The sequence below is a fragment of the Pseudorca crassidens genome, chromosome 7 (genome assembly GCF_039906515.1).
Source record: "Pseudorca crassidens isolate mPseCra1 chromosome 7, mPseCra1.hap1, whole genome shotgun sequence".
Classification (NCBI taxonomy): Eukaryota; Metazoa; Chordata; class Mammalia; order Artiodactyla; family Delphinidae; genus Pseudorca; species Pseudorca crassidens.
This window is the reverse complement of record NC_090302.1, coordinates 66,633,714-66,837,960: the sequence shown is the minus strand read 5'-3', so window position 1 is coordinate 66,837,960 and position 204,247 is coordinate 66,633,714. Positions and strand designations below refer to the sequence as shown.

At 40.5% G+C, this 204,247-nt stretch overlaps 1 protein-coding gene, 1 long non-coding RNA gene and 1 other non-coding gene across 4 annotated transcripts; 2 read left to right on the top strand and 1 right to left on the bottom strand.

Moving 5' to 3' along the window:
* Positions 1-2,159: 2,159 nt before the first annotated feature.
* SH3GL2 (SH3 domain containing GRB2 like 2, endophilin A1) lies at positions 2,160-201,993 on the bottom strand. 2 transcript variants are annotated; one of them, XM_067744471.1, is made up of 9 exons: positions 201,813-201,993; positions 65,421-65,489; positions 54,843-54,915; positions 12,531-12,674; positions 11,484-11,617; positions 9,474-9,632; positions 7,828-7,931; positions 5,872-6,002; positions 2,160-3,778 (listed from the first exon to the last, which is right to left on the bottom strand). In XM_067744471.1, exons 1-9 carry the CDS (start codon positions 201,855-201,857, stop codon positions 3,579-3,581), a joined length of 1,059 nt encoding a protein of 352 aa, XP_067600572.1. In that variant the 5' UTR covers positions 201,858-201,993; the 3' UTR covers positions 2,160-3,578. The 2 variants fall into 2 exon arrangements, with proteins under 2 accessions (XP_067600572.1, XP_067600570.1); XM_067744469.1 differs by lacking the exon at positions 201,813-201,993 and adding an exon at positions 85,510-85,572.
* LOC137228461 (U5 spliceosomal RNA) lies at positions 84,030-84,145 on the top strand. The gene has a single exon (XR_010945253.1). It is a non-coding gene; the product is annotated as a U5 spliceosomal RNA (small nuclear RNA).
* Positions 201,994-202,257: 264 nt separating the features above from the next.
* Positions 202,258-203,594, top strand: LOC137227859 (uncharacterized). Its single transcript, XR_010945031.1, has 2 exons — positions 202,258-202,396; positions 202,867-203,594. It is a non-coding gene; the product is annotated as an uncharacterized lncRNA (long non-coding RNA).
* Positions 203,595-204,247: the final 653 nt, after the last annotated feature.

Genomic DNA, 204,247 nt, shown 5'->3' with positions numbered 1-204,247 from the left:
CCGAAAACAGATATGAAACCCTTGTTTCTGAGACCACACTCGTCATGCAGAAAAAAATTCAAGAACCCAGATTACACGAAGGTCTCCAAACATCTTCGAATTTTCCTGATATTCCAACTTTATTCTCCACCCCTCTACTGTGAAGCTTTGTTATTTCTTATCTGAAGGGACTTCCCAAAATCTTGGCCTCGGTACATACGGGTGAATAATCACATAAGGTAGTACAAAAAAAGTCCAGGGTTCCTTTTTGAGAAAATGGTATTGAGATGCTGCTCTCCACTCCTTTACCTCCAAAGCTGACAGCCTGCCTCACTCCTGTCAAGAATCACAGCTTCTCTGACCCAGATGGGAGGCCACCATCACTTAGACACACATGAGAAGTGAGTGACATTCAACACCCTGACCTTTAAGCGGCTAGCCTTCATCGGGTCCTTTCAAAAATAGGTTTGTTCTTTTCCTTGACATCTCCTCGGGCCCCAACAGCTGGGTCTAGAAATTGCTGGTGTAGCCACCTCTCCATGTAGCCCAGTAAGTCTTCACCGACCACCACACAGAGTTCCAAACGGTAGCTTCAAGATGTTGCTTTCTTTAGCATTAAGTCCTTCCTGTCACCATCACCACCCCATGGGATGAAAGGCAGTCTGCAAAAGCAGTTGTTGTTTTTTTAACTTTATAACTATAAACCAGCTTTTACTACTGAGGCATGATTGTTTTTAACTGAAGTATAGTTGATTTACAATGTTGTGTTAGTTTCTGCTTTACAGCAATTACTCAGTTTATAATATATATATTATATATATATCACACCTGACTGTGTAACATTAAAGACAACAGAAAGCTTTACTGGTTCAAATATGGTTGAATACATAGATGCCTCTTTCTGGACTTGCTCTTCTGTACGGATCATCTTTTGTCCTATCACTGAATCAACATCACACTTTCTGAATTACTATAGCTCTATGTTTTACATCTAGAGAAAGTCCTCCAACTAAGCTGTTCTTCTTTAAGAAGAAATATCCGTTTGCATTTCACATAACTTTCATAATGTGCTTGTCAATATTCAAACACACACAAAAAACTTCCTGAGATTTTGGTTGAAATTGCACTAAACCTATAGGCCAATTTGGGTAGAAATGACATATTCACAATGCTGAGTTTTCCAACCCATAAATGTAAATATCTCTTCACTCATTAGGGTCTTCTTTATTTTTTCTCAAACATGTTTCATCATTTTCTATGTAGAGATCTTATATAATTCTTATTAGATTTATGTCTATAGGCTTGAATTTTTGATGCCTTTGTAAATGATATACATTTTAATTACTTTTTTCTAATTGACTGTTACTGGTATATAAAAATTTTTTGGATATTGATTATATACTCAGTAATCCTATTAAATTTTCTTATTGAGTCTAACAGTTTATCTGTGACTTTTCTGGATTTTCTCCATTCACAATAATGTCATTGGTAATTTCTTCTTTAAATTGGTTTGAAGAATTGATCTATAATACTCTAACTCATAGCTAGCAAAAATATTATTTTCATGTTACAGCAGTTCACATACAGTATATATGTGAACCTAATATATTTGATGAAAACAATTTGTTTTAGATTAGAACATTTGGACTATTGGCCTCGGCATGGAGGAATACAAAGGGCACCCAGTACATAAAGAACATGTTTGTTTTCTCAGGAGCTCAGGAAATACATATTCTGTATGCACTGCTCCCCTCCCCCCACCTACCTACCCCTCCCCCCATATATACACCAAGAGAAAAGGCGGCCACCTTTTGGCCAGTCTGTATTTCCACGTCTATTCCTTTCTCTTTAAGCATGAAAGAAAACAAAAGACTGATTGAAATGATACATTTTATTTGTTCCTCTGAATATTACACTCTTCTGATTATATCACCATGATGCTATCTCATTTAACTTCTAGAAGACCTCTTCTCTCCACTTTCTTATCTTCTTTTTCAAATCTCCTCCTTCCCTGGGTTACCAGTAAGTTACCAGTGTCCACGCTAAGTCGCTTCTTGATAATGGAACTTCCCTTGCTTACAGAGAAGTAGGTCTGAGGTTGGAACCAGGTCTGCTTTGGTTGTATCAGAAGGCAATGAAGACTAGTCCACCCACTGTCGGACCCAGAGAACTGACACAAAATAAAGGACCAGAGCCTTTGGTTCTGTCTTCAGCAATATTTATTGGAAACAGCGACGCTTCCCGCGGTTAAGAGTTTATACATTAAGCAGTAAGATTTGCCTGTCGCTCCACATGATCCACTACCGCAGGTGGCACATCCAAAGCAGCACATTAAACCTCTGAAAGAATCTGTACAGCTAGATAAATAGAACTCTGGATGCCTAACAGGACTTTAACGACTGATACGAAAAAACCCGCAAGAAACAAATCAATGAAGAAAACCACTCGTAAGTTTACACACAGCACTGTACACACAAAATGAAGAGGAGATAGAAGGGACAGAAATAAAAGTCATGACTGAATTGGGAAAGAGCTTTGCATATGCAGCCACACATCTTAAACTGCTAAGCACAAAAATCATCTTTATTTGGTCCTCATTGAGGGCAGAATATGCACAAATGATGTTCAAAGAACACAAGGTGAAAGTGGAGTGGGAAGATGGTTACTGTTTCTCGGTCTATGAACTAGTGGGAAAATGGTTTCTAGTGTTTTTCTTCTTGTGTCTCCATACCAAATGTATTCATGAAACATGTAATTCATAAATAAGACTGAAGTGAAGATATTTGTTCCCCTGTCCAGGTACCTTCAGAAATGCCCTGTATGTATACATGGTTTCTGTACAGCAAGAAATTTAAGCCTGGAAACCAGATCTCTTCCCATTTCCTCATAATGGAGAATCTCCTCTTCAGCTCCTCCCTCAATATGCTGACTGCTAACTGTCTTACTTAGAAATAAAATGGGAATCCCCCTCTGGCTTTAATAGCAGGGAGGAAAGAAAACCGGCTGTAACTCAGAAATAGGCATAAGCTGTGGAACAAAGGTGACTGTTCTCAGAGAAGGCTTTGAACCCACACTCAACACTTTTATATTGACAGCATCAAGGGACTCGCTCGTTCAGACCAGAAGACAATTTGCTGGTGAGGGAGGCTTCCTTTGACAACTCTGTGACCCACATGTTTGGGAGGGGTCAATGTGAAAACGAGAACTTTCTCCTCTATTTAAATGGAGAACCTGAGACCTTGAGATGGCCCCAGGTGGTAGATAACATCTTCGCAGGATGGTTTATCTGTGATGTGGCTGATGGTCATATTCTGAGAAGCCACATCCTCCTGAGAACTGTGTCAACAGCAGTTCTGTGAATTCTGGCTGGTCTCAGATGGTATTTACAAAGCACATGCCATGCCCACCAGGCTAAGAAGATACCATCCATCACCATGACTCTCGTGGGATCACACAAGTCAACGAAACGTACTCAGTGGGGCTTGATGACTTGGACCACTGCAGCCTGCACTTGGGATGTGTTGTAAGCAGCATTACCAAAGCAGTGGTTAAACTTAACTATCTGGGTCAGGAAGAGGTGAGCCAGCCAGCATGACATCCTAATGGGGCAGAGCAACCAGAATCTCCACGTAATTGATGGGGAAGAAGCCTGACTGGCCATGGAGCATCCCCTCATACCAGTTCTCATCAATCTGGTTAGTGAGTGTGATGATATCACCCTCTTTAAAACCCAACTCCCCTTCATTTTCAGGTTCAAAGTCGTACAGAGCTCGGCAGCAGGGCTGATCCATTGGGGCACCTGGGAGTAAGAGCAGGAGAGAAGAACACAGAAAGACAAGGGGAATTTAATGCACGTATCTACCTCCTGCTGCACCTGCCCAGCTTGCTGTCCCCCTTGGTTCCTCCCTCACTCCTCTTCCCGCTGACGCTTCCTCTTGCTACTGGTCCCCAGTGTCTGCTGCACGGCACCTTGCCCTCTAGCAGTCTTCAGAAGCTTTCTCATGTTCCTTGAAGTTGTTGAATTGCTGTTTCTATTTCCAGTATGAAAAATTGGCCACATCTATCCTTGTGATACGTACAACACAATTCATCAAGGTTGGCCTTGCTAACAATGCCCAGAGATGGGAGACCCAATGACTTAAGGAGTATTAACGAGATTTAGGTTCAAAATGAAGCGTGGCCAGAATTCCTTCCATGCTAGCACTTTAAGATCTCTGCACATGTGAAATAATAGTGTTTATTACACGGACAAAACTTTACAACTTCAGAATAACAATGCAGTTCTCACTTTTTAAAAATAAAGACCCCTCCCGACCCAGCCTCTGGAAACCGCTGTAATGTAGTAAAAATAACACAATATAAAACACTGGGTCCAAGTTCTTACTCTCTGTGACCTTGCCTAAGGCACTTTGCTCTCAGGTTCTTTGTCTAAAATTGGAACTGACAGTAGAACTTACTTTTCACAGTACTACTCTGGCTATTAAATGAGATTATATAAAAATGATATAATTTACACCTTTGCGTTATATAGTGCATATATAAACATGAGGTGTGCATCAGAGCTACGGCATAGAAAAAATAATATATTCTTCCTTGAGTTAAATATTGAAGGATGGGATCATAGCTTAAAAGGGATCTATGTTAAATGAGCAAATATATTAACACAGCAGGCACACACGTATGTATATCGACGCAGACAAGTGCATACAGCTCCATGCCATCTAGATGGCTTTGAAGGGGAACAATGAATTTTTTTTTTTTTTTTTTACTTAGAGAAAGCAAATTAATGAGTCTCCAAAAGAAAAGTGAAATATGGGATTGGTTTTTGAGCAGGGGGAAGCAGGTTACCTGTAACTTATATGACTAGTCCTTGTAACCAGATAACTTCTAAAAACCACTGCTGTTTATCCGCACACTGAGGGCTCTGAGCAGCAGAGCTAAGCACAAGGGGCAGAGAACTCCAACTGTCGTCACACACCTCACTTTGTTGCTTCATGGTCTCCTGAGAGTACCTATGTTTCCTACTGTAGAACATCAGGCACTGGGGATGCAGGGAAAACAGGAGAAAGCTGTATATCCTTAAAATCCACATCCAGTATGAGATAGCTCCTGTTCTTCAACCAAGAGGATTACCAAGGTTGAATCTATTTCAAGCACAGGTTTTTATCTGATCTGTGTGTAGGGGGTGGAGAGCGGTGGTACCACCTAAAAGAATACATTACTGGGTATACATCAACATGCCTGATGGAAAATAAGTTTTAGCTCCCATTGTATCAACCTCTTACCACAGCACAATGAACCGGCTGGAGGGTGGGGAAAGGAGGGAAGTCTAGCAGATGCTGAGACCCAGAATATATTCATCTACAAATATATTCACCCACATGCTACTGTGACTCAGGAAATCCAACTCAGCAAGTTCCTGGAGTGCCTGCTGTCTGTGGGTTATACGTGAGTGTACGTGGGCACGCACTGCCCAGGAGCATGATTCCTCATGCAGGCAGGAATCACGGAAGCAGAATAACAGGAAGAAAAGATGCCATCCCTACAACTAAACTCACATATTAAGGTAACTGTAAGACCACAAAGGAGGGTCAAAATCAAATGTGTTTGTTAGAACAGTTAAGTATGTGCTGATGATGGACAGTGAGAGAAAAAAGGGACTTAACAAAGAAAGTTTTATAGAGGAGAGAGAGTAAAGGAGGGGAAGAGATAATCAATGAGACAAGAAGGAACTCCTTTAAGAGTTTCTACCTGACAAAACCATCCTGTAAGAAATATATTATAGTGGATTCCTTACGCACACAGATTGGACTGCTCCTAGCATTTCTGGAAGAGTGTCAGTGCAGTGTGCCCAGGCCCGGGGAATGGGTTCTGCAGGCCTCCGCTCCTTACCTGCAGGTTTGGGAGTGCTTGTGTGGGAGAGGCCCCCATTGGGCTGAGTGCTGTCCCCAGTTGTAAACTCCAGGCTCATTCGAGGTTTAGGCTGATATTCCCTTCTAGGCTGAGATGAAGCTTGTCTTATTCTGCATTAAAAAGAAAAAGGGGGGTAGAGTATGCAGCCAATTAAGAAGAAAAAGAAAAGCAATACAATCCTGAAAATGCTTAGGTCACCCACCAACCTACCATTGTGGAGTATGGGAAATCTGAAAAGGACCCTTAGTTTTCTTATCTGTGTCTGTCTCCACTTTAGTGCTGTGGTCACACCCGCTGTGGTTATACCCTCACTGCCTTCATCCTTCCTCTCACTTTCTCCCTCATTTACTCAGAGCTCACTTTGCAAGTATGCAGGGTGCTAGGTGCCAGGAACTCAAAGATGAATAAGTCACAGTTCCTACCCTCAAGCAGCTTATGGCCTGGAGGGGAGACAGAACATAAGCAACTGATTACTGTCAACTGTAGTAAGTGCTGCTACAGAGATAGGACAAAATGCCACAGGAACCCAGGGGTGGAGCTGGGGGTGGTGAGGAGTCTACCTGTCCATGGGGAAGTTGGAGAAGGTTTAAGGAGAAAAGGCAAAAGATAGGTAGGAGTCATTTCTAGATGGACAGCTGTTTCCAGAAGAAAGTTATTTCTTATAGAGCTTCAGATGGTATGGAGGGAGGAAAGGGGGAAGTACCGTGTGCTCTGGGAACAGCACAGAGGAAGGGGGAGAGAATCCAAGGGAGACAGGAGAGAGGTGGAAAGGTACAGGCAGTAAATGTATTCTGCACACCCGGAAGTCTTTTCCACAGCTTCAGGTGTTCACGAAGCAAAGTGAACAGCACATTTGCAAGGGTGGGGGGAGTTTAGGGTATGGCGATTGTAGAATGACAGTGGCTTTGGACGTAGTTCAGAGGCAAAAAAGAAAAGTGGCCTTCGTGCTCAACAGATGTCACAAAGACATATAATATTTCTTTAGTACATGGAAGTGCATGGTTTTAAACCATTCTAGAGGCTTCAGAGTGTTACACATAATTCCACAAGGGTGCACTGAGGAAAGATGAATGATCCAAGCACTAGTCAAGGAAGATACTGAGGAGAGGAAGAGGCTGGCCAGATGGAAACGGGTGAGGTCGTTTCCCGTAATACAGCACCGTAACTGGAGGCTGCCTTGTGCACTTACATCAGCTATGAGAGTCGACTCTGGCCATGAGCTGAGAATAAAAGCTGCTGAGGCCATCCTTTGATGTACATGCATTTAGTTTAACTAAAATAACACATATGATATAGCACAGGGCTACCGTGTACAGCTGTGCAGGCTGTGTCCTGCAGCTCCTGGGAGACTCATTCATGAATTAAACCACCCAGCCTGGCACTGAGGCCCATCTGAGGAGGTGGAACAGACATAAGAAAACAGCTCCCTCTGACGGACCTCGTCACCATTCAGAGAAATACAAGGCATGGAACGACACAGGCTTTCCAATAGGTTATGCTTAAACCTGAACCCCTGTTGCACCACTGTGTGACCCTGAGCCCCAGTCTGCTCGTCTGTTAGGTGAGGCTAACAATACTTGGTTTAAAGGGCTCTTCTATGATTGATGATGATACACGTTCAGTACCCACACAGAATAGCTGCTCAGCAAATCACATCCATTATCATTAGTAGAGTCCTGGCGTCCCATCTGTGGCATCCAAAATACTCCTTAAGTATTTAGCTCTCATAAACACAAGACTAGATTCAACCGAACAAGGTAAAACAAAGCCCAAGACAACATAAAATCAAAACAAATGGTCCATAAGGTGTCTTTGTAGGATCAGCAGGAATTCTGGTGGAAGTTTTTCTTCGAATGTATTCTAATATCTCCACTTCTTTATACACCATTTCATAGCAAGAAAATGGAATGGAAAATGCAGGGAGCTGTAAAATACCTTTCTTCCAGTCTGACTGTGACTTGCTGCAGGATCTGGACTGCCTGCTTATGGTACTCCAGCTGCGCCTGGATGAGCGCAGACAGCTGGCTCACCTGTTCGATCTGCAGATCAACAGGGGAATCACACCTTAGTTACCAGGTTACTGTCCTTAACCAGCTGCTAGTGCCCAGTCCACACGACACAGCTACCCCGGACACACGGACCAGTGCTCAGTGATGCCCATGACTGTGTGGTGAGCCAGGCTGACCGATAGATAGTTTTGCAAGTTACAAACTGATTAAGGATGAGAAAGCATCCCTGTGTTTGGAAACTCTAGTACTATGAGAAGAAACTTTAGTCAGAATCCTCCTGAAGATGACATAACTCTCATCAACCAGTCTCATGCTTAGCTACAACCTTCTGATTAGGATTTGGCTTATTTTATTGATTTCCTATAGGACAAAAGATGCACTGACTAGAACATTCTTTGCTCTCTATAACTTCATGCCAAGTCAGTATTAGTGCCGTTAATAAAAATGTGGGTATTGATTTCTCACATGAAGCACTATGGGAGACAGCGTGGTATGATGGAAAATCTTTTGTTCTCTCTGACCCTCATCTGCAATGTAGAAGGGTTGAGTCAAGTGACATCTTGGGTTCATTCCAGCTCTAATATTCTAAGCATCTTTGGTTACTCTTCATGTTGAGTCCTGTGTTGTGATCCAGCTGAATAATGGCCTCTGAGTTAACAGAGGCAATGCTGCCCCATGGGTTTTGGGGTGGGGTAGGGTTCTGGGTGAAGGGAAGGAACACTGTGATTCGGGTCACCCTCATCCCCACGGTGTTCCTCTTCAGTAGTTAGGTGGACACGTTGTTTTACATAAACACACACTCTGACACCGTCTCTGGATAGTGTGAAAGTCTGGATATGTTCAACTTGCCTCCCCTGTCACCAGTCTGGGGTGTGATAAGTACATAAACGCTCTGTAAATATCTTGGCAGAAGTTGGTCAGTAACTGATGGGGCCGGAGGTGGGGATAAGCAAGGACAGGAAAGCTGGTTAACGGGTTTTATGACATGACCGGTCGGAATGTAAGTTCTAAAGCCGTGAATAGTAATTCAGCACTCTGGAAATGTGAAGGCAACTTTTAAACTATCTCCTCTATGTCCCAAATGTAGTATCTATGCTACAATCGTCAATCTCAATTGAAATCATCTTTGGAAAGAAAATGTCGACTTTACTTCAAAATACAGACCATCTTAACCTATGTTGGACACTCACTTCTGAATACATTTTACTTGACTGATAATTTTATCTAATCTGAAGTCAATCTGCCTTACATTTCACATTTCAACAGAGTATTTGCTTAAGCTACTGGACTTCTATAGATCATCAGAAACATTCTTTATCTCCCCACTATTTATAATACTTTAAGATCATTAGCAGACAAAAATCTAGTTAAATCAAACTATAGGAATAGAGAAAAAGCTTCACTATTTCTCAGTCTACTTTACAATTTTAAATAATTTGAAAGAATAACCATCTACTGAAGTTCTCACCACATAGTACAGTCATTAACATTTTTAATTACATAACCCTTTAACACATTAATCTCGTGCCTCAAAGCCAAAGCTAAATTAAAAACCACAGGAGAGTCACTCACATCCATCTCTAAGAGATTGAACATGCTTGACTCAGCAATTTCTTTAGACTCATCAAATTTCTCCAGAGCCTGACGTAGCTCTTCATCTGGAATCTTGCCTTGTCGTTTCTTCTTGTAATCAAAGTCCAGGCGTCGACCCTCCAACTTCTTTAAATGATGCTGAAAAAGTCAAGGGTGGGAATATACTTTGAAAGGATGTACGGAAAAGGCCTATTTACAGCTCACTTCCCCATCATGCCTATTAGCTTCCAAAATAAGACAGGCTAAGTTCTAAAACATCATGTCACCAGAAAAATAAAGAAACCTGCATCACTGGGGCAAACGCTTCCAAATGCTAAAACATTTATGTTGGGAAACATCTTTAAAAATAATTAATAGCAAGAAAGAAATTGTGGGAAATACCAATACCCTTTACTTCTACCCCTGCTGGGTCAAAGCTAAAGTGGAATATATCCCTCTCCATCCCACGGCAGAAGCCAGGAATGTGTGTACACACCCTACACATCTGGAAAGCACAGGTATATGGGGCTCACAAGTCCCCATCTTCAAGGGAAGTGGTATCTCATGGGAAGGCAGAGGAAAAATGCTTTCCTTGAAATGAGTGAGATAGCACGGTAGTCTTCCTTTTCATATCATAGAGCATTAGTGCTGGAAAGGATTTATCTTTGAGGTAATCCGGTCTGTTAGAATCACCTAAGATGCTTATTAAACATATGGATTCTTGATCACCTGAATTAGAATATCCAGGGCTGAGGCCTAGGAATCTATGTCTCAGCACTTACCCTAGTTGACTGATGTATCTTTAGGAGAATCATGGATTAATTTAAGGCTCCCATCTAACAGATGATGGCACTTAGTCATCATCTAGACCTAACTTGGAAAGGACCTAACACCATACACTGCGCATCAATCCCTCTTTGCATCACCTCAGATGCACACATTCCTGGTGTGTGGCTGCCTAGCCTTGTCCGACACCTCCACTGACCAAGTAGGAAAGTAGTTTCCGAAAGCTACAAAGTATTTTTGTCCTATGAGCAGCAGTGTTTCACTACTAATGGGTGGGAGAAAATGCTAGACTTTCCTTGATCCTGGGTGTGCAAGGAGTAAAAGGGAAGGAAACGGAAACAGAGTTGGGAGTGGTGAAGAAATGAGAAGGAAGGAGGAAGGATATCCTCGACCTTCCCGCCCACGTTACACCCTGCCTCCAATCCATGCCCTGATCCAGACTAAATGTGTGTATCTTTGGAAGGAATATTCTTTTAGAACATCTGAACTGGCAGTCAGCTGCAGGGTAGAGTCCTGGAGGCAGGGTTACGTGTTAGATTTGGAGTGAGTCTGCCACATACTAACTGTGTGACCTTGAGCCGGTGGTAGGGCTGAAGGAGATTTAAGCTAGAATAAGATCAGGGAGACTACACAGTGTGGTACTTCATTTCACAGTCAAGGAAATCAAATTTCAGACAAGCGCAACAAATATTTGTTAAAAGAATGAATGAGCGAACATCACACACCCAGTTCTAGGTAAAGCCGGTTGAAGTTTATTATTTGGAATAGCTAAACTCTTCCACATGTTTTAGAAAGAGGACAGTCGGGTTCTCCCTCAATCCTAACAAACATTATGAGAATATGAAAACACGTGTTTACAGAGTCACAGAATAATTATGTATTTAAGCTAACAAATTTTCTTTATTATTCTGTGGTTTTCTGGGGGCGATTTCACACAGGGAAAGGATATCACCCTCATGGAGAAAAAAGCTTGAAAAAACTTGAAAATTGAACGTGGAGAAGTCAAATGTAATACTCAGGAGTGGCACAGTCATCATAACATTGGGGCTAAAAGTACTGCATTTCTGGTTTCTCTCGATTTATCGTGCTGGATTGTTTTGCAATTCACATGCTCAGTGTTGACAACATGCACGGTAAGCTTTAAAAAATGTTTCCTAAAGGAGAAGGGCACCTGCATCTGTACAATTCCAACTGCCCACTTCCCAAATAACTAGCTGCAGATACCTGAATTTCCCTCAGATCTTTGTCATGAAGATTCTGAAGGGGGTCAATGAAGTTCTGCTTCACTTCCATGTCCAAAGAGTCCTTCACCTCCGAGAGCTCCCGCATGGCCTCCCCCACCTCACCAAGCGCTGGGCCTGCAAGGGGATAACTAAGCACTTGTACTCGTTAAAGAACAAAGGTGAAGGTGAAATGCACTTGCAATAACAGCGCCCATCACAGACGAAAAACCTGAGATTACTGTCTGTCTTCTGAAGACAACCAAGACAACAGACAGCATATAATGCCCTCTGGAGATCAGTGTATTTTCCACCTGAGACAGTACATGAAAGTTCACTGAGTACAATAGACTCAATGCCCCCAATGGGTGGTAGAGGGACCCCTTATTATAAAGAACATAAAATTTTGCTTTTCCTTTAAAAAGCAATTTGGAAGCTCCCTACCCTCCTTTGTAAGTGCTTGCTTTCCTTTAGAGGAGACCTCTTTAAGGCCAGCGCATTGAGCAGAAGCAAATACCAGGAACAGAGCACAGGGCTCAATCAGGAAGGACAGTCATTTGCTGCGACCTCACATTGTGAAGGAGTGAAAACAGAAGGTGGTTACTATGGCGGCTGAGGGTCAAAGGAGGGAGGGGTGAAGGAATTCACCTGGGGCAGTCAAATTAGGTACCCTGGATAGAAGAGCAGGGAGCAAAGAGAAAGCTCATGGGGTGGGGTGCTGACTCATGCTGACTGTGACAGTTCCCTCTGTCCCAACACTAGTTACCGCCAGACACGTGCCATGGTAAATGTCCAGGCATCCGGATGTGTCACCCAGCTATTGTAATGATGGGATCTCATTAGGAAAAAAGAAAATACATAAACTTCCTAAGACAAATGACACCAAAAATGATGAAACGGTCTGAAAAGAAATTTGGGGCCCATGTGGACAAGACCTAAAATTGAGAATCAAAATATAAAATGGTTTGGATGATTTCCTACAGAGTTTTCTTAGTGGAACTAAAATCCCACGGATGAATGAAAAATGAAAATGTGAGGAAGCATACGTTACCGAAGTTGCAATCATCTCCAAGCTCTCTTCCAAACTTGAGCATGGCCTCTGCCAGCAGTGCTTCTGCCTGAGGATAGCCTGGCCCTTTCTCCTGGCCACGGATTTTTGACATGGTGTTGATCATGCTGAGTTTAGCTCTGGAAGCTGAAGACAAAGAGATAAGAGACTTTCAAAGCAGGCAACGTGATGTAGGAGGGACAGGGCTGGGTGGGGAGTCAGGCCTTCACCGGTCTCTAAACCAGCTCAGCTACCGAAAATTGCCCCTCCACCAATGTCTTCATCTGCAATATGTGCAGCTTGGTCCACAGATAAACACACACCTGCTCTTTTAATCGCTAAACTCTCCCTTTCTCTCAAAATCTCAAGAGGAATTTAATAGAAAAGGCAAGCTCTTCCAGGTGAAGATCCCATCTTGCCCGTCTTCCTGTGCCTTTTCTTTTTTTATTTTTTAAACATTTTTATTGGAGTATAATTGCTTTACAATGGTGTGTTAGTTTTTGTTGTATAACAAAGTGAATCAGCTATATGTATACATACATCCCCATATCCCCTCCCTCTTGCATCTCCCTCCTGCCCTCCCTATCCCACCCCTCTAGGTGGTCACAAAGCACCGAGCTGATCTCCCTGTGCTATGCTGCTGCTTCCCACTAGCTATCTATTTGACATTTGGTAGTGTATATATGTCCATGCCACTCTCTCACTTCGTCCCAGCTTACCCTTCCCCCTCCCCGTGTCCTCAAGTCCGTTCTCTACTCCTGTGCCTTTTCTGATACTCTCTTCACTGCTGTGGCCCTTCAGTCCCTCTGTGGATCTGGGTGGCCCACAGAAAGCACTTCAAAAACTACTGGATTATGTGATCTCGAAGTTTTAAGATTCTACCTTTTATTTCAATTCTAGGAGCCTATGGACTGAAATAGGAAATTAACTGATAACTCCTGCAGTGTGGGCCTTATGCCATGTTTCACTCACACCATGTATAAAATAGAACTATTTTCAGAATCACCTCTCAACTAAGATTCTAACAGTAAACAGTCCCATGAAGAACAGAAATATTGTGTTCATTAAAAAGACTTAATTACTTTTCTCGCACATAACTGCTTCTGAAAATTAGTTTTGTGCCACAAAGACAGCATCTCAATTTCTTTTTTGCTCTTACTTTTATAAAAGAAGATGCCTAGAAGGCAAATCCAGTTTTCATGGAAGAAACAGCTTTATTAGCACACTGTTAAAGACAATGATTTACTTGATGCTACGATACTACGGCTTCTCAGGTCCATTATCAGAGTTGGGAATGTACATTAACCTAGAATTATGCCCAGGATTCCATCTGTTTAGAAACCCCTGATAGAATCACAGCTAAAGCACACACTTCCAGCATTTAGTGGCTGCCATTTCATCTTGAACATTTCTTTTGAATAGGTTTTTATTTAAACTTTGGGCTTCAAAGGTCGAATCTGCAGACAAAGGGAATTATTATGAGAGGTCACCCTCCCAAGTTTGCCCAGGGATATTATAATGAACAAGACAGCTATGGCCTCTGCCTTTATGAAGTTTATAGTGAACTGAGGGTAGCGTCTATTTTAAAAGCAATTAGAGTGAAGTGTATATACTAAGTGTCATGTGGGGAGATTACAGCAAGTCACGAAAGTACACAGCATCACCCTAGTCTGTAGGAGTGGGCATCGCAAAGAAGGTTTCGGGTGAGAAATATCTTTAAGCTTAGAATCACATAATGAGTAGCAATTAGTCACGCTAACAGATGTAAAGCCTGGCGGTACCTGGAAAAAATGTAAAATTCACATTTTCTTTACTTTGCTTCTCATAGAAAAGTGTATCATACACGTTAAATTTAAAAAATTGAGAATGTCACATGATGACACATTTTTTGGGGGAATGATATAATTAGAGTATATATTCAAAGACTTTTCTACAATAGGCCATATCTGAAATCCAGGAAAGACACAGTCCCTGCCAAGGTGCTCACAGTAGAGTGAGGTGTCAGATACGGTAACAGTGGCAACAAATGCGATAAATGCAATAACAGCTAATACACACAAGGTACCAGGGAGACAAAAGAAGGAGTAACATTAGCACAAATACAACTGAAATAAGCAGACACCAGACAATAAGAGGTACCAAATGAACAGAAGGAAAGAAGATAAATGGAGATCAAAGAAACCGAGGAATGAAAACACACACGGTGGTTAATCCCTTCGAGTCCTGTTTTTACACTCCAAAGATTTATTCCTTTTACGAATTTGGTTACTGATTTGTGCTTAGATCTTGGTTCTGCTAAGAGCTGTCTTCCGGTAAGCAATTACCTGAAATAACTGTAACAGTTTAATATACTGTGGCTGATTTTCAAATTTATCATTTTCACTGTTGTTCGATTATGTTGTTCAATTCTTCCATTAATTACTTAGGAACATCTTGAATATGTTCTACATTTTCACGAGAAGGGGGAAGAAAACCATATTCTATTAGCTTATTTCTTCAAATCATCTAAAATACTTATTGATTCATATATTTGAAGAGACCAGCTTTTAAATTTATTCACAGCTATTAACTATTTTTAAGACTTTTGGATTAGTAAAATTTCTGTGTTCTTGAAAAACATCATCAGATGTCTGAATTAACCATTTTTAAGTGTTAACATAATTATTTTTAAATGATTTTTAAAAGCAGTACTTGAAGGAACTTGCCTGGTGGTCCAGTGGTTAAGACTCCACGCTCCCAATGCAGGGGGCCTGGGTTCGATCCCTGGCCAGGGAACTAGATCCTGTGTGCGTGCTGCAACTAAGAGTCCGCATGCCGTAACTAAAAGACCCTACATGCCACAACTAAGACCCGGCACAGCCAAATAAATAAATAAATATATATATATATATTTTTTTTTTTTTAAAAAAGCAGTACTTGAAGAAACAGAGAGGAAGCCTAGAAAAATACAAATTTAAGACACTAGAATTCCTATAATATGATCTCGGGCTAGATAGCTTCACCAAGTTAGATGTGCCCTTAGGGACCCTTCTCTTCTCTTCTAAAGGGACCTAACTCCTCTCCTTCACATTATCTTTATATTTGCCATAGCTTTAGCCTTTCTTTCAAATTTTTACAATCTCTCTAAGCCCCCATCTTTACTTTCCCACCTTTGCTATTCTAGTTCAACCTGCCCCCACTGGGTTTACTGCAGAAACAGTTTCCTAATAGCAATCTTTCCTCTGGCCCATGAGAGCAGGATACTGGTATGCTGCTCTGCGTATCTCCCAGACAGGATTAGCATAAAGCTGTACACGCATTAGATGTTTAACCTGGACTGCTGAAGGAAAGAATAAACGAATAAATAGACTATCTCAGAAACTAGTAGACGGTCATGGAAGTGGTTTTCATAAGCAGACTCTGTCCATATCCTATGGCTCACATGACTGACAGCCTTTTGAATCATAAAAGAGAATGGGAACTAGAAAACTTGTTTTTTTTATGAAGAATAAAAAGTGTAGCAATCTAATAGAGTTCTTTTGCAGAGAGAAGCTACCTGACCTATATTGAAAACAGGGCTTTAGGGCCAGTCCAGACTGTGAACTGTGAGACTTGCCAGCGCACTTCCCCTACTGGTCCCCTACAGCAGCGGTCCCCAACCTTTTTGGAACCAGGGACTGGTTTTGTGGAAGACAATTTCTCCACGGCTCGCCCACTGCTCACCTCCTGCTGATTCCTAACAGGCCGAGGACCTGTACCGGTCCGTGGCCCGGGGGTTGGGGAGCCCTGCCCTAGAGAACTGGCAGTCAGGTTTGAACCCTCTGGGCAGAAGACTGGAAGATTCTTCTCTGGGGAATACAACCGACTCAAGAGAAGAGACCTACAGATATTCACAGCTGGAAGCACCCAATGCAACAACTTCAGGCTGATTACCCTAGAATGAAGCTATAATAGTAAATAAGCACCCTCCCTTGACTCACCTTTACTGTCCTACACCTAAGAGGAAAAGGTTAGCCACTAACATCAGACTTTGAAGAAAGTTTCTAACATGAAAGAGGCAAAACAAACAAGGAAATTGTAAAAACCAAACAACTCAGGGAAAGAAAAATAACTATCATTAACATTCTTAGGTGTCTAAGATACTTTATCAATGAAATAAAAAAGAAACAGAGAACTCTTAGAAATTAAAATATAATTTAACTTTAAATATGAATTTCAATAAAACATAAAATTTAAAAAAATCAATAGAAGCACAGATGATGAGGTTGAGGCAAATCCCCCCAAAAGTAGAACAAAAAACCAGAGATTAAAAAAATCAGAAAGAAAACATAAAATCAGGATCAGTCCAGGAGGTCTAGCAGCTGAATAATAGAAGCTCCGAAAAGAAAGAACACAGAAATAGAAGGGGAAGAAATTCTTTGTAAAAGTTCAAGAAATCTCTGAACTAACAAACGTGTTCCCAGATTGAAAGGGTCGATCGAAGGCCCAGGACAATGGATAAAAGGATCTTACCAAGGACTATTAACATGAAGTTTCATAACACTGGAGACAAAAAGACAGTCCTAAAACCTTTCAGAGAGGAAAAAATAGGCTACACACAAAGTATCAAGTATTAGAAGGTCACTGAACATGAGAAAACCATGAACAACATGAGAAATTTCCTCAGAAAACAATGAAGCAATGACTCCAACATTTTTGGAGGAAATAATCTATAATCCTAAATTCAAATTATCAATGAAGTATAAAAGTAACATATGACATTTTCAAATACACAAGGAAGATTTTAATTTGTCTTCCCAAGGTCAATGGAAGAGGCATTCTACCAAAGCAAAGGTGTCAGTTGAGAACAGGGACAGGTTAAGAGATCCAGAAAAAGGGATCCAGTGTAAGAAAAGAGGTAAAAATGATGATAAAGGGAGATCCCAAGATGGTCCTTGTGCACCAGGCATTGAGCACCAACTGTAGCTGACACTATACATGACCAGGTGCATGCAGCTCAGGGAGCCATGAGCCAAAGGGAAATATAGGCTCCCCATGATCCCCACTGGAATCAGGCTATAGTTGTCCTCTACTGTACCTTGCTTTATAATGCACCCTTCATTGGCCTCCTCCCCTTTCCTAATCTCCTAACAGGATTTCCTGGAATCATCTTCTAAATCAACCACTTGTGCTTACACCCATGCACATGGTTTACTTCTGGGGGGACCCAAACTAAGACAGTAACCAATCTAGAATGCAGCATCAGATACATATCTGAAAGATGATTGACACCTGGCACGTTTCAATGTATTGACAGGAAATTCATATCTGTGGCAGAGGGTTAGGGAAAGAATCAGTGAAAGGTACACAAAAAGTTAAGAAACTGAAAATTAAAACAACTATTAACTCCAGGAAAAACAAAAAGGTTGCATAAGAAAAGAAATATAACCATATTATTCTGTATGTCTCAGATCTGTACAAGTTTTACAAGGGTGTAAAATGTAAATACTGAATACTGATCCAACATAAATTATGCTATAAACATACTGGAAAAATGAGAGAGGGGAAAGATGTGTTGCTTCTGGGAAACGGAAATGGGGGAAGTAACTCCAGGAGGACTGCTATTTTTTGTAAAAAGCTTTAAAAAATATTTTATTTTTTTATAATATGAGCATATATTACTTCCATTAGGAAGTACTAAATGTAACATATTTCCCACTTCTTTTTCCATCAGTAGACCTAATTTAGTGGCTGAACTGCATAAACTACTCACAGTATCTTCACAGTCTGGGCACTGCTCTAACCTCAAGGGTGTTTCCACCAAAAAGTTCTGCTGAAAAGTATGTTCAGTGGTATACAGAGAATTGCCTAGGAAGAGAAAAGTTCGTAAGGATTAACAGGTGAAATGCCATCAAGGAAAAAACCATCAGAGGCAAGGTCTCGATGAGTCCACATCTAGGTGATTTCTGGAAGGAAAGGTATCTGGTGAACCGAAACAGCAGGAAGTAAAATTAGGATGACCAAGAAAGCTAATTTATTCCCCCAAAGGGCTTCCATTGTTTTGTCTTCTGTTAAAAAGGGGAGGGGGAGCGGTTTCTTTTTTGTCCTCAAAAATTTATACTATCTATTCAGGGAGAGAAACAGGGGCAGTCAAAGCTCAATCTGTATCAGCTCTGGACTCTAAAGCATAATCTGTACCACCCCTTGAAGAGCTTTCTAATTCTGGGCACAGCCAAAGGGAAGTCAAAGCTCTGCGGAGAGTAAAACAGAAGCTCTCCTCGCACTGCCAAATGGTGTTATTTTCCTCTGACCTAAAAGTGGTGTCCCTGTGAGTCACTGCTCAGTCTCTCCTAAGCAACTAGCATGGTAACTAACTGGGAATGTTGAAAACCCAGTATTTCTGCTAAATCTTAGTGTTAAAAAAATATATATATATATTTCTTAATCCAAATGATCAAACAGGAAAACAGACCATTAGGTCTTGTCTGTCATGGAAAACAGCATAGAGCATTACAATAAACATTAGCTTTGGTTCATACAAACACAGGTCAAAATCCAGGCTCCAAATCTTGCTAGCTGGGTATCCCTGAAAAGTCATTTAATTCTGAAAGTTATTATCAGGATTCAGTGATAAACAGCAAGAAGAGCAACTAGCACAGACACACACCATAGGCATAGGAGACAGGGGAAAGCACTCCTTTCTACCCTCCATGTTCTCTTTCTAGAAATGTGTGTGAAGTGTTCCACTGTCAACTTGGTTGTATGGGAAACTACATTTCCCAGAACCCTCCCCTGCATGTTTCCAAGCTAGAATTGGTCCAAAGCGAGGCTGTGCACATTTGGGAGGCGAAGGTGAAGCAGCAGCCACACACTCGGAAGGCTGAGGTGAACACAGGTCCCAGTTTGTCCTCGATTTCATACTCTGTGCCCAGCTCTTCTTGAATGCTGATTCTGCTGACCAAGAGTGCCCCCAGGCCCACCACAGAGCTTCTGCTGCACACAGAGGTGGTAACCTTAAAGAGACAACAGTCTTCCGCAGCCTTCCATGTCAGCTGCCCTGTGCAGTGCTGCTCCAGCAGCTGGGCCTGCCTACCTGCCAGATTCCTGTAAGTTTGTTTACCTGGGTCAGGGCTGGTCAGTGAACTTTCTCTGATCCTTAACTCTACTTTTTTGGCCTTTATTTACCCAGATCTTCCTACAACTGTACAAGCTCTAGTTCCTTTAATAAATCTCTTAGTCCACAGTATCCACCATGTCTTTGCTTCCCTTACTGAACTCTGACTGACACAGTGGCTGATGGTCCAATATCTAAACTGATAAAAATTTATGATGGGAGAGGGGGAAGATGGCAGAAGAGTAAGACGTGGAGATCACCTTCCTCCCCACAGATACATCAGAAATACATCTACACGTGGAACAACTCCTACAGAACACCTAACGCTGGCAGAATACCTCAGACCTCCCAAAAGGCAAGAAACCCCCCACGTACCTGGGTAGGGCAAAAGAAAAACGAATAAACAGACAAATAATAAGGACAGGACCTGCACCAGTGGGAGGGAGCTGTGAAGGAGGAAAGGTTTCCACACACTAGGAAGCCCCTTCGCAGGCGGAGACTGCGGGCGGCAGAGGGGAGAGCTTCGAAGCCACGGAGGAGAGCACAGCCACAGGAGTGCGGAGGGCAAAGTGGAGAGGTTCCCGCACAGAGGATCGGTGCCGACCGGCACTCACCAGCCCGGGAGGCTTGTCTGCTCATCCGCCGGGGCGGGCGGGGCTGGGAGACGAGGCTCGGGCTTCGGTACGGGCGCAGGGAGAGGACTGACAGCGTGAACACAGCCTGAAGGGGTTAGTGCGCCACAGCTAGCCAGGAGGGAGTCCGGGAAAAAGTGTAGACGGGTAGGAGAGTCAAGAGACTTTTTCTTCCCTCTATGTTTCCTGGTGCGCGAGGAGAGGGGATTAAAAGCGCTGCTTAAAGGAGCTCCAGAGACGGGCGCGAGCAGCGGCTAACAGCGCGGACCCCAGAGACGGACATGAGACGCTAAGGCCGCTGCTGCCGCCGCCAAGAAGCCTGTGTACGAGCACAGGTCACTCTCCACACCTCCCGTCCGGGGAGCTGCGCAGCCCGCCACTGCCAGGGTCCCGGGATCCAGGGTCAACTTCCCCGGGAGAACGCATGGCACGCCTCAAGCTGGTGCAACGTCACGTCGGCCTCTGCTGCCGCAGGTTCGCCTCGCACTCTGTGCCCCTCCCTCCCCCCAGCCTGAGTGATCCAGAGCCCCCGAATCAGTGGCTCCTTTAACCCCGTCCTGTCTAAAAGAAGAACAGACGCCCTCCGGCGACCTACATGCAGAGGCGGGGCCAAATCCAAAGATGAGCCACTGGGAGCTGTGCGAACAAAGAAGAGAAAGGGAAATCTCTCCCAGCAGCCTCAGGAGCAGCGGATTAAAGCTCCACAATCAACTTGATATACTCTGCATCTGTGGAATACCTGAATAGACAACGAGTCATCCCAAATTGAGGAGGTGGACTTTGAGAGCAAGATTTATTATTTTTTCACCTTTTCCTCTTTTTGTGAGTGTGTATGTGTATGCTTCTGTGTGAGATTTTGTCTGTATAGCTTTGCTTTCACCATTTGTCCTAGGGTTCTTATCCATCCGTTTTCTTGTTTGTTTTTCTATTAAAAATTTTTCTTTCTTAATAATAATTTTTTTATTTTAATAACTATTTTATTTTACCTTACTTTATTTTATTTTATTTTCTTTCTTTCTTTTCTTTCTTTCCTTCTTTCTTTCTTTATTTCTTTTCCTCCCTCCCCCTCCCTCCCTCCCTTCCTTCCTTTCTACTATTTCTCCCTTTTATTCTGAGCCATGTGGCTGAAAGGCTCTTGGTGCTGCAGCCAGGAGTCAGTGCTGTGCCTCTGAGGTGGGAGAGCCAACTTCAGGACACTGGTCCACAAGAGACCTCCCAGCTCCACGGAATATCAAACGGCAAAAATCTCCCAATGATCTCCATCTCAACACCAACACCCAGCTTCACTCAACGACCAGCAAGCTACAGTGCTGGACACCCTATGCCAAACAATTAGCAAGACAGGAACACAACCCCACCAATTAGGAGAGAGGCTGCCTAAAATCATAAGTCCACAGACACCCCAAAACACACCACCAGATGTGGACCTGCCCACCAGAAAGACAAGATCCAGCCTCAGCCACCAGAACACAGGCACTAGTCCCCTCCACCAGGAAGCCTACACAACCCACTGAACCAACTTTAGCCACTGGGGACAGACACCAAAAACAACAGGAACTACGAACCTGCAGCCTACAAAAAGGAGACCCCAAACACAGTAAGATAAGCAAAATGACAAGACAGAGAAACACACAGCAGATGAAGGAGTAAGATAAAAACCCACCAGACCTAACAAATGAAGAGGAAACAGGCAGTCTACATGAAAAAGAATCCAGAATAATGACAGTAAAGATGATCCAGAATCTTGGAAATAGAAGAGAGAAAATGCAAGAAACATTTAACAAGGACCTAGAAGAACTAAAGATGAAACAAGCAACGATGAACAACACAATAAATGAAATGAAAAATATTCTAGATGGGATCAATAGCAGAATAACTGAGGCAGAAGAACGGATAAGTGACCTGGAAGATAAAATAGTGGAAATAACTACTGCAGAGCAGAATAAAGAAAAAAGAAAGAAAAGAACTGAGGACAGTCTCAGAGACCTCTGGGAAAACATTAAACGCACCAACATTCGAATTATAGGGGTTCCAGAAGAAGAAGAGAAAAAGAAAGGGACTGAGAAAATATTTGAAGAGATTATAGTGGAAAACTTTCCTAATATGGGAAAGGAAATAGTTAATCAAGTCCAGAAAGCACAGAGAGTCCCATACAGGATAAATCCAGGGAGAAACACTCCAAGAAACATATTAATCAAACTGTCAAAAATTAAATACAAAGAAAACATATTAAAAGCAGCAAGGGAAAAACAACAATTAACACAGAAGGGAATCCCCATAAGGTTAACAGCTGATCTTTCAGAAGAAACTCTGCAAGCCAGAAGGGAGTGGCAGGACATATTTAAAGCGATAAAGGAGAAAAACCTACAACCAAGATTACTCTACCCAGTAAGGATCTCATTCAGATTTGATGGAGAAATTAAAGCCTTTACAGACAGGCAAAAGCTGAGAGAGTTCAGCACCACCAAACCAGTTTACAACAAATGCTAAAGGATCTTCTCTAGGCAAGAAACACAAGAGAAGGAAAAGACGTATAATAACAAACCCAAAACAATTAAGAATATGGAAATAGGAATATACATATCGATAATTACCTTAAATGTAAATGGATTAAATGCTCCCACCAAAAGACACAGACTGGCTGAATGGATACAAAAACAAGACTCGTATATATGCTGTCTACAAGAGACCCACTTCAGACCTAGAGACACATACAGACTGAAAGTGAGGGGATGGAAAAAGATATTCCATGAAAATGGAAACCAAAAGAAAGCTGGAGTAGCAATTCTTATATCAGACAAAATGGACTTTAAAATAAAGACTATTAGAAGAGACAAAGAGGGCACTACATAATTATCAAGGGATCGATCCAAGAAGAAGATATAACAATTGTAAATATTTATGCACCTAACATAGGAGCACCTCAATACATAAGGCAAAAGCTAACAGCCATAAAAGGGGAAATCGACAGTAACACTTTCATAGTAGGGGACTTCAACACCCCACTTTCACCAATGGACAGATCATCCAAAATGAAAATAAATAAGGAAACACAAGCTTTAAATGATACATTAAACAAGATGGACTTAATTGATATTTATAGGACATTCCATCCAAAAACAACAGAATACACATTTTTCTCAAGTGCTCATGGAACATTCTCCAGGATAGATCATATCTTGGGTTACAAATCAAGCCTTGGTAAATTTAAGAAAATTGAAATTGTATCAAGTATCTTTTCCGACCACAACGCCTCATATCAATTACAGGAAAAGATCTGTAAAAAATACAAACACATGGAAGCTAAACAATACACTACTTAATAACGAAGTGAACACTGAAGAAACCAAAGAGGAAATCAAAAACAACTAGAAACAAATGACAATGGAGACATGATGACCCAAAACCTATAGGATGCAGTAAAAGCAGTTCTAAGAGGGAAGTTTACAGCAATACAATCCTACCGTAAGAAACAGGAAACATCTCGAATAAACAACCTAACCTCGCACCTAAAGCAATTAGAGAAAGAAGAACAAAAAAACTCCAAAGTTAGCAGAAGGAAAGAAATCATAAATATCAGATGAGAAATAAATGAAAAAGAAATGAAGGAAACAGTAGCAAAGATCAAGAAAACTAAAATCTGGTTCTTTGAGAAGATAAACAAAATTGATAAACCATTAGCCAGACTCATCAAGAAAAAAAGGGAGAAGACTCCAATCAATAGAATTAGAAATGAAAAAGGAGAAGTACTAACTGACACTGCAGAAATACAAAAGATCATGAGATTACTACAAGCAATTCTATGCCAATAAAATGGAAAACCTGGAAGAAACGGACAAATTCTTAGAAATGCACAACCTGCCAAGACTGAATCAGGAAGAAATAGAAAATATGAACAGACCAATCACAAGCACTGAAATTGAAACTGTGATTAAAAATCTTTCAAAAAACAAAAGTCCAGGACCAGATGGCTTCACAGGCGAGTTCTATCAAACATTTAGAGAAGAGCTAACACCTATCCTTCTCAAACTCTTCCAAAATATAGCAGAGGGAGGAACACTCCCAAACTCATTCTATGAGGCCACCATCACTCTGATACCAAAACCAGACAAGGATGTCACAAAGAAAGAAAACTACAGGACAATATCACTGATGAACATAGAGGCAAAAATCCTCAACAAAATACTAGCAAACAGAATCTAACAGCACATTAAAAGGATCATACACCATGATCAAGTGAGGTTTACTCCAGGAATGCAAGGATTCTTCAATATACACAAATCAATCAATGTTATACACCATATTAACAAACTGAAGGAGAAAAACCATATGGTCATCTCAATAGATGCAGAGAAAGCTTTTGACAAAATTCAACACCCATTTATGATAAAAACCCTGCAGAAAGTAGGCATAGAGGGGACTTTCCTCAACATAATAAAGGCCATATATGACAAACCCACAGCCAACATCGTCCTCAATGATGAAAAACTGAAAACATTTCCACTAAGATCAGGAACAAGACAAGGTTGCACACTCTCACCACTCTTATTCAACATAGTTTTGGAAGTTTTAGCCACAGCAATCAGAAGAAAAGGAAATAAAAGGAATCCAAATAGGAAAAGTAGAAGTAAAGCTGTCACTGTTTGCAGATGACATGATACTATACATAGAGAATCCTAAAGATGCTACCAGAAAACTACTAGAGCTAATCAATGAATTTGGTAAAGTAGCAGGATACAAAATTAATGCACAGAAATCTCTGGCAATCCTATACACTAATGATGAAAAATCTGAAAGTGAAATCAAGAAAACACTCCCATTTACCATTGCAACAAAAAGAATAAAATATCTAGGAGAAAACCTACCTAAGGAGACAAAAGACCTGTATACAGAAAATTATAAGACTGATGAAAGAAATTAAATATGATACAAATAGATGGAGAGATATACCATGTTCTTGGATTGGAAGAATCAACATTGTGAAAATGGCTTTACTACCCAAAGCAATCTACAGATTCAACGCAATCCCTATCAAACTACCACTGGCATTTTTCACAGAACTAGAACAAAAAATTTCACAATTTGTATGGAAACACAAAAGACCCCAAATAGCCAAAGCAACCTTGAGAATGTAAAACGGAGCTGGAGGAATCAGGCTCCCTGACTTCAGACTATACTACAAAGCTACAGTAATCAAGACAGTATGGTACTGGCACAGAAACAGAAATATAGATCAATGGAACAAGATAGAAAGCCCAGAGATAAACCCACACACATATGGTCACCTTATCTTTGATAAAGGAGGCAGGAATGTACAGTGGAGAAAGAACAGCCTCTTCAGTAAGTGGTGCTGGGAAAACTGGACAGGTACATGTAGAAGTATGAGATTAGATCACTCCCTAACACCATACACAAAAATAAGCTCAAAATGGATTAAAGACCTAAATGTAAGGCCAGACACTATCAAACTCTTAGAGGAAAACATAGGCTGAACACTATGACATAAATCACAGCAAGATCCTTTTTGACCCACCTCCTAGAGAAATGGAAATAAAAACAAAAATAAACAAATGGGACCTAAGGAAAGTTCAAAGCTTTTGCACAGCCAAGGAAACCATAAACAAGACCAAAAGACAACCCTAGAATAGGAGAAAATATTTGCAAATGAAGCAACTGACAAAGGATTAATCTCCAAAATTTACAAGCAGCTCATGCAGCTCAATAACAAAAAAACAAACAACCCAATCCAAAATGGGCAGAAGACCTAAACAGACATTTCTCCAAAGAAGATATACAGACTGCCAACAATTACTTGAAAGAATGCTCAACATCACTAATCATTAGAGAAATGCAAATCAAAACTACAATGAGATATCATCTCACGCCAGTCAGAATGGCCATCATCAAAAAATCTTGAAACAATAAATGCTGGAGAGGGTGTGGAGAAAAGGGGACACTCTTGCACTGCTGGTGGGAATGTGAATTGGTTCAGCCATTATGGAGAACAGTATGGAGGTTCCTTAAAAAACTACAAATAGAACTACCATATGACCCAGCAATCCCACTACTGGGCATATATCCTGAGAAAACCATAATTCAAAAAGAGTCATGTACCAAAATGTTCACTGCAACTCTATTTACAATAGCCAGGAGATGGAAACAACCTAAGTGTCCATTATCGGATGAACGGATAAAGAAGATGTGGCACATATATACAATGGAATATTACTCAGCCATAAAGAAACGAAATTGAGCTATTTGTAATGAGGTGGATAGACCTAGAGTCTGTCATACAGAGTGAAGTATGTCAGAAAGAAAAAGACAAATACCGTATGCTAACACATATATATGGAATTTAAGAAAAAAAAATGTCATGAAGAACCTAGGTGTAAGACAGGAATAAAGACACAGACCTACTAAAGAACGGACTTGAGGATATGGGGAGGGGGAAGGGTAAGCTATGACAAAGTGAGAGTGGCATGGACATATATACACTACCAAACGTAAAATAGATAGCTAGTGGGAAGCAGCCGCATAGCACAGGGAGATCAGCTCAGTGCTTTCTGACCACCTAGAGGGGTGGGATAGGGAGGGTGGGAGGGAGGGAGATGCAAGAGGGAAGAGATATGGGAACATATGTATATGTATAACTGATTCACTTTGTTATAAAGCAGAAACTAACACACCATTGTAAAGCAATTATACTCCAATAAAGATGTAAAAAAAAAATTATGATTTATCCTTGATAGAGCCCTGAAAGTAAGTCAATAAAAATGATTGTAAATATTTCAATTGTGCAACTCTGTTTTTAGGATGGACATAAATTTCTGCAGCTCTGTAGGTAGGAGTTAGCTGCTAACTGTGGAAGGAAAACCAGAAAGGACAGCCAGTTTAACAAGGTGGGATTAAGATACAGACTTTGGAGTCAGACTGTCTGAGACCAAATCCTGGCTATATTTCTTGCTAGATGATTCTGGCCTCAGTTTCCTCATTTGTAAAATGGTACCTCCCCCTCATTTTAAGGTTAGGATGATGCAAGGATTAGATGATATAATGTATGTAACAATGTTGGTACATGATAAACATTCAATAAATGTTGGCTATTTCTATGAGTATCAGACATGCCAGCAAGTTCCCTGTGTGATTTTGTATGAGTTACTTTACCTCTCTGAGTCTCAGGTTCTTCACTGATAAAAAGTTGGAAAAAAAGGAGACAGTTGGATAATTCCTAAAACTCTTCCAAGTTCCCCTACTTAAGGTGGTTCTTCTTAGATAGAAGACTTCTCCAGGAAAGCATGCCTTGGCCTTCAGCCGTAGAAAACTTCAGCAGTTTCCTGAAGTTGCTAGAACTGTCCCTCTTCTTGGAATGACCCCATTCTCTGTCTACCTGCCCAACACAACACGAGGCACATCTTTTCTACAGTTCTTCCCAATTACCCTTTACCTCTACTGCCTCCAAGTATACGTGACCCTTCCCTCATTTTATGTCTCCGCCATGCCCTGTACATACACTGATCATATCTCACATGATACTTTCTCTCTTTTCTGCATGTCTGTTTCCTGATACAAGTTAGGAAACTACATCTTACTGAATTCTAGCAAAGGGCCAAGCATACAGCAGGTGCTTACTTATTAACTGTGGGCTGAATGATTTCATTTAAAAGTTTTGGGTTTTTATACAATTTTCTGTATATATCATTTTTTCTAATCCTTAGAAAAGACTTCCCTGTTCAAAAGCACAACAATCTCTTATTGTGCTCTAAAATGGAGCAAGAGTCTGCTGATAAGATCTAATTACACACTAACTCTGTGATCTGATAGGATGATTTGGGAGAGCAGGTCATGCTGATGGCAATCTGGCTGGTGTTTCCCTTACATACACGAGATTTTAAGATTTCCGAGGATGCTGGGCCTTTTCATTTCTCCTGGCTCCACTTCTTTAAAGTGCAGAAGGGTGAGACCCCATTTTCCATTCACTCATTATTAATGCTGGCTCTTTGGAAGCACGACATCTCTCAATTATGCCATGAAAAAGTGCTTTATGGGAAAATGATAAGAAGCTGATCACACAATCTCCTGGAATCAGGATAGAGGCTCTCATTTCTCCCAACAAAAGAGGGCTCCTATGCTAAATTATAAGCCCTAAGGGGATAAAAAAAGATCAATAAAAATCAATACATAGGTGACACTGGAAACAATTATGTATCCCCCAATACAGAAAAATTATGAATTTGCACTCCCTGAGTGAAGTGGTATTTACCAAAAAATCAGCTTTCTAAAGATTTTTTTAGAAATGAATTAAATGATTAAATGAATAAAATGAATGATTAAATGATTAAATGAATAATTAAATGAATAAAACATTCATTGCCTGAGGGGGACTATGCCAGAGAGACTCTGAGAGAAGCAAGGCCCAGTCTCTGTCCTCAATGAGCTTATTGTCTAGTTGGAGAGTCAGAGAGCGCCTCCACTCACTGCGATCTGAGGCAGACTCAGGCCATACTGTGAATAAGGTTATAATGTATTCACACCACAGAATTGAGCAATGAATTCTGCTAGGAGAGTAAGGCCAGGAAGGGTCATGAAACAGGTGACACTTGAGCTGGGTTTCTGGAAGAGTGAGCTGTAAAGGCAGAGGAGTAGGAAGGGCCATTCCAGGCATCTGGCGACTATGAGCAAAGGCACATAACAATGCCTGGTGCATTTGGAAACTTCAAAGTGTCTGTGGCTTAGGTGCAAGGCCAAACGGAACAATGTGAAGAGGCCACAGAGTTGGTACCAGGCTGTGAAGGGCCCTGAACTGCATGCTAAGGAGCTTAGAGTCTCCCATCAAAGGTTTCTGACAGAGTTATTTAACATCTAGACCTTCAAAAGGGCTTTAATTCAAATTATATCAGGTTTACATTTTGGAAAAAAGATTCCTATCATCAACTTAGGGAAACTGAGAAGTGGGTCTTCCTAAAATGGAAAGCCACTGGAGACAGAGAAACCAGTTATGAAAACACTGTAACAGATGAGTCCTGAGGAAATAGGAGAAGAGAGAAATTTTAGACTCCTGTGGTGGGTAGCATTCATCAGGTGACTGATTAAACGTGAGGAGAAAGGAGAGGGGCATCTAGGATGGTGTTAGGGCAGTGGCTGGCTGCCCATTCATCACCTGGGGAGGTTTTAAAACTAATGATTCCTTCAAAGGTGGTACTGGGTCAACGGATTCTGTAAAAAAAAAACATCGGCTCAACTCTACCTCACACTATACCTATAATTGATTCTAAGTGGATTGCAGATCTAACTATGGAAGGAAACACAGTACAACTTTTAAAAAATAATATCGGAGAACACACTCATGACCTGTAGAATACGCAAATATTTCTTAAAATAGGGCACACAAACACTTATTCATAAAAAAAGCATTTCTAAATTGGACTGTGTTAAAATTAAGAACTTCTATCTTTCAAAAGAAATCATTACAATGAATTAAAAGGCAACCAAAAAAATGGGGCTTCCCTGGTGGCACAGTGGTTAAGAATCCGCCTGCCAATGCAGGGGACATGGGTTCGAGCCCTGGCCCGGGAGATCCCACATGCCACGGAGCAACTAAGTCCGTGCACCACAACTACTGAGCCTGCACTCTACAGCCTACAAGCCACAGCTACTGAGCCTGCATGCCACAACTACTGAAGCCCATGCACCTAGAGGCCGTGCTCTGCAACAAAAGAAACCACAACAATGAGAAGGCCATGCACCTCAGTGAAGGGCAGCCCCTGCCGCAACTAGAGAAAGCCCGCACACAGCAACGAAGACCCAACACAGCCAAAAATAAAACAAACAAATAATTTTTAAAAAGGCAACCAAAAAAAAGTTAAGATACTCACAATACACATATCCAAAATAGGACTTGTATCCAAAATATTAAAAAGAAAAAACTCCTATAAACCATTAAGAAAAAGATGACCCAATTTTTTAAATGTGCAAGAGGGTTGAACAGACAGTTCACCAAATAAGATATTCAAATATCTAATCTGAAAGGGGCTCAATTTCATTATTTTGCCAATGCAAATGAAACCACATTGAAACATACCCACAGGAATGGTTAAAGTGGAAAAAAAAAAGAAAAGAAAAAAAACTCAGAAAATATCAAGTGTTCAGAGGGTGTAGAACAACCTGAACTCTCAAATTCTGCTGGTGGGGACCATCGGGGAAGATGGTGGAAGAGTAAAACGCGGAGGTCACCTTCCTCCCCACAGATACACCAGAAACACATCTACACGTCCAATTCTGCTGGTGGGAGCGAGAACTGGTAGAACATTTTGGAAAACAACTTAGCAGTATCTATCTACAAAAGCTGAAAAGACTTACACCCTGTGCCCCAGCAATTCCACTTGTAGGCGTATATCCATCAGAAATGTGCATAAGACTCATATACAAAAATGGGCTGTTCAAAATAGCCAGAAAATAAAAACACCCAAATGTGTATCAGTGAGAAAACAGACAAATAAATTGTGCTCTATTCTCACAATGGAACGCTAGACAACAATGAGAATGAAAGGACTATACGTACACACAGCAAAAGAAATATAAAGTTGAGCAAAAGGAGGCAGATCTAAAGAGTACATGCTCTATGATTTCATTTAAGCAAAAGTCTAAATTAGACAGAACTATATGGCCTTAGAAATCAGGACAGCTTGCATCTGGAAGGGCAGCAATGGGCAGTTTCTTAAACTAGGTACCTTTACATGACAGTATCAGTTTGTAATAATTCATTGAGCCATACATTTATGATTTGAGCACTATACTTTTTGTATATTATAGATCAATAAAAAGCTCAGAAAAAAAACCAAAACCTGATGCCTGTGTGCCACTTCCAGATTTCCAAGTAACCAGTCTGCCTTGTGGTCTGGCCAGCTACAGTCTTTAAAGTCCCTTAGGTGATTCTAACATACACCAAGTTTGAGAACACTGCATTCCAATCTCTAGACTGAATACCTGGGTGATGATAAAAATCTGAGATGAAGAACACAGGAGGAAGAGACTTTGGGGAGGAAATATAGAGGTGTTTCAAATTCAGCAAATACAAAGTCTAACAGAATATCCACAAGGTTGGACTAAACATATAACTAAATACATGGGTCTTGAGCCCCAAGAGGGTAGATTATCTGATAACACCTGGAATCTTTTTTTTTTCTTTCCCAGTTTTACTGAGATATAATTGGCCTATAACACTGAATAAGTTTAAGGTGGACAACATAATGATTTGATATATGCATATATCATGAAATGATCACTATGGGAAGTTTAGTTAACATGCATCCTCACACAGTTACAATTTTTTTTTCTTCTGATAAGAACTTTGAAGATCTACTCTCTTACCAACTTTCAATATGGTATTGAAATATAGAAGTTAAACAATATGGTACTGTTAACTATAGTCCTCAAGCTATACATTACATCCTCAGAACTTACTTATCTTATAGCTGGAAGTTTGTACCTTTTGACCACTTTCACCCATTTCATGCACTCCCCCTACCCCCCAGCTCTGACTACCACCCATGTGAGCTCTGTTTCTATGAGTTTGGTGTTTTACATTCCATGTAAGTGAGATCATACAATTTTTTGGTGTGTACACATACATTTATAAAATGGAATATTATTCAGCCATAATAAAGAAGGAAACACCTGGAATCTTGAAGTCTAGGCCATTAGATAAAAGGAAGAAGGGGAAGAAAATCCCCCCCAAATCAAGATAAAACAAAATTCCACAAGTTTTCTTTTTCTTCTGGTTTTATATTTGGTAGGTGGGAATTAGCTGTAATTAGTGTTACCATCAGCCAGGAGCTTTACATAAACTTTTTTTTTTTTTTTTTTTTTTTTGCGGTATGCGGGCCTCTCACTGTTGTGGCCTCTCCCGTTGGGGAGCACAGGTTCCGGATGCGCAGCCTCAGTGGCCATGGCTCACGGGCCCAGCCGCTCCGCGGCATGTGGGATCTTCCCGGACCGGGGCATGAACCTGTGTCCCCTGCAACGGCAGGCGGACTCTCAACCACTGCGCCACCAGGGAAGCCCATACATAAACAGTTTTTTAAAAAAAATTTTATTGAAGTATAGTTGATTTACAATGTTGTAAATTTCTGTACAGTAAAGTGATTCCATTATATATACATATATATATATTCAGTTATATATATATATATTCTTTTTCATATTCTTTTCCATTATGGTTTATCACAGAATATTGAATATATCAATAGTTCCCTGTGGTATACAGTAGGACCTTGTTTATCCATTCTATATATAATAGTATGCCTCTGTTAATCCTAAACTCCCATTCCTTCCCTCCTCCACCACTCCCCCTTGGTAACCACGGTCTATTCTGTATATCTGTGAGTCTGTTTTCATTTTGTAGATATGCTGATTTGTATCACATTTTAGATTCCACATTTAAGTGATATCATATGGTATTTGTCTTTCTCTTTCTGACTTCACTTAGTATGATAATCTCTAGGTCCATCCATGTTGCTACAAATGGCATTATTTCATTCTTTTTGATGGCTGAGTAGTATTTCGCTGTATATAAACATATACCACACCTTCTTTATCCATTCATCTGTTGATGGACATTTAGGTTGTTTCCATGTCTTGTCTATTGTAAATAGTGCTGTTATGAACACAGGGGGTGCATGTATCTTTCTGAATTATAGTTTCATCTGGATATATGCCTAGGAGTGGGATTGCTGGATCATATGGCAACCCTATTTTTAGTTTTTTGAGGAACCTCCATACTGTCTGCCATAGTGGCTGCACCAATTTACATTTCCACCAACAGTGTAAGAGGATTCCCTTTTCTCCACACCCTCTCCAGCATTTGTTATTTGTAGACTTTTTAATGATGGCCATTCTGACTGGTGTGAGGTGATACCTCATTGTAGTTCTGATTTGTATTTCTCTAATAAGTAGAGATGTTGAGCATCTTTTCATGTGATCCCTATCAAATTACCTATGACAGTTCCTACAGAACTAGAACAAATAATCCTAAAATTTATATGCAACCATAAAAGACCCAGAATTGCCAAAGGAATCCTGAGGAAAAAGAACAAAGCAGGAGGCATAACCCTCCCAGACTTCAGACAGTACTACAAAGCTACAGTAATCAAAACAATGTGGAGCTGGCACAAAAACAGACATTAATGGAACAGAACAGAGAGCCCAGAAAAAAAAAAACACACATACCTATGATTAATTAATCTTCAACATAGGCGGCAAGAACATGAAATGGGAAAAAGTCTCTTCAGCAAGTGATGCTGGGAAAGTTGGACAGTCGCATGTAAATCAATGAAGTTAAAACACACCCTCACACCATACACAAAAATAAACTCAAAATGGCTTAAAGAATTAAACAAAGATATGACATCATAAAACTCCTGGAAGAAATCATAGGCAAAACATTCTCTGACATAAATCATACAAATGTTTTCTTAGGTCAGTCTCCCAAGGCAATAGAAATAAAAACAAAAATAAACAAATGGGACCTAATCAAACTCACAAGCTTTTGCACAGCAAAGGAAACCCATAAACAAAATGAAAAGATAACCTATGGGAGAAAATATCTGCAAACGAAGCTACTGACAAGGGCTTAATTTCCAAAATATACAAACAGTTCATACAACTCATCAACAAACATACAAACAACCCAATCAGAAAATGGGCAGAAGACCTAAATAGACATTTCTCCAAAGATGACACACAGAAGGAGAGTTTATTAATGGCTTTTTAGCCACACATTTTAGTTTTCTAGAAGGGTTTGTGTGTGACAGGCTTGTAAAAACCTTGAGGAAGATACGAGCTCAGATTTGGCATAATGAGGAATTAATTATGAGGGAAGCAGATTAGATGGGATATTCTGAGGGAAGAAGAGGCTAATCAAGGTCTGGCGGATAATTATTAAGAAGTTGGAAAGCATGCGACCTAAAGATTATAAAGATTTAAAAATCTTCATGTTTTGAAACCTTATATATTTAGAAATCACTAATTTGAGTTAGAAGCTTAAAGGGATGACAGAAAATAGCAAATGTGCATTAAGTTCCTAATGTTAGCTGGAGGTAGACCCTCCAGGGAGCCCCGGACCCCTCTTCTCTTTGGGGCCTGTCATCTGCAGCCCACAGTAGTTTTGTAATGCACATAAACATTTAAACTTAATCTTCACCAACACCACCACCAGCCTGTGGGTCTCACTGTGTCATTCCCACTGTGCAGAGAGGGCTGCATCCACAAGGTGAAGATGCAGAGGCTCAGGGAGACTGGAAAATCGGCCCAAGTTCTCAAAAGTTACTATGAGGGAAAAACTGAATTTAGACTCCCTTGGGGAGCCAGACATAACCCCTGACTGCTGTCGAGAGAACCCCCACTGAAGAAAATGCATGACACTGCCCTGCTGGCATGTTGTGCTTCCTACCTTAATATTCTCCTAAGTGAATGCTATGTCAGGGGACGCCTTATGGAGCTGTGTGGGACAAATTGGCTGGCTGGGCCAATGAAGACCCCTTGAAAATGAGTGTTGCAGGGACTTTGGAGCAATTTTAAATAAGTATTTTATTACTGTCTGTATTCATTTCCTAGGGCTGCTGTAACAAAGTTATCATAAACTGGGTGACTTTCAACAATAGAAATGAATTCTCTCACATTTATGAAAGACTCTTCCCCATACCTTGCCTTTGCCTTCCATTTGGCTGTTTCTCAGTTGCTTCCTTTATAATAAACCAGTAAACATGAAATAAGCATTTCTCTGCGTTCTGTCAGCCATTCTAGCAAATTAGCAAACCCAAGGAGGGGGTCAGAAGCAGCAGAGGCATCTGACATTGGAGCAGTCTTGTGGGACTGAGCCCTTATCTGATGCCAACTCCAAGTAGAGAGTGTCAGAACTGAGTTGAATTGTATGACCCCCTGGTAGAGCCAGAGAATTGGTTGGTGTAGGGAGAAAAACGTACTCATCTAGTGTCAGAAGTGTTCTGTGGGTAGACTGTAGGGAAAAAACAGTAGTTTTCCTTTTACATCTCTAAAACAGGCTGCAGCACACTCATATGAGTGGGCACTGAGGTCCTGACAGACATCTGTAGGAAAACCCTTGAGACTGCTTTTCTAGAAAGGTTCCATGCAATGTCAGGACAAGTGGATCCCAAGCCTCTGAGGACAAGGCAAAAGTGGTGTTTTCTAAAGAGGGGTTGATCCCAAAGACAGTGATGGCAAAAGATGGAACGCTCTTTTTCCTAAGTGGAAGAAAAAAAAAAGGAGAGACAGTTCTGATGTCATTTTATTTTATTTTTTTAGTTTCATTAACTATAATTCAAAATCAAGGTTTATAGCAGTCTTTGCAGAACAGAAAGCTGGAATGAAGAGGCCCAGCACCAATCTGAGCGCAGGTAGGGGGGTGAAGGGGAACAGGGTGGTGAAAATGAGTGTCCACTGCAAGGGGGAAGGGATGAGTGATGAGTCTGCACCTCATCTCTCTCTTCCACGCTAAATGATCAGGACAGGAGTGTTTGGCAAAAGACCTTCTGTAAATTCAAAAAAAGTACAACCTACTTTAAACTGCTGTATAATGCTCTCAAGAGTAGCTTCCTTCTCTCTTCAACTGGGAAATTTCAAATAAAAAAACATAGTGGCAGGGCATCTGTCTGTCACAACAGGGAAGAATAAAAGCCACCCCGACCCTGGCCAGTGTTGATGAAGGCAGTTGACACACTCAGGCAGAAGACGTGGCCACAGCATTCCAAGTCACATCTTCATGTTCTGACTGAGAGGGGAAACCTAATGGACTTAGCATCCATCAGGGAAGGCCAAAGACGGGGAATAAATTTTTCAGAAACCTTTCACTTCTTTTAGGGACTTAATTCCTTTCTCGTCTCTACCTACCTTACAGAAAACAAACCTAGCTGCCTCAAAGAGCAGAGAGCTTTAGCAGACAAATGCTTAATGATTTGTACTAGTCTTCATAAATGCTACCATCTGGTCTGAAATTTTAGAAAGAGCCCTGAAATACCTTTGAATAACTGAAGATCACGATGACATTTCATCTTATAGCTATCATTTCAGAAATATCTACTACGTGTAATTCACATACATCATCTCTTTAATCCTCCCCAAAATACAAGAGACAGCTTCAGCTTCTCCATTTTACAGATAAGGAAAATGAAGCAGAAAGAAATGATGTACTTGCTCAAGGACACACAGCAACAAGAAGCTGAGCAAAAACTGAATCCTAGCTGTGTCTCAAAAACCCGATTTCCTCCCAGGATGCCACTCTGACTCTGGCTGCTTTATTACTTCTTCATTAAAACGGGTCAAATTAAGACATGTCAGCAGCAAGATGTAGAGCTCTAGCTATACTTACACTTGTTAGGTGTTTGAAAATGCAGAGGTGAAGAAGTGTGATACATGCTGTGACTCAGGAAGCAGGATGAGTGCTACACCAGAGTCAGGAGACTGGAGGTCTCTCCATCTGCGCGACCTTGGGCAAGCCACCTAACCCTCTGCTTCCTCGCCTCAAACCTAAGAAGACCAGCTTACCTGATGTCTGTAATGCTTTTCAAATCTAACAACCTCTCATACATGCACTACAATCCACTAGGATAAGTGAACTAAGTCACCTACAAATGAGTACATGGTATCTATCCCAGTGTACACAGAACCTTAATGTAAATTTTCAGAACCAAAGAAACTCGTCCTTTGCAAAACCCTCTTGGAGATCAAAACCAATAGGTCTTACTTTAAACCTCCAATGTAAAGATTTTACCTTTATTCTTTTTTTAATTCCTCCTTTATTCAGTTTTTTTCCTACAAGAATGAATACTACAGCCAGACTATTTCCTAATGATCTGCTTTCTGTGTATGGATCTTTACAAAAACAAGAATTTTTTTAAAAGATCAAATCGATAGTTCAAGGAAAACAAGAAGGTAATTTACTCTCTTCTTGTAGAAAGTTATTAAATTTCAATAGGGAAGTTAATTACTAAACACAACAAATACTGTGAACAAGCATTGCTAAAATTGAGAGGACAAAAGTGATATTTAGATGTGAAAATATAGCCTCTTTTTGAAGATAAAAAAATTAGAACTGCATTCTTCTGTGATGGAATCTATTATCATTCCCTACTAATTAATGCAAGGGCATGTGTTGTCAAAAGGATAAAAGGACAGGGTTCACTGTAGCTCTGCTGAGAAGAGAAGGTTTACCCCAATCTCACTGTTCTTGATTATAAGCAAGTGATACTAATACTTAGTTACAGAATTGTTGTGATGGTGAAATGAAGTGATACATGTAATCGAAGCAGGCAGTAAATAAATGTTAGTTCTTTCCTTCCCTTTCCCCCTTTTGACTGGGAAAAAAAAAAAAAAAAAAACTGTAGTTCATGCCCATTTCATTGAAATAGTCACCAAGAGCTAAAAATCTACTTACCTCTTTATTATCTATCAAAGCTCAATGATATCTTTAGTTGGAGCAAAAAGTTAAGTCTGAATTACATCAACTAAATTTGTAAAGTCTTTTACAGAGATTATAATCGGGATGTGAATACAAATCCCCAAATCACACTAAGTTAGATTTGGGGCTTAATACTTGCAACAAAATGTATGTAATAAGTAACATTTTAGCATATATTTCACACTGGCAACCTGTGATGATTGTGTATAATGGCCTAATTTTTCCAGATGAAATCTCAGAATATTTGCAAGTCTAAAATGATCTCTCTGATGCCTTGTACTGTGAGCAACATGTTTCCTAGCCTTGCACACTAACAATTATTAAAGGGTACAAAAGATTTATATGGTAATTAGGACTTAGGTAAATAACCTCAAACCTTTGCAGTTGCTCTTGAAGTTAAATATTAGAAGGGACTGAGGAAAGGGAAGAGGAAGTTTTGCCTGCTGACTTATACAAATATGTAATTGTAGCAGGGAATCATACTACTCTCAACCCAAATAATGCTATTTATAAAACACTTCTCTCCAAGGTAGCAAAGCTCTTGTATGCCCCTGCTGAGTGGGAAACAGTGCGGAGGTATTTTAAGACACTCAGCCGTGATACACAGTCAGCAGCCCTTAAGAACCCGTGAGATGGGACAGTAAACATCTCCCGCCTCCGCATGGGGTGTTATAAGACGCCAACACAGGTCTCACAGTATGCCCTGGGAAAGCAGGCAATTACATCACAGGAGCAGAGAATGGTTCCTGCCACTTGAAAAGTACACAATCCCCTGTGCACTAACATCATGAGCTTCTGCTTCGTCAGGTTTTTGCAGCAGATAGAACTATGATATTCTTGTGGGAGGGGTCCTACAGTGGGACTTTTCCCTGGAGGCCTTACCTGTGGAGGAATTGCTGGGTAAGCCCCTGAGATACCCTGAGGTAGGGCTGCAGACCACTGAGAAGAGAAGGTGAGTGACATTTCTCGAGCCCTTATAAAGTACCCTGCACTCTACCAAATGCTTTTCACTGTCACATGTTTTAAAGAGATCTTCAGGCTTAGCATAGAATGGACTTGTCCTACCACTCCCTCAGGGGTTCAGGAGACTTCATCCAAAGCTGAAAAGATATGACAGGTTTTCCCCATAGACTTCCTGCTTCCATATTAAGGAGCCCAACGTGATAAGGGCAAATGACCTGTTGGCCCCCGCAGACAGTGATATGCTTGAAATAGGAGCTCTGGGTGGGGAACAAACAGCCATACTGTATTAGTTTTCCATGCTGTGTAACAAAGTTCCACAAACTCAGTGGCTTCAAGCCACAGATTTATTACCCTACAGTTTCTGTAGGTTAGAAGTCCAGGCACAACTTAACTGAGTCCTCTGTTCGGGGTCTCACAAGGCTATATTCAATTCAAGGTATCAGCCAGGCTGCCTTGTTATCAGGAAGCTTCAGTGGCAATGAATCTGCTTCCCAGCTCCCTTGGGTTACTGACAAAATTTCACTTCCCTGTGGTGGTTTTGACTGACAGCACTGGCTTCTTACTGGTTGTTGGCTAGAGGCCATCCCCAGCTCTCTGGCACTCATCCCTCTTCTAAGACAGTCACAACATGGCTGTCTGCTTCTCGTGGGCCAGCAGGAGAATCCCTCTCACTCTAGTCTGCTAAGAAAGTTGTATATAATGTAATGTGATCATGGGAGTAATAGCCCACAATTTTGCCATGTAACGTAACCTAACCAAGGGAGTGGTGAGCGGTGATCCCATTACCTTTGCCATATTTTACTGGTTAAAAGTAAGTCACAGATCCCACCTACACTCAAAGGGAAGGGATTACAAAGGACGAGAATCATTAGGGGCCTCTCGAGTGTTTTCTGCAAACACACCAAGACTGAATGTGTCTTCATATTTTGTAGCATATGGCAATGAAGACAAAATGGACCAGGGAGACAGCCATATGTGAATATGAATTCTGGTTCTTTTGTTGCAAGACTTTGGGCAAATTATTTAATCTCTCTTGAAGCTTCAGCTTTCTAGTCTGAAAATAGGAACAACTATTATCTATGTAAATATGAATGTGCTGTCAATAGCTTCAACCCAATGATCTTAAACATGAGATTATGCACTTCTACACTTTTTCAAAAGCAATTGTGAAATGTATTAATTGCACATGACACCAAGTAGGTATTATACAGAGTAACAGCTCTGATTCTGGCCTGTTCAGGTCTGCAGACAGTAACTCTATCTGAAACTTTAGCAACTCCTATACATGGAGCTCAAATATGATTAACATGATTTGATTCTCTCATTCAGCAAATTAAGCACCTAATAAGCACTACTGTGCTAGGTTATACACACACACACACACACACACACACACACACACACGAAAACAGCCATGTTCCTTGTCTTTGATGATTTTATGATACCGTGGGAGAGATAAACAGCATTCATTCAATAAATAATGAGGGCACTATTTGTACATTAGGGATAATAAACAGGACAAAGTCCTTACTCCTGTGGACATTATATTCTAGATGGGAGATGTCGATGATGGGTCGATGATTTTTTTAAAAAAATATATAAAATAGAGGACAATTTAAAATGGTGACAGGATATTAGAAGGGGATATAAGAGTGGTAGGGAGAGGCTATTTCAGAAAGAGTGGCCAGGGAAGGACTCCATGGGGAGGTGGAGTGACAAGAAAGCACAGCCATAATGGGAGCTAGGAGAAGAGTATTCCAGGCAGAGGAACTTCCTGTGCAAAGACCCTGAGGCAGAAACCAGCTGAGCATGGCTGAGGATCAGCAACAAATAAAAACACCTTATAAAAGGAAATATTGTGATAAGTACAACAAAAGGTGAGAACAGGCTCTTTGACTACAATGTACAAACAGCAATCCTACACTCAGGCCACCTGCATTTTAGGGGCAGAGACAAGCCACACCTTACCAAGTAAATACAGAATAAAAGTTTAAGCAGTAACAAGTGCCACGAAGGAAAACAAAACAGGGAAATGGCTTAGAGGGTGGTGTTTTAAACAAGATGGTTGGAAAAGCCACACAAATAAGGTGACATTGGAGCAGAGACCTGAGTGAAGACCTGGGGGATACCTGGAGCCAAGTGGTTCAGGCAGACGGCCTGGCACAGTCCCAGGAATGAGGGTGCTGTGTGGGTGAGAGGAGCAATGGGAAGGCCAGGGACACTGGTACAGATGGAGGGAGACTTGTAGGATTTCAGGAAATGAAGTCAGGTCATCGGACCTTGAGCGCTTTCAATGTTATTCTAAATGGGGAACCACTGGAGAGATTTATGGAGGGGACTCAAGTCAAGGTGTCATGAGGACAGTGGAGTGGACCTGATGAGACAGGGTGCCAGAGTATTTAAGCTGAGGTAGGAAGGATGACTAAGAAGGCAGGGGGTGACCTGCCAGGGCAGTTGGGGCACTTCAGGAAGAGGAAAGAGCCAGTGCCAAGTAATCTTCTGTAATCCGTCCTTATGCATTTTCATTACTTTTCAGTGTCAGGATTTAGAAAAGCAAAAGCCCTTGCTATTAGACGCAGTACAAATCCCTTATTCTTTAAGTAAAGGATGGACATATTCATTCGTGCACTTATTCAATAGACATACTGAGGGCAACCAATGCACCAGGCACAATGCTAAGAGCCCTGAAAGACAAGAAGATGAACACGACTCAGGTCCTGTCCTCCACGAAATACAGCAAAGTCAGCGTTTTGGAGGCAAGTATTTGAGACATGAATGCCGAACAATACATGCATTGATCTTCAGCTCTGTTGCCACCAAATATCTTATTTATGCATCTTTGGAAGGGGCTGATTAAGAGGGCAGCCCATGAGAAAGAAATATAATAATTTTGATGTAATAGCTTTTCAGGGATTAATGAGATATTTTAAAATTAATAGAGCTAACTTTTATTTCTACAGGCAACATTCCACAAATGAGATTTTAAATTATTATTAAGAAGTTCTGAATAGACATTTAATGACCCTGACTTAATGTCCCAATCTCAGGCATGTGGAGAACCTCAGACTGTGCAGGCATTCAAGCGAAAAGCATTTCTTTAGAAAACCAAACCTTGACACACGATGGTTTTCATGTTTAAACTGCTTTTTATTTACACATCGTGGAAGTTTATATAGGATGATGACATCATGATCAGAATAATTTTTCAGTGCCAACTAAAAAGGTCTCTGTCATCACCACTCTGATAAGGCTGGGAAGGAAACAGCCAGCCAATCCCACCATGCCTACAGTTCTATGTCAGGGGAAGGTCTCCACTACAGTGCCATGAAACGGATTTGCAGAATGCTGAAAGAAATGGACCAAAAAACAACTTAAAGATATCCTGAACCAAAAATCAAGAGTCCATCTTTCTACTGAAAAAATCAACCATCAATATAAATAAACCAAGAAGCTAAACATCAAACACATATCAAAATATAATACAGAGCTAGAATGGCAAACTATCTAGTCCTGTGCTGTCCATTATGGGAATCAATGGTCACATGGGGCTACTGAGCATTTGAAATGTGGCTAGTCCAAACAGATATGTACTGTATGTATAAAACGTACACCAAATTTCAAAACTTAGTATAAGAAAAAAAAATGTAAAATTTATCAATGATTTTAAATATCAGTTAAAATTTTGGATATACAGGATTAAATATTATTAAAATCAATTTCACCTTTTTCTAAAATTTTTAAATTTAATTTTATTTATTTTATATACAGCAGGTTCTGATTAGTCATCAATTTTATACACATCAGTGTATACATGTCAATCCCAATCACCCAATTCTATTGATTTGAGTCTTCTCCCTCTTTTTCTTGATGAGTCTGGCTAATGGTTTATCAATTTTGTTTATCTTCCCAAAGAACCAGCTTTTAGTTTTACTGATCTTTGCTATTGTTTTCTTTGTTTCTATTTCATTTATATTTGCTCTTATCTTTGTGATTTCTTTCCTTCTACTAACTTTGGGTTTTGTTTGTTCTTCTTTCTCTAGTTCCTTTAGGTGTAAGGTTAGATTGTTTATTTGAGATTTTTCTTGTTTCTTGAGGTAGGCTTGTACAGTTATAAACTTCTCTCTTAGAACTGCTTTTGCTGCATCCCATAGGTTTTGAATCGTCATGTTTTCATTGCCATTTGTCTCTAGGTGTTTTTTGATTTCCTCTTTGATTTCTTCAGTGATCTCTTGGTTATTTAGTAACGTGCTGTTTAGCCTCCATGTGTTTGTGTTTGTTATGCTTTTTTCCCTGTAATTCATTTCTAATCTCATAACGTTGTGGTCAGAAACGATGATTGATATGATTTCAATTTTCTTAAATTTACTGAGGCTTCATTTGTGACCCAAGATATGATCTATCCTGGAGAATGTTCCATGCGCACTTGAGAAGAAAGTGTAGTCTGCTGTTTTTGGATGCAATGTCCTATAAATATCAATTAAATCTATCTGGTCTACTGTGTCACTTAAAGCTTCTATTTCCTTATTTATTTTCATTTTCAATGACTTGTCCATTGGTGTAAGTGAGATGTTAAACTCTCCCACTATCATTTTGTTACTGTCGATTTCCTCTTTTATAGCTGTTAGCAGTTGCCTTATATATTGAGGTGCTCCTATGTTGGATGTATATATACTTATAATTGTTATATCTTCTTCTTGGATTGATCCCTTGATCATTATGTAGTGTCCTTCCTTGTCTCTGGTAACATTCTTTATTTTAAAGTCTATTTTCTCTGATATGAGAATTGCTACTCCAGCTTTCTTTTGATTTCCATTTGCATGGAATATCTCTTTCCATCCCCTCACTTTCAGTCTGTATGCGTCCCTAGGTCTGAAGTGGGTCTCTTGTAGACAGCATATATGGGTCTTGTTTTTCTATCCATTCAGCAAGCCTGTGTCTTTTGGTTGGAGCATTTAATCCGTTCACATTTAAGGTAATTATCAATATGTATGTTCCTATGACCATTTTATTATTTGTTTTGGGTTTGTTTTTGTAGGTCCTTTTCTTCTCTTGTGTTTCCCACTTAGAGGAGTTCCTTTAGCATTTGTTGTAGAGCTGGTTTGGTGGTGCTGAATTCTCTTAGCTTTTGCTTGTCTGTAAAGCTTTTGACTTCTCCACTGAATCTGAATGAGATCCTTGCTGGGTAGAGTAATCTTGGTTGTAGGTTCTTCCCTTTCATCACTTTAAGTATATCATGCCACTCCCTTCTGGCTTGTAAAGTTTCTGCTGAGAAATCAGCTGTTAACCTTATGGGAGTTCCCTTGTATGTTATTTGTTGTTTTCCCTTGCTGCTTTCTTCTTTTCTTTTAATTTTTTTAACATCTTTATTAGAGTATAATTGCTTTACAATGGTGTGTCAGTTTCTGCTTTATAACAAAGTGAATCAGTTATACATATACATACATCCCCATATCTCTTCCCTCTTGCATCTCCCTCCCTCCCATCCTCCCTATGCCACCCTCCAGGTGGTCACAAAGCACCTAGCTGATCTGCCTGCATTATGCAGCTGCTTCCCACTAGCTATCTATTTTACATTTGGTAGTGTATATGCCACTCTCTCACTTTGTCCCAGCTTACCCTTCCCCCTCCCCGTATCCTCAAGTGCATTCTCTAGTAGGTCTGCATCTTTATTCCCGTCTTGCCCCTAGGTTCTTCTGACCATTTTTTTTTAAGATTCCATATATATGTGTTAGCATACAGTATTTATTTTTCTCTTTCCGACTTACTTCACTCTGTATGAAAGACTCTAGGTCCATCCAGCTCACTACAAATAACTCACTTTTGTTCCTTTTTACGGCTGAGTAATATTCCATTGTATATATGTGCCACATCTTCTTTATCCATTCATCTGTCTATGGACACTTAGGTTGTTTCCATGTCCTGGCTATTGTAAACAGAGCGGCAATGAACATTTTGGTACATGACTCTTTTTGAATTATGGTTTTCTCAGGGTATATGCCCAGTAGTGGGATTGCTGGGATGTATAGTAGTTCTATTTTAAGTTTTTTAAGGAACCTCCATACTGTTCTCCATAGTGGCTGTATCAATTTACATTCCCATCAACAGTGCAAGTGGGTTCCCTTTTCTCCACACCCTCTCCAGCATTTATTATTTGCAGATTTTCTGATGATGGCCATTCTGACTGGTGTGAGGTGATACCTCAATGTAGTTTTGATTTGCATTTCTCTAATGATTAATGATGTGGAGCATTCTTTCATGTGTTTGTTGGCAGTCTGTATATCTTCTTTGGAGAAATGTCTATTTAGGTCTTCTGCGCATTTTTGGATTGGGTTGTTTGTTTTTTTGATATTGAGCTGCATGAGTTGATTGTAAATTTTGGAGATTAATCCTTTGTCAGTTGCTTCATTTGCAAATATTTTCTCCCATTCTGAGGGTTGTCTTTTTGTCTTGTTTATGGTGTCCTTTGCTGTGCAAAAGCTTTTAAGTTTCATTAGGTCCTATTTCTTTAATTTTGTTTTTATTTCCATTTCTCTAGGAGGTGGGTCAAAAAGGATCTTGCTGTGATTTATGTCATAGAGTGTTCTGCCTATGTTTTCCTCTAAGAGTTTGATGGTGTCGCGCCTTGCATTTAGGTCTTTAATCCATTTTGAGTTTATTTTTGTGTATGGTGTTAGGAAATGTTCTAATTTCATTCTTTTACATGTAGCTGTCCAGTTTTCCCAGCACCACTTACTGAAGGGGCTGTCTTTTCTCCACTGTATATTCTTGCCTCCTTTATCAAAGATAAGGTGACCATATGTGCATGGGTTTATCTCTGGGCTTTCTATCCTGTTCCATTAATCTATATTTCTGTTTTTGTACCAGTACAATACTGTCTTGATTACTGTAGCTTTGTAGTAGAGTCTGAAGTCAGGGAGCCTGATTCCTCCAGCTCTGTTTTTCTTTCTCAAGAATGCCTTGGCTATTCGGGGTCTTTTGTGTCTCCATACAAATTGTGAAATTTTTTGTTCTAGTTCTGTGAAAAATGCCAGTGGTAGTTTGATAGGGATTGCATTGAATCTGTAGATTGCTTTGGGTAGTATAGTCATTTTCACAATGTTGATTCTTCCAATCCAAGAACATGGTATATCTCTCCATCTATTTGTATCACCTTTACTTTCTTTCATCAGTGTCTTATAGTTTTCTGTGTACAGGTCTTTTGTCTCCTTAGGTAGGTTTATTCCTAGATATTTTATTCTTTTTTTTGCAGTGGTAAATCGGAGAGTTTTCTCAATTTCACTTTCAGATTTTTCATCATTAGTGTATAGGAATGCAAGAGATTTCTGTAACTTAATTTTGTATCCTGCTACTTTACTGAATGCATTGATTAGCTCTAGTAGTTTTCTGGTAGCATCTTTAGGAATCTGTATGTATAGTATCATGTCATCTGCAAACAGTGACAGCTTTACTTCTTCTTTTCTGATTTGGATTCCTTTTATTTCTTTTTCTTCTCTGATTGCTGTGGCTAAAACTTCCAAACTATGTTGAATAAGAGTGGTGAGAGTGGGCAACCTTGTCTTCTTGCTGATCTTAGATGAAATGGTTTCAGTTTTTCACCACTGAGGACGATGTTGGCTGTGGGTTTGTCATATATGGCCTTTATTATGTTGAGGAAATTTCCCTCTATGCCTACTTTCTGCAGGGTTTTTATCATAAATGGGTGTTGAATTTTGTCAAAAGCTTTCTCTGCATCTATTGAGATGATCATATGGTTTTTCCCCTTCAATTTGTTAATATGGTGTATCATGTTGATTGATCTTGGTATATTGAAGAATCCTTGCATTCCTGGGATAAACCCCACTTGATCATAATGTATGATCCTTTTAATGTGCTGTTGGATTCTGTTTGCTAGTATTTTGTTGAGGATTTTTGCCTCTATGTTCATCAGTGATATTGGCCTGTAGTTTTCTTTCTTTGTGACATCTTTGTCTGGTTTTGGTATCAGAGTGATGGTGGCTTTGTAGAATGAGTTTGGGAATGTTCCTCCTTCTGCTATACTTTGGAAGAGTTTGCGAAGGACAGGTGTTAGCTCTTCTCTAAATGATTGATAGAACTTGCCTGTGAAGCCATCTGGTCCTGGGCTTTTGTTTGCTGGAAGATTTCTAATCACAGTTTCAATTTCACTGCTTGTGACTGGTCTGCTTCTATTTTCTATTCCTTCCTGGTTCAGTCTCGGAAGGTTGTGCTTTTCTAAGAATTTGTCCATTTTTTTTGTGGGTGTCCATTTTATTGGCATATAGTTGCTTGTAGTAATCTCTCATGATCCTTTGTATTTCTGCAGTGTCAGCTGTAACTTCTCCTTTTTCATTTCTAATTCTATTGATTTGAGTCTTCTCCCTTTTTTTCTTGATGAGTCTGGCTAATGGTTTATCAATTTTTATCTTCTCAAAGAACCAGATTTTAGTCTTATTGATCTTTGCTACTGTTTCCTTCATTTCTTTTTCATTTATTTCTCATATGATCTTTATGATTTCTTTCCTTCTGCTATCTTTGGGGTTTTTTTGTTCTTCTTTCTCTAATTGCTTTAGGTGTAAGGTTAGGTTGTTTGAGATGTTTCTTGTTTCTTAAGGTGGGCTTGTATAGCTATAAACTTCCCTCTTAGAACTGCTTTTGCTGCATCCCATAGGTTTTGGGTCGTTGTGTTTTCATTGTCATTTATTTCTCGGTATTTTTTTATTTCCTCTTTGATTTCTTCAGTGATCTCTTGGTTATTAAGTAGTGTGTTGTTTAGCCTCCATGTGTTTGTATTTCTTACATATATTTTCCTGTAATTGATAGCTGGTCTCATAGCATTGTTGTCAGAAAAGATACTTGATATGATTTCAATATTCTTAAATTTACTGAGGTTTTATTTGTGACCCAAGATATGATCTATCCTGGAGAATGTTCCATGAGCACTTGAGAAGAAAGTGTATTCTGTTGTTTTTGGATGGAATGTCCTATATATATCAATTAAGTCCATCTTGTTTAATGTATCATTTAAAGCTTGTGTTTCCTTATTGATTTTTATTTTGGATGATCTGTCCATTGGTGAAAGTGGTGTATTAAAGTCCCCTGCTATGATTGTGTTACTGTCGATTTCCCCTTTTATGGCTGTTAGTATCTGCCTTATGTATTAAGGTGCTCCTATGCTGGGTGCATAAATATTTACAATTGTTATATCTTCTTCTTGGATTGATCCCTTGATCATTATGTAGTGTCCTTCTTTGTCTCTAGTAATAGTCTTTGTTTTAAAGTCTGTTTTGTCTGATATTAGAATTGTTACTCCAGCTTTCTTTTGATTTCCATTTGCATGGAATATCTTTTTCCATCCCCCTCCCTTTCAGTCTGTATGTGTCCCTAGGTCTGAAGTGGGTCTCTTATAGACAGCATTTATACGGATCTTGTTTTTGTATCCATTCAGCCAGTCTATGTCTTTTGGTGGGAGCATTTAATCCATTTACATTTAAGGTAATTATCGATATGTATGTTCCTATTACCATTTTCTTAATTGTTTTGGGATTATTATTGTAGGTCTTTTCCTTCTCTTGTGTTTCCTGCCTAGATAAGTTCCTTTAGCATTTGTTGTAAAGCTGGTTTGGTGGTTCTGAATTCTCCTAGCCTTTGCTTGTCTGTAAAGCTTTTAATGTCTCCATCAAATCTGAATGAGATCCTTGCTGGGTAGAGTAATCTTGGTTGTAGGTTTTTCTCCTTCATCACTCTAAATATGTCCTGCCACCCCCTTCTGGCTTGCAGAGTTTGTGCTGAAAGATCAGCTGTTAACCTTATGGGGATTTCCTTATGTGTTACTTGCTGTTTTTCCCTTGCTGCTTTTAGTATTTGTTCTTTGTATTTGATTTTTGATAGTTCGATTAATATGTGTCTTGCGTGTTTGTCCTTGGATTTATCCTGTATGGGACTCTCTGTGCTTCCTGGACATGATTATCTATTTCCTTTCCCATATTAGGGAAGTTTTCAACTATAATCTCTTCAAATATTTTCTCAGTCCCTTTCTTATTCTCTTCTTCTTCTGGGACCCCTATAATTCGAATGTTGGTGTGTTTAATGTTGTCCCAGAGGTCTCTTACGCTGTCTTCATTTCTTTTCATTCTTTTTTCGTTATTCTGTTCTGCAGCAGTGAACTCCCCCATTCTCTCTTCCAGGTCACTTATCCGTTCTTCTGCCTCAGTTATTCTGCTATTGGTTCCTTCTAGTGTAGTTTTCATTTCAGTTATTGTATTGTTCATCTCTGTTTGTTTTTTCTTTAATTCTTCTAGGTCTTTGTTAAACATTTATTGCATCTTCTCGATCTTTGCCTCCATTCTTTTTCCGAGGTTGTGGATCATCTTCACTATCATTATTCTGAATTCTCTTTCTGGAAGGTTGCCCATCTCCTCTTCACTTAGTTGTTTTTCTGGGGTTTTATCTTGTTCCTTCATGTGGTACATAGCCCTCTGCCTTTTCACCTTGTCTATCTTTCTGTGAATGTGGTTTTTGTTCCACAGGCTGCAGGATTGTAGCTCTTCTTGCTTCTTCTCTACCTTTCTTTTTTATTTTCATTAATATAGCTACTAGAAAATTCAAAATCACACATGTGCCTTGCATCTTATTTCTATTGGACATTGCTGATTTATTTGCTGATTTATTTTCCCCCCACAAGCATCAGAATACTCATATAAGAAGACTGATTTGGGGTTTCCCTGGTGGCACAGTGGTTAAGAATCTGCCTGCCAATGCAGGGGACACGGGTTTGAGCCCTGGTCTGGGAAGATCCCACATGCCACAGAGCAACTAAGCCCGTGCACCACAACTACTGAGTCCACGCCCTAGAGCCAGTGAGCCACAACTACTGAGCCCATGTGCCACAACTACTGAAGTCCGTGTGCCATGAGCCCATGCTCCACAACAAGAGAAGCCACTGCAATGAGAAGCCCGCGCACCGCAACGTGAAGAGTAGTCCCTGCTCGTTGCAACCAGAGAAAGCCTGCACACAGCAAGGAAGACCCAATGCAGCCAAAAATAAATAAATAAAATTTAAAAATTCATTAAAAAAAAAGAAAACTGATTTATATCTTCTCTGATGATCTTTGCTCTTAGATACCATGAGAATAGGGGCTCATAATCAGTAGAAGTACACAGGACTTCTCACATTCAAATTGTTTCTTATCTAAGCAGCTTGGAAATCTGTACTGGTTTATGTTGTTCCTGTCAGAATCATTTCACAGTCCAAGCTGAAAGACTTTATACAGCTCTCTGTTCTATGTCCTCGAAAGCCCTGCCTTTGCAGGCCACACCTGCAGGCCTGTGACCTCACTCACCCCTCCTCACTTCATCAGTTAGCTGGAATTTCCAGAAGGAATTAGCCATGAAGGCCTCTGTACAGCTCTCCTCAGAGTACACATACTTTATGCTGTTAGACTGTGAGGTCCCAAGGGGCAGGGGCCCAATCTTGGTTCTGTATCTACCCCCACTATATATAGAATTGCATAGGTCCTTGTATAAAAGTACCCTTGTATGAAAGTACCCTTTGCACCTAAATGCATTTGATAAATGTTGGTTACATGGGTAGAGCTGATGGGTTAGGGGAAAGGAAGAGTTTCTCCTTCTCTCCTTTACATTATAGCAGTTTTATCACATTAGCCACTGAGTATCAACTGTGCTCCATAATCCACTTTTTCAAATATCCAAATGTCACTGGGCTGCCTGGAACTGAGCTGGGGCCTGGGGGCATATGGGGGGATGGTGGGGAATAAGACAGGCAGAGCCCTGTCCTTACAGGGGAGGACAAACCGAAGCACACACACCATGCAATTACAGTAAGTGTGGCATGTGCCACCAGGGAAAAGCAGCTGGGATCATGAGAGGGTAATTTTTATTTTTATTTTTATTTATTTTTTTGTGGTACGCAGGCCTCTCACTGCTGTGGCCTCTCCCGTTGTGGAGCACAGGCTCCAGATGCGCAGGTTCAGCGGCCATGGCTCACGGGCCCAGCCGCTCCGCGGACCCGTGTCCTCTGCATCGGCAGGCGGACTCTCAACCACTGCGCCACCAGGGAAGTCCATGAGAGGGTCATTGACGGTGGAACCTAATGCAGTCAGGGCTTCAGGAAGGCTTCTTTCTAAATGACCTTGATGCTGGACCTGAGGAGATTGTTTGTCTGGCAAGGTAGAGAGGAAAGGGCAGGCTGACCATGTAGGGAGGGCCCTTTGAGCCTTGTTAAAAATGGTAAAACTTAATCCTAAAAGCAGTGAAAATCCATTGAAGGGTTTTGTGCAAGATGATGACATGATCAGGTCCGCCTTTTAAAATATCACTCCGGAGGTGGGCAAGAGCAGATGGGGGTGCCTACACAGAGCACAGCTACAGATTCAAGAAAAGTAATCCAACTCTCTTTGGTCATCATTTCAATAGGAATTGAGTTTCAAGACTATACAGATGTGTATGCTCCATAACCACAAGATGTGAAAGCCAGAATGCATCCTAGAGTATGAATCAAATACAAGATACTCTCAAAGTACCCTCAAAGCATTCATTTCCACAGATCCTACTGGCCTGTCCAGGTAAATTTGTTACTTTGCATAAGCCTCTATACTGACCCTGGCCAGATCTTGCTTACTCAGGACCAGAAACCAGTGATCCATATTGGTTGACCCAGTTTCTGGGGTCACAGAGAGGCTGAGTGGTCAAAGCATTTATCAAACAGCATGAGTTTGGGAATATTCTGCTCTTCTGTGCCCAAGGACTGGGAGCCTCTGGGTGTTGGCTAGAATCTTGTGTCCCCTTCTCAAGGACACTTGCATTCTGAACAAGGGTACTGGATCAGTCACCTTTCAGGAGCTCTAGCCAGTGTCTGCTCTCAGGGCAAGAAATTCATGGAGGAACTAAGTCATATCTATTATAAGCCAATTAAACACAAATTATCTAAATTCTGAAGAATGAGCATATGAAATTTTGTTTTACTCTGGACTCTTGTAGATGACACTTATTTGTATAAATATGTGCCCTGCCCACATATAACTGCTTTTCTGAAACCAACTTGTGATCGCCTGGTGACGGCCTTAATGGTTCTCCGTGGTGGCAGATGTTCATTCAATTTTTAAATAGCCAGAAAACCAATATGTTGGTAGCTAATAAGCACATTCAGGATTCTGTTAAAAATACGTCATTTCTAAAACTTCAAATCTCCCCCAATTACCTCCTCCTGCTATCTTTTTTATTAAAATAAAAATAAGGCTCAACTCCACAATTTGTTCCCTTTCTGGATTTCTGTCATATCCACTCTGAAAGTAAAGTACCCTTTGCACCTAAACGAAGAACCCATTCTTCTCAGAAGCAGGACTGTGCAATGGAAAGTTCCTGGGCTCGGGGGCATCAGACCTGGGTTCCAATCCTGGTTTCGTCCCTTCCTAGGTGTGTAACTTTGGGAAAGTTTCTTAAATTCTCTGGCCCTTGTTTTTTCCCGAGGAAAATTAGGCTAGCCTACTATATCAGCTTTCTAGGTCTGCCATAATAAATTGCCACAGATTGTGTGGCTTAGAACAACAGAAATTTACTCTCTCACAGTTCAAGACGCTTGAAATCAAGGTGTCAGTAGGGCTGGTTCTTTCTGAGGCTCTCTGGGAGAATCCTTCCTCGCCTCTTCCAGCTCTGGTGGCTCCCGGCATTCCTTGGTTTGTGGCAGCATCACTCTAATCTTGGCCTCTGTCTTCAGGTGGCCTTCTGCCCTGTGTCTCTCTGTGTTTTCTCTTCTTCTTATAAGGACACCAGTTGTTGGATTTAGGGCCCACTCTAACTCCAGAATGAGTTCATCTCAAGATCATTAACGGATTACATCTCAAAAGATGTTATTTCCAAATAAAGTTACATTCGGAGGTTCTGGGTAGCCCTGGATTTTGAGGGACATCCTACTCAACACAGCATACCTCCATACACCTGAATTACTCAGGAACACAGATGGGTCCCCACCAAAGATCTGTGTTCATGGATTTTTAGTTTCTTTGCTATACTATGAATTTTTCAACTGCGTTTTCTTTTTATAATCAGGAAAAAAACAGCTACTTTTAGAGAGAAGACAGTGTATATAACTAGCGACATAATGAAAATGCATTAGTGCTCAGTAAATACTATATTTTCCCTCTCCTTCCATACACTTAATATTAGTCCTACAACATGGAAGCAATCTAAGTGTCCATCGACAGGTGAATGGATACAAAAGATGTGGCACATACGTACAATGGAATATTAATCAGCCATAAAAAGAAACGAAATTGAGTTATTTGTAGTGAGGTGGATGGACCTAGAGTCTTTCATACAGAGTGAAGTAAGTCAGAAAGAGAAAAACAAATACTGCATGATAACACATATATATATGGAATCTAAAAAAAAAAAAATGGTTCTGATGAACCTAAGGGCAGGACAGGAATAAAGACACAGACATAGAGAATGGACTTGAGGACACAAGGAGGGGGAAGGGTAAGCTGTGACAACGTGAGAGAGTGGCATGGACATATATACACTACCAAATGTAAAACAGACAGCTAGTGGGAAGCAGCTGCGTAGCACAGGGAGTTTGTGACCACCTAGAGGGGTGGGATAGGGAGGGTGGGAGGGAGACGCAAGAGGGAAGAGATATGGGGATATATGTATTTGTATAGCTGATTCACTTTGTTATACAGCAGAAACTAACACAACATTGTAAAGAAATTATACTCCAATAAAGATGTTAAAAAATATATATTAGCCCTACAACAGCAGGGCTAAGTAATCCTAGCACCATCCATGCGTAAATCCCAGGAAATGAGGGAGCACTTCAAGATTCTACTCAAAGACAAAGACAAAAACATCCTTCCCTAAACAATGACTTCTTACCGTGAGACTTGGGGTGAGCAGTTCTCTTTTCAAAACTGACCTATCACAGTTGTTTAAATACTTAGGAACAGGTGAAGATCTCTTAGATAAGAGATCCTTGAATCTCTGTGGAATACAGAGGTCATGAAGAAGGCTGCAAGCAAAAATTGGAAACTTCATTTTTGCTATTCGTTGCCTAATTTGCCAACAATTTGGTCTACTATCAGTTAAAGGCCTGGTTCCTATGGCTTATCACTTACTTCAATATTTTCCTTCCTCACATAATCCCATCTCTGATGCAGTTTTTAAAAAAACTGAGAATGTTATTCCCCCAGTTTGGGCTGAGCGAAAGCTGCAACCAGCAGCAGCAGAAGGCAGTAGGGAGCTGGTCAGCACTGACTGCTTGTCTGCCTCCTCTTATCCCACGTATTTCCTTTTCTTATCTCTCACCCATTAACGCTCAGATTCCAAACACAGTGGGGCTGACACAGTGCCTGAACCATCTCCCCTAGGACCACCAAAGACACAGGAATCTCAACCTGAAACTCCCAAAGAAACTGGTCTCAAGATACGCAGTTTTCCCAATATTCATACGTTTTACTTAAATATATTCAAACTTGCTTCAAGTTTCTATACTCTGCAGTTAGGAACTGCTACTCAGGAAGAGTGCTGAGGAGGTCTAGAGTATCAGCTGCTTTGCTGTTACACCTTGTGCTCTTTGAGATCACCTCACTTCTGCCTGATTCTTTTTTCAAGGTACAGCTCCATTATCTCTATTATAACTCCCTTCTCTTAAGAGTGTAACAGGTTAGCAAGAAAAGTGCTGATCTGTGATGTGCTTGGAGAAAAATCAGAACAAAGAACAACCCTCCAAAGACTTCAGAGATGCGTATGGACAGAAACCCTCTGTATTTCACAAAAACCATTCAACTTCCTACTTTTTCATACCTTTGGTGAATTACTATGCTTTATCTGAAAATTCTCCCAATTTACTTTCTTACAATCCCTTTCAAATGAGTGTTCAGTTCATAACAGCTTGCAGCTACCCTGACTTCATGTGCCACCCACGCTGTCCACACAGTGCTGTTTGTTAATTACACTACAGTCAGATAAAATATCACAGAAGCCTCCAGTTACTTCAGTGTGAACCTAAAAAGTCCTCCCTTCCCGGTCGAAATGCTCCACCTGAAGCCACTGAACTTCCAGAAGGGAGGACAGAGCAAGCAGAAGCACACCAAACCTAGCCTGTCTACCAAAGAGAAACGAAAAGTTACCTGGAGGGATACCCCTGCAAGTATAAAACGAGCCCTTACCTGGATTGGGTTGAAGGTACTCAATTGTTTTAGTCATTATTTCCATCACAGCCCTGCTGGTGACATCCACTTTCTGAAATGAGAAAATAAATATTCTAAATGATGCAAATTATTAGCTTTAGAAACGTAGTTTTTGCTTGAGCATATATACAACCACTGGTGGTACAACCGAGCACGAAATCCTGCGGTGGAAGGTGAGGGGCTCACAGAGCTGCCAGAATTACCACTGGCTTTGCATTCAGCTGTGTTCCATCAAGACTTGGAAAGCCCATTTACCCAGAAAGGAACCTACTAATTTCCTAAAATGTGTTTCAAAATATACTTCCTTATCTCCTGGTAAAATAATGTGGATATAGCTTCCTCTCACTGGAAGTTGCCTGATGTGGTCTCTGAGAATGGTTCACTCTTCACTTGACACAGAAAACCCCACAAAATCTTGCAAATCAAGAGGTTCAAATCTTCACGTTCACTTTAAGAACACCCATGAAGCTGGCCAGGCCATAGAGGGTATGCATATCCAAAAAGCCACCAAGTCTCTGAACGATGTCACTTTACAGAAGCAACGCATGCTATTCCATCATTACAGTGTTGGAGTTGGCTGGCGTATCCATCCAGGTCAAAGAGTGGGGCTGGACAGAGGGTCCATGACCCAAAAAAGAGTGAATTTTTTGCCGCACATGCTTAAAAATGTGGAGAGTAAAGTTACACTTAAGGGTTTTGATGTAGCGTCTCTGGCATCGAGCACATCCAGGGGAACAGAATCCGAGATGGGCCCTGGACTTACAGAGCTCATGGACAGGTTAACCCCTACCTGAGCCCTCTCTGCCACACTAAGATGATCCCTATTGAAAAAGAGCAAATTGTACCTAAACCTGAAGAGGAGGTTGCACAGAAGAAGATGTCCCAAAAGAAACTGAAGAAACAAAAATACATGACCCAGGAATAAATTCAGCATAAAATAAACATAAATTTTTTAAAAATGTGGAGCTATGAAACATATTTTGCCCCAGAGGCATTTACTGGATGTCTACACAGGGCCAGGCATGGTGGCATGTTTCACTGTTCTAAAGAAAGAAACATGCCACATCGACTCTGTTTGTTCAAGTAAGAGAGGGAAAGTTTTTATTTAACTTCTGAGAACATCCCGAGTACATAAAAATCTTGAGCAAACACTTCTAATCAGTTCTTGAACTTTTGGTTAACTCTAAATTAAAATCATGGTCCTAGAGTCTATCCTTGCAAAATTCTGAATGGTCAGTATTTGCACTCAGCAGGTCACCATGTCCTCTCTCTGTTGCACCCTTTTTACCACATGAAGAGGCCGTGCAATGAGGTCCTCTCTACATTCCCCCATGAAATCCTTTCCTTATCAACACGTGTGGTCCATTCATTCACTCTGCAGGGTAAATGACTACTGAAAATTAGTGCATCCTCCTATCCAAGATGTGTACATGGAATACGTAAGTATGAATGAAGGGAATTAATTTTTGATGGTGGAATATCAGATCTCAATTAAGTTCAAGGAGACTTCGTTGTTTTCTTTAGAGTTCAAGGGCTCCTCCCTCAATTCCAATTTTTCTGTAACCTACTGCACCTACATACAAAATCAACCTTTTATGGATGGGGCAAGCCTCCTTCTCTTCCTTTTTTTTATTAATTTTTATTGGAATATGGTTGCTTTACAATGTCGTGTTAGCCTCTACTGCACAACAAAAGAATCAGCCATACACATATAGGTATCCTCTCCCTTTTGGACTTGCCTCCCACTTAGGTTACCACAGTGCATTAGGTAGAGTTCCCTGTGCTATTCAGTATGTGCCCATCAGTTGTCTATTTTATACATAGTATCAGTACTATATATGTGTCAATCCCAGTTCCCAGTTCCTCCCACCCCACCCCTTTCCCCCTTGGTATCCATATATTTGTTTTCTACGTCTGTGTAAGCCTTCTTCTCTTTCATAATCAGAAACCAAACCATAACCAGAAGATTTTATCTTTCAGCTTTGTTTTTCAATACTTAATCAGTTCCCCTTCCATGGCAGTCAGATTACTGTGTGTGTAAGGAGCTTGCTACTCCTGTGATTAATAGAGGAAACATTTTTTCTTATGAGGTCATCATGGTATAAAATTACCTTAAAAAGCATTCCTATTTATAAGAGATGCCTGCCCACATGTGAACCCTGTACCACATTCTTTTGGTTAACTTCAGTTTTCAATACATCTTAGATTTGAGTATGTGGCTAAGTAGTATTTAGTTCTGCAATGAATAGTGGTCCCCCAGAGTTTTACAGTGCAGAACTTGTGTGGCCATACACGGAGGTCCTGGAAGCATTACCAACACGCCAACCAACCACTATGCACTCAATGTAAATGAAGTCAGAGGGTATGTGCAGAAAAAAACAGGCTGAAAGTCCAGGTTACATGTGTGATAGGACAAAAACACAGATCTTCTGCTGACTATATGACAGGGCTTAAAGCATTCAATGTCAAATGTGTCCAAATGTCCTATGTGGCTATGACTGGAAGCAAAGTAGTTCCAAAGGTCAAAGTCTCTAAGGGAGAGTGCCAGAGGGACTGCATTGGCCAGTGACCACTTGGTATTCTGAGCTCATCTGATGTGAGGAAGCGGACCAATTTCTAACTTTCCCCCATCTCTACCCTCAGTAATAATCATGATCACCATCATCATAAACTGCTTCACATTTGTCAGAAATTGTTCCAAGGGCTTTAAATATCTTTACATACTAAATCCTCAGAAGCCTTATGAAACAGATACAGAGAGGTTAAGAAACTTGCTCAATTCCGGCTCCAGCATATGTGTTGTTAACTACCACCCGATACTTCTTGAAAGCACGAAAAGGCAACAGGGACATCTCCTGACCTGAAGAGAGACACCAAGTCAGAGCTGCAAAGCTCTCTGTACCATCTCCTAGATGGAGCTGGAGACCTGGCAGAGGCCAACCACACAGGACCAGGAGGAAAGCACCTTCCAGCTCACCTTCTGGTTTTGTTCTGAAAGTCCTGAAAGTCTACAGAAACTCATTCACGAGAACTATTCTACCCTGGGCCTCTGCAAAAGGGAGGCTGTCCCAGGCTAAGTTGTTTGACCACATGCCCTCAGTTACACTGGCTTCTCTACAGAGGCTGGGTGCTAGTAGAGTATATCTGGAGTGGTCCATGGGCAAGTCAGCAAGGAAAGCATGAAAAGTGGTTCTCATTTGCGAAATGAAACCCCCTTTCCCTTCTGGGTTCTGTAAATAGACCGCCCAAGTACTCAGGCTCTATACATAGAAGCTATCAGCTTGGCAAAAGCCAGTGGTCTTGGGGGAGGCACAGAGACGCTGGAGACAACAATATTAGAGCATTGCATTTGGTCCCCAAAGTGAGATTCAACCTTAGAAGAAGAATGAGAATAAAAACTACTCAGTGTCCCCCATGGTTTGGCCAAAGTCTCCCAGGGAAGAGCCCATACAACCCCAGATCTTGTGCCCACTGAGGCAGATTCCTTCAACACTTTCAGGTACCTGATCTAGATATCAATCTAGAGAAATTTCTAGCTAAACCCTTTTGATCAGAGCATAAAATAACCTTCACTTGCAATCCACCTCTGAAAACAACTTTATCCAATATAATAATTTGCGGAATGCATTTCAGGACATACACCAAACAGGCAAGAGCTACTAGCAAATTCATTTACTAGGATCTTACTCCTGATTTTACACTTGACAGACTTAATAAACATAACAGAACAAGGCCAGTAGAGCATCCAGTCCAAAGCCTTGATTTTTTAAATATGCCAGTCTGAACCTGGAGAAGGGAAATGAATTCTCTGAGGCCACACAACCCAAGCAGCTATCATGGGAAGAAATATAGTTCCAAAGGTCATGGATCAGACACGGTTTCCAAGGAAGAATGCTGGAGGAACCGGATCGCCCGATGACATCAGCCAGTAGGAGGCTGACCAACGTCCAACTTCTCTCCATCTCTGTCCTCTTTTTGTCCAGAACTCTTTTTGCTAAACAAAACTATACTGTGTCAGCCATGGACAAGGTGAGGCCATCACCCGGTGAGAACCTTAAACGCTCCTTGTCAGGCTCTTGCTAGGAACACTATTTATACACCACAACTGTCAATGTCCAACCATAAACCCTCTTATTAACAGGCCTAGTATAACTACCATGAACTAAGAAGATTTCCACTTAAATAATTTATTATAACTGGCAAGAGCTTACTCCCGTTTGAGAACAGCACAGCTTAATTCTGAACTTATGACATTGTACCTAATGATTTCCTTAATGCCCAAATTTTCCTACTGCTTGAAAACAAGTTTTGATGTGTCCCAAACGGCAACTTCCATTTTTGTGAGCACCTGAGCCTCTGTTTCTTCAACCACCCTTGTCTGGATTGGGGCACGGAGTCATTAGGGAAGGCTGTTTAGTGGAGGTGAAGCTAACTATATAAGATACAGGCATGTTTGCAGGAAATAAAAACTTATCTGTACGAAATAAGTTCTGGGTTTTTTTCCTCAAAGTAAAAGAATACGCACATATTCCTCTGGTCTTTTTACTTCAATTTTCTCATTAGCAAGATTTTAGCAACTCAATACATTAGCAGGTTCTTCCTCCACTATCCAGTCTTGTAATTTACAACTATGAGTAGGGAGAGAAACGGCTCTCTCAACCCGCTTTACTCACTATAACATTTCCCTTCCTCATGCTAAGTCAAGGGTTGGCAAACCATGGCCGGTGGGCCAAATCTGGGCCACTGCCTGTTGTTAGATTTTTTCCTTTTTTAAAAAAAATATTTATTTATTTTTGGCTGCGCTGGGTCTTCGTTGCTGCGCAGGTTTTCTCTAGTTGCCGCGAGCGGGGCTACTCTTTGTGGCAGTGGCTTCTCTTGTTGTGCAGCACGGGCTCTAGGTGCAAGGCTTCAGTAGTTGCAGCACCTGGGCTCAATAGTTGTGGCTCACGGGCTCTAGAGCACAGGCTCAGTAGTTGTGGCGCACGGGCTTAGTTGCTGCGCCACATGTGGGATCTTCCTGGACCAGGGCTCGAACCCGTGTCCCCTGCATTGGCAGGCGGATTCTTAACCACTGTGCCACCAGGGAAGCCCCCGTTGTTAGATTTTTAAATAGCTGGAACAATTCAAAAGAAGAAAACTACTTTGTTGCACATAATAACTATACAAAATGCAAATTTCAGTGTCCTTGGGTAAATTCTATTGGAACACAGCCATGCTCCTTCATTCAAATACCACTGATGCTTGCTTTTGCTCTTCAATAGCAGAGGTGAGGAGCTGCAACACAGACCACAGACGCCCTCTGGCCCACAAAGCCTAATATATTTACAGAAAAAGTTTGCTGCTCCCTGTGCTAAGGTTCTACTTTCATAAAGGCACGCCACGCTGAATCTACGGATGCCCGTCATTTCACCAGCTGTCTCGGTCTTTAGAGACAAGATACAAGAGAACTGAAAGGCACCAGATTGACTAGAATGGGGCTATTGTTTTGAGGCATCTGAACATTACCCTTCCCCACTGGAAAAGGAGCAGTCACTGTTTCCTGAACACAGGAGGCAGCACAGGTGAAAAACACAGCATTCTTTGTGGACTAACAAAAGGACTGAAAGATATGACTTCACAACATCAGACACTGCATTATACCTGATGCTGTCACAGGTACACAGTAGCAGAGTTTAAGAAAAATAAAACGGACATCTTAAAATGGAGCACAGTTTGTGGGTTTAGTGATCAATACTAAACAGATGAATTAAGCACCCACTTAAATATAGGCTAACTTACAGTGGTTACGCAAAAGAGATGTTAAAATGTCATATGAAACACGAAAATCTTTCAAATTCTTAATTTTTCTGTCACTGAAATTAAGAAAATGTACCTATTAAGAATGAATGCACACCCACTTAAAGGACAGGAGCTAAAGGAGAACACCTAACTAAACAAATCACAGAGACACGATGAAAACAGTATCCTGGGAAAGTCTGTCTGGCAGTGAGATACAGGCTGGTCCAATAAGGGGATGTTTTAATAGTCCCCTACTGATATGGAAGAATTAATGTACCTGTACCCAGACTGCTCTGCTTTACAGCAGTTACCTTATGTATTTGGAAAGCCTGATTAATGAACTGTGTGTTGAAAACAAAAATAAACAACACATTAGGCTGAGACTGCCCCAATGTATTTTTTTGGTTAATCTTCTTAGGCATTTACCTTCAATGACATTGGCTTGGAAACATGTTGCAACCACGTAACTGAGAAGAAGCTAGTCTTCACTAAATTTCAGGATCAGCAGAAAAATGTCTTTAAAGCTCATCTTGTTTGGGGCTCCCACCCATCCTACAGTTCCACACCAGCAAGTGAGTGTCTCAGTACCGTATTCCACAGCTTCTCTTTTACCACCACACCCATGAAGAAGACATTCACGTATATGACAGGTGCTCACGGTGCACTCGGGGATATGTGAAACTCTGAGCATGCTGGCTGGGACTTTATTCCTTTCTCTCCCATTTGGGATAGATCACCAGAATCCAAGTGAGACTGACATTATGAAAAATGACATTAGTAACAGATTACTTGCCACAAAACTCGAAGGAGATGACAACTATTGTGCTTCACACAGAATGTGGGAACCGTGGGTTTACCCTCTCTTTAAACGTGGGCAGTGATGGGGAATTCAGTAATCCCCAAGGCTCTTTTTTATTTAAAAAGCTCCGACAACAGAAACTTCTTTCTTATGTTGAGTCTGAATCTATCTCCCCGTAGCTTCTACTCGTTGATTCTAGCCTACCACTTGGGCTTAAACAGAAGGATCTAGCTCCTCTCCACCCAATGACTAGTTAAGTATATGGAGATAATGACCATGGACATTCTCCTATAGCGCTTCCCCCACAGGCTGCTCTGCAAACAACACATTCCCTCACTCGTATAAGGAATGACAATCTTTCCATTCTTTCTCAACATCTGCTTGCCTTGAAACTTGAGGCTGCCCCTTCAGAAAAATTCCATTCTCATTAAAATGGTCTACAGCCATGCTTTCAACTTGAGGACTCCTGGTTTCAACAGCAGGGATTTCCCATGATACTTTTCAGGCTCCTAAAAGAGACACTGTACCCCTTGGCTTGGACTTCTTTCGACATCACTCATATACACAGAAACAAGAGAAAATTTCAGGATTTAGCTCAGGTGCCCTTTCTTCTAGGAAGCCTCCACTCGTCTACCCAACCTGAGTTAGGTCTTCCATGAAAATACTCCCCAAGGCATCAAGCACCGTTGTCCCATAAGACACTAATCTATGTGTCTATTTCTTCCATCAAAACTGGAAGCTCCTGTAGGCAGGAACTGTACCTTAATCATCTTTATATTCCTGGTGCCTAGCAGGATGCCTGCCACATGGACGCATTTACAGATATTCCATGTGAATTAATGAACATACCCACACACCACACACACACACACACACACACACACACACACACACACACACACACAATCACTGCAGCAACTGATGTAAATTTCGAAGAAACCAGGTCCCTCAAATTCTAGTGCTTCCTCTTGATAAAAAAATCTGCATCTTTTCAAAGAAAAAAAATGCACACAATGTCTGTACCGCGGTAAGAAATTTAGTCTGTGAGGAAGCTTGTAAGCAACAAATACCACTTAAAATGAACAAAGAAACAATTCCATGCAGGCACTTAGGAGGAGGACAGAAATGGTTACAGGCAGGGTTCCTGCAGCCACAACACAGCCGAAGGAGTCCACCCAGTCAGCTCCAGGACGAGAAGGCTACAAGGGCTAAGAGATGCACGTGGTAACTTTACTGTATCTCAGCAGGAGAGTGGATGCGGTGGCTGATTACGGAAACAACCTCTAGGAATACCCACTTCTCTCTCCCAGTAGTGCTGTGTGATGCAAACCTCTAATTTATCTCATTTTGTTGTCTCACTGCACCTCTGAGAACACAGTGAACAAAGGTCTCTCTGCTCTAAATGCTTGATGAACAGGAAATTGACCATGGAAAGGTGATTCTTCTGCAGGTTTGGGAACACTGAGCTAAAATGTTTTTGTGTGTAATAAACATATAAACAGAAGAGATTTGGAGTCTAAATCTAAAGCATGTGCTTTCCAACTACCACAGAAACCTCTACCTTTAATGTGAATTTAACATGAGTAGAGATAAGGCAAAAGATGTGTGGGATGAAGCGGAATAAACAATTTCCACACCTCACTAAAACCTAAATCTCTCAGTCTACTTAGTTATAAACCCAAATACAAGACCACAAGTGTGTTCTTCAACCAGCAAAACCTTATTACGGTAATATCTAGATTTTGAAATAAAAGCTTCAGAAACTCATTATTTTCTAGGAAACAGGAGAAATAAACCTTACCAACAGACTCAGAGCGACGTCTGTGGGTCTCTGCCTGAAGTGAAATGTTTGTAAGGTCCTCTTTTATTTCAATTACTTTGCAAGACCAGCATGGATTCAAAGGCTCAATTAGTTGTTCAGTTATAAACACTGTTCTCCAAATTTCTTATTCTTTTTAATCTCATTTAAGAAATAGAAAGTTAGTTTGTCTCAGTTTAGGCAGTCGGCTACCGAGCTTATTACCTCGTGTCCTGGCAGAGGCTGAAAGCAGGACTCAAATTCTGATTCCTTAGTCCTAAATTCCTAAACACCTGCCTAATCTGTCATTAGTGACAGGGCACTGGCCACGTGGAATATTATACACTCCCTCCAGGGTGGGGATGGGAGGGAGACGTCAAAGGATAAGGGGGACGAAGGAAGACTGGGTGTAGACAGAGATTGGTGCAAATAAACAGACCCACAGGGCTGCTCATAAAGAGGGGAGTGGTACTATGAGGACACTATGGCGAGCAGAGGAGTCGAAGCCAAGTCATTCTGACCAGGTGTGTCGGGTTCTGGAGACTCATTAAATCTCCTATCAGTGAGGCTCCCTATTCTATCGGTGAGGTCCATCTCAAGAACTTAGCCAGAAACACCAGCTAGGTAAACACTCAACAGTCTCATTTCACAAGACTCCTGTCTCTCAGCAACTCATCTTTTATTCAGGAACTCAAATGTGTCCAGTTCTCTCTCTCTCTCTCTCTTTTTTTTTTAATATTTATTTATTTATTTGGCTGCACTGGGTCTTCGTTGCAGCATGTGGGATCTTTAGTTGTAGATTGCAGCATCTTTTAGTTGCGGCATCGGGATCTTTAGCTGCGGCACATGGGATCTAGTTCCCTGACCACGGATTGAACCTGGGCCCCCTGCATTGGGAGCACGGAGTCTTAGCCACTGGACCACCACAGAAGTCCCTGTCCGGTTGTCTCTTGCTTGCTGTTTCCTTTATTAGAAACGCACTAGGCTCTGCTAACTCTTACTCATCCTTTATATCCTCACTTAAATATCAGGAAAGTCTTCCCTGACCACCCTATGTGGGTGAGTTTCCTCTGTTCTAAGCTTCTCTAGTGCCATGTTTCGTTACCCTTGCCACACTGGTCAGTATTTGTCCAATGTCTGTCTTCCCCACTAGATTATGAATTTAATGCAGTCAGAAATCTTATCTATCCTGTTCACTACTATGTCCTACATGCCTGTCTCAGAGGAGGTACAGAACAAAAATGTGTTGTATTCATCAATGAACTCTTCAGAAGAAAAACTGAAAAAGACGGGACAGAAAGTAAAAATGTGGTTTCTGGGTATCACAGGCTTTCGCCATCCTCTCTGTTCAAGTGCAGGGTTTGTATTCCCAGATCCTTTACTCATCCACAATTTAAAATCTAAAATAATTAATTGCACAATGCAATACCCACCCTCCATCATAAGCCTATGTATCTCTTTCTATGGACAGTCTCAAAGTGAAAGAAAAGTAAAAGAGAAAATACGGCATCTGTCACAAGAAAAATAAAAAGGCTTATTTTGTTCACCACCTCCGCTCTCACTTGTTGAGAACCTGCTATCTTTTAAGGAAGAATGTTAAATGATTTATATTATTTTTAATCCTTAATAAAAGTCTCTGAAGAACGCATTTGTATTCTCCTTTTACATTTATGAAAATAGAGAAGCTCAGAGCAATATGCTGACTTGTGCAACAGGCAGTAGAAGTGGAGCTCAGGCCAAGGTCAGACCGGCTCACCACTGTGTTCACTACACATGCTGCCTCTGGCTGGCACAGTCCCCTCAGGAAAGTTCTCGAAAGCTAGAAAGTGACTCAAACTCTCCCCAAAACATTTGATACATCATTCCCCACCTTATCCTCTTTTCGTCCCACCCCAGCACAATTCAAACACCAGCTCCGTGTTGCCCCTATTTGGAAAAGTAATGATAAAATCCATTATGACATTTCACCTTCATGGAGGCTTTGTTCTTAGGATAGTAAAAAAAAACCAGATACTTTACATTTTCTGTTTTAAAATATACACTAAAAGGAGAGTACTCTTAAGAATAACAAAATGTATTCTCAGGTACCAGTGGAGAACGGTTTCCCCTTTCCTTTCTCTCTTCTCCACTTAGTATGCTGGGCAATTTTATGTCAAGGGAACTCTGAGTGATGAAGACTCACCCGTTCCATCTCTTTGAAGTCATCATCTAGCTTGGTTCCTTCAGCTCCTCCAACTTTCTCACTCACTTTCTGTAGAAAATAACCCAAAAAAGGAATTATAAATAAAATTTCTTTTAAACATGTGTCACAAGTTTTAAGCACTTTGACAAACATCATCTAATACAATCTCATAACTATTCTCTGATGTAGGTGGGCCGTCCCATTTTCATAGGAGACAGCTTTGGCTCAGCGGATATGAACAACTTACCAAAATCCATGCATCTGGTAGGTACTGAAGCAAGAATTCAAACTTATATCTTCTGATTTCAACCCTAGTGCTGTTTCTATTATATAAATCATCACACAACTATCAAATCACTAACGTGTTCGTTTTGAAAGTTCCTAGGGAAAACAGCATCATACAATAATCATTTCCCTCTGATAATGGATCTAAAATGCTACCTAGGTGGAAAATTGCTACATCTTCAACCTATTCCTCAATGGGCTGTTGAACAGATAATCACAAGCATCTATCAAACTGGTATGAAAAATATCAGCCTAGCTGATCTTCAGATCTTATAAATCTCCCTGTAGCTGCCTACATCCTTATATACATAAGATAAACTATGTGGAAAGATGCTGAGGGTACTTCTTTGCTACCCAATCAATTCCCATTATCATACATTTTATTCTCATCAATTTACATATGCCAATGGTCATTTTCCACATGTAGAATTCATGTTCATTAAAAGATTAGATATTCTATTCTGTTTTGAAATAAAGACTCAAATTAAGTCTAATAAAAATTATGAAGGGATCACAAGGAAGATACTTTAATTTCATCAAAGACAGGAAATATTAAATGCTAATGACACCAGAATTTCATTCCTCTTAAAATAACTGTAAAGGTAGTTAGATGCTTTTTACTAAGATGTCACTGTGCTACATAAAGTTATCATACACAGATACTGAAGTAGAATTTTCCATTTCCTTTAATAGCCACTGTGTTGAGGGTCTTTGCAGAGGATCCCCACCATGGCCAGACCTGCAGCAACCTCAGTAACAACTTGGGTCATCCAAGTGAGCTTGGGTTACCTCCTTCTAAAAGGGTCCTGGGATACGTGCCTCCATCTTTCTGGCCGTGGGAGCTCTGATATCCCCTTATAGGGGGCTGAGGTATAGTCCTTACACGCTCTTTCTTTAACTCCTGCATTCTGCCATCAGGAAAACCTTTAGAAGAGATCACGCTTGGGAAAACCAAGAGTCTGAATTCTATCACCACTCTGGCCCAGATTTCACCTCAGCAGCACTAACAGGAGGAATATGCTATGATGGAAGGGCATGGAATGGACTGCCATGGTACACAGAGTTGTTATGAAAATAAATGGCATAGTAAATATAAAAACCGGTGCGTGAACCTACAAGACATGCAATATATCCTAGTTCTCTTCTCTTACCAGTAAACCGTATATCTGATTAAATACCCTGGTCTTTCCCATCCGTTTATTTAACTGTTGTTTCATACTTTGAGAAGAATCTAGCCATCTTCATTAACATAATACAATGTTAGGCAGATAAAGGTCAATGATTAAAAATGAAATGTTAGTAAAAACAATATTCACATCTTTAATTTGTATAACTGGTACTTTCACTTGTAATTTATCATCCAGTATGCATACCGTAAGAACTATGTAGAGCAGACATTATTCCTATGTTGCAGATGAGAAAACTGAGGCTTGAGTAAATTAAACTGCCTGTCCATGGTAGGGATCTTTAGCTAGGAAGAGGCGGAACCAGGACCTGGAAGGCAATTTTCCCAAGTAAACCCTAGGTGGCTTTGCATTTGCACCACAGCACTAAAGAGCTGTCCGTGGTGCTGGCCACTTCTGCCCGAAGTTCCTTTAGATTCAAAGGGCCAGATGGCCAGAGTTAGATTCACTGCTTTAACCTTCGGTCCTTGACATCAGCACTCTCACTTAACCTGTATCCTAGGTGATGATGGCTATCAACTATTTCAACAGTCTGCACAGATCCAGGTTTTGTGTAGCATCACTATCACCAAATCTAAAAAGCCTGTATCAACTGTGATCTGGCCCAGAAGTCAGCTTCTTTACCTACTCTCTTAAAGATGTTTACCAACCCAGAAATGGGGATGGGAAGGCCTTAGGATTCAGTTTAGAACCACCTAGTGGAATTCCAAGTGCCAGTAACTTAACCTGCATGTTGAGGTTTAAGTTATAGAAAAAGGGATAGAAGGGGACTTAAAGGTTATTAATATCGAATTTTCCCTATCACCAAACTAATTTTACTATGAGTTTTACACTGATTCCCTCCCTTTCACTTTGCTCAGTGATGGCAGTTTTAGCTCATACTTAAGCCCCTCTTGTGTCTTATTCTTGAAGTATGTGGTTTTCTGTTAAATTTGGGCTGGGAAACTCTAATCTTGGTGAACTCCTGCACAATAAAGAAATATAAGCTACACAACCCCGACTCAACTGTCTCAGTTCTACCTGTCTGTTTTCGATGTCACGGAACTCACTATATCACAAGGCCCCATTTTAGTTGAAGAGGATCATTATAGATATACCCCTCCCATGACCCGTGAATGAGATATTTAATTTTCATTTGCAAAACTGTCACAAAAACCAAGCAGCTGAGAAATGTCTCCATTTACAGTAACATTAGAGAATCCTGGTAACCTTGGGTTAATCACATTTTGGCCATCTCTAAGCCATAAAATATGACCTTCATCAAAAGCACAAGGGCTTATATAATACTTTCAATCCCATATTGCTCAACTGAGAGTAATTTTAATTTCCTCCCATTTTGCATCCATCAACAGGTTAGCACCACAACTGCTGGCTCTATAGCAAATGGGATCACACTGGCCATTAGTAATTTAGAACTAGTCCTGGTAACTCACATGGAGGACAACTCATCAGTCCACTGGCTTTAACTATTTGGCTTAAGTACTGAGGGGGAGGCAGGGGAAGGCAGGAAGACAGAGAGGAAGGGAGAAAGAGAAAATATGAGTCTTTCTATTCTCCACAAAAGCTGACATTTGAGCTGCTCTGAGAGAAACAGTTCACCAAATATACTGAATGAAGCTAACAGATAGATACTGGTCCTGCTCTGATTATTTGGTTGATATGAATTTTCTTATCTAATTAGATTCACGGAGAAAGAAGAGTATTCAAAACGACATCCACATTGTTCTCTGGGCTATTTTTTTCCCCAAGTCACAAAGGATCTAAACATATCAAGGCATTGCATTAAACAATGTGTTAAATAACAATCTTCTCGCTCCTAAGGAGTATGCCAAACATTTTCTCCTCCTGTTCTTTAAATAACGTTACTAAAACTTCTACTGCCTTTGTGTATAAGAGCCACGGTGAGGAAGACAGGCTCTCTGAGCTCATTTGGCCAACGATGAGTTTTGTTTTCCTCACCTAGCACCATTTATTTAAGAATAGTTTTGCCCTACTATTTTCCAGTGAGGTGGTTCCTAAAACCAAGATTTCATAGAATTGAATGATTTCCGATGCTGTTTAGTATACTTTAGCTAATATGCTTGCTTTTTGAGAAATTGATCCCCTATTTAAATAAATACCAGCAAAAGTTATGTGAATCAAACAAAACAGTATAAATGAGTCGATATGCCCACCTGTACTGTCTAAAAACAACTCTTCTGTTCAAAATCTTCAATTATACCCATGCAGCACAACACTGAGAGCTTATACTCCTTTTTTTTTTTTTTTTTTTGCGGTACGCGGGCCTCTCACTGTTGTGGCCTCTCCCGTTGCGGAGCACAGGCTCCAGACGCGCAGGCTCAGCGGCCATGGCTCACGGGGCCCAGCCGCTCCATGGCATGTGGGATCTTCCTGGACCGGGGCACGAACCCGTGTCCCCTGCATCGGCAGGTGGACTCTCAACCACTGTGCCACCAGGGAAGGCCTGAGAGCTTATACTTTTAATCTTATTTTCTATTACACTCTCCATATATTCTGTATTCCAACCAAACCGAAAATCTCACCTTCTTCTTATTCTTCACTGTATTCCTCACAACACATACTCAGGAAAGATTTGTGGACTGAACTACAGTGTAGTTTTGTAAACGTTAATGTTAAGATGACTGAAAGGAGGCATAAAGTAAGGCAAACAGGACTGATTACCTCACTCAGGGATAGTTTTTCTCTTCAAAAAAAGAAAATAAATAATATAATCAACTCACGTTTTAAATTAAGTCTTAATTCTGAGCCTGCAGTAGTGTTGTTTCATGCTATTTTTTTCTATATGCCAAATAAGAAAAATGTCAAGGGAACCAGCAGCAGGAGACAGCTTAAATAAATGACCACTGTTCCCAGCCCAAAGGATGCCTCCCGCGTTCCAACAATGACTCATCCTCTCCCACATTAACTGTCAACTCCAGGCAAAAGACACTCCATTCTCTAGTGGCAGCTCTGATTCTTCCCTGCATTGCATTTCAATCAAACACTGAAGATCCAACTACCATATCTCCAGCTACTTTTTATAAAGGCCTCCTTGAAAATCACATCAGTGAAATTCAATAGACTTAAGACCAAATTGATTCATACGTCACTGCCTAATGTCCCTGCAAAGTTATTTACTGCAAAGTTATTTACTGCCTAATGTCCCTGTTTTTGTTTAGCTTTGTCTCATCATTCATTATACAAAGCCAGGCTTCCTTAGCATCCACCAAATATGCTGTGTTAATTCCTTCTGCCTTGTATCTGGACCTATTTCTCTTTTCTTATTTTCAAATCCTACCAATTCTCTAAGTTGTTCACCCAGATTTCACCTTCTCCATCTTCATCTTGATTGCCCTAGATGGAAGTTACTAGATTTCCTGTGAACTCTTAATGAAACACATCATCTGCTGGACTCCCTGGAACAAGCTACTTGATGAGTAAAATTGCTGAGAACTTCTGCTCGTCTTATTGTAGGATGCAAAAGGTGGGAATCATGTCATATGCTTCTTTGTCTGAAAACATCTGAGACTGCAGCACCTAACACAGTGTTTGCAGAGCAGACAATTATCAGCTGAAAAAAAAAATGTATCTCAATGAATTATTCTAAGACAAAAATAAATTGAAGGAGGACCCTTAACTATGAGTGAGCACTGGTTCTCAGTCTTCTTTCTGAGACTCTGACCTCCCCTGTAAAGTGTCATATCTTCTTCGCTGTCAACAGGCAAAAAAACAGAAAATTCAAAATATTGTTTTCCCAATATTTGTAGAAAGGCATCACCTATGATAATAAATAAAAGAAGCCCATACTCTGAATCTTAATGAAAGTTCTTTAATTATTATTCATTGGTTAGGTCCTAAAAATTAAATGGTAATACTTGATGACATACCCAATATTCAGAAGGAAACAGAAAAGTCAAAATTACAGCAGTATTTTCTTGGTATCTGGCTAAATACAAGTAGATCTTGTTTTTCCAGATGGTGGTATTTCCATGTATGAAAGGCAGGGTGGATAACACTTTATGGGATATAGGTTTCACACTAGTTTTTCTTAGCTGTCATTAAATTGGAATGCTTAAATGCCATGATATTTTGAAAGTGAATTTCAAAAAATATATATTTATTTTTCCCGTCAAGAAATGTTGTATTCTTTCTTAGAAAATGAGTAAAGGCATTTTCATCTATCTAAATTGAGTTAATTGAGCTAACTGTGCTATTTCTCACTATATTGAAGAAAAATAGAAAGGTTCCTAAAAATCTAAAAACTAGTGATCCCCCCCCCGCCCCCGCCCCAAGAATTCAATAGAATGGTGAATGATTTTCTTGGAATGTCTGGAGTCACAAACTTTAAAGTGAATTTAGGTGAGCTAAGCTTTTGGCCTTTTCCCTAGCTTTCAGCCTATCTTGCTTCTTGTCAAATACTATATAGAAAATGCAGAAATTAATTTACATGATGTTCTCTGAGCTTCTGGTGTGGTTCACTGGAGTTAAAAGCAGTAACTTTCTAAGCCCTGTTTCCCTAAAGTGAGAACCTCCCATGGACTATGTGGCTAATTACTTACACACAGCCCTCAAAGGGAGTTGGTAGGAGAGGTATCATGCAAGTTTCAGTCCCTCCCTGGAAACATAGTTTATACTATCACCTACAGTTTCATTCACAAGTGATCCTATTTCTGTCCTTCAGAAAGAAAAAAAAAAAGTTTTAAGTATATAAAATGTGCAGAATAAAAAACCAATAACCACTTCTGTATTTTTCAACTCCCCCAAATAATCTAGTTCCTCATCAGATAAGGGGTAATTTAGCAAGGGGGATTCACAGAGCGGGAGAGTATTTCCATAAAGTTTCCCATCCCTGGCAATAGGGGAAAAAAAATACACATTTTCATAGTCTACTGCAATAAGCCACCCAAACTGAACAAAACATAAAAAGACAGTGTCGGCTAAAAATAGACACTAAGACTTGGGGCTAGAATTATGTCACACAGTATTTTTTTTTTAATTCTATTTAAAGCTCAGTCATAAAATCCCTTGAGAAAAAAGGAGAACTCAAAAAGAGAAAAAAAAGGTACCAGTAGTTCATTTGGGATTTCAGTCCTGGTTAATGAATAGTCTAAAACCTAATGCCTGATGACTCAGCTGATAAGGCAAGGGGGAAGCAGTACCAGACCTTCAATTGTTAAGAGAAACTGCTGGGAAGCCCTTTTGTGTGTGTGTGAACTGAAATCACAAACTTCCCTGGACCTCTGTTTCCTCATCCACTAAATGGGGCAGGGGTAGGGTGTGGTTAGATAACCAGGAGAGTTCTAAGATGTCTTCCAATTTAAAATTTGATGTCTATTTGTATTATGGTTAATTTGATGAGTCAATTTAGCTAGGCTATAGTACCCGGTTATTCAATCAAACACTAATCTAGCTGTTGCTATGAAGATATTCTGTAGATGTGTTAATTCCACAATCAGTTGAGTTTAACTAAATAAGATTATCCTTGAAAATGTGGGTGGGTTGCATCCAACCAACTGAAAGGCCTTAAGAACAAAAGTGAGGTTCCCTGGAGGAAGAAGAAATTCTGCCCCCATATCCTACTGTTTCTGTTTCTCTGAAGGACCCTAACTGATGCAATTTCTACCTGCTGGAGTGCTGTTTATAGTACATCAAAGGTAGATAACAACTGGGAAAGGAAGGAGAAGAGAAAATACCATGCAAAGTGTTTGAAGAGAAAATGCTATGGAACTCTCCCCCTTCCCACCCCCAGATTCTCAGATTAGAGTTATTTTGATGCAAATCTCCTTCTAAAATTAAAAAAAAAAAGACAATAAATCATCTTTAGTAGGAGATGCCCATAAAAAGTAGAGTAACTGACAGTTGCTGGGTCTCAGCTGCAGGGCAGGCAGCTCAGAATATGCTCCATTTCTATCACTAACGCTTGGACAGCCTCCATCCATCCATTCAAGGTAGGTACCTCACCTTTGCAGAAAGCAAACATCAAGGACAAACTGCAAGCCAATGGGTATTTGAAGACACTTGAGAGACTTCCTGCAAGTATTTCACGCATCCACACTCAGCTCTCTATATAGCATTTTACATCACCAAATGTGGCAGCCAAGCTCTATCCTGAGAAAAATCCTCCTTTCTTCCTAAGCCAAAGAAAGCTAGCACCATGCTCTTAGCTGTAGTAAGCTTTACCTTAAATAACAATAAAGAGAAGATATGAAGAGACCTCAGAGATAGTCATGAAAGTGGATGGACAACCACTTGGCATTCAATAAAGAGACACCAGATCCACCACCTTATACAGAAAAATCACTGACGTGCTAATAGAGGGATTCAATTGGGAACACAGAATAACAACACAAAACTCAGAAAGACGGATCCCTGTCTGAGATATCAAGTTTGATAACTCATACCTACAGAAATTCCATCATCTGAACCAAAAATGTTAAAAGCACCTTAGTGACAAGGCAGATACAGATACAGATTTCATTTATAATCTGGGCAGAATTTCCTGAATGCTAAGCATCTCGTCACCACCTAAGAAGACTAAGTCCTGACAGGTGCACCACTCTGCTTCTACCTCAAGCTTCAAGGTCTGCTGCCATCACTGCAGCCGACTGTGGAGATTCACACCTGGTAGGCTCATGCTGAAGTTGGAGAAGGAGACGTGGAGGAAGCTCCCCACCCCGACAATCATACAAATTCCTGGTTTGCTTTTTACCCGTTATTTCTACTATTAGAACTTTGAGTGTCCTCTGCCCCTGCAGAGTATATTTCACAGGCAAGCCTGCTGCAACAGCTAGAGCATGTGTTCAGAGTAATGTCACTGCATCCCACATCATCTAAGAGTTAATTTGACCCCTTCTTTCCCAATACGCTTTTAAGGTGTGGAAAGAAACTACTCACTTCACTGTCCCATTTCCTATTGCCTCAGTCAATTCTGTACCAATAGTTATATTTCTCACACACACACAAACACTTATATAAACACAAACATATACGTAGGAAGTATTTGGCATTCCTCCAGGCTTAGAGTTGCTCAAAGTTATACATTAAATTGGGGACAGGGTCTAAATACAATTCCAGCACTCCAAACTGGCACTACTGGCTTCCTTTCCTTTCAAGTTTCTGCCCAGTGCTTTTCAACCAACCATGTGGGAGACTTGCTCTTGAATGAGTTGACTGATTGCAAAGCTCTGATAAAAATATGCCAAAAAATAAACTATGGAAAGGACATAAGAAAGAATACTGTCTTTTTAATTCTTCTCAGGTTTACTGATGTGCTAATGTCAGCTAGGGAGTGGTGGACACAGGGACCCTGAGAAGGCTGTCCTCTTATTTGTTCAATTGGGACATGAGAGAAGAGATGGAGGAATATTTGGAAGGGACTGACTTAAGAAGAGGCTGGGCATCTCTTTTCATGACAGGGAAATGTGAAGCCAAATATGTATCAAGAAGACACTTCCTAAAGTCACTTCCCTAAAGCTCTGGGGTGTAGGGAAAAGAAAACTGAATTAAAAATTTTAACAACTTTAGTGTGATATAATTTGCATGCCACAAAATTCACTCATTTAAAATATACAATTCAATGACTGTTAGTATATTTACAGAGCTGTGTGATCATCACCATAATCTAATTTTTGAACAGTTTCATCACACCAAAAAGAAATCTGGTACACATTAGCAGTCAGCCTCAACTCCATTCAAGGCCCCACCCCCTGGCAGCCACTAATCTAATTTCTGTCTCTATGGAAATATCTGTTTTGGATATTTCATAGAAATGGAATTATATAATGACGTGGTCTTTTGTTTCTGGCTTCTTTCAGTTAGCATCACGTTTTCAAGGTTCATCCATGTGTGGCAGGTATTAGTACCTCCTTCCTTTTATGGTTGCATAATATTTCATTGGATGAATATACCCTATTTTCTTTGTCCATCCATAAGGTGATGGACATTCTGTGTTATTTTCTAGGTTGATAACCTTGGGCAAATCATTTTACCTCTCAAGTTTTCTGACATGTGGATAATTCAAAGTTGTCATAATTCATAATTCATAATTCATGACATAATTCATAACTGTCACAGGACAGTTATGAAGATTATATAAGATGACTGAGTAGGTGCTTTGTTGACTGTAAAGCACTTCACCAATGCAAAGGATTAGTGTCGTTACTCTCTAAGAACCACCACGTGACTCTGTTACCTAAAAGTAACACAGTGACATCACAGACGTGGTGACTGTAAGGTTGAGACTTCCAAAATATGTCTACCCAGGACTAACTTGTGGTAGAAGGAAGACACAGACACTTCCCAAAATCCAGGCCAAATAAAGGCTTGAAGGCCATTAATACATACGGCATCGACCCAGATAAGGAACTTTAAAGAGCAAAATGGTGTTCCTGTGGGCACTCGTTACCAGTTAAAGAGGAACTGGAGATATACATTTCAGAATGCAATGCTATACTGAGAACCCATTTTTCAGAAGTGACCTCTTAAGTTTTCTTATCAAATCAACTCACGTAGCCAGAGTTCTGTGTTATAGCAGTTCATGGAGTTAGCAAGTAGAGGTTAAGTAGGAGAATGTGAGAGGAACGTGAATACATTCATGAGGGCATGCAGTATGTTCTTTTCTTTGGGGGGGTTGGGGTTTTTCTGGCAAAATAAGGGATTCCAATTCGAATTTGAGATGACGTTGCAGGAAGGAGGGAGTCTGGTCACCCCTCAGAATAGAAGCACTGCAGGAGTAAAACTGTGTTTTTGTTGGGACTACATCATCCCATGGGTACCTGTGTGTGCTGGAGGGTAGGGAGAGGAGCAGGGGTGGGGACCACTGAGGACGACGTGGGGTTGAGATAAACAGATACGTTATGGTCAGACAGCCAGGTCATACCAGACATAGGACTGAAACCCAGGTCCCTTGATTCCCATACTCAATAAAAATCCTGTTTTCCAGGCTTCCCTGGTGGCACAGTAGTTGAGAGTCCGCATGCCGATGTAGGGGACATGGGTTCGTGCCCGTGTGGGAAGATCCCACACGCTGCGGAGCGGCTGGGCCCGTGAGCCATGGCCGCTGAGCCTGCGCGTCCGGAGCCTGTGCTCTGCAACGGGAGAGGCCACGACAGTGAGAGGCCCACGTACCACAAAAAAAAAAAAAAAAAGAAAAATCCTGTTTTCCGGGAGAGAGTCTACTTGGGTTAGCGGTAATCAATAGATACGAATCTGCAACATCAGAGGATAGTTTAATGTACGGAAGTTCTTTAAAAAATTTAACTTGCTTTCCGTAACTGTCTATATTGCTAAAAATCATTGCTAAGCATTTTCTTGGTAACTAACAAGACTTGATTAATATCAGTTAGGTTTTACTGTCCTTCAATAATAAATCTGTAACTCTCTTCCTGTGCCTATGTACCTACTGTGATCAAATCGTCACTAGGTCACCTGTACCTTCCCCTGTAAAGATGTCCAAATTCCTCTGTGCTCCCACAGCCCTGGTGACACTGAGCAAGACACTGTAGGGCCTTCCCAAGGACAGACTCCCCACCCCTCATATCCCCCACCTGCCTCGTGTTTGTAGAAAAGCTTTAGTCTCCTAGGCTTTCCCCGAGTTCCAAAGAACACATTTAATCAGAAAAGTGAGAAAATGCAGAAACAAAGGAAAACAGTCAAGCAAGACAAAATAAGAATAGGTTAGTCAAGAACCTTTAGTTCTTCCTCAGGGGCTACAGATAATGTCCTTAGCCATGTCCTTGAATTGTTTTGCAGATACTAAAACCTCCACCAGGTGGAAGAAGCTAACTACGTGATGACCATGAGCACGTAGCCCCCAGACCAGCTGGAGCCTGAGGACTGATTAATGCTGATCCCTGTGACCTCACGGGATTACCTCACCACCCATCAATCAGAGAACTGTGCACGAGCTGATCAGGTGCCCCAGGATCCAGTCCCTCGCTCTGTCTTTAAAAACCCTTCCCTAAAAGCCATTGGGGAGTTCAGGTCTTTTGAGCATAAGCTGCCCAGTCTCCTCAGCTGGCCCGGCAACAAACACTGTACTTCCTTCACCACAAGCTGGTGTCAGCAGCTCGGCTTTGCTGCACATCAGGCGAGTGGACCCAAGTTTGGTTCGGTAACACTGGGTCAGACTCTATTCAGCACTCGTTAGGTTGTATTTTGTACTATCATCATCTAACTGAATGCCTCTCCAACGTTTTAGAGTTCCTAGAAGGCAGTGATCTTGGTATTGTTCATCTGTTTCCTAGTGCTCAGCACTGCCCTGGCACAGGGTTGGCCTGCAGTGTATGTCAGTACACCAACCTATGCACAAATTTGGTCTGCTTAATTTTTTCCTATTTCAGTTCTATTTGGTATCATTCCCCTGAACAATCATGGTACTTATCTTTTCTTCCTTCCCTCAAAATACCCCTCTACTGGTGGCAAAGTCTGATGGGATACAGGATAATCAGCAGCAGCTCTGGACACATTCTCCAACAGTACCTTAAACAGTTTTTAAAAAATTATTATTAAGATAATATGCTGGCATGACTGCTGATAAGACTACGATGAAAATAGGAAAGGAGAGTAAAAGGAAGAGTTGGCCTATTCCATACCCATTTAAAACACTGGTGATTAGACAGAAGTGGTGCCTTTTTTATATGCTTGTGGCCTGCCACAGCATCTCCACCACCACCACCATGTAAGATTCTGCTACTTTCTAACCTCTATCATTCATTTGCAAAGTATTTACTGAATGTTTTTTGGTTTTTGTTTTTTTTGCGGTACGCGGGCCTCTCACTGCTGCGGCCTCTCCCGTCGCGGAGCACAGGCTCCAGACGCGCAGGCTCAGCAGCCATGGCTCACGGGCCCAGCCGCTCCGCGGCACATGGGATCCTCCCAGACCGGGGCACGAACCCACGTCCCCCGCATCGGCAGGCGGACTCAACCACTGCGCCACCAGGGAAGCCCTGAATGCTTTTTATTTGTCAGGCAAGGAAGAGACCAGGAGGAGGATGTGCAAAGGTCCCGGGGTAAGCATGGCTCCTCCAAGAGCCCAGCGTGAATGAAGATTAGAGAGGGAAGGAAAAGGCACCCAAGATGATGTTGGAGATGCTGGCAGGAGTCAGACACTGCAGGCCTTTTTGGGCCAAATGAAGGCCTTCATCCTAAGAGCAATGAGCGTAAAAGGAGAGGATTTATAATTTTAAAACCTTTTGCTAGATATACTTAGCGCAAAGCAGCTCAGTCAAATGAGAGCTGGGCATCACAAAAGGATGCTGCTTTAGGAAAAGGTTTCATCCCTGCTGGGAGGGCTACACAACATTTTGCTTTCATTTGCAAGACCACAGAATCGTGATTGTCACAAATCTGGCATGCACAAGAGAACATATGGCTTCTTTCTGAAAGAAGTCTTGCCTGCATCCCAAATATGCTAATAAAAACATCCTGCTCTCTAAGGGGGCTTAGAGAACACAATTTTGTTGTTGTTGTTGTCCTTTTGTTTTGGTTTTGTTTCCCTTTTCTACACTCTGCATGAAAACCCACAGTGGGACTTAATTTTCTGGAATCTAAAAGAAATGTTCCCAATGAGTTATTTTATAGTTTCCTGTAAACTGTGTTTCTCTGGAGTGAATTACCTTCTGCTCTTACATAATACTTCCTAACGCAGAGCATGCTCAACCTGTCATTTAGAGCTCAGGAGCATATCTTGAACACAGCAGAAGGTTTTCGACATCACTACTACTAGAGGAGAAAGTTATCCTGTGAAGTATCTTTTTAAAAAATGAAGGGGAAGTCTCTTTCAATTGAATTACTCTGGTGCATTTTCTCTACTATTTAAATATGGGTGCCTTTCTTTTATTCTCATAATGAATTACTTTCACTCAAAAAGGTATGATCAACATGTCAAGGCAGAAGCTGGATTTTAAGCACCATGAGAAACAGGTTCCCGAAGAAAACTTAAGAGGAAGACTATTTTCACATAGAAATTTGGCACATGATTTCAAACTCTAAAATGTAAATACGCATCTGTACACAACTCAGCTTTTAAAAAGCTCACCTTCTGCCCTATTTGTTGTGGATACTTACGAATAAGTAAAATGTAAAAATATAATTAAAGCTCCTTTCATGCTCCCTGTGCCCCCCTCTGCTTCCACCACCCCCACAGTACCACTCTCCTTCCCAACTGCAGTTTTGTTCTTTTACTGTCTATGTGTCTGTCTTAGTTTGGAGCTTCCCCAAACAGAGTCTGGGTCATGCATGAAGTGGCAGCAGTTTATTTGCATGGTGGTCCCAGCAAGCAGAATGAGGGAGCAGGAAGAGTGGGGCAGAGAAAGGCAAAGCCCAGAAAAGTGTGTTCTGGAGCTGGTTACCACACTCCAGAATTGGGTAATGTGGCTTGCTCCTGCAGTGGTCCCAGTGAGGAACCATGTGGAACACACCTCAGTACTGTTCCTTGGATGAAGCTGGGGCAGTCATCTGATTCATGTTTCCACTGGTTGAAGGCTGCCTCCAGATAGGTCAGGCAATACCCAGAAAAAGCTAAAATTCCAAGACATAGAAGAAACTCCTGGGGCAGAAAGGCTGGAGGAAGGATGCTGGAACTATCCACCAGGCTATGCTGAGGGAATATGACTCTAGACACACAGAGCATATGTTTACCAGGGGGTAGCAAATTTTTAGTAAAGTGGCAAGCAGAACTAGGTTAGGACTTGACGGTCAGTGCTATAGACAGTGTTTTCATCCTCCCAAAATTCATATGTTGAAATTTTAACTTCCAATGTTATAGTATTAGGAGGTGGGGCCCTTGGTAGGTGAATAGATCATAAGGGTGGATTCCTCATGAATAAGATTAGTGCCCTTATAAAAGAGACCCAAACAGCACCTTCTGCCATGTGGGGAAACAGTGAGAAGATGATAATCTATGAACTAGGAAGAGGATCCTCAACAGACACCAAATCTTAGACTGCCAGCCTCCAGAACTATGATAAATAAATTTCTGTTGTTTATAAATTACTCAGTCTATGGTATTTTGTTATAGCAGGCTTATAAGACAATCAGATACATTCTATGCCTCATACTTTTTTTTTAAATTAAAGCACACTCTCCCTTTTATACAGTAAACTTTCTTTCAGAGCTCCAAGCTTCCCTTGGAGTGTCTATCTGACCTGCTATGGAGAAAATCCATAGCTTGCTTGCTTTTTGTTTGTTTTTACAATAATTTGAAAATATAAACATCATTCTTAGCTAGTGAGTTGTTCTAACATAGGCCATGGGTCAGATTTGGCCCACAGATCATGGTATGCTGAAACCTGTGCTATAAAATCTGTAAACAGTGTAAAGGTTTATTTTCTGTTTTTAGCATATATAAATGGTATCATACTGCACCCATCCTTCCATAACTTGTCACACATCAAACTTACAGATGTCGCTGTAGGTAGAGGCAGACGATTCACTTGAACTGCTGTACAGTGTTCCTCTGTAAGACTACATAAAAATTTATTTTTTTAGTGATGTATACTTGGGTCGTTTTATGCTTTTCACTATTACAAACAGTACAGCAATAAGCATCCCTCTGTGAGTGTCTCCTGCTGCATGAGTAGGAGTTTTCTCTAGGATATGTGCCCTGAAGTGAAATTACTGTGTCATAAGGTACACATGATACATGAATCTTCAGTTTATTTCATTACTGCCACATTACTCTCCCAAGAAGTTGTACCAATTTATAGCCCCCCTTCAGTGTGCCAAAATTCCCGTTTCTCCACATCTTCCTCAATATTTAGTTTTGTCAGACTTCTTAATTTTTGCAAATCTGATAGTTATGGATGTATATTACAATATTGCTTTCAATTTCCATATTCCTGATTACTAGGGAAGGTGAACATCCTTTCACACTAACTGATCTTCTGGGATACCTATTCTATGGGCTGCCTGTGCATAACATGTGCCTATTTTTTTGTTTTCTTTGGTTGCTACTGATGTTTGCTCTGCTATTGGGTTGTCTTTTCTTACTCACGTGCCATGTGGTAGTTCTTTATCCTCCTTTTATTTTGAAAGTTCTGACTGGCTATGACTGGCCTAGGTCAGCAGAGTGTAGACCTACTTCCACACCCAGCAGAGCTCCCAAGTACTCAAAAGCCCCATTGTATACATCACCCACTCTGAGTAAAAATAAACACATCACTTGAAAAATGTGGTATTCATCCACTCATTCATCCAGGGACATTTACTGAGTACTTCCTATGACATTAATGGTACTGGCAACAGAGACATAAAGATATAAGAAACCACAACCTAAGAAGCACATTCAACTACAGGGGATTAATCGCCAGATGAGCTAAATATCACTTAGCCTATAGCAAAGCCTTGAAAAAAATCAGGAAAAGAGGAGGTGATGGAAGCTCTAATCTGGGTAGGTTAGCCAAGAACAGACAAGACAGCCAAGAACAGGGTCCTATCTCTCCCCAGCTCCTAGTCTAGGGCTATGGTTTCATCTGAGAGAGGCAGGCTAGGCTGCCGGTGTCTGCCATTCCTCCACTCCTAACCCTCCAATGCAGAAGCACAAATCTGGGCAGGTGCTGCTGAGAGGACTACATCCTCTTCCCCGACTCCTTTTCTACTTGCAGGGCAGGGCTTGGCCCCAGGAGCAACAGGCTGAGAACATTAGGGCTCCAATCACCAAGTGAGCAATCCTAGCTCACTCATCAGGCAAAGATTCCACACCGAGAGAAGCAAGCTAAAAAACCATGCAGTGCCTGCTTGTAGAGAGGGGCTGTCACTCAGGGAGAAGTGGGCTACTGTTCCCGTCCAAAGATCTGATGTAATGGCACAGAGGTTCTGCCCAGGAGAAGAGGGAAGCCCTAATGACAGAGAGCTCTATGATGCTGCCTGAATCGACTGTTTTTTGGGGAGAAGTTCATGCCTAAGGACACTGTCAAAAACAATGGAGATTCCGGTGGCAAGCAAATAATTACATGCGCCTAGTAGCTTCATGATGTAAGTATCATGATGTATCATACGTATTACAAAATGATGGACCAGCCATAAATTTAACAAAGCCTAAGAGACATCCAGGAAGAGTGCTCCTGGGATCACACTCATCCCTGAGGGTCCTAAAGAGGGAGAACATATCCTAGGCTGTACCCACTCAGGAGTAACCAGAGTGGGACTTGGGGCAGTCATGAAAACTCCCCAAGTCATACATAGATCCATCAGCAAAATGTGGAAGCCTTACTGACTTAAAAGGTTTAAGCAAAACCTTTGACCAAAACACTGGCTAAACAATAAGCCACTCTAACCTAGAAGGGTGTCAGGAAGTTGGGCTTAAAAATAAAATCATATTTATCCCTTGTGGTCTGGAAGACTTTGTGCCTAGCTAGTGCTGAACCCTCCCTGGAGAGACTGGAGAGAAGACCTCTGAACTACTGGACCCTGGCTAAAAATGGGTAGAAACTGTAAACTCCCTGAAGTGTGAAAGCAGTCTACAAACCACACACACACATCTAAGTAGCTAGGGCGGCTTAAGCACAAACTGTGATCAATAAATGGTTTATAAAGACCCACAGAAAACCCTTAAGAATTCAGGCCAAAAATAAAAACAAGAAAAAAGAATCCTAAGCAAGAAAGTCATAGAGGACGTAACGTGGGGAAAAACAGACTTTACAGAATTAGTCCAGCCAAGTCACTAAACAGATAAATAAATGACCTAACACCAACTTCAACAAACTTCCTCCAAAAAGGAAGGGGAAAGGAGTGTCAGTATTCAGAGGTGCTACCATATTTTACCTAAAATGTGCAGTTTTCAACAAAAAAATTATGAAACACCCAAAAAACAGAAAAAAACAAAACCCAGAAAAGTTTGACCCATACACAGGCAAAAAAACAGGCAATAGAAACTTATAGGTGCCCAGAAGTTAACAAGACTTGAAAGCAGCCATTTTAAGTATATTCAGAGAACAAAAGGAAGCCAAGCTTACAGAAGTGAAGGAAGGTATGATGACAATGTCTTATCAAACAGAGAATATCAACAAAATGATAGAAAATACAACAAAGAACCACTGGAAACTCTGGAGTTAAAAAGTACAGTAACTGAAATGAAGAATTCAGTACAGTGGCTCTGCAGATTTGAACTGGAAACTTATTAACAGACGAATAGAGACTATATAATCCAAAGAAAAGAAAGAAAAAAGAAGAAAAAAATAAAAAGAGCTTCAGAAAGGTTGGACACCATTAACTGTAGAACATACACACACTGAAAGTATCAGAAGGAAAGGAGAGAGAATGGAACAGAAATATATTCAAAGAAATAATGGCTGAGAATGTTCCAAATTTGATTTTTAAAAAACATACTAATCTATATTTCTAAGAAGCTCTATGAACTCCAAGTAGGATGAATTCAAAGAGAACCACACCCAAACTCATCAAAATGTTGAAAGCCAAAGATATATTGTTGAAATCGACCAGAGGAAAACAACTTGTTCCACTGTGGAACATAAAATTAACAGCTGACTTCTCATCAAAAACAATGGAGGCCAGAGCGCTTAAAGAAAAATCAGGAAAAGACATATAAGTTTTGACTGTGGGAGAGAGAAAATCCCAGAAAATACATTTGGAAAGGGTCTTCGTAGGTAGCAGAAATCCTCCGGCAAAGAGAGGAAGAACGCAGAATTACCTCAGGAAGGTAGTGCTGAGAGAAAATATGAAGAGAATACTGATCTCAGGTGTTAAAAGATATTACCTAAAACCTACCTTTTCATTACAGTCAATTTTTTAAAAAACTCTCATCTACATGATTTGAAAGTTTATGAGAAGTTAACAACTCTTTCATCTCACAGATTGTTGAGATACATTTCTCAACCAGACCTGTCATCAAGGCATTTTGTATTTAAGTTGGTGTATGAAATTCATATAGACTCATTTGTTAATATGCAGAAAGAAGTGACTCAATTATTAACTACTTATAAGCATGTACCATGTGGGTGATAATAAAGGCAAAAGTTAGGTGAGATTAATTATACCACACAATCAGAGAATTTACTCATTCATATTTTTTAATTAAAAATTTAAGATTTCAATGTTTGTAAAAAATAAAAGTGGGCAGTCAGGAGAAACGCCAGAAGACTCCTCGAACACTGATTATTGATGGTACAAAAAAATAAGAAATATACTCTGGTTTCTCTTCAGATCATATAAATCTTTCACCTTTTACTAAAGATTTCCCTGGAGAGGAACAATTCTGAGTCTTTCCCCAATTTTTTGAGGCCTTGCTCTCGCAAGGCTTATAAGCATGTACAAAAAGCATATGATGTTTTACTTTTCAAAAATATATCGTTGTTGGTAGTTTTCTTTATGTTAAAAAAAAGAAGTAAGAAATATATAATGTGAGATTTTCAGGGTACATTATGAAAACTCTGGTACAGAAATAATGCAAATGAAATCCACAAAGACCATTTATTTATACCACAGCAGTAAGCTTGCTTCGTCTCTCAGAAAACGTTGCAGTGGGTTTTTTTTTTTCTGCTTTCTGTGTATTTTAAATGTGCTTTTACTATAGAGTACTGTCTATCTTTTACAATTGAAGCAAATTTACTAATCAGGTACTGGTGATTTAGCTAAAGACATCTGTGAAAGAAAGGGGTATGGGGCACCATGAAGCCGAAATAATGAGCTAGCTCAAAGAACCCAGTAATTATATTTAGAGTGCCCTGGATACACCTACACCTACCACTTCCTAGTGGAAGCCTAGCTGGTATAATCAGATTTGAACAGAAATTACTGACAGAAGAAAACGGCTAATTTACAAAGACAATAAGTGGTGGTGGTAGCAGCCCTAGCAGACTCTGAAGGGAAGTGGCCCAGAGAAGTCTAAATCCTGATGAGCCATTTGGTAACAGAAGGAACTTTTGTAACCCAACATTTTACAGCACACTCAAAGGCCAAATAGTTAAATTACAACTATAAAACGAAACAAAACAAAAGTACGTCCAAAAGGAAATGAATGCTCAAGATGGCATGGAGAAATGTTTTCTCTTGAATAATGGATATCAGCTATACTCAATCAGTTCTTGTCCAGCTTAGGGAAGATAATAGTCTTCCTATTAACCTTTAATCAGTTTTCCTAAAAATCCTGAAGAAAAGGTAGATTGTATTATCCAGGTTATATCACTAAGCTTAAAAGTAACCCACTCCAAGTCATGTAGTTACTAAACCAGGATCTACAGACATCTTAAGGCTATACTGAAGATTCTTTGAGAATGGAACGATCTGACTCATCTTGCTGACTCCTCACAATATAAACTCCTGATAAAAAGGAGACCCTCCAAAGTTAGTGGAGGCAAGAACAAATACAGAGTCAGAGGCGGGACAAGATTTACTGCCCTCATATCACAGGCGCACTCCGCCCCCAGTGTTTCTCAATGCAGCGCCCACCTGTACTAGAATTATCCAGAAACGAATTTCAAGTACACTGCAGCAGCTCTCCCCCTCTCCCAACACCCACCAGATAGCTAAATCCGAGTATTTGGAGGTAGGGTCTGGGAATCTGCATTTTTAAGTTCCCCAAGTGTAAGAAATGCTGCCATATTGTGGCAATCCCTAACCTCAGCATCATGTCACATCAATATATAGTTCTTCCTCTTACTTACATTTACGATATGCTTGGCAAAGTAAACAGATGCTTGAAAAATCACCATGAGAAGCTCAAACACCCTGTGAGGGAGACACAGAGTGACCTAGTGTTACAAAATGACGATATCTGAATTTTGCCACTGCTTTCTTCTGAAAGCTGTCTTCTGTTTCTCCATATGGAGAAAAGCTGAAGTATTACCATCACCATCTGGAGTTTTAAACAATAAAGCATCAGCAGAGATTTACAGTGTCCCTAGCTTATAAGATCTGAATTCACTTAAAAAAATCACTGAGTACAATTGTCTTTTACAAGCCCTGAACCCAAACAACCTGCAAGAGCAGGAGGAAAGATAAACTTATTGGCATGTTTCTAGCGCCCTGTGGGCACCATCACCTATCCAAACTCATTAATTATGTGGAACTCAGAGGTTTCAAACAGAAGCTTCAAACTGAAAAGGTCAGAGGCATAACAGGCTTCAGAAAAAATAATGGGGACAGATCAGCTATTGGTACATCTCTGACTACCGCTAATAGTAATACCAAACACACTTACAGTCTTTTATAGGGTATAGACTATACTTCCAATATCTTAATTAATTTAATCTTCTCTAAAATCTTGTGAAGGGTCCAGCACACTTTGCACACTTCTATTAAGAGGGCTTTTCATCTCTCCGCTGCATCATTTGACTTCTCTTCCCTGGTGAGTTTCTGGGAGGCAGAGACAGTATATTCTCTTCTGTATCCTTAGCATCTAGCACGGAATCTCACTCACGAAGGCACTCACAGATGCAGGAATCCTTTTTGTAACTACATTCAAGAGATAAGACAATTGAGGTTCAGAGATCAAGATATTTATCCTGGAGATGCCCTGGGAAGAAAGCAGGCACTTGGCCCTCAAATGTAAGGGGGGCTATTGTGTGGAAAAGGGATTAGAGTAATTTCACATGACTTCACTAGACAAATCTAGATGGGAGTTAGTGGGAGAAAGATTTTAGCTCATGTAAGTTACGAAGTTTCTAACCATGAGAAACATCTAAATAGGGAATGTGTCCTTTAAAAGGCAAGTTGCCCAACATGGGAGAGTATAGGAGAGACTGTACAGAAAGGGTTTTAGGCATCAGCTGGAGGATCAGCCACATAACCTGTAGAGTCCCATCCAACCAGGAGACTCCATGAGTCTATCCCTTGATAAAACTTATACAGATGGTCATTGGTAGAAAGGATGAGGCTCTCACAGCCTTATATCACTGTTCCCATTGCACCACAATGGATGCCTTTGAAAAACATTCATCTAACAGGTTCTAACAATTCAAAAAGCATCCTATCAGAAATGGGAGTTGAATTTTGTCAAAAGTTTTTCCTGCATCTACTGAGATAATCAGATAAAAACTCTCCAGAAAATGGGCATAGAGGGAACCTACCTCAGCATAATAAAGGCCATATATGACAAATCCACAGCAAACATCATATTCAATGGTGAAAAACTGAAAGCATTTCCACTAAGAGCAGGAACAAGACAAGGACGTCCACTCTCACCACCCTTATTCAACACAGTTTTGGAAGTCCTAGCCACGGCAATCAGAGAAGAAAAAGGAATAAAAGGAATCCAAATCGGAAAAGAAGTAAAACTGTCACTGTTTGCAGATGACATGATACTATACATAGAAAATCCTGAAGATGCCATCAGAAAACTACTAGAGCTAATCAATGAATTTGGTAAGGTTGCAGGATACCAAATTAATGCACAGAAATCTCTGGCATTCCTATACACTAAGGATGAAAAATCAGAAAGAGAAATCAAGAAAACACTCCCATTTACCACTGCAACAAAAAGAATAAAATACCTAGGAATAAACTTAAGTAGGCAAAAGACTTGTACCTAGAAAACTATAAAACACAGATGAAAGAAATTAAAAATGACATAAGCAGATGGAGAAATATAACATGTTCTTGGATTGGAAGAGTCAATATTGTGAAAATGACTTTACTACCCAAAGCAATCTATAGAGTCAATGCAATCCCTATCAAACTACCACTGGCATTCTTCACAGAATTAGAAAAAAAAATTACTATTTGTATGGAAACACAAAAGACCCCGAATAGCCAAAGCAATCTTGAGAAAGAAAAACGGAGATGGAGGAATCAGGCTCCCTGACTTCACACTATACTACAAAGCTACAGTAATCAAGACAGTCTGGTATTGGCACAAAAACAGAAATATAGATCAATGGTACAGGACAGAAAGCCCAGAAGTAAACCCGCGCACATATGGTCACCTAATTTATGACAAAGGAGGCAAGAACATACAATGGAGAAAAGACAGCCTCTTCAATAAATGGTGCTAGGAAAACTGGACAGCTACATGTAAAAGAATGAAATTAGAACACTACCTAATATCATACACAGAAATAAACTCCAAATGGATTAAAGACCTAAATGTAAGACCAGACACTATAAAACTCTTAGAGGAAAACATAGGAAGAACACTCTGACATAAACCACAGTAAGGTCTTTTTTGACCCACCTCCTAGAGTAATGAAAATACAAACAAAAATAAAAAATTGGGACCTAATTAAACATAAAAGCTTTTGCACAGCAAAGGAAACAAGATGAAAACACAACCCTCAGAATGGGAGAAAATATTTGCAAATGAAGCAACGGACAAAGGATTAATCTCCAAAATATACAGACAGCTCATACAGCTCAATATCAAAAAAAAAATTAAAAATTTTAAAATGGGCAGAAGACCTAAATAGACATTTCACCAAAGAAGACATACAGATGGCCAAGAGGCACATGAAAAGATGCTCAACATCACTAATTATTAGAGAACTGCAAGTCAAAACTATCACCTCACACCAGTCAGAATGGCCATCATCAAAAATCTACAAACAATAAATGCTAGAGAGGGTGTGGAGAAAAGGGAAACCCTTTTGCACCGTTGGTGGGAACGTAAATTGATACAGCCACTAAGGAGAACAGTATGGGGTTTCCTTAAAAAACTAAAAATAGAACTACCGTATAATCCAGCAATCCCACTACTGGGCGTATACCCTGAGAAAACCATAATTCAAAAAGACACATGTACCCCAATGTTCACTGCAGCACTATTTACAATAGCCAGGACATGGAAACAACCTAAATGTCCAATGATAGATGAATGGATAAAGAAGATGGGGTAGGGCTTCCCTGGTGGTGCAGTAGTTGAGAGTCCACCTGCCGATGCAGGGGACACAGGTTCATGCCCCGGTCCGGGAGGATCCCACATGCCGCGGAGCGGCTGGGCCTGTGGGCCGTGGCCACTGAGCCTGTGCTTCCAGAGCCTGTGCTCTGCAACGGGAGAGGCCACAACAGCGAGAGGCCCGCGTACCACAAAAAAAAAAAAAAAGAAGAAGATGGCGTACATATATACAATGGAATATTACTCAGCCATAAAAAGGAATGAAATTAGGTCATATGCAGAGATGTGGACGGACCTAGAGTCTGTCATACAGAGTGAAGTAATCTAGAAAAGAGAAAAACAAATATCATATATTAACATATATATGTGGAATCTAGAAAAATGGTACAGATGAACCTATTTGTAGGGCAGGAATACAGACGTGGACGTAGAGAACAGACATGTGGACACGGGGGGTAAGGGGAGGGTGGGACAAACTGGGAGATTAGGTTTGACATAAATATACTACTATGTGTAAAACAGATAGCTAGTGGGAACCTGCTTTATAGCACAGGGAGTTCAGCTCGGTGCTCTGTGATGACCTAGATGGGGGGGTGAAGTGGGGGAGGGAGGTCCAAAAGGGAGGGGATATAGGCATACATATAGCTGATTCACTTCACTGTACAGCAGAAACTAATATATCAGAGTTAGTTCCAGAGCAAGATGGAGTAAGAAAGACTGATTTATCCCCCTGCCTGAAATTAACAAACAAACCATATGATACGTATGTATGCCTGTGCACATGTGTGTGCATATGTGTGTACATGTGTATAAGAAACAACAGTTTTCAAGACTGGGTATCAGGAAATGAGACACTGATCCCTGACTGGCAGGATACAAATGAGATGGGCCCTACAACTGCCCCAACTTACTGTTTTGAGAGATTTTACAGGCCACAATGCAAGGAGGAAAAACACAGGTGAAGTCTCAGAGATTAGAGTCTGAGGAGAACAAGGAGGCTAGAATTTGTAGGGCAGAGTACTGGAGTGGAGAGAGCTGCACAGATGCACAGAGAGAGAACCATGGAGATCTGTAGAGGGTCCCCTTGACTATTCAGCAGAGAACTGATCAACGCAAGCATGTAAGGAAACTAACCAAGAGTGCTGAAAGAATCATCCAAGAAGATTAAAGGGAACAGCATTCAAGACTCACATGGAGAGAGGAACAGAGTATATTCCCATCAGAAATATTGGAAAACCATAACTGACTCAGCACTGAGTAGAGAACTTAGAGAGTTCTTGCCTCAGGAGTGCGAAATAAGGTGCTGTAACACCTGCTCTGGTCCTCCCCAGCAAATCTTAAATGAAAGACTCAAAAGATGAAAACTGTTTCCAAGTCATTTAGCTGTGTCCCAGAACTCAGGTCCAGAAGTCTTACAGAATATAAAAACAACCAATAAGATAAAATTCACAATATCTCACAACCAAAAATTATCAAAAATGGAAACAAACAAAAAAATCTATAATACAAAAAAACAACTAGTTAAATCTAACTCAGAATTGATGCATGATATAATTAATTGACAAGAGCACTGAAACAATTGTAATTGTATTCCGTATGTTCAATAATAAACATTAGTTTCATATATAGAGATATAGATATAATGCTAATCAAACGCCCAGAGATGAAATCTACAATGTCTGAAATGAAAAACATACTGGATGACATTAACAGGAAATATTGCAGGAAATTGCTGAATTTAAAATATAGCAATAGAGACTACTCAAAAATGAAACAGAGAAAAATGAATCTAAAAAAGTAAATAAATGAGCACCAATGAGCTGGGTGACAACTTCAAGTGAGCTAATATAAGGATAATGAGTTTGTGGAGGGGAGGAGAGTGGTGGGGGGCAAAAAAAAGATTTGAAGAATGGTTGAGATTTTTCCAAACTTGAGGAAGCCACAAATCTGAGAAGCTCAAAAAGCCCTAAACATAAGAAATATGAAGAAAACCACACCAAAGCAAATCACAATCAAGTTGCTCAAAACCAATGATCAAGAAAAAAAATCTTGAGACTTCCCTGGTGGCGCAGTGGTTAAGAATCCGCCTGCCAATGCAGGGGACATGGGTTCAAGCCCTGGTCCGGGAAGATCTCACATGCCGCGGAGCAACTAAGCCTGTGCGCCACAACTACTGAGGCTGTGCTCTAGAGCCCATAAGCCACAGCAACTGAGCCCGTGTGCCAAAACTACTGAAGCCTGTGCATCTAGAGCCCATGCTCTGCAAAAAGAGAAGCCACTACAAAGAGAAGCCCGTGCACCGCAACGAAGAGTAGTCCCTGCTCGTCGCAACTAGAGAAAGCCCGAGCACAGCAACAAAGACCCAACACAACCAAAGATAAATAAATAAATTTATTAAAAATAAATAAATAAATCTGTGAGTCTGTTTCTGTCTAAAAAAAGAAAGAAAAAATCTTAAGAGTGGGCCAGAGGAAAAAAGACATGCTACATACAGAGGATTAAAGGAATAAAGATTCTGGTTGACAGCATAAACAATATAAAACAAACAAACAAAAAAAATGTGGAGCAACATCTTTAAAAGTACTAAAAGAAAAAAGTGTCAACCAAAAATTCTATATTCAGTGAAAACACCTTTCAAATGCAAAGGCAACATAAAGACATATTCAGAAATACAAAAACTAAAATAATTCATCACCACAAGAACCACACTAGAAGAAATGTTAAAGGAAGCTCTTCAGGGAAAAGATAAATGATATCAGATGGAAATCTAGATGTACACAAAAAATGAAGAGCACAGAAAATGCTACATGGTTAAACATATTATATATGTGTATACACACACACATATAAATGTATGTACACATGGTTAAATAACATATTTTTATATATAAAGTTCAAAGCAAGTATCAATGAAATAAAAAGCAGAAAAACAATAGAGAAAAATCAATAAAACAAAAAACAGGTTCTTTGAGAAGATCAATAAAACTGATAACCCTCTAGGCAGGTTAATCGGGAAAAAAGAAAGAGAACACGAATTACCAATATTAGGAATGAGAGAGGTGGTATCACTACATATTCTACAAATTTTAAAGGACTAATAAGTGACGTTTATCCCAGGAATATAAGGCTAGATTAACATTCCAAACATCAATCACCATATAAGAAGCTAAAAAGGGAAGATAATATAATCATCTCAATAAGATACAGAAAATGCATTTGACAAAACCCAACATCTACAAACCCTCAGCCAACTAGGAGTGGAAAGGAACACCCTCAAATTTAACACTTCATGTACAGGTAAGATCATACTTAATGATCAATAAAACGAAGTCATTCTTCCCATGATCAGGAACAAAGCAAGAATATTCACAAGGATGTTCAGGCTTAACATTTCTATTCAACACTGTAATGAAGGTTCTAGCCACTGAGATATTTATTATTATATAATAAAATGAGAAAGAGAAGAAAAAGAATTCAAATTAAGAAGAAAACAGGCAACAAAATTTTCTGTGTAGAAACTGTAATGTAATCTACCAAAAAGGCTACTAGAACTAATAAGTGAGTTTAGCAAGGTTGTAGGATCTAAGGTCAACCTACAAAAATCAACTGTATTTCTATATACTAACCATGAATGAAAATACCATTTAAGATGGCATCAAAAATGTAAAACATTTGGGGATGAATCTGACCAAAAAAAATACCTGTACAGTGGAAACTATGTCATTGCTGAGAATTTTTAAAAGACCTAAATAAATGGAGACCTAAATAAAAACCTTGTTCATAGGTTAGAAGACTCAATACTGTTAAGATCTCTATCACTCCAAATTGACCTATAGACTCAACTCAATCTCAATCAAAATTCTAACAATCCTTTGTGTATGTGTAGAAATTGACAAGCAGATTCTAAAATCCAAATGGAAATATGAATAACACAGATAGCCAAAACAACTTAGAAAAAGAAGAACAGAGTTGAAGGGCTTACACTATCTGATTTCAAGATTTATTATAAAGCTACAGTAATCAAGGCAGTATGGTACTGGCATCAAATAGACAAAGAGATTAGTGTAACAGAATAGAGAGTCCAGAAATTAATAAAGATATACAGGACAACACATTGTTTTAAACAGAGGTGGAGAGACAATTCAGTGAAGAAAGAATAGTTTTCAACCAATGGTGCTATCACAATTGTATATCCATGCACAAAAACAAACAAAAAAACTTCAATCCGTATCTTCCACCATATACAAAAATTAACTTGAACTGTTCGGAGATCTAACTCTAATACCTACAACAATAAAACTTCTAAAACTAAACATAAGACAAAATCTTTGTAATACTGGATTAGGTAATGATTTTTTTAGATATGTCATCAAAAGCACAAATTTTAAAAGAAAAGAATGATGAATTAGATCTTCAAAATTAACATCTGCTGCTGCTCCAAAGACAGTGCTAGGAAAATGAAAAGTCAAGCCATAGACAGAGACAAAATATTTACAAAGCATATATCTGATAAAGGACTTGTATCCACATATAAAACAGAACTGAACAAGAAAACGAACAACCCAATAAATAGGTAAAAGATGTGAAAATACACATCATCAAGGAAAATACAGGAATGGCAAATAAACACATTAAAAGATACTTAGCATCATTAGTCATTAGGGAAATACAAACTAAAACCACAATTAAGGGCTTCCCTGGTGGCGCAGTGGTTGAGAGTCCGCCTGCCGATGCAGGGGACGCGGGTTCGTGCCCCGGTCCGGGAGGATCCCACATGCCGCGGAGCGGCTGGGCCCGTGAGCCATGGCCGCTGAGCCTGCGCGTCCGGAGCCTGTGCTCCGCAACGGGAGAGGCCACAGCGGTGAGAGGCGCACGTACCGCAAAACAAACAAACAAACAAAAAAACCCCACACAGTTAAATACCACTGTACACGGTATACCTATTAGAGTGGCTAAAATTAAAAAGCCTGCCATACCAAGTGCTGGTGAGAATGTGGAGCAACAGAAGCTCTCCTGTACTGCCGCTAGGATGTAAAACGGAACAACCACTTTGTAAATTGGTTTGGGAGTTTCCTGAAAACCTAAGTATAAAACTGCTATATGATTCAGCCATTCCACTCCTTGACTTACCCAAGAGAAAAGAAAGCATATCTCTGTCCATAGAAAATCTTATAGATGAATATTCACAGAAGCTTTATCTGTAATACCCCCAAACTGGAAGCACTCCAAATATCCATCAACAGGTGCATATGTGTAAACAAACTGCTATATCCATACAATGGAATACTATCTGGCAGTATAAAGGAATGAACTATTCACAGGTAAATATGGATGCATCCCAATAATTATGCTGATTAAAATAAGTCAGATGACAAAAGAGTACATACTGTATGACCATATTTATATAAAACTCTAGAAAATGCAAATTAATCATAGCAAGAGAAAGAACAGCAGTGGTTGCCTGGAAAGATAAAGCCAGACGTGAAAGGGAGTGATTACCAAGGGGCCTGAGAAAAATCTGAGGGGCAATGGATACTCTCACTTTCGGTATTTCATGAATGGTTTCGTGGATGTATACATATGTCAAACATTTGCAAACTGTGCACTTTAAGTAGGTGCACTCATTGTATGTCACCTGTACCTCAATAAAACTGTTAAAAATAGGACATCCCATCAAAGTCAAAGAACCAAGATTAATATGCTGTATCTATCCTCTTACTGCTTCAAATAAAGTAGGAGTAGTAATAGTAGCAGCAAAAGCAGCACCAGTAGCAGCTAGTATCTGAGGAGTTACCGTGTATCAGGCATCCTTTGAAGCACTTTATATGAGTTGACTCATTTATCACTCAGGACTGCCCTGTTGTTTTATGAAGCAGGTGCTATTATCACACTTCACAGACGAAGACTGGCTTATTTCACTTAGCGTTATATCTTCGGGGTTCATCATGTTGCGGCATGTGTCAGAATGCCCTTCCTTTTTAAGGCTGAATAATATTCTGTGGTATCTATATACCACATTTTGTTTATCTGTCCATCTTTCCATGGACCTTTGGGTTGCTTCCACCTCTTGGCTATTGTGAATTGTACTGCTGTGAATATGGGTGTACCTGACTTTCAGTTCTTTTGGGAATTTACTCAGAAGAGGACTTGCTGGATCACATGGTAATTTTATGTCTAATTTTTTGAGGAATAACCTTACCCTCTCATCCTTAAATTGTAGTTCACAGAGTGAACTTCCTAGAAGGCAAATCTGACCATGTCATTCTGAGGGATAAAATTCACGAACGGTTCCCTAACTGACTTTAGGGTGAAATTCAGATTCCTCAACACAGCAGGTCTTTCCCAGAAAATTCCATCTTACCCTGAGATCCCTACCCAAGGACTTCACTCCTTCCTCTAAGGTTCCAAAGCACCTTTTACATATAGTATCTCTATTAGCACATCCCTCAACTCTATATTAATGGTTCTACCTCTCCCAGGAGGCTGTAAGCTACTTGACAACAAGATTCATATTTTTATTCTTCCATAGTGCTTAGAACATTAGTAGAAACTTAATACATATATGAATGAATGCCAGTTCAGCTATCCAAAGAATAAAAATATTGCCGTTTTTGTAAAGTAAGCACTGTAGCAGAGGAGACAGAATATAGGTTAAACATATGTGTGCGTGTGTATGTATAATGCACATAGGTTAGACACACACATATATATATGTGTAATGAGAAAACCTCTTTTTTTATATGTAACATGTAGGCATTCACATGTTAGTTTCCATTTTCATTCTTAAGTTCTTTCTGATGCAGTCTGGGGGCCCTGCTAAGCACAGTGGGGGAAAAGAGGCCAATGATACACAGCTCCCTTGAATGACAGGCACAGTACCAGATACAGGCTAATATATAGGGTGTCTCTCTGCTGAGGAGTAACATGCATCTGTGCATGGACTGGGCCTTTGATTTTATGAACACGCCACACAAGAAATATGTTCTTCCATGTGGGACTAGGAATCTGGGATGACTTCTTGATTAAATGTTTAACAAGGTTCTGCTTTATACTCATACACAGAGCAAAAATGGTTTCACTGTCTAATAATAAGATATTAGAAGAGTACTTCGGCATGCAGCTAAACCTGATAAAAGATTATGGATAATCGTTTTCCTGAAGCAACAATTCAAACTAAAATAAATGACAGTTTCGAACTGTGCACACTAGACGACTGCAGGATTTTTTTCCTTTAATTCTGTGAATCTTTCTGGTAAAGAAAAAACATCAGATTTTCCAAAAGGATTCTGGCTTTCCACACTGCACTGCCACAGGAAAAATAATAGTCACAAACCACATTGCTGGGCTTTCTACTGATGAGCTGGGCCTAAAAGGGGAGTCGTGCCCTCGGCCCATGCCAGGTCACTATAAAGGAGTGACCTCTCTCACAAGATATATGTAAACAAAACAAGCTTCTTCCAGGCCAAATGCATTCTCCGTGGACCCTAAATGAGCAAGCCTTGGGACACTTCAACCTGCACAATTAGGAACATTACAGATCAGCAGAATCTCTGGGCTTTACCTGCATTAGAAACAAGTGTTTTGATAGGAGTAAGAATCATGGCAGCAGGAAATAAACTGATAAACAAAAGTATATCAAGGCCACAGAATCAATTTCTGAATATAGAGAAAAATTATAGCCTGGTCAGTTAGGTTTCAAAATTAAAGAAAACATACTGGTGCCAGAAGTGGAATTCTTGCATCAAACTTAAAAAGCCTAAAATTCAGTTTTTCAATTCCAGTAAAATCTAAAAGCTATGGTAACCAGGAACCTCAAATGAACTTCGAAGTTCCTTAGACCTGAATCATGTAATCAGGTTGGATTTGCATAGCCTAATTTCTTAAGTGGGGCCATGCAGACAGCCTTGAAACAACACTTTTAAAACCGATCTCAGAAGTGGACCTCCTTCACATAGCAAATTGGAAGCACAACAAAGGGCATTCATTATCTGAGTTACATGAGGGTAAGTAAAGTGGTCTGTTTAAGCCACCAGAGAGACCTGACCACTGTGCTCGTGGTTAGGGAACATTTAATTTATGAGTGCAATGTAATACAATCATATATATTTGCTAACTATATACACGATGAGGTTCTAAGGAAGTCAAGATCTAACAGGGTCCATCCTCAAATTTTACATGTTTAAAAGCCCAAGTGAGAATATGTTCTACTCCAGGGTTCCTAAATTACTCAAGGTAGAGTTTCTCTAGAAACAAATATCTGACATGAAACAGGACCAAGAAGGGTGAAGCTCAAATAATCAAATGTATGACATACGGCAATCAATTAAGCTGAAGCAAAATTCAGCATCGCTGAATATGAAAAACAAACTGAAGTGTAAGGGAAATTGTAGGAGGGAAAAAAAAAAGAACAAAGGGGTAGAGGTGGTGATAAGAATGTCAAGAAGAAGGCACAGCAACTGCAAAGAGCAAAGATGACCATGAGGGGAAGAAAGAGGACAAGACAATAAGAATAGTCCAGAATCCAGGGACAGACCCTTTTTGAGCCATCTCAGAGGCCCTGAGGGCACCCCTGAATCACAGACCATTCAGAATTGAGATGCCCAGAGATAAAGTTCTGCTGAATTATCTTTGTACACTCTACTTAACACGATGGGGACAGCATGCATAAAAGCCACATGCTTCTAAGAGGACAAACGTGAAAATGTGTCTCTCCAGGTCTCACCCTGTATTTGGAATGTAAAGAGTAAATACATGTGATGGGTATGTGTGAGATCATATATGTCTATGGGGTTACTTTATCACCTGTTGTGTTGGGACAGGATTTCGATTATCAATATCAAGTGGAAAAGACTTATGTATAGGCTGTGCTTTATATCTTATGGGTAAGGATTTAGGGTTAAGTTCTAACAGCTGTAAAGTAAATGTTTGATGCCAATGATAGCTCTCACTCTCCTCTGACTGAACATACGTATACAGTATATTCTCCAGAAAGTGAACAATTTTCCACATCAGTAGATGACTGAAACAGTTAAATTTAACTTAAGCTTCTGTTCATAAACACACCAAGTTCACAAATGAGACTGTCTGTGTAGCATAAACTCAGCATAACGCAGTAGGATATAGGTAGATCACAGAGAATGCTCTAAGGTGCCACCTGCTTACCAATGTTTTGTGTGCATTTGTCCTTCAATTACACAGCTTTCCAATACACAAAGGACAACAAACAGCCCTAAGGAGAGGTGAGATCTGAAATTATTAAATTAAACCATAGAGGTTAGGTCCTGAGATTGCAAACACGTTCTGCATAGCCCCAAGAGGTACACTCAGAACCAAGAGATGAGAACGAGAAGATATCTTCAGCTCTGCTTCTGAGTACGGACTAGCTGAGAATAATAGTTATTGTGATCTCACTGACTTCTCGTAACAGCCTAATGAGATTACAATAAAGAAATTGAGGATGAGAGACGGTTTTGCCCAAGGTAACAGAGCACATGTGTTGCAGTCAGGATGCAGAGACCTACCAAAAGCCAAGGTTCTTTCTGTCATTCTAGCTGTACTCACAAGTTTCTGGTCTTCAGCGTGGGTCAAACGGTTGGCTGACCACTGGTCAGCAGTTGGGGGGGCTTTATACGTCACATCGTTATACACAGATGTTGCCTAAAAGTCCCTTGTTACCCTGACATGCTACAATTCTCTTACCAAAGCACACTGCTTGCATTTCCTTTCAACACTTACTACTTTGTTGAGGCAAAACCTTACAGCAGCTTTCTCTAGCCTTCTCTGGCTCTTAATTAAGTCTCTCCTATATAGGAAGCGGGATTCTATTTTTTATGTCATTATTCATTTTAACAGTATAAGATTAGCCTTAGACATCAGGAAGAGAGGGACAAATGAGGAAGATCCAAGTGACCTGAGCTGCCCATCTATGAGACATCTGAAGCTGGGAGGGGGAAAAAAAAAAGATGCAGATCTTCCTTCATAAATAAAACTTTCCATTCACACACACACACACACAAAAACTGGAATGAAGACACAAAACAGTGTGGACCATATAACTGAACACAGGAAAGATTAAACTCACTGCATTCTTTCATTCTTATGACAGAGCTAAATGACCATGAAAGTTTACCAGGGTAAGAAAAGGTAAGAGGAAAATAAAGTGAGCTATGGGTTTCCTTAGGAATAGCGATTGTTCCTGCTGCATCTGGCAGCAACTTAGAGCATAGGAAAGTTCATGAAAAAGTGCTAGCATCACAGGCAATGTGGAGAAAACATTTACATTAAGACACCATAAAACTACATTCACGTCTATCATGCCCTTCTGAAAACTTCAGCACACATTCTAAGGAAATGAAGATAACTAATTTAAAGGTGTGAAAAGAAGTATGATCCTATAGAAAGGGCACAAGCATGGGGATTGGGAGATCTGGAATCCAGGCCCTACTGAGTGGCCCAGAGTCCCTTAACTCCAAAATAAAAAGGTGTAAATTCTCAAATAATACAATTCTAAGCTTTACTTAAAATCTGAAATTTACAAATTGGATGAAACCAGCACATGTTATTCTAAACAGTCACACTCATTTTAAAAGTCACATTTATCATTATGAGTATCAAGATTCAACCTTGATCAATCTCATAATTAGTTGGTCTCACAGCATCTTAAATATCTTCATGAAAAGAGGTTCACTTAGTCTAGTTGTTTAAAAAAATGTTTTTTTTCTGAGCCACAAAATCCTTAAAAAATTTCCCTACGCATAGAATGTAGCTGATTTTCATCTGGCAAAGAATCAGGAATTCTGGACACACCCAGGCTACCTCCACATTTCATCTGGGTTGAGTCTTCTTTGAAGAGCTTGAGGTTCCTGCCAATGTCTAATGTATACACACCTTGAAGGATTTAGTAAAGACGGCTGGGTTGTCTTCTGTCCCAGTCCTAAGCGATTTCTAAGGGCAGGATAAAGTAACTGGCTTCGTTCAGGTCAGAGCAAGAGCCAGGATTAACAAAAGGATAATCAAGTGACATAACCAGCTGACTGCAAGGCATTAACAGATTCAAGAGCATTTGGAACACTGCAAGGGGCAAGTGTCTAAATTTAGTTTAATAGGATTTTCTGCAGCATATTCCCTGTCTTTCTAATTTATTTTTTTCTAATATTTTCAAAGTCACAGAACCAGTAACACACTGTTTTAAATACTAAAGATTTTTAAATGTGTTTAATATCTGTCAGGGCTAACTACCTTATGATCCTTCTTTATATTTTTTAAAGCTATACTTGATTATTTCTCCATAAAAAATTCATGATAATTTTACAGTAGCATTTTTTACAAGTATCACGTTACATTTATAGTTTAATTCAGGTAAAACTGATACCTTTATGATGCTGAGTCTCCTTATCTAAAAAGGAACATGGTATGCCTTTCTATTTCTTATGCCTCCTTCTAAGGAAGAATTTTACTTTATTTTTTTTAATTTAAGATTAAAAAAAATTTATTCCTAGCCATTTTTTTTAATGCTACTGCAAATGAGGTCTTTTCTTCCACTCTATCTTCTAACTGGTAGTTGTTTTTATCTATGTAAGCTATTTCTGTATGTTAATATGTCTGTATGTTAAAATGAGTGTGCTGGGCTTCCCTGGTGGCGCAGTGGTTGAGCGTGCGCCTGCCGATGCAGGGGACACGGGTTCGTGCCCTGGTCTGGGAAGATCCCACATGCCGCGGAGCGGCTGGACCCGTGAGCCATGGCCGCTGAGCCTGCGCGTCCGGAGCCTGTGCTCCGCAATGGGAGAGGCCACAACAGTGAGAGGCCCGCGTACCAGAAAGAAAAAAAAAAAAAAAAAGAGTGTGCTTATTGTTTGTCATGTTATTCTCTATTTGATCCCATAAAGCTTTCTAGGTACACAGTCATATCATCTAATAATAGCGATGATTTTACTGCCTCTTCCAGTTTCTATACTCCCACTCTTTTTTCCTTGTTGAACTGTGTTGATGACAAAGTACCTCCAGAATAAAGTTAAGCAACAGTCTTATTCCTGACTCTAATGGGAGTATTTTAAAATTTTGGCATGATGCTGGTTGGTGAGAATGAGGCAGATTAAGGAAGCATTAATCTATTCCTATAAGGAATTACTGGAATGAATACTCAATTGTATCAAATGCCTTTATCACTTCTGGAGATAATTATATACGTCTCCTTGCACCTAACATGGCAAAATGTGTTAGCAGCCTCCCTCATAGTAAGCCATCATCGAGCCTGAATAAGACCAACTGGATTTCTCCCCCAACATTTTGTTATTTAAAAAACTTGAAAACAACAGTGCAAGAATAATCTATATATGTACTATCTCAATTTTTTAAATTAACAATTTTGTATATTTGTTTTTGACGTGTATATACATATTACATACAGATTTATATATATATTTTTTGCTTAACCACGTGAAAGCAAATTCCAACTTTATGACACTTCATCCCCAAATATTTTATTAAGCAACTCCTAAGAATAAGCACATTGTCTCAAATAACCACATGCCAATACCACACTTTAAAACAATAATTTCCTAATATCCGTATCTTATCCATGTGTGATTTGCTTAGATCTTCAGAACATCTTTTAAACTCACTTTTCCAGAACATCAATCATGGTTCATGAATGACATTTAGTTTTTATATCCTTCTAGTCTTTCAGTTCTGAAATGTTTCCCCTACCCCTTCTTCTTTTTCTTCCATGACACTGGTATTTCAACAGACCAGCTCAACTGTTTTGGAGAATGTTACAAACTTCAGATTCATCCCATTGTTTTCTGATGGCGTCACTTAACTTGGTCCTCTATGTATTTTTTTGAAATCTCAAAGATAGGTGCACAAGGCTTAATTAGGTTCAGGTTAATTATTTGGCTGAAGACTGCTTCCTAAGGTGAGGATATGTGCTTCAGGTTACATCACATCAGGAGGCACACATGTCAGGTTGTCCCACTATTATCAATGCTCAGTTTGATCACTTGGTTAAAGTGGTCACCTCCAGGTTTCCCCTTGATAAAGTTAGATTTCCACCTTTTCAATTAGGAATAATTTTGTGGTGTGACAACCTAGTACCATACAAACATATTAATGACTCTAACATCATTTATCAAAATCATTTTTCAATTGGGGGTTAGAGAATTGTGATTTTCTAACTCTATCATTCCTTACACATTTACTGGGTGTCATTCTTCTGTAAAAAGCAAGCTATTTTTTGCTTCATTTAATTCTTTCCTTTCTACCCTTAATTTAATTATGTCTGATAGTAGGTTCAGACATAATCCTGCTTTTTAAAAATGTTGGTCTGCCTCTTCTTGGTATACCATCACAGACGTAATCATATTAAAATGAGGTCATACTGCATTAGGGTGGACCCTTAATCCAATATGACTGATGGTCTTATAAAAAGAGAAGAAACAAGGAAACAGAAACATAGGGAAAACACCTTGTGATGACAGAGGCACAGATGGAGCGATGTGTCTATAAGACAAGGAACACCAACGATTGCCAGGAGTACCAGAAGCTAGGAGAAACATGGAACAGACTCTCCTCTAGAGCCTTCAGACAGATCATGGCCCTGCCAACACCTTGACTTTGGACTTCTAGTCTCCAGAACTGTGAGAGAAAAAATTTCCAGTGTTCTAAGCCACTTAGTTTGTGGTTGTTACAGCAGCCCTGGGATACACACTGCTTTGGTCTTAATTCTGTCATATTTTAGGTAATATTTTGTCTTTAAGCATTTACATGTTTTTCAACATTTGGATATTTTCCTTTGTATTGTTAGGACATGGATATGTGAATTTAAAAAATTATTTGAGTGTCCTGAGTTTCTGACAGGATGACTCACTTCCAACTTCTCAAAGAGAAGATAAAACTCAAGCCCCACACTCATTCCCCATCTCCTGTGGTCTCACCCCCCCTCACCCGGCCCCTACTCCGACTTCTCCCAGGACAGATCAGGTCTTCAGTTACCTCCTCATGTTTGGTCCCTGATATTTCCTTTATTTTCTGGTTATCCCTGATATTCATTAAAACATATAATTGTTATATTTTATCCAGCGTTCCTAAGTTTTGTGGCAAGACATTTTTTTTTCAAGTTTTCCGGTCTTATTCCTCTGTGCACAGACTTCTCCTGTGTACAGATTGTGTTCATTCAGACCTCAGAGGGGGTCTTCCTTGATGTATTAGACACTCCATTTTCACTGCCTCCCTCTCTGCTTCTGTGGGCCCACTTCAAGGGGAGGGGTTATGAAATGGTGGAACGTTACAGCTCATTTTACCCATGAGGAACAAAGGCCCAACAGGAAAGGACTTGCCCCAAGGGCAGGCACACTGCACATGAGCACAACGAGACACAGCTGCAAGCTCCATCCCTCTCTTTAAGCAAGTCTTAGAGATGAGTTCATCTGCCACTCTGCTGGATATGGTTCTAATATTAAAAGCCATTTGCCTAGCATCTTTATACCATATGTTTAAGTCCTCAGAGTTGGATTCAAAATATTGGAATAAGTGTTTTCTTTAGTCTGTGGAACATCTAGGAAACCATATGGCCTCACTGCTGACAAAATTTTAACATAGGCCTTTGTAATATTTAGGAGACCATTCAAATCAAAAGCATAGAATATAGGACATTTTCCAAAGAAGAAGGGTAAAATAAAGGGAAAAGATGAAAAATTTTTAATGGCAAGTGAATCTGGCTAAAGAACAAAAGACAGACAATAACGGGTAATCTTCAGAAAAACAACAGAGACAGACTCAGAAATGAATACTGGCTAACCTAACGTAACCTAGCCATCAGGAAACCACAGAAAAAGAGGGCTAAGGGAGAGATCTCTAACAACTTCACAGTTCTGCTGAGTTTTCAAGCTCACAGCTGGCTTTTAGGATACCACTTAAGGAAATTTTAATTGGACTTCCTGGACTTAAATTTATTCTACTGGGTAAATCATATGTATATGGAAAAACATAATAAAAAAGTCATAAATGCCCAGCAGGTTGAGAGAAATCTGGCCACATCTTCATATATGATTTAAAGAATATGAGGTAAATAGCCCATCCTCTGATTCCAAATGGGTAGACACAATCAATTCAAAACAAACTAACAAAAAAAAAAAAAACGGAAAAACAATAAGTCCCTAACAGATGGATCCTGAACACACAGAGGAGCTCAAGTTCTCTAAATATAATTTTGCCCACGTGTGGGACCATATGTTCTCCTTTGGAGATTGTGGTAGCCAGAACTATTTTCTTTTTTCAGAGAGATCACCAGCAAGCGTGACAATGCAGGGCACTCTCATGCACTCTCACTGGGAGAGTAAATTGATGCATCTATCCTGGGATGCAAATTTGCAATAGGGGTAGATATTTAACAGGTATATTTTTTGATCCATCAACATGACCCCTGGGTATTAAGTCTAAAGACATGATTGAATAGGGTTTTCACCATGACATAATTATGACAAATACTGACAATGACGTAAACATTCACCATTAGATGACTGGCTAAACAAATGATGGTACAAGTCATCAATGAAATTCTATGTAACACGTAAAATGGATGGGGCACTAAACCAGTGGAGCTGGCCTTATTCGAAGAGCCACGTGGTCTTTCCTGGGAGTTTAAGCTCAGGACATAACACAGTAAAACAGGCAAGCACTGCTGGTCAGCCACGTGGGGCCAGTGTTCAGCATGGCAGAAGGGCTAAGGGGCAGGGAGAGCCGCAGGAGACAGACTAAGGCTCTTCTTGCTTGAATGCCAATCTCAGTGAATTTCCTCTTTGGACTGTGTAAACTTGGGGTGGGAGAGACAGGAGAGGACATCCCTGGAGGGTAATACTGAAACTCCTGTCAATCTGGCAAGTATATATTTCAGTGGGTTTTAACTTAGTTTGGAGAAATATAAGATGTGACCATTTGTTTCCTTCACCTTGAATGATATGAAAGAGTTTATGCTGGTTGCACAGAAGTCTAATAATATCTTCACCAAATGACTGACGGTAAACCCATTAGGATTATATAGATGGAGATATTTCAGGGAATTTTGGCTTTTTTCCCACATGCTATTCTGTCATTTTATTTTTTACAGTTTGCATATACTATACCTTCAGGAAAAGAATAAAAACTGAATGAAAAAAATTGATGAAACATCTAACTTCTCTTCAAGGTCAGAAACATCTTCCATTGTACTTATAACCTACACAGAACAGGAGCTTAAAGTCTAATTTGGTCCAACTCCTCTACATATGCAGAAACAATGCCAGAGAGCTTGCTAAATGACCTGCCCAGCATCATTTTCTCCATCTAGTTTCATCTTTTATTTCCTTTTCTTCTTTCTCAGTTATTTAATACTTCTCAACTCTGGCTGATAAAATTTTACCTCTTGATACTATGTCCTACGACCTTAGGTTATCTAAAGCCTGGGATTCAGAACCATCCAATACAAACATATTCACACAGATGAAAAAATAAAAATAAAAACTTCCCAAGGACTTTCTGCTGGTTCTCTCCCATTCATGAAGACTTTCCAGATATCGATCTACCTCTTCTGCTCTCTGTCTCCCTCTCTCCCTCCCTCTCTCTCTCTCATACACACACACACCTGTGAGCACAAGTCTTCTCTTTCATTAATCCCCTAGAACTGTACACCATTAAGGTTCTTCCACAACCACACTGCATTCCCCACAGAGATTTCCCCACCTCTCCCCATAACTATTGTCAAATGTTCTATCTTAAGGCTCAATGACCTCAAGGCCTTTGCTTCTCTGTCCAACATAAAGGGTAAAGGAGTACACAGCACAGAGATGAGGCTGCTTTTCAATCCGAGTCCATTTCTATGTGGACCAAAAATAGAAGCCAGTTCAAACAAAGTTCAAAAATGCCACCAGCTATATTTTACTTTCCTGGGGCCACTGGATACAGAAAAGCTCATGTATTTGTAGAGTCCAGAACTTAGAGCAGGTCTGGAAAGCTCTGTCTCCAAGGCTGATAGGAACAGCAGTAATCATTGACAATATGGCTTGGATTATTTCATGAGGCAGAAATTCAGAGTCAGAAGGCACCATGCTTTATTAGACCAGACAATGGAACCCTGGGGAGGTTAAGGTGTTGACCAAAGCCATAAGTGAATAGCTGTGTCTGGAGTTGAGTCCAGGTCTCCAAGTCTTCCTACCCAGGAGTCTATTAAAGTACATAATATTCATCCTTAAGTTTTTCTAGGGTAGTACCTGGTCAAATATATTTAAGGCTGATGGTAGAATCCTACACACCAGCTACAGGACAAGATTAGGGGTGAACAGGAGTAAGTACAGAGAGACAGAAAGCAGAAAATGAATATGCTTTTCAAATTCTAATAGCCCACTTCCAGATTCTGGAGATTCAATGCCAATCTGGTATTTGTTTTTCCTTTCAAGCAACATCATGATGATAGGGCAGATGAGAAGACAAGAAGAATGCAGGAGAAGCAACCCAGGCCACACAGTGAGGAGACATGGCTTACAACTCCTAGCAGTTTCTGTAACTGCAAAACTGTGGGATATTTAAACCTTCCTTGATTCACTTCAAGCTCAGTAGTCAAAAAGGCTGTTTGGGAAGCAATGATGGGGATTCCTTGATGAAGTCATTAACAGAAATTATGCACCAGGGGATTTCTAATGAAGTTGCTAATACAAGAACTGTTTATGCCAGATGACTAAAAATGTTGCTTTGAATTCCTCAGGTTATATTATGAACACAAAAGCTGGGACTGGCTACTACTCTGATTGGAGTTTATACAGGAATACATTTGAGGATGAGCCCAAGCTGAAAATGGAAAGCCAGCTATGAACATGGAAGAGAGCGGACTGTCTCTGCATCTGTTAGCAATATATCTGCCCACGCCTAGGTGTTCATCTCCCAGTTTTCACATCCCATGTGGACTCTAGTACCTGTGTGGGGTCAGTGACCCCTGAGGAGGAGCTGTCAGCCTGTGACAGCATCAAAGTTCCAACTAGACTTTTAGTCCACTCCCCAGTGGTGCGTCCGTTCTTTCCATACACACACACACACACACACACACTTTTTTTTTTTAATCAACTACTGTACTGTATCTGTAAAAGACACTGAGGTTTCTATATGTTCTGTCCCTCAAAACCACCGTAAAATGAGCACAAGTCCAAGAAAGTAAAGGAATGTCAGAGGGTCACAGAGATACACTGCAAAGGTATGCATGGAGGTCAATTTAAGTTTTAGTACCTACACGAAAGATGTGGGCGGTTAGAAGAACCCAAAAAAAGCAGGTGAGGAGCCACATCCCTGAGAGTCAAGTGATCGCTTTTCTGCTGTGAAACATGCAAGCATTCTTCCTTTTTTCTTTTGTTTTCTTCACAATCAGTTAGCTTCAGGGCACAAGCATAAATCTGAAATCATCATCATAAAATACAAATGTAACAGCAATTTGTGGCTAAAATATCCTTCCCTGAGTTCCAACACTAGCTTTCAAAGATATCCTCTTTAAAAGAAAAAAAAAAGTGTCTTCTGTTTTTTTTTTTTTTTTTTTTTTTGCGGTACACAGGCCTCTCACTGTTGTGGCCTCTCCCATTGCGGAGCACAGGCTCCGGACGCGCACGCTCAGCGGCCATGGCTCACGGGCCCAGCCGCCCCGCGGCATGTGGGATCTTCCCGGACCGGAGCACGAACCCGTGTCCCCTGCATCGGCAGGCGGACTCTCAACCACTGCGCCACCAGGGAAGCCCCCCCCCCAAAAAAAGGTGTCTTCTTAATGTCAGTAACGTGGGCCTCCTGAGTCCTCAAGCTGCCCCTAATTAAAACACCAAGCTTCAGAACTGCGAGGACCTTGGGATTACACAGGGCCTCCATGAATCAGACGGCTAAACAAGTGAGACCACAACACAGCCTGGACTAGAACTAGTGGCCTTGTCTCCTCCTGATCTAGGGTCCCCCCACACCGGACCCCAACCCCCAGTATGTCAAGATGCCTTTTAAAAATGCAACGTCAATACAAAAAGGCCCCTATTACTTACAAAGATCAGATCTAAGAAATGACCCTGATATTCCCCACCAATTCCTTCAGATAAAATACCATCCTCAAATTTCAGAGCCATTCAGATACTTTGTTTTTCATAATGTTTCCATTAACAAAAAAAATCTGAATAGCTTTTTCTTTGCTTATTTCTGCCAAGAAGAAATCCTGTACTAGCTCTCTGAATAAAGGCCAGCCTGACTGCAAAAGGGACTGTGGTTATGTAACTGCCATCGGACCCACGACCGTCACCGGGAACGTCAGGACAGAAACGGCTTTTGACAGAGAAGGTCAGAAGGCTCCAGGCGAGCACACAAGGAGTTCACATACCTCCTGGTTAGAGAAAGTTTCGATCTGCAGGAGTACATTGAGCGAGACTCAAGCAATCACATCTCTTTCACTGATGTTACGTGACACCAAAATCCTGACTGACTCCGTGAAAATAATCCAATTACTCCGTATGAGTGCAAAGGAGAGGCGGTACGTAAAGTTTCTAACCACTTGGAAATAAAATCTCCGATATTTACTGACACCTCAGGCATCTCATCTGCTGTGTATCAAGCAGAAACAAGATCCTGGGGTCCTTGAATTCCTTTCCCATCATTCATCATGTGCCCGTCACCATAAGAAGGGAGAGGGATTGCATTTCATTACGAGAAAATGAAAAGATCTTGATAAAATGCTGAGCTAAGAGATATCACTGAACATTCCAGAATTTTCACCCAATGAATAAAGCCATAAAAAACAGCCAGGGGAGAGAATAAGATATTTCTTATGACCTGTTTTCTAATTATCTTCTTCCTCTCTATTCCCTCTAGTAGTTTTTGCCTCTTTCCCCTGTAAAAATCTCTGGCTATTTTCTATTTTTTTCTTATTTATTTATTCTATAGCACTCTATAATTTTTATTGGATTTTCTCAAAACTCAACATCATGATTGCTGTGAAAGATATCACTGAAGTGCTTTCTCTCTTACTCCATCCCCTACCAAAAAAAAAAAAGATTAGTCCAGTCCGTAACCCCTATTTGCAAAAATTTTAGTGGGATCTATGAATATGAAGTTTGGCGTTTAACCCAATTATTTTAATACCTCAGAGCAACTCTTCAGGGAATTACTCATCCCCATTTTACTGGCACATAGAAATCTAAAAAGAATATGCTCACTTTACCTAGAGATGGATATTTTCATTTCTACCCGTCACACACTTATAATATTCACACTCTCAAATATTTGCTTTTTCCTCTCTTGGCTTCAGCTCTACTGTCTCAGCTGACAGAAAGAAAAAAAAAATGACATTTTATAAATTGAATTCTGAAGGCTAAATGATAGTCAATACTGTTAAGCTGGTAGGGACATGCCTAGCATACAGCAAATCCAGGATTATGGTATAAAAAAGCAATAGTTCCTTTTAGAATAAAACACTTGAGAAACTCCCCTGAAAAAAAGAACTAATGTTTTCTTATTAGCATAAAAAATGGGCGGTCAACACCAGACTCTTGGTACATTCCAAGATCTGCTCTTGTCTCCAACTTCCTTACCAGGATTTTTCCTTTCTGAATAATATGAAAGTTTCCAACTAGCTAAAAGACAGAACCATTGCCAATGAATATCTTGAGAAATAGTAGGCATGGAAGAAAGTAGTAAAATGAAAGTTAACATATACTTCATATAAATTCAGATCATTAATAATTATCCTAAATTTCCATTATACACTCAATAATAAACTCTTCTATCAACAGGAATTAAATTATCATAAATTTCCAACCAAGAAATAAGTAGTTAATATTATTCCAAATATACTGAAGTTCAGTGCCTATCCTGAGAGCCAAATGAGATCCCTCTCCCATCAATGGCTTTTCCATGCATTCGGCTCACTGCCTGCTTATTTAAACCAGTAGGGAATGAATCAAGTTCTTAGCAATTTCAACTCAATTCTTACAAAACAATATTAGAGAGAAAATTATAAATGTTCACGCAGCAATTCTGCTGTCCTCTTTCATGTGTATGGAAAGGCTCTCGTACAAAACAGTAGAATAAAAAGCAAACTTTCTTTTTTCATTTCTTTAAAGAGCCTTTATATCACTTAAATTGTACCAAACAAAATAAAAACAAAAATATTACCTCTATCCCCATTTTACAAAGAAGCAATGACAACTCCTAAAAAATGAAAATTGTGTAGTTAGTTCATCTGTTTGTTTTTTTCATGCATCTAATGCAACCAAAAGAGTATCCGCTAGGTTTCTTACTGCAGGGATTTCTGTTCCAGGAACCAGAGCTCAGGTGCTTGCCAAAGGACAAAAGATCACCAGCAATCAAAAATCTCAAAAGAGGACCCCAATCCAGTGTACAAACATCACTTTTTCTTTGCTCACAGAGATACCCAGCAAATTTACAAAACTCGTTATCAATAGTGGTATACATGTAAGGTCCCAAGTGGCCAAGACTTTTTTTAAAAACTTTTTAATTTTAGTGGGCAATACAGTGACATGGTTGAAAAACACCAACAGTATTAAAAAGTATACAGTCCTCATGAACATCAACACAAAACTCCTCAACAATGTATCAGCAAATTGAATCCACCAACGTATAGACTATATATATATACACCACAGCCAAGTGTGACTTACCTTAGGAATGCAAGGCTAGTTCAACACTCAAAAATAAACTAATATAATACATCACAACAATAAGCTAAAGAAAAAATCACATGATCATATCAATAGATGCAGAAAAAGCATTTGACAAAATGCAACACCAACTGAAAACTCTCAGCAGACTAGGAATGGAGAGGGACTACCTCAACTGGATAAAGCATATCCACAAAAATCCCTACAGCTAACATCATACTTAAGGTGAGAAACTAGAAGTGTTTCCACTAAAATTAAGTACAAAGCAAGGATGTGCCCACTTACCACTCCTTTTCAACAATGTATGGATAGTCCTAGCTAATACAATAAGACCAAAAAAAAATAATAAAAAGGAAATAAAAGGTATATAAATCAGCAAGGAAAAAAATAAAACTGTCTTTGTTTTTGCAGATGACATGATTGTCTCTGCAGAAAATTGAAAAGAATCAACAAAGAAACTCCTGGAACTAATAAGCAATTATACCAAGGTTGCAGGATACAAGGTTATTAAACAAAATCAATTGCTTCCTTATTTACCAGCAATAATCAAGTGGATTTTGAAATTAAAAACACAACGTCACTTACATTAGCCCACCCAAAAAAGAAATACTTATGTATTAATTATAACAAAATATGTAGAAGATTTTTATGAGGAAAACTGCAAAACTCTGATAAAAGAAACCAAGAAGAACTAAATAAATGAAGAGATAGTCCTAAATAATGTAGACTCAATACTGTCAAAACATCAGTTCTCCCCAACTCGATCAACAGATTCAATCCAATCAAAATCCCAGGATGTTATTTTTGTGATGTCAACAAATTGGTTCTAAAGTTTAAATGAAGAGGCAAAAGACCCAGAATAGCTAAGACAATACTGAAGGAGAAAACAAAGAGGACGGACACTACTCAATGGCAACTTACCATAAAGTTAAGTAAACAACACAATGCGGTACTGGTAAAAGAATAAACAAGGAGATCAGAGGGCCCAGAAACACACCCACGTAAATAGTCACCTAATCTTTGACAAAGGAGCAAACAAAAAAAAAAATCAAATGGAGTAAAGACAGTTTTTCAACAAATGGGAGGGAACAACCAGACATTCACATGCAAAAAAATGAATCTAAACACAGATCTTAAACCCTTTACAAAAATCACCTCAAACGAACCACAGGTCTGAATACAAAATGCAAAAACTATACAACTCCTTGATGAAAACATAGAAATTCTAGAAAACCTTGAGTACAGCAATGACTTTTTCATATTAGTTGTTTTGAGACATCTGATCCAGGACTGTGAGTGTCTTAGTGTGATAAATTAAGAGGGTTACCTTAGATAAGGAATTTGTTTGGTAATGTCTGCAGGGAGACTTCACCGGGACAGAAGGAGCAAACATAGAGACAAGACAGCTTGGAGTGCAACTGTTAACACCCTACTGATGGACTGCTTAAAATGAGACAACTGGGCCAAGGGACTTGGCTCTTCGCTGGAAGACATGACTCCACGCTGCTGAGAGCTCTTCCAGGGACACTGCACTAGCAGCTCGGTTGGAGCAGAAGGCAACTTCCCGCTCACACTTGTCAAGAGGCCCATTGCTGGACCAGGGGTCACTGCTCCTGCTAAGAGGCCTCCTTCCCGAACTTCTTGGAGGGGCTCGTGACCCTCTTTTCTACTTTCACTACTTGACTAACTTGTGTGGTAATGGTGTGAAATAAACCACGTGATTCTCGAACTGAATATTGGCTACCTTTCATCAATCTCCAATCCCGTGATTCTTACCCAGCCTTACTGTTGCAACAGAACCACCACCCCTCTTCCTACAGAAAGCCTGTCATGATGAGTGTTCTGCACCTTGCTTTCCTCCATATGAATACACAGCAAGCTCCCTCTGTGTTTTCAACACTCGTACAGTATTCCACTACTGATGGACCGTCATCATCTATACCGTTAATATACAATTACATGGTCTCTCTCCAATACTCTGCCATTTCAAAAATGTACCTTTGCACGTGTTACTTCACATATAAGTGTACCTCAGAATAAATGCTCAGAAATTGATTGCATTTGTAATTTTGATAGGTATTTCCTAATTGAGCCATTTCTTCTAATGACTGAAATACATACCCTCTTCAGCACATACCCTCAAAGAATATCAGGCAATTTATATGGAGTATGTAGTACTTTACAATAACTGCCAAAAGCATTTAAAATCATTCATTTTAAAGTCAAAATAAAATACTGACAAAATGACAAATGATGATCAGAAAAAAATCTAAATAATGTTCAAGAATGAAAAAAGTCTATAATCCTTATAGTTACTAGAACAGCACATTTGTTTTTTTAATCAAATACCAACTATGTTGGTGTAAAAATCTTCTGTAATTACAAATCCCATCGATTTTTGTCTGAAAACAAAACCAGCAAATTAAGAAGAAAGCAATTCAGTTTATGTGTAGATTTAAACAAATCCAGTCATGCTTCATATGTTCAATAAACAAAGTACTTTCGCTTTTACACATAGGAATCACATGAAAACGAATGGAAAAACAGGCTTAAGATGTAATAAACTGACGAAAACCAATTATACAAGGGACTCATTCGTAGATTACCCTGAAAAATCAAAGTTACTAAGAAATGCACTAAGTACTCGTATTTTTCTAAGCAATGTATTATTAATCAATTGTATATGATCTGTCCAAGAAGTAAATAAAACGTCTTTAATGTTTTTATTGATAATGATGGTAATTTTTCTGACTAACAAGGTAAAACGCTAGTGGACTTAGGGTTAGAAAGGAAGTAAAAGGGCAATTTAGGTCTCAAAAGAAAGTTTCAAAACTGGTAAAAACCTATAAAGCAACAACTAGAACAACGAATAAAGACAACTGAAGAAATACCTGGACGTGATTCTACTGGCAAAGCGCTTACCAATCCACAGCTCTATTCAATGGAGTGTGTACAGCAGAACAATTAATATCAAGGTGCAAAACTACTGGGGAAGAAAGGGGAGCAGCATGAATCTTGGGCCACATTATTAAGAACTTTAAGGCATTCTCCTGGAACTAGCCTCTTCTCCAAATCGCCTCCTCTAGTGCTCAAGTCCCATGAGGTCTAAGAGTTTTGTTTTCTTTATGCCATATGCTCAGCATCTGGAACAGTACCTGGCACACAGCAGGTGCTCAAGGCATAATTGCTGAATGAATAACTGAGTCTTCTTAGACCCTTCAGGCTGCCCACGACAGCACCCTCACAGATCTTTCTCCATAAGCATTATTTTACAGCCCCAAATTATATTTTTGTGTTCTCCCTCATTAGAACTTTACCATATCAATGCCCAGTCAATGCAAACGATAAATCTGAACAATTCATGCAAAACTGCAAATGACTACCAGCAGTTTAAAGTCTTGTCCCTATGTACTCAAATAAGGAGATTCGTCAATCCTAGAAAATAAAATTCTAAAGCTGATAATTCAAGTACCTGGGAGGAAACTGTAGGGGCCTAGTGACAAAAAATGCCTATTTTGACTTACCTACTCAACGAGCCTTCAATTTTGTCTTAAAGAAGATGGACTATAAATAGATTCTTTAAGCTCTAGATCTGTTTTGCCATAAGTTACCAGAGGAAAATAGTTTCATCATTCATTAAATGAGAATAGAAGAAATGAGAAATGTGACAAAAGGAAAACGAGTTTTGTTTCTTTGCTAAAGGTATGAGGAGAGGGGAAACTGCTTTCTTTTCAAGGTCAAATTTGCCATCTCTATACTTTGTATAAAGAATTTAGTCCATGAGAAATTAAGAACTGAGACCATAAACTGGGAATAAGTACTCCAACAAAGAAATCATCTAGAAAAGAAATTAGCTGAACAGAATCAAGGGCATTGCCACAAGCATAATTCCCTGCTTTAAAAAAAATGCAGTTATGTTCAACTGAACCAGCTTTTCACAACTGCAAAAATTATTCTGAACCAACCTTGACACCTAAGTCATAAAAACGGTCTTAAAACACAGGCATGGCTTTAACTACAGAGACTTTCTTAGTTCAAAGGATCACTTAATAAACCGTTCTCTAAAACTCCTGGTCCTGAGGTTATGAAAAACACAGTGCTTAAGGTTACTCAGACTCTGGAATGAGACTCCTAAAGGAAATTCTTCCCAAAGTGAAGAAGATAAATGCATAGAAACCTTAGTCATTTGGTCACTACTACTCCCTTGAAAACCTAAAAAAAAAAAAAAAAAAAAAAAAAAGGAGTTAATTCTTGGCAGAGTAAGGTGAAAACAGAAATATACATGTTACAAACGTGAACAGCAGAAACCTAGCGTGTTGCACCTACAAGGGACAAACCCATCACTGACTTAAGTAGTACGATAAGACTCTGATGGGTTATGAAGTACTGCAGAAGTCTCCACTCTGCAAAACATGCCCTTTTCTTCATAGGGTGAGCTTATTTAAAAGTATATTTGCCACTGCTTTGGGAGCAAATTTTGGGAGGCTACATCGCAGAAGTCTGTTTGCTTCTAGCTAATCCTTATGCCTACAATTCATTCATGGAAGCTGTACCAAGTGAACAGGGGACCCTGGCTTAAGCATCATGAACAAATGACCTGGCTTTCCATAGGTGTCATGATTCAACTATATGAAGACCATTTATCTGTATTATAAGTTCTTCAAAGTCTTTGTATTTTACTCATCTAGGTGTACCCAGTACTTGGCACTTTGCCTGTCATTCTTAATAAAAGTGAGGAGCTAGGAAAGGAGTGGGGAGCGAGTCGATCTCCCATTAAGCAGACTGCCTGCCTCCTGCAAGCCACAGGATATATTCACAGTGTTGACCTTCCTCCCCAGATGCCCTCACATCTGTCTTGGTCTTTAGCTGGCCACAGGAGCCAGATGGCTCACAACCACAATTATTGGGCAAGATGAGATGTCATCCTACAGGATTTCTATGTCATGGCCTTGGTAAAAAATTAGTGATGTCTCCAATTCTAAAGAGCACATATGATGCAGGAGAAACCAGACCAAAGTCAAAGAGGTCAAAATCCAGGGAGCTAAAGCATGGAGAAGTTCAGAATAATAGTAGGGATGTAAGATGTAATGTCCCCAAGAAAAGCAGACGTATCTAACTTTTGATGCAGTGCCTGTGGCATCCCACTGGGCTATGCTGAGAGCAGTTATAAGACAGATGCAATGCAGACACAAATATTTATCCCATAAATAGCTTTTGAGCAGTAATGCCCTGCCAGGCAACAAGCTAGACACCATGGGGACAGGAGATAAATGAGAGATACACAACTGCTGCTGTGTAGCAATCTAGAAGGGAAACAGTGTCTCATACATACAAAACCATAATGCACAGCAGAGCACAGTTGTTATGAGAGGCACAGGACATATGGTGTAAGCATTAATAGAAAAGAGCAGAATTCGGGAATTCTTTCATTCACCTGATATTTATCAATACTAGGTGCCTACCTACCATGTACCAAGGACTGGTCCAGTAGCTACAGATGCAGGAGTAAATATGACCAGCCAAGTTCCTGACCAAATGTGACCTAAGTTCTAGTGGGGTGGATAGAAAACTTTAAAAATAAATAAATTCAGGAAATACTGAGTACCATGAAGAAAAAGAACACAGGTTTTGTGGTTACAGACTCCAAGAGACACACCTTTAAGTAGGATGGTCAGTAAAGGGCTTTCGAATGATGTAATATTTGCCAAAAGACCAGAACGCAGTGAATAGTATATGTGAACATCCGGGGGAAAACACTTCCGGTAGAGGAAATGGCCAATGAAAACCAGGAAGAACCTTGACGTGCTCAAGGAAGACCAACAAAGCCAATGAAGCTGGAGCCGTGCTAAAGTGGGCAGTGCTAACACTTGGAGCTGAAAAGAGAAGGCCAGACCACGTGGGGCCTCACAGTCTGTGGTCAGCATAGTCTAAAGGAGGGTCCAGGGGCCTCCTGTTTGTCTCCTCTTACTGACACCTTACCTTAGCATGCTACGTTTGTTACAATTAATGAACCAATATTGATACATTATTATTAACCGAAGTGCATAGTTTATTCAGATTTCCTTCCTTCTTTTAACCTAGTAACATGTTTTTCTGTTCTAGCATGCATCCAGGACACCACATAATCGCATCAGTTTTCACATTCCCTTAGGCTCCCCTTGGCTGTGACAGTTTCTCAGACTTTTCTTTGGTTTCGATGACCTTGACAGTCATAAGGATTGCTGGTCAGGCATATGACAGAATGCCCCTCTACTAGGGTCTGTCTGATGGTTTTCATAATTAGACTGCATGTGTGGGTTTACCACAGAGGTAAGGTGCCATTTTCATCATAACACATCCAGGGTACATACTATCAATACGACTTGTTACTGTTAATAGGAACCTAGATCACCTGGCTCAGACAGCGTTTGTCAGGTTTCCCCACTGTAAAGTTACTCTTTTCCCCAAAACCCTTTGTCATACTGTAGCCTTCGGAAGAAAGGCTCTATGAGCAGCCCACACCGAAGGAGTGAGGAGTTACATGCCCCCTCCTTTACAGCAGAGTACATAAATTATTTGGAATTCTTCTGCATGAGATATTTGTCTCTACTCCCCCATTTATTAATTTATTCAGTTATTTACTTATATTATTTAATATAAATAATAAATTTATTCAGTTACTTACTTATATGAGTATGGACTCGTGAATTAATTTGTGTTATGATCCAATCTCTGATGGATTCAAGAAAAGTTGTGACTTTTGTAGATCATCTGGCTTTTTACTGTTGTAAGCATAGGGGCAATACTCTTTCCAGCTTCCCACATCCTAGCAGTAGCTTGTTCCTGTGAGTTTTTGTCTGTGTGTTTGTTTTTATTAACGTGAAAGATTCTGGTGTTTGAAATACACAAATGCACATACATCATGTCAACTTGCTAAGGAGAATTATATCACCAAGTGCTTGAGACTCAAATTAAAATGCTATCTCGTAGAACTGATCCAACCCAGATGGGTTTTGCAAAGGACGAACATTTCATTTCCAATTTGATACCAAGTTTCCTTAATTCAAGAGTCAGGAGGCTTTCCGGTGACACAGACATGTATCACAGGAAAGCCTACAGCAGGTGTAGAAATATGCTTTCATTTTTTCAGGTAAGTTGTGAGAGGACAACACAAGGGGAGCAAAGAAACAGAGAACAAAAGCATGAACTGATAATATTACCAGGGTGTCACTCGCTGTTCCTACAGCACAGGCTTCCAATCCTGTACTGATTACACTAAGACATTTTTTGCCACTTCTCTCTTCCCCCTTATGTTTAAGAATAATACAGCATTCCTAAAAATGATTTGTGGTACTTTTCATCATAAGTTTCTACCTATTTTTTTTTTTTTTTTTTGCTCATTTTAATGTAGCTACTGTCAGACTCCTCAGAGCTTGTAGAAGCAGAGGTGGCTAAAAGATCTGGTGTGAGTTGTGTGAAATAATAACTTGTTCATTTAACATAGTAAGGGAACCATTGTAGATCCCAAAATAAGAGCTTGGTGAAAGGTTAGAAACTGCTAAATGCTTCTAATTGATAATATTTCAAAGCACTCACTAGAAAAATCAATATTGAAATATCACCTGTACAATGTCAGAGCACTGCATCACTGGAAAATTATCCAATCCATGTTATATGCATAAAGGCCAAACATAAGCCGAAACCAAGATTATTTAGTGAATGAGAACATGTGGATAGGCAAAAAAGGAAACAATGAAGAGACTCCAGTGTTTGCACAAATGGGCACAGATGTAGATTTTCATGGAAAAAAAAAATGTTTTTGAAATCTTCACAGAGAACAAGTCAGAATATAATTGTGGGTACTTTGAAGCCAGAAGCTCATGCTCACCCCTGCAGAAATCCCTAAGTCCACAGGGATGACTGAAGGCAAATGAGGAAGGGGGAGGCCTCTCTGGTTGCTTTTCCTTGGGTACTGGCCGGTGACCCCTCTGAGCAGCCCTGGTGCTGCAATGGCTTCCATCAGTCACTTCAGGAAGAAACCAAGACAGAGGAGTTAAGATATTTGGCACACAAGGTGGAAATGCCAATAAGAGAACTCAGGGCAGAAACAGGGAGGCAGAAATATGGGGAAAAAAAAAGAAATAGAGAAAAAAGACATAAAGGAAACCAGGAACAGATGGAAAAGCAAGCTGGGGAAACACCTGTTATGTCTCAGACCTACTTAGCCACAACCCCATTGACTCAATGAAGGTGGAATCATCGTTCTCATTTTAAGAGGACAAATCTGAGTTGTGAAAACTATACTGAGACTATGTAGGAAAATGTCATTTTTAGAGACGCACAATTATTTATCAAGGAAGAAAATGTAATGAGGTCTGTGATATACTTTTCAAACTTTTGGCAAAAATAATTCTAAATACTTAATTATTTTTATAGTAAAGTTGGGGGAGGTAGAAAAAAAGGGGGAGACGTCAGAGACTAAGATGAGGAATTAAGATTAACTGCAGGGATTTATGTTTTCCAGACATAACACAGGGCACAGTGAACTGAACAGTATGCACCGTCCCTAAACTAGAAAGTATTTCTCTCCCTTTTTCTAACCTGCTGTATTCTGTCACTCTCCAGGTCACTATGGTGTACACATAGCTTCCAAGCACTCTGGGAAAAGCCATCCATGAAATGAATCCAACATGCAAGTGAAAGCCTTAGGATTTTTACTGGGTTCTGCTGGTCATCTGTGAAGCAAATCCAATATGCAATTAGAGCTTTAGATTTTTAGCAGGGTATTCCTGACAACAAAGAACAGTACTAGACACAGCATGTCTACACCCTTAAAGCACCTCTATCTACTCCTCAGTCTCTTGTAGCAAAGAATTTTGAAGTTCCAAGGAAAACAATTACCTCTGTACAACTTAAAAGAATTCGGTAATTAGCTCATTCTTTTCAGATAGATACTGACATTATCCAAATGCTTATAATATTCACATGCAGGGGTAGCTCCTTGGCTTTGAAAGACGTCCCCAAATTACGACTCAAGTAAATTTGCAAGGCAGAGTGCTTGAATTCATTCTCCCTTTGAAACAAGGTCATAAATGGTTGTTAAAAGCTCAAGTCAGCCAACAACAGCTTATTATAAGTCACATGTAACTGCACAGGCAATGCTATTTTAGCTATCGGTTCACAGCACTATTTCTATCTCAGGAAAGATGTTCAGAGTGTAGGTAGACAGCTATATATTATATTATTCTCTTACTTCTCTGTATACTTGAAATATTTCTTAACTGAAAAAAATAATTCACTCCCTAAGTATTTACTGAAAGCCTGCCAAATGAAAAAATCTGGTATGCACTATGAAATCTGTTTTTATTATACTCTTCCTAAATGCAAGAAAAAGATCACTTAATTAAAGAAGGAAGTAAAACATACAAGCTATAAAGCATGTAAGATGACTACCATGGAAGTAATACAATGTGCAAAAAGAACTCAAAAAATAGAGAAGTCAATCCAGTATTAACAAGGAATACTGAAGGTTTAAAAAAAAGTCACAAAATTCCTCCCATCCCTTTATGCACTCCTTTGCAATGCGACATGACTGCTCTTCTCCATGCCTTGAATCTGGGCCAGCATGTTGACTTGCTCTAACCTAAAAATGTGACAGAGGTGCCACCATGTGACTTCTAGACCTGCATCCTCCACCCTCACTTTGTTGTAGCCCTGAGACCACCATGTAAAGAAGCCCAGGCCAGCTCTTTTGAGGATGAGAGAGAGGCAGAGCTGAGAGCTAACACCAAACTGTCAGACATGTGAGTGAGATCATTCCAAACCATCCAGCCTCAGTTAAGCCATCAGATGAATGAAGACACCTGAGTGAGCCCAGACAGGACCAAAAGAAGAAACATCCAACCAAGCCCAGCCCAATTAGGTGTCCAAAGTTTTCTAAGAAAATCATGAATAAATAAAACGTTTGTTGTTTTAAACACTAAAGTTTTAGAGTGTTTTGGTATGCAGCAATAGACACCCTAAATAAATACCCCCAAAATGTCACTACCTCAAACTGTCACTGAAAAGGCAAAGAGACTCCTTGCTACCACTATGCAGTTAATTCTGCACGTCTTCATAAGCAAATGTGTAGATCAATTTATAATGATTTCAGGAGCCTTATTAGGCAAGGGGAATACAAGGAGAAGCAAAACAGAGACCCTCCACTCAAGGAACTTAAAAATGAATGCAATAAAGTAGACAAGATTCTACCATAGAAATATGCATAGAGTACCCCATGGAGACCGTAGAGAAAAATCAACAATCTGAGATGGTAGTAGGTGAGTGAGCAAGAGAAATTAAGGAAGGCATCCTAGAGCAGACAGAGCAAAGTCTTAAAAGCAAAAGAATTACAAGGGGCAGAAAGGTTAGTAAAGAGAGACTAGCACAATCACAAGCGAGGATGTGTGAAACATCACGGTATTTTCAGGGAACTAAAAGCAGTTCTGAATTGCTGCATTCTGAGGGATGTGTGGAGAACGGCAAGACGTCTAGCTGGAGAAGTAGAGTGAGATCACAGTGGGCTATAAGGAGTCTGGGCTTTATCCTGCTGGTGATCAAGCATCATCCAAGTGTTCGAAGGGGAGTACTATGGTTAGAATTATGTTTCTAAAAGATTATGGTTGCAGTAAATAAGATGTAGAAGATTGAGAAGGCCACACCCAGTGACAGGTAGAACAGTCAAGGTCAAGGTGAGAGACCATAGGAGAAGAGAGCGTATATTAATTGGGGAGAACTACTGATAAAGAATTGGCAGGCCATGGCAAATGACTGGATGTAAAGGGTAATAAGGGAGAAATCAAAGAGCCCAATACTATTCCCAGGTATCATCTCCAAATAGGACAGAGCAGAGCAGGCACAGTAGTCTTCTCTGGAGAAGGTAGATTCGAGATAAATTCCTTCTCGGACCTTTTGAGTTTGACTTACAAATGGAACAGTTAAGATGCACAGCATGTACTGGAATATACAAGTCTGAATTATCAACAAAATATAGCTAGAGGTACATATGGAGGTCATCTATGTAAGTACAAGAATTAAAACCATGAGTATAGATGAAATCAACCAGGGAAAGCTTCTAGAGTGAAAAGAGAGATATCAGAGGGAGAATTAGAAGTGAAAGTTATTATAGGATTTGATGAATGTAAGGCATATTACACTTTGCATCGTTTATAGCAATAATCACTCCTTAGGCCCTCTGTATTGAGGGATGTGAAGGGAGAGCCCAAGGCTCTGTTGCAGCTCATTCACCTCCTGATGGGTTATAGCTCAGGATTCCCACATTCACAAAACCAAAGATTGGAAACTAAATGCTTATTTAAGTCCATCAACTCTTCAAAATCCATGTATATGCCTTGACTCAGGTCAAGGAGTTTAGAATTCAGCTGACTATAATCGCTGTTTTCATCTCTGTTCAATCAATTATTTACACTTCAGGAATCTTAACATTAAGCAAGTGGTACACGGATCTGATATTATGTGTTCAGTTGCTTGGAAACAAAGATCTCTCAAATTTTCCTTCTCTACTCCCAATTTTAACTATTGCCAAACCAGAAATGTCTGTGTATCACCTTCACAACAAAATAAGAAAATTCAATATCTGCATTTTTACATATCTTTAAATAACTGTATTTCACATGGCAGAGTAGATTCAGGGCAAAATAAAACATCAGGTTGCAGAGGTCAGTTTCCTATTAGGTGTCCTGTGACATACTAGGCTCTGAAACTACTCCGTGGGTACCTCCCAGTCAATTCTACACTGATTTAAATGGGATTAACTGGCTGGTATAGTTTCATTTGAGTCAGGGTATGAGTACAATCTTTGATGAGGTAACACAGTTGTTATGTGTCAAGATAAACACCTAAAGTCATAGTGTTTCAACCAACAGCCACATCATCTCAAGGTAATCAAGGTGTCATTATCAGTTCTGAAGGCCCTTATTAAGTTTGTGGAATTAGACTTCAGCTTTACCTTTCAGCTCCACTGCAATAAAACCAATTATGTGCACAAAGAGGCACAGAACTGCTGAGGTTATTCAGAAGGTCCTGAGGTCAAGGGCTTTGTTTTTTTAAATGTAGGATCTTAGAAAAGACATGTAACTTTCCTTAAATAAAAGCCTTCAACATGTAAAACAGAAGCACTTGCACTTTCTAGCAAATACAGTTCAAAGCCAATAAATGCAATTGATAAATGTATGATTCAATAAATGGATGACCTAAAGCTTGACTATTCTATCGCCTTTCAGTACTAAGATTTCAAGGTCTGTTAGATAGCTTGCCTTTTCAGCAGTACAGACATGATGACATCTGTCCTATACAATCACTCAAATACAGTATCAATCATAAGATCTAACAGCTTCCTTGAGATACTCCATAAACCACTGTATTAATATAGACTACTGGTTCTTTTTTTTTTTTTTTTAATTTATTTTTGGCTGCACTGGGTCTTCATTGCTGTGTGCGGACTTTCTCTAGTTGCGGCGAGCAGGGGCTACTCTTCGTTGCGGTGCGCGGGCTTCTCATTGCAGTGGCTTCTCTTGTTGCGGAGCACGGGCTCTAGGTGCGTGGGCTTCAGTAGTTGTGGCGCGCAGGCTTCAGTAGTTGTCGCTCGCGGCCTCTAGAGCGCAGGCTCAGTAGTTGTGGCGCACGGGCTTACTTGCTCCACGGCATGTGGGATCTTCCTGGACCAGGGCTCGAACCCGTGTCCCCTGCATTAGCAGGCGGATTCTTAACCACTGCGCCACCAGGGAAGTCCTAGACTTAAAGTGCAGTCCCCGGACCAGCAGCATCAGTATCACCTGAGATTACAGAAATGCAAATAATCTGGCCTCACCCCAGACCTACTGAATCAACCTCTGGGGGTGGAGCCACCACTCTGTGTTCCAGGTGATTGTGATGCCCACTCAAGTTTGAGAACCACTGAAGTATCGTACATAAAATCCTACTGCTTTGAATAGATAAAAGAGGGATAAAACCTGATTCTGCCACTTTATTTTCCAAGCTAAATTGGACCAAAAATAGCACTGAAGTTGGGAAAACAGAGGGCATGCTACTTGATGGCCCATTTACAATTCAATAAGCACGTTAAATGAGACAAAATGTCACTGACAAAAAACAACTGTTTCTCCCCATTCACGCTAGAAAATCACTGAGAAAGAAAAGTTACCAAGGGGTATTAGCCAAGACTGTGAAGAAAGGCCCTCTCATAGCTTACTGTTAGGAATGAAAACTGGTACAGCCAAGGGGAACTTGGCAATATCTAACAAAATTAACTTATGTGTTTACCTTTTGACTTAGCAATCTCACTTCCAGGAATCTACCCTAAATATACACCTCTAACATTATGAAATTATAAATACATAAAGTTATCCACTGCAGCACTGTTTCTGATTGCAAAGTACCAGAAACAACCTACATGGGAACATTTAGAAAACTGGCTAAATAAACCACGTGATATCGAGACAAAGGACACTATGCTGCTGTAAAAGAACCCAGAATATACTGTTAAGTGAAAACAGCAAAGTCCATAAACATATACCATACGTCACCTCGTGTGTATGAAAGAATGGGAAAAGAAAATATACCAACTGTATCTGCATATTTTTGCAAAAGAAATAAAAGAAAGATAAACCAGAAACTGACACTTGTAGTTACTTATAGGTACTAGGAGCTAGGATGTGAACTGGGGTGGGGGTGGGGGGCCGTGGACATTTCTGGGTACAGCTTTCACTTTCACTTTCTGGGTACATATTAATGTTTTACATATTCAAATAAATAAAAACAACAAGCATGAGTAAAGGGATCCTAAAATGGAACACAACAGAAACACGGGACCCAACCGTATTTCAAATAAAGAACATAATCTCATTGAAGAAAGGAAAAAGGGAATTAGCTCAAGCAACTTTTGAATGCAGTACTTTCACTACATACCCTCAATCTAAGGACAAAAAGAACCATAAATAAATATTGAACTCTAGTGATTAGGTTTCTTTTTCACAGTAGTACAGGTAAAAAAATTCTAAAAGAATTTTTAGGATTGAGCAAGTAAGTAGGTATATTGAGAACACTGGAAGTCAGGTTTTTCACAGATGGTGAATGAGTTACAAATATGGAAAGGAACGAATGCCAGAAAGAGCTCTGTGGTACTAGACTGAAAGTGGTGGTACCAGTAAGAATTCATGGTTTTTAATGGATGGATGGATGGATGGATGGATAGCTGTATACATACACATTATGTATATATATATATGTATATATGTATACACACATTATATGTAACGTGTCTGTCTATAGATCTTTTTTTTCTTTCTTTCTAGCTTGGAATTCCAAGAGGGCCTAACAGTTACGACACCCTGGTAGCAATGAACACACCTAGCACCAAGATCTAAATACCATTCTCCCCTAAAAGGAACTAGGGTTCCTTGGTGAATTGGCTGATTTCAGGACTGAAGCAGAGAAAGTATACAATACAAAATGAGCTTGGAACATCATGCTGTGCTGGAAAGTAAGTAAATAACTCAAATTATGATGAGGGCATGTTCTAAAGGCTAAGGAGCCAGCTTGAAGGAGCTCCCATTGGCCGAATTTGGGAGAATTTGAGCATCAAAGTAAGTACTGGTAGTAACAGTTTATAAACCACTGACTAATAATCCATGAGTTCCTAAAAATATAAATAAATAAGTAAAAGAAGAAATAAACAAGCAAACAAATATCTGAATACAATATGAAGAAATATAAGACAAATCTAAGTTTAGGTACATTCTAAAAAATACTCTGCCTGTACTCTTCAAAAATACGAAGGTCATGAAAGGACAAGTAAGGATAAAGAATGGTTCCAAATTAAAAGAAACTAAAGAGACATGACAATTAAATACTATCCATACAAATGGATCCTGGACCCAGTATTAGGGGAAAATGCTAAAAAAGTCGTTATTAGGACAATAGATAACATTTTAAAAGTATTCATTCTTCTCAATGTAATAAGGTTATGTAAGAAAATGTCTTCTTCTTAGGATATATGTATTGAAATACGTAAGGGTTAGTCTACAACTAACTCAAACAGTTCAGAAAAAAACAGTATGTATGCAAGAGGGAAAGAGCTAACGAAAAAGCCAGTGAAGCACATGGTCAAACCTTGGCGAATTTGGGTAATGTTTATGTTTGGTAGTTTTTTAAGCAAATCATGGAATTCTCTGTAAATCTGACATCATTTTAAAATAAAAAGTTACTCAAAAGCCATCAGTTTCTTTAAAATATAATCAAAGCAAAGAAATAGAAACAGTTTTTTCAAGCAAAGAAAACCTTCTTAAACCTCCCTCTGTGTTTTGTATGAATCTCCCCGTGAAATGTCACTGTTCTCCAGAGAGTTGAGAGAATTAAAAGGAAAAGAAGGTCTAGGAAAGAAAGGTTATGCATGGAAGTAGTTGGAAAATATTTCTCGACTCTTTCCAAAGGTACGTTTGAATTTTCTATACAATCATAGAGTCAGTCACTTTCCCTGTCTTTGTCAAATAAGTTTGTTTCTCATAAATTTGACATTAATATATTTCCATTCCAATGTATTTAAACGCAAAATTTTGCCTCTTTCAGAGCCTCAACTGCCTCACGATCACGTGAGTTCAAACTCATTATAATTTTCATTTTTAAAGAGTAAAATACTAAAGCAAAGACATACAGTGTTGTGCATGCCTCTCAGGAGCAATAATGCAAGGCAAGCCAGGAATGGAAAACTCCACAAGTCTGACCCAATTTCCACATCACAAGTGCCTTGATTTGATTTGTTTTGGAGCACACATTTCCGGATACTACATATGGTAAGAGAAATAGTAATGGGAAGCCCATTTTCTAACATATTCATGGGAATTCATTTTTGCTTAAAAGAGATGAAAAAAACAGTATCAATGTTTTAACCAGAGATTTAAGCCTAACAGCATTCCCAACAGCTGCTCCTCAGCTGCTACCAACTTCATTTAGACGTAAATGAAAGCTTTTGTGTATGAATACAGGAAAGCTAAAACTAAAGACCATTTCCAAAGGACATTTTTTTTAATGATAGCAATATTTCTGTTTCAGAATTTTTCTCCCTTGGCATTCTTGCATTTAAAACTGCCACAGGTGGTGACTATAACCAAGATGGCTGGTAGAGCACCTCTTTCCATACCTGAAAAAAAAAGTTCGTTTCACTAATAAAATGGTGAGTCTTTAATTCATGCTATTCCAATAGATACTTTTTAGTTTCATAAGAGAGGTTTATTTTTGCTTTTTAACTGTTATTTCATTTCCTAACTCAGGTTCAGCCACTGGCAGCAACCTCACTTTAATTACAGATGCATGAACAGTAAGTCTGCAGTGCTGATGCACAGATTAAATCATCTCACGGCAGATTTACATCAGCCTTCACATCTCTATGATGGATCATTCCCCAGAATCATTAATAAGAATATAATTAACAAGTAACTACTAAATGTCAGACTGCAGTCACAGAACAACAACAAATCCACATTTCAGAACTTAGTGCTCATGTTTTTTGATACCATAATAAATTCCTACTTACTTGATTCACAACTTTGCTAAAAGCCAGATTTATCTTTTGTAAAATGAACCAGAGCATACAGGTTAAAATTTAAGCCTAACAGAAATAAAATGCATAACATTCCAAGCCAGTGGAAGGGAAATCATGAAAACGTTTAATCCATATAATAAATAAGGGTAAAGCAATAAAAAAGAAAAAGCATTACAGGGACTTTCCTGGTGGTGCAGTGGTTAAGAATCTGCCTGCCAATGCAGGGGACATGGGTTTGAGCCCTGGTCTGGGAAGATCCCACGTGCCGTGAAGCAACTAAGCCCATGAGCCACAACTACTGAGCCTGTGCTCTACAGCCTGTGAGCCACAACTGCTGAGCCCACGTGCCACAACTACTGAAGCCTGTGCTCTATAGCCTCTGAGCCACAACTGCTGAGCCCAGGTGCCACAACTACTGAAGCCTGCGTGCCTAGAGCCTGTGCTCGGCAACAAGAGAAGCCACCGCAATGAGAAGCCTCCGCGCCGCAACGAAGAGTAGCCCCTGCTCGCCACAACTAAAGAAAGCCCGCGTGCAGCAACAAACACCCAATGCAGCCAAAAATAAATAAATTAATTAATTTTTTAAAAAAGCAAAAGCATTAGTGCATAGTAAAAAAAAAAAAGCAAAAGTAAATAGAAAATGGAGGAAAAAACTGAGGAAATAAATAAATCTCAATATAACAGCCATCACAGTTGATATATCTATTCTACATAAAAATCACCAGCTAACAGATCAATTCTCAGTTGGACTTTTTTTTAATTCCAGCAATATGCTATTTAAGAGACACATCTGAAATATAGTGGCACTGCTCTGCTACGGTTATTACTAAATACTTGATGCTTCAGCAGTCACATTTATGTGTCTTTTTTTGACACCAATAGATGCTGCTTTAGTTTCTCTCAATTCCAAGAGGAAAAATGCCCCCAAAGAAGTGGACAGCTTTCTCCAGAAAATGAGGCACAAAGAAACAAAATGTTACTGTGATGAATGACTGCTTTGTTAAGATATAAAGCCTGTGGCTATTTTTTGTCACTTAACATGTAACTCCTTTCTTCTGCATTAGAATATGTCCTCCCCAAGAGGTTTATTAAGAAAGGATTTGGCCAAAAAACAGAAAGCATATAATTTTACATATGTTACTGTGAAATGTGAAAACATGTTAATTCTATGTGCTACATGTCAAAAGAAAGGGCCAAATATTTGAAACTGTATCTAAGAGTCATTAAAAACTAAAAGAATAACTTATCCAACTCATTTTATAGAGAGGAAATTGGAGGTTCTGGTGTTCAAGGTTGCTCAACAACCATGAAGGGTACAAAGGCAGGACAGTATTTCTATAAACGTAGAGAGCTAATAGTGACAGAATCAGATATTGAATTCATGGGAAGCCATAAGATGAGAACACTTCCCTTGCATGGTACTGAAAACTCTATGCCTGTGGTTTTTTTGCATTTGTTCAGAGGGGCAGCCTCTGTTTTCCATTAAGCAGTCCTGTGAATATCTGAAGATCTAATATTATGCAGGTACTAAGTCTTCTCTTCTCTGAGGTATACCATGCTCACTACTCCGGGCATACCGGGCAGGCACTTTACAAAAAATCATCTCACTATGAGACTACAACATCCCACTCTCAGCAACTGATACAACTATTAGATAGAAGATTAGCAGAGACAGAGAACTGAACAACACATCAACCAATGAGATCTAACTGACATTTATAGAACACAGCACCTAACAACAGCAGAATACACATCCTTATCAAGTGCCCAAGGAATATTCACCAAGAAAAATCACATCCTGGGTCATAAAACCTCAACAGGTTGAAAAGAACTAAAATTATCCAGAGTATATTCTCCAACCGTAATGGTATCAAACTAGAAACCAATAGCTGAAAGATGGTAAGAAAATTATCTCATTGTAACCATCCCAACATACGTTTGAGAAAGGTACTGTAACACACGTTGTACACTTGATGAAAGAGTGAGACTCAAAGAAGCTATGCTACCTATGTAAGGTCATAAGCATTAAGTGTTAAAGCTAAAAATTTTATTCAAGAATATCTGACTCCAAAGTCTACAGTTTCCACAGTACTATGTTACCTCTCAACAAGCAGAGGTTCCAATCCAGTAATTGCCAAACTTGATCACACCCTCCCATATTATTGTTTTTGAAAGCCTGTGTTCCAAACGTTTTTATTCATGTACTACCATCCTACTACTTAAGTCAACATACAAAAAGTAGGTATTTTGAAAAGATGCTCGTCTAAATAAACACGAACAGAGGTCCTAATGTTTTCTTTATGTAACACAGTGATGGTCATGGATATCCCTCAAGGTTGAGCATTCTTTTTCACCTGCTCTTAAGATATTTTCTTCCCCATCTTTACTTATACAGTTCATTTTTCACACCCAAATTATCGCACTGCCCATTTATCCTTGCTCAATTACGGTCCACTGCTCCATTCTATCCGCGGCCTGTCATCCATCATTGACTGTCACTCCCAGCTTCACATGAGCTGCGACATTGATGGAACTGCCCTCAACAGCTTTATTCAATCAAGAATGAAAATTTCAACAGCACAGGTTTAATTCTTCAGCTTGTCAGACTGGGATTACCAACAACTTTGAACACATTTTTTCAGCCACTTTTTTTTTCTTTTTTTTTTTGCGGTACACGGGCCTCTCACTGTTGTGGCCTCTCCCACTGCGGAGCACAGGCTCCGGACGCGCAGGCTCAGCGGCCATGGCTCACGGGCCCAACCGCTCCGCGGCATGCGGGATCTTCCCGGACCGGGGCACGAACCCGTGTCCCCTGCATCGGCAGGCGGACTCTCAACCACCAGGGCCACCAGAGAAGCCCTCAGCCACTTTTTAATTCACTTAATTGGTCTCACAATCCATACTTCACCATTTTCTTTTTAGGATATCATACAAGATTTCTGCAAACACCCTGTGGAAGTTTAAGTGTGGTATATACCACTTTTCAGACAAGTTCACTACTTGAAGAAGCCCTGAGAACCAACCAGTCCAAATGCTCCAGTTTACCTGAAAAAAAAACACTGCGATTCAGAGAAGTTAAGTGGTTCTCTCAGGTCACCCAGTCAACTGAGACAGAATCTAGTTCAGGGCTGAAATCATCTGGATTAAACCTGCGTTCTCACTACATCATCAGTGGCCTAATAGAGAAAAAGGGAAACACTGACTGAGCATGGTGATGGATGCCAAGTGTCACAGCCAGTGCTGCATACTTCCTAACCAAAACCTCCATTTATTGGCAAAATAATAAATGCCTACAGGATCAGCCAGACAGCATGAGTGAATGAGCAGGCAAGGTATAGCCAGCTGGGAGCAGTGGTCCCACCCAAAGAGGACCCCACAGGCACACAGCTCAAGCACGCAGCCAGAGACACCGGTGCAAGGCGGCCAGATCTTCTGATTCCTTCTGAGGCTTAAATGTCAGCAACGATTTCAAATTTGACACAGTCCCCATCAAAGAAACCACATCCAACTGGCAAACCACTCAATGTATGCCAGGCATCTTGCATGCCTTTCTTTCCACAACCAGGGTTTTAATGGATGAGGCACTTGTAGCTCAGAGAGATTAAGTAAGGTTGCCCACATAGCTAAGAAGTAGCAGAGTCATAATTCAAGCGTGTTTAATTAAACACCTGCACTATACTGCCTCATTTAATCCTTATAGCCACCCTCAGAGGCAGTTACGATTATCCACGTTTACAGATTGGGGGAGGTAAGTCACACAGATTAGTAGATTCTCCCCTGACACACCAAAAGCCCAGTTTTATGTCTTCCAGTTTTAATAGGGACGAAAGACTCTCAAGCAGTGAGTCTTAAAACTAGAAGATACTTCTTGACTTGCACTTTTTATTTAGCTTGGAGGTCACTGTCCAGATTCTTGTGCCTCTAAAGTAAGCCAATTTCAACTTTAATGGAACAAATAAATAACACTGACTATGAACTGTTACCTGATGAAATAATCAGTAAACCCTGAGAGTACACTCATTTCTGTGTTTTAGCACCAGTTCCTAACTTGAATTCAAGAGGACATGTAAATACAATATTCTGTGTAAATAGGATTAAGTGTTCTCTCCCTGAATCTAAATACTGGCACCCAAAGATTAACTATTCTATTTTCTTAACCTCTACTCATTCATAAACCTCTCTCCAGCCCAGGGACATACAGAATATGCTGGTGTGAAAACATACACACACCACACTTACTTCAAGGGCTGACATTCCAGGGACAACTTCTATGTCTCTGTCCCCACACCTACCAGGCATCTCAAAACTGGATTTGCTGGCTCCTATCCTACAGCTGTATTATCTACTGCTGAGCCTGCGCATGGGGCTGAGAGTCATGCCAGGAACACACAATAGCGGACCAAAGAGAACCAAAGCATTGTCTGAGGGAGGGATCAGAGCCAAACAGAGACTTCCTTCATAACTTGGGATCCCCATGTAAGTACAGGGAGGTGCCTCACGCTCTCTCCCCTTTCCCGTTCTTCCTCCCCACTCCGTATTTCCTCCCTAGGTCCCCCGTTCTCCCGTCAGTTAATTCCCTAGGAACTACCGCTAGCAAGAAAATTTCCATCGCCATTTCTCCATGTCCCATTAAAAGCCACTTGAGCCTTTGTTCAGCTCCATTTTTACTCAGAGGAGGATAATTTCATGACTGATTTCCTATTTAGTCAGTTACCTCTGAGGGACATTTGCATTTTAAGCGGGGGCTCCCAAAGATGGGAAGACTTAATCTAAAGGACTCATTTCTCACGGTAGATTTTCTGGTCCCTTGGTAGGGCAAGAGGTGTTGACCTCAAGGTACAGCTTGGAGGACTTCAGTCACACTCCTCCCCGCAATTTCCAACAGTTCCCCTCCCAGTAAATACACTACAGAGTTCTGCTATGTAAATGCAGCTTCAAGCCACCTTCAAATAAACATCCAGTTTTTTAAAAAAAATTACTGCAGGGGATATCTCCCAATGTTCTTAAATGATTTTTAAATGAGGTTATGTATTAAAATGCCTAGCACTGTGGATGGTATAGATAGTAAACATTTAATAAGCAATGTTGTTTGGTACTGTTCTTTATTAACTGTTATTATAAACCCATTTTCTTTCACACATCTAGTGAAATTCAGATGAAATAAAGCCTTTTTAGACATCCCAAGGGGAGGGGAGTTAAAATATGCCTTAAGAAGAAACCAAACAAAAGGGAAACATTATGACTTACTACTAAAAAAAGAAAAGTTATCAGAAATGGCTACTCACCTTGCTGTAGTTGTATAAACAAAATAGATCTATTATAGATTTTGTTTTTTGCTAGGAAAGAAAAAAGTATCAGGAGGAAAAAGACACCAACCACCAACACTACATAGCCCTCACAAGAAAAGGAAAAGGGTTTTTCCTTATAAGTGGCCTACTGAAGGTACAGCATCAGACACTCCAGACTGAAGTTTTTTTGTTTTGTTTGTGGTACGCGGGCCTCTCACTGCTATGGCCTCTCCTGCTGCGGACCACAGGCTCCAGATGCGTAGGCTCAGCGGCCATGGCTCACGGGCCCAGCCGCTCTGCGGCACATGGGATCTTCCCGGACCGGGACACGAACCGGTGTCCCCTGCATCGGCAGGCGGACGCGCAACCACTGCGCCACCAGGGAAGCCCCAGACTGAAGTTTTTAATTAACAATTTATTAAAGACTGTTAAAAAGAGCAGCATCTCATTCACTGTTCATTAAACCAACTTTCTGCAGCCAGAGTAGAGTATATGATACGAATACCAGAAAGAAGCATTTCCGAACAATTCGGCCTCAAGAGTGATCTAATATGGAGCACCTGCTACGATCCTACCTGCAGCTAAGCAGTTAATCCAATTCTGGATGCTCATCTATAACAGCAGTCCAACAACACACAAGTTTTATTAAGCCATTAAAAGTACATGGAATCTTTATGCTGAGAGCACTGTAAACTGAGTATGCTGAAAATCTTCCATCAGAATCACTGAGAGGTAGGGTCAACCTCTTCTGTTGAAATAATAATTAAAATAACCAATTTCTACTGTGTGCTAGACACTGTCTTAAGGGCTTTACATATTTTAACTCATTAATCCTTACAATTAACCCTACAAAGAAACTACTATTATCCCATTTTACACCTAACTACAAAGTATAGGCAGATTAAGTAATTAGCTCAAGTGACAAGGTGAGTGCCAAGAGTGTCAACTAATAGCACACATATGCCGTTTCCCTGTTTACAAAGCACAGTAAGGCACATTATCTCTCTGGTCCTCATAACTGCCTTGTGAGGCACGTATTTTTACTTCTGTCCCTAATTCATAGATGAAGAAACCAACTAGAGAGGTAAGTAACTTGCCTAAAGGCACAAGTAGTTAGAGGCGCTGACATCAGAAACCAAGTCAACCATAAGAGCCGACCCACGTAGGGTGTGTAAGGACCTACTGCCACAGGTCTCACCTCTACGTAGGATGACACAGGGAGACCTCGAGGACCATCTGCCCCTTAAATCTCTCTGCTTTCCTGCCCCAAATTCTCCAAGTGGTCACGTGTACATACCTTTATCACAGTGTTTACTGCAGTATATTAAAATGGCCTGTTCATGCATTTTTTTCTCCTCTTAGACAAGAAGCTCCTGGAAGGCAAGATGATGAGGTATTCATCACATAATTATTCATCACATAATATACTAATTCTTAATATAAAGTGGCTGGCAACTAGTAGGGACTAAAAAAAGCAGAAATGAAATACTAGTTCAACGTGCTTAAGTTTATTAGATTATATTCCTCTTTGAGGTCGATGACTAAACTCTATTTCAAGACCATTCCCTAGGAACAGTCACATTTTGTTAATAATTTAAAATGTTTTTGACCGACAAAAGATTAATCTCCAAAATATACAAACAACTCATGCAGCTCTATGTCAAAAAAACAAACAACCCAATCAAAAAATGAGCAGAAAATCTAAATAGACATTTCTCCAAAGAAGACGTACAGATGGCCAAAAAGCACATGAAAAGATGCTCAACATCACTAATTATCAGAGAAATGCAAATCAAAACTACAATGAGGGGACTTCCCTGGTGGCACAGTGGTTAAGAATCCACCTGCCCATGCAGGGGACAGGGGTTCGAGCCCTGGTCAGGGAAGATCCCACATGCCGCGGGGCAACTAAGCCCGTGCGCCACAACTACTGAGGCTGCACTCTAGAGCCCTCGAGCCACAACTACTGAGCCCGCGCGCCACGACTACTGAAGCCCCTGTGCCTAGAGACCGTGCTCCTCAACAAGAGAAGCCACCACAATTAGAAGCCCACGCACCGCAACGAAGAGTAGCCCCTGCTCGCCTAGAGAAAGCCCGCGCACAGCAACGAAGACCCAACGCAGCCAAAAATAAATAAATAAATAAACTTATTTAAAAACAGAATTAGTTTCCTTTGTACTAAGCAGTCCATTTGCCCATGAAGTTAAGGCTAATGTTACCTCAAAGCCACTGCTGAAATTTAAAGTATTGCTCTGGTATTTTTACTGCTTTTGAAATTAAGCTGAGCGTATAACTAATAGAGTATCTGCAGATACTCCAAACCAATTCAAAGTTCTATATGGTGAATACAACACTTTTAGTTCTGGTCCGAGCATGAATATATTTTATATATGGCATCTAAACCAAAACTGTGTCGGCATATGACTCAATAGCAGCACATGAACGTGGTAGAGGAAAGAGCTTATTTATACGTATCCACAGTTCATTCCAAGTACGATTCAGGGCACTGAGACAGAACAGAAGGGGTGAACCAACCTCAGATCTCATCCTAACTTAAAATGTAACACATTAGGCCTTAACAGTACTTTCCTTCAGCTTCAAGAAGCACAGGTCTCTGTGAAGAGCCACCTGGACCCCCTTCTCCCCTCTTCCTGGGACACAGCAGGTGGGGCTGACTCAGGAGGCTCTGGCTGAAGGCAAGCAGGCAGGAAGGGTATGGTGACCCTAGAGATGATCCGGTTTAGACCACACGGACTGGATCTGTTCAGTGCGCTAAAGAACATTACTGGGGCTAGAAGTCCAGAGGAGGCAGACCCAGAAGATGTGACAGCAACTAGGTCAGCTGATGTGAAAAATAAAGGAAAAGTGCTTCAATCAGCATTTCAAAACATTTAGGTTTTAAGTGGTATGTTTAAATAAACACTATTTTGGGTTTTTTTTAAGGTTTTAGGTAATCAAGGTGTAATGTAAAACAAATTTCTTTGTAAATGATTTTTGAAAATGGATTATTCAGACTCAACTTACAAGGCGCATAAATCGATCCATCATACAAAACATACTGTGAAATATTACGTCATGCTGCTATGTGCATTATCAGAATGGACTCAGTTCACGTCACCAGCTTCCCAAGCTGTATGATCAGGGAGGCAGAGCCAGAGCATGTAGTAAAACACCCCATTTCCCTATTACAGAGTTGAACCTGGGGAGAGGGATGGAAAAGAGACTGCAGTGTGTTCCTTGTTGTCATATTCCCACAGTTACATGAAAAAGCAAGTGCTATGTGAATTCAGAAAGATGAAACAACGAAATGTCATCTAGGTACTTATTTTATCATAAATTACGGCCTTCTGACCTGCTGGATTGTGATTTTCTTTTCCCCTTTACAGCTTCCCATTCATGGACCCTGGCTCAAAGCCTCTTAGGGGTCCAGAGCATTTCCAGAGAAAAAAGAAAAATGCACGCTGATCCAGTTCCTCTCTTCATCACCGCCCTCTGCTGAGGGATATTTCACAGAAAGGCAAAGAACTGTTTGATGTCTGAACATCTGCAGAACACTGAACCATGGTTTCTTCCGGGACCTATTTAATCTCACTGCAGACCTCCAATCACATCCTCCTGGAGCAGCATGTCTCTGTCATTAAAAGGAACAATTTAGATGGAAAATGTCCACATGTTACCACACCCAGTTATTTTTCACTTTTTACCATTACCTCATTTTCTCTACTTATTATACTCTTAAAGTTGCAACAGAGTGTTACACTTCTGTCACAAAACAATGTGTTCTCTTATCTTTCAGCATACTATTTCTTATCCACAGTAATTACTGATTAATACAGTCAGTGGTGATTAAATTCATTTTTACCCACAACTTCATTTTCATAAATGTTCTCTTTAAACATTTTCTTATTTTCTCTTATGAGATTCCTGGACATTCCCGGACATGGTATATATCACTTTCATCATTAAATTCCGTTGATTCTGGGCCCTAATCTACTCTTCTGGGCTAGTCTTTCAGACAGGCATACTGACTCAGAGACAGAGCTCTCCTAGAAACAAATCAAAACCCTCATTTCTTAGCAGAAAGGCAAGATTCATATCTACTGCTACATTTTCCATGACTGCTTATCCACTCATTTGTATAACAAAACTTCAGTGAACAAATACGAAAAAACACAACAGTCCCCCTTCTCTCCTGGACTGCAGTTATTCAGGGGAAACAGCACAGAAACCCATCAGAGAAATAAGTCACAATCACCAGAGAAAGGAAAGATCGTGAATGATTTATGAACAAAGACACAGAGAAGGGAAGAGAAGGGGGCAGCCAGAGACGTATTAACTTTTGCAGCCTGGTTTTCCTTTGACTGGGAAAAGGATTCTCTTGATTTCTTGTCCTCCCACCACCTGCCAGCTCTCTCCTTGGCTTGACACCTTCTAGCAGCTCGTCACTAATTAGAGTCAAGGAAAAGTCAAAGCTTAAAATGTAGACTGAATAATGACAGAAGCCTGGCTGTGTAAATATACAGTACAACTGCTTTTGCCAGGGTTAAAAAAAAACTTTCTCGTCATTCCTTTTATTATGAACTTGATGTTTTCTACGTACTTGAAGCTAAGCTATCCCGTACCCTCCATGTTGGCGTCTTATGAAGGTCTCCGTGAACATTCATTAAGGAAACATCTCTCCTCTTCTTTCGTAGGACCAGCCCAATTCAGCTGCCCACCGAATGAACTGCTTTCACCCTTCCAGCTTCCGTGAAAAAGTTAACTTCCTCTAGGCGAGAAATCATTTCAACACATTGGTCTTTCCCTACCCCTTCCCACACATCATCACACAGTGAATGCATAATCTTAAACACTATGACTTTTTCCATGCTCCTCTTTTCATGACTGTGGCTTGCCGGGGTATCTAAAGCTGGTGGCTCTCCTAAAGACTCTGCTCCACCTTTGCTCTTTACCTCCTTCTGTCAGTTACTCCCTCTAGGTCTGTTTGTAAAATGGGAATGGTAGCTACTTACCCCTCTGAGGATTTCTGTTGGAATTAAATGAGAATACTGTGGGACAGTGCCTGGCATAGAGGTTAATACATGAAAGAACTCAATTATTGAGAATTCTTTTTATTCCTTTCTTCTCCTACTGGGAAAACCTAAGTCCAAACAAGTTATCCCATAAGGTCACACAACTCTTGCTTCAGAGAGAGTCTTAAACTCTCACTTAGAGAAAGGTTCTTCCTCCCTTTTTTTCCTATCAAAGTTTTCTAGTCTCAGGCAGACATCATTACCAAGACAGGTGATAATTCCAGGGGAATTAAAATGAGTCCAGAGAAGATATTAAGGCAGCTGAGGAACACAAGCACTAGGAATGAAAGACAACAATCTATATCCTCTGAGGAAACCAGGTCAAGAAACTCTCCAGATGAGTCTCATGAGGATACAGAAATGTAAACAGATGGGAAAAAAACAGCTGAAAAGCTAACAGTCAAGAATTTCCAAGAACTGAGGTGGGGGGGTGGGGCTAAAACGTCCAGTTGAAAGAGTTTCCAGTGGAAGGTGGGAAAGCAAGCAAGTAGGCAGGCAAAAAACAAGCATATGAAGACAAAACACAAAATAAGGTGGCATAAATAAGGCAGACAGAACAGCAATAAAGTAAATGGACGAAACTGAATACCCAAAAGACTCTCAGATTGAATTTTTTAAAAATCGTGACTCAAAGAATCAACATTAAAGGTATGGAAAATATACGTCAGAGGAGCATAAAATGGAAGAAAGGCCAATATAGCAATTTTACTATCAGATAGAATAGACTTTAAAACCAAAACATCATCAAGGACAAAGGGAGAATCTGCCTACTAAGAAAAGGAATGAAACAGAACAAGACTACAATGATCACAGAAGTATTATGTACCTAAAAATTGGACCACAAAATATATAAGTAAACAAGTGACAGATCTACTGGGATAAATAGACAAATCAACTATTTTCATCAGTTACTTTAATATGCTCCCCATAGAAACTGACAGGATATTTAAATAAATGATTAATAATATTATATATATTACATAAAATATTAAGATACTCCTCTCAGAAATGATAGAGAAAATGTAAATATACTAATTAATAGTAGCACATAGAACTTTAGAAACACAGACTATGTGTTCTTCTTAAGCACTCATGGAATATTCACAGAAACTGACCACTTCATAAACGACAATGGAATCCTCAAAAAAGTTACCAAAAAGTTCATCAGATTATGTTCTTACCTCAATATAATAATAGGCAGAAACAAATAATAAAAGGATAACTAGAAGATATCCTATCTGAAATATATGTAAAAGTAAGAATGAAAAATAATATGTGATTTCAAGAAGATACAGCAAGGAGAACTCACAATCCTTACGGCGTAATGACAAGGGAAGAGCTCATGCCAAAATCTGTGGACTGTGCCTGAAACAGTAATAGCAGGAGACTCTGAGCCAATAAGTTAATTCATTAAGGAAGACAAAGCCAAGAGAATAAAGTCAGAAATGAGAAGGCAGAGAATAAAGATATGGGCAGAAATCAATGAACTAGAAGAAGACCAAAAGATAAAAAAAGAGAGAGATTAAGAAACAACCAAGTGGTGTTTTTTAAAGGCTAATGATTTAGAATAGCCTTAGGCAAGACTGACAAGAGAGAAGGCAAAGAAATGGCGAAGATCCCTCCCTCACACCATAAGAAAAACCAAAATCCAAGGAGTTTAAGGGCAGAATAGAGAGGAAATAACTACTGAAATAACGAGTGAGGGAACAAAGAGAATAAGAATTTAAAACAGTTAAGTAACATCAATATTAACGATAAGAAAATCCTGGAAATATGAAAATGATATGATGAACATGTTGACAGCAAAAACCATCAACCATCTTTACCCAGCAAAACTATCATGTGAAATACTTTTTAAGAAAGACAAAAGCCAAAAGAATTAATCACCCCACCCACAGACCACTAAAAATAAAACAAAGAGGTGTATGATAAGGGAATGGAGAACTAATGGAAGAGTTTTACAAAATTGTCAAGTACAAAACCAATATACATAAAATCAATAATATTCCTCTCCACTTTAATAAGGACAACAAACAATATACAACAACAAAAGCATTATATCTAGGAATTAACCTAACAAAGGCTGCACGAGATTCTCAAGGAGAAAACGTTAAAACCTTAAAGCACATTTAAAAATCTCTGTATAGGAATAAAGACGCAGACATAGAGAGTGGACTTGAGGACATGAGGGGGGGAAGGGTAAGCTGGGATGAAGTGAGAAAGTAGCACTGACATATATACACTACCAAATGTAAAACCAGTAGCTAGTGGGAAGCAGCCGCACAGCCCGGGGAGATCAGCTCAGTGCTTTGTGACCACCTAGAGGGGTGGGATAGGGACAGTGGGAGGGAGATGTAAGAGGGAGGGGATATGGGGATACATGTATACATATAGCTGATTCACTCTGTTATACAGCAGAAACTAACACAACATTATAAAGCAATTATACTCCAATAAAGATGTCAAAAAAAAATCTGTATATATAGAGAGAGGAGATGCTCATGGGCAGGATGAGTTAACATTTTTAAAGATATCAAGTTTCTCTAAAATTAACTTATAACATCACTGCATTTCATATAAAATCCCATCAGGAATTGGAGGGAGCTTGACAAATTAATTCTAAAAACATATATGGAAGAAAAAAAGAAAAATAACAGCTAAGACATTTTTTGGAAGAAACTAAAGCAAAAGCTGAAGGGGCTTATCCTGCCAGATATTAAAATTAATCATGTAATAGTAATTGAGAATGGTAAAAACTAATGAAAAAGAATCAAGAAGAAAAGTCATGAAACAGAATATGTTTTCTTTCTTTCTAGCTATCATACACACGCGCGCGCGCACACACACACACACACACACACAAATGAGGGAAAGAAGGGAATCAGAGAAAAGGTCTGGGGCCAGTGATAGGGTGTCATAATTCAGATTTGGGGAAATTCTATGGCTCTATAATTAGGATATGAGGGTGACCAGTGAAGGGAAGAAAACCATGTATTCCATAGAATAAGAAACACACCTATGCAGTAGAGGAAAGGCTCTAGATGCTCTAAAACAAAGAATTACCATGAGCAATCTCATGTATTTATATATTCCAAATATGACAAGATTCTATAATGTACTAAGATCTGCTTTATCCTTAATATTACCATTTACAGACAGTTTTACAAAAATATGCTTCAGTTGGTTAACTGAAAACATCATGTGGATATCACCTCAAACACATTTCAACCACAGATTTCCGTATGTGCAACCCAGAGGCAGTGGAGGGTTGACTATAAGGGACTTGAGCTTTGGTGGATTTTGGTATCCACAGAGGTCCTGGATCGTTCCCACGGACACCAAGGGATGACTGCAACATGATTATTAAGCCTTGGGGAACACACAAACCAGAGTTCATGTTCTTTTGTGTACTTCAAATGATTACAAGAATGGCACTTATTTCTAGTTTAAGTAAAATCCTGGCAGTAACCACATCTTACTTATTTTATATCGATACACATGTGCAATATTTTACTCCATAACTGAGTTGAGAATCTGAATGAAAATTACATCATCTGAACTGTTGTTTTTAGTTAAAATTCTAATCAGAGCTCGTATGAAGTCAACTTTACTCTCTACAGGGAAGATGTTATTGTCAGTATATTAGAAATGTGTGGGGCTCTAAATAAAAACTGGTGAATATGAAGGCTTTTCTTTTAGATTAAGTTAAACTATGAGTCATTCTACATTTTTTTCTGGGTAGAACATCTGGATTTATTAAATACCATTTTGGTACAAACCTGTCAAAACTGTTAACTGTGATTTTTCTTCCTCATTTCTCTGTTATAACAGATGTATGACAAATTGGTTTGAAACATTTATCTGTTCAAAACTTAGGCATAGCAGAAAAAGCACCTACATTGCTCTAAGTAAAACAGTGTTACACATTTTTTATTCAAAATAACTAAAAACATTCATTATTTTCCTCATGGCTGAAATGATGCCTTGCATAGGTTTTTATTAAAAGAAAACTGTGCTGCCTCATTGAGCTAAGTCTAATAAAGCAAACTCACTTGTATTAATTAATAGGCACAGAGAAAACTAATTTATTTTTCATTTGAAATAGAAAAAAGTAAAGTTTTATGGCATCCCCCCTGCCCTTTTAAATATCATACCATTTGGTAACATAGATTTATCTTTATCATACCATTATTAATTATTTTTTCATTTAAATCATACTGAAAACATAGACCTTTTGGCCAAATCAGAATGCAGTATTTGTGAGGTAAAGTGAGTTGTTAAATACAAAATATAGTTGTTTTCTCTCTTTAAAAATGTATACTGTACACCCCAATGTTCATTTCAGCACTATTTACAATAGCTAAGACATGGAAGCAACCTAAATGTCCATAGACAGATGAGTGGATAAAGAAGATGTGGTATATACATATACAATGGAATACTACTCAGCCATAAAAAAGAATGAAATAATGCTATTTACAGCAACATAGATTGACCCAGAGATTAACCTAGCAAGTGAAGTAAGTCAGACAGAGAAAGACAAATATCATACGATATCACTTATATGTGGAATCTAAAAATTATACAAAGGAACTTATTTACAAAACAGAAACAGACTCACAGATTTAGAAAACAAACTCATGATTACCAAAGGGGAAAGGTTGGGGGGGATAGGTTAGGAATTTGGGAGTAACAGCTACACACTACTGTATATAAAATAGATAAACAACAAGGACCTACTGTACAGCACAGGGAACTCTACTCAGTATTTTGTAATAACCTATATGGGAAAAGAATTTGAAAAAGAATATATGTGTGTGTGTGTATATACATATATATATATATATATATATATATATATATATATATATATATATATATATATATATATTTGCTTTGCTGTATACCGGAAACTAACACAATATTGTAAATCAACTATACTTTAATAAAAAAGTAAATGTTTTAAAAATATATACTGTAGAACCTTATAATGAATATGTGAGTTAAGAGAAAAAGGCATAAAAGCCCACACTAACAGATTTATACACACACACAATGAATGTCACACAGGAAACACATTTATACTCAGAATAAAATAATATACTTGATGAAGCAGTGCTTTTTCTACCTGGATTTCATTGTAATAATTTGAAAAGAAAATCAGTTGTTGATGTGATGAACAGCCCACAGTACTTTGCTTCCAGGTTTTCAATTGTAACCTACATTGTCAGCTTTCTCTAGGAGCTATCTTCATCATTTCAAGCTGAATGAACCAAACTATCACAGAAAACTCTTTTGAATACATCAGATATAACAAAAGACAGACTTGAGACAGCATCTGGGACCTGACAACACAATAGTTTAGAACCCTAAGAAGCTACCTGAAAGAAGCCAATGGTTCATTTTCTGAGCAGCTTTGATTCTATCAGGGCACCATCTCAGGACATTTTGGAAAATTAATGTATTAAATGATATGATAATAAGAAAATAATCCAAGGGAACTCTCCTTCTCAAGTGTCTAAATCATTAATTTACTAATGCTAAGGAAAAATACAGCACATTTTTGAACAAGTTAAATCGGCATACTGGCTTTCCAAACGAAGGATAAAGCCAAACTTGGTTGCCTGACATTCACCTATAATGATTTGGCCCCAAATTACCTTTGCTATCCAGCTTCCTACTCTTCCTAGGTACCTGAATGTAGCTAGGCTGACTACTTAACAGTCCTCAATCCCATCTCAGTGCCTTTGTACATGCATTTCCCTAATATTGGTCATGGTTTTTCCCCCAAGCACTGATCTACATATGTAAAAACCCTGTCAGTTTTTAAGGTCCAATCCAAAGGATGTCTCTTCGTGCCACTGAGTACCTAGGTGCCACACTCTGCTAACTGCATTACATACATTTTATTTATTTTAATCTTTACAATCCCTTTCCAATGACTGCCATAATAGCTACTACCATTAAGTATACTACCAAGTGTTTTTTAGCATGACTATATTTAACCCTCATGACAAGCTTGTTTGTTATCCCCATTCTACAGATGAGGAAGGTGAGGCTTTGGATGTTAATCATGGGAGTTAAGAACACTAGCTCTGTGGTCTGAATTAGCATCCCAGTTCTATCATTTGCATTTTCCTAAAGCAGCAGTTTCCTCAAGTGTGTGTGTGTGTGTGTGTGTGTGTGTGTGTGTGTGTGTGTGTGTGTGTGTGTGTGTGTGTGTGTGTGTAACTAACAAGAGCTCTTTCACAGAGCTGTTGTAGGCATTAAATGAAATCACCCACATGAAGCACTTAGTGTAGCATCTGGCACACAATGAGCTCTTGCTGAGTGTTAGCTATTATTCATTTTAGTCTTTTCCCACAATATACAGCATAGTGTTTTTATACACTGGAGAAACAAACAATATATGTGTGATTAGAGAATATTCCATCTTTCCTTAAAATAAATTTCTTTTACAAGTCAGTCAGTTTAGAGAAGCAGTTTGTGCCTTGTCAATTTCATATCCATAGACATCTGAGAAGAATCTGAGTTCAAAATATTTATGGATTGATCTCATTGGTGCACCTTTGCTCTCATCTGTTACCAGAAGCAGTGCGTACTCTAGGAGCAGTAGGGAGACAGCGACTGGGCCTAATTTCAGACAACTGGAAAAGCTACTTGCTTGGAAACACTACTGAGTGTCAGAGGTGAAAATATAAACTTCAACTTAAGCACAGAGTCTAGAATATTAGAAAACTGATAAAAGAGTCAGCATCTACCCACCCAAAAAGGCTCCTTTTAAAAGCTTGAAAATAAGTTTTACAAAGGAACTCATCCAGGTAAAAACCAAACAAAACTTTTCAATTTCATTATAATCACAAGGATTATGTAATTCTGTATCCACATGCACTGCCAGTATTTTACTTAGAATTTATACATAAATTTAGGTAATGTCTAAAGGCAAGCTTTTCTATATTTACATTCTTCCTTGGAATTAATTTAGAAACTTGAAATCCTATGCTATTATGCTACATTAGGTAACATGTTGAAAGAAAAGAATATTCTCGTAGGCCTGAATGATATGTTAAATCTGATCGGAATATTTGTATAATACAGCCTTCATTTTAAGGACACAGGAATAGTAAGTAAACGAATAAATAAAACACAGTCACAGAAAATAAACATTTCAAGTAAAACTTTAAAACATTCCCAGGCCTTGGCTCTGAGAAAACTGAACCAAGTGTCATGGAAAAGCACAGGAAAGCCACTGGCCCTGCTGAGGGCCAAGCCCTGGGCATATAGTACAGCCACAGCAAACAGGTGGTCTCAGTTCACCTTCACAGCAGCCCTGCAAGGGGCAGTATTCGGGCTCTTTCCCAGTAAGAAAACAGGTTGAGAGAGGCCCTTTTAAAATACAAATGTTATTGGTTTTCTTTACTATTATGAAGTACAAGCTGTCTAGTACAAAACAGAATATGTGTCCCATCAACCTGTCCAGTCTTTTTAATAGTAAGTGGAAAAAATGCTCTTGGGAAAAAAATAATAAAGGACCAGCAAATTGGATTAATATGGTTTAAAAAAACATAGAAAGGAAAGGGAAAAAGTAACCTCCTTCCAAATTCTCCACTCACATAATGACTAGTAAAAGACTAAGAGTATAAAATGCTTAGAAGAATAACTCTTTACTACCACATTTAATTAAGAAACACTGCAGAATGCTTCACTGGTAGAAGCCAGTAAGATAAACTGGCAGAGGCTATATATATTTTAAACGTTTTCACTTTATGAGGTAAAATTTATCATTTCACTGATTAATTAGAATTAAAATAATAAATTACAATAAGAGCCACCCATTTTAATTGTACAGTGTGATAAATTTTGTAATTATACACAACCTTGTAACCTCCACTACCTCCATTCAAGTTATCACAATCCCATCGCCCTGAAATGCTTCCTGGTGCTCCTGGGCAGTCTATATGCACAGGCAACTTCCAGCGCGGGCAATCACTGACCTGCTTTCTATCACTAGTTTCTCCAGTTATAAAATTTCATACAAATAGAATTAGATAATATTTATTCTTTTGAGTTTGACCTCTTTCACGTAGCATAATTTTTTAAGATTCATTAAAATTCAACATGTACCGGCATGTATTAATATTTTGTTCCTTTGTGAGTAGTATTCCAGAGCACAGGTATGCCACCCTTCGGTTGTGTCCAGCTTGGGACTGTTATGAATAACGCTGCTATGAACGTCCACATAAAAGTCTATACGGACAGATGTTTTCATTTCTCCTTGTCAAATACCAAAAAGTTGGAGTGCTGAGTTACACGGCAAATTTGTTTAACTATATAAGATCCTGCCATACTGGTTTCTAATTTGGATCCCCACCAGCAGCATATAAAGGTTCCAGTTGCTCCACATCCTAACCAACATTTGGCATTGTTAGTCTTTTAAACTTTAGTCATTTTTGTGGGTCTGTAATAGTATCTCACGGAGGTTTTAATATGCATTTCCCTGACAACTAGTGATGGTGAGCATCCTTTCACATGTTTATTGGTTATTTATGTACATTTTAATGAACTGTTTATTCACATCTTTCGCCCAAATTTTAATTGGGCTGCCTCTTTTATTATTATTATTGTGAGAGTTCTTTATATGTTCTGAACAGAAGCCCTTTACCAGATTTATGTTTTACAAATATTTTCTCCCAGTCTACGGCTTGCCTTTCTATCCCCAGGTGTTCTTTGAAAGATACAAAAGTTTTGAATTTTGACGGAGTCCATTTTACCAGTTTTTTCTTTTGTACTTCGTGCTTTTTGTGTCCTGTTTAAGAAATCTTAGATTAGAAATCTAATCCAGTGTCACAAGAGAAAACGGCAATGGTTTCACATTAATTCGGACAATTCAGAATTCACATATTCATTCAACATACCTTTATAGAGCAACTGCGACACAAACTACGCTTGGCTAGTTGCCTCTCCTGCCAAAAGTCACTCTCTGGTCAGTGTTTTAACATACCACAGGGCTTAACAGCTGGAAAATTAGACTTTATTTTTACATGTGGAATAAGAATAAGGGAAGGAGACTTTAAACACACACATGTGCCAGCCCACTGCAAAGGTCATCTCATATGATCGTCACAGAAAACCCTAGGAGGTAGATACTGTCACTACCTTTGTTTTCACCTAGTGGTTAAGAACATGGACTCTGTAGCCAGACTGCCTGTGTTCAAATACCAGCTCCAACATTTCCTGGTTAAGGGAACTTAATGCCATCCAACCTCTCTGTACCTTCATTTCCTCATGTGTAATACAGAGAAAAATAGTAACACCTACCTCAAAGGATCACTAGAGATATTAATGACATAACATGTTCAAAGCACTCAGTTCGGTGCCCAGCATGTAGTAAGCACTATGTAAGCATATGTTCTCCCACATTTGTATTTGCTTTATAGATAGATCAAAGGGATGAGACACACAAACTGACTTCTCTGAGGGCAAAAAGGTATTAGCGGCTCTCCAAGTGTGAGCACTGACCTCCCCTTGGAACTTGGTAAAAATGAAAATTCTCAGGCCTCCTTGAATCAGGAACTCTGGAGGTGGAGCCCAGCAATGCAGCTCTGAGAAACCCCAGTGATTCTGACGTCCATTAAAGTCTGAGAACCCGGGAATGAGAGAAGCCAGGCCCCAATGGGCTCATTGCACTCAGTAGAGACTTAGCTTCATGTCTTGATTCTGCTACTAACTTTTGTTACCTGGGCAAATGTCTTAAATGTTTCTAGGTGTTTTTTTAAAGCTAAAAACTAAGGTTAGGCTGGCTCTGTCATTCTCTCTTCTCCATTTTGCATTATTGTCAAAAAACTTCTTCTAAAAACTATAAAACAAACTTTTATTTCAGGACCATGAAAGTAACACTGACCCAGAAACTCCAAATGTAAAGTCCAAATTTAATTTAAAGAAGTAATCCCCAAAAAGGAAAACACTACAGGCAAAAATACTTTTCCAACAATATTGTCTACAGGGTCAAAAAACTGGACACAATGTAATTTTTAACAATATGAGACTGATTATAGTAAATCAACTGGATAACCCATTATGTAGCTATTTCAGTAATATTTGTACAGTAAATGGAAAAACTAAAAGAGTGATCATATATAAATTGCAGATAAAAATCAAAAATACAAACTGAGGGAGGGAGACACAAGAGGGAAGAGATATGGCGACATATGTATATGTATAACTGATTCACTTTGTTATAAAGCAGAAACTAACACACCATTGTAAAGCAATTATACCCCAATAAAGATGTTAAAAAATATATACAAACTAATTGCTCCAGATCAAATAAGTGATTTATAACTATATGGACAAAAATAAAAACAACATGCATAACTATCAATAAAAATAGTTGAGCTAGGGACAGTGAATTTTTTATATTATTTTTCCTTGCTGTTACAGATAGTTTGTTTTTATAGTGAAAGACTTATTTGTTTGTAATATTTTTTTATTTCTGGTGCTAAGCTTTGATCAATTTTTCAAACTCCTTCTGCATGCAAAGACAATTTTAGGCCAGCTTTAGAGAAAATGACATTCACTAATTAGTGTTATGCTAACCCTTTCATTGATCCTCTTTCCCATAAATTTATAGAAAAAATAATGTTGTATGTGGTTAAGAAAGTCCTTAAGCTCTGTTAAAATCTTCCCAAAAATATCCATTAAAAAGAAGATGCTCAACCCTAGAAAGAAAATGCTTTTGCCAAGAAACAATATTTTCACATGCCTAGAAAGGAATTATCATATAAATTTCAAAACTAAAGCAAAGCATTGATGTTTTAGGTCAATTTCAAAAAAAAATGTAAACATGAACACCTAGGGAGAAGCCCTAAACCCATCAATAAGCCAACCTCTCTACTTTTCAAAGTATGTCTTCTCCAGGTACATGATTGGGATATAAAAAAAGCTCATTTTCAGAAAGAGTACAGAGGATTATAAAATGTTTGCAGAGGTCAGTGAAAAGTGGGATAGAATAAAGGATGTTTTAAAGCCCCACAGAACCCAAGATCTTATTGCTTAGGGTGGTATTCAAAACATTTAACCCTAGTGCCTTCAAAGCACCCCCTCACCAGCACTGTAACCCAGCCCAGCTGATGTGAACATCCAGTATGGTGGGGCTTCATTTTCTCCAGGATATCAAATTAAGTCTTCATATTTTCCATCTAAAGGGCTTCCAGAAGTCTTGTTTGGTCGGTTTACATTACAATAAACCCAGAAAAGAGTAGCAAGAGAGATGGCAGCAGGAATAGTTAGAAGGGCCAAGGTTCACCAAATACATCCCATACCCAGGTGAACATAAGAATTGAACAAGAGGGTATTAGAACACATAAGCTGTTGTTTTTATTTTAATTATATTCTATGAAGGCAAGAACTGCCTCCTTAAACCTACTCCCCTCTCAACACACCCCAAGATACATAGTAGTCAGTAAAGGTTTGCCGAATTGGACACACTCAAACAATAATTCTTTATCATAATCTTTCCCAAGGAAAGGCAGAAGATCCTATTGCTTAACAATCAGACACTGGAATGTCCTAATGAAATACATTCTTTTGGGCAAAAGAGACCTATAATCTGTTCTCGTGGTCTTCTAACCCCAAATACAAACCCCAATCAGTAAAAATTCAGCATGCAGGGCCCTGATATTTTTATTTAGAAACAATATGCATCCTACATTAGTTCAAAATATAAAAACAACTTTTAAGTTGGAGAAAACTGTAGAAATATTAAGTTCTACTATTTTTTCCTACATCTCCACATACCATCTTACACACCCAGTGTGAAACCACCCATTCTATTCTAGTCCATATTTACATGACTAATATTTGGTGAATTAGAACGTAAGTGTGTGTTACACTCAAACTATAACTAGCGTAATTTCTCTGACGACTTAAAATACACTTTGGTAATCTGAAGCATTCCGTCAGTATTAGGTCACCTACTTCGACGCCTGTCTACTATAACCCTCTCACTTTACTGCTGAGCAAAGGCAAAGACACAACCAGTGGCCTCTCCCCACCGATGTCACGCAGGCCATGCACGGCACAACCAGGACTACGCTATGGCCAGGGTTCCCAGAAACCTCGTGTGCACACACTCCTGGTTCTCTTTGCTTCTTGTCCACACAAGCAGGGCCTCTTGTCACAGTCATCATCACTGCACTGAAACCTGAGAGGGAATTTGGCCAATAGAGTCCCGGGGAAGGCACGGCAGAGAAACCCACCAGCGGCAGTTTTCACGGAACTGAGGAAACTGCAGCTCATCCTTGGAATACAAACGGTTTATTTAAAATCTAAGTTCAACCTTTCTATTGCAAATTAATCAAACTATAGAATACATTCTCAATGAATCTAGGAAAGGGAGGATGGAGGAAGAAAAAAAATTTTTAAGGAAAGATATTAGGACTAGATTACAAATATTAAGAGACCTAAAATGTCGCAAGTAAAGTGTGATCTTAGTTAAACTTATCCATTTAGAAAAAAACCGTCTCTTACCCAGAATCTAACTATTAGAGCTGAAAGAGGCGTCCAAGATCATTTGTGATACAAAACTCTCATTTTAGACGTGAGAAAACAGACTCAGGAGACTAGGAAGAAAAATTTCATCTTAGAAGACTAGAAAAATATTTCACACCAACAGGGATTGTGTGAAGGAGGCTATTGTGAATTCTAAAGGGAATAAAGATGGATAGTATCCACCTCGCTCTCTGAAAAATGAATTACTACACTTTTGTATTTTCTAAGAACAAAATGTACTGCCAAAACAGAATTACTTAGAAGAAATGTGACAACAGTGGGGAGTCTGCTATGCTTACATTATTAGCTATTAACTGTACACTTCACCTTTTTAGGCGGGTTTTATTAACAGAAAAGTTTCTAAGAATTAAGAAGCCAAGAGATCAGTTCAATTCTTCCTCTCAACCACGCCTCTAGAGAATCACCATCTCTATGCCGTTACTCAAACTAAAACTATACTATCAAGCCATCGCAGTGTTCACAGGCTCTGGATACTTTTTTATCTCTATCAAAGACCACATATTAAATCAATTGCTACCTACCTTTCCTTCCCATCATTCTGATTGCATCTATCTGCTGAATAACCGAGTTCCTCAACAATTAAAGGGTCCTAACCATCTACTGTCATTATGGGAGAAAAGGGCCATGACTGAAGAAATTACCACTGATCAAGCCTTGCCCTGACCATAAAGAGCAGGCAGAGATTGGGCCTTAGAACCAAAATCCACTTCCCACCCCCCAGCAGCCAAATGCGCTTTGGAAGCCCCTCAGGCTACATCATCAACATAAAATGAAGTAAGGAAATAGGCCGTTTCCAGATTAACTGCTAATCAGCAGTAGTTTCTTTAATCAGTGCATTTTGGCCTTGCCTAGTCTCTAGTTTTAGGGGTGTTATGTAACAACCACAAAGCTCTAAAACAACAAGCAAAAGCAAGGAGCCAGAGCATGTTTACCCACCCTCCACATCCCGCCCTTTAGTCAGTCCACTTGATGGCCTTCCTACACTGCAACCCGGTGCCTATGTTCTCCTACAAGCTTCTCACCAAGGGAGTAGTGTGCTTCTGAACACAAGGTCAAAGACACCTGTGCACAAGCAGAGCCGCCTCCAGTAACATTCAGTACACACTCAATAATATTCTAACACAGATATATTGTTTGAGGAAGACTTATGAAATGAATGTTTGAGGAACACTTATGAAATGAAAGGTGGTAGGTTAGAAATTGATCGATGAAAATACTACTTCCATCACCTTGTTATCAGCACCATTCATTCATTCAATAAATATCTCAGAGCCTTCAATACAAATGGGCAGGTAAAGGTATTTTATAGCTTTCCAATAAACTACTACATATTCACCCATTCATGCACTGATTCATTTACTCAAAAAATAATCATTGAACTCCAGTTATGTTAGATCCTGAGAACATGAACAAAGGTATAGCCTCAGTTCCCAAAGACAGTGATTCTGAGGCCGATTTAAATTTCAGAGTCACTTGGGAAGCTTGCTATAAAAAATTAGGATTTTTATGTCTTATCCCAAGACACTCGGCTCTGGGTAAGAATCGGATGTGAACAGGGAACCACACTTTTATCAAGAACCTCCAAGTAATTCTATTGCAGGTGGCCTGGGAACTAGACTTCAATCAGTGGCCTAAGAGAGGCCAGAATATATACAGAAAGAAATATTCAAGGAATCATCTGAGAGTCCAAGTCGGTATCAATGAACAGCACTACAGGACTTCACTGAACCGAGAAACCTGATCACAGGTGTACGCGGAAGGTGGGCCTTACAGTGGCCGATCACAAAACGTGAAACCTGGGTAAATGGGAAAGTAATAGGTCTAAGGTAAGCTGAACATGCTCTTCAAATACAGAACAAGAGAATCTACTTAATATGGCGAGGATGTAGTGCCAGACTGCCAAAAACCAATATCTTGCTTCTTTAAATCTCATTTTTCCCAAACTATTCTTCAGAACCACCCAAGCTACATGGTTCTAAAGGACATAATATCACAATTTTAGGACAGAGACTTACAAACACTGTATTTCATTTCTATCATGCAGTTATAATAATAATTTATTGAAATGAAAACATGATCGAAGTTTAGAGATCATAAAATCCCCAAGATCATAAAATCCCCTTATTTAATAACTGCACAATCTGAGGGCCACAATGGCCTTGTGATCAAGCCCAGATCACACATTTCATGAAAGGCAGAACTGGGGCTACAGCCCAGGTCTCCTGGCCCCAGCTATTCCAATACCATACTATCCACATGTCCTACATGTCAACATCCAAATTCACCTCTAAATTCTCTGCAAAGGCCATTTCCTGAACCCTGATGCAGTTTCATACAGTTTGGACAGAAGGCATCGGAGAGAAAAAAAAGGAAATTTAATTTTCTAGAAATTAATTAAAACATAGATTTTTATAAACAGCTGGTATTCCATATCACCGTCTGCTGTGCTTGGGTGAGCATTACTTCTAAAAATATTAAAACTGCTCTGATGGAATTGGATCGAAGATCGATTCTTAGCTGGCAACCTATATGAAGCCCTGTTTCACAATGAAGATCTATAAAAGGGTAGCTGTCAGGATTTCATCCATTAATAGTTAGTGCCCGATATGCAATTCTCCCGTTAGCTAGACAAAACCTACCCAGAACTTTTTGCTGGAAATTTAAGCTATCCATTAAAAAAAAAATCCTCCAAACAAGCCACTGAGTCTTCTAGCTTCAAATATATGTTGTTACTCTATCTTTCCTCACCTTAAGATCTTCAAATCAGAGTAAAAAGAACTGAAGTCACCAAGGCAAGCTTCCTCTCGTTAGGTGAGACCCTGACTTATGCATCCTTACTCACATAGATTAATACACACACACCCCCATAATAAAGTTCCCTGGCCATCTCCAGAGCTAGAGATTTTGTTTTTTTTTTGGCTGTATTGGGTCTTCGTTGCTGCACGCGGGCTTTCTCTAGTTGCAGCACGTGGGTTTCTCATTGCAGTGGCTTCTCTTGTGGCGGAGCACGGGCCCTAGGTGCGCGGGCTTCAGTAGTTGTGGCTCACGGGCTCTAGAGCGCAGGCTCAGTAGTTGTGGCGCACGGGCTTAGTTGTTCCGTGGCATGTGTGATCTTCCCGGACCAGGGCTCGAACCCTTGTCCCCTGCATTGGCAGGCAGATTCTTAACCACTGGGCCAACAGGGAAGCCCTAGAGATGTATTTTTAAGCTTGGCACTGTGTCTGAGAAATAGATTAATGCTCCTACTCTAGGTTCTCCTTGGGTTGGGGACACACAGGGAGGTGAGGGGACAGGGAGAAGAGTCACCTTCTCCCCCAGTGCCCATGTACCAGTGACAATGCTAAGTGCCTGATCTATTTGGGCTCACCTGCACAATGATCACCCATGATTTTGAATGATGGAATCATATTCAAAAGAGGAAACTGAGGCTCAGGGGAGCTTAAGTAACTTTCCCACGGCCACAGCATCAGTCTCCGATGTGCACTGACTTCTGCTTTGTACTGCAAAACACTCCTCAGAGGGACAGCACTCCTTTGACCCAAGAGAGCTTAGGGCGCTTGTATCTATTGTACACTTATCTTCACAATCAGCCTGTGTGATGGCTGGAAAAAAGGAAGAAGTGTGAGGTATGCAGAGGTTAAATACAGCAGAGGAGAGGCTAAAAGCCAAACTTCGCAGATCACCACTGTGTGTCTGAGTCACTAGAGCGGTGGAAAAAAAAAAAAAAAATTCCCCATGGTTCATGTATGAAGAGCCACATGGCCACGCTGGATGCCAGGTGTCTTTTCAGCTAAGGCCATCTGGAGCCTCTATCTCAGGAGCTTTACCTGGGTTTATCCTTTGTTTACATGGTCAGCACGACAGACGAAGGGGCATGGCAAGATAATAAATACCTTTACCTTCTCAGAGTGCCATCAGAGCACAGCCACAGCAATTTGTTTTTTTAATTGACAATGTTCATAGCATTACACACAAATTACACTCCCAGAGTTAAAATCCCTGAGCTTCGGGTTTATATTTGTCATGCCAATGTGACTACATTAAAAAACACCTTGTAATTATGATTCCTTTAATTATTTCTAATTTTAAAAGTCAGATAACGGATGGTGTCTGCTTGCTAATGGTTCATTTGTGTTACTTGTCTTTTTCCAGCAGAATCACTGTAGGCAAGAAGGCCACAGTTTCCGGTCTTTGTTTTGAGAAGAGCCTTCATCTGGGCCAGGAATGAAGAATCCAGCCAAGTGGCTGAGGATGGAGAAGCTTCTGAGAGCTCTGCCACTGTTCCCCAAAGAGCAGGCTAGTCCTCTGCCTCTCACAGGAAGCAGGGCTGCAAGGCGGCCCCCAGGACTCTCTGTGCAGTGGGGTGCCTTGCAGCACCGCAGGATGGCTGTGAGGGAGCACACTAGAGGGTGTCTCGGTGGTGGGTGCTCAGACAATGACAGCTGGCATTTTTGTGGAGTGTATTGGAAGAACACTGGCTTTGGAACTGGCAAATGTGACTGGTAGTCCCAGTTCCTCTATTTAATAGCTTGAAAGTGTTATTGAATGTTTACCACCTCCCTTAGAGGGGAATCTTGGTATTAAATGAGGGGAGGTGCACACAGCATGTAGTCCAGGGCCTGACACTAAGTCCAGAAGAAAGAAAGTCATCCCAGCTCAGAATGGTGCTCAAGGCACCAGGAGGAGGCAGGGGAGGGCAAGACTCGCAATGTTGTAGTAAGGAGAGACCATGTTCATTTCAAGGCCTCCTCTCCCTGTGCGCTTCCACAAATTAAAGGGCTCAGGGACTTCCCTGGTGGTGCAGTGGTTAAGAATCCGTCTGCCAATGCAGGGGTCACAGGTTCAAGCCCTGGTCAGGGAATATCCCACGTGCCGCGGAGCAACTAAGCCTGTGCGCCACAACTACTGAGCCTGCGCTCTAGAGCCCGCGAGCCACAGCTACTGAGCCTGTGTGCCACAACTACTGAAGCCCGTGCGCCTAGAGCCCATGCTCTGCAACAAGAGAAACCACCACAATGAGAAGCCCGCGCACCGCAACAAAGAGTAGCCCCCTCTCACCACAACTAGAGAAAGCCGACATGCAGCAACAAAGACCCAATGCAGACAGATAAATAATTAATTTAAAATTTTTTTAAAAATTGTTTTTTAAGTAAAGGGCTCAGAAACCTCTGAGGGACACAACAGGCAAAGCCAAGGGAAGGTGGGAAAGATATTGGAGGCCATGCATTGGAGAAGGGCCGCCAAATACCTGTGCAAATCTGCAGAAAAACATATTCATGCACACATGTAACATTCTGCATTTCATCTCAGGGGGTCCACAGACTCCCTAAGAACTACTAATTTGATGGCCTTCAATTTACTGGTGAAGGGTAGCTGGTGTGTGTCTTGAAGTAACTGCACTAGATCGCCATTGTTTTACTCTTTTTTAAAAAACAAGAAAAGTATCATCGCTGCCACTTGAAAAAGCCAAGCTCACGAGCCTGTAACAAAACAATGAAAACACAACTGGAGCGGGAAATACGAGAGATGAGAACACAGCCTAACTACAGCCATTCTGAAGCTAAGCCTCAGGCTCAGCTCCCTTGGGAAGCTACAGCTCCGTGGAGACAGCTCAGCTCGGAAGGGGCAGCTCGGTGGTTTTCTAACCTCAAGCTATCTCAAGGGCCCCTCACAAAGGCCCCCCTCAGCATCACTGCTGGTGTTCCCAAACCTGGCCCCAGGCCAGAGGAAATCTGGAAATACTCATATGGGGTGAGATCCTCCTGACATACAGTACCAGGCAGAGGTCAGAACCCATCAGACTGCACCTGCTGAGGCATACAAATACAGGCTCCCACTGGCTCCATCTGCTGTGTGCTACAGCCAGGGAGACAAGCGGATACCTCTCCCAGCCCAGCAAGACAGCCAGCCCATCAGGTCAGACAAGGAGGATCAGGGGAGGAAGCGCAAACTAAAGCCAAGGAGAAAAGAACAGCTTTTCTGCTCTGCTTCATCAACCGCAAAGCAGTGAGGCTGCTTTATACTGTTTCCCCTAATTACCTCGGGGTAGCCCTGGGGTTTGGACATACTTCCTGGGTCTGGTTCTCCATGAGGACATGGAGTGACCTTGGCCTCTCTTTCACTTGGAAAAATTATACCCTCGATATGTGAAGTCCCATACAGGAAGCTGATTGAGAAGGATGTCATCTAACCCACGTCCTGCCCCCACCAATTTCCATGCCTAGGTCATTTCTAGAGGGCTCACTTACCTTCCTTAGTCTTCAAATCTCCAAAACCAAGGTGAAAGAGCGTGGAATGGAGAGACAGAAAAGCTGGACTGAAGTCCTGGTTCTGCCACTTACTAGCCGTTTCACCTTTGGAAGGGTCATCTCTCTCTGCCTAGCTTCCTCACCTGTAAGACAGAATTAATCTTTCCCTGATCACTACACAAGGCTACTGTCGAGAGGATCCCATGATGGGACAGGTAGGAATACGTTTTAAATAGCTCCAGTGGTCAGAAGCCGTGGGTTGTATGGGGGAAATTAGGAGGGGTAGACTATAAAAGGAACCATGTGTCCGCACAGCCCTGCAATTATGATTCTGCTCCTTCTGCACAGCAGTACAAGGTGGGGCTCCCAGACAGGACCCAGGCAACAACAGACAGACGTGGACTCAATGGCACCTGCAGACTGCTCTCGCCGAGGAGCCAGACACCCTCCCCTCCCCTCCCCTCCTCTGCCCGTCCATTCATACACAATGATCCAGTGTTAAAGGATAGTCTATAAAGCTTGGTAACAAAGGGACACCTAAAAATGCAGGTATGGGAGAGGACCAGAATACGCACTGCACGTTCATTAAAATGCAGGCCAGACCCTTTCCAAAAAGGTATGGCCAGAGGCAAAGGGATACCATCTGCCGGGCTAACTCCAGCCAAGGCTTACAAATAAATTAAATGCAAGAACAATCCTCATCTCAGACGTACTCTGAATATATATTCTTTCTTTAACAACTGAAAATCAGCTGCCCTTGCTCATTACCACAAGGTTTCTACCTGATCCAAAATTCATCAACCAAGAAATTGGCAGTTTTCCCAATCCTTATACAGCAGAGAGGATCACCGAAAACACGGACCTTCAGGTACTGTATCCTTTCTCTACTAAAAGAAACCTGGGCTCCTCAAAGAAATGGCTGGCTTCAGGGGTGGGGTGGAGTAGGGACAAGGTGATCCCAAAACATCTCTTTATGCCAGAAAGTAAGAAAAGGTCTCAAAAAAATGATGGGGAAATACCACATGACCACAAGAGCCACCTTGAAGGGGCTCCCACTGGCCAAGTCTGGGAGAATTTGAGCACCAAATAATTGAGTTCAACTGTGACTTATAAAGCACTGGAAAACAGAATTCATGAGTCTATACCAATAACCTATTGATTGATTGATTGATAGAGAGATAGAAAGACAAGAATGAATGGCAGGCTCTTGCTTATAGTAGAATGCTGAAAGCTGATTGGTAAATATGGAAGGAGTACTGAGTTGGAATTCTGTGATTTTGTACCTATCCCAGGAAAGATTAGATCTAGTAAGAATCACCAATGGATGCTAAACATTACTTGGATTTTTATGAGAAGCAGGATATTTTCATAATCTTAAAGTGTCTCCTCATTGATTTATTTTCCCTCTCCTGCAACTAGTAAGCAAACAGTAATCATACAGTCAAGAAACTGGACCACATCTTGGCAGAGTGATCAAAGTTATCGCCACCAATAGGCCTTATTCGCCTCCACATGTGATATTCTGAGAAGGATACAACATCACCTCTGCAATATTCCAACTGAGATTATATAACCAGAATCCATCCATGAGGAAACATCAAACAACTCCAAACTTAAGGCCATTCTATTTTTTTTTCAGAGGGGAGGGATACAGTCTTAAAAACTGTCAATGTCATAAAAGATAAAACAAGGCTATGGAAGTGTTTCAGATGAAAGAAAGCTAATGAATGAAATAAAAGTAAGTACCTGAGCATAGACTAGATCCTGTATTGGAGGGGAAAATATTTAAAAAGACATCATTGAGTTAACTGACCAAGTTAGAATATGAATGTTAGATATGACTTTAAAAACTGTATCAATGTTCAATTTCCTGAAGTTGATAATCTGTACTGTGGTTATATGAGAGACTATCCCAATTCTTATGAAAGGAATTCTTATTTAGGAATTTTGAGGTAAAAGGCCATGATGTATGTAACATATCTTCAAAATGAAAAATGTATTGTGTGGGTGTGTAGAGGTGTATAGTGGTGCATGTGTGTATATAGAAAACAAGGCAAATAGTGTTAAATTTTAATAGCAGTTGAATCTGCAGAAAGAGTAGACAGTTATTGTTTGTACTTGTTTTCCTGTAAGTTGAAATTATTTACAAGTAAAAACATAACAAGCGGGCTTCCCTGGTGGCGCAGTGGTTGAGAATCTGCCTGCCAATGCAGGGGACACGGGTTTGAGCCCTGGTCTGGGAAGGTCACACATGCCGCGGAGCAACTAGGCCCGTGAGCCACAACTACTGAGCCTGCACGTCTGGGGCCTGTGCTCCGCCACAAGAGAGGCCGCGATAGTGAGAAGTCCGTGCATTGCGATGAAGAGTGGCCCCCGCTCGCCACAACTAGAGAAAGCCCTCGCACAGAAACAAAGACCCAACACAGTAAAAATAAATAAATTAATAAACTCCTACCCCCAACATCTTAAAAAAAATAAATAACAAACAAAAAAACCACACGTGCTCTCATCCTCTGATTATATTCTTCTTGAATCATTGTCATGTCTTAGCTTCCCTGACATCGTTCTCTTCTGGATTTCCCACTTCCTCTCTGACTTCTTATTCATAGGCAACTTTCCTTCAATTCATTCCCTAAAATTGGTAGGTCCCTAGCTCTCAGTCTACACAGTGTCATATATAAACTCCCACCCAAAGTTTGAACTACATATGGACACACCACCACCTAAGTCCATATTCCCAAACACTCTACTTACTGGACCTCTCCATCTAGATTCCCATGAGCTCCGTACACGCCACTCAGCACTGACAGGGCACAGCTTCCAGATCTGGAAAACATTCAGACACAGCCTGGGGCCTGATAAAGCAACACCACCGGACACCAGCCTCTCACCCCTCACTCTTGATCACCACTAATGGGGCCACTCAGATGGAAGAGAACCATGCTCTATCTCACGCCTTCCAACAACAGCAAGCTAAGGAGAATGACGACCCAAAAGCTCAAGAGAAAGGGAGGAACTGAGAAGAGAGCAGGTACCATTTTACTCTGTGATATGACACCAAGTATAGTCCTCATTCTCTAAAACTACAGCACCAGTTGTCACAATTTTAAGTCTTTGTTCTCATGTCCCGAACACATACCTTTCCAAAAGAAGAACCTGCAGGTCAGGTTCAGGATCCATTTTTCTTGACCTGCCATGGCTGCCTCTCACCTTCCTCATTTTGAACATCAGGGCATCAAGGGTACCCACTTTCTCAGAGAACAACACAGGCCCAGGACTGCACCAGAAAACCAAAGGTATTATTTAACCTGAACTAGTATTCTTTCATATTTTTTAGCTGGTATCACTTTTTTTGGGGGGGGGTGGGAGGAGTCTTTGTAGAGGGATAAAAAAATTAAGTTGAGAACACCTATGATGAAACATAGGCATCCCACAGTTATAGGCTGAATCTGGAAATAGGAGATTTTTAACTGACAAGTGGCCTGGGCACTCACATCCAAATGTCCTTATTATCACTACTATGGGAACATTTTTAATCAAGCTACTTCCTAAGAGATCCCCACCCTCTTAAGAAAACTACTGAAATTACTACCCAGCTTCTGACACATCTCTGACTGAGAACTGGAAGCTATCCTCCCATTTGGACATTGCAGATGGCTTATTTGCATATTATATTCTCCCCGTTGATGACTGTTTGGGGGGATATGGGAAGAGGCAGATGGGTAGACAAACTTCTTTTTTTTAATGTGTCACTCTGACAAGTAACCAGGCTAATAAGTAATCCCTGAATAATAAACCTTCATCACAACTCATGCAAGTTCATTAAAAGGTTATAAGAAGGTCAGTTTATAAATGCAGAAAATTCTAACATGACAAATAGCCTGATTCTACTTTTCTCAAAATTTCACTCGAGAATAATCAAAAGAAGCCAAATACCATGGCTCTGGAGGCAGGCATTAGTAACTTCAAGAAAATTACACAAAATAGGGATACTGGTGGTGGAAAAATTATAGAAATTAAAGTTTGGAGAGCAAAGTTTTTACTGAGCAAAGTGGAAAACAAAGTACAAAACTGAGGCCATTACTGGCATAATTCCAGTCAACACGTTATCTTAATTTGCCCCAGATAACCAGATAACTTATAGTAAAATTTGGTTTTGTCCTGAATTATCCATAAAATGGCTTTAATTCTCCACTTATCACATAGAGACAGGCAAACCACACACTGAAGAACAGGCATCTTTTGCTGAATTCCAGGTGTTTATGCCATCATCAGCCAGACTTTGGCAGACAATCTCAAATGACTTTAAATATCATGCTGGTAATACTTTAGACAGAGTTAAAGAACAATGATGATAATCTCCACATCCTTATCAGATGAGATTTGTAAACATTCTTGTGAATATGTGAATCAGCTATTGATCAAAATGAAATAAAGACAGAATATACAAGTCATCATATGATTGTGATTATAGGATATGCTATAAAAAGTAGGAAGTGAATGATGGCGTCACAAAAATCAAGACAACATTCAACCCACTGGCTGATCAAGAGGTAAGTCCTGCACATATTTGGTGGATGTAAATTAGCACAAGAAAGTAATTTTGCAATATGTACTATTATCTAGTAGCTCTCATTCTGATCGACCTCCAAAGAAATAATCCCGAATGATGGAAGTGTTTTATGAACAAAGACACTAAGTATAAAATTATATCTACAATCTATCTAAAGAAAAAATGCCAATAACCTATCCCTTCACAGATTGTTGGTTATAGAAATAATGGTACAACCACATAATAAAACTGTCTATAAGCATTAAAATGAGGTTTTTAAAGGGCATTAAAATGACACAATTAAATTTGTACATGTTTGATACATGAAAACCAAAGCCATCAACTGAAACTGTTGACATCTGTAAAAGCTGCAGAACCTTCTCATAAACCACACACTGTAAATAGTTAAAGAAAATAACTTTCTGATAAATAAACTACCTGGGCATCAAACCTAATAACTCTCAAATATTTTAGAGATAATGGCCTTCCGGGCATCTCCATCTTTTAGACCCCTTCAATATAACCAATCCAAAAACTAGTCATCTCTACCTCCCCAAAACATGCTCCTCTTCCTACCCTGGTCTTCCCCAATCCACTGATGGTACCACCATCCAGCAAGTCTCTCAGGCCAGAAAACTTAGGTGTGGCCCTCTTCCTTCACAGCCAATCTGATGAATTTACCAAGTCTGATGAATTGTGCCTTGAAAAATCTTTCTGATCTTTCCATTTCTCTCCAACCCCACTGCTGGATCATCAGCTAAGACCGCCATTTTCTCATGCCCAGATTACTGCGCTAAGACACTTATGCCTACTCCTCAAACTCATAGAATCAGGCTTTGCCTGGGTTCAGACGTTGACTCTGCCCCTTAGCCACTGTATGTCTGTGATCATGTTACTTACCTTCCCTGTGATTCAACCTCATCAATTAACTGGAGATAATAATAATACCTACCTCATAACATTGCTGTGAGGGTTAAATGAGTTAATATATGTAAGCAGTTAGGACAGTGCCTGATACCTAAGAAGCACTACAAGCATTTGCTTTTGTTATTCCTTTTTCTTCACTGCATCTCCAACACAAAGTGCAGTGTTTGACACATAGAAAATGCTCCGTGAATATTTAGTGAAGGGTTATTTTAGTCATACACTGATCACATACCAATTAGATTCTGACCAAAATATTCCTTAATGCTGGATATCCTTATTTCTGCCAACTCTGCATAATAATTTGAAATGGAGCCTCAATTTAACTTCAGGAATCAACCTGAAAAGAAAGTGGCTATACATTTTAATTTTTTGAAATGTAAAGTTTTAAAATTCAGTTGTTCCAACTACTTGAGTGTTTTTTCTTGGGAAATTTTAATTTTTAACTCTGGTATCCTGAAAAATTAAAAAATCATGCTAAATGTCCAGCCATCTGTCCCATCTTCTCAGAAAACACCAAGATACTGTACATCCCAGAATCAGAAAAAAAACTTGAACACTCAGTGCTGATGAGGGTGAAGTGCTCGTGGGAGTCTCACAGCATATATGAAGCGTTTGTAAAAAGTTATGCACTCTAAGGGTTCCCTTCAAAAATATTCCCTAAAGAAATAATCAGAGATGTGAACAAACATTTAAAGACAAACATGCTCATGTCAATGTTCTATTGTGAAAAAGTGAAAACAGTCTAAATGCCCAGCAATAGAAGACTGTTTAAATAAATTACGGTTCAGTCAGCTACCCTTTAACCTCTCTAGCTGTTCAGACTATGGATGATTTCCTTCTTTGTTGCTGAGTTCAGAAAGGCTCAGCTCTGCCATTTATTAGGCATGGGATCTCGGGCAAGTTACTATGCCACAGTTTCTTCACTTGTAAACATCAACAACAGAATTCTGAAGACTGAATTAGTTAATTCGTGTAAACTGAGAACAGCCCCTGACACACAGTAAGCCCTGCACAGGTGGTTAATCATATTATTTCCTTTATGTACTTATCAAATTCTTTACAAGGATCCTATGTCATTTTTGAAGTAAAAAAAAAAAAAAAATCAGTAAATATCCACTAATAATTCCTAATTTCTTAAAAGAAACCAAATTAGGCAAAACTTCAGCTCAATATATAAATCTACAATCCTTTATCAGAAACCTTTGGGGCTCGAAGTGTTTTCAAATACAGAATTTTTCGTATTTTAGAAAGACGATACAGTGTGCACTGACCATTCGATATAAAACCCCGAGCCAGGTGTGGGCCAGCACCCTACTATCAAAACACTAACTAACATTCACACAGAATCAAATAAAAACCAAGACAACTCAGTACAGGTGAGATTTTACTGCTAAATAAATTATGCAGAAACTTTACATTTTCAGAGCTTTTTAAATGTAGAACTGTGAATGAAAGTCCTGAACCTGTATTATCAAATGCTAGCATCACAGCAGCAGCAACATTCCAAAAAGGCACATGGCTGATCTATGCTATTTCAGATGCTTAGAAAAAAATAAAATAAATTTACTAAGTCCCCAACCCCGGCAGGATCCCACTAGAGCAGGCTTATCAATGGAGTGCTACTGACCTTTTGGACTGAATCATTTGTTGTTGTGGTGTTTTGTCCTGTATAATTGTAGGCTGTTTAGCATAATTGTATATATAATTATTATATATAATTGTATATATATACAATTATATAATTGTATATATATACAATTATATATATAATTGTGTATATAATTGTGTATATAATTGTATATATAATTATATAATTGTATAATTGTAAATGTTTAGCAGCATCCCTGGTCACTACTAGATGGCAAAAGCACCTTTCTAGTCATGATAACCAAAAATGTCTCTAGACGTTGCCAAATGTCTCCTGGTTGCGGGGGCGTAAATCATCCCTCCTTGAGAACCAGGGCAGGACAGAAAAAAAAACTACCCCTTTCCTCTCCATATTCCACAGCAGAAACTCCAAACTGCAACTTCTGCTGGAGTGCTGCTTATTTTACGAAGTCTCACCACTCTCCTTCACCCCCTACAATACCCTGAATCCCAGTCAAAATGAACTCCTTGCTTTTGTCTCCAAGTAGTACATGATTTCACAACTCAAGGCTTTAGTCCACACTGGGCTCCACCCAGAATACCGGATCCACCTGTCTTCATGCCCACCAACAGAAGATGGTCCTGACATACAGCTTTCCCAAGAAGGCACTTCTCACATTAAGCATTATGACCAGAGAGGTAAGCAAGCTACAGGTGTCAAGAAACATAACTCCAAAGGCAAGCAATTTCTCAGCTGAAAAATCTATTGTTTAGCTAGATTTCACTGTCTACGGAAGTGGGGAGGCAGGGAAGAATCACACAGGTCAACATTTCCCGAACTGGTTTTTCCCAGAAACCATCTTGACAGATGTTAATATGCATCTTGAGATTTGTGATGCTCAAATAAGTTTGAAAAATTATCTTGGCCTTTTTTTTTTTGGTTGTTGTTAGCACCATGTGATCACTTTAATTCTTTAATATGCTAATTTGCTTATGAAGCTCCAAGAGAAAATAGAGAACACTACATCCCCCAAGCCTATTTGGCCATTAAATACTTTCCTTATACTCCAAAAACGACTACTTCCCTGATGAGGGTTCCAAGGAGCACCAGTGTGGGAAACAATGACAGAGACCCAACTTCCAGAGACAATCCTAAAACCATCAGTCAGTCGTTGATTTCCACTTCCTTCCTCACAAAGTACCTGTTTACAATTTCATGAATTGCAGCATTATTCAAAAGATCAAATTGAAAACATTCACCAAAAGCACAAAGGTTAAGTAAGTGATGGCACAATACTAGTACAACAGAACACTACCCTGTCTAATCTTTTGTACTATACTGACTGCATTATATACTCAGAAAAAAAAAATAAAGTTAAAAATAACTACTTAAACTAATTTTACCAGTCTCTTTCAAACAGAAATTAAAGAAGTTACTAAAACTGCAGGCTCTATTAGTAAAGAGGCAAAACAAGAAACAACCTATCATTGATATGATTCTAAAGGCTGATACCTTCTTGTTTTTAAAATAATAAAGGAGAAAATACTTTCTGATAGAACAGTAACAATATTTTATTCCCCCTCATGATTTCCTCAAGGTTCATCATCTAGTTATTCACTCTGCTCTATCATTTGCAGCCTCCTCCAACTCCCAGGCCCTTCTCTCTCCCTCTTGCACACCCTTCACAAAAAGAAAAAAAAAACCACCACCTCCACACACAAAAAAATACAGCAGCTTCTTTTATTAGCTTAGTGCATATGGAATTCATTTTGGCAGATTTCTCCTTGTTGATTCCAATTTTTAAAAAGTATCACTACAACCAACTAACTACAGTTGAAGTTGTACCCATATATTATGTTTTCCCCACAATGGAACAAAATGCAGCCGCTACCTTCCTGAAAAATGGATCACTGATTCACTGTATATCCTAGAAAGTCATCACACCATTAATTAGGGAGGCCTGGAGAAGGCAGAATGCCGACTGTCTCAGAACCTCCGTTCCCATAAACACCTTTCTGGATCCTACCAACAAGCACAAATTTTAACTTTCTTATTCAACGGTGTGAAACTATTTTTTAAACTACTAGAGCAAATTATTAACTGATTAAAATGATTGTGCTGCCATTTAACTGAGTTCTACAAGGCTAGTGTTAACATTTTTCTATAGGAAAGAAATATAGAATTCTTTAATAAGGATTTCTTCATAATGGGGTAGGGGTTTTTTAATTTAACTTTTGTTCTAAGTTTTTTACAATGAGCATGTATTAATAGAGGGAAATAAAAAATAAGGTGTTATGGGGAAATTTTGAAGATGGAAAGATTATACATTTTTCAAAAGTCCAAATTTATTAATAGAAAATACAGGTGGTCAATTACATGACTTTATTTGAGAACTGCTGAAAGGTCCCAGAAAACACTTCCTACAAAACAGACTTTGGGCGGGTCCGTAGCCTCAGCCCATTAGAGGGTACTCACCAGGAGGTCAACCTTTGATTCACCAAATTGTGTTAAGAAACACTCAACAGGGCTTCCCTGGTGGCGCAGTGGTTGAGAGTCCGCCTGCTGATGTAGGGGACGTGGGTTCGTGCCACGATCCGGGAGGATCCCACATGCCGTGGAGAGGCTGGGCCCGTGAGCCATGGCGGCCGGGCTTGCGCGTCCGGAGCCTTGCTCTGCGGCGGGAGGGGCCACAGGGATGAGAGACCCGCGAACCGCAAAATAAATAAATAAATAAATAAATAAATAAAAGAAACAGTCAACAATGAGTTGCTACTAGTCACTTAGCACCTGTGAGCAAGAAGCACACAGCCAAAATGTCCAATATAGTTGGGAGGGGCCACAAGGAGAGAGGACCCTCAGAGGAGGGAGGATAGGGCATTCTCAGATGGAGCTAAGGGGGCGCTTACACTAATGAGGGGGTGTCACGGGCTGCTGGGCCCCTCTGTGGGTCCCTGGAGGCCAGGGAAGCTTTCCCCTGTCTTGGAAATGCTGCTTATAGTTATGTGGAAGCAGGGAAATTTGAATCTTAACCTTTCTGGTCCTCAGTTTTTCCATTTATAAAGCAACAGTGGTAACAACAACAATAGTAATACAAAAGCTCACAAGGTTGCTACAATGTTGGTCGCCAGCCCCTTTCCCCAGAGTCTGACCTACTATAAAACAATAGCTATCCTGGGCCAATTCCAAGGCTACTAAAGATCCTGACACAAATCTTTAGTGGCGCAGCCCAGCTTGCTCCCTGAAATCCAGCCAAGTCAACTTCCTTGACATAAGGGTTCAATCCAATCCTTCCTATTTCGTCCAACAGAGGAATCTGGTTAACCCAGTCGCGTTCATTTCCAAGACAAAAAGAGGCAAGGATCTTTATCTTTTTTCCTCTTCTTGGAAACCAAGCGTTTTCAGCATTACACACACACAAATGCACATCCACAAGACAGCGACTTTGCTGGGAGGCTGAGGAAGAACAGAACGCTTGTGATTTGCTGAGAACGATCAGCACTGAAAAAATAGTAGTTAGGTTAAAGAAAGAAACTTACTTCCCAAAGAGATCCGTTAAGAAAGCATGTCCCCAAAAGTTGAAAAGATAGATAAATGGCATTTTGCCCAGAGCCTTCTCAAACAGAGCCAAATAATTGACTCTACCCACCAAAGAAGGAGAGGGAGACAGAGTCCAAAAGAAGTACAAAACCCTTTAGAAAGTGGCCACACAAGATCTCCAGTACGGTCAGTCATTTGATTTACCAGGCAGCCAGCCAAATAAGGCGCTGGTAATTTAGTGGCATTAAGATGAGCTTAGTCAGGGAGGAGAGCCGAGGGAAAGGGAAACCTCACACTGCTAAAACCAGAGTAAGCATCTCCAAATGACTGTGTAACACCATCAGAGCAATGAAATGCTAAAATGACTTCTGTGCAGGTATAAAAATATCTCGCTACCATTCTTTTCCTTTTCATCACACATTACAATGCATTATGAAATGATCTTCAGAAAGCCCAAGGGCCGGGGCTTCCCTGGTGGCACAGTGGTTGAGAATCCGCCTGCCGATGCTGGGGACACGGCTTCGAGCCCTGGTCCGGGAAGATCCCACATGCCACGGAGCAACACAGCCCGTGAGCCACAACTACTGAGCCTGCGCTCTAGAGCCTGCGAGCCACAACTACTGAAGCCCGTGCGCCTAGAGCCCGTGCTCCACAACGAGAGGCCACCGCAATGAGAAGCCCGCGCACCACAATGAAGAGTAGCCCCCCACTCGCTGCAACTAGAGAAAAGCCCGCGCGCAGCAACGAAGACCCAACACAGCCAAAAATAAATAAATAAATAAAATAAACCTATAAAGAGAAAGAAAGCCCAAGGGCCAAGCAAACATCTTCCTCCATCAGTAAGGTATTCTGCATGACAGATTTCTTAAAGGTCTTTAAACATCTAGAGGAAAATTTGTCCTTTATTTGACAAATAAAAATTTCAGAGCTTAGCACAGACAGCAAAGGAAAGAATGCAGTCTTCCTTTGGGAAGCTTAAAATTACTAACATTCAGAACCACAGGGAACAGACTGCTTGGAGGAGGGACAATCGTGGTTTCTTGCCAAAAATATAGCTATTGTTGTTATTTATCTGAAAACAGTATTTTGTCATTTTAATTTTCACCAACATCAGCTGGATATTTTGTAAAGACAGGCAGAGTTTTCAGCAGAACATGGATGGCATACCACTGCTTTCATAGAAAAAGTGGATGAAAATTAAGGAATCAAAACTTCACTTGGAAAGAAAATGGAAAATAATACTTTATTCTTTTCAATTGAAAGCATGTAACAATGCTCCATTTCACTGTCACACAGCTCTCAGATCCTAGAGTTTGTGGCATTAGAAAGCAACAACTGCACTAAGAAATTAAATTACACTTGTTGACTCCTACTGTACTGTGAAAAGACTGTCTCAACTTCATCAAGGCTAAGAAAAAAGGCAGCATCTCCTGACTCCTGTTCAAAATAACTCACGACAAGTACAATGACAGTAAAAGAAAGCAATGAAGTACTGAGACATGCTACAACATGGATGAAGCTTGAAAACACCATGCTAGGTGAGAAAATTCAGACACAAAGGACCACATGTTATAAGAGTTCTTTCATATATGAAATGTACAGAATAGGCAAATCCAAAAAGGCAGAAGTACATTAGTGATTGTCAGGGGCTTCTAGGAAGGCAGGTGGGCTTCGAGGGGAAATGGCCAGTGCACGTTAATGGGTACAGAGTTTCTTTTAGGGTGGTGAACAATTTTTAAATTGGTTGTGTTTATGATTGCGCGTCTGTAGATATACTAACCACTCAATTGTATCCTTTAAATAAGCAAATTACATGGTCCATGAATTATATCTCATTAAACTTGTTATTTTTTAAAAAGTTACATGAGATAAACACACATACGCAAAATGAAGTATCATCTCAATCACACACACTCACACTCTCCCCTCCTCACTTTATTCTCAACTGGAGGATCTCTTGTCCTCTGTATTCTAGAGCTGGTGCTTTGCAAACTTAAGGTACATGAGAATCACTGCAGACCTTGTGAAAGAGCAGATTATGACTCCTCAGGTCTGGGGTGGAGCCTGAGATTCTGCATTTCTAGCAAGCTCTCAGGTATGGCAATGTTAAGAGGGTCATGTGCTTCTCACACGACAGAGGTGGTATCACATATATGGACTCATCATACCCTAAAGCACTGAGCACTGACAAGAGTTACTGTCCCAGGGCTTCCCTGGTGGCGCAGTGGTTGAGAGTCCGCCTGCCGATGCAGGGGACACGGGTTTGTGCCCCGGTCCGCGAAGATCCCACATGCCGCAGAGCAGCTGGGCCCGTGAGCCATGGCCGCTGAGCCTGCGCGTCCGGAGCCTGCGCTCCGCAACGGGAGAGGCCACAACAGTGAGAGGTCCGCGTACCACAAAAACAAAAACAAACAAACAAAAAAAAAGTTACTGTCCCAAGTCCGGCCACAAGCCACACCAAGGAGTATCCCAGGAAGGGTGCTTCCTCCCTGACCTTCCCAGGCACAGTACTGTAGTACTGTAGTACAGACAGGACGAGAGGCAACTCCACCGCTGAACCCTTGGACTTCTTTACACATAGACGGGGCATGGGCTTGCCTTCTCTGCCAGCTCTACTGCTGCAAGACCTTCCCCCAGCACCCTCACCTCCGAGACAACTTTCTCATATGTACAACTGGACCCAATACCACTAGCTGAGGACTTCACAGGGCTGTTTCCAGGGTGAAATAAAAAAATGCTTGCAAAAAGAGCCTAAAGAACCATAAGGTATCATATTATTGTATGATGGGGAAAAGTGTTCAGATAGGCAAGTTCTCGTTCCAATTCCCCTGATGGACCGAAAGACAAGAGAAGCTGGTTAGACTCTGGGGGGATGGGAAATTCCTGCTGCCCCCTCCTGGGAGCTCTGCAGACAGAGGCCAAGGCACTGCCCTCTCTGATCCCTCCGAAGGGGTTTAGCGAGGGCAGCGCTGATTCCCAGAGAAGAAAGGCTTCAACGACCAAAGTGAAACAAGACATGTTCTGAGAGGCACTAAAAAGCCTTAGTCCATGTCTTTGGGATCCACCAGCTTCCTATGAGAATATCAGTGTGAGATCACAAACTTAATAATGGTTACCAGTCATGGAGTCTCAGGTATAACGTCCCATACTCAATTCATGCGCCTCTCGAACATACCACTGCAGTGCCATGAAAATTCAATGTCTCTGATTTTGCTGTAGCTAGATGGAACTGAAGCCAATAAAGTTCTAAATGAGCTTTCCTTTCTATGAAATTGCTGTGCCCTGAGGATAAGAGAAAACTTGTTTCACTGTAGAATATATTTTAGTTTTCATGATAAATTTCAATCAAAAGCAAAAATGAAAAGATGAAAAAAAGAACCAAAAATGTACTATATGTCTATTGTGGATGCATATTTATCCCATAAAAATTAATCTTGCTTTCATAATCATGAAAATACTCAATAAATATTTATGATGTATTTCTCTAAAAACGGCTTCAAAAACAAGTTTAGAAGACTTGTAAAAAGCGAGTCATCCACTTACTTATTACAAGACTGTCTTAAAATCAGATGGAATTACTATACCTGTGTATTCTTTATAGCAAAATAATTGTTAAACTTTATGAAATAAAAGACTAATAAAGCATATCTTCCTATTTGCAAGTTATATTCATATATAATGTCTATACCATAAACAACAAAAACTAATTAAAGAAGTTATTCACATCTTTCATAAAATGAAATTTGTCATAATGATTCAGTACAGTCTTAGAGAAACGGGGGAAAACATTAATTGCCGATTCAAAACAAGATGCTTCACTGAAGAGAAATGAGAGTTTTATTTAACACCCTGGCATTATTAACAACTTTTCTTTATCCAGACAGTAATGTTTTAACTGTATTAACTTTAGTGTAAGGAGCCTACGACCTAAAGAAAGGGGTCAGTAAATATAAATTATTCATTTAAAAAAGTGTTCCTATAACATAATAAAAGGCCTTATTTTAAGGGGTCATTGCCCTATTTTTATTACAGTTCTCCAGTGGATCAGCTAACAAGCTTACAGAATACAGAAGACAATCTAAGTGCTTTTTTTCTTTTTTTTTTTTGCTGTACGCGGGCCTCCCACTGTTGTGGCCTCTCCCGTTGCGGAGCACAGGCTCCGGACACGCAGGCTCAGCGGCCATGGCTCATGGGCCCAGCCGCTCCGCGGCATGTGGGATCTTCCCGGACCGGGGCACAAACCCGTGTCCCCTGCACCGGCAGGCGGACTCTCAACCACTGCGCCACCAGGGAAGCCCCCTTAAGTATATGTTTTAACAGTTGCGAGGGTCTCCCTAAATTCTCAGTTCCCACTGCAGGGTGCACTCACCCCATTAAAGTCATTGTAGCCATTCCAAAGGTATCCAAACACTGAAACCAATCCCACCATCAAACTTCCGATTTTACGTGTCTCTCACCCTAAATCAAAAACCTGAGAATAGAAACAGGCCTTTCACTCCCATCTTTGTCTCCTAATGCCCAAGCCAGCCTGTCAGCCAGAACAGACTGCAAACAGAATCAGAGCCCTCAAAAGACTGGTGGTTGCCAAGAGGGAGGGGGTGGGGGGGATGGAGCCAGAGGCTGGGGTGAGCAGCTGTACGCGTTTATAAACAGAATGGATAAACAACAAGGTCCTACTGTATAGCACAGACAACTATATTCAGTATCCTGTGATAAAACATAATGAAAACAAATATTTTTAAAAATGTATATGTATGTATGTATAACTGAATCACTTTGCTGTACAGCACAAATTAACACAACACTGTCAATCAACTATACTTCAACAAAAAATAAAATAATATTTTAAAACATCAGAGCCCTTGGCTTACACACAGCACTGATCAGAAAAGCTCATTTGATATCACTTCCATAAATCAAGTGATCAATGAAAAGGATGAAAAGAAAGGAAACTACCATTTGCCATATGTCAGAGCCCTATGTGTATTTTGGTATTTCATCCTTCCAGTACCCTGAGGAAGCGGAATCTTGAGAAGGCAGAACTGGTCCACGGTTGCCAAGTTCCAGTAAGGTGGGGCCTCAAACCAAATCCAGGCCCAGAGAGTTAACACTGCATAACACACTGACCAAATTAGGAAAAATCGGATTGAATGGTACCAAGGGCTCCACCTAACTTAGCAAAGAAGTACTTGAGCCGTACACTTGCATCAGAAAGTACTCTTGTTAGTGGCCTGGAGATCTCGGGGCAGCATAATGATGCTTTGAGAAGCCCAAGTGTGGTGCATCTTGTTGTAACTTCCAAGAGCCTCCCACCCCCCAATGAGAGCCCAGGCCCTTCTCAGGGGCAGCCTCACAGAGCTCAGCCGTAGCTCTGTAATGTGATCTGTATAAATTTCTTTTAGAGAACGAAGTGTTTTTCCCACATTCTCAAAAATTCTCCCCGACCGCCTTTCAAGTACATGTCCAGCGTTGCACACTAGAGACTCACAAACTTGTCATGTCCCACAGATGTTTTTCAGACCTTTCATTAGCTGCCCTTCTGAAGAGCAGTCATACAGAGCTCACCTTCCCACGGCTACAGCTGCACCTCGAGGCTGCCCCGTGGAGAGGCTCTCCAGCTCGCCACAGCCCCACCTGGCAGGCTTCACTCTACCCACGGGGCTCCTGCAGGCATTCGAGTTGTAACCCCCGCTACCCGTCAGAGTTTCATAGGTACAAAGGCCATGACCCAAAAAGTGCTCAATGGATCTGCCTGAACACAAGGTTGGGCATCTTTGCTTCTTCTCTTCAGTCTCAATCCTCCTTTGCAAAATCCCAGAAAAATTTCACCTAAACTACTTATTTGGTTCTTGGGCTGTACATCCCCGACTACCTGGGTGGAAACTCTAATTCTCTCTCATATAAACTGTGATCCTGAGCAAGCTATTATCTCTCTGCATGTCACTGCTCTACCTATAAAAGGGGGTGCCACTAGGCTATTTGAATTATTTTTCATTAAGGGCCAGATAATGTTGATTACTAGCACTGTCACCTGCTGGACTAAAGCCCACTGAGGGCAAGACCACGTCTTCATCAGCTCTGCATCCCCCCATGACACCAACAGTGTGATGCAGAAGCAGAAGACGCTCGCATCAGTTCGCCATTATTGATAAGGATAGTGAAAGAACAGATCACCTTTATGTGTCAGTGGGTCACCTAGATCTCCATCCACCAAAACAGAGCTAATTTACTAAAAAGTTGTTATTTTTGAAATTATTATGAATTATGGGACTTTAAGTGCCTTATATTCACTAGAAGTAAAAAGGATTGGTTAAACTGTATTTCCACATTTATGTTACTGAATTTTAACCTCAAATCCAGATGACAACTCCTGTGCTTTGAGCCTTGAGTCATTTTATTTTCTGTCTCAAAATGTCTTATGTAAGGAGAGACAGTGAAGAATCATGAAAACTTGAGCAAATCTCAAACTGCAGGAAACAATGCTTTCCTAGGGAATGTCAAAGCAGCTGAAATATCACTGTGCTTCATCCATCAACAAATTGTCATGTCACTTGATAAATGATGAGTCAAAAGAAAAATAACTGTTGCTTCCAACCTGGGTGGGTGAGAACTGGGTGAGAGAGAACCTAATGTGTTTACCAACGTTTCCTTTAACAGGTTTCTCTGATAAGGGCTGACCATAAAGAAGGCTGCTTCCAAATTCAAAAAAGGTGTTATTTCTAAACATATAATTTCCTCAGTTGTTGATATACAAGTGCAATTCAGCCCCCCAAACACCAGGATTCTGTTTTAATTTCAACAGGTGAGCTGAGGGGAAAGAAAAATCCTGAATTTCTTCAGGGTAAAAAAATTTCACATCATCAATATGTCCAGCACTGAACACAGATATTTGGGACAGAAAAGTATTCAATAAATAATAAAACAAAATAAACTGTTAATAATAAAATTGTTAATAATAATAAACTCATTTAATCCATGAGTCTGAATAATCAGTTTGTGATGGTATCATGTTTCACACAATTATTTTCATGTAATTTCAATACAGGCAATTCTGCTATGGGCTGAAACAAACAACAGACTACTCTTGGAGGCTGCTAGAAGTATTATCCATTCAAATTTTGAAGAAGCAGGTCATATTATGCACATCCCAGAATATGATGTAAATATATACGGACTATGAATAGTAAGCCTGTAAAAAATACTTTGGAAAAGGCCTTATATGATTTATTTTACTTAATCCTTCAGCTAAACGTGTCACCGTTTCAAAGAGCCATAGTAAAGTAGTCCTTTCCCTGGCACACAAACTCTCTTCCTCTATATCTACAAGAAGAGAAGGAAGAAAGGGCAACAGCTAATGAACGTGCTCCTCTGAAGCTCAGTGTGCTTGTGGGGTGCTCCCATCTTTCACATGAACTCATGGGAAATCACAGCAAGGCCCCGTTTTCAACTGCTGACACTCTAATTTGCCATTTCACAGCCAGAGAAGAAGCTGCCTAGACAAGAAGTGAAGCTGGTCAAAATATATCTTGAATTCCATACTTTTACTTATCCGTTGTGGTAGCTTTCAGCATTGATGGACAGAGAACAGGGAACACTAAATTCCTTCTTTACGCACCTAAAGGAGAGAAAGTAAAACCTCAAACAGAAAATGTTAGGCAGCTCAGACTTCAGGAAAATATCAAGCTTTCCCTTCACTAGAGAGCATCAATTAAATCTGACATAAACTTCTTAAACTAATTTTAGCTTTTTGTTTCCTATATCAAACCTCTAGGATGGGACTTCCCTGGTGGTGCAGTGGTTAAGAATCTGCCTGCCAATGCAGGGGACGTGGGTTCGAGCCCTGGTCCGGGAAAATCCCACATGCCGCGGAGCAACTAAGCCCATGCGCCACAACTGCTGAACCTGCACTCCAGAGCCCGAGCCATAACTACTGAGCCCACGTGCCACAACTACTGAAGCCCAGGTGCCTAGAAACCCGTGCTCCGCAACAAGAGAAGCCACTGCAATGAGAAGCCTGCGCACCGCAACGAAGAGTAGCCTCCGCTCGCCACAACTAGAGAAAAGCCCGTGCGCGGCAACAAAGACACAACACAGCCAAAAATAAATAAATAAATAAATAAATTTATTAAAAGAAAAAAAAACCTCTAGGATGGCTAACAAGAAAAAACCCAACTGGCATAGCCATGCCATTAAAGCAAGAAGACTAGCATAGCTCACATCAAAAGGGAAAGGAGATGCTATTCAAGTAAAGAGTAGGCTAACAGTTCTCAACTCAGGCTGCACGGTGATATCACCTGAGTTTAATTGGTCTGGGGAAGGTTGGGGTCTGAGCATTTTTTTTAAAGCTAACCCAAGTGATCCTAACCCAGCAGTGAGGGTTGAGAACCACTGGATTAGACTACTGACAAAAAGAATAAGCCATTAGTGACAGTGATCTTGTAGACAAGTGCAGAAATTTTAGAGCAGATAAAATAATTAGTTGACTTATAGCCTGACCCTGATCTGGGTGAGTGTGCACGCACCCGGACAGGAAGCCACGTCCTCTGTCCACTCTGGCACCGGAGTTTTAAAGTCATTCAGGATTCATCTGGTTTGGAGGTCAACAATATTAGGAGATTCTTTAACCAGGAATGTCAGAGACTATGACAAATCTCACACCATGAATTTTTTTTTTAATTTATTTTTTTGCTGTGTTGGGTCTTCGTTTCTGTGTGAGGGCTTTCTCTAGTTGTGGCAAGCAGGGGCCACTCATCATCGCTGTGCGCGGGCCTCTCACTATCGCGGCCTCTCGTGGAGCACAGGTTCCAGATGCGCAGGCTCAGTAGTTGTGGCTCATGGGCCTAGTTGCTCCGTGGCATGTGGGATCCTCCCAGACCAGGGCTCGAACCCGTGTCCCCTGCATTAGCAGGCAGATTCTTAACCACTGCGCCACCAGGGAAGCCCCACACCATGAATTTTTTGATAGGAAGTTTACCATATATATTTCACCTACACATGAACGTTTATATATACACTGAACACAAACTCACACACACACTTGTAATACATGGTAAGACTGCAATGTTGGCCCCAGTCCTCCTCACCGAGATGCTATCTGGGCTAAGATGAACATCTCTACCCAGTTCTTCTCAGGTCTCAGGGGCGAGGACTGTATACTGACTGTAGAGTGCTGAGCCCCTTCAGGGCAAGATCATTTCATTTCTCTTTGTAGCTCCAGCCTCTCATCCCCGGCTAGGCACACAGGCGCTCCATACCTATTTGTTACGTGAATTTGCCTTGAGCACAAATGACCTCCCTGGTAAGCTTAATTTTGGATGAAGTCTTCCACCATAAACTGGTGGAAGAGCTAAAAAAGGGCTGACAAGACAATGAGTCGGTAGTGAGGGGTGCTTAGCACCTGGATCAGAAACAGAAGTACTTGTGAGAAAACACTTAACACCTCTGCCCTGCCCCGAACTAAGCCGAGTCCTACCTGCAGGCCTACCTCGGGCCAACTGCTAGGGACACCCGACCCAGAGGAGTCCAGGAGCCCTCCCTCAGGAGGCCCCGGAAAACAGGCCCACGAGAACACACCTGCAGCCTCGGGCCTTGACGAGAGCCGAGCACGTCTACTCTCAGCACTGCTCTTGATGGCCATGGCTGCAGGGCTGCAGAGCTGCAGCTGCGAGGCCTGCTGCCCGCGGCGACCTCCGCTTAACCGCTACGACTGACCCAGCTCATAACCATGAACCAAGCTCTGTCAGGCTCCGCACTGCTTCCTTCACAGCCACACCACGACAGGCACTTCCTCTGCCCCGCTCACACACCGGTTGACAAGGACACGCTAAGCAGTTCAGCTCAGAACAGAGAAGACGTAATTACCGCTGGGCCTCGATCCCAACACCTTGGTCTCCGAATCCTCCTTGCAGAAGCTATTAACAGCAACAAGACAAGAACAATAATAATATTTTTTTTTTTTTGTGCGGCTTGTGGGATTGTAGTTCCCTGACCAGGGATCGAACCCGGGCCCCAGCAGTGAAAGCACCAAGTCCTAACCCATGGACCACCAGGTTTTAAACAGCTACCATTCATTTGTCACTTACTGTATGGAAAAACACTATGCTAAGTGTTAAGTGCTAATATGGATCAGCTCATAACAACCTCATGGGATACTACTATGTTTTCCACTTGATAGATTCAGAAACAGGATAGGAGAATTGAACCACCTGTGTGAATTTTGAGTTAAGTAGCAGAGGCAGAGTGAAGCCCAGTACTAGGACCCCACAGCCAGCCTCTTAATATTCTCTATACTGCCTCCACAGAAAACTGGGTGAGCCGTAGCTTGGAGGACTATGCCCACCAATGAAGCGGGTAAATCTCACTTGAGAGCCGGCTTTCTCACCTGCAAAATGAGTGTCGGAGCTGAGAAAGTCTAAGGTCCTTTCCAGCCGACAGTTTCCATCAACAATCATAGGACGGGGAGAGCCACACCCCACGGTGTCCCGAAGCCAAAACAAAACAGAATGATCCACTCTGGATTTTTTAAAATTGTGATAAAATAGGCATAAAATTTACCACACTAACCATTTTCAAGTGCACAGTTCAGTGGCATTAAGTATATTTACACTGTTGTACAACCATCACCACCATCCATCCCCAGAACTTTCATCTTCGCCAACTGAAACTCTACCCACTGAACACTAACTCCCCATTCCCCCTCCCCCCAGTCCCCGGTAACCACCATGCTACTTTCTGTCTCAGTGAATCTGACTACTCTCGGTATAAGTGGGATCATACGGTATTTGTCTTTTTGTGACTGGCCTATTTCACTTAGCATAATGTCCCCAAGGATCATCGTATAACATGTGACAGGAACTCCTTCCTTTTTAAGGCAGAACGATATACCACTGTATGGATAGACCACATTTTGTGTATCCCTTCCTTTGTCAACGGACACTTGGCTGCTTCCACCTTTTGGCTCTTGTGACTCATGTTCCTATGAACATGGTTATACAGGTAACTCTGGGTGTTAATGAACAGGATGGATTCAAATAACGTTCAGAAAAATTTTAACAAATCAGGAGATCTCTCATAAACAAATCTTCCTGAACGGAGCCAAGCTCTCAACACAGGCCCAAGCACGTGTAGCATATCTCAAGAATCAGAGTCACACACACTACTGCTCCATCACGGGGTCCAGGCCCCCGTCATTAATATGGCTCTTTGCCTATAACTGAAAAATAAAACAAACACTTGCTACCCAAGGGAAATAATCTCCCAAAAAAATACCACAATAGGAGCATCTGAATGCACTCCAAAGGGGATTTAAGGCAGTTTTCCTGACAGCACATCAATTTCTAGAATAACTGTAGGATTTCTTTTTATGTTGAACACCCTGCAGTTAGTTCAAACATTAAAAAAAAAAAAATTCAATAATAGAAGTCCTTTGTTATTCTTACAAGAAAATTTTCCATTCTGGTACAGGTGTTTCCTATCTGTGCCCACTCCATTTTCCCAAAACATGGATGAATAAAGAGGAAGATATCATAATCAACTGTCTGGCTACCATCATTGGTAATCGTTCTTTCTCAAATCAGTAATATTTGTTATTTTTACACTGCTACGGCCCTAGGAGACCAGGCTACTCCTCCCTATACAAGGGGTCAAGTCTCACCTGGAGGGCGAGATCCACCCTTTTGACAGTAATCAGACCTGTCAATCTCCTGGAGGCAAGGGTGAAAGAGATAAGCAGCTGGTGGCCTCTACAGCAGAAGCCACTACAAAACACTTGGAAAGAGAGAAGACAAAGTCGCACAAAAATGTTTTGGATGAAATGTACTGAATCAGAGAGAGTTCTGTATGCTTCATCATAACCCAGCCATAAAATTAATTGACTTCAACTGTGACCTACCACAAACGACCTAAGTAAAACTAAAAGAGTTCAGATGACAGCAATCAAACCGACACCACTGAGTAGGTTTTTGAGGTAAATAAGCTAAAGTAATGTCCTTACATGTGACGATGCATCTTGGGGGAGACAAGTGGGCTGAGGTGCAGTCTGCCCTCCGTATCCACGGATGCAGAACCTGTGAATATGGAGAACCAACTGTACTGGGCCATTTTATATAAGGGACTTGTGCATCCATGGATTTGGGTATCTGGGCGGGGTCCTGGAACTAATCCCCCTGGGATACCAAGGGACTACTGCAGTGTGTAAGAAGCCAAGCCTCAGGGCAAAAGAGAGGCAGGACAGACCTGGCTTGTTAGACAATGCACTGAGAGCGAACTCAAAGGTTATTGCAAGCGTTTTTTAAAAAAAAAACCAGGAGCCCAGCAGCCCCACTTCAAGTCATGGTCCCATGATTTAAGATCATTTCTGTCCCTAGCTAACCTGATCCTGATAAGGGGTGCTGGGACACCAAGAGCATTCTGCCTCATGTCCAGAGGAGAATTCAAGGATATCTGATTGTCATTCTTCAGTCTTTTCCTCTTTTAAGTCTTACCACCAATAAACAGAGTTCTGCATTTTTTAGCACTTTATATGAAGAATGTCAGTTTGGTTTTCAAAAGGAGGAAGAGAATCTGGGAAGAAGGAGTTAGGTTTCATCAAGTTAAGCCAGAAGGCTTTCTCAAATGCCCTTAAAATGGTGAGGTTTCAGTTTCACTTATGTCAAATGATCTGTAAAATCCCCAGCTTAAAAATACAATTCATGATTCCCAAGCTTGACCATTTCTCTTTTGTAACTACTAGAACTAGAATTACTCATAACTATTTGACAGAATCAAACCTACTCTGGATTCCCACAATGAGACTCTCTCCTGCAATGACCACATCCAAATTCTGAGGATTCAACAGTCACCAAATAAACTCAAATGATCTAAAAAAATTACTTCTGGCTGTACCTAAGCATTCTAGAGAACCTGAAAATTAACAATGTCATTTAACCACTCACTGGGTTTCTCCTCTATACCTAATTTTTTTTTTTAATTTACTCACTGTCATGGTTTATTTTTATATACCACTTCACCTTTTCTGAAGCTAATGTAGGAAAAAGACTTGATTTCTGTGACAACTAAAAAGGATACTTTACAAGAGATAGATAAAAGGAAATACTATCCACATAGCCATTAGACAAAATAACCACACTCCTTTCCATGAACCTGGAGAACCAAATACACACACAGACACACACACAGACATACACACAAGCGCACACATGCAGTTAAAAATCAGCATTTCGGGGCTTCCCTGGTGGTGCAGTGGTTGGGAGTCCGCCTGCCGATGCAGGGGACACGGGTTCGTGCCGCGGTCTGGGAAGATCCCACATGCCGCGGAGCGGCTGGGCCCGTGAGCCATGGCCACTGAGCCTGCTTGTCCGGAGCCTGTGCTCAGCAACGGGAGAGGCCACAACAGTGAGAGGCCCGCGTACCGCCAAAAAAAAGAAAAAAAAAAATCAGCATTTCATCCGTTAAAGAAAAACGGCTGGCCAAAGACGGAAACATGAGCCATTGATTACACTTGACCATTTCATGGAAAGCAGAGAGCTCTAAAAATATCCTCTGAGGGCTTCCCTGGGGGCGCAGTGGTTGAGAGTCTGCCTGCTGATTCAGGAGACACGGGTGCGTGCCCCGGTCCGGGAAGATCCCACATGCCGCGGAGCGGCTGGGCCCGTGAGCCATGGCCGCTGAGCCTGCGCGTCCGGAGCCTGTGCTCCGCAACGGGAGAGGCCGCAGCAGTGAGAGGCCCACGTACTACAAAAAAAAAAAAAAAAAAAAAATCCTCTGAATATTAAGCCCTGTGTTTATTTTTTCCACCTTTCACCCATTTTGCTATATGTCCTTTGGTAACAGACTGGTTCAGAGTAAAGAGTATGATCTCACTTAAGACAACAGGAGCTTCACCAACCAAACAACAACAACAAAAACCACTAAACAGGACCTAAATGGGATGAAGATGCCAAGTGGTGTGATAAAGATGAAGATACGACAACACGCAGAAGGCATCCAAGAAAAAGAAAGCTCGGGTGATGCATGCATACAATGGTTTAAAAGGCTGAGGAACACACTGATTAAAGGGGGAAAAATCACAGTGTTTTATCATACAGCTAACGAAAAAGAAAAAAATTTGTAGCGATCTGTTACCTACTGCAGCTCCATCAACGTATTACAATCTCCATATCCTAAACCCTAAACCCTAAATTCACGTGGCATTTTTCACCTATGTAGACAATTTATCCCGTCCTTCCCTATGCTCTGCCTTCCAATCTTCCTCACCTAGGACAATGAGTAAAAATTATTTTAAAAATCCCCAATTTGTCCACACATTGCAGATTATCTTAAAACCATTCTTAGAAGTCCATTCCCCACAAAATCTAAATTAGTGGTACATATAGCCATTGAAGCAGATAGAGTGTTGAATATCAAATGCTGCTTGTGGTTCTAAAATAAGCCTACCCCTAGTCACTAAAGAACAGATATATTAGGATAGAAATAGCATCCTATAGATGTATCATTAGCAAAATTATGCAGCGAGATTATCCCTGTCTACAGTGTGTGTAGGGCTGCTACATAATTAATGCTTTATTAAACTGTTCTCTGAAGATCTAACTGAAAAAAGATCAGAATCTGAACGAGCTGTGCTGTTTGATATTATCTCTGAGGGAGCTGTGTGTGTGGGTGCTTTATTTGAAATTCTCCCTTCGACATTATACTCCTATCTTTGACGCTGATGCTTTTTTTCCCTTCCTTTGTGTTAGTTACTCCATCTTTTAAGGCTAAAGAACATAGTATGTTTAATTAAAAACAGAGAGTTTAAGAACAGAGAGTTTAAGAATGCTTAAAAGGCTGTTTCCATTAAACATTGATCCAGCTCATGCAGTAAGGCTTTGTGCTGTGGAATAAACTTCAGTATTCATGCAATTTTAATGAAAATGCTTCTGAACCCCATTTCCTTCCTTGGGTTTGACCTTCTGTTCAGTACCCTGAATACTTCAAACATCCCTAATACAGTGGCTAGGAAGAACAAAAATGGGAATAGCATTTATAGGAGCCAAAAATAAGTGATACAAGAATTTAAATACTATGGTTACCAAAGGGGAAAGGAGGGGAGGGATAAATTAGGAGTTTGGGATTAATATATACACACTACTGTATATAAAATACATAACCAACAAGGACCTACTGTACAGCACAGAGAACTATACTCAATATTTTGCAATAACCTATAAGGGAAAAGAATCTGAAAAAGAATATATATATATATACATATATATATGTGTGTATATATATGTATATATATAAAACTGAATCACTTTGCTGAACACCTGAAACTAACACAACACTGTAAATCAACTATACTTACATAAAAATTCTTTAAATAATAAAAATTTTTAAAATATTTAAATATTTACAAAAGTTTAAAAAAAGTCTTAATTTTTTTTTATTTCATAAGCTGGAAAATTGTTCAGATTGGAAAAAAATACACCTTAGATATTTATTCTCATTTCCGGATAGTTTTGTTATTATTAAAAACAAAATACAAACAATGAGCATATACCTTTGAAAGAAATAACATCCAAAAAAATTTAAGAAAGAGAAAACTTTTAAAAGACATATCTAGAGATAATTATTAACATTGTAAACCTTATTCCGGACATGCACCCAGCCACATGTTCGGATACAGGCCCTGCCTACAATTTTACATATAGGTTCACACTATATACATATTGCTAAAATCCACCCCCTGGCCCCGATGATATCAAGGAAAGGTGTTCTCGTGAATTAATCTAGATTATGTCATTTTCATTAGCCACACAGAAATCCACTGGATGACCACATCAATATTTCACTACCATTAACACAGTGATGAATTCTGAACATCTCTCTTGGACCACACCTCCTACTTTCTTATCTGTGATAAATTCTAAGAAATGCCTTAATCAAAGGGAACTTACATATCAACACATTGCCTAACTGGCTCCCAAAAAGGAGGAACCTGCAGGACATGAGAGTAACCCCTGACCCCACACACCTGCCAAAGCTGGGTTTTGTCCATTTTATTCTTTAGTTATATGCTGCATATCTTAATCCCACTAGTCATTACAGCCATATTTAGGATGCTTTTGCTACTCAGAAGCTCTTCATTTTTATGTAGCAAAAAATCGCCCACCTTTACTGTACAGTCTCTGCACCTTATCAATCACGTTCAGAAAGTTTTTCTCCAGTTCAAGAGAACCCATATTTTCCTTTTACTACTTCATATTCTTTTACCTTTATACATTCCAACCACTTAAAATCCATTTCAGTATAAAGTGTGATAAAAGGATCCAGTTTTCCAAATGGACAGATAACTATCCAAACATCATTTACTGAACAACCCATTCTTTTCTCTACTGATCTGAAATGCTGCCTTTATTGTATACCAAATTACCACAATACACCTGCACTACTTATCACCGGACCTTCTATTCTGCTCCACTGACTGAATAAATGAAACACTAAGTGATTGACTTAAAGTCTACTCCAGTTTCCAAAGGATGGACTGCCAGGGTCAAATTCTGCCTCCACCATCAACAGCTGCGTTACTGTGTTTTTTGTTTGCTTTTGTTTTGTTTTGTTTTTATTTATTTTACTGAGGCATTGTTGATGTACAATATTATATAAGTTTCACGTGTATAGCCCAGTGATTCACAATTTTTTTTTTTTTTTTTTTTTTGCCTGCATTGGGTCTTAACTGTGGCACGTGGGATCTTTCACTGTGGTGCACAGGCTTTTCGCTGTGGTGCGCAGGCTCCAGAGCACGGGGGCTCTGTAGTTCCGGCACTCAGGCTCTCTAGTTGTGGCATGCAGGCTTAGTTGCCCCGCAGCAGGTGGGATCTTAGTTCCCCGACCAGGGATCGAATAGGCGTCCCCTGCATTGCAAGACAGATTCTTAACCATGGGACCACCAAGGAAGTCCCTGATTCACAATTTTGAAAGGTTACATTTTATGTATAGTTATTATAAAATATTGGCTGCATTCCCTATGTTGTACTATATATCTTTGTATCCTATTTATTTTTTTAAATTTTTTTACTAGATCTTTATTGGAGTATAATTGCTTCTTGTACAACAAAATGAAGCAGCTATATGTACACATATACACACGTCTCCCTCCCACCCTCCTTATCCCACCCCTCTAGGTCGCAAAGCACCAAGCTGATCTCTCTGTGCTATGCTGCTGCTGCCCACTAGCTATCTATTTTACATTTGGTAGTGTATATATGTCCATGCCACTCTCACTTCGCCCCAGCTTACCTTTCCCCCTCCCCGTGTTCTCAAGTCCATTCTCTATGTCTACGTCTTTATTCCTGCCCTGCCACTAGGTTCATCAGTACCATTTTTTGTTTAGATTCCATATATATATATATATATATATATATATATATATACACATTAGCATATGGTATTTGTTTTTCTCTTTCTGACTTACTTCATTCTGTATGACAGACTCTAGGTCCATCTACCTCATTACAAATAACTCAATTTCATTTCTTTTTATGGTTGAGTAATATTCCATTGCATATATGTGCCACATCTTCTTTATGCATTCATCTGTAGATGGACTCTTAGGTTGCTTCCATGTCCTGGCTATTGTAAATAGTGCTGCAATGAACACTGTGGTACATGACTCTTTTTGCATTATGGTTTTCTCAGGGTATATGCCCAGTAGTGGGATTGCTTGGACATATGGTAGTTCTGGTTTTAGTTTTTCAAGGAACCTCCATACTGTTCTCCATAGTGACTGTATCAATTTACATTCCCACCAATAGTGCAAGAGGGTTCCCTTTTCTCCACACCCTCTCCAGCATTTATTGTTTGTAGATTTTTTGATAATGGCCATTCTGACCAGTGTGAAGTGATAACCTCACTGTAGTTTTGATTTGCATTTCTCTAATAATTAGTGATGTTGAGCATCTTTTCATGTGCCTCTTGGCCATCTGTATGTCTTCTTTGGTGAAATGTCTATTTAGGTCTTCTGCCCATTTTTTAATTGGATTGTTTGTTTTTTGATGGAGCTCTTATTTATTTCATACATAGTAGTTTGTACCTCTTAATCTTCTACCCTTACCTTGCCTCTCACTCCTTCCCTCTCCCCACTGGTAACCACTAGTCTGTTCTCTATATCTGTGAGTCTGTTTCTTTTTTGTTATATTCACTAGTTTGTTTTATTTTTTAGATTCCGTATATAAGTGATATTATACAGTATTTGTCTTTTTCTGTCTGACTTATTTCACTTAATAGCTGCCTTACTTCGGGAAAGACACTTAACCTCTCTGTGCCTCAGTTTCCTCATCAGTAAAATGGGTGTAATAGTACCTACCCCATAGGTTTTTTATGGGGTTAAGCTAAATGGTAAGCACTATTTTTATGTTACTTATCCTTATCACCATCCCCAAAAGTAAGCAAAGAGAAACTTGATCCCTACCTTCAGGAATTTAGAGACCAGTGAAGGAGATAAACATTTAATCAAATGGCCACAATATTAATGCACAGTATCAAACCACAGTAAACGGATTAAAGGGGAACCTCATCTAATCTATCAGATCCAAGAAGGGGCTTCCAAGAAGTAACACTTGCATTAAGGGCTAAAGGATGAGTAGGACTGAAGTGTCCCCAGGGTGAGGGGAGGACAGGCACACACAATCCAGCCACAAAGGCCTGGCTGCAGAGTCCCACATCTGCCTGTTCTACTGGCAACTTCACAAAGGGCTGGTTTCTTCTCAGTTTAAATTCCCATCCTCAGAGAGATACTCTATGATCATCCACTCTGAAAAGCCAGAGATATGGTCTTTGATAAGAAAGCTATTGCTGTAGATCAGATCATACAATCTTACTTATTCAACAGAAACTACTCCAGCTAGCTATGTTCCAAGATCCTAGCTTCAGTAAAATACAAGAAGTAGTTATCTATCCTCAAGGCTATCCTTTCTGAATTAACATATGCAGGTATCTCTGAAACCATCATCTGCTCTTTACGTGCAAATAATGGTCCCTTTCTCACATTTGGAATTGTCTCTGCTGGTAAGAGCTTCCCCTACTGCCCCTGATAAGCACCCTGAACCTTCTTCCTAGGCGTGAAGGGAGTGTGGTCTCTCTCCACAGCACGACGTCAGGTATGACCTCACGTCATAGCACCCCAGCATTTCTTTGTTGCATTTGTGACAATGTCTAACCATACATTTGCAGGATTATTGGTCTGTCTCCCACACTACGCTGCCAGTTCCACGAAGGCAGGGAATGAGTATTTTATTCACCTCCCTACACTCAGAACTTAGCACAGAACCTGGCAGGTAATCGATTTAACGCCTACTATTTGTAAGACAGATGGATGACCAGAGCACAGTGCGAGTGGAAACCTGGCACTAAATCAGGGTGGAGAGGCAAGGGTCAGATCAGGCAGGCCCTTGCAGCTCGTGATTTAGGATTTTAGTCTGTGCAACCAGAAGCCATTGAAAGGTTTTAAGCACGTAAGTGTCAAAGATATATTCAGCTTTGGATCCCTCTGGCTAAAATGTGACCTGACTGGAGGCAGGAGAGATGCTGGGTCACAGCTTGAACCACGATGGTGGGGGGTAAGGGAGGGTGAGCAGTGGACTGAGGGACTTCCACAGCATTTCAAAATGGACATTACAGGGACTTCCCTGGCGGTCCAGTGGTTAAGACTCCACGCTTCCACTGCAGGGGGCGCAGGTTTGATCCCTGGCCAGGGAATTAAGATCCCACATGCCACAGGGCGCGGTCAAAACAAAAAAAAGAAAAAAACCCGACATTACAACAACTGCCAACGTTTGACGGAAGAGGTTTGGCATCAGAAAAGAAAATTCTAGGATTTCCCTGGTGGCGCAGTGGTTGGGAATCCGCCTGCCAATGCAGGGGACACAGGTACAAGCCCTGGTCCGGGAAGATCCCACCTGCTGCGGTGCAACTAAGCCCATGCGCCACAACTACTGAAGCCCGCGCGCCTAGAGCCCGTGCCCCGCAACAAGAGAAGCCACTGCAGTGAGAAGCCCACGCACCACAACGAAGAGTAGCCCCTGCTCGCCACAAGCAGAGAGAGCCCGCGCACAGCAACGAAGACCCAACCAGCCCAAAATGAATAAATTAATTTTTTAAAAAAAGAGAAATGAATGAGGGAAAAAAGGAAAAGAAGAATAGAAGGGGAGCGGGGAGGAAACAGGCAGGAGGATGAGTAAATCAACTGTACGTAGTCAAACCCTGCTTTAAGGACTCTGAACATTTTGTGATGGTTAGGCTCAGCAAAGCCCTGCAGTACAGACACATGCTTACCCTGGTTTCCAATATTTCTCAGACTTATTTGGTCTTGGTAGGTATCTCTCCCCCTTGTTGTATTAATAGAAGATCCTTTGGACAGCAGTCCCTAAAGCTGAGGAGCTGTTTTAGGGGTTTTGAGTTTTCTAATGGCGATGTCTGTGCCCCTCCTCACATCTATTTCAGACTCCCATGCAGTAGCAACCAAGTGTGACTGATGCACACCCAGGTTTGGGAACCACTGCGTAAGTGTAAGTGGCCTTAAACTACCTGCAGAGATGGTAGGCTGGGGTGAGAATCACTACGAAATGAAGCATGAGGCAAAGGGAAAGCATCTTCAGAAGTATAATGAAAAAGTGTAGTAATTTAATCTACAGGAACAGAATTGTACACCTTTTCCCAGTCCATGGGTACTCCATAACCAAGACTTCAGGATTCCAACGGTCCATTCAGGAACAAAAAGAGACTAAAATACTGATACAAGTAAGAATCTATCTTGCATGGAGATAGTTTTTAAATCAAGATAATTCACTGAATAGCTTTAAAAGCATATTTTAATAACCTGCTCTAAAAATCTTACAAATCAAATAGACTCACACCCCACCTTCCACCAGTAATGCCCAATTATGAGAGAAATGTCCCGCAAAACTCTTGCACTCTTCAGAGAACCACCTAAGAAGGGCACAGACCAGAATGCATAGGTAACAAAGTTCTATCATGCTACATATACCTCAATTCAAAAATCACTCTTTCTCAGGGATCTATTTAAATATTCAAGTCTCAAAACACTTAAGAGGACCAAAATCTGAAGTTCTGCAGCAAGTAAAAGCGTCCGTTTAGTATATGCAGGATTACTATGCTGGAAAACAAATTTCTTGAGGCAGAGTCTTCAACTCCTATTTCTCAACTTACAAATATTGGCTCCAGAAATTTAAAGGGATTCTGCAAAGGCTGGAAAAACAAGCTTTAATCCAGAAATGACTTCACAGCCTATTCGTCTTAAGAGCTTGAAGCACTTTTCACTGAAGCCATTAAAGAGCGCCAGGCCCCAGAGAAAGCCAAACTATCCATAAAGGCACACTGGTACCCAACCCGCAGCCACCCTCAGTGCTCGGGTTGATCCCGCCAGACGTGTCCTCTTTGGGAGGAAGCTGAAGGTGGCCGGCCCATCTCATGACTGAGGCTGTGTTTCCTGGTCATGGTTCTTCCACTCTGTTCTATTTTGCTTGGGGTGCAAAGAAGGTATAATTTTTCTATTTATGCCCTAAACTCTGCATTTTCTATCCTCAATAGAAGGAAGCCCACGAGAGGCTGTTAACAGAATTCTGCATTCATGTTCAAAGGCAATCACTTGGGATGTCTCCTATCTTGTTAGAGAGTCTCCACCATGCTTCATTCTTCTTTGCTGGGATGCACTGCCTACGGGCCTTTTGCTGAGAAGCTAAGAAGTGACAGATGCCCAGGAGACTCCTGGTACAGGGGCTGAAGAATGAGGCTGGACAGTATACACCAAATGACAGAGAGCATCTTGCAGAAGCACTCTTTTATACCATACATGTCCTAGCTACCCTCTTTCCCTTTATGCAAAACAGAGTCAAAGCCATGACTCTACAGTTCTTGAAGAAACAGGAAAAGCAGCCACGCCTTCAGAAAGAACCCAAGCAGCACAATTTAATCCAGGGCTCTATGGAGGGCGAGGTAGGTGTTCTAATGCTGTGAAGCCAAACGCCTAGAGGAGCAGACCTACATTGATTGACAGTTCTAGAACTTCGCTGGAAATGGGGTTTGCTCCCAATCCCAGAGATGGCTTGCAAGATTCTTCTATTCCTTGCTTTCAATTTAACCTGAGGAAGTGGGGATGGGAATAAGAAGTGAGGATGATGGAGTGGAAAGAAAATTTAGTGATAGATAAAATTTAATTACAAAAGATTAAGAAATGCAGAAACACCGACTGCTCATCCATAAGCCCAACTGACCAGGAAAAACCACTGTTTAAATGTTAATTTTAAAAATGATCTTATAGCAAAGTGCCTGACATATAAATTCTCAGTGTCTTTTACCTACTACTGTAGCTCTTTACCCTTTATTAGGCCTACTGCATATCTGTTTTATGACCTGTTCTTTTCACTTAGCAATCATCGTGAATACTTCCCTGCACTGATAAATCCTCCCCTATGGACAAAATAGCTATAGATATTCCACGATACAGACATACCACGATTTACCTCCCTATCCCCTATCATTTGACATTTAGGTTCTTTACAACTTTTCACTACAATAACTACTAAAATGAACAACTGTGTACACAAGTTTTGCAAGCTCATACATTTATTTTCTGTAAATAGAGTCCTAAAAACAGAATTACAAGGAAGAAAACTGCTGACATCTATACTCCCACCATCAAACGAGAGCCCACATACTTACCTTTGCTGACTCAGAATGTTACCGTCCCTTTAATCCACGCCGATGTAAATAATGAGAAATGTCATATATTGCTGTTTGATTTCCATGATTTTTATACTTGTATCCTGGCCACTTGTAGTCCTTTCCTATAACGTCAGCCCTCTGTAACCCCAGATGCGGAACCTGAAGACACAGAGGGCCAACTGTACTACACCATTTTATATAAGGGACTTGAGCAACCACGGATTCTGGTATCCGTGGAGGTCCTGGAACCAATCCCCTGTGGATAACAAGGGAAAGCTGAATTGCCTTTCCATATTCTTTTCTAATTTTTCTATTAAGATGTTCATCTTTATCTTACTGATTACTAAACCCTTTCAGATATTTCTTAGTTTGACATTTAAGGCTGGAATAGGACGCGTAGTTGAGAATTATTGGCAGTTATCAGCTCTGAAACTAGCCAGTTTGGACGAAAATCCTAACTCTGCCACCAAACCTGCGTAATCTTGGGCAACTTACTTAACCACTCTGTGCTTCAGTTTTCTCATCTGTGAAATGGGGATAATAATGCCCTTATGGGGTTGGTTTGGGTAATTAATGAGTTAACAACCATGTTAGCCATTTTTATAATTAAGGAAGTTTATTTTAAATTTACAAATTTACAATTTTATAAGAGCATGTTTTAATTCAACTTCTAAATTAACTCAAAATATGTGATGTATCTTTAAGCAGAAATAAAGTAAAAAATACATACACAGGGCTTCCCTGGTGGCTCAGTGGTTGAGAGCCCACCTGCCGATGCAGGGGCCACGGGTTCGTGCCCCGGTCTGGGAAGATCCCACATGCCGCGGAGCGGCTGGGCCCGTGAGCCATGGCTGCTGAGCCTGCGCGTCCGGAGCCTGTGCTCCGCAACGGGAAAGGCCACAACAGTGAGAGGCCTGCATACCGCAAAAAAACCAAACAAAAAAATACACACACAAGAGAACCCCTTTTAAACATACATAAATATGGATAAGTAGAAGAGAAACAGGAAGGATGTATTCATTCAACAAATATCTATTGAATACCCACTAAGGAACAGGCATTAGGGAAACAATGAAGTGCAAAACAGAGTCCCTTTCTTTATACCCACACTGGGGGATACCAACAGGGAAATAAACCAACAAGCAGTGCAGTGGGCCAAGCCCCATACTTAAGAGAAGCACTATGGGCAGTTTTCATTGCACATGGAACGGCATTTAACCCATACCAAATGAGGGAAGGGTACCTAAGAAATTATCAAGCTGAGACCTGAAAGAGAAGCAGTGATTAGTCAAGTATAAAGTGGAAGAGAGGGAAGGGGAATTTCCACAAAGAGGCCAGTATGGTGCAAAGGCCCAAAAGCAGGTAAGTGTGTACAGTGTGGGGTAAAAGATAATCTCACACTTACACAGCTGTGAGAGATGAGACTAAGTAGGTAAAAAGCGTCCGACCACACTCCAAACTCTCTCGTGGGACTGACAAGGGCTTTATATTGGGAGCCATAAGGATCACTGATGAGTTTTAAGCAGAGGAGCAACGTTAGATTTGCTCTTTAGAAAGATGATTATAGCTCCACTCAGATATGAATCAGAGGCGAACAAGAGCAGAAGCATGAACGTCAGAACCTACACACACGTCCAAGTCCATCTTGCCTCGGCTGTGGAACTTAGGGACTGGGGGTTGTGGGGGTGGAGATGAAATCAAGTGACTAGTGACTCGTCCGAGGTCTCACAGGCCCTCAGAATGGGAAAACCAGGAGGATGTCGGAGGTCTCTGAGTTTCTAATCCTGAGGTTCCTACTGCTCATGTTTTACACTATCCTAATGATGGACAGGCTTTTACCATATTTTACAGGATGTCAAGAGCTTCTCCTGAAGCACGCCTGGGGCACCCTTCTGAACATTAAGCACAGAACAGATGACTCAGTGCTGCTCTAAACAAATGACCTTGGCTTTTATGATACATAATCAAATTACATCATGGGCAGAAAATTCCCTGACAGTCAGAGAAGAGCCGACCATTTACACAGTGCAACTGTGGGAGGGGGCAAGTTTTGAACAACACAGTTGGTGCAGACTTGTATCCTCAATTACACTGATTCCCTCAATGAAGATATCATTTGCTTTAGTCTTCTTACAATCGTTCTGATTTAGTGAGGGAAAAAGGCTTCAGTGTATTGTTAGGGTATTTACTGCTTGTCTAACATTTGTTAATCTCCTGTTTTAACAAAAGCAGAATAAACTTCAAGCTCACGGATTTCCTCAAGCAAGAGTATGTAGGACTTGACTCTCTTTTTTGTATAATTTCCTATACGTCTATTTATGATAAGTGATAGTGGTTTTTCCATTTATCAAAGGATAACGATTCCTTGTTTAAGTCAGTAAATTAAAGATGAATGCAGATGTCCAAAAGTCATGAAGATAAAGCTGAATGCCAAATATGGGAAACAGTCAAATTACTCCACCATAATCATATGGAAAGAGCCTACAGAAATCAAAAGAGCCTACAGAAATCCACTTGAATCACTCACGGCAGCAACCAGCAGACACAGCGACGTAAGACAGCAATAATTTAAATGTTATAAAAGGCAAGCCAATACGTATCACATGATAGCAGCATAACTCATTGCCTCATAAAAGCAGAGTAACAGTAATCAAATTTCGACAAATGCATTGCTATAGAGATTTTATGATAAACTTTCTGTTTAGGACACATCCTTTCACATAAGGTGGTTTATGGTGAAAATGGATCAAAATGATTTCAGTGTGCATATCTTGAGACATAGAAAGTAGCTGAAAGAGCTTATAAAAATGAATTAGATGCATCTTAATGATCACAAAATACTTGCTGAACAATTTAAATTTTGTAAACAATGATAAGCTTTCCAAGCTTCTGCTGGAGCTAAGAAAAAGGAGTTTTCCACGTCTGTATCCAAAAATTTAGAAAAGAGGTGGGTGATGAGCATTATAAGTATCTCTTTGGAAATTCTGGATTGGGTTTAAGGTAAAGGTAACGGGCAAAAAAAGTAGAAAATCTAAAGATTCTGTATCTGTGAGCTTCAAAGGGACCAAAGTCACACAGAGAGTAGTGGATGAGATGGATAGAAAAGAGCTTAATGAAAAACAATTTTGTTAAACTTAATTAGAAAGTGGAATAGGAGACAGCACTCAAGTGAAAAGCTAAGTGTTAAGAAGCAGAATAGAATCTCTGGGTAACAAGATATTAACTTGCATGAGTAAAATCTTGGGAACAGTAATGAAGAGAACATCTCCAGAAAGCACTTCACTCAGTCAGTCTACAAACGTGACGGAGGGCAGCCACGGCCAAGGGTTTGGGTTTGCAGGTCCCTGTTGCCCAGAAGTAGCCACTTAAGCAGTTTAATGAATACTATAAACATGGCCAACATTCATGCAACATAAAGAAGCACTCCAGGGTCACTTCAGTGAGCAGTAAATGCAGGGAATGACAAGGGTGAAAGCTGTACTCATTCTGTAATCAATTCCTACGGGATACATCACCTTTAGGTTACTTCACTCAGAAACAGAACGTTGTCTGACTAGTCTCTCCCTGGCCAAGCTGTCAAATGACACCAAGCCCGCACAGGACATCTCAGGGTGCAAGACCTCATCCTTTCCAAAAGAGGTCTGGCACTGCCCACCAGCTACACCTAGAAAACCACTCAGGGCTTTGGATCCAGGAATCATGTCAAAGAACGTGAAGCTAACACATCACTCACAAACAACACAACGTGTGCCACAGTCATCTGGAACCCTCGACAACTACTTAATGAACAACTTCAAATTACCATGTAGCTGTCTAATGTGCCCATACAAGATAAGGGCATTTCACTGTACCTGTGGTGGCCTTCCTGTGGCCTTCCACAAGCACAGAAACAGATGTGGGATGAACAGTCAACCACTCTGCTCTCACTGGTAAAGATCCCTGAAGCCTTGTTGGAAACTAACAATTCAAAAAACTGTTCAATGTTCCACATTCTCCCCATTCCAAGGTTAATGAAGCTGTCACTGCACTAGCAGCCTACCAAGCTAAGAGGATGCTCAGAAAGTAATTAACAGCTTCACTGTTTAAAACTGATCAGGGACTACAAAAAGAAACTTGTGTTTCACCAGAGAAAAATACCAAACAAACTAACCATGGGGAAAAAACTGTAAAATAACATGTATTAAAAGAGGCGTATGTAACATTGAACCTTATGTAATAAGATTGACAGCAAATGAGACTTAAATTTTATGTGTGCGTGTTTACGTTGTATGTATATGTGTGTGTATACATATACACACATAAGCACCCATACAAATGAATGTGTTATAGACACAAGGCATTGCAAAGGCTTCTAGATTTTTACCAACACCCACTTCTACATTCTGGGTACACTCGATAGACCACAGTTCCCAGCCTCCTCCCTTCTTCCCTGGCATTTAGGTATTCCATGGTTACAAGTTCCAGCAAACTGAACCTAAACGTAACTGATTGTTCCTTCTATTAGTTTTCTGTTGTCGCACTACCACAAACTTAGCAGCTTAAAACAACAGCCATTTAGTTTGCTCAGACTTCTACAGGTCATAAGACTGAGCCAGCTCGCCTGGGTCTCTGCTGAGTCTCACGAGGCCACAGGGTGTCACCTAGACTGGGCTCCTATCTGCTGACTCCGGGGAAGAAATCTCTTCTATTCACATGGTTGGCAAAAGCCAGTTCTTAAAAGCTGTGGACCTTAGAAGGTCCCTGTTTCCTTGCAGGTTGCCATCCAAGAGCTGCTCTCTGCTCCTAGAGTTAAGTACACTCCTTGTCACATGGCCCCTTCATCTTTGAACAGCAACAGCATGTCCAGTCCTCTCTGACCTCCCTTTCTGCTACCAGCCAGAAAAAAATGCTCTTCTTTTAAAGGGCTCATGTGATTAGATTAAGCCCAATCGTATAATCTCCCTTTTGCCTTATAAAGTAATAATCTCAGGAGGGACATCTTTTCATAGTGACAGGCTGACCCACACTCAAAGGGGAGGGGACCATACAAGAGGGAGGGTCACTGAAGGTCTTAATGTCCTGCCGGCCACATTCCTCTTCCAGGTCTGGCCCGTGAAAATCTCCCATGCTTGATCCGACACACTCTTTCCCTTTGGCGATCTTGAAAACCATGTGTTAAAGATGGCGGGGGTTTCCCTGGTGGCGCAGTGGTTGAGAGTCCGCCTGCCGATACAGGGAACACGGGTTCGTGCCCCGGTCCGGGAAGATCCCACATGCCGCGGACTGCCTGGGCCTGTGAGCTATGGCCGCTGAGCCTGCGCGTCCGGAGCCCGTGCTCCGCAACGGGAGGGGCCACAACAGTGAGAGGCCCGCGTACCGCAAAAAAAAAAAAAAAAAAAAAGATGGCGGAACCCTAGTCATCCTGGATCCCTGAAGCAAATAACAGGAAATAAGAATGGAAAGAAGTTTGCGCAACAAAGATCCCTTAAGACCCCTTGGTTAAACCAAAGCATTAGGACTTCGTGCAAAGTTCAGATTAACAAAACCAAATGTCCTGGTTGAAAATGAGATCTAAAAAAGGTCAAACGGATCCAGTGGGGAACAAAAAGATTCCACTGTGGTAAGTGGCAAGTGGAACGACGAGAATAAAACATATCAGAAGTCTTCTAAGTTTTTGAAGAAATGTTATTGGTCAAATCAGCCATGAGCCATGAGTAGTTAAAAGCCTGTGACTGTAAAGTGACCCCCAAATTTACATAAACAGGAAGCCACCTAAAGAAGCTCTGCAGCTCCCAGAGGCCACCCTCCTTGTCACTCTCTTTAGACTTGGCCAAATAAAAGAAAGAACAAAAGAGTTCTTCCCAGATTGCAGAAACAGGGTAAAACCAAGGAACTTCCTCTACTGTAGGGGCGGGGGACTTCACCTTACTCAGCAGATGGCATCACTGTTATGGACCATAACTGCCATGATTCCCATTCTTTCTTTTCCCAAGTGGGAGTGTTCACTGTGGGTGATCTTTCCTGTACACTAAAAAGCAAAGGCAAACTACCCGTACGTGCCTGACAAGAACTGTACCTTGATACTGAGATACTGCTTAAGCTGCTCCAGTTAGGATCTATTTGTAAATTCAGTTTGAATTATAAGAAAGATACTTCTGTTTCTTTCAGATATCACAAGTCAGAAGAGGCTAGAAAGTAATCTGAGCAAACCTCCTAGGAGCTGAGTGGCTCTAGAGAATGACAGATAGCTTCTTCACAGTCATATACCATATATGATTTGACCCAGGGCTAGAGGAGAAAGGTGAGAGCAAAGCAAGGAGAACATCATATTCTGAATTTAGAAGTTGTACTAAATGTAAAATCCTCATAAATAGTAATTTCCCAAAGCATCAGACTCAGCTGAAGTTTCAATATCATTTGAAAATATTTCGTTGATAGTCTGCAAGAATACTTGACAGGGTCTCACAACATGACATTTTAATAGGTACAGCTATACACAGCTCTCTTCTTAGTCTTTATTATCCATTATAGACCATATAAATCACTCAAACATTTTGGCTCCAAACTGGTCAGGGAAATAAAGAAAATCTAAACCAAGAAAAAGAGTGCGAGAGAGAGAAAGGCTGTACTGTAAAGTTTTTAAAACTTCCTATTTTGTTTCCTGCTCCCTCAACATCCCCACACACTCAAGCTGTGAGTACCCCACCCAGCTGACTAAGTGCACCTGTGTGATAAGGTGGGCCACACCACAAGGTTTGTTTTTCTGCCTGCCCCTGACCGTGACCTAGTAACATTCTCATGCACAAAGGAAATTCCCTCATCCCTTTTCTTGCATACTCCACCCTGACCTTCCATAAAGGTGGCTTGTCCACGGGTCTTCGTCCTCTCTCTTGGCTCCCACCTGCTTGGTTGAGCCCACTTTCCTGGCCCTCCTCCCCTGTGACCTCTCTCAGTGTGCAGTGACTCTGTCTCTCTAGGACCTGTGAGTATAATAAACTTTGTTTTCCTAAACCTCTGTGTTCCCCACTTGTGGCCACACCCGACGGGTCATCACATAAAAGAACACAAACAAGGGTACAAAGGATTAAAAGAACAGAAAGGGGGAAAAAGGAAAGCCAAGGAAATCCTTTAATTTCCTAACCCCCAGAATCTTGCCCATCCGGCCTTAACTTGTGAAGGACCGCTCATCCCTAGGAAAGCCCCACCACTTTAAACCCTGGAGCTGTTCTTCAACTCACACAATTCTCATTATTTACTTACCTGTGGCCTTACCCTTCTTGCTCACCTCCTCAAACCACCCACTGTAAAGAAAGCCCAGGGCTCCTGACGCCCTTATGCAGCCAGGCTCAGCAGAGTGGAATCTGCTCTGCCAGCTTAAGCATCCCAATGTTAAGCCCTCCTTCCACAATGACATTTCTTCCCAAAGCAGTCACCATTTTCCCCAACCAAGCCTTGCCATTTTCAAGGGTATTTCCAATTAATCTGGGAGGTACTTTAAATGTTCCAAGTAGACTGGCACCAAAATTCATATAAACTCAATTTAAAGCATTAAAGAATCACTGTGAGGGGAGAGCCCTTGCAAAAATATAACCGTGTCCACGAAAAAAACTTCAATCAAGAAGAATCTCAGTCGCAAGGGAAATGATTCTCAGTCACCACTTTCAGTTTAAACACCCACAGGTCCATTTGCCAAGTGTATCAGAAGGTTATTATATAAATTATCACAAACATCCCATTCAATTCTGACACCTTTGGAAACTTTTTTTTTTTTATATTTGATTGCCCCTAAAATTCATTCAGAGAAGGCTGCATTCTGAGCAGACATTGTAAAGCCCAGTAAAGAATGGAGGGAGTCGGGCTTCCCTGGTGGCGCAATGGTTGAGAGTCCCCCTGCCAATGCAGGGGACACAGGTTCGTGCCCCGGTCCGGGAAGATCCCACATACCGCGGAGCGGCTGGGCCCGTGAACTGTGGCCGCTTGAGCCTGCGCGTCCAGAGCCTGTGCTCCGCAACGGGAGAGGCCACAACAGTGAGAGGCCCGCGTACCACAATAAATAAATAAATAAATAAAAAGAATGGAGGGAGTGATCACTATTATAAGGACCACCTCATTCTCTCCTGATGACATGATCAACTTCTTATAATGTATTTTTACTTTGTTGAGAAGAGAGGTAGGGATTAGGAATTCCTTTAAAAATCTGGTGATAGGCTAAGGACACTCTCCCACAGAAAACTGCACATATAAAATGTGGCATAATTTTAACAAATAAATAGGCCCTCTGCAGTCTATTATGGACCCCAGGCTAAGAACCTGCAGGGATAGAGGTAAGTCATACTCAAGATTGTGAAGGCAGCAGAGATTTTACTGCTTAGAGCAGGCAATTAAGGAACTGAGAACCTCACTCAGAGTCATAACTAATTATATATTTAATTAAATACCTCAACCAGTTTTAAGTCTCACCGAATCAACAAATGCATAAACAGATTCATGTAACATTCTCCAGAGCAAAACATCTATATAAAACACAGCATTTTAAATGTGAGGAAAGCATGAAGAAATTAGTTAAAACAGAAAAGCATAAAATCCCAATGTAATTAAATGTTTCCAGTTGAAGAATCTGAGTGTGACAATAATTACATACCAGACTATATCATAATTAACACAGACTAACCAAATATGTTTTATCCTTTAAAAAAATCAGAAGGTATAGTCTATAATAGGTATATAGTCTAACCAAACTCATTGAAAAGACGAAAGCATTTCTCATTTTATGCAATAAAAAGTTACTATTTACAGACTGAGTTGTCCCTTTACATTGAATCGAACACAATGTTTAGAAGAACACTGTGGTGAATGATTTTAGGAAAATAAGGATTGTTATAGGCTGATTAGTCCCCCCTCAAAATTCGTATGCCAAAGTCCTATCCTCCAGTACCTCAGAATGTGACCTTATTTAGAAATGGGGTCACGCAGATATAGTTACTTAAGATGAGGTCATACTCATCAGGTATGTTGGGCCCCCAATCTGCCCTTGTCCTGGTGTCCGTACAAAAGGGGGAAATTTGGACATAGACAGACAGGGAAAACACCATGTGAACATGAAGGCAGATACCGGGGTGACGTGTCCACAAACCAAGAAAGGCCAAAGATTGCCAACAAAGCACGAGAAGCTACGAAAGAGGCCTGGAACAGATCCTTGCCTAGTACCTTCAGCGGAAGCATAGCCCTACCAACACCTTGTCTCCAGAAGTGTGAGACAATAAATTCATGTTGTTTAAGGCACTCAGTTTGTGATACTTTGTTGCAACTCTACCAAACTAATACAGGGACCTAACAAATAATACTCTGAAGAACCTTTCACTCTACAGCAAGGTGTGTCCATATTAAATGCTTGATAAAGTTTTTTTAAAGGTATAGATTTTGTAAGAACAGCTTGTTAACTGGAACCGGAGAGCTATTTTTACCTAATCTGCTGCTGGTTTAAACCAACAAATGAAAAAAAATGGCATTACTCTTGCTAAAATGAAATCTCAATATACATGAAACTCACTAAAGTAGAAAAATGCATGCTCACTTGCTCTATTTTATAGTTTAAAAAACTGTATCTTATTTATTCTAATTGCATGATAAATTACATCTTTATGAGCAATTAAGTAATAAATTATATTCAAGTAAAAAAGATGATCAATTTTTGCTATTTTAACATGTTCTCAAGCTTGAAGGATTTTCCCCTTTAATAAAATTTATTTGGCAAAGGCATTTTTTAACCTCCAAAGAGCAGAGATGTTGAAAATAATTGTCAGCAACAAGGCAGAAATAATCACTTCCAAACCAAGAGAACAGTGGTGACACATCTAATTCAGAGATTTCCAATCAGTGGGTAAACACTGAAAATAAACTGCTTTATTAGTACAAATACCATCCCTCACAAACATAAGCAAAACACTGAATTTCACAGAGACCAGAGAAATGTTCCTGAAGCAGAGCCTTCCACTTATAAACACAGTGTACCTAATCTAGCATATCCATTCTCAAAACGGAGTAATTCTAGGTCTAAAGTTTCCTCTGTAGATAAGATCAAGTTCATGGAACTGTATGGGGGAAAATGGCTTAAAAAGTAGGACATGGCTATTTCCCCTAATATCTTCGTCACATGCAAACATTAGCGCTGGCTTTACACACCCTTGAAAATGCCCACACATGCACAGGGAGAATAACATTTGCCTTGGGCTTTCTAAGATTGTGCTACGTTAAGTTATGGATAAGGGATTGCGCGTCACTTCCCCTTTAAAATCAAAGGCTTTTCAGTACAAAAATGAAAATGACACAGTGGTTCTGCATCTGGATTTAGTGCGATAAATACTAATCTCATCTCATCACAAGCAGACCTCCTCCAAGGCTCTGAGAAGTTCTTTCATACCACAATTCAAGTTTTTATTCTGAACTTCAAAGTTGCATGTAACTTCACAATTTAGCTAAAATGGAGTGGTTTGATTAATTTTTTAAGGTAGCAAAGCTAGAAATTCCAGCTTCTATAATTTCCTCATGTCTCATTATTACTAATATAAAGGACAGTATTTTATACTAAAAAAATTATTTTAATGTTAATACCATTTATTGAACATTTTAAAATGTGTGTTCTAAAAACTCATTTATCTTTACATCAATTTTAAGAAATGGTTATTATGCTCATTCTAGCAAGGAGAGATTCAAAAGTTAAATAACTTGCTCAAGGTCATAGACAGCAGAGATGGGTCAATCCTTAGCCTTTCCCACTCCAAAGCCAAGGTTCCCAACTGCCTTGTAGGACACCAGGGTTTGCAAAGGAAGTCTTCAGAATCAAAGTGGAAAAAGGATGTGGTGTTAGTCAATTTGGTGCTGGGGGTGGGGTGAGGCTTTATAGAAGTGACAAGTACCAGAAATAAAAAAGGTTAGTGACATCAAAGAAATCCTGCCTGACAATTTCTGGATAGCACATATGCTGCTTCTGTAAACCTGAAGGAATGTGAAGTATAAAGTTATTAGAGGCCTTCCAAATTACACCAACAATGCACTTATACTTACAAATATTTCTTCTGGCAGAGAAGTCTCAGAAAGATCCAAGGTGAAAAGCAAAAATACATTAATGGGAATTTTTACCGAAATAGTCTTAGTTTTTCTCCATTTCCCAAGTTGACAAATATAACTGATTCTATAAAGGCAGGTCTGTGGTGATAGAGATGGCACGTGGGCACACGGGATGAACTTCATGCTGCATCTCTAACCCTAACTTAACCAAAATTCTGTAAAACATAAACCTCACCTTCTGTGGAGGTGGTTTATAATAGGACTTATTGTGGTAGCCTGGGAAAAACCTCACTACCTCTGAGAAATTATGAGAAAGCTCAGCATTAATTATGGGCAAATCTATGAAAAAAATATTTAAGGCTAAATTAGGTGAAATATTTAAAGAAGTCAACAAAGTCCTTGGCTTAAGACCTCTTATTTTAAACTAGAACTGTTTCAGAAAGGTAAAAAAAAAAAAAAAAGGAACCATACTCATTATATAAGAAATAGGTCACATTATAAGTATTCACTTATTTTTCCCTATGTAAAATTCTTCAACCCAGCCCAGCAAGATTTAAATTATTAAAATCTGAATTAAAGAAGTTTTATTATAATCACAGCTTATTAACCCCATAAAGATGGGCACATCCAAGATGTAAAAGGTTCACTAAAAATAATACTTTGAAATACATGATGAGTTGGTAATGTTAAGGCTGCAAAACCCATGGGAAATTTTTATAGGCATGCAGACTGCCGGTCGAGCCTTGGCCTCAAAGGAGTTTCACGACCGAGTTCTGCAAGGAAAAGTTAACGCACGAGCTTCCCAGAAGGACGCCCCATCCTCCCATTCCTAGGGAGCCTGCGGATGCCTTGGAAGGCGGAATTCGGAGACCACACGGGAAGAGCGCAGACCGCGGGCATCTCCGCAGCCACCCCCAGGGCGCGCCACCTCCCCAGGCAGCACATCCCGGGACAGCCGGGCGCACCGACACCGCAAGGTCACCAGGGAAAAGGCGACTTTACATAATCTCCCACCGGGCCGCCCGGGCACCTGCGCGCCGAGGCGAAGCTGCCCCGGGGCCCCCTCCCTGTCGCGCCCGCGCTGGGCGATACGGGGGCGACACTCGGAGCGACTAGGCTGGACGCCTGGGACCCGTGGATGCCCGCAGCGCCGCCCTGAGCCGGGGGTGCGGGACGCAAGGCGGGCTCCCAGCCCCGGGATGCCCGGGCCGCCGCCGCGGCGGTCTGGGCGAGCAATGCGGGGAGCGGCCGGGCCCGGCTCGCTGCTGGCCGTAATCCCCACGCTCCCTGCCCGCTGCCGGCGTCCAGCGCGCCCTCCGCTCCCGGGACCGCCCCGCGGCGCACCTGTCACGCGCCTTACCTGAGTGGCTTTGTGGAACTGCTTCTTGAGCCCGGCCACCGACATGGCGCAGGAGGACCCGCGGGACTGCTGCGGTGCGGGGAGCGGGCGGCGGCGGAGCCAGGAGGGAGGACCGAGCGGTGCGGCGCGCTGGCCGAGCCGCAGCTCGTCGTGCAGCCGCCGGGGCAGTGGGCGCGGGGGCGCGGAGAGGCGCGGGACGCGGGCTCGTGCGGAGAGACACCCTGACGTCAGGGGCGAGCGATACGCACTCTTAAAGGGGACGCGAGAAGCCCCGCCCCGGGCGCGGGGTTGGTGCGGCAGGTGCCGGGCCACGCGCTACCTGGGTACCGGCACCTGGCGCCGCCGCACCCGAGGGGCGGCTGCCTGCTTAAGAGGACCAAGGGGGTCCTCCCGCCCCGGGAGTGTCCTCCTGCCCCCGCAGACTGCGGCCCGGTGGCTGCAGGTTGGCAGCCCAGGCACCGGCACGACTCAGGTGACTTGCTCGGCTTCCAGGTAGCCTCAGAGGCGCTGCCTAAACCAGCCCGCCTGCCCTTTGAGCCTGGCCTCTTTGCAGCCTGGAAAGGAGGAGTGGCATTCTCTCTCGGGTAATGAATAAGTTATTGCTCCTTGCTCGCTTGGGCACAGAAACAGTTCTCTGTCCTGGTTTCACTATCCCTTAAGCCTACATAACGTTAGGGAAAACCGCCAATGCAGGGTTTGGGGTTTTTTTTTTTTTCGATGTGATACAATTTAATGACTTAAAAAGAAGATTAAAAAAATTAAACTATAAAGCTGGTCAGGTAAATAGCATTTAATCCTCTGTGTACAGTTATGAAAAAGCCCAGAAATGAACTTGGCATTCACTTATGACAGTGGATTTAGGATTTTCAACCTAAAATAAGCATTATGTAATGTAAAAATGCATGACGCAAAATTGTACAAAGACTACATATGCAACGAAGTATATATGGCTGGGCTAGAGCGAAACTCCGCTGTAACTAGATGAATTGTTAATAGAGCAGCACTAGACGGCTTCTGTATTCTGGTGATTAGTCACTTCCTCTTGTCTTTCTAGGACTGAGAAGCACATAGAGAAAAACTTTTGGTCCCCATGTGGGGACCAAAAGTTATAAGGAGAAGAAGCCAGAGTGACAGAAGCCAAGATGAGAGACATTGCCAAGAATGAGGAAGGAGACAGCATGGCAGAGTGGGAGTACTAGGAATGCCTTGCATCACCTCTACAAACCCTGCTGCCTGGGAGGAACCACAGGCCCCACTCCCACCCTGCCAGCCAGGCTGCTTGGGCACGGGGTGAACAGCGGATACAAGGGAATCCTGTCCACCTGCTGATCTACCAATCGTAGTTCTTGATAATGTGAGTTGAAACTCATAACGGCAGAATCAAGCAGATAGTGGTCGAGCAACAAGAGCACATGGACTCCTGACTGAGGCTGCAAAGGGAAGCAGACAAAAGGGGCAAATCTCCAGTGTGCTAGTCGTTACTGATGTTCAGGTACCTTCCACATACATGGTAGAGTTGCACCTGCCAAACCCCTCGTGGTTAAGTGGAGCACTGTGACAAGTTTTAACCAGTGGGTTAGGAAGCTAAGTGACTGTCACCTCTTGGCAGAGAATTTAACTGTTGGAATGAGATGCTACGAAGCCCTTTCCCCTCTCCAGCAGTATTTTAGGTCGCTGTCGTCTGTCAAACAGAATCCAGAGTGAGGATGAAGCAGGGTAAAGTCCCCAGTTAATGTTGAAAGACATTTAGCATTTGTGAGAAATAAACCTGAGTCATTTTAATTCACTGAGTCTGGGGTTGTTACTGTAGCCAAACTAGTCTCTCCTGACTAATGCACAAGAGAGAAAATGCTTTCCCATTTCTCAGAAGATGAGGGGAGATTTTCCATTTCCTGCCATGGCCCACGTGTATTTTATTTTTTGTCATTAGATGTCCATGAAGTGGCCTGTTTTTTTTCTTACAAAAGCCTCACTGAGGTTTGGGGAGGTGTGTTCTCCTTTTTGCAGCCTCACTGAAGCAGTGCGCAGACTAAGCCCCCAGGCCTGAGGGTCAGAGGGAAGGGTGGCGCCATGCAGTGACCACACCCTGAACTCTTACCCTGTGTTTTCCTTACCAGCTACAGACAGTGAACAATTAGCTCTGGGGCTCCATAGGAAATTCCAAAGGAATGTCAGGGCAAGGGACAATCTGTGCTTCACAGGGACATCAGACAGGGAAAGGTGAAAGTCCTGCCGATAGATAAGTAGGGCTACTTATCCATCCGAGCCCAGGAACAAACCAGTAAAGTGAAGTTACTGAGGTCCCATGGAGTGGTTTGCCTAGGGCACATATATTCACATCTATAAGGTCCACCACGATGATTCCCAGATTCTTGATATTAGCAAACTCTGAAGGAGTTTGGACTCACTGCAGGGCTAGATGGGGCTCTAGGCTG

Excerpts from the sequence above, each read along its gene's own strand:
- SH3GL2 (XM_067744469.1), bottom strand. The coding sequence starts at position 85,557 with ATGGTGATTTTTCAAGCATCTGTTTACTTTGCCAAGCATATCGTAAAT. Across the intron at positions 6,003-7,827 it reads ACAGTCAGACTGGAAGAAAG|AATAAGACAAGCTTCATCTC; the intron begins GTATTTTACAGC and ends TTTTTAATGCAG. Across the intron at positions 3,779-5,871 it reads AAGCACTCCCAAACCTGCAG|GTGCCCCAATGGATCAGCCC; the intron begins GTAAGGAGCGGA and ends TCTTACTCCCAG.